Source organism: Amphiura filiformis, chromosome 1, assembly GCF_039555335.1.
Source record: "Amphiura filiformis chromosome 1, Afil_fr2py, whole genome shotgun sequence".
NCBI classification, from domain to species: Eukaryota; Metazoa; Echinodermata; class Ophiuroidea; order Amphilepidida; family Amphiuridae; genus Amphiura; species Amphiura filiformis.
In genome coordinates, this window is record NC_092628.1 from 69,321,102 (window position 1) to 69,609,459 (window position 288,358).

The 288,358-nt window shown below is 37.0% G+C and overlaps 5 protein-coding genes across 8 annotated transcripts in view; 4 read left to right on the top strand and 1 right to left on the bottom strand.

Moving 5' to 3' along the window:
• The window catches only part of LOC140152120 (uncharacterized), a 16,163-nt gene extending 4,595 nt beyond the window's left edge, over window positions 1–11,568 (top strand). Inside the window, exons 2-11 of the mRNA XM_072174418.1 lie at window positions 532–623; window positions 1,519–1,727; window positions 2,675–2,894; window positions 6,799–6,856; window positions 7,878–8,565; window positions 9,069–9,182; window positions 9,629–9,773; window positions 10,060–10,158; window positions 10,606–10,746; window positions 11,246–11,568. Of these exons, the coding sequence (XP_072030519.1) occupies window positions 546–623; window positions 1,519–1,727; window positions 2,675–2,894; window positions 6,799–6,856; window positions 7,878–8,565; window positions 9,069–9,182; window positions 9,629–9,773; window positions 10,060–10,158; window positions 10,606–10,746; window positions 11,246–11,386 (1,893 nt within the window). The 5' untranslated portion in view covers window positions 532–545 and the 3' untranslated portion in view covers window positions 11,387–11,568. The remainder of the gene's footprint in view (window positions 1–531; window positions 624–1,518; window positions 1,728–2,674; window positions 2,895–6,798; window positions 6,857–7,877; window positions 8,566–9,068; window positions 9,183–9,628; window positions 9,774–10,059; window positions 10,159–10,605; window positions 10,747–11,245) is intronic.
• Window positions 11,569–25,630: 14,062 nt separating this feature from the next.
• Window positions 25,631–41,632, top strand: LOC140152130 (uncharacterized). 2 transcript variants are annotated; one of them, XM_072174428.1, is made up of 11 exons: window positions 25,631–25,761; window positions 29,907–30,014; window positions 30,341–30,593; window positions 30,937–31,192; window positions 32,624–32,699; window positions 33,289–34,000; window positions 34,433–34,540; window positions 35,080–35,218; window positions 35,831–35,929; window positions 36,229–36,378; window positions 37,753–41,632. In XM_072174428.1, the coding sequence occupies exons 3-11, from the start codon at window positions 30,544–30,546 to the stop codon at window positions 37,870–37,872; spliced, it is 1,710 nt and encodes a 569-aa protein (XP_072030529.1). In that variant the 5' UTR covers window positions 25,631–25,761; window positions 29,907–30,014; window positions 30,341–30,543; the 3' UTR covers window positions 37,873–41,632. The 2 variants fall into 2 exon arrangements, with proteins under 2 accessions (XP_072030529.1, XP_072030536.1); XM_072174435.1 differs by lacking the exon at window positions 25,631–25,761 and adding an exon at window positions 29,551–29,646.
• A 15,989-nt stretch (window positions 41,633–57,621) lies between these two features.
• On the bottom strand, window positions 57,622–95,437 carry LOC140166819 (extracellular serine/threonine protein kinase FAM20C-like). Its single transcript, XM_072190310.1, has 9 exons — window positions 95,018–95,437; window positions 71,749–71,949; window positions 67,293–67,385; window positions 66,413–66,528; window positions 63,475–63,658; window positions 62,476–62,512; window positions 59,728–59,797; window positions 58,784–58,931; window positions 57,622–57,874 (listed from the first exon to the last, which is right to left on the bottom strand). Exons 1-9 carry the CDS (start codon window positions 95,242–95,244, stop codon window positions 57,655–57,657), a joined length of 1,296 nt encoding a protein of 431 aa, XP_072046411.1. The 5' UTR covers window positions 95,245–95,437; the 3' UTR covers window positions 57,622–57,654.
• An 11,306-nt stretch (window positions 95,438–106,743) lies between these two features.
• On the top strand, window positions 106,744–237,865 carry LOC140152142 (regulator of G-protein signaling 12-like). 3 transcript variants are annotated; one of them, XM_072174442.1, is made up of 18 exons: window positions 106,744–108,754; window positions 148,353–148,466; window positions 195,599–195,620; window positions 196,487–196,647; window positions 197,484–197,570; window positions 198,335–198,481; window positions 204,148–204,324; window positions 218,685–218,796; window positions 219,709–219,756; window positions 222,648–222,724; window positions 223,424–223,651; window positions 225,874–225,957; window positions 229,258–229,331; window positions 229,859–229,982; window positions 232,302–232,392; window positions 234,403–234,518; window positions 235,170–235,341; window positions 236,073–237,865. In XM_072174442.1, exons 1-18 carry the CDS (start codon window positions 106,748–106,750, stop codon window positions 237,449–237,451), a joined length of 5,220 nt encoding a protein of 1,739 aa, XP_072030543.1. In that variant the 5' UTR covers window positions 106,744–106,747; the 3' UTR covers window positions 237,452–237,865. The 3 variants fall into 3 exon arrangements, with proteins under 3 accessions (XP_072030543.1, XP_072030546.1, XP_072030553.1); XM_072174445.1 differs by having other exon boundaries at window positions 223,487–223,651; XM_072174452.1 differs by lacking the exon at window positions 225,874–225,957.
• A 17,565-nt stretch (window positions 237,866–255,430) lies between these two features.
• Window positions 255,431–262,121, top strand: LOC140166826 (UDP-glucuronosyltransferase 2B31-like). Its single transcript, XM_072190318.1, has 4 exons — window positions 255,431–256,746; window positions 258,313–258,535; window positions 259,804–260,020; window positions 261,575–262,121. Exons 1-4 carry the CDS (start codon window positions 255,829–255,831, stop codon window positions 261,861–261,863), a joined length of 1,647 nt encoding a protein of 548 aa, XP_072046419.1. The 5' UTR covers window positions 255,431–255,828; the 3' UTR covers window positions 261,864–262,121.
• Window positions 262,122–288,358: the final 26,237 nt, after the last annotated feature.

Below are 288,358 nucleotides of genomic sequence, written 5' to 3' on the forward strand. Positions count from 1 at the left end.
TTAGATCAATGCTGCAGTTTTTTAGTTAGTGGGAGGAAAATATTGCCTCGGAGAAATTGGCCAAGTTAACTTGTTTCCTCCAATATATTTCTTTACGAAGATACCTACATACATATCGGTAAAAATATGTTTTTAAAGCATTTTGATGCCAGGATTGACGTGATGAACATTTTCATTATGTGTATAAAAATATAAGTTTCGAATGTTTTGAGCATCTCAAGCTTATTTTCACCAAGTTTGAGTTGCCGAAAACATACAAGCGCATTCCGCATTGGATTCTGAAATCTTTGCAAGCTTTTCATCTTTATTTTTTCAATTTTATACCAGTGTCAAGTTAAAATCACAGATATCAAAATATTGTGCACATGGGTACATTATGAGGAACAACAAACATTATTTTCTAAAATAATGTAAATAAGTATAATCCACTTAAATAAGTATAATAATCCACTTCTTAAATACGTTTTCTTTTGAGTTAGTTTTATTTGTATAAACTTAGCCGAATGAACCATGTTATCTCCTATTCTACAGATACTGCTATCACCATGGCATCATCATCGGTGTCGTCACGAGATCAGCCTTGGGCACTCTTTACAGCAGAAAACATGAAAAATAACAAACTTGTAAGTTTTTCATGTTTTTATCTACCTCAAATAATGAAAATATCAAAAGTTCTTGGTTAATATGGAGTTGATGATTCTGAATCTTTATGTGTACTTAAAGTTATCGAAACTTCTCAAATTTGACATTAAAAGGTTACCACAGGCGTCAAATGTCAAAGTGGGTGCATCCTAAGGATTCAGAAAAGTAGTGACGTATCGTTCTCAAGTTATATGCTGAAAGGTCAATAGTCAAATTTTAGGGTCTACAGGCGACAAAAATGTTTTAAAAATCGCCACCAATTCCAACGAAAATGGTCTCAAATTGTTCGTTTAAATGCGTAGTGGGGACGTATGGGCAAATATAGGTCTTAATTTAAAACTCATAAATATATTGTACCATTGCAGTAAAATAAGGATATATATTCAAGCAGACTCGACAATCGTAAAATTGACACAATCGGAGCGTAAAAAACAAACGAGAAAACTTTCTCACAGCTAGTATTCTTAAATAATGAACATATCTTTGAATCCTACTATCTTGTTGACACCTATTTAATTACATCCTGTAATTAATTAAATCCTTCATACTTTCTCCATATACAAAATTTTTCAAAACCGCCCAAACACGAAAAACAAATATTTCAAACTTTCTCGTTAGTATTCATGACCGCGGGAATATGCTAACTAGCCATAACCACCTCATTAATATGCAAACCGGAAGTGACCTCTAACCTTATTAATATTCAAGAGGTCATAAATATTCATAACGTCAAAAATGACAAAATACTACTCCGGTGGTGACCTCTGACCTCATTCGTATTCATAAGCTCATGAATATTCATTACACGAATCGAAAGACCCTAATACTACTCATTGCTCATTGACTGAATTTATGTAATTCTGTCCCAAACAACAGGGTAGAAAGCATCGGATGAATTGCAAAATTATTGGTGATATGATCGAATATGATAAAGGAGATACTACTGGATGGAAGAACTCTATTCGACTAGATAACTTAGACGAAGTGGAAATGAATGAGAAATACACGTTAAACAAACACAAGTATGAAAATATCATCTGCCTTAAAAGTGGAAAAGACATTAAATTTCTCAAAGCAGATTCCAGGTTAGTTAAATATAATGAATGTGGATAACAGTGATCCTGCTTCTCCGCGAAAACACACTTTGGTGGGGCGAATTTTGGGAACAGTTGTTAAATTTGGCCCACGATTTTCTATTTGGGCATTTAGTATATTGATGGGTCAAAATTCCTTGAAAAATTGATATATTAATGGGTCAACTTGAAAAATCTCAGTAGCATCCCTACCCAAACCAAAACTTATTAAGTACCCCGGAGTTCATGTCCACAAAGATAATGGGTTCAAATCTGAATTGTAGTTAAATGTCCCATTCAGTGATCCCAGCGCAAGTATAAAAAAGACCTTTTTCCCAAACAAGACCTAAAACATAATGTTTTATATCGCCAATTTCGAAAAAAATCAAAATTACTTGATATCAGAAGGACAAAAGCATTGTGCAAACGTTAGTTCCACGCCGCTTGTTAAAGCCATATTATAACATTTCTGTAAAAATAGATAAGTATTTATTTTCCATAAAATGTTAGCTTTTACTGTCAGATATGTCCCCTTTTAATTTTGAGCCGAACAAATGAGGTAAAGCATAGAAAATTGGAATTGACTACTAGCACCCATGCATGTTACTCCCGCGGTTGTAATACGGTACGATGCACGGGGTGTGTGTGTATATGTGTATCACGCACGCCGTGTACGTACTGTTCATACGTGTTCGACTAATATTTCCATCGTAATAATAAAACGACGGTTCCATCGTTTTATTCAAAATCTCGGATTTTGACAAAACTACAGCACCTACAGTCTTGATTTTTGCAGAGTATCTTTATTGACTATCGTGTAAAAAACAGAATTTAAAATTTTTTTGAGGGCGTTCTCCTCAGCAAATGTTATAATATGGCTTTAATTATCATGATTATGGTGCTGATCAGAATCTATGTACCAAACTAATGTTGCAATTTACAATAATTACGAATTACAGGAGTCAAATGGAAGAATGGTACAGTCAACTCATGCAAGCTTTGAAGAAGTTTGGATGGGTTACAAATACAGAACTTGAATGCACATTAGAAGGAGGAAAGACGAGGCGGGCAACAAACCCAGAAGGCATAAGACGACCGGCTAATTTTCATAGAGCAAGGGAACCAGTGTCGGCATGTGCTGCTTTGGAAGGAAGTTTTTACTCGGAACCATATGCCGAGGTAAGCAAATTTTTAAAAAAATGAACAACTTTATTTTACAGACGCGAGCGTATAGCGAGCACGGTGACCACCTCGACTTGCTAATTATTTAATATAGGTGTGGGTATAGCTTCTAAAATAAATACAGTATATAAATATTGAATGTTTATGAGTACAATTGGAAGAATATTTTAATGGGGTGAAATATGGACTGTTCCATTCAACGAGGCTTTGCCGAGTTTAATGGAACAGTTCATAATTCACCTCATTAAAATATTCTCTCCATAGAACGAATAACGCGTAAGTGCAATGGAAAATGGACTATTGCACTCGCACCTAGTGCAATAATATTTTTCTAAGAAAAAAAAAAATAATCAATAGTAATTGACCAATCAAATGATAAGAATCTTTGTATGAGTTTTTATATAACTCATACAAAGATTCTTATCATTTGATTGGTCAATTACTATTGAATATTTTTGCTATTCATAGAAAAAGACTATAATTGCACTCCGCGCCAGTCGATTTTATATTGCACTGGCGCGCAGCTACTATGGCAACGACAGACGCGAGGGTCTTCTCTTCTTCTTGCGTATGTCAGGAAGAAACAAGATATATAAGCCAAAACAATAAGTTTCATTAAATTTCAAGCCCAGTACGCATCAACCAGTCCCTGGTGGCTTCGTCGACTTCAATCAGGCCGGATATACCATTCGGTGGTCTATGGAGATGACAGGATGAGAGATGATGTGGTCGGCTGTTTGTTCCTCACTACCGCACTCGCATGCTGGGCTTTCCTTTAAGCCCCATTGGAACAGGTTGGCATTGAAGCGTCCAACTCCACTTCTCAGGCGGTTTAATTTTGTCCAAGCAGACCTGGGTAGGTTGAAGCCTGGGATGGTGTCTGTTGGGTCTGTGACAAAGCGCTGGAGTGGTGAGGAAGTCTGCTGCCATTGGTCTTTCCACGTCTTAGCTGTCCAGTCCTTGGCTGTCTGGTTAGACTGTGTTGTCTTCATCAAGTCTATTGCTTGTTGAGCAAACGGCTTCCTAGATACCAATCTCCTGCTTTCACCCTCACTGTTCCTAGCTCTTGACATGGTGTCATGAAGGAGGTGTCCTGGTTCTTCAGACCGGAGTGCTATAGCTACGGAGGCTGCTTTCCTTCTGATGTCCGGCGGAGGATTCCTGCTAAAACCGGAAGCTGTTCAGTAGGAGTTGGTCGCAGACATCCTGACACAGTGCGCATAGCTTCATTTAGACCCGTGTCTACCTGGTGGGTGTGGTAGCTCCTGCTCCATACTGGTGCACAGTATTCTGCTGGTGCATATACCAAGGCCAGGGTTGATGTTCTGAGGGTCTTGGCGCTTGCTCCCCAGCTGGTGCCGGCTAGGTGACGAATCAATGCGCATCTTGCTGTGACCTTGTCCCTTAGGTTAACCAAGTGCTGCCGGTAGGTGAGGGCTCTGTCCAGTTTCACTCCTAGGTACGTGGGGCAAGCCTCGAAGTTCAGTCGCTTGGACTTGATGGTAACATTGAGTTCTCTGGTGGCTTCCCTGTTGTTGAGATGGAAGGCAGAGGAGACAGTCTTAGCAACACTCAGCTTGAGCCGCCATTGGTGGAGGTAAGTATCTAGGGTGTCCATGTCTAGGCTGAGCGCTCTCTCAATTGTGTCCCAAGATTTGCCATACTTCAGGATTGCCAGGTCATCTGTGTATCCATACTTCTTAGCAATGGTATTGGGCAGGTCATGGATGTAGATGTTGAATAAGAGAGGTGCTAGGACGGAGCCCTGTGGCACACCGTTCCTCAGACTGCGTGGTCTACTAGCTTGGCCGTCGCTGGTCTTAAGAATGAAGTTGCGGTTCGAGATTAGCTGCACGATGAAGGACACCATCCCTCTGTCTGGTATGAGCTTGAGGAGTTTGCATATCAGGCCTCTATGCCACACGGTGTCGTATGCTGCTGTCAGATCTACAAATACAGCACCAGCCTTCTGGTTCCCTTCAAAGCTGTCTTCGATGTCTTGGGTGAGGAGGGTGACCTGGTCCACTGTTGATCTGCCCTGACGAAAACCGGCCTGCTCGTGAGGAAGCTGTGGGTCTACAATCAGGTTGATACGGCTATGGATCAGGCGCTCCAGTAGCTTGTAGGGAATGCAGAGTAGAGAGATTGGACGGTAGCTCTTAGGGTCATCCTTTGGCTTATTAGGTTTGAGCAGTGCGATGACAGTTGCCTTGCGCCAAATCTTTGGTATCTTGCATCGTTTCATACAGGATGACAGGAACTTGCATAGCCAGTTGGTTGCAGCAGAGCCAGCATGATGGAGGAATTCTGGGTGGATACTGTCTGGTCCAGGTGCCTTACCTGCTTTGAGTAGTTTCAAAGCATCTTCTACTTCCTGCATGGTGTAATCGCTGCAGAGATCGGAGGTGGATGGCATCTTCCAAAGATTGGACACTTCCTTCTTAACCGAGGGTATATAGCGGGAACGGTGACCACCTCGACTCGCCAATCATAGGTGTGGGTGTCGCTTCTAAAATAAATACAGTTTGTAATATTTTTGTAATTTATTTTGTTTTCCAGGTGATTTATAAAATTAGTGGAAGATAAAGAATTTTATATGAGTTATATAAAACAAATATTGAATGTTTTTATTCGTTATATGGAAAGAATATTTTCATGAGGTGAAATATGAACTGTTCCATTCAACTCGGCAAAGCCTCGTTGAATGGAACATTCCATATTTCACCTCCTGAAAATTTTCTTGCCATTGTACTCATAAACATTCAATATTTGTATAATTACATAATATAGAAACTATCATCAAAAAGTGTATTCTTATATGTTTAGAGCATGTAGATATATTCTCTAAGCTAGAGACAAGTGCCAAAGGTTGATAGATAATTATCTCCAAGATAGTGACTAAAACACGTGATATAAAAGTCCCGAGAAATCCCGGCCGATCTTTATAGTACAGCTCATTTTACTATATAATAGGCCCTACTCCCAATTTGTAAACATCACGATTGTATTATTGATACGTATCGGAACAAACGGTCAAATTGATGATCATAATTAATGAAAAAGTTTGGCCCATTATATGAACAGAAGTGGTAGCATGAAGAGCAACATTTTTACAGCACAACCATGTATAGGCAAGCATGGGAAATCCCACTGTACTCCCTATTGTTCATTCGTTATGGTTGATCGATTCCCATTGTTAGGAATTCCATTGACATCCAAAAAATGAGTTCTAGTGATATTTATTTATAACTATTAATTTCACCAAAAAGTACCCCCCCCCCCATATCATCATTTAAAAAAAATCTTATTTTTATTGCAATGCAAAAACCAAAACAATGCAAAATTCATAGCATGTACCAAAGAAATGTTCAAATAATTAGTTCAAAAAACTTAAAAACGTCTTATTTCCCATTGAAATTGTTTAGGTAAAAAGTGTCCCTTTTCTCAAAACTAAATTGATTTAAAATGTATGTTATTTGAAAGTAGGTAGATCAAAGTTTTTAATTGTTCGTTTCCTTTTGAAATGACAAATTCGATTTTTGTTAAAGACAATAGTACCAATTCTAGGAATCCTTTTTCGTAAGTAATAATGGACCAGAAATGTCTAAATATGGACAATGCAATGTACTCTCGATCTCACTCAATTCGTGTAGTTGACTGATAAAGTGCCAGAAGTGGGTAAATGCAATTGCTGCCCTCTGAACATTTTGGCAATTTACACACAGTATATTGTACTTATCTACACATGGCAGCTATTGCACTTACCCACTTCTGGCACTGAGCAGTCGTAGTGAGCATATAATCAATATAATCAACTACCAAAAAAGAAGCGATGTATGCACGTAATAATATTACAAAACCAAATATAGAATTTTATTTGATATTTTTCACAATTTTACAGACAACCGAATCATCGACAGATTCAAGTTCTGATGAGTCGCCAAACAGAACACCAACAGGTAATGTGAAAATCATTTAATCGTCACAGTAATGACAAGTATGTGTTATTGTATATGACAGAGAAATAATGTGTGGATGGTGGAAAGTATGGGCGAGTAGTGTAGTATCGCCAATTGGCGCAAATTAGAGTAACGGGAAATTATTGAAACCCTTCAAGAAATGTCGATGGAACTTATTTGATACACACAATTATATGTTGTGAATGTCAAAAGATTAGCATATTTAAGTGTTTTAAGGGATGGGGTATGAACGTTTGGACAGTATTTATTGTGGGACATTAGAGCACATCAGACATGTCGAATTGCATTCTGAATACGAAGAATGTCCTTCTGATATCAAATAATTTTGATTTTATTTTAAATTCGCAATGTAATACACATTTTAAGGCAAATGATTAAAAATTGATATTTTTGATATTTAACAGTACTCGAAGTAAACTTTTATAAAGCTGATGATATGTACTTAAAAAGTGTATGTAGGTGGGATGAAAAGCCGACGATCAATTGAAAATGTTGACCTTTTGTATTGAAGATATGGATTTTTTCACCAAAACACACACAAAAATAAGGTCTATTTGGGAACAAAATCCATAACTTCAATATGAAAGGTCAAATTTTCAATTGATCGTCGGCTTTTCCTCCCAGCTACATACACTTTAAGAATATATCATTAGATTTATAAAATTTACTTCGAGGACTGTTATATATCAAAATGTGAAAAATATCAAATTTTAATAATTTGTCATAAAATTTGTATTATATCGTGAATTTCAAAAATGAAAATTATTTGATATCAGAAAGACATTCTTTGTATTCAGAATGCAATTCGATATGTCTGATGTGCTCTCATGTCCCACAAAAAAATACTGTCGAAACGCTCAAAACGCTCATTCCAGATCCCTTAATAAATTCATTCCAAAGAGTGATAAAATGTTTGTTTTCACCGTATGAATTCGTCTACTCTGAAGAAAAAAGACATTATTTTCATACCGTTTTTTAAATTTATTTTGATCATGTGTAGACATTGAAGAGCTTCACTACGAAGACAGTTTTCCAATACAAACTACACCGGCGAAACTCACTGATGACCACACCTACATGAACGTGAAAGGCACAAAGCCGCCAGTTCCTACACGAAAGGAAAGCATCCCTAAGACTAAACCACCAGTTACACAGGCTAGGCATCCTAGAGTACCAGTTGAATCGGATGAAAACCTGTACATGGTACCAAGAGACAAACCAACACCAACACCATCAGTAGCCGCAGCAGGAGAAGACTACAGGGAAATCAAAAGCAACGACAATTTCAAGTCAAAACAGAGTATGTTGCAAAACATGTTTAACTCTAAAACGGGACCACTCCCTTTAACACAAAATCCAGGCAGCTTTAAATCGACGTCACAAACCAGGTCCATGCAACCTGCTAGTGTGAATGTCAACCACCCACAAACCCATCCTGTAAAAGCCAAGAAACCAATCATTCAAGTCCTTCCAAAGCCTCAACGAGAAGACGACAAATTGAAAGGTACAATGATGCCATCGAAAACGCAATCTTTCAGACAACCACCATCTCCATCCAAACCAACACTACAAAGAACAGGCAGTCAACTTGAACGAGTTGTGGAAGGCGGGAAATCTGGGAAAGAGGTGGTGAGAGGTCGGCCGCAACTTCCTCAACGAGATGGACAACCGCTGGTATCGTCGATTGAGTAAGTAAAATTGACAGGTTTAGGGATGCATATAGTTGATTTAATATTTGTGTCATTTGAAGTAAAGACTGTCCTATATAATCATGATAATACACAATCAAAACGTGCCTCCTTTCATGAACGTAACCTGAAATATTAAATACATTTAAACGATGATCGGAGAAAAGTCAATTATGGGCTCGATAATTAGAAATATGAAGTAACCTTAACTTTTAAGCAACTATTTGAAACTGTTGCGATTTGATAGTTCACAGTGTCTTGCGAATGATAGTGTGCTTTAGCAAAAAATGCATTGATCATTTCATAGCCAGTGTGCAGAAGAATTCAAATATTACAGATATACTATTGTAGGTCCTGTGGTTCTTGAGTTATGTTGTAAAGGGCTGAAACAACAACACTTTTGTAAAACGTACATATCTCATTCACAACAACACATCAAGCAAGTTTTCAAATTAAATGATTTGTAATATGAACTTTTTCAAAATTACCATTATTTATAACAGGATGTTTCGGAGCAAGCAGGAAGACGAGTCAATCGATGTGGTGTTGCAGAAAGACGCAGTATCTAACGGAAAACGCCTTTGTCTGGTCAAAGTTAAAGGAATACCTGGGTTATGGTAAGGTTATAATTTGCTCATGATGAACCGGAATAAAACGTCACAGTTGCTAGCTATGACCAACTACAAACATATTGTTTATATGACTAATTGGAAGTACGCTATGATATCTCAATCATAAAATATCTTACTTTTGGGAACAGCCCGTTAGTCTAAGAGTCGTGGTGTATAGGTTTAGGGTTAGAATTAGGGCTAAGGTTATAGGTTAAAGTAAAGTTTATAGGGTTAGGGTAATTGGGTTTTACAATAATTTTATTGGATTTTCGCACTAATGAACTTTCGGACTATCGCCCTGTAACCAAAACCGATTTTGAACTCGCATGTCATAGTACGTTAAAAAATTACCCGGCAAAAAATATTTTGCATAATACTCACCAATATGGACAACTACTGTAGTTGTTTGCTGGGCAATTATTATTATTTTTATTATTATTATTATTATTTAGGCTTGATCATTGGAATCTGAATGGATGCCCCTTGGAAGAAACCCTCCACCCTGGCGACAAGATACTGAGCATAAGTGGTATTGACCTTGAAGACGTTGAAGTCACTTTTGCTTATGATTTGATGGCAAAGGTTAAAGGCAATGAGGTAATACATATTTAAACATCTAATCTTTTTAAATGTCAAATTTCATCAGGCCCGAGATTCCAGATAAAAGTTGAAGTGTACATTCATAAATGTAATCTGCGTATGTAGGTTTTATATTGATTTTAGAAAACTATTATCATTTGTATGATATTTGTATTTATATAGCTGGGACTATAACTAGGAATGTTGTCCCAGATTATAACGGCGTGATACATAAAAGACGGAAAGAAGATTCCTTGATACGCTTTCTTCACAAGATTGTTATTTATTGCTTATGTTTTAACAGATTAGAATGAGTGTTCAACGAGCCCCTCACGCAAATGTGTTACTACTGAGGAGGTCTGTGAACAAACGTGATCTTGGTATTGAAATTGACGGAATCGTGGTAAGCAAAATTGGAAATAAAAATACAAAATATTATTGCCACCTTAGCAGTGTCAAGGGCAAGTGGCAAAGAAATGGTTTTACCATGGACAACGAGATCACGCGTGCGCGCAAAACTACCGTATACACGTGATTTAGATTTACGCCTCTGAATAACGTAAAAATTACGTCATGCGTATGCACGTGTACACAGCAATAATAATATAACAGCTCAAATACGAACTTCATCATAAAAGAGCTTTATGTAACTCTTCTTGCAAGTATATAGACGAAAAATTTTCATGTGATCTCCAGCCATATAAATAATAGGCTACCATATCCATTTTAACTGGAAGACGCCGTTTTTAGACACGCAATTTTGGATCATCATGATCATGGATTTAAGTAATATTTTTATCATTAAATGTTCATATTGTTAATTTATTTCAAATTAAATATTTTCCTTCAGATCAAGAAAGTTCACTCTGGCGGTCTATTCCACCAAGCCGCTAAGGGTAAAACTACCGGTGTACTGCGGACTGATGTTGTGGAATGGGCCATTACTGAAATAAATATGCAACCTGTCAATTCCAAATATACAACACAACAGGTATACCGTTATTTTGTTTGTATGAACATCGTTGTACAGGTTTGGAAACATGCTTGCATTTGTTAGGACGGTTTCAATTCATACTGGAGTCTTTCATATTGGTTGACAAATGAATACCATCTGAAACCCCCAGATCACTCTGGATTTTCAAATAATGGATGGCTTTTCTTCCCACCTACAAACACTTAGATTTATAAACTTCGAGGACTGTTTTATACCAAAAATATAAATTTTCAATAATTTGCCATAAATTTTCGCAAATTTCAAACAGAATCAGATTGATATCAGAAAGACACTCCCCCAGGCTTGTATTCAGAATGCAATTTGGTGTGTCTGATGCGCTCTCAGGTATCACAAAAAATAATGTGCTATCCGATTCCTTAAGATATTGCTTTCGTTTTTAGTGTATACAGATACTGTTTGTGTACATATATTCAATAACCCTGTGATGTAAGGTATATATTCTTGATATTCTTTTAAATCTTTATTACTATTTCAGATTCTCGAGCTACTAGAAAAAGCTGACCCTGATGTAGCTCTGGTTATCCAGCCATCTGATCTTATTTTGGCTATGAAGGAAGCACTATCACAATGTCCTATGTGTGGTGGAGCAGCTCAGCCTCATTACTGTCTCAAATGATTGCATCACCTTGACCCGGGGACCATGATCGCATCCCCTGGTCGCGTATGCAGATAATAGCGGTAATAATCTGACAGTTATGCACAGATCCTGTTCGATCCAAGCGGATAAGTACCTCAGTATTATATGAGGAAAAGCGCTGGTTGCAAGCCGTCCCGGGCAAGCCGTCCAATAACATTGTAGCATACTGCATACCCCACAACATAGGGACTCTTCTGTAAGCGTATGTATTGACTATTTGCGCACCTTAAGCATGTTTTTACTTAAAAGTAAAAAAACAGCAACATACTATGTGGCAAGCATGGAAATTTGTATGATTTGATATTTCAATAAAAACCGCGGAATGAGAGAAAACAAAATGGTACAAACTTACCCTATGTACTCGTAGAATACAATATAGAGGGAGATCTATATTGTTAATCAACAACAACAGCAACAACAACATCAATCAGTGCTGTACAGTAGATAAGGACTTCTGTCCATGTAAGGTCTGTTTTTAGTATTTTGAGGAATCACCATGGTTGTAAAACAGATAGATTGAACTGAAAAACAAAATGTAGACGTTTATAAGAGCAACTCTTACAAAGAAGGCGAAGATCGGAATCGCATTCATGATGGAAAGTATCAATAAACTAAATGAATTGAAATTGGATAAAAATACAGCTTCAAATGTCACTATGTTTATTGCTGAACATTGAAACTGTCTTAATGTAAATTTCTATATAATTATTGTCAGCTGATGTAAATATATTATGCAATCACTGTTCAAATAATTATTGGTGTATTTATCTTTCCAATCAAATTGAAATTCACAGTACTATTCTCATTCTGCATGTATCATAAAAATGAAACAATGTTATGTTATATTTTGTTCAATTTAATTATCACTTTGAATACAGTTATATAATTACCTCACTCAAAACAAAACACGTTAATATACTCAATGCCAGGGTGTTCAATTAATGAAACAAATTGAATATTAACTAGCCTAATGAAGGCTCTTGACCAAAATGTATTTTTTATATATTTATATTTCTTTTTTATGTGTAAATGAATAAATAAATTTGATCACGTCACCTTCCACTTTGACCTTGAGATAGCATGCAAATGCAATTTGAGTAAATGTATCACGATTTGAAGTAAATTACATGAAAATAACGATGTCAACTCATCATTCAGTTCACTACATTAACTTCACATAATTCATCCGCTCTAATTGAATGACTGGTTAATTGAATGTTTTCTTTTTATGTCTTTCATGTATTCATTGTATTTGTCCTAATATCATACCTATATACAATATGTATTCATTATATAGCATTACCTGACTGTACCGTGAAAATATAAATGTTTTTATTTTTGAGATGTGTACTATATTATTAATGAGGTAAAATAATTGTGTGTTCTGTATCCCGATTACGTATAATGTAGTCATTCATTGGATTCTTTATATTCTAAACTGTGTTAAAGCAAATCGGAATTGTGAACTTTAACACCAATAGTAAATCAGGGTAAAGAAATAAGGGGAAAAGGCTGACAAAGCCCACACTGTATCGGGTAACTATATGATTAATTTCAGAATAAGCCCCAAAATATAGAACCCAATAAAAAATGGGGTAAAAAGTGACCAGCGGGTCAAATTTCAAAGATGCTCAGATCACAGGCCCTATAGAAAGAACTAGGGTCTGTACTTAAATGGTGATAAAAACTACAACCACTGACAACAGTGTATTAATCGAGTCATAAGGATTCAGGAAAAGTATAGTTTGACCTATCTGTAATTGACCGTTTTCGAGTTATAAGCAAAAAGGTCAAAGTCAAGTTCTGTCTTCCATAGGGATAAAATTGTATTCCAGGGAAAATGTTAACCCGTTGTCAAATTGAAATCTTGCTGGGCAAATTTAGGCTATATGTTTGGAATTTGTTCAAATATTAACCAAATGAAAATTAATGTGAACAGAAAGCAAAATGGCACACTGACACACTTACCCTCTATAGATACAATTATTGGTAAATCAACAACAGCAGCAATTGGCATGGCAATCAGTGCTGTAGATAAGGACTTCTGTCCATGTAAGGTATGTTTTTAGTATTTTGAGGAATCACCATGGTTGTAAAACAGCTCGATAGCAGCTGAAAAACAAATGTAGAAGTAAATTATAAAGAAGGCGAACCTCGGAAACCTCGCAATATGATTTGGTTAACTATACTCTAAAATCTGGAAGGTACAGACTTGACATTTAATATGGAATATTTTATCGCAAAATTCCAAGACTGGTCTGGATGGAGTCTGCATAAACCCCAAGGGCTAAATGTTAATTGGGGTGTGTCGGGAGATGGTATAAACTAATTGTTTGATAGAAAATGTGCTTTCCATAAGTTTAGATTATGGTGCTCATAATGTAGCGAATTTGCCTAAAATGGCAGTTTTGTGAGGGACACAATTTCGGACTTTATGCAACATTGTTCTGTTATTATCAAATTTATGGGGGTTTGAGGTGATGTTTCAGAAAGTTTGAATGGCCTCCTGGGGTCAAATGTTATAAACTTACGGTACAAAAACAACTGTGTGGATTCCTGGTTGTCCAATAAACTCACGCTGTTTCTTTGTGTACAGTAAGTTTATAACATTTGGCCCCAGGGGATAATTCAAATTTTCTGAGTGCGTACCACTTTTAAGAGCCATATTTTACTTACAAGTACATTTCAGTTCTGACGAACAGTTATTGGTTTTTAGCCAGGTTCAGTAAATATCGCCTCAAACCTCAATAAATTTGATAATATCAGAACAATGTTGCTCAAATTCAGAAATTTTACCTCTACAAAAATCAAATTCAGGCTCCTTAAATCCGCCATTTTAGGTTAATCCAATACATTATGAGCGCCATAATGTAAACTAATGAAAAGTACATTTTCTATCAAATAATTATTTTACACCATCTCCTGACACACCCCAATTAACATTTAGCCCGTGCGGTTTATGTAGACCCCTACCACACCAGTCTTGGAATTTTGCGAACAAATATTCCATATTAAATGTCAAGTCTGTAAATAGAATAAATGTATTGGAATTGGATAAAAAAAATGTACAGCTTTATAATAGCATAATGTACACGCATTTAAATGCACTATTTAAATGTTACTTGAACATTGAAACTGTCTTAATGTAAATTTATATACAATAATTGCCAGCTGATGTAAATATATTATGCAATCACTGTTCAAATAATTATTGGTGTATTTATCTTTCCAATCAAATTGAAATTCACAGTACTATTCTCATTCTGCATGTATCATAAAAATGAAACAAAGTTATGTTAAAGTTTGTTCAATATAGTTGTGAAATGAATACATTTACATAAGTATTACCTCATTCAAAACAAAACACATTAATATACTTAATGCCAGGGTGTTCAATTAATGAAATAAATTCAGAATTAACTAGCCTAAAGAATGCTCTTGACAAAAATGTATTTTTTTAAAAATATATTTATATAGTTTTTTTTATATGTAAATGAATAAATTATGACGAAGAAATAGCAAATTAATTTGATCACGTCACCTTCCACTCTGACCTTGAGATAACATGCAACTGCAATTTGAGTAAATGTATCAAGATTTGAAGTAAATTACATGAAAATGATGTCAACTCATCATTTATTTCACTACATTAACTTCACATAATTCATCCGCTCTAATTGAACGAATGGTTAATTGAAGAATGTTTTCTTTTTATGTCTTTCATGTATTTGTCCTAATATCATAGGGCATATACAATATAGCATTACCTGACTGTACAGTGAAAATATAAATGTTTATATTTTTGAGATGTGTACAATATAATCAATATTTCATTATGTATTCTATATCTCGATTGCGAATCGAATTAATGTAGTATTCAATTCATTCAATTTATTCTTTATAATTCTAAATTGTGTTTAAAACAAACTGGAATTGTAAACTTTAACACCGATAGTGAAGCAGGGTAAAAAATAAGGGGAAATGTGACAAAAGCCCAGATTGTATCGGGTAGCTATATGATTAATTTCAGAATAGGCCCAAAAATACGGACCAAAAGGGTAAAAAGTTACCCGGGTCACAATATGAAATTTTCAAAGGTGCTCAGATCACAGACCCTAAAGAAAGAACCAGGGTCTGTGCTCACATGGTGATAAAAGCTACAACCACTGACAACAGTACATTAATCGAGTCATAAGAATTCAGGAAAAATATAGTTTGACCTATCTGTAATGAACCGTTTTCTAAAGGGGTCAAATTTGAAAAAATGCTTCAAAAAATTGTAATCCAGTGTTAACCCGTTGCCAAAAATTGGAAATCTTGTTTGGCAAATTTTTGCTGTTTGGAATTTGTTTAACTATTGGCAAAATGAAAATTAATGTGAACAGAGAGTTGACATTGACATGATTGAATATTATTGTTAGCAAAAGACAAAATAAAACAAATGGATGGAATATTTAACTATTTTGTCTTATCTATTTCGAGTGTATTCTCCAAATGTGTCATTTTGTCACTATTAAGCGCCTATAGGTAGAGTCTTTTGTGTCTGGGTGTGACCAACAACCCACTCGACATAACAAAGGGAAGAAATGTCGGGTGGGGGTTGGAATTATGCTGCTTTCCACAACAGTCTGCCGCCTGGACAACCAATTCTTTAGAAATGCTTAGTCGCGCTAAAAGTCGATCGATACATGTAAAAATCAGCACAATTCAGAGATACACCTTTTTGCTATGAAATTAATTTTCTCGGTCAAATATAAAGCAATATTTTTTTTTTTTCTTCAGTAATGTCAGTTAAAAACTTGGTGCTTGGATATACATTTTTTTTAAATCCTGGTGTTAAAATTAAGCATCAAATTGTGTCTTTTAGTGTGATATTTTTGATTTTTATAGGCCTTGAATTCGCCTGCGAGCTTTTTACGGAATTCATGTTTTAGCGTCTCAAACTAACATAGTTTGCTAAAGAAAGATATTTCCCACCTCTGTAAAGCACATCGTGTGGGTCTATATGTTATAGTTTTGTCAGAATTTCCGTTTTTGTTTTACCCTTTTTCCATTCATAATCCGAAAATGTCAAACTAAGTAAAAGTAGGCAATGGTGAGTACTTTTATCTCGAGAGCAACCAGCAAAAATAGTCGATATTTCCTTTGTTGTTATCCAGGTCAATTTTTCATTGAAAGCAAATTGCCCGACCAGCGATTAAATCCCCAATTGGGTGTTCTGGTTAAACATGATCAGTAGGAGCGCTATAGGTCTGGGAATTTCTTTGCTATATTGAAGTTCTGGCAACACTATAGCCATGCCGGTATTCCTATTAAACCCAGGGATATCGATCCACAATGCTAGTACTAGCCTTTAGATTTCACGTGTTGATTTAGAAATTTTTTCAGCCGACGTGAAAGATGGTGAAATCAAAACGGAAATTCTGACAAAACTATGATATATAGCTCACGGTGATGTGCTTTAGAAAGTTGGGGAAAATCCTTCATTAGCGAACTATATTACTTTGAAAAGCTAAAAGGTTGATCCAAGAAAAAGCTCATGCGGGCCGAGCTGAAGCCTATAAAAATCGAATATCTTACACTAAATGACTGAATTTCAGGCCTAAGTTTAACACCAGGATTATTAAAAAAAATCAGTATCAAGCATTATAGTTTTTCCAGCCATTTACTGAAAAAATGAAAATTATTGCCTTTCATTTGGCTGAGAAAAAAATTTTTACACTGAAAAGGTGTAACTCAAAATTTTGCTCATTTCAACACCAATTTCGATCGTTTGTATTGCCTCATTAAATGACTGAGTGAGCCTTGCAGAACAAAAGAATCGGTTGTGCAGGTAGCTGACTGACAACATCACCTGCAGATGAGCCTGCAGCATGTGCTTAAACGGGTTGGCAGATGTTGGACGCAGGGCAATGACTTTCAGACTTTTTTCCTTCTTGGTGAAGAGACATCTTTTTAGAACCGTACTTTTCAAAGACAACGACTTTTTAGTACCATCTCGATAGCAACATTAACGACCCTGGATGGACGCAATCAGATCCGAGGGACTGTCACTATATATGGATATGTGGCCGCACAATATGGTAAGATAGGACCCTAACTGAAATTAGGCATGTCACAGTGGCTGCACAATACTTCTGCCACACTGTGCATGCAAGCATAACAGTAAATTGAAAAGCGCGCGCATGAAAGTTGTTCAATTTTGGCAAACATCCATGCCGAAAAATTAATTTCCTCATATGTGCTATTTATCACAATTGTTTGAATTTTGATATATGGTGTGTGAAACCTTTCTGTGACTACCATCGGGTTTTTTTTTTTTAAATATTGCTTCGTTTAAGAGCTACTACATGTTTTTATGGATTGTTGAAGATCCCTCATAAATCAATAAATATAGGCCTTTTGAAAAATCAAGATCTACCACCATTTAGCTGAAATACTAATCTTTCTAAGCAAGTAAATTATTTCCGTCGACAACGAATGGCACACTTGAGGAAAACGATTTGAAACAAAACATTTTTTAAGTGAGTTTAAAGGGAGTAATATTCCAAACCACAATAGCTCTAAGCCATTGTGTGTGTCCAAGGCCACACCATTTTTGTATACGCGGTATAATAGAGGGCTGTTCCTTTTACCGTTTCTCTTCCCATGTTAATCCAGATAACAAAATGTTAATTTAAAGTCTCATTGCAAATGAATTTTTATTTTTACTTTTCGGATTTGGCTTTGAGCAATGGTGACACATACCGTATTTACAGAAAAAATGAAAATTCTATTCCAGACACCGTCAAAATGTCAAAGTTTGTATTTTTTGTATTATGTTAAAGTAATTAACTACAGATTCTTTACTCAACATCATAACAGGTTCATACTTGACAAATTCATGATGAATGAAAAGACTTTCATTAAATATTGAAAGAAAAAAAAATTACTCATGCCTAATTTACATAATAATATCATGAATACATAATTAGCTGTAATAAGCTAATTTGCATAATTGATTACTTTTTGTGTAATATTTTGTTATCAATTGAAAGAACTTTGTATACATATGTTTGTGAAAAAAACCGCACCCTGATATCATGTACGGTTTTCTTTTGGCATCAATTTTGCATATTAATTAGCTGAACTTAGTCATTTTTTCAACTTTTATTTTGTCTGCAGATTGGCCGGAATTGCTAAAATAGTATATTTGGTTAATTTATTATAATTATTCAATGATAGATTTTTTAATTTTGTTTTCTTTGACGAAGTTAAAAAAGATAGGCAATTAACCTGTGATACTTAAATTAACGTTGCTTTTTCAACCAAGTGTCCAAATAAACCTTCAAAATCTCGAAATGTGCCAATTTTGTCATTACATCAATTTGTGGCAGATTTGCATTCCATTTATGAGCATCTTAAAATTGACACTACGTCACAATGCATTGACCGATTTCAATTCGGTTTTTGATTTTGATGCTTTAATAAAGGTCATTCATGTAGAAACATTAAATAACGTGTTTCTGCTGCCCTTATTTTTGAGGTGATATACCTACTGAAATATCCACGTACCTTGACTGTCAGTAGCTGGTGTATAACAAGATCTTACGCGCACCAAGGCGTTTGACAAGATCCGACTTTTTCCTTTACGGAGACAACCATTCTGATCAAAAAATGAACGATAAAGGCACTACACACCATGCACACAGTTCAGACCTCCTCTTGAAGCCGCTGACCAATCATCAATAGCTGGGGGAAAATATTCTCAAGGTCTATTAATGGCCTGGCCCTGTTGCCCTTAGTCCGACGAGTAGGACCTTTTTTTTCTAAGTTACCAGACTATACACATTTCACACTATGATCACTACCTTACATAGACGAATTGCGAAAGTCCAGTGACCGCGCCGCCCAAAAAAATGTAGGACCTTTTTTTCTCAGTTACCAGACTATACACATTTCACACTATGATCACTATCTCACATGGCGCAAGAAAGACGAATCGCGAAAGTCCAGTGACCGCGCCGCCCAAAAAAAAAAGGTCCTACAATATTCGTTGTTGGTCAGTGTACCGGAATTCCGGTACAAGTTTTTTTTCGGGATGGGCGGTTAGTGGATTTTTGTGGTTAATCTTTCTTGAGAGTAGAGTATAGTTGGTAAACTAAGAAAAAAACCAGGTCCTACTCGTCAGACTAGTTGCCCTTGACCATTTTAAGACCCCGATCTTCTGCATCCAAAATGTGTGGTGCATTAAAGCCATATTATAACATTTCTTTAAAAATAGATTAGTACTTATTTTCCATAAAATGTTATCTTTTACTGTCAGATATGTCCCCTTTTAATTTTGAGCCGAACAAGTGAGGTAAAGCAAACAAAATTGGAATTTACTACTAGCGTCAATGCATGTTACTCCGGCGGTTGTAATACAGTACGATCCTCTGGCGTGGGTGTGTGTGTGTGTGTGTGTGTGTCCCGCACGCCGTGTACGTAGGGGTGTGTTATGAACAACACATACGCGTTCGACTAATATTTCTATCATAATAATACAACGACGGTTCCGGCGGTTTATTCAAAATCACGGATTTTGACAAAACTACAGCACCTAAAGTCTTGATTTTTGCAGAGAATCTATGTTTACTAAAGTACATTACAATCGTGTAAAAACCTGAATTTAAATTTTTTTTAGGGCGTTCTTCTCAGCAAATGTTATAATATGGCTTTAATCAAAGAACCCAATAAGATGTTTGCATGTGTGACTATGCCCTTACTCCTGGTTAACTGATTGTTGAAGCCATGTCCGTACTCCGTGGCATCTTGGACCAGTATAGTGCAGAAGTGGAATGGATATGTTACTGCTCAAAGACTTAGACTGCTTGGTTGTGAGACAAAGGAGTCTGACAGCACTGATGCCAGGCTGACTACCAGTTGGGTGCATCTGAAATGGATTCAACACACCCCAAAAGTCCATTGAAATTGGTGTTATATATCATTCAAAAGCTACATTTTCAAGATGGGGAAAATAACATCAGAAATGGACTCTACACCCCCACCTTCAACCGGTATTATACATCATTCTGGGGTATTAATGTAGTTCAAAAGTTAAATTTTCAAGATGGTGTCTGGTTGCCATTTTAGATACTTGACATTAAGCACCAGTTCTGCTCGAAGATCACTTCAAGTTTTATTTGAGTGGCCCCCGGGGTAAGAATACATTTACAACTCCACGATGTGGGGGTTCAATACACAATACACAATTGCGTAGATGTTGTTGTTGCAAGATACAAATGCGTTTTAATCACACCCTTTGCAAATCGTAAAATACTACACTTAAGTGCTTCTTTGTTTATTCCCAGTTCATTCATCCCTACTATTAATGTTTAATTGTACTTATTTGTTTTTCATGTCTGCGCCTCGGAATAGTTCTACTAGATTGATGGCGCATTTCAAATGCTTATTATTATTATTATTATTAAGCCTATGTCAAATCATGGACACTTTTCTTTGGTACGCCTATTTCCTTTTTAAAGGAATTTTTATTAAGTCTGTTTACACTGTAGGCAGACTATATACAAGTTCTATATTTGTCCGCTTTAATCTTATCACATATAATAGCCCTGTAATCTCGTTACGTTATTTTGATAAATGACTGCTGTCACAATTATCTGTAGTTGTGTGCCCCATCTTCAGCATATAATCTGCAACAAGCCTTTGTGACAGTTAAGATTGCATAAGAACATCCTTAAACATAACATAATGCTAACATTGTTCTGATGATTGTTGGGAGCCAAAGCCGTGCGATCCCCTAAATGCGAATTTGAAAAAAGCTCACTTTTTTTCTGTAAAAAAAAAATGAGCCCTTAAATTCATAAGTGGTCACTTCTCAGCTCTACTTACCCCACCCCCAAATAAATCCTGTGGCTACGATCCTGTGGCTGGGAGTGGCCTTCTTCTATCTGTTCTTTACCTCCAATTCCGTTCATATCCTCGGGCCAGTGCTTCTGAACATCTTTTACTAGCCTGGAATAAGCATTGGCTCAAGATCCTGGGCACATCCGCAGTGGCGTAGCGTGAGTAATCCTACCGGGTGGGAATCGACCATGATTGATGGGGGATACTGGGGTCTGATAGGAGGAGGGGCCAATCAGTTATCTAAATTTTCAAATCAATAGAGGTTATCCATGTTCTATAAGCTGCATGTCCTATCAACGACTGCTATACCTTGTTTAGGACATTCTAAAGAAGTACCTGCATGTGCAACCATGACTGTTTCAAAATAGCCCGCCAAAGTCATGCAGGTAACTCCGAGGTCGTGCATTGAATTAGTTTGAATGACGAATACTACGGGAACCAGTGCCTTTTGTTAGAAGTCACACATGAGTGCAGTGGATAACCTCTATTGGGGACACGTGCCCCCCCGTGCCCCTATGACGCTACGCCACTGACCAACGTGTGTCTCCACAAAGAGCAAGGCGACCGTTTAATGAAAGTATGCCTAACCCTTAAATTCTAGTAAATCTAATCTTCTTAACCATAAAAATGAGCAAGACACATACCTATGGGGACACATAGGCCTGCACGCTAAATTCGTTCATTTTAGGAAAAGGTAATATATAGGACTCAATTATAAACATTATATAGGCCTACATTACAATAAATGGCGTAATCACTGGTAAAATGGAACAAAACAACGTGCTTATTGTTTAACAATAACTATTTATAAATAAAGCAAAATTAACTCAAGTAAAAAATTCCATCACTTTTGTATTTACACAAAAGAGTAGGGCACCGTACAACAAACTCGTGATATGGTGAGCTATACTGTTTAACAAAAAAAATCCTGGATTTTTCTTCGTCCCCCATGCAGAATTTGCCAATTGTTTTAACTTTAAAACCTAGTTTAAATCCTCGACGCTTCCCATTCACCACATGATAAATTCATGACATTTGTTTTTGCATTGAAGAAATAATGAAGCGTTTCAAAAGGAACAGGCCTATAAATTATATGTTATAAATTCTGCTGGGCCAATTTATGCTGGAAATGAAAGACAATTAAATTGTATAACAAAACTAGACAAGTGACGAGTTGGAAACAGGTTTTACCATCCTTGGAGGGGTGGGGATTGTCAGGGATACTTGATCCCAACTACAAATGTGCCGTCAGCGGGTAAAAGTCGGCTAATATTGATCCAAATGGACAAATTGGACTTTTGCCACAGTGCTAGTAACAAAAACAAACAAACAAAAACAAAAAGACACACAAAACAACAACAACAACAACAACAAAACACAACGAGCCATTTGTACAGTTAAAAACCGACCCGTCCACATAGTAACATCACCGATAAAAAATGCCAAATGTTTTTTAAAATTATTTTCTCCTTTTTCTGCACTTGAGTATTTCGCAGATTTCGCAATTATTTTACCGATAGTATCCAGGTTAAGTTTACCGTGTGGTATGCATTCTACTCAGATGGTTCTCAAAATATATAATTTTATATGCGTGCTAGACGATGAAAGTTGAAGAATCGGGAACCAGTTCATGTGGTTTTTTTTTTCACATAGCGCTGCTGCGCACGGAAACTTAACCTCTATACTATCCTTGGAAGCTAGACCGTTTATGGATCGGGGATTCCCCGACCAGTATCCCTATCATCATGAGATTAAAATCAAACAGGCACCAAACAAATATTTACAAGATGCAAAATCTGTGGCAATAGTAGACTAGACCTGACTAGATAGAGATAAAGGAGTATTTAAATGATTGTTTATCGTCATTGTTTTAGCAACAGTGACGGCAATAGAACATAAAACCCCAAAAGAGTCATCTGTCATATACTAAACATTTGAATTTTAGTCCCAAATAGACATCATTTGGACTTTAGCGATTTAGCCCTTATATAAAACTACAGGCGTTATCATCTAACAGCTCATGCAAAGTATTCTTTGTCTTTAAAATTAGGCCAATACTAAATGGCAAAATTGACCATTCATAGCTCATTTATATAGTTGCTAAGCTCTCAAATTCAGTACAAATTGTGCACTTTCCGATGGAAGCAAGAGATTTTCTGCATGATGAAGTACATGGTCCAATCACTCCAAAGTTAATTATTTTTAAAATGTGGGGTGTCTCAAAAATGAATAGGCCTAGTTCCTACTATCTATGACCTAACGTTACAGAGTTTTATCATACAAAAACCTAATTTGGGGTCAAACAATGCCATCTTTTGTTGTAACGGGATAACAATAGAAGAAAGTGGTATTTAAACAAGTTCGAAGATCAGCTTACATTCTGCGTTTGTGGAAGTAGGCCTAATTAAAAACATTTATCAGACTTTTTTTTTTATTCCAGCGAGAGAGGATGCTAAATTGATGTTTTTTCAGGGAAACGGTAAAAAGTTGAACGTGTCATATGTTGTACTATGCTTTTCTTATAGTTTTATATGCCATGAAATGTTTCTTTAAATTATATAGTTAGATATCCAAACAATAATATTGTACAATTAGTTTACTCCTTGCGAAAATCCATTCATATTGTTCATAATATTTATTAGCTGTGAAGCTGTGTCACCCATCTTTCGCGATTCGTAAATGCGATATAGCGATGATGTTAGGCATTAACTTTAAACATGAAAATGTTTGACATACACTAAACAACAAAGGGAAAAGAATTAAAGGCATCTACCCGACTACTACTAAGAGGTTGGAACACGAAACACTTAAATTTTTCTTATGACCATCATCACAGATCCTGGAAATGATGACGTAACATGATTAAATACCATTGTCAAAGAACAGGGATAAAGACCTGCTGGATTGCAATTCTATAGAATATTCATATCATCATGATAATGCTGATCACTCGCACCAGTAAGATTAGTGACGAGCGGCATGGGCGATATATTCAAAATTTGTTTAAACCTATTACTATGGTATAGCATGGAAGAAAGAGATCTCTTTCTTCCATGGGTATAGCTAATCCTGTTACATCATCACTTCTACGGCTATTACCCCCCCCGGACGCGTTATTTCTTTCTGCAACCATAATGGGCCGCAATGCGATAACACATAGTACATACATGTAATTATAGGCCTGTGAGGCTAGATATAACACGAGTTTATTACCATTATTATTTCCTCTTACTTAATAAAATAAAAAGCAATCGATAGAATTAAAATTCTACAACGGTTTACTTGGGGGTTCGAACCCACAATCTATGTATCCATAGTCTAATGCCTACACGACTGTGCTATGATTCGTTGTGCCAGAAAGGTGTTTGTTTATGATACTTATTGATTACGGAATAAAGTGCATACACACAATATACTATTATTAGTACTAATAAATACGTATATAATCCTAACCCTAACCCTAATCCCTAACCCTTACCCTAACCCTAACCCTAAACCCTAACCCTAAACCCTAACCCTAAACCCTAACCCTAACCCTAACCCCTAACCCGTACCCTAACCCTAACCATAAGACCCTAACCCTGACAATAATGAACCTTGCCTCGGACTATGCGGTTAGTGATATATTGCGGCCCATTATGGTTGCAAAGAAATTAAGCCCCCCGGACAAACTTGTGAAAAACCTGCCTGCCTGAACGAGTAAAAAAATAATAGGTGTTATATATTCAGTTTGTAGCAAACGTATTTTCCCTTACATCATAAAAGAGGACAATAATAAACACTTAAATTTGATAGACTTTGGTACTCAACTTTAGGAGCTAGAAAAGGTTTTAAAAACCTACATGTCCAATTTCATGGTTGAGTGTACATAATCCAGTTTTTAAACTGGATGATGTAACACTCAACCATGAAAAAAAAATTGTGATGCATTTCGCACCCGAAAAAGTGAGTGTTCTTAACTTTATAACGACAAAATTTCATTGATATCTGGTCATCAACTTATGGAGACAAATTCAATTTAAATGTACACGTACTTTGATCACTACAGTGCGGGGGGGGGGGGAGTTTTTTGACCGGGAGTATATAAACCTGAATAATCTTGTGCCCTTGCAAACTTTGCATATCAAAAAGTTAGAAATAGCGTGGACCATTCAAATATTCAATAGGGGAGAATTTGCAACAATAGTCAATTGGTATCGTGCAAATAGGTGTGTATTATGCTTGGTTGCCCTCCTATGATAACAATGCAAGTTTTTGATTTGAAAGAAAAGCATGACATCATCGGGAATTCCCAATTTACAAAATCAGAGTGGCTGCACTGGTAAGCAAAGACTGCCGTTTCATAAACGTTATTGGTAGTGTACAAAGTTCGAGCGACAGCTGATCAGCTCGCAACTATAGGCCTTACTCACTGGAATTTAAGGGAAAATATCTGATTGCCACTGTCCTGTCTGAAGTCTTGTCTGGTATGTTTGACATTACATTTTTGTATATAGGGCCTATGATAAAATTATATGACTGTGTTATTCGGCCCATACACGTTCTATTTTATTTTTGGCAATATCAAAGACCTCGAAATACAAATTCTACCATTGTGCACTGTACACACACGATCATTAATCGTGCATAAGGGTCTTTGATATTGCTTAATAAAATTTAACGTGTATGGGCCGCTTTAGTCAGTGGATGGTTAACAGTTTGTACTCTACATTTACAAGACATTGAACGATCTGGCACCACCCTACCTCTCTGATTGTCTGACCATCCGTGTTCCAACTATAGGGAAGGCCTTCGTTCAAATCAAGATCTTACGCGCCTTATCATTCCTAAGACAAAGTTTACAGACTGATAGGCGATGGATCGTTCAGTGTCTTTGGACCCAGAATCTGGAACAATCTTCCTTCATCTATTAGGTGAGGTCATCTCCCACAGTTACTACTTTCAAACGTAGCCTGAAAACCCATCTTTTTAACCATTGCTGATTTTTTTTTGTTTCTTTTGCATATTTTTGTTTTCTTGTAGTAGGGAAAGTTTTCTGTAAAGTGCAATGATCATTTCTTTGAAATTGCGTTATATAAATGCCGTTGTATGTATGTATGTATGTATGTATGTATGTATGTATGTATGTATGTATGTATGTATGTATGTAAAAATATTTCAACTTTCAATATTTAGGACGACATTACTAACATTAACAAGCATGATATTAAAGGAGGAGGCTAGGATCCAAAAGGGCGGTAACTTTATTGCCAGCTAGCTACGAATTGCTCGGTCACGGATGTTTTTGTTGTTGAGGGTATTTTGAACATCTTGCCCCGCGGCCAGGCGGATTTGGACATTTTTGGACCAAAAAGGCACAAAAAAACCTCTATTTTTTCGATCGCTACGCTCGCAAATGCGACTTTTGGGTAAAAAAGGGGATTTTTTTGGGCCTTTGGCATTTGGTGCGTCGCACCCTCCGCGCACCCCTGCACATCACATCACCATCATCCCTATATCTTCGTGTCAAAAATTGCCGTGATAGTACAGCGAATCCTCTCGTTTTTCAACAGCTACGCATGGCGAATTTGTTCGAGATAGGCCGAGCGACTCAGGCTAAGCATATGAGATACCATAGAGTTTCTATATTCTACACATTATTACGATTTGTGCATGCTCTATAGTACCCCATATGATGTTTCTATTACAAGAAAAATCGATTTGTTTTCAGGTAAAACCAGGGTTTTGTTTCCAGTACACTAACTCGAAAAGCAATACACTAATTAGCGGGGCCTTGCAGCTTGCTGTGAATATCTTTTACTGCATTTTATAAGTAAAGATTTTGAAATCCAAAGTAAAAATTGTGATATATTTAATTTTGAGAATTACAATTATACTTTATATGTATAAAGGAACACGTTTAGCCCATTCAGTTAAGTTCCAGGTGCAAGTCCTATAACACAATGCATATGTAAACTTTCTTTATCTGTGTCAATAATAGAATATTGATTTCAACGGAGTATAGAGCTGTATGGAAAAAATATTTATAATACAGGGTGTTGACACTGTGCCCTGGCTACGAGCCTGCCCGCGGCATCTTACGTCAGCATTTGTACTCCGGGTTAAAAGGGCATTTCGTGATCCACAGCATCATCCCCCCCCCCCACTTTTCTCAAAAAAAGTTGAGATTTTTATATCACTGGAAACCTCTGGCTACATAATGTTTATGTACAAAAAATTTCTTGCAGATTAATTCGTTCAGCAAAGATATATACCAGAACGAAATTACAACACATTGTCTATGGATCAGTGTAATACACATAATCATGCATAACTCCCAAACGTAAAATCGGAATCAACTGAAATTTTGGGAATAAGCTATTTTCGTGGATATCTGAAAAATGTCATAAAAAGAGGATGCTAGGATCACGAAATACTCCTTTTTGTGCATCATAAATGCACATTTTTTGAGGTGGGCCAGCTTCAAAGACAAAAGATATAATGCAGTATACAAGAACTATATTTACTTTCATTTCAACAAATGTATTTTTTAATAAGGAAACCCAGTAGTGTAGCCAGCGGGGAAGACCGGGCACCTAAAATGGGACCCCCGGGGGCACTGCGTTTGAACATGATCTAGGAAAGACACCAGGTAAAGTTTTTATTTTTTCCTTAGAAGCGAAATTGCAATGGTATGATTTTCATTGTTACAGTTTGTACATGTATTTAGGGTACATGTATAGGCCTATATTAACAGCAAGTTGATCAAAGGTCTAGTTTAGGAATTCAACTTTCAATGTTAATGTCAACTTTCAGCACAAAGATTTTCTGCCAAAGATTTGGCATGTGCAGGGGGGGCAAAGAATTTTTGGCGGCCCAAGAGGGGCGGGGAAGAGATTTTTGGTGAGCCGAGAGGGGGGACAAGCGAATTTTGGCGAGCCGTTTGGAAATCCCCCCCGCTGGGCTCATATTTATTGCACAGCCCCTAAGCAAATAACATGCGACAGCATGGACCTGTTTTGAAATAGTGACACTGTGAATTTAATATATACACATGAACATGTTCTTAACGACTGCTTCTGTAAAAATGGTAGAAAACCATAAATGGTATATATGTTGCGAGCGTAGCGAGCAGGAAAATGTTTTTCAAAGCCTTTTTTAGAGCGTTTTATTTAAAAAGCGCCCCATGAATGTGTGCCAAAAATCCCGTGCCCCCCCTCTCGGCTCGCCAAAACCCCCCAGTTTTTCCTTCCACCACGGCTCATAATTATTGCACAGCCCCCACATTTTACTCAGGGGAATCTCCATCCCGGTCTTCCTGCTGCATTAAAACCATGAAAACCCTCAAACAAGCGCGCCATCAAATTGAGTTGGGCTAATCTTGGAACCACCCTTGCACTCCTTTTACCGAAAAAAACCATCTACGTCTACATAAGTAAAGGGTATATAGAGCCGCACCGCAAGGTGAGGCTTGATATTTATTTGTGATCTTACAAAAATATATGTCATAAAGAAGTACAGGAAGAAGGCAGGGGAAATGTTAAAATCATTGAAAGTTTGTTCAGTCAAATTGGCCTTATACTTTTCACGTGACTGAATATGATGATGTCATCCCTTTGACGTAAAGAATTTGCAAGAGATCTGATTGGCTGCTAGATCTATATAGGCATAGCCTACTGCATTATTTACAAACAGTAATCAAATCCCCCGCTGGGCTCATATTTATTGCACAGCCCTAAGCAAATAACATGCGACAGCATGGACCTGTTTTGAAATAGTGACACTGTGAATTTAATATATACACATGAACATGAAAACTTTCTTGTCCCCCCCAGTTTTTCCTTCCACCACGGCTCATAATTATTGCACAGCCCCCACATTTTACTCAGGGGAATCTCCATCCCGGTCTTCCTGCTGCATTAAAACCATGAAAACCCTCAAACAAGCGCGCCATCAAATTGAGTTGGGCTAATCTTGGAACCACCCTTGCACTCCTTTTACCGAAAAAAACCCATCTACGTCTACATAAGTAAAGGGTATATAGGGCCGCACCGCAAGGTGAGGCTTGATATTTATTTGCGATCTTACAAAAATATATGTCATAAAGAAGTACAGGAAGAAGGCAGGGGAAATGTTAAAATCATTGAAAGTTTGTTCAGTCAAATTGGCCTTATACTTTTCACGTGACTGAATATGATGATGTCATCCTTTGACGTAAAGAATTTGCAAGAGATCTGATTGGCTGCTAGATCTATATAGGCATAGCCTACTGCATTATTTACAAACAGTAATCAAATAACCACTGAACTAGAACCAGAACCTGACATCCAACTTTCACTCAGTTCAATCTCAAGTTCAATATATTGTAGACGGTAAGCTATACATTGTTTCAATACAGATGCAGCGACTGCCGCCGCAGTCAAGAGATAATAAAAGTTACATTTCTTCGATGCTGGACAAAGATCCAAAAATTCCTCCACAAAATCATAGGAAAAGATCAAGTGTATTTATCAATTCCAATCTTCATAATCCGCGAGATTCTTCGGATATATCGTTGTATTTTCTTCACTGCGTTTGCGAAATCTTGCAAAAAGGTTATAAACCATTTGTGTATTTTTTTTAATATTTGCAGATTAAATATAATACAGCAGGAATGATGGCGGCGTGTATCGACAACACCAAAGTGCTCAAAGAAGGCATTCTACATCGATACGAAAAATCACAGTCTCGTTTTTTAAAGGTAAGATATTTTATTCCCGAAATATTTTACCTACACATTAGGAGTCTCAATTATTACTCTATAGTCGGTAAACACTCTATAATTTCTCCCATACTTGGAGGGGAAGGTAACAGGTTATATACCACCTTTGCATTGATGTTTTACACGAAGAAGACTGGAGTATTAAAGATCTCCATTCAACATCATCGCAGTTTCAAAACTTTCAAGCATAGTATATATAACAGAATTTGTGGGCTTGGATACTAAATGTATATACATTATATAAGCAATGCGTTGGTAACAAAATGGAAACGACATTAAACGATCATTCTATATATCTCTTACAGCAAGAAAACTGGAAGACCAAAGACTACTACGCAGAGCTCCAGGAGCAGTCGTCAGCAATCAAGTCTTTGGTGTGTAACTTATACTCCTGCAAAGACAACAAAAGAGGGTCTGAACTGAAAGAAAAAATCGAACTAACCAGTCCGCACCAAGTTTCAAAATCAGCTTCTATTGGTGTAGCCAAACACAAATATGACAATTACATATGCATCACTCCGCCAGCGGGTCTATCGTCTTCCTCAGTTTTAAAACCAAGTAAGTTTAACTTAATTTGAAGTGCAAACTTCACGACTCTTGCAATTGTTAGTTCCACATGTACTTTATGATACAAATGTACCTGGTTAGTTGAATGAGCTTTGCTAATACTATTTTGTTAATAAAATATTTTAATATGTTTATTCATTCTTAAACATCTTACATAAAAATTCCAAAAATCTTTGGCAAAAATTAAAAATCCAAAACATTTTATTCCATCTTTGGAAAGGATTAGGTTTAAAAGTTGTTTCTTTGCCTGATTAAAATCAAAATTACAAAATCATGCAAAACATTGTTTGCCTCTGCTAATAATAATATGTCACTTTATCTTTATTTTGATCAGATCCGAAAGAAACGACTGGCATGATACAATAGTCTCTGCTTTAAGAAATCTTCAAGTTCCAATTAAATCAGACTCTGATGAAGATTTCACACCACACAGGCCTCGTGTAAACACAGAACCTGAACAAGATCTGGCTGTAGTAAGAAGGAATTCACCACCAAATCCAACCAGAGAGGTTAAGACTGATCCAATTGGGGGTGCTGAAGGCTTCAAAAATGTTCTACATGAATTGAAAGCCAAAACACATACTAAGCCAGTAAGTGTTCCATTCATTTATAATTGATTCAGATTGAAAATTGTTATTTTTTGGGCAGGGTTGGATGATCTACATGCATGAAACACTGACACTATTTGTCATCTTGATACTGTGACAATAACAATAACTTTTATTAAAGTCCCTTTCTTGAAAAAGGATCTAAAGGTGGTACTACACCCCTGATCAATTTTGTGACTAATTTTGCATTTTCTCAAAAATAACTACACACTGGTAACAAAAGTTATGTATATTATAGGGGCAAGGAATCCAATTACTTCACTGAAATTTCAGTGATTCAAGACAAGTGACTCATTATATATGTTAAGAAATGAGGTACATTCTAGCGGTACCTCTTTTCTTAATCATAAATAACGTACCACTTATCTTGAGTCACTGAAATTCAGTGTAGTAACTGGATTCCTTGCCCTATAATGGATAATATACATAACTTTTGTTACCAGTGTATTATTATTTTTTGAGAAAAATGCAAAAATAGTCACAAATTTATCAAGGGGTGTAGTACTACCTTAAATTTAAGTAATCAGTTTTGCATCATAAGTTATTAAAATGGTAAACCAAAAACGTGAATCAAGAAAACAACCTTGGGTACACTTATGACTAGAAATTTGCCAAATGTGGTTAAATAAACACCGCATCTGTCGGAACTAATTATGTGATCGCCGGCACTAAAATGACTAAAACAATAATGAAGTGAAAATAAATGGTCTTATAAAAAATGGATAAACTAAAGACAGGGAAAAGAAAAAAAGTAAAAAACACACACACAAAAAAAAACCAGTACAAAAGGATAATTAAAAACAAAAACCTGAAGCTATCACTGGTATTTCTCATCAAGTTGACCAATAACCAGTGTTAACCATAATACATGCAATATATGCCACATTGACAGTAGTGACACACGGTCCCATCCTGGTATCCTGTAGGAAGCACTTCACATCCGGACAGATAAATGGGGAATCCCCAAAAATAACTGTTTACACTGAATCTCATTTACATACAATGCGATGCTTCAATTAGGAATTTCCAAAATTATAATTTTGACATGATGGCCCTGAGAATTCTCTGAAAAAAGGTACACTTAGAAAAAACAAAATATTGACCAACATCAGAAACCACAAACTTGTAAGTACTTCTTTGTTCTTACATCATCAGTGTGACAAAAAATCCATAAAACAAATTTTAATATGGTCAACATATGGTGCATACAATATATAAAAATTAAAAAAAAAAAATCCTAGTCAATACTCGGTGCAAAAAAACAATCTGCCTGACCCAATCTTCCAGCCCCTCCTGAAAGTCAAATTATGCATCCCTAAAGGACAATTTGGATAAAACTTGGTACCTTAATCTGAAATGAACATTGCATTTCAAGTGTTTCATTATTTTGTATTGTTATTTCATGTCTTGCAGGAAAATGGCCCCGAATCTGACAAACCAATCCATCCATGTTGTCTTCGAAATCATGTGGTTTCCCATCATCATGATGGTAAGATATGAAGTATTATGGCAATAAGGCCTCAAAAAGTTGTTTGATTGGCGTAAACCGACCAACCCTAAAATATGCCCGACCCTGGACAATTTTTCTTATTTTTTTGCAATAAAATACAAATTAAATAAAAAAAAAGTTTAAAAAAAAAAAAAAAAAAAAGTTCCAAAGCCTTTATTATTATGTGTGTAAATTTTTTTTTTAATTGCCGATCGACATACCCTAATTTTGTTTATGTAACGACAATCGAACAATTTTTTGGGCCTGATGCAGAACCGTTACTTTTAATTATTATCTATCTTATAATATCTGGAAACCGATATTTAACATTATATGTGTCATTGTTAATTGTTTAGTCATGAGCTAGAGCATACACACCCTTTAATGACAAGTTTGTACTTTGCACTCATTGCTCAAGCTAAGTAATTAAATAGATATTCAATGACAGAAAGGGAATCAGATTTTATTAATATTAACCATGTTTACCCTAAGATGTGAAGACAAATTTATGTATTTTATCTTTCATAAGTTATTATTATTATTTGTATATCATTATTATTCACACTACCTTTGATGATTATCCCAACAGGACGAAACATGATCTTTCATCCAGAGCACCATTATGAGAACGTCCACCATGTCCAATCAGAAGACGACTGGCATAGGGAAATCAAGGCCAAACAAAGCACTGTTAAACTTCACCACCAGGTCTACACAGATTTCCACAAGCTTACAGTCATACAAACTCCACAACCATCTAATGATGCCCCAAGATGGCCTAAGCAACGACAGCCCTCTTTCTCCAAAGATACTACCTCTCAAAACACACAAGACTTTCCTTCATCAGAACCTGATTCTACTGATCAAGCTGCTGAACCTGCATACATGAATATGCACAGAGGTAATAGGAGAAGTCCTGTTGAAAATGATGACAGATATCCAAACTCTTCTAGTCACAGCTATGTGAATGACAGGAACAGTCCTAACTATATGAATTACAGGGGCACCAACTCTTCAGCAGCATTTAGACATCCTAGTCCACCACCACCTCAACTCCCAGAAAGAAATCAATCAACTAAGCACAGACGGTCATCCATGAAAGACAGACCATTACCACAGATACCACAACAAGGAGCAACAGAGAAAGAAGCAAAAGTGACGAAACAGTTCAAAAGAAGACCATCAAATCAATATACAGAATCTCCAAGAAGACTATCGCAGCATGATGAAGACCACTTACCAAGTCGGTCACCACCACTTCTGCCACCAGAAAAAGGACAGATGTTGAGGCGTTCACAAGAGTAAGGCAACTTCTTTGTTATCCACAGAAATAAAAGGCAATATACATAGCCAAGTAACGTTTTCCATGCATAACCTTGTTTTACCGACTGTTTGTTCTACACTTGTTTGTAATGTATTCTGTGTTACGAATATGATATAAAAATGAAAATTGGCTAATTCTGACATGACATATTTGAACAACCATTGGTTTAATTAAACATTTCTTCTATACAAGTCCAATTGAAACACGTACTATGGGATGTTTAAACTGTCAACTGGTTTAACACTAGTAATGTTTGTACATGGGTTGATTGCGGGGTTGATTGTACTGTGATTGAATTTCAAATATGATGCTATCTATGTCTTATTTTGAGAACACTTTGGAAAAAGTTTAAATGTAACAAATAACACAAGTTATTATTATTAATTAATTTCCTTTTGTTTTTATTCAGGCTTCTTAGAGATGAAATGAGTCAGACAAATGGAGTGGTGAAAAGGTTTAACAAGGAGGATGTGGTTGGAGGAAAGATAGCATTGGTGGAATGCAACGACAATTTAATGTAAGTATTGTCAAACCACAACTGCATCAGTTATTATTATACCTCTGTAAACAAAGAGTTTATAAAAATTGTGAAAATATTGAACTTTGAAATTCTGAAAAATTAAATCTTGTTTCTATCTTAAGTTTCTAACTTTCAATATATCTAATGACATGACTCTGTGACTTTGAAATGACCCCAAATAATAACAAAAGCAAAGCAGGAACTAGTCACAGAAAATGTAGATTATGTCAAGAACACTATTACTCTCTTATTATGCTTGAATTGAGGTGAAAGTTCAAGCAATGAAAACTTGGCTTTAAAAACATGTTGCCTTTTTACAAAGTGAATTAGAGTGGAAAAAATTCAGGACATAAATAAATAGTTTGTTTAACAAGTGTACCCATCACCTGCGCATCATCAATTGACGGGTTTTTAAAAGAGATGTTGTGCTACTTTCGATAAAATCATTTTCTGCAAAAAAAAACACAAAAACATAATTATTTTAAAATTTAAATCAAGATAAAAATGATTGATTTGATTTCATTTTCTTGTTACAGTGTTGCAGGTTGGGATGCATCCATTGCTGCTCTCACCCATTCTCTACACATTGGTGATAACCTTACCATGGTCAACCAACAGATGCTGTCATCAGCAGAATTTGCTCAACAAACAATGAATCTAACAGCTCAAGATGAGGTAATTACCATCATCAATTAAAAATTGGATATCCATTTAGTGTGGTTTTCATGAAATATACTTTACCTTCATTCCACCTGTGACCCAAATTATGCTACAATAATGCAATTTATGTTTATATGTGACATGATCTGGTCCATGGAGGCCAAAGGAGGCATTTTTTGAAAATTGAGTTGCAGGCTATCATACACTGAAAACACCAAAGGTCTAGCATAATTGATTCCAAAATTATGAAGTTTTGTGATGTCTATTTTCTTATGTATTTTATTGGGTTTTTTTACTCCATATTTTTGCCTATTATCTCATTTCAAATTTGCAGCCTTTGGCCTCCATGGACAAGATCGTGTCATATATTAGTATTTGTTCTAAAACTTACAGAAACTTCCAAATGACATTTTGACTAATTCTAAAACTGATTTGCTCAATGACTCCATCATGTGTAAATCAAATTGTTACAATCATAAGAGTTAACTGTATTTGCATTTAGCATACTAGCATTAGCACCTTATGCCATTGATATCCTACTTTCACACAGATCCTAACCTATCACTAACCTGCATCTTTATCATTATAGCTAATTTATTGAATTCCTTCTTTATATTTGGCATTCAGGTTTCTCTGAAGCTTCAAAGAATTCCATACGGCATTCTGGTGACACTGCACAAAGATCAACCTGGACAAACTTTGGGAATAGCCGTGGATGGAAATGAGGTATGTCAATATCAAAATTAATTACATTTATCACCCATTTGCCAAACCCAAACCTCCAAAGGATAAGTAAAACCTAAGAAACATTAATTTGTAATTGCAAAATATTCCTTAAAAATTTTGCATTTTGACTACTTGGGTCACTATTTTGAGTTATACTCAAGATCTTTCCTCCCTACACAATAGTCTCCCCTCCAATATTATGGATATGGGTTTACAAGACTTACTGTCCAATCACCATACTTCTTACCTACACATTGAAACGTTATGCTAACTAAAACCTGCTATTTTGCATTTAACAGATCACCCAAATCTATCCTAATGGCTTAGTAAATCGTCAAGGTAAAATCCGTCCTCAGACACCAGGTATCATCAATTCTGGTTTGCTGTGTAACTATGCCATCACAGAGATCAACATGAGACCTGTAGGGTTCAATGCAACAACACAACAGGTATGTGAATTACTGTTACAGCAAATAACAGACCTGTATGGTCTTCACAATAGCAATGTGTAGTAATAGGGCCCAGTGGCTCAGCCCCAAATTTATTGGTTTAGTAAGCTCTTCCAGCCAAAAAGGTCTAATTTCCAATGCTATGATTCCACATTCTTATTGCAAAGCTTTAGAAGTTCATGACTCAAATGTTGTGGAAAATGAGTTTTTTGTACAATGTACGGTACCCAATTATATTTAAACATATTTAAAGGTCGCTCTATGGGTGTATGTACTTACATTGGAGTTAAAGAACTGTAATTATTGGTAGTGAATCAGATGTAGTCAGAAGGGAGATTCTATAAATATAGTTTTAAATAGCGATGAAGGAACAATATCACATCCTTTCATGACAGTTTACAACTTCCTTTAACCCTTTGACTACTGTAAAAGTGGTCATTTTCACACGTGTAATTTGCTTCATGCTTTGTCAATTTTTGTCAACTTGTTTAAATTGGCAAGTTTTCTCACAAAACCTATACATAAAAGGAATATTCACACAATATTATGTTCAGCTGTGTTTAATGCAAAAAACATGAAAATTAATAGTATTGCATTCACTGGCAAGCATAAAATTATGCCACATTAAAAGAAATTAAGCCCTCTTTACAAATTAAGGAAAACTAAGGCTTTTCTTTGTTACTGTCATTGTCTGTTGAGCATACCAATGCACCTTGAGTTTATGCCAAATTAGTTGAAGCAGAACAGTTTTAGTATTGACTTACCACTGAAATTTGGATACAGGTCTGGTACCAACCTCTAAACTTGATTTAAAAATGTAGACAATTTGCATGGGGTATATGATTTTGTAACTAAAGTGAAAAGATATCCTGTCAAAAATTTGAAATCCGATTTCTTTTCTTCAGAATCACCTTGATGTGTTTTGACAATAATAATATACAATAACAATTATAACGAGCCGATCAGGAACAAGACATCAAAACTGATTAGCCATTTAAGGTTAGCAACTATTTTAAACTGTTGCGATTTGGTAGTTCACAGCATCTTGCGAATGGTAGTGAGCATTGGCATAAATTGCATTGATCATTTCATAGCCAGTGTGTAGAAGCCAGTGTGTCTTTGAGTTATGCTGTAAAGAGGGCTGAAAAAACACTTTAGTAAAACATACATAACTCATTCAGAACAATAAATCAAGCAAGTTTTCAACGTATATGATTTGCAGAATGAACTTTTGCAAAACATCGAAGTGTTATTTTTCAAAAATATATTGATTTTAATAGACAATGAAAATCAATTTTTTTCTTGGCTGCTTCGACCAACAATACCTCGTCTAAACACTCTTTAATTATTTGGTATTGTTTTGTTTTTGTGCAGGTTAATGAGATGCTACGCAATGCAGGGCAAGATATCTCCTTGATACTCCACCCCATTGACTTCATACAGGTACTGAAGGAAGCATCAGCAGTCTCTAACTGGCCATGCAGCAGCTCATAATTAAACTCATAACAATGAAAGTAGGTTATTGAGATGTATGGGAAAGTTTAAGAATGTGTAACTTTTTAACTTTTTACCAAATCGATAGAACAAAATAATGACTGGTTTCAAGGCAGACATATTTGGAATGAAGTACTTTTGATGACTTTCGTTTCTACACAAACCAGGAAGTATACAGACAAATAATCTGGTTGTAGATTAAGATTTCTCAATACACAACCAATAAAAGATACCCCTGGGAAGATGTACATGTAGGTCTTGACAAGCAAAAGCAAAGCAATGCCTAGTTTCTAAACAAGGGATTTTTTTAAAAAAGTTACAATTTCATGTACTTTTAACAACAATATTAACATTGACCTTGTCGTTCCACATACTGTCTGCCTTTTATGTTTAACTTGAACAAAGTTCATCTTTCCAAACCAGTAGAGCATTAATTCTATAACAATGTATTTCAATATCCAGTAGTCATTTCTTCATATGCTATATAGAATTTTTGTAATCACAAAGGTTATTTTGTACTTGTACTTTCAACAATCAATCTATTTATATTATATTTTGACAATTGCATTCTGATGCATATTTATGTGTATACCATTATTAATAATATAATCACTTGACTACTTTTATCCAAACAAAGGATTGCTGATACTGACAAAATGTTTATACCATTTTAAGTACCGGTAGAATTAGATAAGGTCTTATAGTAGAACCTTACTGACTTACTACTAATATTAATGTCTAGTTAGACATTGTTTGATACAGACCAAAGAGTAATATGCTATGCATAAGATTGTTTGCCACAGTTTTACTACGCTGGTATATCCTGTCTCACTGAAGTATGAAACATATCCATAATACCATCAACATGTGCGGTTTGACCATGTTGGCCTACATAGACGTTGGCTGAATAGCTAAGCAAAGTATAAAATTTGTCGAAGCGTCAGCTACAATGTATCACTGCCTTTTTGCAGCAATGTTGGATATTTTTACTTTGCAGTGCAATGCATTTTTATACTTCATATGACAACATTTTTTCATACTTCAGTGGGATAGAGTATATAACTAGTGTTTTATATAGTGTGCTATTTATATAATTATTGTAAAAAAGTTGTAATCGTAGTGTAAAAAGGTTGTAATAATAGTGTAAAAATATATATTTACATACAGTATCATTGTGGGTAACTGTAAGAGCCAAAATGCTTACACATCATGAATAACTTGGAAGTCTAAGGGTTACTCATGCAACTTAAAGGAGTGGAAATGTTGTTCTTTGTGAACAATGCCAAGTAAAATAAAGGTGTTAAACTCACATTTTTGGTGATATTTCCCCACTACACTAGTGGTTTCATCAAACTGGCAACCCATCACATCTGACTGCTTCCTTTTAAAGGCATGAAAGTGTCCCTTTAAAAGGATTGAATTAGTGTCCTATACTGTCAGGCAGTCAATGCTACAGGAAGATAATGGTATTCATTACTTTCTTACATAATAAAGTGATGTGTACACTAGAGTGTCAGTAGTAACATTCTGTTGAATCAAGTTAAACATTGATATCTCCTATTACTCTAGCTGTGGCAAGTGAAACATCCCATTTGATCCATGATCTGTCCATTTGTGCTACGATACGCTGTATTTAAAAACATAAATGGAGAATTGGGATGTGTCTTACAAGTCACAGGCTGGAACAGTTATAGTTGTCAATGAAGCACATGGTGTACTACATTCACTCGGTCGGACATTCGGGAACATTGTCCCCTTCGCACAAGTGCGCGCATAGCAACCAGCTCGAGAAAGGGGAACTGCACATGCGCACACTGGTTTTACAAGGCTATTTCCCCTTTGTGACATCAGCCCGACCAAGAGAATAGGGCTGGAGAGAGGACCAAAAAGTCCAAATCTGCATACATGTATGTGTGCATCCATATTGGGTGTTCAAAAGAAAACATGTATAAGGGAATTCCATGAATGAGAATCTAGATGTATAGTCATTTTGCAGCATTGCTTAAATGACAAATGTAATTCACTTATTTATGTCAACAGCACTTTTATATCATGATATGCTGATGGTATGTATAAAGTTAGTAGAGAGATTGCGATTTCCAAACGTATCATCGAATGTATGTGGAATCTATTCGAAATCCTGTCACAGGAGAGTGATTTTGAATAGATTCTACGTACGTTCAATATGTACGTTGGAAATCGCAATCTCTCTAATGCCACTTTAATATTATGTCTACTATGTATCTTTATGTATATATTTTTGTAATAAGGTCTTGGAACAACTGGGAGACCAGTACTTTGTTTTCAATCAAAAAAGATTGCATAACACTACTATTATGTATTTTTATACCAAATGTACTCCAAAGAAGATTTTACTTCTATATTCCTATGATATTTTAATACTATGTTTACTATGTACCTTTATGTATATATTTTGTTATATGGTCTTGGAACACTTGGGAGACCAGTACTTTGTTTTCAATCAAAAAAGATTGAACAATACCAATATTATGTATTTTATATCAAATGTACTCCAAACAAGAGTTTATACAAAATCCTAGAACTATATAACTTTGTTTTGAAACTATTCAACTTAATATGTTCTGTTGTCATTCTACTATGGTAAACCTCCACATGTCAATGATGGTAAATAATCATGGAATCGTGGGAAAATTGTTTGTTTGTTTTCATTCCAATCAAGTTTTTACATTGTCAATCATGTTGTGGTGGTAAATCCCAACATCGTTGTCTATTATGCCAATTTGCCAGGTTTGTTTACATCTTGGGCTTTCATCCTATTCTAATTAAAAGTTTCGATGATCGTATTGTGATACCAATCTATTATCTTACAGCTCAGATTCAATGGTTCTGCTTTTATTTCTATATCTAATCCAAGGTTGAAATGTTATTGTGGAGTGATGGGAATCCATGATTCTAGTTTCAATTTGTTTCAGCGTCTTTCAGTTTTTCTTCCATTCTGAGAGTTGAGATATTTTGTTTTGGTGGTAAATTCCAAATTAATACTCTCTGTGATCTTATGTTTTAACAGATTTGTCTAAATTGAGAAAGGTCTTGATGTTTTACTTTTATTTTCAATTTATTTGATACAGAGCCAATGTGGTGTATATCATTTGACTGAATTTTGTACTATTCAAACTTTTCAACTTTGTAACATATATATGTTAAGTATTTGTGTATATAGAACGGGGAGAAAGAACCACCCATCATACCCTAGAACATTTTAAAGATGTATCTGCCTGTGCAGAGACTTGAACCCCAGACCCTCCAAAGATGCCTGTGCAGAGACCTGAACTCCAGACCCTCTAAAGATGTATACAGCTGTGTAACATTAAAATTATATATTTTGCATTAGAGGAATTTTATGTAAGCCTATAAAAAGCTGTAACTGATATTTTCACAGTAACAACCAACTATACATATACAATTTAACTGTTCTGTTTTATGATGATATTATTATTGTACATTCACATGCCAAGTAATATTTCAGATACTGGCTAGTGTATACATATTTCAAAAGTACTGAATTATTCAGAAAAATATTCAAAATTGGTATAAGAATGATCACTTTTTAAAACTCTATGCAATGTTAACATTCAATTATGCATTACATTATAATATTCTTTATTTTATGATGCATACCATGTATGCAGTTTTTGTATTTTATTGTTAGAAAATATGTAATAAAAGAGTGTCTTTGGGCATTAATCTGAAACTATTGAAAGGTACAACTATTTGCGTCATTTGTTTGTTTTGTGATTTCTATCGAAACACACTTGGGTCAAATAACACACAAGTTTGTCATGAACTTACCATACAAACAGCTGTAGTAAATGTGGCTGAAAGTATGATATGGTATAAAAAACGGCAGGAATTGAGGGCAGAGTCATACTTCATTCTGGTGATTACTGTAGTGGAAGAAATTTTTCTTTGCTAAAATTGCAATACAGTACAGGCTCACTGCTTCTCACGCGGGAACTGGTAGTTTTGTTCCTAGGATGTGATGTGTTCTTATATAAAAGTGTTTGACCTTGCACAGCAACTATGTGGTAGTCATGTGGGATTCCATTTTGAGCTAGATAGGCCCTACATTGTTAATTCCAGAAAGCCTTGGCAAATTTAATGCAAAATATGTCATTGCAAAAAGAACCCTCTTCGCGAAACAGTAACAAAATTTTAGACAATGACCGCTAAGTACAAGACAAAAAACAACTTTTCTTGGCATATTGACAGAGGATCTTTGGCAAAGAAAGTTGCATATTGCTAAAACAATATTTAATAACTTTTATTACGTTTTTTTAACCCGCAAGCGCAAAACTATAACTACCAGGCACGCAGTTTATCACTGCCGGCATTCGCCTCAGAAAAAAATGATCGTAAACAGATGTTTTAAATCCCTCAACAAGTCCTTTCAAGATTATTTACATATTTCTAACATCGATGAATATTACTATTCCCTCCAAAGATATCTGTGCAGAGACCTGAACTCCAGACCCTCCAAAGATGTATACAGCTGTGTAACATTCAAATTATATATTTTGCATTTTAGAGGAATTTAATGTAAGCCTATAAAAAGCTATAACTGATATTTTCGCAGTAAGAACCAACTATGCATATACAATTTAACTGTTCTGTTTATGATGATATAATTATTGTACATTCACATGACCAATAATTTCTCAGAAACTGACTTGTGTATACATATTTTAAAGAAGTATTGAATTATTCAGAAAACAAAATTCAAATTGGTATTAGTAGTATCACTATTTAAAACTATGCAATGTCAACATTCAATTATGCATTACATTATATATTCTTTATTTTATGATGCATACCATGTATGCAGCTTTTAGCATTTTCTTGTATTTATTGATTATATATTTTCACAAAATATATAATAAAGAGTGTCTTTGGGCATTATGCTGAAACTATTGAAAGGTACAACTATTTGCGTCATTTGTTTGTTTGTTTTGTGATTTCTAGAAACACACTTGAATCAAAAAGGTATATAAATCTATTTATATATCTATTTACATAAAAACATTTGCGTCATTTGTTTTGTGATTTCTAGAAACGCACTTGAATCACAAAGGGATATAAATCTATTTATATATCTATTTGCATTCAACAGGTACATTTGATTGCAGTGCGCATGGAGTAGTGTATGTGCACAAATTCTGGCTCTAAATATGTGTGTGCGTTGATGTGTGCTGTATTGCAATTTTAGCAAAGACATAATTTGCATAGATTTTAACAAAAGAAAGATTTCTTCCACTTCAGTAATCACCAGAATGTAGTACGACTCTGACCTCAATTCCTGCCGTTTCTTATACTATATGTGACACAATCTGGTCCATGGGGGAAAAAGGAGGCATTTTTAAAAATTGAGTTACTGTAATTATTACATTATACATACAATAGGCTATCATTTACTGAAAACACCAAAGGTCTAGCATACTTGGTTCTTAAGTTATGAAGCTTTCTGATGTCTATTTTCTTATGTATTTTATTGTTTTTTACTCCATAGTTTTACCTTTATCTCAGTTTTAAATTTGCCGCCTTTGGCCCCCATGGACCAGATCGTGTTGCATATCATACTTTCAGCCATATTTACTGCAGCCATTTTATGGTAAATTCATCACATACTTGTGTTACAAGTAGCACATTTTAGTGTATAGCACTTGTATTTGAAAAAAAAACCAAGAAAATTGCATCACAAGCTAGATAGAGCCAAAGTTTACAATCACTTGAAAGAAAAATTGTTTAACTGTGACAAAAGAACAATTCTTGCTGCATGTCTTGTGATCGACCACAAAAACTACTGGTAACAATGATTAACAAATTCATCCAAACGTGAAATTTGAACTGTCATGTCTATTTTACTGCACTGCAGTATGCTCAACTTGATTTGCTGACAATATTGGAATGTGTCCTATACAAATACATCAACACAATACATTTCATATTTGAACTAGAATTGAACAGTAACTTTGATCTACAAAAACAAACATTGCTTCATTTTAGGTGGTTATCGTATATTGTATTATCTAAATTCACATCTGTAGAAACAAATTTCGATGCTTTTGAACAAAGAAATATCAAGAATAATCCAAATTTAAGAGAATTGATTTGTATATTTAGGGCCTAATTCCAAAAGGTTATTTTTAATAAAATATTTGGTTTGAAATTGTTTTTTAAATACAGGGTACATCACAAAAACAGTCTCCTCGGCTTTATGTGTATAATGGCAGCTATTTAAATACAATTTTCACAGCTATAAAGCTACTGACTGCGAGATCTAGATAGAAATAAAAATGAAAAATGTAAATGGTCATGGTTAAAAATTTGAGACACAACCTATTGAATGGGATTGACATTTTGAAATTGCCCAGGCCCAAATCCAAATTATATCATATTGACCAAATTGGTACCTCTAAAAAGCATCAAAACATTTTTAATTTTTTTTAAAAACAATAGAAAATAAAGAATTTCCCTGCACATTTATTGATTTATTTTTCACTCCCTTTTAATCAAGCAATATTTGGCCCCAAAACATAATATTTTCACATTGATTTTATTCTTCTAAATTTGTGTGGGTCTGAAATTGCCAAGTAAGACAACATCTCAAAAATATCAGAATAGTGAAATAAATATTGAAGAATGTAAATACTATCAGTGATGATTCAGTAAAATAATATCACTTACTTGGAACAATGACAAACAGAGGCTACGAAGGTCCTGTCATCTGCCTCTGGTTTAGGATTCCCAAATCCTCCTCCATTTACTTGAACATGATGCCTGTCATAGCTTCCTGCAGAGGGGGATAAACATTACTTGTTGTATTAATAGAAAGCAGACAGATCCACAGTGTTTGAGAAAGGAAAGGGAACATTTTGATAAATTTTCAACTTATTTTTTATTCACATTTTCCTTTAGTCAATGTACCAAGCTGATGTTTAAATGTATAATTATTGAGTAAGTGCAACAGTCTAACGGACATTGGGTCAAGATGGAAACCCATAGATAATAAATCTGGTCTATCTTAACTCGTTCACTAGCTCCATTTGGTAGAGCAATGTACTGCTAAACTGAAATTAGTATAGTTTCAGCCCTTGACTGTTTACCTTTCTACCTTTGCCTACTTGATGTATTTCAGTAGAACCTCTTTACATTTGATTGAAACCATATCAAAACAAATGATAGTTTTGTAGATATAGTGTCCCTGAATCAATATAAAATGGAAAATGTTGAATTGTTTTAGCTGCATTTCAAAATTGACATTGTGACACCCAACTCATGATACTAAATTTAATACTGTTTTTTACTATTATGCTTATTTTTGCAAAGTCTAGTAAGACTCTACCTGTTCTTCTTCTTGTTCCTTGTCATCTCTGCTGCAAAGCTTTCTGGTTCACTTCCCTTCTCCCAAATCAGATATGAAGAATTCACATCTAAAATTGATATCATGACATTTCTGTGTTGAACTGTGAAAGCATGAGCACACCCAGCAAACACAAAACGTTTTACAGAAAATTGTCGGGTTGTATATTAAAGGGTAGAAAAACGTTTTTAATAACATTCCCGAAACATTTTCGAAAAACTTGATGCAAAACGGGCTAATAGAGTTTTACAAACATGCTTGCAAATATGATGAGTTTCTAAAACTGGGATCAAGAAAATCCCCAAATGGAAAATCAACTGGCAACACCAAGACATGCACTGGAGATACATCCAGCATCAGTTGCCAGTAGGAATCACTCATCAAGTGTTGACAAAGGCAACAGTGTGTGCTGAAACGCACACAAATGCAATTTCTGGATCAGATGCAACAAACTTTGTTTACTGATATTTGCAAACAATATTTTACAATAATATGTTTACATTTTTAAAATGTTGTAGTTTTTTCATATAAAACGTTATAAAAACGTTTTCATGACCTTAATATAACCCGACATTTAAATGTTATTAAAACATTTGGAATAAAACCAAAATGTGTTAATATCATGTTTATAATGTTCTAAAAACATTTTTGTGTTTGCTGGGTAACAAAATAAACAGAACTGACTTTATAGGCATATATCACAAGGTAAAATCATATAAAATGAATTGTTAAATTGTAATGAGTCAATAACTATTGTCTTGGCAAAAAGTTTTGAAAGTAAATATTGTATGTTAATACTATAGAGCCTGCATAATCATATCTCTATTATTATGATAGCACACTTCAAAATATGGCACATAGATATCCTTAGCATAGGATTTGAATGAAACAAATTGGGTCAGTATGTGGGACATTGAGCTAAGATAAGTCAATAACAGGCCTTTCCGAAAGGTTGCGATGACGGTTGAGTGAACTACACATTGTTCCTGTGCTCACCACATTTTATTGTTCAGTTCATGAAAATCAAGACTCAATTACTACATGACAGTGCAAAAATCAATTTCATGTGTACATTCTTGCACAATATTCTCGACCTCCAACTAAACACACATGCATAATGCATATACAGGATGCCCATGCAGCACCAGGGCCCACGACCAACCACAAGAATAGATGTAGGTGACTAGTGTTATGAAATTATCATAATTATACCAGTCTTTGTGTCATTATTGCCTAGCTGAAGTCGTGTTCACACAGTCGGATATAAGTGAGTTATTACCAGTAATAAGCTTATAACCGGTAATAGTGACTTATTACCGGTATTAAGTGACTTAAGTCCGATCGTGTGAACACGACTTTAGTCATTATTATTCCACGTGTGATGACTTTCATGACTCCCACTTCACATTACAACTGCCTCAGTGATGATTGTCTTTTTTAAAGACTATTCTTGTTTCATATCACTCTGTTTCAGCCTCATTACATAGCCTACAGTGGACACTATGAAACTTGAAGAACCGACAGTGAATGAATTACCATAAGAATGAAATAAGTTATCAAAAAGCATTTAACTGGAAGTCTTAAAAACCCACATTGTTTCTGTTTTAAAACAAAAAATTCCAGAGCCATATATTTGGATGTTGGATATTGTAAGTCAAATTTAAGTTGAGAATAAGATTCAAAATTGTTGGGAGTAAGACATACATCCACCCAGATATAAGCAAACATTTTCAAGAGCAATTCATGTCCTTAGGTCAGAAATGGCCGTTGTCAATTTTAATATACCATTGAAAGAATCAATAATATAATGACAAAAATGTATCTTAACCAATCTTGGTTGATTTTAACTTTATTGGCACTGTATTAATGCTACCAATGGCATTATGAAGGCACTTTTATACATGAATACATGAGTTATATGAAATATAAATTTATGGCACATGATTGAGTTTTGTTCATTATTCATTTTAACTTTAAAAATGCTATAAGTATAGTTGAATCCACATAAAGATTTTTCTTTTGGTTTTATCTCTCACTCGGTGTGTTTTATAGCAAATATACAATATAGCCGAGTTTTGAGCTCATCTTTGAAGATATACTAGTCTTGTTTCCAGTCAGTCTGTGCTCCTTCATCACTAGACATATAATGACAAAGGAGCACTGGGAGCTGGGGCTAAGACTAGGTACAGCACATTCCTGACATGACTGGTGTTTATAGTGAGGAGTTTCCCTGACAAACTGTTCAGCTGGCCCCACTATAAACATGCTTAATATTACATAAATACATATATTAAAAGAAAGTTAATGGAATTAGTCATTGTTGACACAAATTTTTGTTACCATCTTTTAAAGGAAGACATTTTGTTCTCCAACAAATTAAATGTGAAATTGGTATAACTAAACAATGTTGCCTATTTGTTATACAATTACAGAGAGCCCATTTACAACAGCCAAAACTTGTGTTCCATCCAACACTAGTTTAATATGACTGTATACTCACTAAATTTTCTAGTTTGTTATTATTACCTTTTACATTCTTTGAATACAGCAATAGTGGAAAAATAATTTTTACATGAACAGAATTACATGCATTAAATCAATTTACATATTAAATAAATAAATAGAGATACATAACAATGTTAATTCAGGAAAGACCAAGGTGTTAAAAATATATTTGATCAATACTTATATTTCAGAAAACAAAACAAAAATACCTTATTACCCCCTTGCCATCAATGGTTACCATTCCCTCTAGGCAGGGCCAAATTTACCTTATTCAGGGCCCTGGGCCAGGCTAAAGTTAGGGGCCCTGGCTATACAAATCCATGTGTTACACAACCACTGCATCCCTGTAACCTATTTTTCATTCAAAACCAATACTTCACTAAATTTTCCATTCCCCACCCCCCCCATTTTTTAATTTGTTTAAATTTTATTTGTTTTATCATCCCAAATTTGGGGCTTCTCTGGATCCTGAGCCCTGGGCCCATCTAGCCCTGTGGTAAATCCTGTCCTGCCTCTAGGTTCCCACTTATAGGTGACCCCGTCCACATCCGGGTACTTATTTTACATGACGCTACAGTGCCTACACTTACGCTTTTCAACCCACAATAGACCGTGGAGCAGTGCGACTAGTTGAAGACTTGTAGCAGAGCTCATTCAGTCTGTTTACATTTTTGTTTTGACCTCGAATCAAGCTAATTTCTGGGCCGGTTTCGGTAAAATAAAGGTTATATACTCGGCGAAAATTGCATTTTATGTGAAGCTGAACACATGTACATGTAAAGGAGAGTCTTTATTTTTGTTGTCGGCTGGAGGCCACATGTCGAGAAATTATAGAAATGGTAGTATTTTGGCCGATTTGAAAAGGGACAAACCTCAGAAAACTACAAATTTGACTTCTGAATCGGATTTGTTGTCAACGGAGGTCAACGGCTTGTGACATCACCTCCGGGTCACCTATATACTAAAACTCCAATGAATGCAAGAGAGTCATAAGTGTACAATAATTAAAAATCACTTACAATCTTAACTTTGATGCAAAGCAGAAAATAATCAAATACTTTGGTTCTCCTTTAAGGAAGTAAAAAAAACAAGAAAAAGAGTATCATGGTGGCCATCAGAGGCAAAGTTTAAAATCAACTGATTGCCAACATTTTTGTGTACAATCATATGATTTTTTGTTCATTAAGATAGGATCATATTTATACAATCTGATCAAATCAAGCCAAAGTCTTTGAAATGGAGCACAAAATAATTTTTTTTTAAACCTAAATATACATATAAAATCATAACTTTGTAAACAAGTATTCCAAAGACTTAACATCAGTAAGCTTAGATACTGAGTAAGTCAGTAATTTCTAACTTTGGTCTGAGTTGATCAGATTGTATCATAATAATATCATAGTGATATGTGCAGTTTAGTACACCTAAACAGTAATCCCCAACCCTTTTGGCTTCAATTGGGTTAACCAAGAAACAGGTATGGTGAGAGATGCAGAGCAGAAAATTGTCTTATTCCACATTATGGTATCAAGATCGATATCTTCATGGCAAATTCTTCGTGTATACTGATGGTATTTCTTCTTTTCCAAAGTTTTGTCTCATTATTTTACTAAAACCTTTCCATAATTCTAATCCTTGCCTTAATTGCACCAATCTTAACCCTAATCCTAACCCATCACTAAGTCTAAAACATGGGTATTTTACAAGGATATTTCATTATTTTACAAAAACCTTTCCCCATAATTCTAATCCTTGCCTTAATTGCACCAATCTTAACCCTAATCCTAACCCATCACTAAGTCTAAAACATGGGTATTTTACAAGGATATTTCATTATTTTACAAAAACCTTTCCCCCTAATTCTAATCCTTGCCTTAATTGCACCAATCTTAACCCTAATCCTAACCCATCACTAAGCCTAAAACATGGGTATTTTACAAGGATATTTCATTATTTTACAAAAACCTTTCCCCATAATTCTAATCCTTGCCTTAATTGCACCAGTCTTAACCCTAATCCTAACCCATCACTAAGCCTAAAACTTTGGTATTTTACAAAGATATTTTTACAACTATACCAAAACAGTTATAAAAGATTGTAAAAAGCAAATAAATACTAAAGTTCAAAAGAAGAATAGCTATATATTATTTTACTTTGAGTTTGGTAGTGACATCAGTGCTTTTACTGGGTGGTGCCGCATGCATGCTAACAAACTGCCCTCGTATGTGTGTGTACACTCTGCGGAATTAGGTTAATGCATGCGATTCAACTGTAACCAGGAAAATTAGTACTTAAGTCACTACCAAACTTAATAGGTCAACACAGCTTTCTGCATTTAATCAGGTGAAGAAAATACTACTTGGTATGACTGTCCAAAAAACAATATATAAATTATACTATGAGTTGTTAATAACAGAAATCATTTTATATATTATTATATATATACATGAACATTTTTACCAATAGAAGCAGTGTAGCTACACTGCAAAATTCACAGATTACCCGACATGCGTTCAAAAAAAATTAGAATACCGCAAACGTTTGCAGCACTATGGGCTCCCTTGATATAACTGGAATTTTAGGCACAAACTAAAAGTGTCCTCCCATAAAAATCCCACCAGCAACTAAGGGCACATACCCTCAATTCTTGTTGGGATTTTTAGAGGAGGGAGCTCTCTATTTGTACATGAAATTTACCCAAGGCAGAGGAGCCCAGGTGCCCCATTAGGCAAACGTTTACAGTATATGCCATATCATGGGTGATTTATGAATGTTCTAGAATACATACCACAATATATGCAATCTATTACTCTTTCAATCTGTTCTTCAAAACATTTAGATATGCCATAGCCTATATATTAATTTACTTAAAATTAAAGCAATATAATACCATTTCATTTCTTCTTAAATTATTTCAACTTTATAATTTTATATAAAGTATAAATACTGCATTTATGTCAACAAATACACAATATTCTCCTGCATAAAATTAAAACTGAAACATGGTAAAATTTCCTAAAACTTATATTCCGAAAACTGGCCCAACTTAAGCCGGAACTAACTAACTACCTTTCGTCAACCTGCTACGCTAAATGCTTAAGTTTTTTTGTAATTTTGAGAACAAAGAACAATGTGGTTCAAGCATGCATCAGTTACATAATCACCCTAATTATTTCGGACTACTCCCTTTCATTTGTATCATTATCATTTGTTCTTGTGCAAAGATTGACGAATAAATGTTTAAATGCATGCTTGAACCATATTTTGCACTTTATTTTCAAAATTACAAAAAATGACTTATACAAATAATAGGCGATAAATGTGGGTAATAAATCATAGCACTAATGAAATAGATAGCAATTATAGGCACCTGTGGCTGTACATGTTCATATATATACAAAGTTTTTGAATATGTATTCCTTGTTTTTGCAATCATCAAGTGCTCAAATGTCACATATGATGTCATGTATTGATTCCTTATCTGTATCGCAATACTTTATGGAAAACATACGACAGAATTCCATAGAATGTTTGTAACTTTTTTTTAATTGCTTTCAACAGCTCTTGTCAATTACAAAATCTATTTACATATAGGGCCTACTAGTTATATATTGTCAAAATATGTCCACCAGTTGGTTGGAAACTCTGTTCAAATAACATAAAATATGATATATTTGCTCAATATTGGTACAAAAAAACCAAATTCAAATCTGATATTGAGAAGTGGGTTAGGTCCAAATGAGTACAGACTTTTGTGTACATATTGTGGTACAGCTGTGCTGTTCTTTAAACATCATCAACAAACATACATGTAATTCAGGTTTGTTTGTTTTTTCATCTGGATATAAGATATTCTTTTTTTCTAACAGTCTGATATAAGATATTCTTTTTTTCAAACAGTCTGATGTAAGATATTCTTTTTTTCATAACAGTCTGATATAAGATATTCTTTTTTTCAAACAGTCTGATATAAGATATTCTTTTTTCAAACAGTCTGATATAAGATATTCTTTTTCAAACAGTCTGATATAAGATATTCTTTTTTCAAACAGTCTGATATAAGATATTCTTTTTTCAAACAGTCTGATATAAGATATTCTTTTTTTCAAACAGTCTGATATAAGATATTCTTTTTTTTTCAAACAGTCTGATATAAGATGTTCTTTTTTCAAACAGTCTGATATAAGATATTCTTTTTTTTTTTCAAACAGTCTGATATAAGATTTTCTTTTTTTCAAACAGTCTGATATAAGATATTCTTTTTTTCAAACAGTCTGATATAAGATATTCCTTTTTTTCAGTCTGATATAAGATATTCTTTTTTTCAAACAGTTTGATATAAGATATTCTTTTTTCAAACAGTCTGATATAAGATATTCTTTTTTTCATAACAGTCTGATATAAGATATTCTTTTTTCAAACAGTCTGATATAAGATATTCTTTTTTTCAAACAGTCTGATATAAGATATTCTTTTTTTCATACCAATCTGATATAAGATATTCTTTTTTTCAAACAGTCTGATATAAGATATTCTTTTTTTTTCTTTCAAACAGTCTGATATAAGATATTCTTTTTTTCAAACAGTTTGATATAAGATATTCTTTTTTTCGAACAGTCTGATATAAGATATTCTTTTTTTTTCCAAACAGTTTGATATAAGATATTCTTTTTTCAAACAGTCTGATATAAGATATTCTGTGTTTCAAAGTCTGATATAAGATATCCGGGTTGGTTTTTTTTTTAAACAGTCTGATATAAGATATTCTTTTTCAAACAGTCTGATATAAGATATTCTTTTTTTTTTCAAACAGTCTGGTACAAGATATTCTTTTTTCAAAGTCTGATATAAGATATTCTTTTTTTCATAACAGTCTGATATAAGATATTCTTTTTTTTTCAAACAGTTCGATATAAGATTTTCTTTTTTTCAAACAGTCTGAAATAAGATATTCTTTTTTTTTTCAAAGTCTGATATAAGATATTCTTTTTTTTCAAACAGTCTGATATAAGATATTCTTTTTTTCAAACAGTCTGATATAAGATATTCTTTTTTCAAACAGTCTGATATAAGATATTCTTTTTTTCAAACAGTCTGATATAAGATGTTCTTTTTTCAAACAGTCTGATATAAGATATTCTTTTTTTTTCATAACAGTCTGATATAAGATATTCTTTTTTTCAAACAGTCTGATATAAGATATTCTTTTTTTCAAACAGTCTGATATAAGATATTCTTTTTTTCAAACAGTCTGATATAAGATATTCTTTTTTTCAAACAGTCTGATATAAGATATTCCTTTTTTTCAGTCTGATATAAGATATTCTTTTTTTCAAACAGTTTGATATAAGATATTCTTTTTTCAAACAGTCTGATATAAGATATTCTTTTTTTCATAACAGTCTGATATAAGATATTCTTTTTTTTCTGATATAAGATATTTTTTTTCACACACTCTGATATAAGATATTCTTTTTTTTCAACCAGTCTGATATAAGATATTCTTTTTTTCAAACAGTCTGATATAAGATATTCTTTTTTTTCTTTCAAACAGTCTGATATAAGATATTCTTTTTTTCATAACAGTCTGATATAAGATATTCTTTTTTTCAAACAGTCTGATATAAGATATTCTTTTTTTTTCAAACAGTTTGATATAAGATATTCTTTTTCAAACAGTCTGATATAAGATATTCTGTGTTTCAAAGTCTGATATAAGATATTCGGGTTGGTTTTTTTTTTAAACAGTCTGATATAAGATATTCTTTTTTCAAACAGTCTGATATAAGATATTCTTTTTTTTTTCAAACAGTCTGGTACAAGATATTCTTTTTTCAAAGTCTGATATAAGATATTCTTTTTTTCATAACAGTCTGATATAAAATATTCTTTTTTTTTTTCAAACAGTTTGATATAAGATTTTCTTTTTTTCAAACAGTCTGAAATAAGATATTCTTTTTTTTCAAAGTCTGATATAAGATATTCTTTTTTTCAAACAGTCTGAAATAAGATATTTTTTTTCAAACAGTCTGATATAAGATATTCTTTTTTTCAAACAGTCTGATATAAGATATTCTTTTTTTCAAACAATCTGATATAAGATATTCTTTTTTTTTCAAACAGTCTGATATAAGATATTCTTTTTTTCAAACAGTCTGATATAAGATATTCTTTTTTTCAAACAGTCTGATATAGATATTTTTTTTTCAAACAGTCTGATATAAGATATTCTTTTTTTCAAACAGTCTGATGTAAGATATTCTTTTTTTCATAACAGTCTGATATAAGATATTCTTTTTTCATAACAGTCTGATATAAGATATTTTTTTTAAACAGTCTGATATAAGATTTTTTTTTTTTCAGTCTGATATAAGATATTCTTTTTTCCAAACAGTCTGATATAAGATATTCTTTTTTTCAAACAGTCTGATATAAGATATTCTTTTTTTCAAACAGTCTGATATAGATATTCTTTTTTCAAACAGTCTGATATAAGATATTCTTTTTTTCAAACAGTCTGATGTAAGATATTCTTTTTTTCATAACAGTCTGATATAAGATATTCTTTTTTCAAACAGTCTGATATAAGATATTCTTTTTTCAAACAGTCTGATATAAGATATTCTTTTTTCAAACAGTCTGATATAAGATATTCTTTTTTTTTTTTCAAACAGTTTGATATAAGATATTCTTTTTTCAAACAGTCTGATATAAGATTTTCTGTGTTTCAAACAGTCTGATATAAGATATTCGGGTTGGTTTTTTTTTTCAAACAGTCTGATATAAGATATTCTTTTTTCAAACAGTCTGATATAAGATATTCTTCTTTTTTTTTCAAACAGTCTGGTATAAGATATTCTTTTTTCAAAGTCTGATATAAGATATTCTTTTTTTCATAACAGTCTGATATAAGATATTCTTCTTTTTTCAAACAGTTTGATATAAGATATTCTTTTTTCAAACAGTCTGAAATAAGATATTCTTTTTTTTCAAAGTCTGATATAAGATATTCTTTTTTTCAAACAGTCTGATATAAGATATTCTTTTTTTCAAACAGTCTGAGATAAGATATTCTTTTTTCAAACAGTCTGATATAAGATATTCTTGTTTTCAAACAGTCTGATATAAGAAATTCTTTTTTTTTCAAACAGTCTGATATAAGATATTCTTTTTTCAAACAGTCTGATATAAGATATTTTTTTTCAAACAGTCTGATATAGATATTCTTTTTTTCAAACAGTCTGATATAAGATATTCTTTTTTTCAAACAGTCTGATGTAAGATATTCTTTTTTTCATAACAGTCTGATATAAGATATTCTTTTTTTCATAACAGTCTGATATAAGATATTCTTTTTTTCAAACAGTCTGATGTAAGATATTCTTTTTTCAAACAGTCTGATATAAGATATTCTTTTTTCCAAACAGTCTGATATAAGATATTCTTTTTTCAAACAGTCTGATATAAGATATTCTTTTTTTCAAACAGTCTGATATAGATATTCTTTTTTCAAACAGTCTGATATAAGATATTCTTTTTTTTTAACAGTCTGATGTAAGATATTCTTTTTTTCATAACAGTCTGATATAAGATATTCTTTTTTTCATAACAGTCTGATATAAGATATTCTTTTTTCAAACAGTCTGATATAAGATATTCTTTTTTCAAACAGTCTGATATAAGATATTCTTTTTTCCAAACAGTCTGATATAAGATATTCTTTTTTTCAAACAGTCTGATATAAGATATTCTTTTTTCAAACAGTCTGATATAAGATATTCTTTTATTCAAACAGTCTGATATAAGATATTCTTTTTTCCAAACAGTCTGATATAAGATATTCTTTTTTTCAAACAGTCTGATATAAGATATTCTTTTTTCAAACAGTCTGATATAAGATATTCTTTTATTCAAACAGTCTGATATAAGATATTCTTTTTTTTTTTTTTCAAACAGTCTGATATAAGATATTCTTTTTTTTTTTACAGATCAGATTGTGTCAAAATTGCTTTCCTGAACATAGACTTAATTATAATTCCTGACAAGATAAAGTTGAATAAAAATTTTTTCATGCTGTATGTAAAAGTATCAGCTGACTGCATACATTACAGATATCTATAACAAAAAGTTACTTTGATATCAAATTCATTTATGTTGGTGTTTACATTAACCATGTGAAAGGGAACAAACCAGAAGATCAATGAAGTCCTATAAACCTAACTATTTTCTTTTTATTTAACTAAATCCCTCCCTCCCTCTCTGTAATAAAACCAGAAACAAGCCATACTAACAATTTTAACAAGATCATGTAGGAGAAATGAAATAATTTTTAACTCCATCCCTCGGGATCCCTAACAATCCTACTTTCGTTCATAAGACTGCATCAATCTTTTGGTATGACATGACATTGACATGACTAATAAGACATATCATATGTGGCACCATATGTGACACGATCAAGGGAAATGAGTCTGATGTCGCTAATATTGATTTTGAGATATTGGCAAAGAAAGTGTTAAAATTCTTTTGTTTCATATTGTTTTCAGCGATTGATATGATAAATTGATGTAACATCACAAAGAAAAGTCATGTCATCATGGGGTTTTCAGTTTCTGAAAGCTCTAAATGTCGTCTTTGGAAACATATGTGAAACACATTTTCGACCAGGGTCAACATAAACTCATTCCCCTTGGTCATGTCACATATGGTCCATGGAGACCAAAGGCGGCAACTCATAAATTGAGATAAAGGCAATGAAATATGAAAGAAAATAGATACCCCAAAAGTTCAGAACTTTAGAAATATGCTAGACATTTGGTGTTGTCAGTATATGTCTGTATAATGTAATAATTATAGTAACTCAATTTTGCCTCCTTTGGCCTCCATGGACTAAATCGTGTCCACAGAATTAGAGAAGGAGAACCGGGACTCAACTGCCATCTTGATACAGGCATTGAGCAAAAATTGGGGATATTCAGTTTCCCTCGGAATGCGCTCCAGGCATTCATTGTTATGCAAGTGCGATATGGATGATGGTTGCATTTGAGAGACGCACTTGATGCGACCTGCATGCAAGTCTCTGCGCACCGTTGGAAAGGACCTGAATTTTCTCTCCCCATAGCTGATGGAGTGATTGTACGTGGCGGTATAGGGAGTCCCGGCTCTCCTTCTCTAATTCTGTGATCATGTCACATATGTGATTATGAAAAATTCTACTTTTCTTGGACTACCCAATAATATATAAAGGGCACACAGCGATGTACTGTTAAAAAGGCACCAAAATGATAAGTTACAAAACTTGATGCAGTGTGCTTCTATTTCAGCTTCCATTTATATTATTCTGGATACACACGTCTAGGTTCCCTTCTCTCAACCAACAGCTCTGCTACTTTAACCTGCACATTGACGACTCTTCTGTACACAGGACCAACAGCTTTATGTGATTTTCAAACCATGCGACCCAGCCATACACATTACATTTTGCCGGACATGCTAAGCAGTGTGTGGGGGTGAGAGGAAATTAGTTTTGTTCTGTCACAATCGGACAAATAAATAATAGCAACTAACCCTGTTAGCAATTGAATATAATTGCAGGATTCCTGACCTTGTAGGTTCATTTTGGGATAGGCAAATTGAATTATTGCTTCAAGCAAAGGTCTTCACCATTTGACATTGTCATCACCATGTCAACAACTCAAGCATACTGTTGAATATTTATGCAGCCCATAATATGCACAAAAATTAACCCAAGTTCTGATATGGCGAATGTCCATGTATTCTGTCGGTCCAACATTCGAGCTACTTCTAGTCTAGAAGTGACGCTGCACAGACCGACAGAATATAGTACTGAATGTCTTACATAACTTTCATAACAAACATTAAAGGTGATCTACCAATACAAAATCAGTACCATGTTTTTCAATACACTTATCAACTGTTTCTATGACGATTTGTAGCCTCCGATCCATTGACATGAAATGATCTTCTGTCAGTACAGGAGATAAAAGGTCATAAGATAACGAATGTCTTAAAAGGTCACTGAGCAAGTACTCCTTTTGGGTTAGCAGCTTCAATCGTTCATATGTACTGTTTCTGATTCTGTGGGGAAATTGAAAACACAGGAAATTGAAATTATACATATGCTCTACATCTTTGGCTATAAGGATATGCATAATATGATGTGTTCAAGCAAAATGAGTCATTTGACGCTCAAAATTAAAATCTTATTATCAATTTCATTTTTTGTGGCTTTTCAGAGCTTTACTTCACTGAAATCTCCTCATAATTTGACTAACAGTTCCAGAGATATGCTCATTTTAGTCTTGCTCAGAACAATAAATTTTAAAGGAAGTTCACATGGCGTGTCCAGGATCTGTTTTTGCAGGGGCTCAGAAGGGGCTTTCAAAGTTATGCGGGGGCTTAATGGCTAAAATCGCCAAAAAAACCGGCTGATTTTACATGATTTTTAACAAAGTGCAGCGGGCTTCAGCCCCCAAAGGCCAACACCCCTTGGACACGCCTCTTTAGTTGAATACTATTATTAGCTGTATCTCAAAATCAATATTAGCGACAAACAACTCTTTTAGCTTGATCACAACACCTATATTTATTAGAACTATATTAATGTTTTCAACATATTAATATAACTACTAAATTGTTTAATTTTTATCTCAATAATTACTACTGCCCATCTATAGAGGGTGGCATCAGAGAGTAATTGACCCCTCGTGGGTTTCAATATTTTGGTGACCCACCCTACAGCAAAGTTATGTCTGTTGATACCGATGGTACCAATTGTCCAGTATTATTTGGGCATTGAAGTGACTTGTCAAATACACTAGTTCTTGTGGTGCATATCAACATAACTCTGACACCTTGGAGTGGTTTGGGTAGAGCCTACATTGCTTTTTTATGTCTGACCCTTCCAACCTCAAATATGTGTATGTGCACCAAGGCTGTTGGGTTTTATTGGGTTTAAGAGGTTTATTAGGTTTAAGAAAGACTTACTTGCAACACTGATAAACAGGGGCTAAGAAAGTCTTGTCATCTGCCTCTGGTTTAGGATTCCCAAATCCTTTTCCATTATCAATAAATGCAACAAAACTCTCCTTGCCAAATTGCCTGAGCTGGTCAAAATGATGCCTATCATAGTTTCCTACAAATAGTATACACACACATTTACTTGCATTAATGGGAGAAGATCTGTTGAACCAAATGCATTTGATGCCAGGAATATTATTTTCCTTTATTCTTTAGCAGTCCTTTCTTTTCATTTTCTTTTGGGCATATCTGTCAAGGTGATGTACGTTTTAACCTACACATGTTCTACATTATATATGTATGCAGAGAGAAGTGTCTTATGAATGATATGAGTACATCTTCTGGTGGTCCTTCTCTATTTGGTTCACTGGCTCAATTGATAGAGCAGATCTATAAGGTCAGAGGTTCACATCCTGGATAGCCAGTGAAATTGCATTACTGTTTACTATTCAAATTGTGTGATGAAGGGTTTCAATCTGTACTGTGCCCAAGAAGTATCCAGACACTTAAAACAAAAGCCACATCTTCAAGACATTTTAATCTAAATTGCAAAATAAAGTAGTTGAATGACAATTAATTTGATAGAACACAAAAGGCAACATGCAAGATGTTTGGGCTGCATCTCTTTGTGTTTTTACAGACTGTATCAAAATGATTGGTACCCACCAGTTTCATGTTTATTAAAAAAACTGCTCCTTTTATATATATGCATCACTGAATCCTCTTGAAATGACTTCTTGCAGTTTTATGATCTTTTATAACATGGATCTACAAAATATGTGGATTTTGAATCGAAATTTGATGTGACACCTGCATCTAGAATTCTTGGAAATTGATGGGTACCAATCTTTTTGATAAGTCTGTATAACATCCTAATTATCTTGATAGATTACATAATTTTTCCAACTTACTTATGAAGAAATCAAATATGCCTAGTTCTATCAAATCCAGCAAGTATCTTCCTACCAAAAACTTTTCATCCTGTAAAAGAAAAAGAATATACTATATTACATGATGAACAAGTTTCCTATTCAGTGCAAGTTTGATTTTTGAATGCATTGCATGCAACATGCAAAATATCATGCATTGCTGTGGAAAATTAAAGCCTTTGAAATCGAGAAACATTTATCTTTGCAACATACAAAAGCAATTGTTACTAACAATTCAAATGCAGCAAAGACAGCAGCATTTTCCTGATTTCAGCCATAAGACAAAAATTGTTCTCAAGCCACGGTGGAGTTTTCAGACATGCCAACTTTGAAATCCAGTTTCCTGTACTCAGATGATCAAAAAACCATATTTTGCACCCCAAAACCACATTTTTGTAAATTTGTACCTTTTCTCAGAGATGTCAACAAGTCATTTTTTGCAAGTCAAGTCCAAGTCACAAGTCCTTTTGTCCAAGTCCCAAGTAAGTCAAGTCATTTTGAAAAAGTTGTAAGTCAAGTCAAGTCACAAGTCATCAAATCACAAGTCAAGTCACAAGTAAGTCACAATTTGTCACAAGTCACTTGCAAGGGCATTTTTGAAAGCGAGGGAACACACTGACAGTAAAAAATGGCCGCGGGCATCGCGATGAAGGGGAGTGTATGAGGGGCCCTCAGAAGTAAGAAACTTAAAATGAATACCTAATTGAAGCGATTTGGTCGCCCAATTTGGCACATTAGTGATAATTCTTAAATGAAATTGTAGGCCCACTAATATTTATAAATTCTATGGTACATCCATAAATTTCAATTTACAGGAAAGTAACCTCAGACTTGGGTTGGTAACAAGTCATTTTTGTCAAGTCCAAGTCCAAGTCCAAGTCATTTTGTCGAAGTCACAAGTAAGTCAAGTCATTTTGCAAAAGTTGCAAGTCAAGTCACAAGTCACAAAAATAGTGACTTGAGTCAGACTCGAGTCCAAGTCACACGACTCAAGTCTACATCTCTGCCTTTTCTACATTAATTTGTACAAATCATTTGTTGTGCATCTTACGCTGTGAATGTCTTTCCTATTCCTCACAATAAAACTCCACTTCACAGCGTATTCATCCTTAAAACACTGTTATCATCCAGGTTTCTTCCCATCTTTGGATGCCATTATTTACGTTTTTGGTGTCGCACACAAACGAAAAGTCAAACACACACCACAAGTGCTTTGTTGCATTGAACCAGCATAGCGCTCACACCTACGATGCCAAAATACTTTTAAAAACACATGTGCTGATTGGTTGACAAGGCCAAATTGATGCATTGTTTACAAATATCAACAATCAAATGACAGCTACGTTACCATGCAATTCGACAGGTCAAACAATATCAATTCAGATCGGTAGTCTATTACTGCAGCCATTTATCATTTTTCGGGAGTTAACCGTACCACTGTATTTTTCATGATATACTTTACAAAATACGGTACTAGTTGGCATATCTGAGTTTTTGTAATTCACATGCTTGACCTTAATCAATTATATTCTTATATCCTTTTCCAATTTTTCTGTCAGTAGAATTATGGGTTTTTTTTCTCAGATTAAATTAACCGTTTTGTGAAAGTGGTGCTAATTCTTGTTTGCCCAAGCTCCAACTGATACATGCACCCACATTTGTTTATAAAAGCAATAAGTTTAGGTACCTACTATCTATCAATAAGAATTCCCAGAAGAGCCAGACTTTTCATGATTCTTTTACAACTTTTTGAAAAAGATTATGTTCCAAATGTGACGTTCACCAGAATTGACAAGATTTATTAATAAAGGGTTCACAAGTTCCAAGTTTAAAAATTAAAAAGTTGTTGACGAAATGCGAAATTTATTGCGTTATTGACAGCCTATTTTTTTTACACACCTAATCCATATTTACAATGTCACATATCATTGCGTTCTGTCACAATGACTAGGCAAAGATAGTTTTGAAAGCTGCACTATTCTGCAAGCTTTGTGAGAGTTAAATGAACCAAAGTGAAAACTGCATCTTTGCTTACATAATGAGCAATTGTGACCGAATGCAGCAATGTGTGACACTGTAACTTGGACCAGGTGTGGCAATCAAAATAGGCTACCAATAACTTTTATAATTTTTTTATTTCAAAAAACAATTTGATTTATTTTAACAAATCTTACGGGAACATTAACTTGTGAACCCTTTATAGTGGATGCACCACATTCCAATCATAAAACCCATTGAAAAGAAATTAGTGCAATATTCCAGATTCAAAGAGCCTTTATTATATAAAATACCTGTTCTTTTAACCCTAACAAGCCTGAGTACTACAAAACACTACAAAAAACTTCACAACGCGTGCGTGGGTGCATCCCACGGGATGTGGTGATGCAATGAATGGGCATGAATTCACTAGCCCGGGCAGCGTAAGACCCATGGCTAGGTGTCAGCGGCCTACTGCTTGGCATGCGAGGGGTCTCTGGTTCGAATCCCACCCAGAGCCAACAATTTCTTTGTTCATTTTCTCTCTTTATTTCTCCCTTCTTTCCCTTCCAGTTGCCAAAAAGTCCTTCAGGGGTTAGGGTTAATACAAAAAAACCATTACCCTAAATATTAAATTAAATAATGTGATGACCCATTACCTTTCCAGATGATAGAGAATTACCAAAACATGCAAAGCACCACTGCTTATTAGAAATGTTAATTTAGGAAGCTACTAGAACTATAACAACTTACTTTTAAAAGGTTGCGACACACATTTTTGGCTTTCCATCTGTTGTACAAAGGAGGAAAAATGCAGTGCTATAGGAGTAACTAAAGAATCAACTAATTATGAAACGCTGTATTTAATACAGTGAAGTAACAGTTATCATGCAGAGTGATATAATGATATTTCATGCAATGAAAGTTTATAGGTAGAATCAACTAATTATTCATGATATTTCATGCAATAAAAGTTTACACAAAGAATCAACTAATTCTTCATAAGATTTCATGCAATGAAAGTTTACACAAAGAATCAACTAATTATTCATGAGATTTCATGCAATGAAAGTTTACACATAGAATCAACTAATTATTCACGAGATTTCATGCAATGAAAGTTTACACAAAGAATCAACTAATTATTCATGATATTTCATGCAATGAAAGTTTACACATAGAATCAACTAATTATTCATAAGATTTCATGCAATGAAAATTTTACACATAGAATCAACTAATTATTCACGAGATTTCATGCAATGAAAATTTTACACATAGAATCAACTAATTATTCACGATTTCATGCAATGAAAATTTTACACATAGAATCAACTAATTATTCACGAGATTTCATGCAATGAAAATTTTACACATAGAATCAACTAATTATTCATGATATTTCATGCAATGAAAGTTTACACATAGAATCCACTAATTCTTCATAAGATTTCATGCAATGAAAGTTTACAGAGAGAATCAACTAATTATTCATGAGATTTCATGCAATGAAAGTTTACACATAGAATCAACTTATTATTCATGGCATTCCATGCAATAAAAGTTTACAGAATGAATCAACTAATATTATGTATCATCCTTGTCAAGCAGCAACATCACGGAAGTGATGCATTCCAACAAGTCATTATGGTTGACAACCATTTTCCTTAAAATGTCAGGATACTACCATATATCTCAGCTTTAATCTGTATACTTTTGACTCATATTTAAGCTAACACAGCAGCCTCTTACATTTTGCTTTCCTTAATGCCTTGGCTCCACGGATACTCCTTCTCAAACACCGGTATGGAACCATCTTTGTACATCGGAAGATACTGACACAATGACACCTCCATCATCTCACGTTTGCCACATATAGGATGCTCATCATTACAAAACCATGGAGCACATTTACCAATAAAACATAGATTACCATCTACAAGCAAAGAAAAGAGAAAATTATATAACTACATACAAATGTTTAGCTAGAATCTAAAAAGTCTGTCCACAGACCCAATGAACATTCTGACCTGGGATTTAAACACGGTGTCATCACTTTACATCCATTATGTGTACACATGATTGTTCCCAATTTCGTGAAAAAGGGGGTTATTTTTAAACTATGTTCGTGAACATAAAATGTTTGTGAAAAAGTAAGGTTGTTTGCATGAGAATGCTGAAATCCCTAGAAATATACCCATTTCTCACTCAATTTACTACTGGATTTCAATTTTGTGGAACTTTTTTGGCTTCCTAATATTCACCAACTCACTCGGTTTGTTTCCAGGGTTTGTTTACACAGATGGCTTACCCAGTTCGGCCGCTGATTCCATGAGACCTTTTTAGTCGGCTTAATTAATGAGGCACAGTGTCATCGCCCCGATATCTCCATGGTAGAAATCGCCATAGTAGGTTGAATCCACAGCCACGAAAGGTCATTTTATTCCGACCTTATGAGACGCATATAATTAGCCAAGTGACCTGACTAAGGCTACTGACACTAGCCGGGGTAATTGATTTCTCGCTGTGTGAGTAAGCTTGTATACGACATTGTGGTCAATGGTCATACTGCCTACCCTGCGCGCTGTAGTCCATACAGGACCAACGCAATATAAAATTAGCGATTTTGGTCAGATTTTCAGTTCAAGACTGACGGCCGTTTCTCAAAGCGCAAACTAACGACTATCATATCTGTTCAACACGTATTTTCAAGTGTATGAGACCAGATCTGGTTTCTTGAGACGAAATCATTTACGGGAGATATTCATCATTTTCTAACCCGGTATCCGAAGATTTTCGTCTGATATCAAAATCGTGCATAGCAATTCACGTGTATCGATCCTGTGTATTCATTTTAGTGTCTCTGCTGCACCAAATAATTATTAGCCAGGCGATGTCGGTGTGTGAGGCGCCTGGCCTATAGATATTAAAAGGACAACAGAGTTCTCCATGGAAAATAAAATGAATCAGAACAGGTGTTTTTTGTGTGCGATATTGAAATGTTAAAAAAGGGGTGCTTTTGTAAAAGTGTACTTGAAATGCAAATAATAGGGGTATTTTTAAGGCTATTTTTTGTGTAAAATAGGAGTAACAAATGCTGAAAATGTTCTTGAAACCATGCAAAATAGGGGGTATTTTTGACTTTGGGAACAATCATATGTTACATCTTTGAATAGGAAGTGATGACACCTGGGATTTAAGATGCCTGTGAGTGGGCCAGCAAATTACAACCAAAAAGAATCGCATCAAATTTCATTCCATTATTAATTTCATTACTTTTGAATAATTGTGCAATCATGCAAATGAGGACAATTTTTGTTGAAGTTTTGTGGTGTTAATGTAGAACAGCTGCTTTTGCTTTGTTTTGTTTTTGTCGCCTAAATCAGAATCAATATTAATATCAAGCACTCGTTCAGCGTGGACATTTTGAGTAGTAGAAACTAACATAATATTAAATGTTGTAACATAACAAGTCATTTTGTCATAGAGAGTACAAGCGGACTGGGGACATCCCTCTAAAATCCTTATAGAAAAAATAAAGGAATAATTGCCCTGTGTATCTTCCTTTTAAGCCCGAAAAACACTGTTTTGGGCCAAAATATGGTAATAGGGTAATAAGATTATGCCCTTTGCATGCACTGCCACACCAAATACTATTCACTTTCATTTTGGCCTAAAATATTCTAGAATTGAAAAAAATTCAAAAATTACTTGCCCTCTGTAAATTTTCATGATTTCCTCTGCCACTGCATTTTGGACATAGAAAGTATTATGAATAATATTCATTGAATATCATCTTCATCTATGAAACCAAGCAATTTGTTACTCGATACTAGCTATATCATGCACTAATCCTTCACTTCATCTGTTAATCTGAGATGCCTTTGATATTTCATACAGCATCATGTGTAATGCAATATTTACCAAGGAGCAATCATGATGGTCCAATGTTTGAAAAATAATTAGCCAGTAGCCTAATTGCATAAACCCATGACTCAACTTGTATATGAATTGAGAACAATCCTAACATGATAAATAAGTACAAGGAAGGAGAGGAACTGATTTTTTTCAAGCTAAACCAAAGAGAGACCCAGAGATGTAACCAGGGCCAGATTTACCCAGGCCCAGGGCCCCCAAAACATGCAAAATTGACCTGTGCATCTTCCTTTTACCCCAAAAAAAAAAAAACACCACAACAACAACAACTGAACACCATGTTTTGGGCCCAATATTGCAAGTTTCACCTTCATCTTGGGCTAAATTGGTATGGAATTGAATTTTATTTGTGTGCTTCGCATTCAATGTCCTCAGAACAAACTATGAGTGTGCCCCTCTATATTTTAATGCATACGCCACCACTGTCAGTCAAGTGCCACCCAAAAAGTAAATCCAGGCCTTGAATGTAATAGTTGTTTGTCCATTTCTGGGAAATTCCTTTTTTGAGGAATCAAGTGGCAAACATCCTCCATGGGATGTAGGGCCCAATTTTGAGAAAAAAAGACATTGCTGTGGCCAAAATAAACTATTTTCAAGCAATCAAAATTGTGGAATTCTATAATGGGAAAGCAAAAACTTGACAATTGACAACCCAATTTTACATTTTCAAGCTTTCAATTGCCAAATTCCCTCCCTGAAAAGTGTCTCAATTTCATGAACATCTTCAGTGACAAACTGTAGCTATGCGCATTACCTTTATTTGTAAAAAATGTTTTGAGTAGTTCTTCATCCTTTGTTTTCTCCAAGATCTCTCTTGTCATGTTAATAACTCTGCCAGCACATGGAGGAACCCTACGAAGGTTTAATACCCTGTAAAGAAGCACATATCATTTAATAGTGAAATTTAATAAGTTATTCTGTCGGTCCGTGCCACGTCACTTCCGGCTGATGATGTGACTCACGGTCGAGTGAAAACAAGTCCCTGATTCGATTTTTGTTGATGATTTCTGTCATTGGTGTTATGTAAATTTTGATCGCAAATAGTCAGTGGAATCAAACAACCGTTTCTAAGTCTTCAGAGTGGAAGAAACTTACTTGATTTACCATTTATATACTGACAAACTTTAATTAAATTCCATGGTCGAGTGTCGTTTTTTTCCGAAATTGAATACCACTCCAGCAACATCGCTATGTAGCCTCCTTCACAGCCGGTTTCTGTTGTTCATAACAAACCATGAGCCACATGCAGTTTGGGCCCGAGACTAGAGATAGCCCGGATGTTGGACCGACAGAATATGTACATCTCTTGCAAACAAGCCCACCTGTATGTAGAGGCACCTTCTAAAAAAAAAAAACCCTTTCAGATTAAGAATGTCCAAGAAGGTCTGAATTAAAGAAAAAACACTTTTTAATGTTAAACTGTTCAAAATAGTACCAAAGTCCATCCATCATGATTTTTATGGGGGTGAAGTCTACTTTTTACATGCCAGCCATAGTGAGCTATTCACCCCCGAAAAAAAAATCATCCTGTATGTGAGCCTGCTTGCACACATTCATATCTGACACAATGAAGAGAGATGATACTAAAATCTAATGTTGCTAATATTGAATTTGTAGGCTTACAACATACCTACCTGTCTAAATGGAATGAAGCTATTTCAGCATTATGTCTCTCTTGGTCCAACCAAAAAGGTTCTGTTACTTCATAAATAAAGTCTCTGGATTTCCTGCAACAAATAATTATATTGACAAACTTGTATGAATTATATTGGCACTGCTTTTTGGTGCACACTATTTAGTGGTGTAGTAAGTCAATTGATTGATGGATTGGTTTCAAGATTGATTGATTAATTTTCTCACCTAGGGTGTCATGTTGGGTCAAGGGGTGTCATGGTGGGTCAAGGGGTGTCATGGTGGGTCATGTGATGTCAGGGTAGCCCTACTAGTATAGGGCCTTTTGACTGTGGTTAGTGGGTTTTAGCGGTTCTCGGATATAGTGTGTTTAAAAGGCCCTATATAGTAGGGCTATGTCAGGGTGGGCCAATGGGGTATCATGGTAGGTGAATGGGTGTCATGGTGGGATATAAGACATCAGGGTAGATCAAGGGGTGCCATGGTGGGTCATGGGGTGTCATTGTGGGTCAAGTGGTATCATGGTTCATTAAGGAATGTCATGGTGGGTCATGTGGTGTCTTGGTGAGTCTCCGTTTCTCAAAGTATATCAGCCAAAAATACAGCTTCCACAAAAAAACGGAAGAAAACAGCAGCATTGACGAAGCTGAAGCCCCATTCAAATACATGTAGCTAATTTATATACTGACAGTATATAAATTACAGATGCCATGTAAATGCTTTATTTTGTCTTAAATACAGGACTTTCGGGTAAACCACTAGCAGGCTATATTAACATATCTATGACAATGATCTGTACCAAATCTGAATTTTGATGATTCTTACGATCGTCCGGTTGAGCAAATCACTGAATGGGCCTTTAATTGGTAAATGTTACATGTGTCAGATGATTTTGTTTAATTTTGATTACAACTAGACAAAAAATAAAACATATTAAACTACCAAATTATGGCTACTCTGCATTATACATATTTATTCTATTTATTCTATTTTTTTTAAAAACCTCAGAATAATTCAGAAAACCCTTTTAGCAGACTACCTTGCATTGCACCAATGACCATAACATTTCAAAGCTGTTTCCTATAAAGTACTTAATAGTGTCTCCTCTACTTCCAATATAACAGAAAAACAAATAACTTATTTTCCAGTTTCAATATGTAGGAAATTAATAATAGGTAACAACAAGAAGTTCCCTTCAACAGTGGCATGTGCAAAGGGGAGTGGGTATACCCCACACTTTTATCAATCAAGGAAAATAAGAAACTGCAGCCTTTCATTTGAAGCTGGTAAAATCTGGTAAAATAGGCGTAATTTACAAAATAAGACCATAGATAAAACATTAATACTAAAGTACAAAGTTGACTATTTTTACTTTTCAAAATAGCTCAATTTGAAGAGGTTTCAGGAGGCACTTCCCCCTGTACCCCGTACAGGAGCTCTGCCCCTGCACCACACCATGGACCTGACCGTCTAGACCACACCAGTATTAGGCTTTGCCATGCAGGGGCGTAGCTAGTGGGCAATGGACTGAGGCATATGCCTGGTGGCATGTTGGAGTGGGCATTGAATTGACCAATTTATATGGCTATATATCAATCGATTCAGCTCCGCTCCAAACCGTGAAAGTCAAAATTTCCATGTGGGTGCATTTCAAGAAAAATAGACAATATGAGACTATTTAAGGCCAAATTTACCTTCAATAGGACCAAATTAGTAATATTTTTGGTCTATTTTGAAAGGTAAAAATAAAATCCTGCGCACGCTGCACCAGTGCCCTTTAATCTACATTTTTGTATGTAAAAGGACCGACCTTTCAGTTTATACTATATAGGCAAAATAATCTATTCTTGATCATGAGATGATGTACCTTCCACACACTGTTGCTTCAGCGTACTTTTCGTGGAATAACATAATCGCGCGACCTACATGACAGAATCTCAGCATTGCCTAGCCACAACCATTTTGAAGACTGTGATATTGGTCAATTCTCAAAAGCTGTGCTTACTCCGTAATTGTGTGGTCTTTACATAGTATGCTGAACACAAATATCTGTGCATACCCTAGTTGGCTCTCATGATCGAGAATTAAATATTTTCCCTATAGTTGGAAATGACCTTCATTCCCTCAGATCTATTTTCAATTATTCTGTCTCATATTGTACATCCCTGCATAACATAGTTCATTATACTATCAAAATCAAATAAAATAATTTAAAAAAATTATTAATAAAATACAGGAATATCCAGTTATTAAATTGTGACTCTCTTCCATTAACATCATGAGAATCTACCTAGAAAGCCATGTTCTAAATTGGTAGGTAAAATAAAAGCCTGCTAATTTACCAGGTAATTTTAGGTAAAATTATGATGTAATATTTGGCTTTACCATAGAAACCTCTGGTGGGCTTTACCAACCCCCTGCCCTAAATGTTTGATGGTCAACCACTGGGTAAGGTGGAGGATTAAAATTGTCATCACTAAAATGTGCAGAAAGGAGACACCCTTCAAATTTCATCACTTTACTATAATTCACTCATTATTGACACAATTTAGCTCTACATGTGTACAATCCAACCATTGCAACAGGTGGCCCAAATCACTTTTTCTATATACATAAATTCACTCACTTGTAAGCATAAACAATAAAAATCAATACAGAACTGAACAAATTATCCATAATTATCAAAATAATAAAAACTGAATCACATTTAATTCTTTGTTGCTGCATGCACCAGCTGTTTGAAATGATCAATATTTTAAATGATCGCATTACTCGTGATTTTCAAAAACATGTAGCATCACATTTTCTTTTAAGGTGGCCATATTGGCTAATGCAAAAATTTAGATTTTCTTTTAATTTAAGTATGTTAAAGCTCTTGCCTTGTAGATTATAAAACTGAAAATTTTGTTTCAATCGGACATTTGGTTCTCGAGATATGGCCTGTCAAAAGGGCGCGAAACCAACAAATTGGCAACAACTTTCTTTTTATTTTCTATATTTTTGACAAGTCCAGTTGCCAAGTAATTTTCTAATTATATATGCATGAATTATGCAAAGTAAAGCTTTCAGATACAATTAAAAGAGCTATGGTACTGAGGCATGGTACATGGGTAGTACACACAGGTGCTACAAAATTACAGTTGCGTTTGGCAAATTTCAATTTGCATAATTAATTAGGGCCACTAATTAGAAAAGTTGATTAGGGCCCTAATTAATTATGCAAATGGAAATTTGCCAAACACAACTGTAGGTTTGTTGCATTTCATGTGTACTACCCATGTACCAAGTTTCAGTACCATACCTCTTCTAATTGTATCTGAAAATTTAACTTTGCATAATTCATGCATTTATAATTAGGAAATTACCTGGCAACACTGCATGCCAAAAATAAAGAAAATAGCTGTTGCCAATTTGTTGGTTTCCCGCCATTTTGACAGGCCATATCTCGAAAACTGAATGTCCGATTAAAATAACATTTTCAGTTTTGTAATCAGGAGAGCATGGACTTTCACATAGTTAAATTAGAAAAAATCTATATCCAATAGTGCGTCCTTAACATGATCATTTCAAACAACTGTTGTGTATTATTCACATGTTATAATGATGCAATTGAAATAGGGCCAAAACTGAAGTTTGTTCAGCATATTATAGGCAAAAATTACTTAGTATTCAGCTTTTGTTACTGCGCGCAGGGTTATAGCTAGCCCAAGTTGAGTGCCGGCTAATTTTACTATCCAATTCAGGGGTATGAAAGGCCTCAGATCAAAAAAGCTGAGAATTACTAAAAAAAGCTGAAAAACAGCGTCAAAGCAGGGTAAAAACGTCAAATATGGGCTGAAAATAAAAGAAAACGTGTAAATGTTATGTTAGCAATACAAAAAGCTGAAATCAGCTTAAAAGCTGAAATTTCACACCCCTGCCAATTAGAGGACTGGCTCGGGGCACAATCTTTTTAGCGAACACAAGGGATCGGGGAATAGGCTAGGGGGTATACCCCCAAAATTTTTTTTTGGTATTTTACTCTTTTTATGATGAATAAAACATTTGTGGGGAAAAAAAAAAATTTTAATTTAATTTTTTAATTTTTTCTTTTTTAGTGCCGGTGACGGTTACCTCCCGACCGGCGACGACCGGCGTGGCTATAACCCTGACTGCGCGCGTCAAAAATAGAGTCGCAACTCACACTCGCATAAATTCACATAAGCGTGCACCAGTCACACATTATGCAATGCACAATTAGCATAAGCACTGCGCCAAATAGCACTACTTTCGGGCTCTGTTGCTTTTAGTATACTATCCAGAGAGGTTGCACGCTACACGCTTGGTTGATCGGTTGCTCGCGCTACGCGCTCGCTTAGTCCATGAGGGCCACAAACTTTGGCTATGCACCAAACTGCTTATAAGACGAACAAACTTTACCCTCCCCACAAAAACAGAAAAAAGACATAAAATCACTACCTCATAGGTTTAACAATAGCTCTGCTGCCATCAGCTAGGGTGAAGTATAGTTTCACTTGGCTTCCACCACGGAACATGGTAGTGTTAGCAATTTCTGCAGTACCTAGTGAATCTAATAAAGCTCCCATGTAAGGGGCATCTTCTGTGTACATGTAATCTTTGGTTATTTCACGGGTGAATATCTCCCATGGCTTATAGACCCTGTAACAAGAACATAAAGAGTATAAATGTTTAATAGACAGAAACAAATGTGTAACACTAAAAAAACCAAGACGATCCGCAGATCACATGTGTTATGTTATTCATGAAGAACCTACAGTTGTTATAATACATTCATTTGGAGTAACCTATATTTTTGTTCAGGTTTACATTTTCAATTGAGCAGCTCATTGACTCAATTACGCCACATCGATGGTGTGTTGATGGTGTGGAGCTAGAGGTTAATAACTGCGCGTCGGTTATTTGGTTTTGGAACCGAGGACGCCCCTCAGGATATTCCGAGGTCCAAAGCAAAATGTTGGGTTTTTCACAATGCCCGACATATTACCAATGCAAAGTTATTAACCTCATTCATAACCGTTACTTTCATCTCTTCACTTAACAAAATAACACAAAAATTTTGCTCAAAAGTTTGTAAAATAGATGATTTTTACATCTTCCCTTTCCAAAAATCGATCAGGCTAAAACAGGACGACCAATAACAAAAGTGCGTATAACAATCTGTGCAAATATGGTAGCGCGCAATCCAAATATGGCAGTCAGCATGCGCGCAGTTTGTTCAATGCATAATACTTTTCAAACAATTACGCGTTTTTAGGTCAATTGTGAGATATTAATGACCTTGATTTGCGTTCGCGAAAAAATCGCGTTGTTACAAATAACAAAATATGATTGGATCACACGCATCATGCATATCTATCATAACAATGACACAAAATGACCCCTAGATGAAATCGCATCAAAATATCAACATTGAGAGCAGCACCATTTTGCATTTTGAGCAATTTTGGAAGATGACCTCACATGACCTGTGACCCCTATATGACATTTTACCTCATATTCCTGAGTACCTCTGAAGAACCCTCACCTAGGGATCACTCTACTGAAGTTGCATTAAAAATATATTGGATTATGCTGATAAAGGAGTATTTTATTAGCAATATTATGAAATGATCTGAGGATTACATTTGACCGTAACCTAGTACAACATAGCTTATATTTTAATACGGCAGTACGGCACTACCCGTGGACACACTAGTTAAGTTACATGGACGGAGCCCTCAAACCTTAGAACTTGATCTCATTTTTAGCAAGGTGAAGGTTACAGATCAATACTCTGAAGAGTCATTAGTCTGAAAAATCCAACTTATTTAGTTATAAACCCTAATCCTTACCCAAATGCTCACACTAAACTTCACCTTAACCCTAACCTAAACCCTAATCCTTACCCAAATGCTCACATTTAACTTCACCTTAACCCTAACCTAAACCCTAATCCTTACCCAAATGCTCACACTAAACTTCACCTTAACCCTAACCTAAACCCTAATCCTTACCCAAATGCTCACATTTAACTTCACCTTAACCCTAACCTAAACCCTAATCCTTACCCAAATGCTCACACTAAACTTCACCTTAACCCTAACCTAAACCCTAATCCTTACCCAAATGCTCACACTAAACTTCACCTTAACCCTAACCTAAACCCTAATCCTTACCCAAATGCTCACACTAAACTTCACCTTAACCCTAACTTAAACCCTAATCCTTACCCAAATGCTCACATTAACTTCACCGTAACCCTAACCTAAACCCTAATCCTTACCCAAATGCTCACACTTAACTTCACCTCTTTTAAACTCTAACCTAAACCTTGATCCTATACCTAACCCTAAACCTTATCCTTAACATAACATTTGAACTCTAACCCTAACCTAAACATATCCCTGGCCTATCCCTATAACCCCAATGCTATCCTACCCCTAACCCTAATCTTAAACTAAAATGCTCTATTTTTTGTAATTTTAAGATATTTAGTTTGTTTTTTGGTGGCACTTACATCTCCCATAGGTACATGGTTTAAATATGAAATATCATGTGTGTTTGAATATTTCTTATTGCATAACAAGTTTTGCACCCTATTTTATAACCCCTATTATAAATGAAGTTCCAAACTTGCTAGACAGGTTTTTATTGAAGAGCTTGAAGCGGTTGACAACCCAATTCACAAAAAATTCTAAAACATAAAATCTCAATTTGATGGACAAGTCCCTGTAAACCTGTATTTGATTGTCTCATACAGAATAAATTAATACTAGTTTTGTTACCTACTGAGCTGAATGTTGCCAAATGTTTGAACCAGGCCAATGTTATTAAAGGTCCGTAACCCGATCGACAGCATCATCCCCGATTTTTTTCATTGTTGATGAGGTTTTGGTATCACATAATAGATACTATTTTTCTCATTACTATCCTGAAATTTGACGCTCCAAGTCGATGTATTTCGGAGAAATCATGAATCACAGCGGTTTTACAGGTTACCAGTTTGTAAACAATAAAAATTTCTTGGATCATGGGAAGAGAAAAAGCGAACTACGCTAAGTGTAGTCTCGCGGCCAGACTGTATGTGGCTATCACGAGGATCGACGAGGGTCAAACCGACGCAAACTGGCTGTGTAGGAGACTACGCTAAGTGCTGAGGAGACGGTCCGCCGTATATAATTAAAACAATTCCTTGATTATTTCAGTTGGTGAAATAGCTCAATTGGTTAGCGCTACCGTTCTTTTACCCGAGAGGTACCGGTTCAAAACCCGGTATCGGAAGGTTTTTTTCCTCTCCATTTTTAACCCAAACTTTTTATATTCATTTGAAATGTACATATTGCAAGGGAAATATATTTTGTTTCCTTTTTTTCTGAAACGGTACGAAAAAAACAAAAAAACAAAAAAAACCAAATACTTTCCGTTCAATACGGGCCGGGCATTGCAGCATGTCAGCATTCGTCATACGAACGGGAATTGTTGTTGTTGCATGCCTACCCAGAATGCAATTCACGTATACAAGGTATTGGATTGCAAATTTGGCTGTTTATTCACATTTACGCTGAAAATGCTCTCGTTTTTTCACAAAGCAGCATAAAGTGGGAGATATTTGATATTATTATGTAATTTTAAAGACAATCCATATCCAAAACCAATAGGGTTACCCCCTTTAAGGGTGGTCTTAACCCTGGAATTATGGAAACTTTCAGGCCTCATAACTACTAAATTATTGGTCTAAGGTATATAAAAGTATGCATAATTAGAATGGCAAAGACTTGATAAATTCATCTGAGGTCAAATTTCGGCCAAAATGTTAATTTTTGGAAAAAAATCCAAAAAACAAGTTTTTTTATTAAATTAAATTTTTTTATTAATTTTTAAAAACTAGATCAAAATATCTAGGATCCATTTTTTTTTTCTTTTCTTTTAATTTTGACCAACTTCAAATTATATTTGAAATTTGGGCGAAAATCTGGCTTTTTAATGATTTTTTTGAAAATTTAGCATCTTTTTTTACCATTTTTGGTGCAAATTTGACCACTTTGTGCGGTAGATGATTGGTTACCTTTTTCATATATACAAATCAATTTAACAATTTGTATTCACCATGTGTAATCCAATAACCATATCAACAGGATCACACTTTCAAGTCATGAACCACGATCAAAATGATCACATGATCTCCACACTACCGCATGTACCCTGCTATCAGTGCTTGATCCAGTTAACTGAGTTATGTAACCACTTCACTGGTTAAGAGTGTAGACTGTAGAGACAAATACAGCTTATACAGTTTACCTTCTGATTAGAACTAGCCCTGTTCACAAACCCGGATTCCCTCGAATAGTGTGAGTGAAGTGAGCAGGGAGCGGAGCGAGCAATGTTGGGATATCTTAGATCATTGTATCGGAGACACAGCCCAGAACCTGTGCTACTTCTGATTTGAACCTTAACATACTGTAAAGCATCCAAATTTTCATGTATGTGGTTGATTATTCTTATAGGATTAAAAGGAAATGAACAAATTCACAAAAATTTCATATCACATAAACATGAATTCTCTAACAAACGTGAAATTTAATGCCGCAAAAATGTCACGCTTAAAGGTAACCATGTCACGAATACATGTAGACAAGTGCAATCTATTTCTACTGATTCTGTGTCTGTTGCCATAGATAAAGGTAATCTGAAGGCAACCATTTCAAAGCATTTCCATTTCATACTATTAATAGACATATTGTAGGAGTGACCCTAAGGGACAAAATGAGGAAGGCCATGCATTCAAGCATAGAAAGTAAAGAGAACTAGACATTGTGTCTATGATTAAAGTTGAATTTAGAACTAATGGCCTCATTCAACTGCAAAAAGTAGACAAGTTTACTTTACAACTGCAAAAAGTCAATGTGGGTATGTGTAAATGAATCTGCTGTGTTGTACCGACCAGAGAAAGTTGACCTCCAAAATAGACAACAATTTGTGATATCCATCGACCTTTAGACTTTTTCTGGACGTTTCTTTATTTTTTGTGAAAAGCTGACCATCTTTTATACGTAATTTGACTTACATGTAGGTTAGTATTACCAAGTTTCAACATTATAGGATAAATTTGCATGAATAAATCAAGATTGTCAAGTAAAGATTAACAGCAGGTAAAACTTCTGGCTTTCACAATTCATAAAAAAAATTGAAAAATTGAAAAAAAAAAATCTAATCAGGTTGAGAACCTCTGGCCCTGATATCACAAAGGTATCTCCGGGGGTATCTCTAACCATATGTATCTTCAGATATATATGACAAAAGTAGTAACTATACAGATGCATATCAGCTACTTTTAAAATTAGCATAATGTTGCATTGAAAATCTAATCAGGTTGAGAACCTCTGGCCCTGTTACCCCCTACAAAGTTACGTCACTGTACCCTATACAGATCTCCAGATATTGGGGAGGGAAAAACCTAATTATACACATAACATTAATGCAAATCAGAGCTACTTAACTAGATAGTATATTCTGTGTTGAAAATTTAATCAGGTTGAGAACCTCTGGCCCTGCTACATGTACTAAACTTGCATCACATGAAATGAAATACAAATTATTTCAATTTCAAAATTTGGGCTCCCTCAAATCTGGCTGGCATGTGTAGGGGGGGGGGGGGTAGATTTTTTATTTAGGCAAGTCCAAACCGGGGTCCAAAAAGGGTAGTCTTTGTCAAAGAATACGATCGCGGGGGAGGAAACGAGCGGCTATGCCCTAACAGCGAGTCCCGAAGTGGGGAGTACTGTTAGTGTGTGGTACACCGTATCTATCCTTATGGATAATATAGCTAGTTACATGGTCTGTAACACAGACTAATAAGGGGTGGGGGCAGAAAATTTTCAGGCATGCAGAAAAGTGTGAGCAAGCAATTTCTGGCAGACCATTTTGTGACTTCCTCCTCCCCAGTACAAACAATTATTGCACAGTCCTTTATGTTTGTGTGTGAAATTGGCATGTCAGTGAAGTTCATTTCAACTTTGAGCTGACTTATCATACAGGCACCAAATTGATCATAATTTCCACATTTTAAAATGATTCATTTCCCCCACGGCGGCATAATAAAGATGGAAAGTGTAGCCTTACTAGACTTGGCACTATGGTCTTATAATAATGCACCCATGCTATCAAAATTACAAATGTTGTACTTGTGTTATTATCAGGCCTTGTCTTTTGAGGTGAGTGAGAGTGATCACTCGCCATCACTCACCTAAAATGAAGCTGAGGAGAGCTTTTTATCACTCACCTGCATTTGGTGTACCGGTAATAATAATACAAGTGATTAAAATCACTCGCCTACAGCTCACCTGACAAGTTTTGAGGAGAGAGATTTGTCACTCGCCAGCAATTTTCAAAAGACAAGGCCTGTATTATATTATCTATCTTTCCACATAAGACCATTATTTGAGAGAACAAAAAAGTAAGGAAGTCAAATTACTATTTCACAGTGTCGGCATCACGGGGGGGGCAGTCAGAACTCTTTCCCCTCTGTTGCCCCCATTAAAAACCCAAATTCTGACAATTTCCACCTTTTGCTGCAATTTTGCACAAAATTTGTTGATTTTGCTCCCCCTGAAATTCACTTTTCAAATCCCCCCCCCAAAAAAAGATTCAACCTGGTGCCGCCACTGCTATTTTATTAGGTCCCCGCTAGTTGAGTAAATGGGAGCGGTTAGTAAACGGGAGTGGTTAGTAAACGGTGGTGATAATCACGGTGTCTTGGTGTAGATTATTCATCCAGTATAGTAATGATCATGTTAGCTTGATAATCATAGGCACTATGTTAGCTCCTGTCATATCAAAGGAGCTAAAGTTTAAGTGAATATCCAGACCTGTGTTATTACTCACTCAATCCCTTTTTGCTGAACCATGAAATGGTCTCAGCCTATATTAGTCTATGTTACTTACTTACTTACTTACTTACCAACCATTTGGTCTGAAATGGACATATCTTTAAATCCCACAAAGGTATGAACCCCCAAGTGGTGTGAAATGAAAGAGAAAGAAGTAAAGAATATAATACAAAAACACAGGGGGTTCTACTCATAATAGTTTTAAAGTTGTGGTCCATTTTGTCTGAAAAATCATCAGAAGTCGCCCAATTGGGCTTCTATCACGGGTTTGCCAACTTTCTTTCAGATATAACAATTACTGCCTGTGCCGGGAGGCAGCTTGTCTGCTATTTTGATAACAAGCATATTGTTTCCAAGAAAGTGAAGTAAATATTGTGAAAATTCCCAAAGTATTATTAAAACAGTATCTTAACCACAGTATGGACCAAACTAGTCCCAAACAAAAATGTTTGGTAGACTCATAACCGGTGCGATCTTACCTTTCCGATGTTGATTAAGATACTTCTTGCATCGATCCCGAGATGCGGAAAAACCAATAGTCATTTTGTCCCACATAAATGAATAAATAACAAAAACCCCGATCCCCGGTGGACTCACCCAAAAGGTGACGTCACACCATATGATCGCCCTTATCCGACTTGGGATCCCCTACTCGGACCAAACTTGTAGGGGTGGCGGGGTCGGGATAATCAACATCGGAAAGGTAAGATCGCACCGGTTATGAGTCTACCAAACATTTTTGTTTGGGAGACTCATAACCGTTGCGATCTTACCTTTCCGATGTTGATTAAGATACTTCTTGCATCAACATCTGAAAGATCGATCTAGCAAGTAACCGACGGATGGAGGTACAAGATTGGTCAGCATCAGATCAGGGATCGGGAGCGGGTAACGATGGTTTTCGCGAGGTCAGAAATTATTTTCCCCCAACGGTCGGGAAACAAAAAAGACCACGCGATCACAGACATAAACCTCCTTACTTAATAAGTTTGGTGGTTAAGAATAGCGACACTGGTTCTTACCATGCTGAGTATTCTGTATAGTCTGAAAACCTGGTACCCGTACACCACCGTATTATGATCGCCGAACAATGTCCCGGTAAACCTCCCGCCCGTCTCTGATTACTAACGTAAGCGGAAGTATCGTAGAGAGAAGGGCGTAAGGTGGCTTCCGGGACACCGCCTGCTAGATCTCCTCAAGGGACAACCGAGCGGTATACCCAAGATGATGAGATAGCTCGTGTCGAGTGGGTCGTGGGGACGCGAAACCTTCGCGATCCCCGGACCCCACCAACACCTGGACCAGCCATTGCGACAGCGGCTGGACCGAAAAGGCTCTGTAAGGGTGATGAATGCGGTCGTGAGTCCTCGCAAGGCTTGTGTTCGGAAGAAATAGTGCTGCAGCGCCTTATCGGACACCCCAGCCTATCTTTGGCTTCTGCCGACCCTTGCCCATCCCTGGGGATTGGAGAGGGACGAATGTCGGTATGCACCGCGCCCGTTCAGTAGTCACGAGAACAGAGCGCCGAAACAGTGTCGCTCCAGTGTTTGTGAACACGGAAGCTAACCTCGAGCCCGTGTGCAACTCAGCACCGCCGTCCCGAAGCCAACGCCAAACCGGAAAGCCATCTTGAGAGTTACGTATTTTAAGCGCCGCTTTTGGACGGAAGGTCAAAAGGGTGACCCTTAAAGTAATCTAAGACTGTGTTGGGATCCCTTAGGAGGATCACTTTCCTTTTTGGTAGACACTCGTTGAACATACCGTCGAGGCGTAGACTAATAAGGTAACCATCGGCTATGATAGTCGACCCGTCTCGAAACCTCGGTGAATGGAGAGGACAGCTGACTTATAGCTGGCCCCAGTGGCCCGCTGAAGTCTTGCTTGGAACTTTTCTGTCAGAAACTCCGGAACTAGCAGCACAGAGGCTCTAAGCGGGAGAGCTATTTGTCTCATTGCACCAAGCGTAGTATGGAGCCAGACTCTGGCTATACGCACGGAGGGTAGACTTCCGTCTAGCCCGGCGATGAGAAAAACAGCTTCTGATGAAAAGTATCCTCCGCTGCGTGTTCCCTGGTAAGGGCCATGCAGCTAACTGCAGGTGCTCTAGTGATAGACTGGTACCTCCGCTCCGGGCATCCGGAGTAGATCTGGTACTGGGAGTGCCAGCGGCCTTGCCGCTAGCAGAATGACAATGCAGTCTTCCCACCCGATCTTGGCCACCACCCTCATGAGTAGTGAGATCGGAGGGACTGCATAAGCTGTCATCCTCCCCAGTCTATGGACAGAGCGCCCACGGTGAATGCTTGGGGTCCGTGACCCTTGAGCAGTACACCGGCAGTGGATGATTATGCGATGAGATGCGACCAGATCTTTCGAGGGGTGGTACATCCCTTGAAGATCGTCTGAGCGACTCTGCGGAGCAAGGGACCATTCTGCTGGTCCCGACACCTTCCTCGTGACAGATTGTGCGCGAGGATGCTGGTGACGCCAGCGATGTGTATCGCTCTCATCGTAATCTGCCTGAACTTGCACCACCCTATCAGGTGTCGTGCATGCAGGCTCAATCGTGGTGGCCCGGAGTCCCCTTGTCTGTTGGGGTAGGCTACCACGGTTGTGTTATCCGTCAGGACAACGGTATGTGATTCCATCGATCACCTCCTCGTAAGCGAGGAGGTTGATGTGAAACTCTGTCTCTATGGCCCCCATAGGCCCGAGACGGAGTCTCCGTGGATGTGGACCCCCAGCCCCGCTTTTGACGCTATGGTCGTCACTACGTGACATACCGGGGGTGCAGGAAACCTGACACCCTGGGTCAAATTGGGCTGATGGGTCCACCACCAGAGTTCCTCTCGCGCGATCTCCGACAACGGAACCGCGAGGGATATTGGGTGACGACTGGGCCTGCAAGCAGGCTAGAAGGTGTAGTTGGGTAAGCCTAACGTAGAAAGCGGCAGTACAGCACGAGGTCTACCATACTGGCCATTAGGCCTACCACCTTCATCCATGCCACAGCGGGTTTTGCCCGAGACTCGGCCAAGAGTCAGGCACACCGCACCATGTTCGTCACGCACTCTGTTGAGAGCACCGCGAACCCCTCCGTGAGGGTGATCTGGGCCCCTACAAACAGTGGTGACTGCGTCGGGACCACGCTGGACTTTTTTGAGCTGATCAAAAATCCAGGGTCCCGCACCCACGGACTATCAACCCCATGAGACCCGTAGTCTTCAGTGGAGTGCGTCCGTATATGAGCCAAACGTCCAGGTAGCAACTGATGTTGACACCCTGTGTGTGCTTCAGGTACGCTTGCCACCGCTCTGACCAAGAGTGTTAAACACCCTGGGAGAGATGGACAGGCGGATGGCGGTATCAAAACTGGTAATTTTGATCCTGTACCTAGAAGCGCAGATGCCTCCGATCTTGAGAGGCGATTGGCATATGCAGATAGGCGTCCGAGAGATCTAGCGATGCTGTTCCCATGCCCCTGATGGAGCAGGCTAGCACCGAGGCGAGAGTCCCCATTCTGAACCTCTGGGCCTGAAGAACGTGTTCAACAGCCTGCGGTTCCGGATGGGGCTCCTGTCGCCAGTCTTCCTTGGAGCCAATGGCTCCAAGATCACCCGTAGAACGGGGGTAGACCGGGACAATCGCCCGCCCGTGAGAAGCTGTGTGATCCCTGTCAGTAGTGCCCGACGCTGGGGGCCGTCTGACGGCACTACTGTGGACCTCTGAAATGTGCAGATGAATGTGGGGAGACTGGGTTGCCAGTCTGTAACCCCCACTCACCACTGACCATACCCAGGCGCTCAAAGAGATGGTTTCCCACCTCTGGGTGAAAGCCATAAGCGGTCGTCCACTGGGAGATCCCCTGTGGAAAAACCGCTGAGCCCCCAGGAATGCTCTGCCTAGCTTCCCTTGGAAGAGCGCTTGCTCTTCTTCGGGCTTGCCAGCTGTTCCTGTGCTACCCTTGCGCCTCCCAGAAATGGGTGCTGCAGAGGTAGTGGGCTCGGGTACTGTTGGTGGTGCACGGCCTGCTGAAGTCGGAGCTCCTACCCATGGTAAGGGCAGTTTCCGACCTCTTCAGAGTGCTCCCGTTGGTAGCTTCTTTGCACGGTCCTCCACCGTAGCGCAGAAGCATCCAAAGAGAAAAAGGACCCTGCCTTTCCATCGCGTTGAGCGATTGGAGTGGCAGGCCCCCCCCCCGGCACTGAGTGGACACCCTATGGGCTAGGCCCATGGAGCTCTCGTTGAGGCTAGCTGTTAGCACCGCTAATAGGCTCACCTCATGGAAGAGCTCAGATGTTGTCTGAGCGTGATACGCTTGCGACATCTGGGTCCCCTCGGATCCCCTCAGGTAGGTCCCGTGGTCCTCCCGCGTACACGCAGAGGAAGCGTGCAAGCACGCGCGCCATAGCTCTACTGAGCTCGACAGCCCACGATATCTACCCGTGAGGTTTGCGGGAATGAGAGTGTAGGCGTCCCCTGTGAGGAAGCAGCAGCTGAGCATCCTACTGAAAGGATCCCCTGGTCCTCCTCCATGGACTCCCCCTTAGGGGGTGTCCGGAGGAAGATCAGTGCTGTTGCTCCCCTCGCGGGGCAGCGGGGCAAGGAGACTGTAGTGATGTCACTACCGGACTCAGCTTCCGACTCCTTTCCCTCGCCCACAGTATCCGTATCATGCTCCGATGATGACGGTAACTGAGGACGGGCATCTGAAAGCGGGTAAGAAGGCATAACCACTGTGTGGCTCGCCGACTACCTGCCAGCAGAAGAGGGAGTACTCCCGCAAGACCCTGAGGTATCCGCCATGGCACCACTGGGTCCGCTTGCTCTCGTAGCCGTCGCCCTAGCGCTTAGCAGCACGGGCCTACCCTGATCAAGATCTGGGTTAGCCCCATGCCGGCTGGCCTGGTCAACAGCTGATGTTGGTACTGCGTGGCCATCGCTGGCGACACTTGCCACGGTGCTAGGCCGTGGAAGAAACACCCTGCGGCGGGTACCACGGGCATACCCGCCGACAGCTGACCCTGAAAGGATCCGCCACCAGGGTAACCCCATGGTACTGCAGTACCAGCACCGCCTCCCCTTGTTGCCACAGAGACTGTGGCGACTAAAGCGGTGCTGCGGTACCGGTGCGGTATCAGCGTGGGTACCCGTGAGGGTTCCCAACTGTGGACCGCTGTACCCTCGCCACACTGCGTTCCCTGTTTTGGGGGATCAAGCTGTGTGCTGGCGTGGTACCGCGCGGTACTAGCGTAGGTGCCCGTGAGGGCTCCCGGCTGTGTACCACTGTACCCATGCCTCACTGCGTTCCCCGCAAGGGGATCAAGCCGTGTATGGGTACCCGCTATACCGCTGTCCCTTGGCTAGAGGGAGCTTGCCTAGTACCACGGGTAGCTGAGCGTGCATACCCCGATCAATCACCTCGCCACCTGAATAGGCAGCGTCAATCAATGGAGCTATGCCCTGTTGATTTGACAGTGATCGATCAAGAGAGGGTAATTGACCCATTGACGGTAATGGATCACCCACGCTCCGCTGGCTCTCGAGGACATAAGTGGGTTGTTGATCAGCTAGGCTGTTCAAGCTACTTACTGTACCCTCTAGAGCTTCGCCCAAGGTCGCTGTGTGTGGCGGACCACTCACGGCAGCTATGGGCGGGTGCATAGCGGCTACCACTGAAGTCAAGCCGTAGCTCGTCTTTGTAGCTGCCACCGAATGCACCTGGGTCGCTGTCCCGTGAGAGACTGCGAGCCCAACCCCTGAATAATCGCCAGCCAGTCCCTGTGGACAGCCAGCAGCTATTCTAGGGCCCAGGGTATCACTCGGCGGTCCCGCCATGGAACGCTGCCGTGTGACAACCCCAGTTGGTTCTGCTAAGACTACACCCACAGCGTTAGCAGCGGTATCGTCTCTGCTGAACCCATGCATGCTAGGGTTCAACCCAGGCAAGCCGGGTACCCTTGCATGCTGCCCGTCGTTAGCTACTACTGTGGCTGTTTGAGCCTGTAGATATGCCTGCAACAGACGGGTGTCCTCCTGCTAAAAACCCGTGAGGATTTCCGCTAGAGGACTGGTATCCTCCTGCTACAAACCCGCTAGGGTTTTCGCTGGTGGTTACCGCTCTACTGCCTGCTACTTTGCTCCGACGTATAGTCAGTGCTTTCGCTGGCTGCTGAGCCTTTGGACGCGCTTAGCAGTCCCGAAGGAACCGCCTGCTTGTCCGGGGACCGGAGCCCCTTAAGCAGACCTGCCATGACCCATAGGGGCTGTCACAGCAGATCTACCGTGTCGACTGGTATCCTCCTGCTGCAAAACCCGCTAGGGTTTTCGCTGGTGGTTACCGCTCTGCTGCCTGCTACTTTGCTCCGACATATAGTCAGTGCTTTCGCTGGCTGCTGAGCCTTTGGACGCGCTTAGCAGTCCCGAAGGAACCGCCTGCTTGTCCGGGGACCGGAGCCCCTTAAGCAGACCTGCCATGACCCATAGGGGCTGTCACAGCAGAATCCACCGTGTCGACCTTACCAGTGCCCTTGGTAGATTTCTTCTTCGTCTTATGGCGATGACGGAGCCTATCCAAATCGTCAAGCTGGAACTCGGAGAGTCCTAAGCAAAAGAAAGACATCTAGAAGATCGTGAGCACTCCCTGTGGGTGAAACAGAGCGGGTGTGGGTCCCGCTCCGTCACCAGGGAAGGGCAAGCCCGACAGGGCCGAGGTGAAGCGAGGAGAAAAAAGGGAGGGGGGCACTACCCCCCCCCCCCCCAACACGCGACTCAAGCCCAGTAAGCAAACCTGAGCACGGAGGCTGGTCGCTAACGTTAGTGGTAAAGTAAGGACTGGCTAACTTTATTACTAAAATGTCAGACGGGTCCCTACCAATCCCCACCGTATGAATATCTGATTAACTCGCCTTTATTGGACGGTAATGAAGACATAACGATAGAGTAATCACCCTAACATAGCAACAATAACCTACCGTACATGAAATACAATGTGTATGTACAAACATCTATTGTAACTTACAGGCTGCAATGGTTGTTTTACGTGGGAAACAAAATGAATGGCGCCAACGAGCGGCCATTTTGAATTGCTCGTGTGTCCCGTATACAAACGGAGGCACGATATGTAGCTAAGTTTTGGATCGTTTTTGTCACTTTTTCGCCAGAAAATGCCGTCAAAACTATCCTCAGCCGAACAATACCGGTTTGGTTTTACCTAAGGTGTGAAACTACAACCGATATCTCGCCTTTGGTCGAGAAATTGATACACAGTGCTATGAACAATCGATAGGCACGTCTGTGTCAGTCGGAGACCAAGGAGGATAAGGGGCGATCATATGGTGTGACGTCACCTTTGGGTGAGTCCACCGGGGATCGGGTTTTTGTTATTTATTCATTTATGTGGGACAAAATGACTATTGGTTTTTTTCCGCATCTCGGGATCGATGCAAGAAGTATCTTAATCAACATCGGAAACGGTAAGATCGACCGGTGTACTGAGTCTGGACGTGTCTAAGATCGCCCACTATAGCCCATTTTGTGGTTAGTATTTAGATCACAGGAAATTACGGCGTCCCATGATGCATTTATGAAAATACACACTATAAGGGTATGGGATAAATGCTCTATAGTTGCCTCTGATTGTGCAATAATGGTGAACACTTGTGCGGTGGGGGTTTGGTGGTCAAATGTTATTCCTTCCCATGATGCATTTATGAAAATCAATACATACACACTATAAGGCTTCAAGGTAAATGCTATATAGTTTCTACCAACATTTTGAAATATAACCGATTGAGCTAAAACTTGGTACAAATAATCCTTGATCATAAGGGGATCATGAAACAGCATCTGAGGTCATCCAAGGTCAAATGTTAAAGCTGCTCCAATGGGGTTGTAACTCTGGGAAAACAATCCCCCGCACTTGGGGAGTATGAAACTGCGCTTTGAAACGGCAAAGGTCATCTGAAGTCAAAGGTCAGGTCAAATTTAAAGTTGCTCCGATTGGGCTGCAACTTGGAGAAAATGATCCCTGATACTTGGGTAGAATGAAACCGCCAAGGTCATGTGAGGTCAAAGGTCAGGTCAAATTTAATGTTCCTCCGATGGGGCTGTAACTGGGGAAAAACAATCTGCGGCATTTGGGAAGTATGAAACTTCAAAGGACATCTGAGGTCAAAAGTGAGGTCAAATTTAGAGTTGCTCCGATCGGGCATGGTTCAGCTATGGTGCGGTTACCGCTCTTGTTTGAAACAGCTCGTGACAAAATGATTGATTTCAACTTTATCCCAACAAACATAAAACGTTAAGGTTAGAAGAGGTTGCTAGAAAAGGTTTCAATTTCTGGTTATAATGGTATAAAACATGTAAGCAACACTGTTTAAAAGTTGCTGCAAAACATTTTAAGATGGGCCTATTATAGCCAGGATTTTTTTGCGGGGGCCGCAGAATTTCAAATCTGTCACCCAATAACCCCTTTTTCGATCAGCTTACACCCAATGATCCCCCGAAATGGCTTCAAAGCTTTTACTTTGACCAAGTTTCCAATTCTGATGGACACAACCCTGCACGGCGCGCGACACAATGGTGTTTCGTGGCCATTCAAAAAGGTGGCGGCAAAAACTTCCGAGTGTGCCCCTCCCCCCTTTCCTAGTGGATCCGCCACTGTCTCAGAGAAGCAGTCAGTCACGTATGTCACGTACACATACGTAGGCCTACGCGCAGTAAGCCAACATTTAGTGCGTCCATACCATGCGAGGCAATGCGCGTGAAACCATGGTGCCGTGTACGCGCAGGTGCGTGACTCGCCACTTACCGCGCGTGTTGGACACCGCTTGCATTTGACGCGTTTGCTGTCATAACCTGACCTGTAAGGTTATTGACCTCAACGGCCTAGCAACCGATAATTTTATTGTTATTTCCATAGTGACTGAATAGTTTCGCAAAAATGAACGTCAGATGGTTTAATGGCAATATGTACCCAATCAATGTACGAATAAATCAGAGCTGAAAGTCAAATAATCTCGGAGCCTATTCGCGAACAAGATTTAGTGACTTCCTTTTATTTATCTGTCACTTAAAGACCCTTCTACAAGTAAGCATGGTCAGGCCTTAGAAAGTCAATACATTGGGCTTAAGGGCTGGGGTATGAACGTTTGGACAGTATTTATTTTGGGACATTAGAGCACATCAGACATATCGAATTGCATTCTGAATACGAAGAATGTCATTCTGATATCAAATAATTTTGATTTTTTGAAATTGCAATTTAATACACATTTTATGGCAAATCATTAAAAATTGATATTTTGATATTTAACAGTACTTGAAGTAAACTTTATAAATCTGATGATTTATACTTAAAGTGTATGTAGGTGGGATGAAAAGCCGACGATCAATTGAAAATTTTGACCTTTCAGTATTGAAAATATGGATTTTTTTTCCCAAAACACAAAAAAAAAATTAGGTCTTTTTTGGGAAAAAATCCATATCTTCAATATGAAAGGTCAAAATTTTCAATTGACCGTCGGCTTTTCCTCCCTGCTACATACACTTTAAGAATATGTCATTAGATTTATATAATTTACTTCGAGGACTGTTATAATTTGTCATAAAATTTGTATTATATTGTGATTTTCAAAAAATGAAAATTATTTGATATCAAAAAGACATGCTTCGTATTCAGAATGCAATTCGATAGGTCTGAGGTGCTCTCATGGCCCACAAAAAATACTGTCGAAACGCAATAAACGCTAATTTTAGATCCCTTAACCCTCCTGCAAGTGGTTTTTTGGCTGTCAGATAGGAAATGAAGGAGGGAAAAAGGAGAGAAGATGAACAAAGAAGTGGGATGCATGCATACGCAGTGGTTTCGCTTTGTGCATTAATGTGCATATCAGGCATTTGATTATATGTTTCATTGCTGTTGGAATAGAAGACAATAGGGCTATTCAAGGAAAACATTTGACTTCTTCATGTGGCCTTTGGAGTAAATGATATACATGTACCTCCTTGTGTGAAAGAATCCCACAATAGGAATCTATGAAATGCATCAGTCAATCAATGTATCAATTTAAAGCACAGGTTAACTTTTGGCTAAATGTGTATTTGGCATTGATCGGATAATGTGATAGCATTGTCCGCCTACTTGGAGCTGTCACAGTGTATCAAACAGGATCAATGTTGATCCACTGACAAGCAGTGATTTCAATTTGTACCATTGACAATTCATTTCACACTTGGTAATTAGATCTTTCCGTATGATGGGTCATTTAAAGTAATAATGTGTGATTTGCATAATAAATAATTGATTCCTATTTAAATGTTAGTTTTCACTGATAACTACTGATTGCACTGTCCCCCTTTTAATTTTGAGCCATTAAAAACCCCAATCCATAATTGCACCTGCAATGAGAAGATAGAAGAGTCCTTTCGCAATCCAATAAATAGATTTAGAATTGATAATCCAGGGTGTAAAGCATATAAAACAGGTAGCAATCAGAAAAATATATTCTAATAAACTAAAAGCAGTTTGACATCAAATGATTCCTTTAGCCAAGTTATTAATTTCAATCAGCTACATTTATGTATTAACCCTAACCCTACCCATGGTTTTTTTTGCTATCAGAAGGGAAAGAAGAAACAAAAAAGGAGGGAAGATGAGGAGAAAAGTCACTTGGCACCCCCGGGATTCGAACCTGGGACCCCTTGCATGCCACACAGAAGATCCGCAGCATGTAGCCGCACAGGTGACGTTAACCCGGCCCATGATTCCCTGGGTATATGACTTGGACTGATTGCGTCATCAAGTCACATGGAATGCATGCACGCAGAGTGGTTTTAATAGTGAGCTTTAGTGAGACCTAGTTGGGTTAGGGTTAAGGGGGCCTAAGTCCAGGAAAAACATGCATATTAACTCTAACCCTACCCATGGTTTTTTTTGCTATCGGAAGGGAAAGAAGAAACGAAAAAGGAGGGAAGATGAGGAGAAAAGTCACTTGGCACCCCTGGGATTCGAACCTGGGACCCGCATGCCACGCATGCCACGCAGAAGATCCGCAGCATGTAGCCGCACAGGTGATGTTGACCCGGCCAACGATTCCCTGGGTATATATGACTTGGGCTGATTGCATCATCAAGTCACATGGAATGCATGCACGCAGAGTGGTTTTAATAGTGAGCTTTAGTGAGACCTAGTTGGGTTAGGGTTAAGGAACTGTTATTCTACCTGTGTGATTCGGAGCATTTGATTTTTTAAGTTACAACAAATTTGCTATGTCAATTGTCATTTTCCACTTGGTCCAGTTTGTGTGTTTGGAGCTGATTCTACTGAATGCATTAAAGCAAAATGTGTGATTTGCTCACAGTGACACCCTCAATTATTTGAGAATTTCTACTTTTTGCATGATTGTAATACCAAATGGTGTACTTAAATACTCTGTGAACAACTAAGCTTGTAATGCTGTAATTACAGCAAAATTGAGAGTTTTTATAATAAGCCAAATATACTGGTTCTATTCGCCATCCATCGTAATATGAGATTATCAAGTGCTTCTATCAAACTTAGTCGAACAGAATCATTGACATAAACTATGACTGCCTTACTGTACTACATATGCAGTTTTAGGCTATACGTCTTTATTTATATATGTCCATGCGTGAAGCTACGGGATGTTCAGTAGATTGACATTGACCTAAAGCCACGATTTCTCCGTGATACGGAAAAACGGAAAAATTCACGGAATTCGGGGTTTGCTCACAGAAATTTGAAAATGCCACAAAATAGTAAAAACTGTGTAAAATGTCTAATGTTTGTGTTGATTTGCAAAAGAAAACAAAGAAAAGTGATAATTTAGCAGACTTAATCAACCATTAAACAATCCATTCTAGCATTTATTCTAGGCCTACGATGCAAGGATCTGGCCGATACAGCTATCGGAAGTAGGCCTAAACACAAGACAATTGATGATGCTTAATTTTAATGGGGATGTTGAGGGGAGACTACAGTAAAAAGGTACATATAATAAGACAAATTAGACTTTTAAAAACATGCTTGTATTCACTTTTCAGTGCTTTATAATGTAAAACGGAAAATCACGGAATCGTCCAATTTGTAACACAGAATTTGAATTTTGTAACACGGACAAATCGTGGCTTTACATTGACCCAATATATGCGCATTGTAGTCTATCAGCTAGCATCAATGAAAATCATGTTGTTTTTCCATTTCTTACTCGCCAAAGCACTGGCCATGGGGGTTATAAAGCACTTTTTGTCCCATTTCCAAAAACAATTTCCTTGGTAAAAAATAATCACATTTTCCAACAAGGCGGTTCTCGAGCTACAAGTCTCACCTGCCTCCGCCAAAAACAGATGTACAAAAATAGGGATGGTGGTCCCATAAAGGGCATCTGAAGATATGGGTAGTGAACATCACACCCCTGATAACCCTGATATGACCTTTGACCTCCGGTTGACTTTTTTTCGTGGTATCTTACATATGTATATCAAGGATGATAAGCCCAATCGAACACATTTGGATACTTCACCTAATTTGAACTTTGACCGCAGGTAACCTGAGGTTGACTTATTCATGTTCCCCTCATATTAAGGATTCTTTGCACCAAGTTTAAGCACAATCAGGTTCATTTTACCATTTGACCTTTACCTCGGATGACCTCGGGTTGACTTTTTCATGTCCTCCTCCTCATATCCAGGATACTTCAAATGCACAAAGTTTCAGCACAATCCTGCCTATTTTAACATTTGACTATTGACTTTGGATGATCTGAGGTTGACTTTTTTAGGTTCCTCATATCAAGGATTCTTTTCATCAAGTTGAAGCCAGGTGGTGTATGACGTGCAGTCCCTAAATTCAGTAAATTTTCATCGTCAACCATGTAATTGAATGGGATTATTTTGAAATTTTAAAACGCTTGAAATATCACAAACAAATAGGCCTATGTTGATAAATAATATAAATACAAGCTAAAACCGTTGGGGTTCGATAATGAACCCCACAAAACTAACCGAGTATATGGAAAATGCCATACGGCCGGGCGGTTTCACGAGTTGCCGGCTCGATCATGTCATCCGCCGCCTGGTTGAAGCCCAATAGGGCCCATTTTAAGATTTGACCTGGATGACCAGAGGTTTACTTTTGCATGTTCCCCTCAAATCAATCATTCTTTACACCAAGTTTCAGCCCAATCGGGTCCATTTTATCATTTGACCTTTGACCTCAGGTTGACCTTGTCATGTTTCCTTCATAAGGATATCAAGGCACCAAGCCAATCAGAAACATTTTAACATTTGACCTTTGATCTTGGGTGACCTGAGGTTGACTTTTTCATGTTCCCCTCATCAAGCATACTTTCACTCAAGTTTCAGCCCAATTGGGCCCATTTTAACATTTGACCTTTGGTGACCTCAGGTTGACCTTTTCATGTTCCCCTTATATCAAGGATGAATTGCATCAAGTTTAAGCCCAATCAGGCTCATTTTAACATTTGACCTTTGACCTCAGGTAACTGAGTTTGACTTTTTCATGTTCCCCTCATATCATGGATACTTTGCCCCAAGTTTGACATAAAATTGGATTGATTGAGCCCATATTTATGGGTCGAGCTATGAGTTTTAAAATATTGGACGAGGCGTACTTGAGTCCAATATTTTAATTTCATAGCAAGGCCAAAAAATATTGGGCATAAAGCATCCAATTTTATCATTATAATGTGTTGGATCTAATATTTTCACACACTTGGGTTCATCCAAACATAATAATAAGCACAATCCGGCTCATTTTACCATTGGTCTTTGACCTCAGGTGACCTCAGGTTGACTTTTTCATGTTCCCGTCATATCAAGGATACTTTGTACCATGTTTCAGCAAAATCCAGCCATTTTAACATTGACATTTGACCTCTGGTGACCTGAGGTTGACTTTTTCAGGTTGCCCCTAATATCATGGATATTTTTTGAAATTTTTTATCTTTTTACCATTTTCCAAAAAAAAAAAAAGCGCAGTGATTTATAGTGCGCACGCACAGGCACAACGCCTAGACGTTGATCCACAAGCCTCAGCACACTTTACAGCACCGAAAATGTTATGAACTTTTCATTTGATATTTTGTATTATCATTCTCAGCGTCTACACAAGTAAAACACTGCTGAACTTAAAAATGCAGTTAATATTTTAAGTCTACCAGATATGTACAAGTCAAATAAAGTGGTTGAAACTCTGTGGTCAATGAGTGTTTTACATACATTAAAAACAAACTTGTACTTCACATTATTATACTTTTGGTACTTGGGGGGAAAAAATAAAACAAAAACAAACAAAAAACTTTTGCCGACTGACTGAAAGTGATCTACATGTATGGGCAAGCAAGCAAATTTTTTTTGCCTCACACTGATCATGTACCAGTCACTTTAGCAGTTACATAAATGTATACTGTGATTTCACTGATTTGGTTGTAATTTTGTCCCCTTTATTGATCAAGAAAAAAAGTATGAAGTGCTATAAAAGTATTATTCAATTCCCTTTTCATGTCAAGAACATTGACAATTTGATGATTTCAATGTTGACAATGTTAGTAGATTGAAAACACAGATAATTCAATGATTGAAAAACATTTGATATTTTTCCAATACATTGTAATATTGCAACACCGTAAAATGTAGTCCTTCGGCAAGGTTCTTCAGCGGTCTGATGATTTGATAAACACAAAAGTAGGGTTCCGATTGGCTAAATGAATCATGACTACAGGCCTAGAAATCTGTGGGAGTGCAGGCGAATCCATTTGGATTCTCGCTGCACAATGATTGAAACTCTGGCGAACAAAAGATCGGCTCGCAACCGATGGCTGTTTTTGCATAAATTAAAATGCCCTCTCAAATCAGTATTACCGTATTGTACAAATTATTAATGATTTTAAAGTAAATTATTCCATAATTCGCCATAATTTGGGGATTCGGTTGCTTAAAAAATGGAGTATAAATAGTCAAACCGGGAGTCAAACTTGGTACATATTTTTTTCTTTCTGTAAACTGCCAGTGCACTACGCGAATCCATATGGATTCGCCCGGTTGATGTTTTACGAGAATCTTTGCGCAAATCGATTCGTGGATTTGCGTCGGATTTCTGACCCTGGACTAACTTCGGCACCTCATACGCATGCCGCTCAAGCTACAGAGCATCGCATGACCCAGGTGTGACCTAGTTCCTTAGTTTTACACGATAATTAGGAAGAGCAGATGTACACTACTGAAGGACTTTACCGAACACTATACGGCCATTTTTCAGATGGTATAAAAATCTCTGCTGAAATAAGTGGGGGATGAGGGTGGATCGCAAAGTGCCTAAGTTACCTTTTACCTAGTTCACCACGTAAACTTGTATGGCTCAAAATTCGGACCGCTCGCCATTAAGGGGGTACTACACCCCTGCCCAATTTTGTGCCCATTTTTGCATTTTTCTCAAAAATTTTAGATCATTGGTGACAACTTAGATATGTATAATATAGGGGCAAGGACTACAACTACTGCACTGGAAATTTTATTTTAACACAAACAGCACTTGTGGAGTTACAGTCGAAAATGAGGAAAACCAATATTTGATCAATAAATCAATAACTACTTGCCTTGAGTTGCTGAATTTTCAGTGCAGTAGTTGTAGTCCTTGCCCCTATAATATACATATCTTACTTGTCACCAATGCGCTATAATTTTTGAGAAAAATGCAAAAATAGGCACAAAATTGGCCAGGGGTGTAGTACCCCCTTAAGTTTACTGCTTTCTGTGTTTTGAAATTTGTTGACGTTTTTAACGATCCCCGATTCCCGGTCGATTATTTTAGCTGTGTCACGTCACATGCATGACGCTAGTGGGTACCAACCAAACTTCAGAAAAAAAAAAACTCGATCGCCGATAACGATGTGATATGGGACTTACATAGGATTACACAGAGATATTTCTTGCCAAAATTTGACCATTTCTAGGCAAGTTGGCCCTACTTTGTTTTGCGTTATGTGAAAAAGGACAGTCTTAAGTAAGTACAAGTGCAACGCTTTTGATGTTTTGATGTTTCGGGAGACTGGGAGGGATCATAATAAAATAATGATGGAGCCTATTCTTGACTGTGTAATATTCCTTCATCACATTGCCGTACGGTAACAGTCTTATACGATGGACAGATAGTATCAGCTTGTGAATGAGGACATCGTATAAGTTCCTTGTACTACCTTTTACCAAAATGTATGATACCACACAAGTGTCAACAACATTTAGGCATGCTAGTTGAATTCAAATTTGCCATCAAATTGCATCATTTTATATATCAAATTAAAGCCCTTGAGTAAACTAAGATAAAACTGAAAACCTTTTTTTCATAGCACTTTCCGTAGCAAAGTTAAATCTTGTCAAAGATTGACTTTCATCAAAAAGATTCAGCTAGCAAAATTCCCCAAAACGGCATTTCGGGGGTGTTTCTAGATCTTAGTCTCATGGCGATAGCAGCTTTTTTAATGGAACTGCTATCAAAATCCTCTAAAATTCCATGTGCGACTTGATTATCACCATAAAAAATCATATATTTGGGTCAAGTGAAGTATAGAAAACATATTTATGTAGGTTTCCTTCACCGACCTATTCTCGAAAAAAATTCAAATTTCTATGTGAATATGCATTGTGTTGGGGCCCCGGTCTCGGCGAATTCGCTGACTAGTAAATGTGTTAACTAAGGTTTGCCTAGGTTACCTACAACATTTTTACAAAGTCATAGGACTTCATGTCATTGGACATCATTGATTACCGTATTCATTAAATTTAATATCGATTATTCTTACCCTTTCCGTCCCCACACTTGCTCTCCTGGTCGTGGCCTTCTTAATGGTCGCACAATATGTGACATTTGTGCATCACGTTCATCATACTGATCATACACCTCTCCATTTCTTACTTGTTTATGGGCCCTATTCAATGTTGGCAAACTGGTGAACTGATGAAAAGTAAACAACACACACACAGCAAGTGCAGTCAATGCTAAAAGTGACAATCGCTTTCGGAAATTCATTTTTGTTTCTTTAATCTACCGAATGATTCATGATACTTGGACATACATATCTGTTACTGTGTAACATAAACTATAAAACGTTTGACATCATGTTGGCTCCATTCAGCACGAGTCATTTTCCACTCAAATCGCATCGGACTTTCCAGGAAAACTTTGCTTGTTGATGTTGTAGAAGTTCTGGTGCTGTCACTGTTTCTAGTTCTTGTATCACTCAATAAATACAAACAATAACAGATTTGCGATAAATATTATTTTAAATAATATACTTTTATATTGGGTATTTTAATTTATATACCATAAACTGATTTTGAATATTTTTGTCCATTATTTATCTCAATTTTTCTTAAAATATTAGTATAATATTTTTAAATATAAAACACATCAACCAATCAATTAACCTTTGACCCACCTGTAACTAAAAAAGTTTAGAATACAGAGAGGGCGCTAGTTACATTCCCTGACTAGAGCAGGGGGTAGGATTAGCTAGGGTAGGATCAAAGACCGGCCCCTTTGCAATGAGAAAAAGAGAATCACCATTCCTGTATCATCATAAAACAGTAAAAACAGTCAAAAAAAATTTGTATTGTGTACCGGTAATTGATGCATTCTTTTGATTTCACGAAGAAACTCCTGATAAACTTGATGCTATCACTGGTGTGTTACATGTAAAGCCCTCTTCCCTAGTAGGCCTAAAAGTGGCACAAGTGATTTTACCCTTTCGCCTTTAACTAAACATATCTCGAGATTAAAACAAGTAAATTGATCAGAACAAACGGATTTTGAGAGCTAAGACTACGCCCTTGACGTTGATGTAGGCCCTAAGGGAGTGTTCAGAAATACTTTGGTGGGGGGGGGGCTGGTAAAAAGGGAGGGGGGCCAAAAAAGTTTTGGACCTTAAAAGAGGGGGGACTAAAAAGTTTTAGGTGGTAGGAAAGGGGGGGGGCCCAAAAAAGTTTTCCACTTTAAAAACCCAAAATTTCCGCTCGCCTCGCGCGCATTGAGACCCTCTATATCACTTTTAACATGGGCAAGTTTGGGTTTTCAGTGTTTTTGTTTGAAAAAATGATGGCACTTAGTCAGTGTACACATATCTATTAATTAATATAACATTAAAGATGTTCAACATCTGGGATGGTCTAAGAAATACTGGCACTTTTTATCATAGAATTTTATATCTCTTCAAAGTAGGCTACAAACATGATTATGTAGGCCTACCAATCTGATCAAAATACAACTAAATCAAGAAAATATTGCAAATAAATAGTTTACTATTTCTCATCGCAAAATTATTTTGTACACATAGGCCTATGGGTAGATTTACCATAGGGCAGAGTGGGCACAGGCCCAGGTGCCACGGTCTTTGGGGGCCAAAACTGATACCTGTGTACATTTGCATGACCAAATTAATCTCAAATTTGACCATTTTAACTTTTTGCATGAATTAGTTCCAATTTTAACAATAATTATTTGACCATTCAAGCTTCAATATGGCCAAAGTTTTTGTGCGGTTCGCGCGCATTTGTACTATCATAATAGCCACAGAACCAAATTATTTGCTGATGTGCCTATGAACCTCCAAATAAATCCTCTATTTCATAACCCTGTAAAATCAGATAAACACCCTGATTTGGGAGTTGGGACAAATCTAAATTAAGTATAAAATGAAAATTTCATTGTGCTTGTAGGCCTATTTCATGCGCAATTGTCCCACCGGGAATATTTCAAACATTTGCCTCCCTCAATGACATGTGACCCAGATACCATGCCACTTGAAACAACATTATTAAGTATAATGTTTGTTGTGCGATAATGGGTAATTTGAGTTAGACCAGCCCCCCCTACCAAAGTATTAATGAACTAAGCACAGAAGCATTACGGTATGTCACAACGGTATTTTCTAATTGCCAGAGAGGGCGCTTGTCACTTGCACAATTTTTTTAGACAGGCTGCAGCGCAGCGAGCAGGAAAATTTGCATATTAAAGCGTTAATGTACTGTTTTCCTAAGCCTTTTTAGAGCGTTTTATTTAAAAGGCGCCCCATGAATCTGTGCCAAAAATCGCTTGCTTGCCCCCCCCCTTCGGATAATAATAGTAAGTGGGGATTGTGGCATGTAATGTGGACAGCAGGATATCATCATTTGATCCCGGGGTGAAGGGGGGGGGGTGGACCCCAATATTTTGCCAGGGGGTCCGGGGTCCATACAATTTGTACCATTAACTTAGGCCTGTTCTGTCGCCATGATAGGGCATAGGCCTAGGCCTACTTCAAGAAATTTTACCAACCCCGCGCCCATCCCCCAGTGTCAAACAGAAATCGACGCCACTGCATGGTACCCGTAGGTATCATGATAAACCCGTGCACATGCTGAAGCTGAATAGCGCCGCTGCTTAAAACATCTTGGAACAAATTCAGCAGGAAGTATGCAATATTTGCCAATTTTAGAATAAAACCGAAATTGATCAAAATATGAACACTGAATGCGCGAAACAAAAGAAAAATTGCGATTTGTCGGCTAAAATGGCCAAATACTATAAACCAATGTTAACGCAAATTTGGTCAGAAACATTCCTCAATTGACTTTTTAAAAGCGGTCTTGCCCTCATTGAGATCGAGAAATGTGCCCGCTACTGGCTAGTTTTAAGGACCATAAAAGATAGCCATAGCCTACCTTATAAAGGGCTCGTAAAGATAGATGAAAAGAGACCCTAGTTGGCCCGAGAGACCTTAAATGGGCCCATATGAAAAAGCAAAGAAAAGAGACCTTAGCGGGCCCGTAAAAAGAGCAAAGAAAACGAACTAGTGATTCTAGCATTCACTTTTATGTCCATGAAAAAGTTCATTCCCCAAAATTTCGATTGATTTCAATTTTGCGTTTGCAAGTTGTATGATTTAATAATGCATGTATGCCTAGCCCAAAACCTGAAACATGAAACATGTGAAAATATTATAGCGTCCGCACAATTTTTTTTTTCAGTGGTGTTTTCCATATCAAGGAGACCTGCCGATTCAGAATATGGCAGATGCTACCGGTACCATGGCACCATTGGGCATTTTCAAAATAAATGACCCAATAATAACCCCTAGCAGCGTAGCCATTGGGGGGAGGGGGCTGGGACAGAGTGCACCCCCAGTGGCGTAGCCAGCTTTCTTGGTCAGGGTGGGGGGAGGGGGGCAAAATAAAATTTTGGGGGCTCAGACGAAAATAATTACAGTTGCATCTATGATACAATACATAGAGACTGTATGTCTTCGAGCTTCCCAAAAAAGGCCTTATTGGGATGATGTGCGCGCGTAGCGCGAAAAAAATGATATTATACATTATCCGGCTGAAAAGGGCTTTATTGTTACAATGTGCATCATCATCATCATCATCTCCCATTGTGAAGAGCATGTTCCGGTACGGTGACAGGCTGAGATATTCGTCTCAGGTGACAGGGGGCATCCTTGTCGCACTCCTTTCCCAATGGCAGAACTTCGCTATTCCGAAGGTTCGCTATTCCGAAGGTTCGCTATTCCGAAGGTTCACTATTCCGAAAACAGAAAAGGTTCTCTATGGCCGAATATGAAAAAGGGTTCTCTATTCCGAATATGAAAAAATGGGTTCTCTATTCCGAAAACGAAAGAAGGTTCTTTATTACGAAATAAGTCACCGTGTTCTCTACTCCAAATATGAAAAAGGGTTCTCTATTCCGAATATGAAAAGGCTTCTCCATTCCAAAATCTAAAACAGGTTCTTTATATCGAAATGAGGCCTGTAAAGGAAAGAAGAGCTAGAGCTTAGTAAGTATGTAAAACAGCATAAGCAAAGAAAAGATACCTTAATGAACCCATAAAAAAGAGACCTCGGAGGCGGGCTCGGAGGGCCCGTAAAAAGTTAAGAAGAGATACCCTAGGCCTAATGGACAAGAAAAGAGACCTTTGTTGGGCCGTATAGGCCCTAAAGCAAAGAAAATATGCCTTATTACAAGGTATATTTTCTTTACCTTTACGTGCCCTTGAGGTCCCTATTCTTTGCTTTTACTGCCCCCATATTAAGGTATGTTTTCTTCACTTATTACGGGCCCCCTAGAACCCCGGGGTAACGCACCCGGTTACCATACCCCCCCTTTGTCGGCAACACTGGATGTATAGGCCTACATAATGGTAAAATTATGTTGAATTTCAGTTCGACTGATTGGCACACTGCAAAAACAAGTGTTTATATTTAAACACCATATTGTGTTTATCAGAGCAACACTTAATAAACACATAATTCATGTTAATGGTCTAACACTAATGTTAATTTTTCTAACACTAATGTTCATAAATTAACACTTGGTGTTATATTACAAACATTAGTGTTTGTAATATAACACCAAGTGTTAATTTATGAACATTAGTGTTAGACCATTAACATGAATTATGTGTTTATTAAGTGTTGCTCTGATAAACACAATATGGTGTTTAAATATAAACACTTGTTTTTGCAGTGCAATACTTGATGACCATGCATGATGACGGTGAGGTGACTACCTTATATGCAAATTGTATGCAAAGTAGCTAATTTTCTATTGTTCTTCACGTGCAAAACATTACAGACTCTACAGTTACACACCTCAAACTGTTCTTTACTTTTACAAGTAATTAGAAGGTAAAAGCAAGTATGCAAGAAGGTAAAAAAACCAAAAAACACATGGCACATTGTAAAGCGGAATTGGTATTCTGAATAGAGAACCATTTTTCATATTCGGAGTAGAGAACACGGTGACTTGTTTCGGAATAAAGAACCTCTATTCGTTTTCGGAATAGAGGACCCATATTTGAATATTCGGAATAGATAACCTTTTTTCATGTTCGGAATAGAGAACCTTTCTATTTTCGGAATAGAGAACCTGTTTGTGTTTTGGGAATATTCGCAATATAGAACCTTCGTAATATAGAGAACCGTTTTTTCGGAATAGCGAACCTTTAATTACATTCGGAATAGCGAATGGTAAAATTACACGTTCGGAAAAGCGAACCTTCGGAATATCGAACCTCGGAATGGCGGACCTTCGGAATAGCGAGAGGACCCCCTCCCAACTACCACTTCATTGTCATCTTCCAGACTTCTCTCGCTGAGCATCCTCATCACTCCAAATTGGTGAACTTTGGTGTCTTGGCGTTGTCTAAAGCCCACCTGTGTTTTTCCAATAAGTCGAATAGCCTTTGATAGTAGGCCTACTCTGGGTGAGCATTGGCAGAATGATCTTTGATGCTTGCGGACTGAAGCTGATGGTTAAGCGTTATTTGGTTTCTCAGTTTTGCGGTGGAATCTGTGATGCTTTCATGAAGTGATCTGATCAGCTTTCCTGATGTGTAACAAGCTGTGTAAAATTTGTTTGAATATTCACTTCCTTTGTCGGTGTCTTTGTCGGCAAGCTGTTTGTAAAAATCCTTTTTGGGGAGTCCAATTTTCTTACATGTTCAGTGGCGTAATCAGTGTCAGTTGTCCGGGGGGCAAAGATAGAAAAATACATGTGACATTTTGTGTTTACCGGGCCAATTTTAAATTTGACACTATTTTCACGATTTTCAATTACATCGGGTGTGAACTTTTATTTTTGGGGTTTTTTTTTCCTGGAATTGATGAAGATGAATACAATCTAGGGCCTCCAATTTCCACTCTCAGACCCGCTTCTTATACTTTGGATTATTTAAGCCTGTTTCTGCAATATAAGCTACTAAAAAAGTACATACTGCAGTTACTGTCCGTTTTCCTATACACAATATACACAGAGCTCTCACAATTGACGCGTGACCTCTACAAGTAGTGTATGTTAGAAGTATAGGCAATTGCCTAGTTAACGTCACCGTGTGAAAAATAACCGGCCAAAATTTAAAGTATTCTCTGAAATTCTAGAAAATATAGATTTGTAACATGTCCTAAATTTTTAGCTAATTTAGGTGTTTGGAAATATTCGCACTTTGGTGTTTTAGTGTATGTTATAGGTAATAGGACATTGCCTAGTTAACGTCATTGTGTAAAAAATAACTGGCCAATATTTAAAGTATTCTCTGAAATTCTAGAAAAGAAATTTAGGTGTTTGGAAATATTCGCACTTTTGTTTTTTAGGAAGGATATATAAATGACAGATAACACCAAAAGATATGAAGAAATTATTTCCAAAAGTTTAAAAGTCTGCAAACCATTATGCTTCTCATTTTCAAGAACGCTGGTTAACAATAAGCAGACTATTGTCTCATTTCGTAAACCGTAAGCCCATATAGTATTGTTACCTTGCGTTCGCTTTATAATCTTTCACCCAACTGAAACTATAATACCAGCTCATTGCTCATTGCACAGGTAAAACAGAAACATGTGTAGTGTGGATTTAACCAGAGAAGATCTGATTTAATCAGTTGAGCTGTTTTCAATGAGTGTTATCTTGGTTTAATAGCTTTTAATGGGGTTTTAAAAGTCCTGCAACGGTCGTGGTGAATTCTACTGTAGACATGACTGCATCATGATGCATTGCATACATGACTTGCATGACAATAAGCGATTTCATGGTCCCGCGTATCAAACATCAGAAGAACAGCTTTCTGTTCAACATGATCGTGCACACTGAAGAGTGCAGTTTCGGTGCTTTGATAATTTCAGCTCTAAAAGCCCTCATCATATTTCTGTTTTTTCAGGCGAAGCCAAGAAAAACCTTTGATTTTGACTATTCGCAGCTCCAAAAGTCCCATTAGCTCGTTTTTACCGGTACGCCGCACAGCGTCATCATCCCTATATCATGTATATCTTCGTGTCAAAAATTGCCGTGATAGTGCGATGAATGCTCTCGTTTTTCAACAGCTACATCGACACTGTGCGCCGTAGGCTCCCCGACCCACCACCTCAAAATTCCGGGGGAACACTACCCACCAAAAAACTTTTTGATGTGCCCCTCCCCCGGATTTCTATTATGGACATTCGAAAGGTCGCATAGACCCAATGATTCCACAGAGGGGGTTATAACATAATCTGCCCCGGCAAGTGAAAATAAGCAATACGAGGGGGTATCAAAAAGTTTTAGAAATCGCCCAAGTGAAAGAGCTATATCAATGAAATTTTGTCAGTGCAATCACTGGTCCTTGTGTACATTATGGTCCAAAATGGTTTCATAGATATGTTTACTTTTTTACAGGTGGCACTAGATGCCAATAACTTGCTGCCCCAGTTACTGCGCATAAACTGCAAGATTGAGAAAATTGCGGCAAGTAGCATTATAAAGATCCTGCTTTTGAAGGGTTGCAGTGCCTAGAAAATTGATGATGAAATGAAAGTTATCTTCGGTGGTGATTGTGATATGTCACTGTCGCTTTTTGGAAAAGGAATTTTTATTTCATCACAGATTTTCTGGGCACTGTAACCCTTAAAATGGAACTTAATCATGCTGCATGCCTCAATTTTCTCCATTTTGCTGGTTATGCGGTTACATAGGCATCAGGTAGTGACATCTAGCTCCTGTAAAAAAAGTAAACATACTTATGAGACCATTAAATTTTTTGCACCATAGTGTACATAAGGACCAGTGATTGCACTGACAAAATTTCATTGGCATAGCTCTTTCACTTCTGGGCGATTTCTAAAACTTTTTAATACCCCCTCGTACACGTAGAATGGTCTTAGCGTAGAACAGTTATAAAGTCGATAGCTTTTGTTAGAACAAGTTGTTAGAACAAGATCCACTCAGTCGCTAACTTAAAGGCCCATTCAGTGATCGGCTGATCCGGACGATCGTAAAAATCACCAAAATTCAGATTTTGGTACTTTTGTCATTGTCATAAATGTTTTAACATAGCCTACAGTGGTTCAGCCGATATATATAATTTATATGAATCTGTAATTTAGATAGGCCTACTGACAGTATCTAAATTAGCTACATGTATTTGAATGGGGCTTCAACTTCGTCAATACTGTTGTTTTCTTCGTTTTTTTTTTTTATTTTTCATTTCAAAAATACCAAATGACAATTTAAATGACTTATCCTTCACTTTTAAGCAATTTATGAACAATTTAAATTTTTTTACACTTTCGCTGGGATCACTGAATGGGTCTTTAATTACGCGCTTGAAAATATGTAGTTACACCTTTTCACTTCATAATTAATTTTCTCGGTCAAATGAAAAGCAATAATTTTCATTTCTAATTCGGTAAATGTCAGAAGAAAATTATAATGCTTGGTACTGTATATTTTTTTCAAACCCTGATGTTAAACTTAGGTGTGAAATGTAGGCTTCTAGTGTAAGATTTTCGATTTTCACAGGCTTCAACTTGCCCCGCGAGCTTTTTTTTTTGGGGGGGGTCACCGTTTTTGCTTTACAAAGTATAACATAATTCGCTAACGAAAGATATTTCCCAACTTTCTAAAGCACATCATACATGTCATATAAAGCTATATGTCATAGTTTTGTCAGAATTTCGGTTTTGATTGCACCATTTTTCAATTCCAACTACCATGTTGTCAAAATCAACTCGCCACACTAGAAATATCGAAATATCTGCTGGTTATAAGAAATGAAGTACTGGTTGGACATTTTGGCAGTCGCAAGTGAAAAAAAGGGGAAGTCAAAACGGAAATTCTGACAAAACTATTATATATATAGACCCACACGATGTGACTTACAGAAGGGGGAAACATCTTTCTTTATAGCGAACTATATTAGTTTGAAACGCCAAAAAATGAATTCCGAAAAAAGCTCGCGGTCGAAGTTAAGGCCTATAAAAATCAAAAATCGTACACTAAAAGACACAATTTCATGCCTAATTTTAACACCAGGATTTAAAAAAATGTATCCAAGCCGTTTTTAACTGACATTACTGAAGGAAAAAATATTGCTTTATTTTTGACCGAGAAAATTAATTTCAAAGCAAAAAGGTGTATCTCTGAAATGTGCTGATTTCAACATGTATGGATCGACTTTTAGCGCGACTATGCATAGCAATAGAATCTGTTGACTAGCGTTCTGAGTGAATACATTTTCAAACAATCATGAAAAATGAATCAGTGCCATCCCATGATGAAATTGTCATTGCTTAAACAACACTAAATCCACCGTAAGAAAAGGCTCAGAAGAAAATTGCAGATGAAATTTAATTTTAGAAGATGACGCACATGGGCGCGTCTCATCCGTGCTCTTTACCTGGCGGTTGGCATACATCCCTCCAGCTTCACCGTCCATGGCTCTATGTAGCTATGAATCTTTCCTCCTAGTATATTTAATAGGCCACACAAGGTCAAAAAAAAGTTTTAAATTGGTTCTCGCCCTCCCACCTCAATTTTCTGGAATTTGTCAGAATTAAAAAAAAAAATTTAAACTTTGAAATGCTTTAGAAAAAAGCTTTATTTAAATAAGTTTTCAAACAATTGGAAAAAAGCGGGCCTCCTTCATTCCACGAGCACTGGAGCAATGCTCATTTTTCATTGAAGAAAAAGAAGAAGAATTAAACTCCCAAAAAATAAAACAACTAAAAACAAACAAACCAAAAAAGAAAAAAAAAAAAAAAAAAAAAAAAAAAAAAAAAAAAGCTCTTTCCGATCAATTCATGAAAACCATCTGACGAGAACCATAAAATAAATCTTATATTCTAAAATTAAAAAATCGTTCCACTTCCTGTTCCAACGGTTTTGGAAAAGTAAGGAGGGCCAGGGAGGGTGTTTTTTTGGCAGTTTTCATGTAAAATTGACATTGCTAGCAGTTTTTAGCATCTTCGAGGAAAATGACGAGGCTCTTTAAAAAAAAAAAAAAAAAGGACTATGGGGTTAGACCCTTAGAATGTCACTTGAAAGTGATTCATGCTGTCTAATGAACTTTATCAATTAACATATTAGGGTGGGGGGTTGAAGTTGGAACCTCAGATACTCCCAGAAATTACTAAAGTGAGGACCAGTGGCGGCGGAAGCATTCAAATTTTAGGGGGGGTCGGGGACTGGGAGGGATGCCAGCGTATTTTGTTTCTGTTTTACTAGGCTTTTTTGAAAAATTTCAATTTCAGACTCATTTTAGCCCCCAAATGAAGGTGTGTTTTGCTATTTGCCGGGGCTATTTGATGGGCCAGTGCGAGCGAAGCGCGCAAAGTTGTGTAATTCACTCTTAGGGCCCAAATCATAGTATTTTTCGTGCTAAAAGAAAGATGCACAGGGCAATTGTTGCTTTTTTTTTTCTTCTATTATTATTTTTAGGGGCCGGTGGAGCTCGGGGGGACAGTTAAGGGGGAACGTCCCCCCTCCGCTACGCCCTGGACCTTAAATTTAAATTATGTTTACAAACTAATAGCTATTCATTTTTATTTGTTGTCAATAAAACTTTGACTATCACTATTGGTTGGAATACAATATATCGATTGTTGTTTACCAATACGGTGTCCTATCTTCCCTTGCCTGTGTTCATGGTCATGATGGTGTTTGGTTCTCTCCGCATTCCATCTCGTATGCCAATCATCGGTCAATAACAGGTGAACAATCCACTTAATTTTACACCCAATTGGGTGTATTATTAAAATTACAGCCACTTGGTCCGCATTGCTGTATACAACATCATGATTTGTTTGGGCGGAGCTCTCTATTGTTTGGGCGTGTTATCACGTGATCAGCCGTTGTCCGATGCAATAATCAACTCAATTGATATTCCAGGCACAGAATTCTGCGTGTGTGTAAACTGTGACAAAAATTGTTTCTAACGTTCTGTGACTGAATTCCTTAACCGGAACCAAATCTAGGGGTTATCTAAGGCCTTGGAGATTTTCCTGGATATAGACGCCGTGTGCTTAACAACAGTTGATAGTGAGAAATTTGAGTTCAAATTCGACGGTTGTGTTCTACTATCATCTAGCCTTGTGTTTGTGTGGTAATTTTTGGTAGTACGTAAAAATTGTATTGATAAACCAGTATGTACGATCGCGTGCCGGATTGAAAGACGTAACGGAGAAGTATTGACTATTGTAAACAACAGTATCACATTGCATGGTGATTGCAGAGATAGATCTGAGAGAAAGAGAAAGTCAGACATGGTAGAGAGAACTTACAAAATACAATAACATGAATAAGCTTACTTCATTCTACTCCACTACATTCATGACTTTCACTCCAGCTCATTCTAGCATTGGATAATTTGTTGTGGATATTATTATCAATAAACTTACCAATGGAATATGATTAGATCATGAGAAACAGCATATGAATCTATCTTTATAGCAATGGAGAAGATGATAAAATACTCACAAGTTACGAAAGCTACAGGTCTTGTAGCTGAACACTTGTTACTGATGGACTGGTGGTAGTACAATGTAGCAGGATAGAAATCATTTGTACTACTCGGAGGTAACCTTTACCAATTACTGCATTTATCTTCTTTTCTTAGAAAAGTATCAAACCAATAAAGTTCACAATGTATCCAGGCAGGCGAAGCAGAAGTCGTAACTCAACGCCAATGAATTACATCAATTTAAAAGCGGTTGAGGTAGGCCGTGGCACGTTAATGGTTACTGGTTTTACCATGACTGGCCAGTACCCCTGTGCTCTGGGTACCATCATGCCTGATAGTCCAGCAGAAGTAGCTGGTTTAAGTCCAGATGTTTGTGTGATGGCAGTAAATGGGGAGAATGTAACTCGTATGAGCCATGAACAGATTATCAAACTTATTGGTAGCACATCGGGAGTTCTTCGTCTGACTGTTGCAGATGCTGTACCTATGTCAGATTCCTCTGATGAAGATTATGTTCAACAAAGAAAGTACAGAACTCGACATCAGCAGTACAGATCTAAAAGTGCAACTCCTAGCGCTCAAAGCAGAGCAGAGATGGTTGTTGCAGAAATACAGAGAGCAGCCCTTGTAAATCCATATGGACATCATCCCATGTATTCCGCTATGCCTCAACATGCAACTGCTGCTTTAGACAATTCAAAGTTTGCTCCAGGACACCTGAGTCCATTTAACCAGACTGGTCAACCAGATCATATGTACCGACAATCACCTCAGATGTATGCCGAGGAAGCCTTACAGTATGCAAATCTACCAAAGATGCAGAAGCCTCGTAAATCTAGACATGGGGAAATGAGATCACATTCTGCTCAACCTCATCATAATAGCTTTTATGAAAGGTATGATCCTATGGATGATCTTGATGAAGACCGTGCTCTATCACCTATTGAACTCTCAAATATTATGTATCCATCAATGCAGCCTCGTGCTACAACAAGATCACGATCTCCACAGAGACCGCCCCCGATGCCGGTAAGCCAACCAGCAATGATGCGATGTGTTGTTGGTTACCTTGGGTCAATAGATATCCCAGCATCTGCAAACCTACCAACTGCGAGCTTACAAGCTATCAGAGGATGCGTTAGAAGATTACGAATGGAACAACGAGTCCATTCGTTGATGCTGATGGAGATTACATCAATTGGTGTTACCTTGATCAATTCAAATCGCAAAGTGACTGTTCTTTATCCTGCTGATAGAGTTGCATTTAGCGGTGTCTGTCCAGATGACAAGCGCGTCTTTGGAATCGTCACAGCGCAGAACCCGGAGGATGCAATTGACTCTATAGATAGTGATGATGAACCAATCGGAAGTTCATGCCATGTTTTCTTTGTTGATCCGGAACTTAGTCACCATAGTATTCATGCGCAGTATGCTATGCAGTTTGGTGTGCAGTGTGCAACTAATCCAGACACAGGTTTATGTGAAGAATTCCCACCATCTTCGAAGCCAATCCTTCACAATGTATCGCAGTTGTATCGTGATAGACAGAACCATCTTATGCAGTATGCCGATGTGTATGGCCAATCTCCATACGCAGGACTGGGTATGCCAAATCGTAGTAACAGTAATAGTAGCAACAGTGATAGTGGATTTGGTAATGGGAACCATGACTCAAATGGAAACAGTGGTGGGCCTGATCATGTTATTTTGAATGTAGCTGCACATATTAGAAACCAGCGTGCACGTGGAAATATCCCTGGTGCGAGCCCAATAAATCCAAGGCTGTCCAATCAATTTAGCATGTCGCAATCATCAGATCCATACTCAATGTCTTCAAACGCAACATCCCCATCTTCTGCAGAGAAGTCTCCACAGAGTGGAATCTCACCCGGTGGAGATGTAACTGGTAGACTGACTCCTAGAGCTCGTCCAGATCCAGTGGGCTTCCAGAGTCCTTCAGTTGTAAAACAGACGTCGAGACAGCGTCCACAGAGTGTGAACACGATCCAGCAGCATCAACATCAAACCAAAGCTACCCCTCATAGGAGTAACCATAATACTGCTACCTTAGATAGGTACCCCAATCGTCGACCAGATAACATGATGTTTAATACAGCTTATGGAGGACCAGTGATTCAGCCAAAGATAAAATCCAAGCCGCATGTGCCCCCTAGGATGGATGCGGGAGTGAAGGGATTACCACCAAGTGGACGTCTTTCCTTGTACACCGGTTCCACTGATATGATGCATGGGACCAGACATGATGAGGAGGATGGAGGACATGTCAGATGGAGACAGGTAAGACATGCTTTTTTAATTCATTTTGTTTGCCTTTTGTTTTATCTACAGTTTGTGCCCTTAAGGTGGCACTACACCCCTTGATAAATTTGTGACTATTTTTGCATTTTTCTCAAAAAATAATAACACACTGGTCAGTTACTTGTACTACACTGGAATTTCAGTGACTCAAGACAAGTGGTTCGTTATTTATGATAAGAAAAGAGGTACCGCTAGAATGTACCTCATTTCTTTATAATGAACCACTTGTCTTGAATCACTGAAATTTCAGTGAAGTAATTGGATTCCTTGCCCCTATAATATACATAACTTTTGTTACCAGTGTGTAGTTATTTTTTGAGAAAAATTCAAAATTAGTCACAAAATTCATTAGGGGGTGTAGTACTGTAGTACTACCTTTTAAGTAAGTATGATATAATCTCAAGAAGTTCAGTGAGATATAATGGGGCTTATGTGAACATACATGCATGTTCTTTGAAATTCTACATGGACTGTGTTAGAATTGTCAAGAGATGAGTACAGTACTTGTTGTCCTGCCTTTGATGATTCCTACCTGTTATTTTGAAGGGGGCTCTCTGCAGGGGTGTTATTCCAAATAAAGCAAGAGGTGTTAAACCCAAGCATATATAGCCTTAACCTGTAGGCCCTACCCTAACCTAAATAAAACAATAATTAATGCCCCTTCAGAAAATAATGCATGCTTTTCTCAATTTGGAATAATGCCCCATCTGAATAACATGCCTACCCCTTTGACATTGTAGGTTGGAACAAGATCAATAAGATGCAACCTGTCATCAAGCAGATACATTTTCATAGGAGTTCAGTATGGAACACATGGATCTATACCTTGACAAAATATATCATGTGTACTGCAGCAATCTTTTAAATATTTTTAATCTTACTTCACTGCTGAATTTGAATGAGAATTTATTTGTAAACATAATATCCTGACAAAAGTTGCTAATAAATACAAGGCAAACAACAAAACAACACAGTGAACACACTTGTCCTGAACTTTAAAGTTAGACACACTTTTGTGCCAATATAATATAATCTCATTAGGTAACTTTTGGTGATTATTGTTCAGGCATTATTCATTAGAATTCAACACTGACTAGTTCAGCAGGTAGAACAGGTTCCCAAGCTGATTTCCCAGATTAAGTTGCAGCTTTTGATCATAAGTGAATTGGATTTACAGCAGTGTAACAAATTGACTCATTCAAGCATGATCTTCTTCAAATACAGGCCTACTGTGTAAAGGGCCGAACACAAGTCATCAATTTCGGTTTGGTACACATTAGGCCTGGCATTTTCGGGTAATTTTGTACCCGGGTACCCGCCGCAATTTTCGGGCGGGTAACCGGGTACCTGAAATACAAAAAAAAAAAAAAATTTTTATTTTTATTTATTTTTTTAAGTTTTTTTTCGGTTTTGTAGTGTCTCTGGACCTAGACCTAAATGCCAGGATCATTCATGGTTGACCTAAAAAAAAAAAAAAAAAAAAAATTTCAAGATATTTTGTTATTTTTTATATGAAAATTGATAATTTGTATTCATGTCATAGTCTATTAATGATTTCAAAATGTATTGAATTTGAATGCATTTTGAAATCATTAATAGACTATGACATGAATACAAATTATCAATTTTCATATTAAAAATAACAAAATATCTTGAATTTTTTTTTTTTTTAGGTCAACCATGAATGATCCTAGCATTTAGGTCTAGGTCCAGGGACACTACAAAACCGAAAAATAAAAACTTTAAAAAAAAAAAAAAAATTTTTTTTTTTTTTTTAATTCAGGTACCCTGGGGAGGGTATTTCCTACCGGGTAATGTAATCTCGGCGGGTACCCGTTTACCCGACCGAAAATGCCAGCCTTAGTACACATTGTATAAAGTACTTTGTTGTTGTGCAACAGGTCAGTGAGTATGGGATGGCCATGGAAACCATGTGTGAGATATTTTAAACCTTTTTAGTAGAACTTAATTATTTTTGCACACTTCAAGGACCGATACTCTCTGCTTTGAGGATTTTTTGTTTGTTTTTATTTCCAAATCAATCTTGAAAATTAATTTTTGTGTATTTTTACCCTACCACAATAGGTAAGTTCATGGATTCAGGCCAATGAAAGGCTTTCTTTGCATAAATGTTTGGCTATACATGTATCATGTATTCACTATGTAAGTTTCTCAAATGAATTCATTGTTCATGACATTCTCAATAAAGGGAACAAACGAACATTCTGTATTGTGAAGTTCTAAATAAAGAAATACCGTACATAAGAAATAATGGGAAATCTCAACTATGTTCCCGGGAAATTGTGCACTTTATCCAGCCGTGGATGTCCTGTTAAAAGTACTGGGGGTCAAAAAGTCTGATTACGTTTGTAAAAAATAAGTTAAACTATCGGTCAGTTTTCAGCATGTTACACTTACGTTTCAGGGAGGGTGTCAGCATCCCAACGAAAGCACTTGCTTAAATAGCAAGTTTTGGTTTGATACCCAACACAGGGTACAAAATGTAGGTTACATAATCTGTAAAATGAAGTGAAAGGTTTTTTTCACCTTTATATAAAATCATATGTATAATAGTATAAAACAGTAAAAGTTACAGCCCTGGTTAAACTTTCAGAAAGCCCCTTTGAGGGAACCTTCTGACAATACAAGTTCTGAAACTTTTACAGAAGTTTACCTTTCCTGGGATTTCAGAAAAATGTTAAAGGTGAACCTCATTGAAAATAAAGTTATATATCAATGGAAAGCTTATGATGTCAGGATATTAAAAATTATTTTTTCCGATTTTTTTGATGGCTAATAAAGCTGAAAAATTAAAAAAATTATTGAATTTTTGGTCTTTTTAAGCGCCCAAAAAGCACCCAAATCAATCGCGTCTATGACCTTGGGAATGCTCGTGGACGTAAGCTCAGGGTTCATGATCACGTGATCCTACTCGGAAACATGTAAACAAGACTTGCTTCCTGTACTTTGCAAGCTGCCCGGCAAGTCTGATTTTCACAATAAAGCTTGAAATTAGAGGAATCTTCAAATTGCTGGTTCCTTCTATATATATTAGAAATAATAGAATTATTGTCAACACATAAATTGTCCGTACATTTTTGACAAAATCAGTCATAACTGGCTGGGTATAACTGGGTAATTGAGTTTGAATTTGGCTGGGATCAATCCCATGCGCAAATGCTGCTACCGTTCATGTCATGGACTGAATAAACATGATCGAATAACAAATTAAATAGTTGTTTGTGACATTCCCTATATATTCTTGATTCATTTTAAAATGTCTGATTTAAAAAAATATCGTCTTGCAGTAATTAAAAAATTAAGAGCCAGTCTCCCTTATTATGTACCCAAATCAGGGGGGTTGTGATACAAAAAAAAATAGAATTTTCTCTAAAAAATAATTTTGGTACATATTAGCATCAACAACTCACATGTAAAATATGGCGTGCACAGCGCCCTCGTTCAGCTTGAAAAAATTCTTGAAATTTCAGCCTCTCTGAGCCTTACTTGCAAATGGTAAACTTTGGAGGTGCATAACATAAATGCGCCATCATCATCCCAACCTGCATTTTGCATTTTTTAAAGTACCAAATGGTTACATTACAAAAACCAAGAAAAAAAATTGGGATCTTGATGGCGCACAAAATCAGCAAATCCAATGATTTGATGAAAAACGCCCTCGTGCAAACTTCAAAGCATCATAACGGGCTGCGCCATCAAGATCCCAAGTCGAACAAGTTTGAAATTAAAGACCTCCATGGCAAGTTTCATTTTTCAGCAAAAATTTTTTGGGATTTCGTTGGCGCACAGAGTTAACAGAGGTCAAAGGTCAAAATTTCCTATTTTCGCACATTTTTGCACGCCTGTATTATTGCGCGCCAACGTCACCTGACTCTCCGAATAGGATTTCATCAAAGAAGAGGTAATTCTTTGCAAGAACTGAAAAAATTAGCTTGGGATCTCTTGATCTTCATATTTTTCTGATTTTTTGAAAATGGACTTAGCCTCATTTTGGAGGTCAATTTGACCTCTTTTTCCCACTCGCTGCACAATGTGGGCTTTTTACTGCATCACAAAAAGATGCGCCAACAAGATCCCAATTTTATTTTTCATCGTCTAGCTTCTTTGGCGACCAGGAGACAAAAAACAAGCAACAGCTAATTGGGATCATGTGGGCGCACTAATATAAAAGAGGTCAAAGGTCACGCTTTGTGCCAAAGTGATGCATATTTGCCTATGTGCAGCACGAAAGTGGAACTTTGACCCGCAATTAAAATGTGCGCCAACAAGATCCCATCTTACTTTTTGGATGATTGGATAAAGGGGCTTATGTATAACTGATAACAAGTAAAAAAAAAGTGGGATCATGTGGGCGCACTAATTCAATAGAGGTCAAAGTTCATACTTTGTGCCGAATTGGCATTACATTGCCTATGTGCAGCACAAAAGTAGAACTTTCCCCGCGATAACGATGTACGCCAACAAGATCCCATCTTACTTTTTGGATGATTGGATAAAGGGCTTATGTATAACTGATAACAAGTAAAAAAAAGTGGGATCATGTGGGCGCACTAATTCATTAGAGGTCAAAGTTCATACTTCATACAAAATTAAACGATTCTTAACCTAAAGTTTCCAAATACAGCAACCTTTCACTCAAATTTTGCAAATTTTGACAAAAAAAAAAAAAAAAAAATTTTTTTACTCTCACCAACTACCATGATGGAATCAGCATCATCTGAAATGCACTCACACAAGTTTCTATGAGACATGTCTGGTGATCCCCATTGAAAAAAATTGGCACAAAGTATGAACTTTGACCTCTATTGAATTAGTGCGCCCACATGATCCCACTTTTTTTTACTTGTTATTAGTTATACATAAGCCCCTTTATCCAATCATCCAAAAAGTAAGATGGGATCTTGTTGGCGCACATTTATATTGCGGGTCAAAGTTCTGCAATGACTGAATACGTGCATTGGCCCGATGCATGCCACAGTAATACACGGACATTGTGTTTACAATCAAACCCGGAAGTAACTGTGTGTCCCTGGGCTGACGTCATCAACGAAAGCGCCCAATTTGAACGATTTCGTTTTGTAATTTAGGGGGTGCCAATATCCAATCTTTGCATGGAGATTATGTCTAGCCTGGTACGCTATGCAAATAAAAAATATTCTTTTCTGCTTCCTGACATCATAAGCTTTCCATTGATATATAACTTTATTTTCAATGAGGTTCACCTTTAAGCGATTCTAATGTTCAGTTCATCATATACCCTTTTCAAGTATTAGAAGTTTTTAGATGAAATTGACAAAAAGGTCTTTATTTTGCAAGGTAATGTAGCACTTACATTTTGTAAAACATGATAGTAAAAATACTTGGCTCCATAACTTTGCAAACTTCTACATAGTACATAATTTATGTATTTGTTCAGCAAAATGTTGAAATTTGTAATTTATTGGTTTGAAAGTTTGCACATGTTCTAAGTCCTGCATTTCGTACGTAAATTTTAATCTTTTTTATTTGATAGCCTTTCTTATTTGAGTTATAGTGGTACTGTATGGTGATGTCTCAAGATACATAATTTCTTCACCAGGGTTACAGTTTGATTGTCTGAGCTGGTATTAGCATTAGTTAGTATAGCAAGTGTAAATAGACCAAGTCTGTGAATAAGCAGTAACCTTTTCAACCCCTCTGAAGATAAATCTCCAGAAGTGACAAAAAAGCCATTTTCAAAAATTCTTTGCTTGCATGCTTTAGGGAAAACTGATTGTGTTCCCTTTTCCAGGGACCTGGCTCTAAAAGGAAACAAAGGTGTTACATTGCTATTTTGCAGGGTCTGCAGTATTGTGTGTTGAAATTGGTCCTGCAGGGGGGCAGGTGGTCGAGTTGCGAACAAAACCATGCAAAAAATGGGGTTTTTTTTGGTATGAAATTGAAAAGAACAAATTCATGGGCCTGTGTTTGTAGAAAGTCAGAAAAATCTTTTCAGTCACTCTAGCAATCTGAGGGCCTGCAACCAGGTATTTAATAGTCCAAAGTGACCAAAATCTAATATTAGAAAATAATATTTTGGTCACTGTTTTAAAAATTGTACTGATTGGGTGAGTTGTTTGATTTGAGGAAAAGAAGCCAATGTTTATATGGATGTGCAAAGAATTGAACAAAATTGAAGTTTGCAACTCAGTTGAAGATACTGGAATTTAGATTGATCAGTGCTGCAGCGGCATAACAAGCTTGACAGAAAGGGAATGATCCAACTGTTTTGAATAAAGTAACAAACACAAATACTTTGCAAGTGCTCTGCAGGTCTGCCAATTACTTCTTTTTACAATAATTTGGTCCAGCAACGGCCGCATTTAAATAAATACCGAATTCATTGAAAACAAGCTTCAACTATTTTTTCCTGTACATGTATTTTTTAAAACTGAATTGATCGGGTGTACAAAACTACAAATATGTACATGTAATGCATTCTTGGGCCATCTTAATTTTGGGATCCATAATATTGTTAACAAGAACTGTCTTTAAAAAAGACAATGCTATGGATGAAGATGTTTCATATTTTGCATTGACAAGTACTTTATCATTGCTGGTAATTCTAATTGTGTGTGGAATAATTGAGCAGGTGGAAAATATCAGTATTTATTGGTAAATACCAGTAACAACATACTGGGAAATACTGTGAAATACTCAAGAATTTTGCATTGAACAATATTTTTATAGTTTACTCTGAACTTTAACAATCCAGTTGAAAAGATCAGTAATTGCTTGCATGTCTAAATAATAATATTATGCCTTACAATTCCATGTATACAACATGACAAGTCAACTATGCAAATCCAGGATTGTTTTCTAGACAACTTGTTCTGCATTATTAGTTATGGGAAATACGCATGATTTACCAGTTTAATGGATGGCTGATGATCTATATTAGTTTTTTGTTTCTAGAGATACTTTAATTAATTAATTGTTTTATGCTTCTCTGCATCTTTCGTCATTGGTGTTATCAATCGATGTATGTACTGTGTGTGTTTTAAACATCATTTTACAAATAGGCCTATGGCTTTAATAAGTAATTTTAAAATTTAAAAATAGCACTAGCAGTAAAAGGTCAATGATCATTTTTGTCATGATCATACTTGTGGTTTTTAAGTTCATCTTTTGGATATTTTCCTCTAATAAAAATTCCCTTTAAAAGGGAAAGCCAGCCTCAATGTAGAAGAGGTCTTGTAATTAGTTTTGGTCAATGTGAAAGGCATTTTTAGGATCACGCTTACATCTACATGACAGTCCACCAAACCATCAACGATGAGAACATGCACACTGAAACAGCAGAAAACATTAATTCCTAATCTCATGTCAACTCTTTTAATTCATTACATGTACTCCAAATTGTTCTGGTCTGTTTGTTTTGTTGTTGTTGTTGTTGTTGTTGTTGTCGTTGGGTTTTTTGTCTTTTCAGCTTTTTACCCACGATATCTCAATTTCCAATTTTGTAATACCAGAACTTACGAAATCAATATCTTCGCTTTGGAATGTCCGATTTCTCTGCTTTCGATATATACACTGCCGGTTTGAGTTAACTTACATGTACATTTTATTTTAAAATAACTTAATTAATTCGCAATGTATAGTTTAAGCCTACTATATTATAATAGATAGTGGCCAGCACATTTATAAAGGACTGGTTACTCACTACAATCTTCACTCTTAAACTGTGTTTTTCTGAATGTGCTGATCATGTTGATTGCTAGTCGGAAACTCCTGCTGAAGCTATGGACATGGCATCTTACATACTCCATTCTATAACAGTCTGCCTAGTGCCTTGTGTGTTTTCTCTTCAATCATTTTGTTGAATGTAATTTTATGAATCAAATAGTTATGTGTCATTTTATTTATAATAAAGAAGTTATTAAATTAATAAAGTAAGACAATTTATTTATCTATAAGTGCATGTCAAATGGGGTACATTGTTCAATACTATATGCATAAATTATGCCCATATTATAGCTAGGCCCTAAAAACTTTATTTTGCATCGGATTTTTCCGTTGAAAAGACAAAACTGATGTTTATGATAGCAACCATTTCATCAATAACATTTTGAGTCATTTTTATCCATAAAACGACACAGGATATGATAGATAACTACTTTCACATCAATATGGTCCATATGATCACAGATTGTTGAGAATCTGTGATATGATCCGGGATATGATTCTATAGATCTGTTATCAACATGATATCACGCTGTTCAGTGGTCAAGGAGTAAGGACCCCGGTCAAGGACACTGATATGACATCATAGGTGATGTCAGATTTTCTTCTGCTGACCATATGATGCTATTCGCTACTTGCACGGTTCCGCCATTATGCACTATGTGCGGGGAGAGCCTCGAACTGGCAGCATACATGAAAGGAAGAATTATGTAACCTTACACAGAACGTTATGACTAGTTCAATTCCCATTCATGTATGCTGCCAGTTCGAGGCTCTCCCGCACATAGTGCATAATATGAACTGCAAGTAGCTTAATATATATTAACTATTATTGTCACATTTAGGCCTTTAAACTTTTAAAGTCATAATTAATTAGTTCAAACATAACTTTGGTAATACTCACTCGTTTTCGTTCGTTGAAACGGCAAAACATACTTACTTTTCCTAACAAATCGAATTAAAATATTTAAAAAAAATTTAACCACAAAAAGTAAAAAAAAAAAATCATTCCAATACCACTAAAATATAATCTCTTGAGTAAACTGACCCCAAACCTGAAACAGGTACCAGCCCCGAATGGGCTGGCGAAAACAGGTCATATAAAATGAAACCCTGAATTTGGAATACTGTCACTGCAGGTGGTAAAATTGTATAAGTTTGCAAAGTCTGAGTATGAAAATTACAAGTTTTTCATCCTTTCAGCAATTATTTTTAGCCTTCTGAAGAGCCCTGGTTACCTGGAGCTCCTCAAAAAGTACAGATAACACACAGATAAATAGGGACTTCTTGTTTTCACTGCACACAGATAAATTCTTTAATTGATTGAGCCTGCCAATATTTGGACTCAATAAATCCTTACATTTGATTGTGTCAGATTGGGTTTCCTTCGGTAGAGTAAAATCAGGAAATATAATTTACTCGGTAACCATCAGAAATTTTATGTGATGTGATTTGCAAGAAATGATGGATATCCGTATTGTCATCATTTACATACATGTAGTGTGCATAAGACCAATTTGGTTGCCTGTATGTAAATAATGAGTAAATGATGAGCTTCTATTTTTAGCAAAGTTCTCAAATCTGGCAGAATGGATCAAGATCATGTCGCCAAGCAGAGCTGCTGTGCACACAGTATAGGCTGGACCTTAACCTACCGTCTCCTCAGCAGGCAGTTTGGTTACGCTCCATCCACACAAAGAGTCAGCGGCGTAGTGTGAGTCATCATATTGGGGGGGGGACAGCGAGTTGGGGGCACCGGGTCTGATTGGGAGGAGGGGGCACAAGCTATTTTTCAGCAATTTTCCTTTGGGATTTTCTTAATTTTGCAATCAATTGGGGGGGGGGGGACATGACCACCCCCTTATGATGCTACACCACTGCAAAGAGTCTGCCAATGATAATTGATAATGAACAAGTTCTTTTTGATTGGCTAACACTTTTCCCATGACGTCATCCAGCACGACTTTCAATTGGTTAATTAAATCGTCTGCTTGAACAATTTTGACGAATGTAAGCTACAAATGTATTATAACTTTATGCCATGGCTTCATGTACAATCATCCAGATTTGCAAACGACCAGTTTTCAAAATACCACTTGTATTCACATTGTGATAATTGTCATCCTTTACAACAACGCTAAACGCTATACCGGTGGGTTTTCGATGCTGCTCGCATATAGCTGATTATTCAACCGGAAGGTCAACCCAGATTCAAGTTCCGGGATACATCTCTCTGGTTCTGTTTCTGATAGACTTTACATAGTTGCCCTCTTAGCCAATCAGAAACGGGGTTATACATGATCATTGGCAGACTGTTTGTGTGGAGGGAGCGGAACCAAACTGGCTGCTCTGAAGTGAAGACTACATGTACATGTAAACCTGCACATGTAGTCCACTATGTACAAATGTACAATGTGTAGGTCTACATATTATTACTTTGTTTGCAAAAAAACATGTCAGTTGTTACGTTTTTTACTATTTTAGAAACCCCTATAGAAATAAGAACATAGTAAAGTACTACATATACATTGTACATTTCATGTTTGCTATACACATAATTGGGTTGTCTCCCGCTCCCGGTGGTTGTCTTTGATAGATTGGATAGCAAAGTGCAGTTTAGCATCATATTTACAAAGAAAAAGTAAAGTAATGTTTCCTTTCATGGTCTGTAAGGTTTATTAAATTGTAAGATGAAGTGCAGAAAGAAATGAAGCTTGGAGCTTGCTGAAAGGCTGCTAAAATGGGTCAAATAGTAAGAATGCCAAGATTCATGAAGTGTCTTGAATATTTTTAGCACAGACTTCCGTCTTCCAAGTGCAAATTTGATGAATTTCCACCCCTCCTTTGAAAATGATTTTCTTTGAATTACAGTGCACAACTTTCCCAGGTACATACATTATTGATTTAGGGTAGACTCAGATCACACTTTATTTGACAGATGAAACCCTGTGACATAGGGAGGGAGAGGGAGGGAGTTTAAGATCGTCGATTACGTTTTACTTCATCACAATGGAATAATAATGTGATAATTTTCTAATATAAGACAGACAGCCTTGTGAGGTAGCCCTGGTTAGTCGCTTGGGATTTTAAAAAATCTGTTAAAAATCTTTTTTTGCAAACATATTCTACAATTTGTTTACACAAATTTTTAGTCAAAATCGATTTGCATTGGCCAAAAATGACTGTTTTTAATATTTTTGTTGTGTCATTTTATAATGAAATTACTGTAGCTTGTTGAGCTGCATGTACGTACAAATATACATATGTGTATGCCCTTTTGATGGTTGCTACAAAGTGGAAGTGATGGCAACAGCAAACTGGTGGTGGTGGAGGTGTCTCTATGACCATGACATCTAACAGTTACCCCCAGTTTGTTCACAAAATACGGGAAAATATCTAAGATGTAGAAGCCGAGTGTGTGTTAGGAGTTAGGACTACATTTTTGTATGCAGGTAATACACGTGTCACTTGTATGACCCACCCCATGACCCCCGGGGGTGGTGAGTCACTTTACAAAGGTGCGTCGGATTTAACTATACCATGACCCACATGTGCGTCTAAACAATGACGGACATTTGCCGACAATGACTGAGCCCCTCGTCAAAATTGTGACGCACATGTTAAGGATTATGACTGTCGAAAATGACGCAAATTTGACTCACCATTTAGGTATTTTGACTGACACTGACGCACCCTCGGGGTATGTTGTGCGCATATATTGAGTAAATGACCGTACCCTCGTCACTAATTGGTTGGTAAATGACCCAACCATGACGCACATCCCCCGGGGGTCCTAGGGTGGGTCATACAAGTGACATGTGTATAAAACATACAATATTACCTGGTTTTTTTAAATTTTTTAAGTACATGTATGCAGGTAATGCAGATTTTTATCCAAGTGGTGTTTGACCAATGAGATTACAGAATTCTTATAAACTTAGAAAGGATAAGAGACAATATCCATGGTGTCATGAATGCAACTTGTTTTTTAAAAAAAATGGGAGAGGAGGGGGATATCATGCAATTCTGATTGACATTAAGAAACTGTTCTCCCCAAGGCTTAGGGAAGCAGTGTGTGCGTGATCCTAACCTCCCCTTTCACACCCCCTAATTGAATTGAATGTGATAAGGTTAAGGGTCACAAGTGCAGGGTAATGATTGAAATGAGCAGTGGCAGTGATGAGCCATTGAACATTGAGGTCATCAATTGCCAATCAAATGATAACTTTATATCAAAAGTTCAGTATACTTCGAAAGTTGTTTTAAAATTTTTAAAAATCTATCTGCAATTCTGCATGGCTCAAAAGAATGCCTGCTAGTGATTAATACATGTATGTTCACCAGCATGCGGACTATTGGGCCACACAGCTACATGTGTATCATATTTGACATTTCTGCTACATGTATGTACACAAGCGTAACTCTCAGATTTCCAAAAACCATTTGTAGGCTTTGCAAAAGGTGAACCTATTTTTCGTATTATCACTGATTATAATCAGACAGACAGCATTTTTCTACATCTGTTTGTTGTCGCCTGATTTCCTGAAAACTTTGATGCTACAAGTTAAAAATGCAATATATCTGGATATCATTAACAATATTTTCTTTTTACAGTATATATGGTTTATTCCTGGGTACATTGAATCCATGTGGGCATTACAATTATGTAATGTCACTTATTTTTAGAATAAAAAGTTTTATAAGAAAACCCTGTACTGTACTAGTTTGGATATGTTTTACTATATATTAGTATTCGGCAAGGTCCTTCAGCAGTGTTTGGCTGCCTTTCTTGATCGTTGCGTAAAAAGAACGAGGTCACACGCCTGGGTCACGCTGCACGCAATGCTACGCAGCTTGATTGGCGAATGATGTGCTGATGCGATGATGATGTGATTCATTTAGCCAATCAGAACACCTCTTCCGTGTTTATGCTGTTAACAGCACCAAATCGGCAGGCCGCAGAAGAGCCTTGCCAAAAACTATAATGAGCACTGTGCAACATAATACCAACCATTGCAGACTTTCATAGGCATTCTGAGCCTGTTTGAGAACACTCAAATCACAGAAACATTGTGTGGGTAATGAAATGGTCACCAAATTTGCTGATAACTTTGATGGACTAGCAGAAGATGATCACTGAGCAAGGACTGAAAAGCTATTGGTTGCCTCGGCCAAGCATCTGAAATGTATGGCATGAAGATCAGTATTGAACAGGCCAAGCTGGTAACTCATCATCATCATCGGTTCCCCAATCGAGTTCGATGAAGGCACAGTTGTTGAAGTTGATGGGTGTCTCTTTCTCCATCCTTCAAGGTACTTCTCCTTTCGCTTCCACTCCACTGTTTTCCCAGCATCGTGGATCTTCTTCCTCCAACTGACCCGGTCACTAGCTTCCGTCTCTGATGTATCAACATCCATGACAGCTGTCTTCAGATGACGCTTCACAACATCTCTATACCGAAGTTTCTGCCCACCACGTTTTCTCTTTCCTTCTGTGAGTTCAGCATACATCACAGCTTTTGGTAGTATTTCATCACTCAGGCATCCTCACGACATGACCGACCCAGCGCAGTTGGCTTTTCACTAGGATGGCTTCTACGCTCTCCATTTTGGCTCTCTGAAGCACCTCTCCATTACTCAGTCCTGCCATGTTATTCCCATGATACATCTAAGATGGCGAAGTTGAATGGAAGTTAACTTCTTGATATGTCTCCGGTAGAGTGTGTAAGTCTCAGTAGAATACAGGAGACAGGGTAGGACTAACACGCGACCAACAATCCAATGTCATCAGGGGGGCGGGAGAACATCTCAGATGAAGGTTCAAAAACAAACCACAGTTACACTGACAAGGTTGAAGCCAATATGAAAAGGTAACAGCACCTCTCGTGAGTCCAAAATGAAACTGCTGCACTCTATCAGTCTGCTTGTATGTATGTAAGACCAGGGCATTGATACCTGAATCATGAAGTGAGAAAGAGTAAGCCTTGGAGATAAGATTTTACTCTAACATTTCATAATGACCATGCCACCAATGAAGAGGTGTGAACAAGAGTCTTGAGGTCCAGTCGATATAAATGAAGAACTCCTCGCCATCGTAAAGAAACAAAAAACTGAGGTGGTATGGTCATATAACTTGAACTTTGGGATTGGCAAAGACAGTCAGTCCTAAAGGGCATGATGTATAGATTTATGTAGAAGATGTATCGAGGCAGAGAGAGGAGATGGGAAGACAGCACCAAGGAATGGACCAGACTAAAGTTTGCTCACTCTCAATGGGCAGTGGTGAACATGGTGCAGTGGAAAGAAACTTGCATCATTAATTTTAGTATACTGTACAACCAACCAGGTCCTGGGGATGGGATGGGGGAGTATATTCAATGATATTGACAGGTACATGTAGATGCATTGCTGCAACAGCAAGACCAGACAGTTCATGAAGACCCCCCCCCCCCCAGTTCAGCATGCTCCAGCTTCTGAGACACTCAAAACTTTTATAAACTGGCATCACATACCCCTACTTAAAAAAGGAGAGCAAGGTTTATATTAGAATGCATTTTAAAGTATTTTGGTTTTCATTTCCAGTCCACCCTATCTATGGTAAAGTAGACATTTGTACATGTAGTTGTACCCTTTATTCCAGTGTCTTACATACCTGTAGTTGGCAATGTGTTACAGACTGGGAAACTGATCTGCAAGCTACCAACATGTGTAGGAGTATAGCATGGTAAGCTCAGGCTTCGCCCCATACCCCTCCTTTCGATGTGGGCCCTTCACAAGCGTCTTTGACAAAGACTAGATGCAACATGACCTTACAGAGAGGGTCCACGTAGCTGGCTCACAGATAGTGGATGTGGTCGCTTGGTGTCATTAGCTGAACAATTCATGGGTAATTAGTTAAATGTCTCATTAATATTCCCTAAGGCCAATCAATTATCACACTGTGTAAAAAGGAGGATATCGAATTGGTAAAGGGGAAAGGGTGTACATTAAAGGAAAGTCTAGAAGTTGAAATAGGCCCTGTAGCTTTGATTTGACTTTAGGGAACACCCAAGGTAGCACCTTTGTTCACTTACGATTTGAGTGAAGTCAATTATACAATTAAATCGGTTTCCATGAGGTAACAGGTTCAATCACTTGAATAGGCCAGTTGGGTGTACAGGTTTGTGTTTTTTTCTGTCTCCAGTGACATAACTTGGAAGGGGGTAATTCAGTGTCTGAGAGAGCAAAATCAGGTCCTTTACATGTATGAGTGTGTTCCTGTTGGGGTCCATTATCCAGATATACCGGCTAAAAGATTAATTTTGCCTATTGAAACTGACGTTCTCCGCTGTTCTCCTGATAATATCGGCAAGAGTTTTCCTGGGTATTTATCCTTCTCGCAGAAGGATAATGGCAGAGAAATAATCCACACAAAAAAACGTCACTGGAAACTGACATCGTTCCAACATACTGCACATGCTGGGGAGAAAATGGAAATTGACATGGTCACATGATCGCAACATGTGTTTTGTTTATCATTTCATCAGCTTTGTTTTGAAGTACGGCATACAATTTTCGCTGAGAAAAATTGTTTTAAACATTGTAAAAAGAGGCATAAGATTTTGATAAATCAGAAATCCTCCTTTCACTTGGACAACTGAAGGAATAAAAGGGATTGCGGAGGGTTTGATTGCGGTGTAAGGGGACCGGTAATACACCATATATTTTGTACATTGTAGTCAAGTTTCCGAACTGAGTGTCAAAATTTAATATATCTCCGATCTACGATCGTCCTGCCAAGGCCAACCCACAATAATTTGCAATGGCCCGAGATATGACATCTCGCCGGCAAGTCGGATGATTGGGCCATGGCCGCTTGTATTTTCCGGATAACAGTCCCCAATAGAAATGGCCTGTTAGTCGTCATTGATCATTGATTATTTGTTTAATACAATAATTGTTTTCAATATTTTTTTCTTTATATTCTTTCAAATAGAATGAAGAATTAAAAGTAGAATGACAATGTATGAGGGTACTAACCTTCTGTCATGGAGGCGGATGTCAAACTAATTGCTTATCATTAATTTCACATTTTCACAACTCTTCATCCCATCCCATGGAAAGAAAAAAAATGAAATGCCACAAATTATAGGGATAAAAATAGATAATACTAGCATAAACCAACTTCTGGTCCTGGAATGTGTAGTTACTAAAGGCATGAGAGCCAGCTGGCTTGTGTTTTCATAAGACTCGTTAAGATGCGCTAATCCATATTCAATCTATTGATAGTCCAGGCTCATGAAGTCTGATGTGCCTTATCATCACAAACCAGGAAAAGTTCACTTACACACCTATCAGAATTCAGTGTCAAATCTGCATGGTTAACCATTTGTATAGGACCCTACTCATCATGCCATTTATCAATCTATATTTTGTATTGTCCCCTTATTCTCACAAAGCTTGATGCAATTTGTTTTTTTGTTGCTAAATTGCAACACATTTTAAGTTACGATGGAATGCACAAATTGCCATTTTGTCAAGTCTGTACGGTACTTCAAAATTTGTATCACAAAGTTAATGTGGAATGGAAATGCATGGTCCTGGATGAAAATTAGATATTATCATCAACTATAAAGATCTTGTGTGACTTTTTTTACTTAGATATTATTATTAGTGAAGTGGCGATATGGTGCGCAAAGTGTCATACTGGGTGAAGCCAAAGGCTGAACCCAGTTTGACACGGAGTGTACAATGTACAATAATTTCTCTTACCAATACCGACACTGAAACTATTAATGAATTTATCATACCATTACCAGCGTTCGAAATAGGGCCGGTCAGCCGGCCATTGGCCTGTAACTTTTTGGCCTGGCCAGTAACTTTTCTGACTGGCATCGAGTTGCCGGCCCGGCTGGCCGGTAACTTTTTAAGGTCAAACCCGGCTGGCTTGTAACTTTTTGAGGCATATTTCGAACACTGACCATTACCACTATCATTCTAAACATTTAAACATTATTGCAAAAAAAGGAAAAATATTACAAAAAATTTGATGATTGTCTGTTCCGCGTATTATCATGATTATTGCGTGCATTCCTGAATCTCCTTTCATTTATAGTGCTTAAACGCAATACGCTCTCATTGACTAGATATAAAGATATGCAATCTCTGACTGCATACAAAAATATATGCATTTAGTGTTCTTTGATGTTTCTCTTAATCATGATAAAGAATTGTTCTCTTCAAGATTGAAGACTCTGACACCATGCATACTCTGCCCAACTGTGAAGTGTTCAAGGAGTTCATTTGAGTGGTCAGGATACATGTGTTTACAACTAAACAGGGATGCAGAACATCCCCAACATCCTTAAAATTGTAGCCTAATTTTCAAGATATGCAGTTGCAATTGGAAACAGACTTAGTACATGCTAAGGGTTAAGTCAGGATCTGTGGGTTAACTAGACCTATGATGGACTGACGGACTTGCTTTATCTATTAAATTGATAATCATTTCCAGCAGTCCCGGCCAATGACTTACCTCTGATTAGTGTCATCCTGAGCCTTCAATAACAACATGGATAGTAAACTTTATTAATTACCATAAATATATGCATAAAAATATGAATGCATGACAGATGAGGGGCGGCAATGAGTAATCAACTTGTCTAAGATGAAGATCACGTTTTGACAAAGTGTGACACTGTTTAGTGGCCAGCATTGCTTTTTTTGTCCTTTGATTGAAAGCAACCACTCTGTTGTCAATTTTATATGACATTTTGTATGTTGTTTGTCAGCGTATGTTGGATTGATATGGCATGGTTCAAGATGTTGTAATGGTGCTGTGTGAATTCTACTACTGGAGGAATATATGATTGGATTTGGATGCAGGGAGTTTATTTTCTTGAGAAAGTTGTGAAGATTATGAGGACAGGCACAATGGTTATGATGACCCATAAGTTGGTGTCCCTAGCTAAAGTGCAGGTAAGGGATTGAAAATTTGGATGTAATTCTTTATCATACACAAGCTTATTAAATGGTTACTATTAAAGTAGAGTAAGGGTTAGATTATTTGAATCTTAAAGGATTTAATTTAAATTCAGGGTTATCATTTATTTGCCAACAATATTTAGGCAGGGATATGAGACATCCCTGATTTAGGCTTAAGGCCATTAGGGTAAAGGCTTGGTCAGGGATAGGGTTGGGACTAAGGGCACTGAAAATTTATTCCATAATCCAATTTTTTGTGGAACATTATTCTTTTTTCATGCTTTCAGCATAAGGGAGGGGTGGGGTTGTACTTGAATTTGATTCAGACATCCCTGTATGCATGCATCATAATGCAAGTTCTACTACATGTACATTGTATTCAGGCCCTGCCATTTGTCAATATCCCTTTCTGAAAAATCACAAAGTCCAATGGGGGGGGGGGAGGATTCATTAGCCCTAACACAGCCCATGGTGTCTTTTTTTTGCTATCGGAGGGAAAGAACAAATAAAGAAGGAGAGAAGATGAACAAAGAAGTCACTTGGTATCCCCAGAATCGAACCTTAGACCTCTGGAGTGCCAAACACAAGCCACTGCGGTTTCGCTGTCCCGGCCAGCTATTCGGTGTGTATATGACTTTATTTAAAGGGGATTGTGTCATGGCATCATGTGGGATGCATGCAAGTATGCGCAGTGGTTTTCCTTGTAAGATTTTTTGTAGTTCCAAGGGTTAGTTAGTCTTCTATGAGTGAAATAAGATGTGTGGAATAGTGTAGGTTAACAGATCCCTGAATATCACTCTTAATTATTTATAAATACTTCAACCCTTTTATATTTTCATAAAACTATTTATCATTGTTCTGAATATTTTAAATGGAATATATATCAGGAGGTTGGTTTAAAAATAGCCTGTGAGTAACTGTGAAAGGACATTGAAATTGCATGTTGCCAAAAGCAATGACGTTACACTTTCAAAGCTGAACAGTGAACTGAAGGAGGAACATGGACTACATGTATCAGTCAGGTTCGATCTTATTGGGACAAATTTGGAGAGTTGGTTTATGGTAGGCGAGCATAAACACGTTTTGAGCAGCAACAAGTTCTTGTTCTTTGTGATTTTGAAAAGCTAAAAGTTATATAGACGCATCTTCCATGCTGACATACAAATGTAACAGACATTACATACAGTAGGGATATATGAGGGGCAGGAAGAACTTGTATTTTGAGGAGGATACCATGCTCATGAATGAACTTCAAAACGGACCCTACCAAGTCTTTTTCAGGGGCTTCCATAATACACTAACATATTTTTCGTATACTACCCTAAAACAGGAAAATGGTCATTGCTATTTTTGTTATATTTCATGCTCGATGTCCTTTCAAAAATACCCTTTCTGATTTTTGACGCCCAAAATAATGTACTTTTATGATTTTTGACACCCTAAACGATATACGTTTTTTTTTTGCACAAGCGTGATATCCACCTGGAAATACAAGTGCACCCCCCAGATTACACCATTTCAATGCCATAGAATAGACCCTTCATGCAAACTTACTTATCTGTTCAAGTTAGGGAACAAACCAAAAGTTTGATGATGCCCTATAACTTAAGTGAAAGTTCTTTGAAAGGGTGGAGGAGGGAGTCAAAAAGTCAGATTACATTTGGAAAAAAAATAGTCAAACAACTGTCAAAGTTGATCTTTTAGGTTGGAATTTTGAACATTTCACACTTGTGTTTCAGGGAGGGAGGGAAGGGCTCTGATTTGGGGGAACAGACTTTCATTTATAGGACATCATCAAACTTTTGGTTTGTTCCCTTAGTTCCAGTACACGTAGGGAGGACTATCAAGGATATTATATTGACAGAAGGAAGAAAAGCTGTTTGATGAAACTCCTTCAGTAGCCTGGTCAGTAACATAATTTATAAAAATTATTTCAAGCCAGTGCAAAAAAATGGACGTTTACATTGCGACAATTACACCTTATTTGTTAGTGCACTTCACATAACTGTGGTCCTTTTATAGGCCTGTGTACATACACACTTCAGTAATGGCTGAATTGACACCTTTTGAAAAGTTTTCTTTGCTCCATCATGCCTGGCTGTTTGCTCATACCTGAAGGGTACCAGTGATAGTGCATACATTTAAAATGGGACATTTCTGAATAACAGAACTCAAAATATGTATAAAGAAAACGTAAGTTTTAAAATAATTTGAATCTTATCCAAATCTGTTTTGACAGCTGGTAGATTCACTTTATAACCATAACTGAACCAAACATGCAATTTGCGTCATCATGCGAACACACATATGGGCACAGAAAGCTTGGATGAGCTGAGGTAGACCCAGCATGGCAAGCTATCCCTGTGCACATGTATGGCACTTTCCTTCCCCCTTGCCACTATAAAGTGGGGTATTAGGGCTGGGTTAATTGGCTAAAATTGTCCAAGTCACAATGAAATAGTAAAGCTCATCCCATGAGTAAATCATGTCACTTGTAAACCAGGAATCATGCGATTTTTGCTGTGTACCATGTATTGCTTCTTATCAGAGGTTCTTATAATTACTCTGCTTAGTAACATCGATTCGAAAAGTCACTAGGCCTTGGGTTACTTTGAACATGTTGAAGATACATGTAACAAGGAAATATAATATACATTTAATGCCTTGGAATTTTAACATTCAAACTGTCATTTTAACACCACAAATTAATTTTAATATTCTTTCAGTTGTCACTGTAACACCTTTCGACAAAAGATCCGTCGTCCGCCGTTGCCACATTCAGAAATTAAAACATCTGTTCGCGCTCTATATGTGTTGGTGGAAGTACGTGATCAAAAGGTACATTATAAAATGAGGGAAGTGGAAATTGTTCAGGCTGATGTATTGTTTGCCGACAGATGATGCAGGAGTTAACTTGGTTAAAATAAAAAATCAGGGTAATGAAAGCCAGAATGAGTAATACATGGAATGATAAGAGGACAGAATGAAGCAAGGTGCTGACTTCAACTCTGTTTACCATCAGCAAAGATTGGCCGAAGAAAGGAAACAGCTAACTAAAAACACAGGTTATGAATTAGATGAGAAGTGACAGGCCGGCTACTGATATTGCCCTTGATATTGCGTTTTAATTGGCTCACTTATTAAACTTGGTTATTTTGGAACATGGCAAAGTCATTTTTCTTTGAATAAATTTAGCTAATTTTTCTAATTTTGTCACAAATACATGATACTTCCTTTAAATTGGTTTGAATGGCCATAATAAACTGGTGTAAGGTTGCAAAGTTTGATGTTTTTCTTATAATGTGCATTCAATTAAGGCATGGGGTTGAACTCTTGTGTTAAAGCTCTTGTAGCATTTTGTACCCGAGGCCTGGGAGGGGCACCAAGACGAGACCGCCACCACCCAAAGATCCTATATTGGAGATTTGTGACCTTTAAACATGATTGATGGAGATTTTGACACCAAAAGGACCCGGGGGGGGGGGGAGCACTCAAATATGACAGTGTACGCACAGTGTTCGATTTTCATCTATTTTTTGTGTAGAAAAAAAAATTGCTACTCACTTTCAGATTTGAGTAGCAATTCCAAAATTTTGAGTAGCAGTTTGTTTTCACCATATTTTATAGATTTTTTGTATTTTCTTATCTTCTCACAGATTACTCAATCCCAGTACTCAATGCTTAAAAAAATGTTATGCAACTGCAGTGTTGCAGACCGAATGTGGTTCAAAATTCGGCACCTAAACTTCCTAAGCTGATTATCGTGTGCCCTTTCTAAACGCAAATTTTCCTTCAGTAATCAAGAGAAGTCCTACATTTTTGAGTAGAGGAAACTCACTAATTTATTAGCTGAAGCATTAAAATAATGTGAGGAATATATGAAATCCTAAAAATTTTGTATAATTTTGGAAGATTTTCACCAAGGACACACAATATTTCCATCTCACCACTGAACTATACACCATATAAACAGTGCTACTTCTATGACGTCATAAAATTAATATGCACGTTTTTAGTTATCTGGTAATACATGGAAGTTTGTAACACAACACACCATGGAAAAAAATTTGCATACAAGGGAGGATACTGTATTTAGTTTAATGGCGTAAACATCATGATTTAGGGACTTTTGGGTCATATTTTTGTGGATTATTTTCTTGGAAATAGAATTTATGGAAACATTTTTGACTTCGACAAATGGCAACTTGCAAATGATGGTATATCAGCGTGGTTCACGATCGCAAGTAGGCATTTTTCCCCAATTTTTTGGGATCGCATTTTTTGCTACTGGTCTGTGTAGTTGAGTAGCAGTTTGTAAAAAATGACTCGCATTTTGCGATGCGAATCCAGGTAAATCGAACACTGTCTCTAGAAGTACGCATGTGTGACCAAATTTTTTCAAACACCCTCAAAACGAGTTTTACCCTACCAGCAAATTTAGCCCAAATAAGGTAATTTAATATAGAATTTACCCCCTAATGAGTATGTGGCTAGTAAAAGGGCAACAAATGTGCCCTTTTTGACTCGTAATTTACCAAAAATTTGAAAAGGTACCCTTTAGAAGCAAGTTGTTCAGATTCAGAAACCTACCCTTATTCTTGAAAATCAGTGTTTTTTTACCCTATATGCTTCAACTTGCCTTGTTTAAAAAAACCACCCCTTTTTACATGTTTTTGGTCACGCATGCGTACAGACCATTTATGTGAGTCCCCCCTGGGAAAAGGACCCATCTTTGATATAAAAGAATTATACAATTTAACATCTACTGCGTCCCGTATGCACCCAGTAATCTCCCCGTGGGTGCGTTGTTATGGTTGAGTACCAGTACGTAGACACAGGTGTTTGTCATGCTATGTTCATTCATTTGAAATTCTTTCTGCAATCTCCAAAGTCCCCCCATTTTATACAATTCATACATCTGTATCTGAAGGACCATATATTTTGTAGTCTATTATAGGCTACAATGTAAGTACTAAATGCCCCCTTCAAGAGATGTCCTGGCTGCTTTCGTCATTCAGCCTTTTGCCTTTAAATGCAGTGATGATCCAGCAGTTTAGTACACTGCACACATACATATTTTGTTTCATATCAGGATCTAAAATTGAAATAGACATGGGAGCAAAGGTAAAGTAAAGCTGAACAATATTAGTGAATTGATAGTAATTTTGTCTGACATTATCTTGTCATGCTTGGGCTGATGGAACTGTTATCATTGGTTATCCCTATACATGTATTCTCTGGCTTGATCCAAGACAGTCAGTTCTGTGAGTATTTGATCATTGAAAAAGAGTTCAACTTTTTCAACTTTGCACTGTCTTCAAAATGTAGCACAGATTCATGACTTTTATTGAATCCTTGGGACAACTGTGTGTCTCAACATTAGGAAATGAATGATCCATGGAATTACTGCAATGGACAGGGGATATTCTGTGAAGATGATTCTTCAAATTGGAAACCAGTTTTGATAATATGAGCTGTCACTAAAATGAAATTCATACACTAGTAACCTGATCTTCCATTGGGTTGGATTTCAGTCCTAGTATAAAACGATATTGAAGGAAACAGTTGTCCATAATGCTAGCCAACAAGCGCTTGTGTGTATGCACGTGTTCGTTTATATCCTTCCAATTCTTTCAAAGGTTATCAAAATGAGGAGAAAGAGAAATTTTAGGTCATTGGCTATGGAATGGGCAATTAGTAAATTAATCTATTTTTATGAATGACATCACATGTATAATGAAAATTGTCTTTGACCTAAATATGACCCTAAAGTCACTAAATGGTATTAATTATGACAATTTTAATGATAGATGAAATGGTACTTTTTCAGTCCGAGTTATATTACAGTCATTGTAAATACGTATTGAAGTGTTTTCTTGATAGAGAGTTAGTTCCTGTACATAATTTGTTACAGCTCACTATTCAAAAGTGAATGATAAGGCCAAATAAAAAAATTAACATGTTTCATGTCCACTTCCGCTTTCTTTTTTGAGGTTTTTCAATAATATTTTTGAAGAAAAAAAAAAGTCTAGTAAGTTGAGATGCTTTCTATAGCCTTGATATACAAGAAACAATTTTGGAAGGTTTTGTGATCATTAGAGGAGGCCTACATCTCAGAACAACAAAATCAAAAGGCCTCTTCTTTTTCTAAGCATTCCTGTATACGCTAAAACAGTGAAGTATAGGTATTCACACTGATTTTGCGATAAAAAATAGAAAATAAAAAGCCCCTTTTCCTCCTTTTTTTTCGAAAACCCAGACATGAAACATGTTTTTTATTTTAATTGGCCAAATATGCTTAATTTGAGGCTAAATTGAATTGCATGTTTGGATTGATTCCCACAAAAGTCTAATGAACCTGTTTGAAATGAAGTTTGGACAAAATAATGTACCCTTTGTGTTATTCTTTGTCAAAATATTTTGTTTACAAAAAAGTGCAGATCAGGGTTCGAAATTTTGGTTGTCCGGTTGCCCGGGACAACAAAAAAATTCGCCGGACAACCAAAAATACTGATTCGGTTGTCCGCCGGACAACCATAAATCTAGCAAAAAGTCACATTTGTAGGCCTACGGACAACCAAAAACTTAGACGGACAACCAGAAATTGTAATCTGGTTGTCCGGACGTCCGTGGGACAACCATTTATTTTCCCTAAATTTGATCACTGTTGCAGATATTTGTTATCAAGTAACATTAAATCAGTTTTCACAGAAAAAAAAGCTCACAAAATGTGCTATCAAGGGTTATGCAGAATACCTGAGAATTTTATGATCAATTTGACCTGTAAGTGTGAAGTTAGGTGAGGTAGAAACCCTTTTTGTGATTCCATACAACTCCTTTTGTGATTGGTTAATTGAATGGGTGCAAGTTGGATCTGGTTTGAACCCTGGAGTGGCCCTCAAATGGGGTGACTTATGTCCAGACACAGGAACATGGAAGGAAGTGAACACACCCTGATAAATTGAGTTTGTAATGAAAACAATATGATGAAAAGGGTGACAATTGGTTTTTAGTTTTAATTGCCTGAAAATAAGCTCAGATTTTACTGTTGCATGTTGCATGCCATGTGTACAGTATCACAGAGTACCTGGGATTTAAACGATGCCCAGTAATATTCAGGTTATTTTAGTTTATGAGGTGTTCATTTTATAATCAAATGCAGACATAAATTCTGCTCAGATTGGAAATTTCTACCTTCTACGAACCTTACTAAATCAATTTCATTATGGGATCCATGATTTTTATCCCACAAGGAAATGTACCTTGCAAGGGTTATGGCTTGATACCCCACAAGTATGCATGTGTAAGAGCACCCCACCCCCCTCCCTCCCTCCCCCCCCCCTCCCTCCCTCCCTCCCCCCCCCTCCCCTCCCTCCCTCCCTCCCTCCCTCCATCCCTCCACACCCCCTCCCATTCCACCTCACCCCCTACAAACATCAAGTTAGTTGCTTCAAATCTTACATGATAAACCGCAAGTCAAACTTCATTTCAATACCTGTCATCCATCAAACATTAATGGTTCAAAACATTTTTCACAGTTCACAGGAAAGGCATAAAACTGCAAGTGAATATTTTATGGTTCTGAAGTAGAAGAGGAATAACATTAACATGTTTCTTTTCAAACACAGGTCCTATGATAATGTAGTTACAGAATTGGAAAGACTTCATTCATACAAGACGTCTTCAATGATCGCAATTGGGCTCGATTTGTTTAGCCTTGTGATCTACACATAGTCTGCATCTCTTTACCATTTTGTTCTCTTGTTGTCTGTCCCTTGGTACAATGTATTTGACTTGGTTTAGAGTTTAATATGATTAGGGTTTTGTCTTACTGAGTGATTTGGGTGAGGGGTAGGCATTGGCACAACTGTGCATCATGTATGAATCTGTGCTTGATACGGATTGGTGCAGTCCAGATACAGATTTGGTTTTCAAAAGAACAGCAGAGGTAATCAGAGTTATTACACTTTTGACACATCCTGCCTAGACTTTTCTTGACAAATTACACTTGTCAGTGACACCAGGACTAGAACTTTGAATATTTGTAACAAATTCAACTTGGCAGAGTTGTGTATTTTTAAATTTTCATGTCTATTTCTAAAAGAAGAATCATTTTATTCAGATCAATGTTTGAGAATATAATGTATGTATGTAAGTTGATGGGATGACTTCTGACAGGAAGGGTGGATCATCATGATTTTCATGATTCTACTAATTATATGTGTGTCTTTGAGAAATTAGATTTTAAAACATTTAAAGGCCAAGAAAGTTTTTACATTTCTTACGAACATTTCTCTAAATGGTCCTATATTACCGATCTAGAATTGCTTGGCTCTTGCATATACCTGTGGGATTGGAGAGGCACTTTCTTCACTCTTTAAGCATGTTACTCATCGCCTGCATGCATTTGAAATTCACTCCCGTGTTTGAATTCCTTATTGCGATTTGAATTCAAAAGTATGTTTTTGGTAAAACCCCAAATTCATGCACTTTTTTTACTTGGAGCATAACATGTAAATTTGTTTCATGTCCTACACCCGCTGGAGTATGCCTTGGTGAACCGTAATATGCAATTCGCTGGCGTAGTGCACATTAGAATATGACCGTTGCTAGGTCAACTGGCTCATGCTTTCTTTGTTACGAACCACTGATCGAAATAATCACAACACAAAGCCTATGACATATCATAATTCGTAAACAGGTTTATGAGCCCAGGCTTGATCCAGTAACCAATGGTTACTAATGTCATGTGAACTATGGTAGCGGAATATAAGCTTGTGCCTGAAGTCTGACTGCATGTAATTCCATATTTTGACTGAAAATGAAACTTAGGAAAATTTATGTATAAGGAAAAAGTTATCACATTTAAAAAAAATATGTGATGGGGAAGATGATAAACCTATATACATGTGTAGAACTTTCAAAGCAAAGTATAAAAACTGAATCCCGGAAGTTGTGCATTGTAATTTCTATGTATTCACATTTAGAACAGGAAAAACATTTAATAACACTAAATACACGAATCCCAAATATTACGGACATCAAAGAAAGATAGCTACTAAGTTTTTGACGTATATGGAAGTGCACTCTCATGATTTAATATTCAAACTGATGTTTATTGAGTTAATATGAAGATTCCTGTTGTGGAAATGGCCAAATTTATTGACAATTCTAGAATAAGCTGACTTCTCCGGTTGTCAGGAAAGTAAAAGTGTTTTAAAGTGACTAGATGCAGTGAATGTCAGTCAAACATTAATATAGGTTGCTTTACATATCAGATATACTTTATGGGTAGAAAGCTAAGGCCCCGTTTACACAGAGCATGAAGTCAACTTTAGTCGAATTTGAACTCGACTTTATTTGTGTGTAAACACAAAACAGGGTTGTCATGTTTTGAGCTCGACTTCTGAAGTCGACTTCTAATGACGACCTGGAGCAACATTTATTGAATTCAAACTCAACTTCAAACTTGAATTTTACAGTGTAAACGAAAACGCAATTAGAAGTCAAGTTCACTAATGGTTATTTGAAGCATGAACAAGTGATGGGGTAAAAGTCGAATGCACAATTTGTTTTGAACTAAACTACTGTGTTTACAAACACCCCGTCAACAAATAATTTACGCTAATCCTTGGTCGCAATCTGAATTCGATGTCGCAATTGAAGTCTACTTCTCTCTGTTTAAACGGGGTCATAGTTTACAATTCTAGCATCAAATATGGTAGGTTTGATAACAGAAACAAAACTCTGGACAGGTAATATTCAGTCTGGACTTGAAAGTTTGCAGCCCTGTAACTGTCTGGAGGGTTTTCTTTCTTTTAAATGGCCACATCTATTTCAGTCTACAGCCAAGGTGCCCAATACAAGATTCAGGTACCTGTTTAATGTAGAACTATAAAAAAAAACTATTTTTATATACAAGTATGGTCTGCAACATCCTTTCCTGAATCTGTACTCAACAGTGTTGGTTGACTATACCTCTGCCTGGTACCAGTACCTGGACAAGTACTGGTTAGCAGGTATATTTAAAGCAACTTAACCTGATCTTTGATATTTTAAAGTTATGTTATATGTCAGTCAGCCCCCTCCCTTAATGCATATCCGATAGCCCAAAGTCATTCTGTTTTGTTTTTCTTTACGTGATAGAAAATCATAGCATGCAACATGTGCGTCACGCTGGACAGCAAGCTAGGAAAACAAAGCCACAACATTTATCGTTTTTTAAAATAAAACAGTCCACAGGAAACTTGTATGTTTTCCAAAAGGTCTGCAGTTTGTATACCTTGCTTTCAGTGAATATAGCAATCATGAGCACATTGTAAACCCAGCCAAAAAAAGTATAATAACGATAAATAAAACATTCATGAGCATTTGTTGGCAAGTTAAAAGAAGTATATATATATGAAAGCATTGTGGCCCCACAACATTTTGAATTCTTTTATTATCACTTAGGCATACATGCAATTTAGTTGCACTTGAATGTCCAAGTACAGAGCCCACTGTTGGTAACCCACGCTTTAGAAAGGGTGGGTGTGAAGGGTCCACAAAATGCTTAAAAGGGTGGGTTTGAAAATTTTCTGGTTAAAATGTGTGTCCAAATATAAATCGTGGTCACTGATAAAAAAGGGTGGGATTAGAAATCAACAATTGCAATCTCAAAGCTTACTGTAATTTCCAATTGAATGACACTAAATGAAACACAAAAAAAATATTGAAATCCCATTCTGTTTGGTCATCTAAAACTTATGTAATTCTCTTTGGATGCAAATCTGCACCTCCTGGACCACCATAACCACTTATCTATGATCAGTAACCACGCTTAGAAAGGTTGGGGTTCGGAGTTTTGGTATAAAAGGTATAAAATAAAAATGGTGGGTTTGAAATAAAAAGGGTGGGTTTGTATCACCACTGCCAACTATGGGCTGAGCCAGTACTACATGTACATGTAGCACAGGCTCTGTGCTGGGACTCGGTATATTCTGACACTCGCTATCCGAGGGGTATCACGGTTTGCAAACGGGGCTAGTTGTAGGTTGCCCATCATTGTTTTTGGTCAGAGTCTGGGATGATAACTTTGCAAGGATAAAGGCTTTCTTGCAAAGAAGTTAAACATCTACAGGAACAAACAATATCACACCAGTTGAAAACATCCGACATTACTTGTTACATAGTATGAATACCATGAATACAGGGCAAGTTTTCATCATTACCGTTAGGATAAACAGGTAAATTATAAGCCAGGATGGAAACCCATAACCAAAAAGGTATGGTAGTTTTGACATTCTATAAATAAGGTGTATGTACATCTTATTTTGAATGAATCTTTGTTTTTCATTTAAAAAACAAAATGTGAATTGTGTCGAAGGAAATAGCAACAGAGGAAGGAGGAATTTAGTGCAATAAAAATGATTGTATTAACTTTTAATAAGGATGATACTGATGATCTGTTTTGTTTGTTATGATGCGAACAAATTCATTAGTCAGCGATAACAATGTTGGAACATTGAAATAGTAGATATCTTATCTTTGGAATAAGATAACTGATGTGCTTTGTATGATTCTCTGAATTTAGGAAACAAGCTGAAATGAAAAAAAATTCAACCGGTACTCCATAATTTTATGACACTCAACAACTACTAATTATTATATCATAGTAATTATTACGCATGCATGGATGGATAGCGTATAATGATCTATTTGTACTATTTATCGTTAGTTCACCAGGATCTGTTGTGTGAGACCTGCGACACATACATCTATTGATTATTGAATTGAATCAATACCTCAAGAATGCAATTCATTTTTCATAATACTAACCTTCAATAATGGCCAAATTTATATTGGCAAATATGCAGTTTAAATAACGCACAACACAATGGGTATGTTTTATAGCGTCATTTTAACATATACATGTAGGTCATAGAGCATAGAATTAAACATTGATATATTGGGGCAACCCTGAAAATTAATATGGGCTCTTTGGTAAATAGTATGGGTCTTAATACATGTACATGTAGCAGGCAAATTATGTTGCAAAAATTAGGGGCCCTGGTGCACATTTGTCAAAGTATTTGTATAATAGGGTCTGTTGGTGATGATTTTGCCATAAATTGAGACATGGGGTCTTTTAAAACCTTCAAACATAATATGTCTGTACCCTACATGTAGAATAGCAGAGTGACCCCTGGTAATGGATTTCCTTTGACCAGCAGTACGTGGCAATGACCCCCGGGAGGGTACTCAAGTTTGGTTTTGGTAGGGACGTGCCCCTGAGAATTTGAAAGTGGACCCATAAATATACCAATTTTTCAAGAAATTTGGACCCATTGATATACCAAAAGTCCAAATTCGGGCAATGACCATTTGACCATAGACTAGTGTACAGTATGCCTTGTTTTACAATGATTAAGATGTGTTGAAAAGTTCTGAATTACAATATTTTAATTAGTGGAAACATTTATAATTTTGTAATGATTAAAAGGTGTCGAAAAGTTCTGAATGGCAATATTTAAGTTATCTGGTTACTGACTCAGTTCACTGAAATCATCTAGGGAAACAAACCTTGACATTTTAAAAGAAATTTTGTTAAGTATGTGTTTTGATACACAAAAAGATAAGATATTTGACTTACATTGAACCTGTCAAATTAATGCTAAGCGGTCCAGAGTTGATGTGGTGATGACAAAAGAAACATTTTACATGTGAGTCAGTTTGAATGTTAATTTTGAATTAGTTGTTAAAATGTGTAGAGCCAGCCAAACCTCATTCTGTGCTGCGTTTATATAGGCTATATCAAGTTCACTGCCACCACAGCATTCATATGGTATTACCCAACGGTTGTAAAAACCTTTGTCATTTGATACAAACTTGCAAATGCATAGGTGTTAAATTTCTAATAGACACAGCCTCTCGCTGAGAACAATAAACCCTGATAGGCGAAAGAACATAGCTTTAACATTAGCAAGCCTTCGCCGTCATTGTTTGACAACCGGATCGACCTGCATCCTGACCCAGTGCATACCAGACTCCAGGGAGGAGAAAATCAAATCCTGTCTTGTATTTTATGATGTTTTTAAACACACAGCTTTAAGGTTTCTATTGTTTACAAACAATCAGTATCTTGAAATATCAAATCAGATGTTGAGAACCCCGGGTGAGAACCACTGCTCAATGCTAGGCATGTTTGTGCCAATATGGATATGGATGCATTTTCATGCTGATTTTAGCGGTACTAAATTCAAAATAGGTAATTGGAGGAAGTGTGAAATGTTGGGCAAAATTGGACCTTTCAGGATTGGTTAAGGGTTAAATCATGGAAGTAAGAGTCTCTTCGGTGGTGAAATTTGTGGGATTCTTCACGCCAAACTGATTCTGATTTGTGAGCGGTTTCATCCATGTTGACATTGATCGTAGTATAAAGATAGAAATAAGGTTAATATAGCTCTAAAATTTGAATATTCAACTATTTTTTCAGTTCAGTTAATCAGTATGACATTTGTGATAGTTTATTTAACAAGTAGCAATGTTATTTGATATGATTGCGATTACAATTTTACATAGCAAAATCTTGATATACATGTACCAAAATAGTAGTTATAATTTTGCATGCTAAACCCTATCTTATAATTGTAATACATGGCTGAACTACACTGAAAAAGTGATACATCTTGTTCATCAGCACTTGCTAAACATAAAGTGTTGGCGTGCGTGGGTTTGGCTGTGTGTTTGCCCATTTTCAGGAAAGGGCTGTGGCCCATTCCATGTCAACTCAGGGATGTGCACTGCAGCACCTCTTCCTCTTTTTTTCTTTTTCTGTGTGGTGGTAGATATTGATGAGAAAGTAAAATCCTGAAAATTTGAGCTTCATACTCCATTTCGTTTTCCGTGGCATCAATTTGAAATTTAGGGGTCAGCGTAAAAAATGTGCCATAGCGAAAGAACCGATGTTTGGAGGTCCATAAATGTATAAAGGAACCTTTTAAAACTTTGAAAAGTATGTATCCTGGGGTACTTTTTGGTGTAGAATTCAAATCTGCTATCAGAAAACTTGTAACTCCTTTACTTTAAAAGATATAGGGCCCTCAAAATGCAACCGTGCCTTCCCATAGAGTTGTACATTTTTGATTTTGCATGTATAATGATTTAATGTACAACTCTATGGAGAAGGCAAACCTAACTTTGTTGAAGCCATCAGAACTCCAATATCTCTCAGAAATGTTGTCCAAGAACATATTTCAACATAATGGTGGGGCAAATTGTCTGACATTGGTTTTTGTAAAAAAGTGGCCATGGGTAATATCTCAGCTAAATGTCTAATATGCTCAATATTGATAAGAGCCCTCTGGTGGCAAAAAAATGGACAATAAAATTATTTTACTTTTGGAGTTCTGACCTCCCCCAAAGTTGGTCCTGGTTGGACGGGGTTGCATTTGAGGGCCCTATATCTTTTAAAGTAAAGGAGTTACAAGTTTTCTGAAACCACTTTTTGAATTTTGACACCTGAAAAAAGTCAGACAATTTGCCCCCACCATACATACTTTTCAGAAGTTTTAAAGGGTTCCCTTTACAACATTTATGAGAGACCTATTAACATCGTCTCGATGGCTTCAACATTTTTTACGTTTGCCTTCCCCTAAATTTACAAATTGATTTTGCCACGGGAAAATAAATGGAGTATGAAGCTCAAGTTTTCAGGATTTTACTTTCTCATCAATATCTACCACCACACAGAAAAAGAAAAAAATTGAAGAGGTGCTGCGGTGCACATCCCTGGAGTTGACATGGAATGGGCCCTGTGTCTTTGTGTTTTCAAATTTGGCATATTATATTCTAAGCCAAATCTTAAGATTACATACCCTGATTTCCAGGGCCAGTTTACCCCACAACACTATCTGTAGGTGTAGATAAGTCTTTATAATTACAGTTGCGTGAGAAGTTTGGTGGGTCAGTACGGGGGACAAAAAAATTTCACGGGCAGGTGACTCAAAATTGCTCCCGACAATGCATGATTTAGCGCTAAACATCCTAAGCAGCATTGTCGCACAGTAAATTAACTATGCTCACTTCTTGTGTGAAATTGATATATCCCGTGTAAAGCTTGCTCTTAGGCTGATGAGGAAATGGCCAGTAGGGGCACATTTGATGGTCTCTTATATTAGCTTCTCTACCAACGTGCAGGAAATTAGTACAAGATTGTTAAGGGTTTATTTTCTAATGAGCCGACAAAAAGAGAAAAAAGACATCATTCGTCGTGTTCATTGTCTGAATCAGTGCAAGGTGTGTAACCCCTGGGGATTTGGAGCGGAAAGGACTCCAGACCAGATCCCCGGTTTTTATGCCCATAGACAAAGTGCTCTTAAAATATCCCCCCTCCTGATTATATAACCTCATACTGTTGGAAGAAGTTCATTACATGTAACCGCAAGTTTAAACGAAGGAACTGTTGCCTCTGCGATTAAAATCTTAGAACAAATCCATACAGTGGGAGAGTGCCAAGTTCCTTTCCTGCACTTAAGGGTAGAAGGAAATTGCTTACTGGCTATAAAAATTGTGATATCACGCTCTATGCCTGCTTGAGTAAAGTTGAGATTCAAAAGTGAGCCGACGCACGGATGACACATAGCAATCAGAGCTGCCGATATTCTCTTGGTGCACTGCATTCCTCCCTGAAGCTTGAGCTGCCACTGTGATGAGATAACTGCCTGGTTTCTTGATCTACATTACTTCTTGATGGGACTTGGTCTATCTGGCCATGTTTGCTACGGGCTATTGCTACAATGGTTTTAAAAACTGATTCAACGGAGAACAATTTCTCGGCGCTAATGATGGTGCCGATTACTTTCCTCACACTTATCATCAAGGTGGAGACTCATGTCCAGCAGCTGTTTATTAAGAATCTGTTAAACCTTTTAGAAGATGTGAGTTTGGTTTCCTACCATTTTTCAGATGGGTAATTTGTTGACTACTGGGAGTATTACATGGTTTTGTTGTTTTGGGAATAAGATCTTTTTGAAAAATATCAAGGATTTATAATGATGCAGAAAGTTGATGACATCCAGAAAGAACTTGTGTATCCTCCGAGTTTGTGTTCTAGTGGATGTGGCATACAGAAATATGAGGAAAATATTTGTATGAAGTTACCTTACAAAAATACAGTGAATTGGATTGTGTCTTGCTGTAAAATTGGTACATGTGTGTATTGAAGAGAAATGTCAACATTTCAGTTGCAATTTTGTTCAGTCTTTGGTTTATTCTCAAATATTTTTATATATTTTTTGCGATATTTTGACCAGCAAATTAAACATTGTTTTCTAAACAAATCTAAACAATAAAATCTGATTGAGAAACATAAAAATTTCAAAAGATGAAAAGAGATCAGCAAACATTTTGTACAAAATTACATTTTTATGTGATTGCAGATAAAAACATACATGACATAAGATTTTAAGATAAAATTACAAAGAAAACTAGCATTTCAGCTTAAAAATGCTGTTGAATTGCTTAAGGGATCTAAAATGAGCGTTTATTGGGTTTCGACAGTATTTTTTGTGGGACATGAGAGCACCTCAGACCTATCGAATTGCATTCTGAATCTGAAGCATGTCTTTCTGATATCAAATAATTTTCATTTTTGAAAATCACAATGTAATACAAATTTTATGACAAATTATAAAAATTTGATATTTTTCAAATTTTTGATATATAACAGTCCTCGAAGTAAATTATATATCTAATGATATATTCTTAAAGTGTATGTAGCAGGAAGGAAAAGCCGACGGTCAATTGAAAATTTTGACTTTTCATATTGAAGATATGGATTTTTTCCCAAAAGACCTAATTTTTTTTTGGTGTTTTGGGAAAAAAAATCCATATCTTCAATCTGAAAAGGTCAAAATTTTCAATTGATCGTCGACTTTTCATCCCACCTACATACACTTTAAGTATAAATCATCAGATTTATAAAGTTTACTTCAAGTACTGTTAAATATCAAAAATATCAATTTTAATGATTTGCCATAAAATGTGTATTAAATTGCGAATTTCAAAAATCAAAATTATTTGATATCAGAATGACATTCTTCGTATTCAGAGTGCAATTCGATATGTCTGATGTGCTCTGATGTCCCAAAATAAATACTGTCCAAACGTTCATACCCCAGCCCTTAAATGACTTATTAAAGTTACTTGCAGAAAGAAAAAAAGATCATGATTCATGTGAGCATGAATGATGTTCATAAATTAGCATTACCAAAGTTGGTTATTGTAAGCATGATGAATTAATGTAACAAATGTTACCATGTTTATAAGCCTCATGAAGGTTTTTGTGGTTTTACGGAAGGTTGCACGGCTAAGTCGCCAATAGTCATAGGCATGACTATTAGCAATAGTCGCTACTTGGTAATAGTCAACTAATGATGATTATCTATTGTGTGTCCTCAAGGTACATAAAACAAGACAACTTTAATACTTGCAAGCTAATACATAAAGTTTGGCTAATTTTACACAAACTAATCGATTGACATCTATAAATGTTACTGAAATTAAAAATGGAAGCTTGATTACAATGGACAAAGTTAAGGTTCAGACCTTAAACTTTTGGGTACTCACATTCACTGTTTGCATTGAGTAAATATTTTAAGGACCAAAAAAAGAAAAGAAAAAGTAAGTTTTGTGATGTCTGGTTTAAAACCTTGTGCCTTTGTATTTATTGTCTGCGTCATTTGATTCTGAAACATGTTAAACATACCTTGCACATGTTGATTTGGGCATGAAAGTTGCAGTAAAGTTACGATGACTTCCAAATATCGGTAATAGTCAACTAGTCGCAAATATTTGGTGCCGACTATTTGAATACTAAAAAGATGAAGTTGTGCAAATTAAACCTAGTTTTCAGCACCTGAATTCATTATTCATGTTCAATTCAATGATTTGACTATTTTAGGCCATATTACTTGCACTGTATGCAAGGAATCTCATCTTCAAAATCCAATATATAAAAATGATTTCTATTATCTTTTCTTTTTTTACTAGGCAGTTAACCTAGTTGTCTTTTTGTTGTACTAGGTAATAAACCTAGTTTCAGCTAAATGCAGTTTACAAATATACATCATTTAGTTGTACATATTAGTAACAGGGTTCAATTTACTTTGAAACATTTGAATAGCAATTTTTGTGAAAAGATTATTTAGATGATGTTCGTATGATATTAGCATTATTTTTACATGTAAAATATTGCTATACAGTAGCAGGTTGTCCAAAATGGGGAACATTTTGCTCTGCTACACCAGGTAAATCAAATGCTGAAGTAACTTATTTTATACTTTGATTCAATTGTTGAAGATTTAATGATGAAAAATGCAATATATTGTAAATTTATATTGATGAGAAACTTCTTGAATGTGTTGATGATTTTTGCCCTTTTCCTAGAATTGTATTTTATATACTAGTACATATTCTATAAATATGTGAATAAAAAAAGGATCAGAATTTTTGGTTCCCACAACTTAGCCAGGTGAGATTATGCACCAATCCACTTGCTTAAGGTATTTAATGAATTAATCTAAAATATGGAAATAAGTTAACCAACACAGGTTATCAGAAAGTACAGTCACTTGGTTAGTCACTAAACTTGGTAGTGAATGCGATATTTGTAGGGTTTAATTCCAGGAAAAATTGGCTTTGGGATATGAGATAATTATAGGTGGATGGATTACTCCGTAACCCTAGCAGGATCTCATCCAAGAACAGATAAGCAGGTATTAATATGGCTCACCTGTTTTGCAGACTATGCTTTCCTTTAAAGAGTATCAAATGTTTTCTTTTCTGAAACATCTAAATATTTAGTGCAAAGTAAATAAAGTCTGTGTATGCCCAATATATGGGGTATATGTGGGGGTGTGTAGGGGTGGGGTGTGTCGGGGTGTGTGTGTGTGCAAAGACCTGCACACAAGGACGTACACACAAAAATAATGGAGTAACCAACTAACCGAGGACGTTCATTGTTTGCTGCAGTGTATTTCAAACTGCAAACAATGTAAAACTGCATACCAATTCTCTCATTTGCCGGTATAAAGTCGGGTAATGGTTGGATAGTAACAAGTCCAGAGGGTCCATGGTTTGGAGCATAACTTGTGTGTAAGGTACTTGGTTAAATAGGAAAAAGTTGTCGTCCTTGTTTGCAGGGGTGTACAAGTAGGGGTGTGTTTGTGTGTATTATAATTGTGTATGTGTGTGGGGGGGTGCCTGCGTGCATACCTGAAGCAGGAGATGAAGGGTTCAGGGGTGTGTGCGTACAGGGGGGTGCATATGTGTGCGTGCTTGTATGCAAACTTGTTCCGTCACCCAGATGGCTTTTTCTTGATCTGACAGTGGTATGGTTTTTATGAAACAGATTGAATAGTTTACAGATGTGGAACATTGTAGAAGCCCCTGAAAGCACACCCATGCCAGGAGTCATATTATTAAAGTTAGTTGCAATATTTAAACATAAATATATTGAATCAAGAAATAAATAATGACATTAGAAATGACATACATATTTCTAGCAAGAGTAGTGTCTTGGTTATGTAAAGGTATTGGTACCATTCAGTTCTCAGGGATTTTTTCTTTAAAAAGACCCAAAAAAACACACCAAAAACCAAAATCCCAACAACTTTTTTGAAACATTCAGTAAAGATAGAAAGAAATTCTCTTGCATAATTCATCCCACAGACATTATGATTTTAGTTTTATTCATCTATCTCCAGGTGCGTATAACGTTATCAGGTGGTGGTAGGAAGTGAATTTACCCTGTAGTTTACCTCGGATTATTGGGGATATTTTTCATAATAGTTCAGTGTAAAAATAACTTGATTGGAAGTGAAGGAAAGCCGTTGATCAATTATTCAGCATTAATTATGATCAAGCAATGATTTTCACACTTTCTGACATGGTTTATTTTGCTCAGGCAGTATATTGCGGTAACCCATGGCTGCAAAGCCCTGTGTTAATGCCCGATCCTGCTTTGCAGCCACTGAGGGAAATTGGATGGCACGCATCTTTTCCTCTCGCCCGAAAATGTCGTGACCACACGCATAATGAACAAGAACTGCAAATAATATCATGATGATTGAGGAATCTGGAGGAATATGTGCCTAAATTCCTGTTGATAACAAGATATTAATTGGGTGTGAAGGACACACCGTGAAGTTATTTCTTGTTAACGGATACATTGTCCGTTAAGCTTGTCATATTTACTTATTGTGTAATATTTAGGCCTACTACATCTGTACTCGCATACATTTGTACACTACCCGATTCCTATTGCTGCCGCTCCTGGTAGTAAACTGCTGCCCAGCTACTTAGTACATAGAGGCCCTGCATTCTTTTATCGATTGGCTCCAAACAAAGGATTTGAACCGGCGTCCTTCACCGTAATCATGGTGCAGTGCAGTCCATTCAATCAAATGTTGTCATCAATGGCATCAACCTATTTGATCGTAGTGCATTTGTTATGTGCGTGAGTCGAACTCTCGCAGTAGATTGCAATCATGCTTTTGTTGAGAAGTCCGCAATATTTACGGTATGATACGTCATATGCACAACCTCTATACATAGGAATAGACACACCACACCACACTGGTACTGCGCTGGTATTCTAGAGTAGCCATAAAGTAGCTGGGCAACAGTGTACCTCCCCGGGTGTACCTCTTGGTTCGGCACTCAGCAGCAATCTGGTAGTGTATTCACTGTGTCTGTGACTGTGCCGTTCAAATCAGGAACTGTCTAACTTTTGAAGTGGAAGGAAAATTTGTTCATGTTTTTTTATCAACATAATTTTAACATAATTTAGGATATACCTTTTAACAATTGAGGTCTGGTACAATTACTCACAGGGTAAACGGTGATGGTCTAGACCTTAGAAACATTGTGTTTGTGAAATCAGGATTATTGAATAAAAGTTAATGATAAATCAAATTGTGGTTTTCCTTCAATCAGGAAAAAATCTCAATGACCGGGCTTTTGTACTTTTGGAACAGCCACACTGATTATATAGGTCTGCTTCTACATTATTTTGAATTGTATTTTTTGTGTGATTGCCTGTTTAATAGTAACCAAAATTATATTAACCATAAAGAAGTTTGGTTAAAAGATTGTAATTGTAGATGTAGATGGAAGTTTTTTAAATTTTAGAAATAGGCTAATGATATGGGAGGTGTGATGAATACATATGTGTTAGAAGGGGATGGGTAAAGTTTAGCATTTACAAAATGTCAAAGGGAGAGTGTGGCCTATTGGTTAAGAGTACTTGCTTCTGGTGCATCGAGGTCCTGGGTTCAATTCTCGATGGTGGCAATATACCAAGGTATTGACTTGGAAAACAAAAAATTCAGACTTCCCTCTCCCAATAGTTTATCCAGAATTGGGTAAATGAACCATGAGATTACGCAGTCCTTTGGAGGGGATGTTTTTAGTCAATCCTGTGTATAGTGAGTCATACATTGTGCATTTCAGCACAGTTAAATACACGATGTACACTTAAAATACACTCTCGTCAAAGGTTTACTGCAAATTATAGCATTGCAATTTGCGTACCCTTCTGCTTTTAAGCAGTAAAATTGAAATAAAAATAATAAGGAAGATCAAAGCAATTTATAAAGTGAGCAGATCCAATGGCTGGCATTTATTTAGGTTTGCTAAATATGTGCCAACAGCAATATATGAACTTATAAAAGATACGAGCCTTCATATTATTTGACACAGTTTTCATCAAACACACGACAAAAAACGTTAAAGTTGACTTTTCGTGACAATCAAAATGTTACTATTTATAGTCATGTCATATCTGTCATATCAAACTGCTATTGATGATTGATAATGCATGCTGTTTTCTTCCATTTGATTTTGTTCTCAGGATGTTCGAAGAAACAGCGACTGTTCTGAGTACAGCTGGTCCCATGGCCCCAAGGGAGCTGGAGGCAAGAAAAGCTCACGGAAAGTACAACTGAATGAACCAGGGAACAGAGAGGTGAGTCCTGAAGAGGAGCTTCATTGAGAAACCCTAACCAGCAAGCTGATTTTCTAGTTCAGTTTTGAGTAGTTCTGAAGATTGAAGAGAATCTTTGTGTCTTGTGCAGTGTCTTAATCCATAGGGGGCTGGAGAGGGAGTGCAAGGAACATAATGTTCAATAAATGCGATAAGGACCTTCTCCATAAACCTCTGTATACTTTGACAATGCTTAACAACTTGTTAGGGGAAGGTCCTTTCCTAGTTAAGCTTATGTTTCTTGCATTCCCCTTTCCATCTGGTTGCACTGGTCACTGCTCTTATAATACTCTGTCTAAAAGGAAGCAAGAGTCAGTCATACATGGCTACTGATCACTGGACTATAAGATCAACTTAATGGTTTGGGAAATAGAATTTAAAACCAAGCAAAGATGAGGGCATGATACCAGGGCAGGTAGCGCAGGTTTCCCCTATTTTTTTGTGTACTATCAATATACAGACTGCATTGAATTGCTCAAAACCCATCAGTTTTATTAATGTTTATTGAGAAGCCTGCTTCCAGTTGCAACATAAGATCCCCTAGAGAGGACTGGTCAGGATGTATTGTTTTATGAATCTGCAGGTTAGGCAGATTTTACGTTGCATCCTGTTCAGAGTGTTGTCCATGATCGCTGAAAGCTGATGGGTACTAATCATGTTGATAAACCCTGCCAGGGATGAATGGCCCTTCAGGATAGACAAGTGGTTTAGGTATATGTTAGTAGTAGCAGGTGATGCAATACATGGTCCAAACTTTAGTAAGTACTGCCTAAACAAGAGAAGAAATCCGCTATGCTGTCATTTCATGTCAATCATGGAGGGGAAATAGTGGACTTCCGTATTATTTCACCATGTACTTTAGAACTGGTTATTGTGAATGCAATTTTCTCATCTGTGTTAAATGAGATCTTGCGAATATCGCAGCAATAAGTGCACACATTTGGAACACCTGGGTTTTAAAATTTGCAATACCCCTATTCCTTCTTGGCATATTTCTCTTTTCCTAGTCAGTGCTTGAGTGCCAAAAGCATACAATGTAGCTAAAATAAGTCTACTTCTGTTACCAGCAACCATGGCATGTTCATTGGCACATGTGAAGAGTTTCTTCAATAATTTAATAAAACAATTAATGAGGCTAAGCAAGTCAGACTTATGTTATTAGACGGTGGATTTCCCTGACTTTTCATTTTGTTGCATACATGTTCCTATTAACAGGTGTCCTTAATTTCACACTATTTTAATTAACACTACTACTAGGATATTAAGCAAACCAGTGAAGATGCATCATACATGTGTCATTGCGCCTGTTACATTTATGTTATGTTGCGTAGCACGCACACTAGTCAATACAATAAAACAAGTCTTTAGTAATGATGATTGACATGTATTCAACATCAGCAGTTTTTTGTTGCTAGGTTTTGTCTTTTCATTTTTGATTCTAAAGAGTAGGGTTACTTGCACGAAGGAGATTAGATCCATACATCATACATGTATGTCGTGTTAACTTGATAGTCTTGTAGGCCTCTATCTAGATTAAGGATTGAATGATTTGAGATTGTATTGATCTGGCGTGGGAGTGCACCACACCAAACTTTACCCATGCTAGATTTGCAAAGTAAAAGTCTCCTTCGTCTATGTCAGGTTTTAATACTTCTGGCAGTGTGTATATTTAGCGTGTATATGTGTATATCAAAGTCCGTTTGGGCTCAAAACGGCAAAGTTATCATTTCCTGGCTTAGGCTAAATGTCTCTTTGTGGTACACTAAAAGCCTAAAGAGGATATTGTGAAAAGGAAAAAGTAGCAAGAAACCAGAGGCGGACCCGGTAGCTGTATCTATAAAGGGATCGTAACCCAAGGGGCACCATTCACCATCAAGGGGATGCAGTACACTGGGCCTTGTTGAATAATATTTTGTCAGATGCTGCAGATTAACTTATCTTGAATGTCAAAATACTATGGTTAGCATTGGTTGGATGTCAAGATACGATAGTTTAGGGTTAGGATTACTGTTCTGTTAGGGTACAGTATAGGAGACTTGTATTTTTAAAAGTATCTGAATAGATCAGATTGGCAAAGATATTAAAATTATGCAAATCTTCTAGGAATGGGAACGCTAAACGCATGTACCGTTAAACGCATTCATCCGTTAAACGTTTTGCAATTGCAGTAGACATATACATGCAAGTTATTTTCAACCTTTTTATTATTCCATTCTTCAATGCTAAAGCACAGTTGAAAGTAACAAAATCTGAAGATGACCTTTAATAATAATATACACGAAACTTGCTCAAAACATTCATTCTTTAACAATAATACATCACAATAATGCATAGTTTCTGACATGTTTGGGCTGTTGCCTTCGCAAATTTTACCTTATGTACGGCCGGTGCCATTGGTACTAGTATAACCTGCACCGCACCTATCGTGTATTCATGAAATCTTGCCGCCAGACGGGGCTGGATTGATGCATGTTAATAAGATAAACGCATGCATCATTGATGCGTTAAATATTCGAGAAAATAAACGAAATAATCCATCCCTAAAATCATCGTCATTACACACTCACAGTACACACATACTGTTGTTTTTTTTATCTCTATCAAATTTTTTGATGAGTATCCCTTCACTTTCACATTAGCTGATTTTGTTTCTCTCAGTTCAGTCTAGTGAGAACTCTAGCTGCCTGACTGTTCAGAACAGATTTAACAATTCAAGATCATTCTTAAGTCAGGAAGTGATTTGATCAACTCAATCTCTTGAATCCATGAATTAAGCTCTAGTCTAGATAATGAAATTAGGCTAACATTTCACTCAAGTTCAAGCACACTCATTTTGAACACGCACAGGTGTATGCTTCGCAAGGAAATCATCATATTAATGGAGTGATTTCTCTGAATGTGTGTCATCGGAGTAGGAAATAGGCCAACATTTCAATGAGTTCAAGTACATTTATGTTGCTTGCAGGTGTAAGGCAGCTAGGCGTCACAGGTAAATTAACATGGTGATTGCGTAGGAAGCGTGCCGTCTTAATCGGCAGGGTACCACCCAATCCTTGTATTAACATGCTCCTAGCTGTACCGTAAGGTTAGCAGACTACCAGGCAGTGTCACACCCAATTTCCTCAATCAAGACAATATCTTTTTTTATAAATTCCTGATACAATTAATTGCTATTTTAGGGTCTAACCATCCTTAAAAGCAGGTGATATAAACTGAAATAGCATCGGAACATGAATGAAGCTTTTAATTAATGACCAATAAGAGCTAATTTTCTGGTTTTATGCTCAATGGATGTAAGCATGTTAAAGGGTGGAGACTGATATTAAATGTTACAAATTAATGGTACTTTAATAGTAGTTCTAGGTAATCAGTGTATATAATCAGGAGACAAAATGAAGCCTTTCCTTTTGTCTTGTTTAGTCACTAGGGAAGAGTGCTACATATATTGCAAGACAAGTGCACGTGCCCATGTTTGCGTGCACTTGTCTTGCTATAGTCATTCAATAGGGAAGAGCCATACAAGTACAGATTGCACCCATGTGTATTTGTTGCACCCATATGTGTGCGTGCACTCTTCTTGTGAAGTTCTGACAGGTAGAGGTTGCCAACCTTTCTGGTCATTCAAGTAAATCTTCAAAGTCATTATTTTTAATATGAGCTGTCTTTCCATTTTGGTTTAAGTTTTTTACATTGTCAGTATGGCCCTGTGCGTGTTTATCCTTTATAGTGGTCATTGAAATCAGAAGGATTACTTGCAAATTTTGTGTGGTTAGCGAATGAAACTGGGCGGGACTGAAGCCTCGGACCATTATGATGCTGATAATTGCCTTGACTGAAAACTGTGGAAAGGCAACAAAGTTGATGGAAGTTTTGCATCGGTAATATACATGTAACCACTCAAGGTCTGCGCAGTAGTGAACTAAAAGCTCGGGCACCGTCAGGCCATACCTCTTAGGTTCAACACTGAAATTTGACATATTTTAATGTATTTTTATTGCTTTCCTAGATGTGTGCCAATAAGTGTTTGGGCACACCTATTGTTTTGACCCCTTCCCTTCTTTGGCTTGGCAAAAATACAATACTTTCCCTTAAAATAAACTTCACCCCAGGGTGCACTTACCATTTCAACCTAATTAGCACTCCTCCCTTAATTAGTGCCCCCTGTGAACCTTCCTAACTTGCACCTGTTTAAGCACCCCCCCCATCTTTCAAAGCACTTTTAGCATAAATAAGGGTAATAATGGTAGTTGAATCACAGCAAACTGATGGTTGCAATAGCCCCCTTCAGATGACTTCATCTCCGTTTTGAGCATTGGAAATGCTGCTGTGCTTGAACTAACTGTCCTCAGTGTATGCACTTTGACTAAGATATGGATTCTGCAAATCATTTATCCCAGTGAGGATCAGAGTCTGAGTGATGATCAATCATTGAATTTAATCAATTAAAGATTGTTTGTAAGATTTGGTCACTAAAATGCATGTTTACTTGTGATTCAAGATGCATGTGAGCCACCATGGCATATCAAATCTAGTGATTCCTTAATTTCCTTGTGATTGGTGCATCCGACAATTTGCGATCAGGAAATCCAACAAATGTAAAAGTCCTCCTACTCTAATGTCTCAAGTATCCTGCCCTGCAACTAAATACCCATTTAAACTAATGAGCCTTCAATCAAAATATCCTGCCTACATTGTCAACTTTTGTTTTTGCTTGGATTTAGCCCAAAATGCAGATCTTTTCTTCTTTCATTCTGAACAGTTGTGACAAGATTGCACATTTAGCGTCCTGACTGATTTGAAATTGGATATGATCCTGAGTTGCCTGAAATAGGATGTGAGCAATGTTGGATGGCCGTCTTACAAGCCCCAAAGGATTATTTCCACTTGGGTTGCATGACAAGATAACTTGCCTTTCCGTTCTTTTTCTTGATCTCTTGAGTCGTCTTCCCAGACCAAACAGCCAAGTTAATTTGGTCAAAATGATTGTAAAGAAATTTGCAGTGGACTGTCATGTGTTGATTGGAGATCAAATAAATTGATTTAGAGCACATATTGTTGCCTGAATAGCCTATTTAGCAAATCTCAGTACAAAAATAATCTTTATGATCAAGAAGGATTTCAAATCAATTGTATTTTTTGCTGGGGGGGGGGGTCACCTGCATACTAAAGTGGTAACCATGCTTGTCACAGCATCTCAAAATTCGACCCTAAATGGTGTATTGGAGTAAGATATTAAAATTTTTACCCCCTAATGGCGTGAGACGCTAAATATTTTCTTTTCCATTAACTTTTATCCAACTCTTGTGCTCTGCTGTGGTATCATGTAGAAATGTGAACTTGTTACCTTGACATGGTGGGTTTCAGCCATGGAGAGTTATGGATGGTTGACTACTGCTTCACAGATCCCATCCAGCCATCTCTTCCTGGGATGTACTCTGGACATCCTCCTACAATGTATATAAATAAAATAAATGAAACACCTGGTTCAAGTTCCAAACTATTAAGGACTCTTTTTGAAATTCCCTTACACAGGAAGGTGTGCGCCATCCTGCAGCTTTCCTGTGCTAGCCTTCTTTTTTTAAAATCCTGTGTGATTATAACACTGCAATTAGCCACTTCACCGACTTAAATTAGGAGGCGCTTTCCTGACCGAGCTTTCCTAAAGTGGCTAGCTTAGAGGGAATCCTGCCTTCTTTCTGTGTGAAAAGCGTGGTAGGATATTTCAATATGAGCCCTAATGGCAAATAGTATTTTGGCCCCTGAAATATAAGTGTTAGTATCAAACTGAAATGCTACCATCAAGTATGAAGTCCTTTAACATTTGTATGTGTGCTTGCCATACTTACTAATCATAGATATGAGGGGTGTCCAGGTGTCATTTGGACACCCTGTTTTCAATTTGGACATTTTAAAATTCTGATTTTTATAATGGAGTGAATAGGAAGTGGACACCCTGATTTTGTAGAATAAGGTATTTTTGACCATTTTGGACACCCTAAAGACACCCTCTGGCTAATGCTTTGGAATTAGATACTAAAAGGTACACACAAGATGCAATGTGTAAGATTGTTCTTAAAGTTTAAACCTGGGACAATTCAGGCTGACTAAGATTTTTTTCTTTGGGTTTTTTCGAAGACAGCTAAGATTTCAGATGTCCTGTTCCAGCTAGGAAGGGGGAGGGAATCATGCATCATGTTGATATTTTCAATCTCATTAGCTTAATTTGACTCAGTGATTTGACTGTAGCACTCCTAACCTTTGCTCCAGGAGTATCAAGAAGCTATCTAACTTTGGCCTTTGAATTAAAATGAAAGACATTTTGGATTATTTTAGTCAATTAAGGCCTCTTGTGTAACCTAGTATATTCAAAATTGGAATATTGGTCAAATACATGCAGTGCAGCACCCATGCATATTTGGCATTTAGCATCCTGTTACCCTTGCGTGACTTAATTGGGCCACAGAGCTCGAATCAACTCAATGACTGGGTGATATGTGTTTAGGCCTATATCCGTACTGGATTCCTTGAGGAGTTATAAATGAACATTAGTGAGGAGATTGAGGAATGCTACGCAGAAAGATTAAATTTGGCTAGCTGGTCTTGCATGTGTAGTGGTACATTAAAAGGTGATGAACATTCCACTGATTTCCTGGCTTTTCGAATCTAAAGCTTGGGCAACATCAATTCCTGTCATGATATGCAAAAGTTATCTATTTTGTTAGTTTGGGTGAAAATGAAAATGCCCAAAGGAGAGATGAAACTGTGAAAATATGATAAAAACAAATCCACTGCTATGAGATGGGAAATTAAATATAATGAATAAATTTGGTCGTCATTTCCTAGCTGTTATGTGTTTTTAGAGTTAATTGTGTCATCTTTGGATAGTTTAGGGTTCCTTATGATGTTAAGTGAAAAAGTTATGTTATTAATTTGTACTTGTTGTGTCCCATTTTGATTATTTTCAGATTGACAGACATTTAGGTCATCATCTTTGTTCAATTACAACAGAAATGATGTGTTCTTTTAAGGTGGTATTGGATGCATTTTCTAGAAATTAGAAAATGCTTTGAGCATGTTTTAAACAAATTAATTGAGTAGGGTAAAGTACACTGATCAATATGCCTTTTGTTTAGAACAAATCGGACATACGGTTTCCAAATTACATCAATTTATATTTTCTTTGTATCCTATTGTTTTTGTCAATAATCAATATAGTTAATGAGCTAAAAGGACTGGAAAGGCTCATTAATATGTAATTTTGCCAATATTTTGCTAAAATCAATGCATAAATGTTCAGGGTACTTTTATTTTGCATACTTTTGCCCTGAAACTTGGTCAAAGTGTTTCTAATATGTTCTAAGGTATTAGCTAGTGGAGCCTCCCTCTAATTTGCATATTTGCATAATTAAGGAGCTAATTTGCATAAATGCTAATTAATTATGCAAATATGCAAATTAGGGGCGGCTTCACTATATAATACATTAGAACATATTAGAAACACTGACCAAGTTTCAGGGCAAAATTATGCAAAATAAAATACCCTGAACATTTATGCATGGATTTTAGCAAAATATTGGCAAAAAATGATATGTAAATGAGCTTCTCCAGTCATTTTAGCTCATTAACTTGATTGATTATTGATAAAAACAATAAGATACAAAGAAAATATAAATTATATATTTGAAAACCGTATGTCCGATTGACTCAAACAAAAGGCATATATTAATCAATGTACTTTGCTCTACTCAATTAATCTGTTTAAAACATGTTTAGAGCACTTTTATAATGCCTCCATAACCACCTTAATACACAAAGAATCAAAAAAGCTTTGATCATTGTGAAAATTGTTGTATATTTGATTCTATCCGCTTTCTTCATTCTATGTGTGGTGCATGTATCCCTTACTACACATTTAGGAGTATAAATAATCATTTTCTGGAAATTGTCTCATACAGGATACCCAATTTAAGGAACTGAAATATTAGCACCCTTATCTCAATAGGTTTGAGGCCCTTTTGGCCTTTAACCAATCTCAAGTAAGAAGTAAAAACTTTTGCCAGTTGTGATGTTGAGAATAAAGACTTGATGAAAGCACAAAATTAACACATTTTGAACTACTTGGATTCTACCTCCCTGTCAAAAAAATGCAAAGTTAACAGCCTTCCAAAGTTATTTGATGATCAGGAGTTCTATTTTTGTACTTTTTATACAATTATATTATTCAAATACCATTTGTATATATTCAAGCATAGACGATCATCTCCTATATTGCCATAAAGGTCTCAAATTTGGGAAATTTTACCATTTGGCAAAAGAGAGTTGTAAGCACATTGGGTAAGGTGTATTATGGAGGTAATAAAATATTAAAATGTGGATGAAAATTTAGATTTTTTTCAAATTCTCAGTGGCACACCCCTACCCAAACCAAACTTGAGTACCTGCCCCCTCTCTGGGAATGGGCATAACCAGGGGGTAGACTGCCCCCTTGTGAAAAATATTCTCACTAAACTGGGAGGGAAAAAATGAAAATTCTGGTAAATCAGTCCTTTTTGGACTCTCTTATAATCCCTCTAAATGGGACAGCAGGGCTAAATATCCCGGCTTTTATCCCTTCAAAACGGTGAGAGTGGTTACGCGGGCAAGTTGATCAAAATGTAAAGCATAAGCCCTGTTGCATCATCATAAGCTAATTAAAATAAAGATATAAATGTCAAGGTGGCTTAAATCTTCATGTTAAGCTTAACGACAAAATATGGAAAGCATGATCTGGTTTAGGTTGGCTCCAACTTCCAATTATGTAATTGCCAATCCCTTCATATAATCTACACGATATAGTAATTGGATAATATGGATGATTTTCCCTGGTTCTATTTCGGGTGATTAAAAAAGTACATGTAGTGAGTTCAATGGAGCCTTAAAACCTGGATCCCTACATGCTGATGATAGATGAAAAGGAAAAAACGTAAAGACACTTAAGAGGCATTATCTGTTATTTTGGAGAATTTTTTTAAAATGTTTGCCACGGTCAAAAAATGGATTTCCTTTAAACTTTCATATTTGATGCACCTTGACCTGAAACAAACACACATGAAATAAATTTGGGAAAAATATACCCGTTGCCATGGTAACAGCCAAATTTTCATTTTGGGCCTATTTTCACAATTTTTGCATTTTTCAGCAGTCAATTTGTCAAGTTTTGAAGCCAGTGTTACTAATATACACAATATAAATATACTGTTTTCTTTATAAGGTATGAATAGGTCAAACCTTAGATGCCGCATTGAAAGTATAAAAATAATCACCAGATGTCAGGGTGGGTTATACCATTTATTTGAAATAGGGTGTTTTTCAATTTTTCAAAGTATGAAAATATACCAACTTTGTATAGCTCATAAACCATATGGTAGTGCTCCGATTTCAACATCGACCACAGCATGTTGAGATGATACATTGGTCTTATGAAAAAGTAACATTTGAGCTTGGGGAAAACACATCTGTATATACAGTGTTGCCAGACATTTTCCTATTTTTCGAAATTCAACACAAATCTCACGTTAAGTTAAATGATGTGAAAATGAAACATCATCCTTTCAAGGAACATTTATTAGAAAAAGAGTTTTTATTCATATCAAATTTGATCAGTTATAATGGTCAGTGTTGTTCTAAACCACATGGGTGTTGCCATAATTGGGGTTTTATTGTGATTTGTGGATATTTTCAACTTTTTAAAAGTTATAAAAATACCAAAATGCATTTCTATAATAAAGAAAGAAACATCGACCTCGTCATGTTGAGATGATACATTGGCCTTATGAAAAAGTAATTTTGATCGGGGGGGGGGGGTATAACATCAGTTTATACAGTGTTGCCAGATATTTTCCTATTTTTCAAAATTCAACACAAGTCTCGTAAGTAAGTTAAAAGATATGAAAATGAAACTTCACCTTCATATATCTTTTTAGAAAGAAAGTTAATTTCATATTCAATTTGATCATCTGGGATGGTCAGAGTTATTCTAAGCCATGGGTGTTGCCATAGCTGGTGTTTAATATGACAATATTTAGATATTTCCAGCTTTTTACAAGTCTTAAAAATAGTACACACCTTTAAAATTATTGTGGAATGAGCATAATATTAAGGTTAAAAATTAACCTAAGAACACCTAGTATGTGAATTTAAATTTAAAATTTGAGTTCGGAAAATATTTCCTTCTATACAGTATTGCCTGATATTATCACATAATTCAAAATTCAACGTATGTTGAGTTTTTTTCAGCTTTTTCAGCTATTTTTCAGTCTTAAAAATGCCAAAATACAATGGCATGCATTCCTAAAATAAAGATGTGAAAATGAAACATCGACCTCATCATGTTGAGATGATACATCGGTCTTATGAAAAATTTACATTTGAGCTTGGGGAAAAACATCTGTTTATACAGTGTTGCCAGATATTTTCCTATTTTTTCAAAATTCAGCACTAGTTTCACCTTAGGTTGAAAATGAAAGTTTATTAGAAAGAAATTTACTTTCATATTAAATTTTATCAGTTGTATAAATGGTCAGTGTTGTTCCAAACCACATGGGTGTTGCCATAATTAGGGTTAAATAGCGAGATGTGGTTATTTTGAACTTTTTACGAGTTTTAAAAATACCAAAATACCATGGTATGCATTCCTTAAAAAATACGTGGAAGTGAAACATCAACTTCACCATGTTGAAATTATACATATTTGGTCTTATGAAAAATTTACATTTAAGCTTGGGGAAAACATATGTTTATACAGTGTTGCCAGATATTTTCCTATTTTTTGAAATTTTACACAAGTCTCACCTTAAGTTAAATGATGCGAAAATGAAACTTCTCCTTCACAAGGAAAGTTTATTAAAATGAAATTTACTTTCATAGTAAATTTGATCAGTTGTATAAATGGTCAGTGTTGTTCCAAACCTCATGGGTGTTGCCATAATTAGGGTTTAATACATGTAGTGAGATGTCGATATTTTTATAAGTCATAAGGGTTCAAATAGCGCGTTTTCACATATTTTTGTGGACCTGAGAGCACATGATGGCAAATGATTAAAAATTGATATTTTTGAAATTTAACAGATCTCAAAAGTAAATTGTATAAATCTAGTGATATGTACTTAAAGTGTATGTAGCTGGAATGAAAAGCCGTCCATATGAAAATTTGACCTTTCAGTATTGAAGATATATAGATTTTTTACCAAAACACCTTAGGTCTTTTGAGAAAAAATCTATATTCTTCACTATGAAAGGTCAAATTTTCAATTTGATAATTAATTGATTAGTGGTCGGCTTTTCATCCCAACTACATACACTTTAAAATACACATCATTAGATTTATTAAATTAACTGTAATATGTCAAAAAATAAAAAAATAAAAAAAATTATTGTATATCAGAAGGACATTCCTCATATTCAAAATGCAATTTGGTATGTCTGATGTGCTCTCAGCCTCAGGTCTGACAAAAATACTGTGCAAAGGTGGGTGACCAACCCCTTAAAATACAACACAGAAAACATCAAACAAGTATACTTTAAAATATAGGCCTACATAAAAGCCATAATGTTTTTACCAATATACACATACTAGCTAGGCTAAAATAAATTAAAATAACATAAGATTGTTACATTGCAAAAAGATGCATATAAGAGCAAGATAATGTTTAAATTACGCCTACCCCATATTATTAAAGGGGGTTCTCCCTGGTTAAGGGTATACGGGGATGTGCCACGGTTTTGGGGGTACCTTAGCAATTTTGGTATGTCGATTGGTGGGTTTGCAGTGGAGACAATACACCAAATTGGGTGCATTAAGGCAAAAGTGCCCATAAAAGCGCCAAATTAGGACAAATTTGTGTGCTTTTTGGGAAAAAAAAAAAAAAAAATTGGAATACTATAGCTGTAACTTTAATAAGGTGTCATTTTAAAATTGAAAATGTATCCACATTTCACTATTAACTCCATTTATAGTGGCATCATCCATGTGGTTTATTCATGGCAGCGATTTAAACAATATAAATCCTAAAGTGAGACATACGTTGAATTTTGAATATATGTGATAATAACTGGCAATACTGTATAGAAGGACATATTTTCCGAACTCAAATTTAAAATTTAAATTCACATACTAAGTGTTCTTAGGGTAATTTTCATTCCACAACAATTTTAAGGATGTGTACTATTTTTAAGACTTGTAAAAAGCTGGAAATATCTAAATTGTCATATTAAACGCCAGCTATGGCAACACCCATATGGCTTAGAAATAACACTGACCATCCCAGATGATCAAATTGAATATGAAATTAACTTTCTTTCTAAAAAGATATGTTCCGTATGAAGGTGAAGTTTCATTTTCATATCTTTTAACTTAGAGCGAGACTTGTGTTGAATTTTGAAAAAATAGGAAAATATCTGGCAACACTGTATAAACTGATGTTTTACTCCCCCCCCCCGATCAAAATAAACTTTTCATAAGGCCAATGTATCATCTCAACATGATCTGACGAGGTCGATGTTTCTTTCTTTATTATAGAAATGCAATTTGTATTTTTATGACTTGTAAAAAGTTGAAAATATCCACACCCATGTGGTTTATCTGGCAACACTGTACAAACTGATGTCTTACCCCGCCTCCTCAGATCAAAATAACTTTTTCATAAGGCCAATATATCATCTCAACATGACGAGGTCGATGTTTCTTTCTTTATTATAGAAATGCATTTTGGTATTTTTATGACAAGTTTGTAAAAAGATGAAAATATCCACAAATCACAATTAAACCCCAATTATGGCAACACCCATGTGGTTTAGAACAACACTGACCATTATAACTGATCAAATTTGATATGAATAAAAACTCTCTTTCTAATAAATGTTCCTTGAAAGGATGATGTTTCATTTTCACATCATATAACTTAAGGTGAGATTTGTGTTGAATTCGAAAAATAGGAAAATGTCTGGCAACACTGTATATACAGATGTGTTTTCCCCAAGCTCAAATGTAACTTTTCATAAGACCAATGTATCATCTCAACATGCTGTGGTCGATGTTGAAATCGGAACACTACCATATGGTTTATGAGCTATACAAAGTTGGTATATTTTTATACTTTGAAAAAATTGAAAAACACCCCTATTTCAAATAAATGGTATAACCCACCCTGACATTTGGTGATTATTTTTATACTTTCATTGCGGCATCTAAGGTTTGACCTATTCATACCTTATAAAGAAAAAATCATATTTATATTGTGTATATTAGTAACACTGGCTTCAAAACTTGACAATTTGACTGCTGAAAAATGCAAAAATTGTGAAAATAGGCCTAAAATTGAAATTTGCCTGTTACCATGGCAACAGGGATATTTTCCCGAAATTTATCCCATGTGTGTTAGTTTGAGGTCAAGGTCCATCAAATATGAAAGTATAAAGAAAATCTATTTTTGACCGTGGCAATTATATTCTCAAAAATAACAGATAGTTCCTCTTAATGTGTCAAGACATGCTAATGTGAAAGAGAGATTGGTACAGCATTGTACGCAATGTCTTAATAAAATCAAGACACACTGAAATCTAAGATTTATCATAAAGCCTAGGCTGGCTTGAATTTAAGCTTTATCTGATAGTCTGGATTATGTTTAAACGAAGAATTGAAACAATATTGTAGGTAATTCTATCTCCTAATTTTATTAAGAGAGTCTGGTGAGGGGTGGAGGAGGAAGTAAAGATCCACTGCGATCAAAGTTTTATTGCAAGTGAAAGCTGGCTTAAATGTGACCAACATTTCTTTGATTTGCATAAATACAGCTCCTGTAACTGCAAAATTGAATCAAATGTATGTTTGGTTAATGTCCACTTCTCATAAAATTTCAAATAGGTATGGATTTTATTGAGAGAGTCTGCAGCGGAGGGGTGGAGCAGAGCAGATAGGGAAACATTAAAATATGGACATCCTTAAAAGTATGATAACTTCATTTTTGAACTGATGGATAGGGGTAGGGATTGGAACGGAGCCTGTCTAGCTCTCCTCCAGCACAGGCCTAGTATGTGATAGGACATGCTTATTTTTAGGATTTTTCTGTCAACAGGTACTGTGTATGTAGGTAAATGTATTTTAGGGGGTCAAAATACAGTTTATGAAGATGTGAAAATGTATCAAGCAACTATTACACATGTATGTAGTTGTTAGGTGTGGTTGGAGCATCAACAACTGGTGGGCGTGGGCTGAGAGTAATTTTAGTCTTTTTTGGAACACTAAAAGCTACTAAACTTCATCTAACCATGGAGGTAGTAGAGACTACCTCCATGATCTAACTATGCTAGATAAGGTCTTTCCCCTTTCATATATAGAACGCCTGAGATACTGCTCCTTTTAGCATGGAAGTAAGCTCTTAGAAATCTGGAGTGGCTGTTTTCGTGTGGTTCTTGGAGGTTCTTTGTACCCCTGTCTGCATCTTGCACGTGAGATTTGCACATCAGAACCACATGTCAACTAAAATTATCCATTTGATTTGCAAATGGCAATTATCATCCATCATATCACAAGTGACAGTTTGCCCACAATTATTATATCTTTATCCTCTGCCATGTTGAACATGCTGTATAAATTTCCTTCAGGAAAGCATATTTTGGTTGTCTTTTTGAGTGGTGATTGTCATGCCAGGTAGTTAGCTTTGGATGACTGACAAGTCTGCCACTGAGCTACAACAGCATGTTGAAGGGGTAATACAGGATACACAGGTAGAAAATCTGACGTTACTATTTCTCTATCACTGCCTCTTTATCTGCCTTTGTCTCTCTTTGTCTGTCAGGTTCTATCGCTGTCCTGTCTACACTTTCTTTCACCAGAGTTTAATATTGAAGTTGGTGTTTTGCGCCACAAGTATGCTGACAAATTGCCCTTGTTCACTTGTTTATACGCTCTGTGGGTTTCGTATGGTGTATGTGAGTCGCACCTGACGTCTCTCTCTTCTCTTTTTTGATATTTGCCTCCATTGGGATTGAACTGGGGACCTAGCCCTTAACTGCTGGTCCATGCTGCTCTCTTCTGGCAAAAAATTGATAGCACATGTGTGCATTTGCATGTGCGTGCGTATATGCGCCCATCACATTTTACAATTCCCAGGTGTGCAGGTAAGAAACACCCAATATGAGCTGTGATTAATTATTGTTGCGTATGACTGAAGTCACCAAATTTTTATACAGTAAGTACCTTTTTTCTGAAAATATTTATAGAGAAAGGTAATTAGTCAGGGATTGTTAAGGTCAGATATGACGGTCTTTGTTAATTAGTACACGATGTGGTAACCTGTCGTTTTCTTTGGCTATCGTCAGGCTATGTCAACCAGTATCCTGTGCACCACTGAACTAAATCAGTCTTGCATTTCTCTTGGGGCAATATCCTCACTTGAGTTATTTCAAAACCTGCAGTTAATGTATGAAAAGTTTGGTTTGTTTGTTATTTCTGTGATTACATATAAAACATTGGTTGGTAATTATCACATGAGTAAAAACATGTCAGGAATCAAAAACTTTTGAGATTAAGCCTAATTTCCCCTTGTTAGCATTGACTGGTCTGTAGAGAATTCAATCTACCAGTGCAATCTGGCAACTCATTCTCATTTTTTCATCTTTTTCAAAGCCACCCTTCTGAGGTTTAAAGTTGCATTTTTGATTTTCAGATTTTCCTTCGACTTATTGGTAATACCTTATGAACTTTTAAACCAAGACTGGGCATGTTAGTGTTTGTACTCAACTCATTCAAATGTGCCCTAAGTGTTAAAACTGCCGCTTGAATATCTGATATATGTGCCCAAATGTGTTTTAAATAAAACAATAAAAGGCAGAGATGAAAGGGATAGGAAGATACAAAATCAATCAATCAATCAATCAATCAAACAAACAAACAAACTATGAAGTAAAAAAAAACAAAACCAATAATAATTAATATAATTTCTTACTTCTAATTGGAGCTTGCAAGAGGATGAAAAGATGCAAGAGATTGGATTAAACATTTCCTCTCTCTTGACCCATAGGCTAACTGTAAAATTGTTCACTTGGTTGTTGGGAGTGGCCTTCTTTTCCTTAAACTTCCAATTTGTTTCTCACTTGTCTTTCCATACAGGCCAGCATGCTTATATACTGACTTTTAAGGCTGGTTTGAGCATTTTGTTTGAGCCCGGTCCCATCAGGACCAAAGTGTATCTCGCCTCACAGAGTGATCATTTAAACAAACAAAAAGCAGATTGATCCTTACTCTTTTCGTCATGTGACAACATGAGTGGCAAATTGACTCAAACTGTTGGGTACCTTAAATTACAATACTAGTCTACACGAAAAGTACAACAGATAAAATGAGTCAACCAGTAGCAGCTCTATTTGCCTGTGCAATTTGAGAAGGCAGGCTTATTATATTAACCTTGTTGATATCATACTGTCTCAGGCTACAGGGGTCAAAATATTCCTGGTTCAATACCCTGATAGGGGAATGTTGACTTGTTACGATCATTTTCGCAGTCAAATTTTCTGCAAGTAAGCTTACTGCATGATCACGGAGTGTGTGAAATATAGTTGAGTAATTAAAGGTTGAAATATTATGATAAATCAAAGACATTGTCATTGCATTGCATTAATTTTAGTATAGGTGTATGCATAGAATATGTATTCAATAAAAAACCTTGGCGTGAACAAGAATCAGAATAATTGCTGCTAAGACTTTTGTATTCATGAACTTGTCATGCTCAACACGTTTATAGTTGTTTTGAATACAGATCATAAAATTCGGTGTATACCATAGCCAAGTTCCCTTATTGTTGGAACTCATGTTGTGAAAATTTTTTTATAAATGGCAAATTTTGCTTGTGGTCTCTAGGTCATCATGACACATGAATATGTGATATTTTGAACACCAGAGTTTTAACATTTGAGGCATTCCTTAAAGGGACATTCAGGGAATTTCTGTAAAGAATAAATGCTTTTAAGTAAGTCTCCGGCAATCACAACATTATTCCTTAGAAAAATAAGACTCAGTACACCGGTCGATCTTACCGTTTCCGATGTTGATTAAGATACTTCTTGCATCGATCCCGAGATGCGGAAAAAACCAATAGTCATTTTGTCCCACATAAATGAATAAATAACAAAACCCCCGATCCCCGAGTGGACTCACCCATTCGGTGACGCCACACACGATAATCACCCCTTATCCTCCTTGGTTTCTAGATGAGATAGACGTGTGGATTTTTCTTTACCAACGCTAAGTATCATTACGAACCAAAGGACGAGATATACAGTTTGTTTGTTACACCTGAGGTAAAAACCAACCAGTATAGTACGCTAGGGAGATAGTTTTGACGACATTTTTCGGCTAGAAAAGTGACAAAAACGATCCAAAAACTTAGCTTGTATGTGTGTTTCCGGTCGTATACGGGACATACGTTTTCAAAATGGCCGCCCTTAGGACGCCATTTTATTTTTGTTCTCACGTAAAACAACTATAGCAGACTAGTAAGTTACAATAGATGTTTGTACAGTACTGTGTATACATGTATGGTGAGTGATTATCGCTATGTTTATGGTGTGCTCTATCGTTATATCTTTCAGTACGCGTCTGATGACGAGTTACTGCTAAGAGTTCGTGGGTTTCGAAGGACCAGCCTGACAAATCTATACCAAAAGGTTTTCAGTTTTTCATCCCTTTGTACATATATTTTTTTATATCATACCACTACATCAGCGACAGCCACTGTGCGTGTGGGTCTGTTTATTGGGCTTGAGCTTGTGTTCGGGGGTAGTGCTGTACGCTCCCGATTACTACAATGTCCAGGCCTTGTCAATCATGCCCTTCCCTTGTGGCAGAGTGGGACCCGCATCCACTCTGCTACACCCACAGGGATTGCTCTAAATCAAATAAGTGTGCTTCCTTTTGCATAGGCTTATCGGACATCCACTTGAGGATTTAGAAAGTAGCGCTGCGTTTGGGTCTTCGACACAGACAGAAGACAAGACTAAGAAACAGAAGCCTACAGGTAAGATTGATATGGTAGGTACTAGCGCGGCCGGCAAGGGCCACGAGCGCTGGCCGGCAAGGGCCACGCTTAAGGTAACCTCTGGGGCTCCGGTCCCGGCAAGCAGGCGGACCCTCCGGGACTGCTAGCGAGCCGAAGGCCTAGCAGCCAGCGAAAGCACTGACTTAACGTCTAAGCTAGTAGCAGGCAGCAGGGCGGTACTTGCCCTAACAGGCGCAGTACCAGTCTACCAGTGAGATCTCTAGCGAGTTTCTTGCAGGTGGACACCCGTCTATTGCTGGATTAACGAGCGGGTCTAGCACCATGAAGTAGCCGGCGACGGACAGTATGCCAAGGGTACCCGGGCTTGCCTGGGTTGAATCCTAGCATACAGCGTGCAAACGGACCTCCGGGCTCGCCTCGGCCGGTCGGTAGCACGCAGCGTGCCAGTGGCACCCCGGGCTTGCCTGGGTTGATCCACGGCACGCAGCACGCCTTCGTTCCCGCAAGGGTCGAATGGCGTGCATGGGTTTAGCAGAGAGACGATACGGGGCTAACGCCGGGTGTAGTCTTAGCAGAACCAACTGGGGTTGTCACACGGCAGCGTTCCATGGCGGGACCGCTGAGTGATGCCCTGGGCCTTGGAATGGCTGCCGGCTGTCCTCCGGGACTGGCTAGCGGCTATACCGGGGGTGGGCTCGCAGTCTCTCACGGGACAGCGACCCAAGTGCAAACGGTGGCAGCTACCGAGACGAGCTACGGCTCGACTTCAGTGGTAGCCACTATGCACGCGCCCATAGCTGCCGTGAGTGGTCCGCCACACACAGCGACCTTGGGCGAGGCTCAAGAGGTTAGGGTAGGTAGTTTGAACAGCCTGGCTGATCAACAACCCACTTATGTCCTCGAGAGCCAGCAGAGCGTGGGTGATCCATTACAGTCAATGGGTCGATTACCCTCTTATGATAGATCACTATCTATTCAGCGGAGCATGGCTCCATTGATTGATACTGCCTATTCAGGTAGCGAGGTGACTGATCGAGGGTATACACGCTCAGCTACCCGTGATACTAGGCAAGCTCCTTTTAGCCAAGGGACAGCCAGTATAGCGGGTACCCATACACACGGCTTGATCCTCTAGCGGGAACGCTGTGAGGCATGGGTACAGTGGTACGCGGCCGGCAGCCCTACCGGGCACCTACGCTACAACCACGCAGGTACCGCAGTACTCATCCTGGTTACCACAGTCTCTGTGGCAACAGGGGGGGGGGAGGCGGTACTGGTACTGCCGTTCCATGGGGTTTCCCTGGTGGCGGATCCTTTCAGGGTCAGCTACCGACAGGGTATGCCCCGTGGTATCCGCCGCAGGGTGGTTTCTTCCACGGTCTAGAACCGTGGCAAGTGCCGCCTAGCGTTGGGCAAGCAGTACCACCAGCTGTTACTCAGGCTGGGCGGCGAGTGGCTAACCCTGATACAGCTCAGGGTAGGCCGCGCGCTGCTATGGCTAAGGCGACAGCAGCGAGAGCGGCGGATCCCGGGTGCTATAGCTAGCATCTCGGGGTCTGGCGGAGTACTCCCTCTTCTGCTGGTGTTCAGTTGGCTAGCCACACGGTGGCGACACCTCCCTGTCCACCTTCAGATGCCCGTCGTCAGATCTCTTCCTCATCAGTCAGAGTCTGAAGGCGAGTCAGAGTCTGAAGGCGAGGGAAAGGAGTCGGAAGATGAAACCAGTAGCGACTCACAGTCTGATGAGGCTGTGCAGCTAGCTTCAGGTATCCTTCCCCGCTTCCCGTGAGGAACTCGCTAGCAATGGTCTGCCTGCGGACACCGCTGAGGTGATGAGCCGTGTGGCCCAAGGTTTGGGCCTGGCTTTCTCTCAGGAGGAGTCCGTTCAGGAGGACCAGGGCATCTTTTCAGTAGGATGCCCAGCTAAGCGGCGTCCACACAAGGGTCGCCCGCACTTGCATTCCCGGCGGACCTCAAGGGTAGGTTTCAGAGGGCTGTCAGGCTCGCTGGAGCTTCGACGCGCGTGCTTGCACGCTTCCACTGCGTGTTTCGCAGGAGGACTACGAAACCTACCTCAGGGTCCCTGACATGGATCCAGGCGTTGCCAAGCGCCTGCCGCTAGCGGCCAAGGCGCACGGGTCATTCCCCCCCCAGTGGGAGGAGGAGCTAAAGCTCATCGATAAGCGAGCACGATCGCTTATCAGAGTCTCTAGCGTCGCTACCACGCTTGCCGAGCACCTCGGTAGGAAGGTAGCGAGCGACCACGGGCAACGCCGAACTCTTCCGCGAGGTTAATCTGTTAGCGGTGCTAACAGCTAACCTCAACGAGAGTTCTATGGGCCTAGCCCATAGGATGTCATCTCGCCGCCGGGAGAATGCCTGTCTGTCCCTCCAGTCAACTTACGGCTCCGACTTTGCTGAAGCAATGAAGAAGTCAGACAGACGGTGGGACAGGGGCTACTCTTTGGACAGGCCTTTTGCGCTACGGTGGAGGACCGGGCAAAGAAGGCCACCAATGAGAGCACTCTGAAGAAGTCAGAGGCTGCCCTGACCAAGGGAAGGGCAGTAAAGGCGAAGAAGAAGCACAAGAAGAAGAAGTCTTCTAAGCGTTCTTCAGCGCCAGCTCCGGCTTCAGCAGGACGCGCACCACAGACTACACCCGAGCCCGAGGCTACTCCAGCACCTCCCAAAAAATCTGGGAAGCGCAAGAGTAGTGCTGGATCGTATGGCAAGCCCCCCTAAGAAGAGCCGTTCTTCTAAGGGTGGCAAACCAGATCGGTCCTGAGGGCACGGCGGTCGACAGTCCATGCCGGCAGGTTTGGACTTCCACAGGGATTCCCCTGTGGGCGGCCGCATTGTGCATTACGCCCAGAGATGGCATGCCATCTCACCGGCGCCTGGGTATTGTCAGTGGTCAGTGGGGGTTACAGGCTGGAATTTACCAGCCACCCCTCGTGCGCCTGCACGATTCAGAGGTCCACGGTAGTGCCGCCAGACGGCCCCCAGCGTCGGGCACTACTTTCAGAGGTCACTCAGCTTCTCATGAAGCAAGCGATTGTCCCGGTCTACCCCCTTTCACCAAGGGTTTTGGAGCACTTTTTCTGGCTCCAAAGAAGACCGGCGACTGAGGCCCATTCTGAACCTCAAGCCGTTGAACGCAGTTCATCAGGCCCAAGAGGTTCAGAATGGAGACTCTCGCTCGCCGGTGCTAGCCTGCCCCATCAAGGGTATGTGGGCGGCATCGCTAGATCTCTCGGACGACATATCTGCATGTTCGATCGCACCTCAAGATCAGAGGTTTCTACGCTTCAAGGTACAGGGTCAAACTTACCAGTTTCGATGCCTGCCATTCGCTTGTCCACCTCCCCAGAGTGTTTACACTCCTGGTCAGGGCGGTGGCAGCGTACCTGAAGCGCAGGGGAGTCAACATGTGTTGCTACCTGGACGATTGGTTCATTTACTGGGACGCACCCCACTGGAGACACAGTGTCTCGTGGAGTTAGTAGTCCGTGCGGTGCGGGACCTGGGATTTCTGATCAACGTCAAGAAATCCAATTTGGTCCCGACGCCGCCACAACTACTCTTAGGGGCCCAGATCAACCTCAAGGAGGGGATCGCGGCGCCCTCACCCGAGCGGGGGACGAACATGGCGAGGTGTGCCCGACTCTTGGCCGAGTCAGAGGGGGCCCCCGCTGTGGCATGGATGAAGGTTTTGGGCCTTATGGCCAGTATGGTAGACCTCGCACCGCACTGCCGCTTTCACATGAGGCCTATACAACTACACCTTCTAGCCTTTTACAGGCCCAGTCGTCACCCAATATCCCTCGCGGTTCGATGTCGGAGATCGCGCGAGAGGAACTCTGGTGGTGGACCCATCAGCCCAATTTGACTCAAGGTGTCAGGTTTCCTGCACCAGCGGTGCGTCACGTAGTGACGACCGACGCGTCAAAGCTGGGCTGGGGGGGCCACATCCACGGGGACTCAGTCTCGGGCCTATGGTCGGCCACGGAGACGGAGTTCCATATCAACCTTCTCGAACTTTGGGCAGTGGAGAGAACTCTCCAGCATTTCGAGAAGGTGATCGTGGGATCTCATATCGTTGTCCAAGCGGACAACACAACCCGGTGGCCTACCTCAACAGACAAGGGGGCACCAGGTCACCACGGTTGTGCCTGCACGCACTCCGCCTGATAGGGTGGTGCAAGGCCAGGCAGATTACGTTGAGAGCGATGCACATAGCGGGAGTCACCAACATCCTCGCGGACGATCTGTCACGAGGAAAGGTGTCGGGACCTACAGAATGGTCCCTTGCTCCGCAGGTCGCCCAGACGATCTTCGAGGTGATGTACCACCCCTCGATAGATTTGTTCGCATCTCATCGAAATCATCAGCTGCCGGTGTACTGCTCGAGGGTCGCAGACCCACAGGCATTCGCCGTGGACGCTCTGTCCGTAGACTGGGAGGAATGACTGCTTACGCTTTCCCCGATCTCACTGCTCGCAAGGGTGGTGACCAAGATCGGGAGGAGGATTGCAACGTCATTCTGATAGCACCGTTCTGGCGAAACACCTGTGGTTTCGACCGATGGTGGATCTACTAGCGGCACAGCCGCGAGTACTCCCCGAGTTACCAAATCTACTCCGGATGCCCGGAGGAGAGGTACCAAGTCTACCACTAGAGCACCTGCAGTTAGCTGCATGGCCCTTATCAGGGAACGTGCGGCGGAGGGAGGCTTTTCATCAGAAGCTGCTTCTCTCATCGCCAGGGGTAGACGAGAGTCTACCCTCCGTACGTATAGTCAGCGTTTGGCTCCCTACTACGCATGGTGCGATGAGAGAATACATCTCCACTAGAGCCCCTGTGCCTCTAGTGGCAGATTTTCTGACAGAAAAGTTCAGGTCAGGACTTCAGCAGGCAACGATAGCCAACTACAAGTCAGCCATTCTCTCGATTCATCGGGATTTGAAGACGGGTCGACTATCAATTCAGATGGGTCCCTAAGTCTTCTTCTCGACGGTATGTTCAACGGCGCCCGCCGAAAGGAAGGTGGTCCCTCCATGGGACCTCAACACAGTCTTGGAGTATATTAAGGGTCCCCCTTTTGAGCCCCTGTCAAAAGCGACCCTTAAATACGTCACTCTTAAGGCGGCCTTTCTTCTGGCGTTGGCTTCGGGACGGCGCTGCTCGGAGTTGCACGCAGTCTCGAAGTCAGCCTCGTGATTTACTAACAACGGAGCGACGCTGTTTCTTCGCCGGATTTCCTTGCAAAAATGAGCGAAGTACATTCCGACACTCGCCCTCTTCCTACCCAGTATTGGGCAGGGTTAAATCAATAGCCGAAGACAGGTTGTGGTGCCCGGTGAGGGCGCTACAGCACTACCTTGGCGAACACAAACCTTAAGAGGGGCTCATGACCGCTTATTTATCACCCACGCAGAACCGCACGGTCCAGCCGCTAAACAGACTCTGGCACGGTGGCTGGTCCAGGTGTTGGTGGACTCGGGGGCGGCAAAAGACGCTTGCCCCAAGGCCCACTCAACCAGATCTATCTCATCTTCGTGGGCCTACCATAGGGGGGTCCCCATTGAAGAGATTTGTCAGGCTGTGTCCTGGAAGAACCCGTCGTCCTTTTCCACGGTTTACTACAAAAGCGTAAACCAACGACCAGGCGATAAGTTCACCAGGGCTGTTCTGGGGAGATAACATGGTGGTTGGGTATCAGGTGTTTTATGCGGACAATCAGAATTCCAACATGGTAAGAACCAGTGTTTCTATTCTTAACCACTGCACTTTCAGTTCAGGGGTTTTTGTCTGTTCACGTAGTCTTTCTGTTTCCCGGCCGTGAGGGGGGGGGGAAATAGTTTGACCTCGCGATTACCATGCTACCCACTCTCCCGATCCTTATCAGATGCTGGCCAATCTTGTACCTCCATCCGTCGGTTACTTGCTAGATCGATCTTTCAGATGTTGATGCAAGAAGTATCTTAATCAACATCGGAACGTAAGATCGACCGGTGTACTGAGTCTAGTCCCAAACAAAAATGTTTGGTAGACTCATAACCGTGCGATCTTACCTTTCCGATGTTGATTATCCGGACCCCGCCGCCCCTACAAGTTTGGCCGAGTAGGGGCTGCCCAAGTCGGATAAGGGATGATTATCGTGTGTGACGTCACCGAATGGGTGAGTCCACTCGGGGATCAGGGGTTTTTGTTATTTATTCATTTATGTGGGACAAAATGACTATTGGTTTTTTCCGCATCTCGGGATCGATGCAAGAAGTATCTTAATCAACATCGGAAAGGTAAGATCGCACCGGTTATGAGTCTACCAAACATTTTTGTTTGGGACTATTATCAAGCACGAATCACATGGTTTTATTTAAAACAAACTCATACTGACCATAAAAACGAATAAAAACATCCGTCTCTCAACACGCGATATTCAAAATTCCCGGACTCCGAGATTGTCGGGTGCAATGATGTCCCAGTAATACAATGAAGGCTGACGACAATTGAGCACAACTAACTATTACGTCATTGCACTTATACAAGGGAATTTTGAATATCGCGTGTTGAGAGCCGACTGTTTTTATTCGTTTTTATGGTCAATATGGGCTTGTTTTAAATAAACCCATGTGATTCGTGCTTGATAATTATTTTTCTAACATATAAGGCATAATGTTAGAATTGCTGGAGACCCCCTTTAAAGCTAATAAGAATTGATTACTATACATTAACAGTTCAAATTCTATACATTAATTCTCAGAGAGTTTTTGGCAAACGGAAGAGAAAGAATGAAGGAATAAGAGCGAAGTTGAACAAAGAAGTTGTTTTGTTTCCCTGGTATTCGAACCTCGGACCTCCCGGTGCCAAGCACTAGGTCGCCGACTGGTAGCCACAGGTATTTTGCTGGCCTGGCCAACAAAACAAGCAATATTTCAGGATTATTCATTGCAGGGAAAATATTATACTGATAAATATTGTATAAAATACCCCTTCCATCCCCAAAATGGAAAGTGTGTCATCAAAGGTCTGCATCTGCATGCCCGTTTTGGCAGTGTGGATGTTAAAAGAAAAAAATGAAATGTCTTTCACAAACCGGCAGGATATTTGGCATATTCACATTAAAGGTTGTGACAAAAATGCAATTTGTCAGAGAAAGTTTACTGTAATATATGGGTCAAACATACATACTAACAAGTAATAATTAAATACTTCATTTGAGAGGAAATACATATTTTTCGACAGTGTTATAACTCGGTCATGAAGGGGAGGCAGCCCCTTCCTCAACTGTATTGATAAGTATCATTAACTTATCAATACAAATGAAAGATTGCATTTCATAAGTTATCCTTACATTTTCATCAAACATTTCAGATATGTATGACATTGCAGAAGTTGATATTGGCAATTAAATTAATATTAGGGATGCCCACTCTCAATACAGTTTCCACTAGAACGATTTTTCATTTACTGTGTGCGTGCACTCACACACGTATTGTCTATGGAGAAACTGATCGATACAAGAAATCCCAGGCATGTTAAATGGCGTACATACTTGTTTTGATCCAAATGTAGGCCTATATCAGGGTGTTTCAAGAAATTCCTGATTCCACCAGAAAACATTCACCAAACTTTTCCTGTTTGGTCAGTAAATAGAGAGGACCTTCCTGCATGAAGAGATCAACTTTTTTAATGAAAAATTTAATGAGATGAGAACTACAACAGGTTGAAGTGACACCATTCCGTGCATCAGGTGTTCAAATGCAATTATCTCCGAATTTGGAGTGAATCAGACAAGCAAACTTACATACTCATAAAATTTAACTATTTATGAAGACAAAATGTGTAGGATGTTAAGAAATTTAAGAATGTTTAAGCCTACATGCTGCCCATCTCAAATCATGCACTTCCCGTGCACTTCTCACTACCATGTCCATTTCATAGGGAGTTTAAAACCGGGGACCATCATGGCTTCCATGCACACAGTGTATTGCTCAATGGAGTAAAGATAACCTTTGAGTTGGAGCAAATTTCTCAAAATTGGTAGTGATTAATGTTACCAAACTTATGCCATGATGAAATATAATAATATTTGAAGATAAAATGTGCTGACCTTAAAAGATTGAACAATGTTTAAGACTACCGCTTTTCATTTGAAATAATGCACTTATTGTTCATCTCCTCTATGGAGATATTTTCCATGGCTGCCATCTATGATCATGCTTGAGGTTTCAACAAACAAACCATGGGTTTTGAGGTCTTATAGTTTTTGTTGTATGTCAACAAAATCGATTAAATTTTCAGGATGATCTTATTTTCATGTTGTTATAAGCAAATATAATGTTCCAGATAAGATAGTTAATAAATACATTAAGAAAAAGTACCTTAAAGTTGCACTTTCTGTTAGTATTCCTTTTGGACTTTAACTTTTTAACATGTTCTAGCAGCCCTATATAAAACCGTGACACTCGAAAAGGCCATATCTCTGGAATGAAACGTCCGATTAAGATTATTTAAACGCCAAAATGTTTCTTTCATCAATTCCCATCCAATAAGTTAGGTCTGAATCAATTTAAAAGTACTTCAATTTTTAGTGGACATGCCTATTAATATTGTTTGCAGATGATCATGATGATATCGTGTCATAATGGATGGGCTGGCCAATATTTTGAGTAGTGGATCAGTTTTAATGTAATTTTCGCGAGAAAAAATGCCTTTTTTCAGAAAAAAATAAAGTTACTTTTGTTAGGACATCCCCGTTGTTTTAAATGAACGAAACCATTACGAACATCTAAGCCGCCGAATCGCGTTCTTAGTTCTCGCATGTGTATTACGCGAATGCATTATCGCGCGATCATTGAGGAGCAACAAGCGTGCCGCCGTTGCGTTGCATGGCGGCGCGCCCTGACTAATATCACTATCAACTATTGTGAGATATTATACACCAGAAAACAAGACGCACCCATTGAATAAGAATACAGTATATACTTATTTCTAAGACTAAACAGTATTAACCTTGTGTTGTAATGTAGGTTTCAACTTGTAAAGCAACATCTTTATTGCACAGGATTAGTGTGACAATAATTTCTTGTGTTGAAAGTTTTCTCTTAGAAGAGATTAGAGAAAGCTTTAGATTAGGCAACAGGATCAAAAAAATAAGGTTAGTCGGTCAGGTTGGTTGGTATTTTCATATGGGCATTTCTGTAATATAGGGCTTCGTACTAATATTTTGACACTATAAAAAGGAAAAAGAGGTTGATTAATTAATGCTGAATATTGAATATTACAAATGTGCCATTTTAACATTGAAAAAAAAAACTATTTAAAGTTGAATGTCAAAAATTGTGGCACGTATACCATCAACTTTGACAGAGTTTTAGTTTTTTGTTTTGCTTGGTATTTAGTCATGTATAAATGTGATTTTGAAATCATTTTGGATAACATTTAACTCTGCTAATAGCAGAGTTTGTTACTCCTGAGATAATTAAATTCCCCCCACCAAATAATTCAAAATAGTGATTGGGAAAGGATTTCACATGCTGTGTAGGTTTGAAACTCATCCTCTGGGCCCCAGCTATGGGCTTAGGATTTTTTTTACCGAATCAATGATCTGATATCACAGTATATTTCTATCTTCTCCTAGCACTGGCTCTGTGCTGGTCTCTGATACCACCTTTTGCTGCTTGCGATATTTGATAATGTTATTGTACTTTATTGCAAATTGATGACATGTCATAATGATGACATTTATAACCTCAAGAAACAGCCATGTTATTTTGGTTTGACATCCATATAAAAATACATTTCCTGCGATATAATTGGTTTTGATTCAAATCCAAATTTCAGTGAAAGATTGAACCTCTTATCACTTCTTATCGGTTTGTTGTAAAAGGTATCTGATATTTGTTCTAGCAAAAAAGAACATAATATGCCTCAAGTTGGGAAAAGTTGCCAGCTACAAAAATATATATTACAATACAAAAATAATTACATGTATTACCTACCTTAGGGATTTGACTACATTGGCAAGATCCAAAAATATTTAATTTTAAAGAAAGAAAGAAAGTCTTTTAGAAAAATGCATTCAAATTAATAAAATCATGCTGGGAAATGTGGTTCTTGAGAGGGAGAGAGAGCAAGAGAAGGTCTGAAATTAAATGATATAGAAACTTTGAATATGACAAAATTTAGAATTTAATATGTTGTATAAACATGGATAATAATAACATTAGTTGTGTGTGCGTGTGATTGTCAGTGTCAATTTTGTGAATTAGCAGAGTTACATTGGATTGTTCCGGGGGGAGTTGCAGTTCAGATCTGAGATTGAGTTTAAAGATCTGTGTATAGATGTTTGCCTTCAATTTCAATGGATATCCGAAATGAATGGATATCCTGCGATGGTAGAAGTAGGGTGGGTAATGGTTAGTAAGTGCCTATTTCAAGGCATTTGAGGTGGATAACAATGAAGAGAATGAATCAAGAGAAATCATGTGAATAAAATAACCTACAAAAGGACACCCATCATAACCATGATGACTAAGAATTGCCTACTGTTCAAAGTAAAACATTCTAAGCAGGAAAATTTATCATAACTGATGATCTCTTTGAAGATACATGGTAGTCATCAATGTATGTTACAGGTCATTGGGACCAGGCAACCTTAACTATAGACCCTTGAAGGAATAGTTGTCACCATGGACTAACTTTACACAATGACTAACAATAGAGAAAACAAGAGAACCCCCTATTTTACACAGTTCATTCCTTTTGACATTAACTTATATCAGGAAAGGCTATCCTTTGTGGATATAAAAGTCATCAGATTGTACAATCTGTTAAGGTTGTTGGAGAGGTCAGTGGAGATCAGGACAGTCCCTTTTATCCCAAAATGTATCAAGGACAGGAGTAAAGTCTACAGATCACTACAGGGGCGCACATGCTTCCTCATACCCTTTGCAGTCTTAGCTCTGTCCCTACAACTGCACTTGATGCATTGACAAGGAACTGATGGTCAGACACAACCAAGGCCAAGTACATTCATAGAAATGTGGACCCTGGGCAGACAAAGAACTGACCGTCAGCAGACACAAGCCAGGGATGAAAGACGACAGTTGCAGCTGGAATATAACTTGTTTCATCTGGACATATTTAACTTGTCTCATCTGGACATACATGTATATGATGATGTCATATCTAGGAGAAAGAGTCATAAAGCAATTGATTACATTTTCAACAATAGTGCCTTCTCACAGATAAAGAAAATAAATAGTCTGAAGCAAGATTTTTACAAAGTGTGATAATTTCCCCCATGCGATGTGATTTGTGCGTGTAGGGGTGTGTGTGTGAGTAAGAAATAGAGGAGGTGTCAAGAGCACAGACACAAAGAATTTGATAGAGACCAGCTCCCTTGTCATATTTGATACAATGGTCAGGTGTGTATAATACATTACAATAATTTATATGGGTCTGGTACTACTGCACAATTATTTTAAGATGTCAAGGTGTTTGATAATAGTAGTTCAAGGTGTAGTTACTAATCAAGAGCATTTGGACCTGGACTCACAGCTTTGTGTCACATTGGCATATAGCGTGATCATGGGTGCATCAAGCATGCAGTTTTTTAGTGACTTTCATATGTGTCATTGCATGGTTCAGGTGTTGATTATGCAGTTCCTTTAGGCTCTAAAACCCCCAGAATTTAAGGATGTGTCATGTCATACTAGTGGGTTAAGACCATTTTAACATGGTTGCAAGGACTTGGGTCATATTGTGATTGCATTTGATAAATGACCAGAACATGCTGTACTAAGCTGGTGCTTTCTGGAGAGTGTCAGACCAAAACGAGTAACAACATTTGTAACAACATTGTTTGTTGCTAAGACCTGACCATATGAGTATTTTTTCGCCCTTGTGTCATAATTTCCCAATTACGCTTGGTAATATATGAACAATGAGAGTGTTCACAGGTTCAGCACTCTTTTGTCATCTCAGGTCATACGCAAGTGCATGGTAATTACAGGATTGTCAGGAATGATGACCAACCCGATTGAATAATGCCAAATGTGTCATTGAGCAGACACACAGTAGTCATTTCGTAAATTGATATTAACAGAATCGTAGTCAATGAGGAAAAACATGCTCGGTACGAATGGGGAGTAGACTATTGTGTTTGGTATCAAAATGCTACCAGAGTGGTGAAAGTTTTAAGCCTACTGTTATTGTTACTAAACAAACATATCATAAATATTGCATATGATGTCAATGACCAAAAGACCCATTTATATCATCACTCATCAAACGTGAGGTGGATTAACATACCCATCGTCACGTTACGGGCCAAAAAAAGTTTCCAATGCCTGCCTCCACAAATTTCTCAACGCTGTCAGGAAGTTCTTTGCGAAACAGGAGACTGGGTTCAATTTGGATCACTGATGCATGGTTGTGTATGTATATACATGCACATGATAACAGAGTACTAGGTTGATATCAGAACAACCAGACCAGAACAATCTTGACCAGGGACACAGTGGATACACAATCTAGACAGACACAAATTAGGACCTTGCACAGAGTCTGGGCCAGCAGGAGGAACCAGCTTTCATCCAAGTATATATAGGCCTAATTAAAGTGGTATCAGATCAACATCAGTTGGACCAGAACAATCCTGACCTGCTTACTTCTTTGTCTGGCGGCCACAAAATGAAATTGGAGGGAGATGTCAAGACATCCTTCAGCAACAAGTGGCATTTTGTGTTGCACATTTATCCCAAAGGAATCAACCAAAGTCCGGCTGATTCTAATTTCTAGGCAAACCATTGACTGCAACACATACAGATTTATTGAACGATTCACAATCTGATAATGTAGGCCCGTGTGCAGGATTTATTTTGGGGTTGTGGGCCTTCCAAAAAGTGGAGCTTTATCGAATGAAAGATGTGTTTGCACAGATTCGTTTTAAAGTGGACCTACTCCCCCACACACAAATTGTCCCTTTATAGCCTTATCATCAAATAGTGGACCTTTTTGACAAATTTTTCTCCCCAATTTTGGACCTTCTGATTAAAAAAGAACAAAAATGTGCCTTTGTGGACCCCCTGGTACATACCTGTGTATTAACAACACAAAAAGCAGCAAAATATTGACATTGCTAAAAGGTTTTACACCTAGTAATTTTTGTTTCAAATGTTTTAAATTCAAAAGAAGTAAAATACCAGGCAACATGTAGCTTTAAACTTGAGTTTGCAGGTGCTTGTGTTGTTGCAGCCACTCCCTACTCTGGAGACTGTCTGCTGGAGTATTCCATGACATGCCTCACCCAGGACACGCAGGCAGCTTAGTAACTCAGTAGCATCAGGAAACGGAACTATAAAACTTTTTTTTTTGCATTTGGTTGTAATTACAAATAAGTGGTTTAATTTGCCACACCTCGTAAGTGTAATCGAATGAGATTGTGACAGAGTACTACTATTTAGACACATCAAATTTGTTTCACAAAGACTTTTGGAGATACTTTAAAAAAAAAGTTCTTTGATAATCACTAAACATGACCACTGACAAGTTAAGTTTGGCATCATACAAACCATGCCAAAAAGATGTTGGCCATGCATGAGATTTTTGCAAAATCACAAGGACTATTAGTCATTGTTCTAGTATAATTTGGAGAGGATTCATATTCACCCAGAAATCTACAAGACCACAACTGACGATTCATTTTATTTAATCCTGACACATCAATGATCTGAGATAATTATGCAATGCAATTCTGTGTGTGCTTTTATATATTAAACAAGGATGATTAAAAGAAACATTGTTTCCTAGAAGGTGATTAAATCCTTGAAAGTATTGATCCAGTAGGTTTTTATTTATGGTGAATGGTTTTTATTTTAATGGTGATAAAATCCATCTTTAAAAATCTATCAGTGGTTGCGGGAGTTGCACTGTTCTTTACATTTTTTCATTTTATCGATTAGCTTTTATCGGCCCAGGGATTTTCTGTTTATGCTATTTGATATTGAATAACTATTTGATATTGATTGTTTAGATATATCACATTAGTTTTACCAATATCTTTACAGGGTTAATATCTTGATTCAAAAGAAGTTAATTTTTTGGATGTAGGATTGACGTATGCAGAGGTGTGTGACACAATCATACCATTTATTAGAACAGTGGAAAAGTAGGTGTCACACTCCATTGCTGCTATTGAAAAAATAGTAAATGTATCCATTTGGTGGGAAGGGAAGGAAACATATGAGGAAAATCCTCATGGGCAAAATGGTTGATGCATAAGGCCAGCGTATAGTTGGATGTCTTGCGGACATTTTTCTATTGAGACAGATGGCGATGCAGTGGCTAATTTATGCAGAATCTGACATTTTCTGCAGAAGTCGTTACATAAGGCGATCAAAGCCCCAAACACTAAGCTATATAGTCATTTGAGTGGAAAGCTGCAGAGAACCAAATCCATAAAGGATGATTTTCAGTCATGACCAGTAACCCAGTAATGCAAAATAGGCATTGGATGGGGGTGGTCTAAGTTCTTTGAAATAGTCTTATATAAGTTTATCACTTATACAGGGAATATATACCTCTTTTGTTGGTTCCGTAAATTCACTGTTCAGTTGCATATATAGGAGATACCTTAACCTAAGTCATGTGATTGTTTTCAGAGAATGTGAAAAAAGTTGAGCTTGGTCTACAAATTCATATCATATAAGGAGTAAAGCAAAGGTGGAAAAAAATGTGGGTTAGTGGGTGTATACCTTTTTTTGAAGTGATAAGGAAGTCTTGAAACTATTTTAGGGTTTTGACTGTGCCAGATAGGAAACGGAACAATGAATAGGGATTTTATTGCACTTGAGAAAGAAGTCGGTTAAAGAAGACAAATGTGTGGATTGTTTTAAGACTAAATGGATTTGTAGGGTGTGCAAAGTCTTTGCAGCAGTTGAATTTGGATTCTGGACTGCTTTCCTTGCTTGTAAGTTGTCAAGTGCTGGGCTGCTCTGACACTCTTGTACTTGCGTGTGCTGAGTGTGTGTTGTCGCACCGGGGTGTGTTTGTGGCAGTTAGCTCTTATTGAAAAAAATACCCCTGATGCAGAATAAATTTATGAACAGACAGAAAGTAATTTAAAACTGTTCAGCTACGTCTTTGTTGCAGTGGCATGCGCAAGGGGGACACGTGCCCCCCCACTTTTGTTGGTCATTCAGGGAAATTCAGGGGAAAACGCTAAAACCGCACCTTACACACCTAAATCAGACTCCATTCGGGGGAACTGAACAACTTGGCCCCCCACTTTCAATGTGCTGCGCATGCCACTGCTCTGTTGTAAGCAGCTAAAATTGAGGATGAATTGATATATTCTTTGCTTGATTTGCTTGAAACCGATATCTTAATTGATATGTGATTTTGGTTAAAGAATTGGAGACCTTTAAAAATATTGCTTATTTCTTCATATCATTGCTTTCCTTGGTGGGCATTAAAATTGGATATCTTCACGGGTTTTTGATGATATTTTTTTAAATAAGGAACAGTTGTAAATTTCATTATTAACCATTTTAATGGCCAGAACAGTTTTTCTGGTTGACAATGTGTGCCCAGACTTTACCATTTGTTTTGGTTATTGTATTTGATGAGTCCTTAGTGTCTTTTGAATCCTGGTGGCTTAGTCAACAGCTACACAATGCAAAGGAAAGATGACAAGCTATTGCATATTGTTGGAACCCTGAATAATTGATCGCCAGATATTGATCTTGGTAATACTGAATGTACAATGGATACAATGTAACACTACTTGGCTGCTACATATGTGTGGTGTACATCTATTATAAGCTTGGTACAATTTTATTGTCTTTTAATTAACAACTGTTTTGAATGAAGTCAATTGAAACATGATTGAAAATTGTTATAGTTATAGACAGCATAATGGGTAATTACTAATGCTATTTTGGGATTACCTCATTTACTCATTACCACAAAAATGGAAAAGAAAAATACTTTCAAAATTAATTTTAATTCTTCATAGGAAATGTCATGTGATGTGCTTAGCCTCTGTTACAATTGAAATGTGATGTAACTATTTCTTGATTCAACAGTGACATATGTGTGGTGACCAAGGGCAGGCAAATTTATCCTGCAGAAAACTAATTTCAAGTAAATTGGGACTCTGCTCAACCAAATGCTTTCTGACCAAGAAAATATTTTGCTTCCTCAAAAAAGTATTATTTTCTACTTTCCTGTGAGTGGCTTTTCTTCTTTGAATTGAAATTGTCAACATCATCCTTTTTAAATCAGCATTTTGATATTTTAAGCGATATATGAAATATTTTGTAACAACTGCAGTATGTTGAACATTTTGTCAAAATTAGGCATGTGATTCCCTAGAGAAAATATGTTGCTGAAAATTGTCAAATATTATAAAAGAAATGCACCTCAAAACTTGTTTTTAGTGATAAAGGGCTTACTTGGCTCGATCATGTCCCTGTCATACTTACGCCTGATACATCAGAACCCAAACCTCAGAAAAGATTCTGTAGTTAAAATTGCATGTAGACCCTGTTCTGCACAGAATCTTACATGATTTTCAATGGACTGAAATGGCTATCAGCAGGGACATTCTTCTCTGCCACCAGCTACCCCAAGCATAATCTAGATTATTCAGTCATACTGCCCTCTATAACATATTTGGGATCCATTTGGCTGGTTAGCATGGTTAGGTTTACAAGATAACTCTTGGAGATAACTACACAATTCAAATATCCTGTTACATTTATGTAGTGAAAGTCAATATTAAAATTACATTGTTTCTCTATTAACCCCAGCTTAGATCAGCTGTACACTACTAGAAATGATCATCTTATTTTATGTTCAGAGTCATTGTTCAGAAGCTTCAATTTACTATAAATACTATAACATTGAACTTTGTTTCTGGGTATGAGTCAGTTACCCAGAGCACACATGACTGGTTCATATAACGTATATAACGATACTAAACTTTGCCCATGTGGGATTGTATTATACTATCAGGATATACCTTCAAAACAATTACTTGTATTGAATATCAAAGATATTATCTTATGTACATATGTTTTGATGTGGGAAATTTTCATACAAATTCTGTTGGAATGGTATTTTGGAAAGTACAAAGAGAATTTGGCAATTAGAAATATGGGAAAAAAGTGATAAAATGGGTGTGGTGTGATTGGGAAAACAGATCAACATAGTTTTTGGCATGTTACATATAGGCTATGTGGGTGTATTGGATTGGGTGGAGTCAAAATTGGATATACTAGAACTTGTGAAATTTAAAACAACTTTATGGTTTAGCAGATTAATTATAACAATAATGCCTTTCTTGATATTTGTTTTTTATTCTCTAATTTAACTAATCTCTGATGAAATATTCATTTCCAGGTAGTTAGTAAAAAACAAATACAATGGTGATGGTTATAAATTTAGTATACATAGTATTGTCAGAATAATACTTGCAATAATTGATTAATAAGTCATAGAAAATAAACAAAGGACTTTTGTGTATTTTTGTCTATGTCCGGATATGGACCCAGTTGTAGTTCAGAGTTGTAGTTGTTATGGCATTATGTGAAAGTGAGGTGTGAACATTCATGCTTCATAAATTGCCAGCTGGTATTCCTAATTTTAAAGGGTCATGCCCTTGTGCCCGACCATTAAGTGCAATAATAATGACTTATTTTCACACTAAAAATGTTGCATATGAAAAACAAACAAATATATATATATGAATAACCTTCCTCAGCCTTTCATATTTCAAATAACTCAACTTAACTTTTATTCATAATACTGAAGCCTGATAGTGTATAATCACAGATTCTGAAGACAATCAGAGTCTATGGTATTTTGTATCCCATCAGGTTGGACCCTTTCCCCTCAAAAATGTCAAGGAACATTCAAGAATAATGTCAGTCCTGGGCTAAATGGGTGTAATGACAGATCAGGAGGCTCAAGTCAAGACACTTTCCCTTTGCTTCCCCCTCCATGACAGTTTATACATGTCTATGCATGTGGTCCAGATTAATCCCCTGTACTAACTAAGGTGATTAATCTGGACTGCTTGCATAGACATGTATAAACTGCCTTGAAGGGGGAAGCAAAGGGAAAGTGTCTTGACTTGAACCTCCTGATCAGTCATATCACCCATTTAGCCCAGGACCAGGACTGAAGTTTACATGTAATATCTCCAAATATCAACCATAAAAGTTTTGAAATCAAATGGCTGTGTATAGAAATATTGTGAAAATATTCCAGAACAAATTATACCAACTATTGATTTAATCAGCATTTTGGTGTCACCCTCATTATACATTAGAAAATTTTGTTTGACATAAATTTACACACTATCCCTAAACTTCCTATAAACTACAAAATCAAGAATTATAGTTGAAGAATACACCTATTTATCAGCACATGGGCTAATTTTTGAATCTCTATATATGATCATTAACAGGAGACTGTAATTGTTTGAAATTTTCCGACTAGTGAAAAATTAATCAGGCAAAGAAATTAATCACTTTCAATAGAACTGTTGTTTTCATTCCTTCTGAAAGGAAGTCTCAATGTGAGCCATGTAAGGTAATATTATACCACGTTGGCGTGAATATGGTGGTAGAGAAAGCAATGTACTTCAGCATCTGGTTACATCTTGGATAAGAACCATTTGGTCAACAATTGCATCTGGACAGGGGGGACTCATGTACTTCAACCCCGGCTGAGAGGATGCAGGAGGCACTGTACTGGCAGAAAAAGAAAAATTATGTTCTTAAAACACCAAATGGAACTCCTACAATACAAAAACGCACTTATAATGTTACAGAGTCCACTACGCCAGACTTGGTGAGGCATTATAGAAAGGCTTCGGTAGGGCAACAGTACAGAAGCTTAACTGTAAGTCAATTTTTTCAGAATAAGTTCGTATACAAAATTGTTTTTGTGCATGTGTGGGAGGTTTTGGAGTCAGGCTGTGAATTTTACAGGGTGATAGCACTTTGTTCAAGTTTTGTTGGGAGAGATGGAGCGTAACAACAAGGAAAATGTCTCAAAAATGCCTAAGGTATTGCTCTTTGAAACCGAAATGAAAGTTTCCAGGGAATTTCCTGCTCTGAGGATATAGAATTTCCTGTGAGATTGTACACTCATCCTGACATTAGATACCTTTTTAGATATTGTTTTTCATTGCCTCTCTAATCTAATGATGATAAGTATATATATACTGGTAATTATAAAAGTATACATTTTCAGACAGAAATGATGCAGGGAATCCAACTAGCATAACAGATTCCTGCAAAAATTTCTCAAAAAATAAGCAATTTTTGAGAAAATCACAAAACAATGTTAATATAGCTTCCTTCATTGATTTGTGTAAAATGTGTTTGTTAGATCTTCAGCGCAGTGTATGAATGCTTAATTAGTTAATTATGATTAACTGATCTTCGTCGGGGGAAGAAATTTTCTAATGTGAACAGGGTTTATGCATTGAAATGTTTATGTGATTAAAAAAATGGAGCTTGAAATCAGGATGTTAGGATTTGACAAATCCACCATTTTCACCAAAACAGCCTGTGCAAAATTTGATCCTGAAAACATAAACTAGACTTCTGTCCCTTCTGAGGTACTCAGTCAGTTGATATAGCCTAAATTTATTAATCTGGACTTGTTTTGAGTTCACAGAACTTGTTCAAGCATTATTTTTAGAATTTAGCACAAGTCACAGACATTAATTTTTCCCATCCCATGAGCAAATTGCCTGTCCAAAATGACAGGTGAACAACACCATGCTTGAAATTTAAGAACCTTATAATATTGGCAGAGACTCCCTTTTATTATCACATAATAGGTCTACTGCACCTAAAAATCCCACAGACTTCCTTAAAATTAACCAAACAATGTTGATATAAATCATGTCACGTCCAGTTCTATAGAATAATAGAATGGATTGTTAAACTAGGGAAAATTTTGAAAAGCCTATTCAAGCATGAGAAAAGGACTGCTATATGTATAGTTCTAGTAGATAAATTTGTGACCTTTCTGTACATAAAAGAACTAACTGTGTGTGACAAGAGAAATAAAACCAGCACAGGGACAGTCAAATTTCTACTCTGCCAGATAAAATGCAGTGGATAGGAACCAATGCTATTGTGACGCAAGTCAAAGTTAAGCAAATACAAGGAAACAGTACAGTGCTTAATATGCATGTACCATTACTGGCAGAGCCTCTTTAAAGTGTGGCATGTGTAAATATTTTTACAAAGAAGTGTTTGCAAAGAAAAGCCAAAATGGTGGTTTAGAAACTAAAACGAACATGTCTGCACTGTTGACAAACAGTTGTTTTTAGTGAGAATGCTGTAAAATGCTGTTCTATGGACATAGTCAGGACATTTGTAGCATTTATGTTGAACATTGTGCTAACATTGGGTGTGTGTTCTGTCATAACATTTCTGGCACGATACGCAAGAAGCAATTGTATTTTGGAACAAGAAGAAGCAACAACAGAAGTTACCAGTAGAAGGGCCAGAGGAATGTAAATTGGCTCTACCAGCTGGTGAAAAAACACCAGTAGCAGAAAAAATGTCTGCTGCAGAAAAAACTGCAACTGCTAACAAGCTGCCATCGCCAACAAGACCACCACCACGTGTACCCCTGTCGACTACTTTATCTCTGATTAGTACCCCCTTGATGACAAGTACTCCACAGCAGCCATCTAGTAAGAGTACCTTCTATTGCGATATAGAATCAACAGAGGGAAAATTGAAGCCACAGAGACGAAAAACCGTGAGAAGTGCTTCAAGAAATATCTCGGATTATACACCACCGAAGCTGTTGTTACCTGATCTTCTTGATGTGAAAGATAGAGGTCTCAGTGGTAGCCAGATTGTAAGTGTGCTTCCTCCCCGGCTTCCTCTGAAGGGAACATGTTAATATAATGTAGGTTTAATGTTATGGGTATACAACTTGTTTTAGAGAGAGGATTTTTTTATCATGGGCAATATGAGAAAAATCCTGAGTCCTTACACAATAATCAATTAATGATGTTTCCATAGGAAGACCTGTTCTCAGGCTTTGTGATTGAACCCATGTTGGATAGAAAATCGTGTTATTGTAATATTATGCCATTGGTGAGCTTGAGAGTTCTCACTTGCGATATTGGCCATAGAATATTAAAGCAAATTGTCATTGAGAAGCTTTGAGAGGTCCTAGCAAACTTCATCTTACCTGCCTGAATGTGCAAATTCATTCAGATTTCTCGTAATGATTCTCCTAAACTTACTTTGCAAGAATCAAAATTGAATTGTCTAAATTCATGCCTATTCTATACGCAGTTAGTTGTGATGAATTCAACAAAAATGTACCCCCTGTGAATCTTTCATTTTCTTGTCATAAGGGTAATATTTTGAGTCGTATTACCAAAAACAAAGAAACACAGAAAGACAAATTTTTATAATGAAGATTACTTGGCATGGGGGGGGGGAGGAGTATGGGTAAAGTGAATTTTTGTCAAAATATTTTGTGCTAAATTGCTGCTAAAAGTTTTTGTAATGTTGGAGTGGTGTTGCCATTGAGAGGAGGGAAATATGGTACAGAAATGGCATAATCAAATAGATATATTCAATGCAGGCTCATTCAAACAGGTAAATTTATACGCTTATTTCCTCAACCCTGTACGTGAGTAAGAACCCGTAAACATATCTGATTTTTTTAACACTAGTTCCTCTTTTTGGTGAATAGTCTATTGAACACACAGTTTTCATATACATTTCCCAATGTGGTTTGAGTGATAATCTACATCCTGTTGAATATATGGTTTCATCAGTATATAGATAATGGATATTCAAGACTGGCAACACAATTTAATACAGATTGTGATCAAGTTTTGTGATTTCTATTTGAATTGAGTAGATAAGTAATTTGATAAACTTGATCAATTCATATTTGTTTTCAAATCATGTTGGAAGTATTTGAAAACCCACACTTTTCAATAATAATGGGCTATATGAATATGGACATGGCAGAATACTGAAGACTATATTAATGTAATAAAAATGTTAGCTATCTTTCCAACCTGACTCTTTGCCTATCAACCAAAATTAAAAGTTTCACTGACTCTTTTAATACTCAAATTCAGTCTAAATTAAAAATCTCAACCCTGCCCACCCCCAGATATCTTGGTATGCCAATGGTTTGTTATTTTACAAGTCTCCTACCTACACTCATCCGTCCACCCCCATTTACCCCCACCCATCCCCATATACATATATACACAATATACAGATACCATACTACTCAATCAGACTGTGATCATACTTATGTAAAGAAAGCGGTATCATCAACTTTAGGAAAGAAGTAATCTAAAATTTAAACAAATACAATTTTTATTGGTGAGTAGTAGTGAGCCTGTTTTGCATAAACGATGCAAGTATAATTAAAAGGAATGATCTAATTAAGAACAATAGCAATAAAACAAAGCATGCCTAGTTCTAGTAATTAGCACCTCATTTGCTAGTGTAATTGTTTGAAAATGTGTGAATAGTTTCCAGAAGCAATGCTGACTGAATTTAGTCTGGTCTAAACTTCATACAAAAGGCAATTTACATATCTATGGTCTTTTTCATCACTTTAGGCCAATACTTTTTACTGTGATGATGTGAGTTTTCCTAAAATATATATATATATAATTATTAAACAGGTAATAATTCATATATTGATAAGATAAAATGGATAAGTCACGACCCGGAACTACTTGTACATATGTTCCACTTTCACTGATGATCACAGGCAGGAAGGAACTGCAAGGACCACTTCAACAACCTATTGTACCATTCAGCATGTTTGAGCCCATCACCAAAGTGACAAGGTAACTGGTTTCATTAGGACCACAAAAAAGGAAGTCGGCCGGCAGCAGCACACACCTCTTCATATTCTACCAAGTTATCTTCTATGTCCGTTTCTATTTGTATATCATATCCGTGAGAATGAGACTTGAGATGTCTGTTTCTATGAAACACATGTAGGATTCTGTTAGGTTTGGTTTCCAGGTGACGGGACGGATATGGCTGCTATGTTGGAGGTCGACGAGAATCAGCAGAAATTGAAATTCACTCGGGCCCAAAGTGCCCGTGTAACGGTAACAGAGGCAGTAGCCATGTTTGAGGAGGTGGAAAAGAAGAAGCAATTTCTGCGGTCTAAAAGTTCGCGTTTGCTCGCAGCACGAGTAAGTTGGTTGAAATTGATAGAAGTATGTGGTGTTGAAAAATTATGACATTCTTTTTGTTTTAGTTTTATTTAAGTAAAACACTGAACTTTAATACAGCACTTACAGACAAAAAAAAAAGTTGTTTTCATTGCAGTGCTTATATACCAATAAGAAAAATATTGACAAGAAATATGGAAATTGTTTGTTCTTTCATTACAGAGCCCATTCATTATTAGGCCATTAGATATTGAAAAACACCTTGAAATTCTATAATCAATTATTTTGTTCAATTGTTTACCTAATTAAAGGGATAATTATATTATTTGGCTTAACAATGCGGCCACCTTGAAATTTTTTTAGCAACAAAGTATCAATAATTCCTTTGTTTATTTTCCAAAATAATTTCGTATTTAAAATTGATAGAAATATCAATCATTCTAGTGTTCCGATTAGGTCAATAAGCTTCAATAATATCATTGATTCTAGTGTTTATTTGATGATTTTGCTAATTAATAGGTCACTTGTTAGCGAATAGTTAAACATCAACATAATTACTTGATAAATCGCGTTTTCCTGAAATATTCAATTGCATTTTGTGGTCATTGACAGAAAGATTAATAATTGCAATGTTTTTATAATTGCACAGATAATCATTGTAAATAATACTAATTAATAGTGATTAGCAACAGGTGTTTCCATTGAAACCAAAAGGACATACTGTTTCTGGTTAAAGTTTGTTGATTAGTCGTAATTCAATTCAATTAATTACTTGCATAGATCATTGGCTAATTGAGATCAATGAGGTCATTTGTGAAGGTGAATCTTACAATTGATGATGCCAGATATGACTTGGGATAACCTTTGAGGTTCATATGATGCGATGTGATTGGATGAATACTGTTGAAAAGTTTTCAGTTGGTGCTTTTTGCTACAGTTGGTGTTTTTGATTGGCTCTGACATCAATGGATATTCTGCTTCAGTTGTTTATTTGTTTAAATTGTTTGCTGAAAGTAACATGGTGTACTTTTTCCCATAATGCATTATTCCAGGAAGCATAGCAAGTCTAACCTGCATAGTTCATCATGTGATAAAATTGCTTTATAGTGACTGGTGTGATAGTATTTATGGGAAAAGAGCAAAAGGGGATTTATGCAACACACGAATATTGCATGACAACTAAAATTCATGATGTGGCTCTCAAGATGAAGACAGGCACTCACACTCTCAAGCTGGACTCTCAAAACAGGCTCTTGAGACAGGCTTGCCAGCTTTACAAATATGGTCTATATGTCAGCTTCTACTGGATAAGTTCTGTGCAGATTTGAATGATTTTAAAATGTGTGTAACTTTACTATAATATTTATATAGTGAACTAGAGGTCTGGCAATAAAATGGTTGAGAAATACTGGCTTTGTTTTTTTGAAATGAGAATACCTTTCAATCTGTTTTTGAGTACTTCTCAGCGAAATAACTCCTTAACCATGTTAACTGTTTAACTGGAGTTTGATAAAAACAACAATGTAGACTACAAAGAATTTAAAAGTTGGATATAGTGTTATTAAAATGTTTTGGTCAATTTGGCTCAAATAGAAAGACACAAGCCAAGAGCTTTTCCCAAATTTTCAAGCAGTATACTTACTTTGTTGGAATACAGATAAATCATTTATGCTTTATAGTGTTAGAATGTAGGCATTGATTTGTGGTATTTGTTTTCAATGTTGATCTGACATTCAGACAAGAAACAGTAAAAGAAAAATGAAAGCTGAAAGGGACCCATGCAATATTGTAATGAATTATGTTTTCCCTACATTGTATTCCTCAGGAGAATCAGACCCAAATGTGGGAACATTGGTTGGAATACTGGAGGTGCCAAAAACAAATTGAGCATAGTCAAAAGAGTCCCCAGATATTTTTTGAGCATTCTGGTTACATTTATTTTGAAATTGTTCTCTTAATGCATTGTGGCATTTATGTTCTAAATTATTTATGTTTGAAGTTTGTGAACATGGCAACTTTGTCACATGAAAATGAAATATGTAATTCCGGAAAAGTTGAATAAATTGAACTTGAATTTGTTGACCTTTGAAGGGTTTTTGTCGTTGGTTTTGGGAGTGGTATGTTTACTGGAAAAAATGAAACACATTTTGGATTCATGAATGATACCATTAGTAGATTATTTTTGAAATCAAAGGGATAAAAAGGTTCAACAATTTGATTTACCTATTGATTGATTGATTAATTGATTGATTAATTAGAAAAGCTTAGCAGCCTGACATTTGTTCTTTATTACAACTGTTTTTTGTTGTGCAGTCAGTTATATTTTAAAAGTTATTTTAACACACAAATAAATTTTATTCAAATAGTTTTGGTTTATCACAATAAGTTGCGTTTCCCATAGCATTTTAAGTCAGACTGATAACATAGTATCACTCAAGTTCAATATCATCGTATGTGCTTTCTAAGTTTAACCCAAGTACATTTTCAGTTTTAAAGTAGGAGAAGCAAACCTAAATAGTTCATGATTGTTAAATCGTTATTAGGATCAAAACATTTTCTATAATGATAGACTAGAAAACAAATTGACATTATTACGCATCATTATGGTAATTTAGTTATGTTGAATAGTTTCATGTAAGAGGCAACATGACAGGAAATAAGAACCGGAAAGTGTGTCCTGGTAACACCACTTTGTCAACAGATAGATAGGAACAACACAGGAATCGCAGTCCCTGAGCTAGTTGTGATATACCTCCCTCGTAATTCTCTCTAAGCACACATTTTTGTATGATTAATTCTTCAGTGTTTTGCTAATGTAGAACTGTTTCACTTATTTGTAAATCTGTGATAAGCTTTCATAAATGAACTATGCACAAATGGTATATTTTACGGTAACTTGATGGGAATGAGAAAAGCGCAAAAATTTCTGCTTTTACAGTAATCAAAATAAATTGCTACAAGTCTGTGTGGGTGGCGAGTTAAAAGTACTTTTGCTGGACCATCTTGCATTTTGGCTGGTACCTTTGACAAGTCTATGTTACAGAATATAGGGACTTGGTCATATCACAACAACAATCCATTTCAAATTAGTATAATAAAGTATGTGACAATGCAAAGTAAATAGAATTTCTAAGATTTTGTTTGTAAATGAATGGGATATATTCAATTTTACATTTCCTGATCAATACCAGATTTAAAAGTCCAAGTATTTTAAGTAACCAATCCCTTATTATTTATATAATAATATATGCCAAGTTTACCAAACTTAACACTCAGTTGAACAAAATGCATACCTTAGCTGGAATTTCCCTTGTTGATGTCATTAGATTTGATTTGCATACAAAATTTTATTTTGTAGTTGTCTCGTTAACTTGGTATTTATATGCTTGAATGCGCTTGTAAAAACCGTGAATTTTATTCTTGTCGTTAGAGTTAATCATCAGGATGTGAAACTAGCTTAACAATAAATGCAGATTTTTTTGGGTATTTTAGCATTGATATGTTTGGATATGTAAATATTTTTACTTGTTTTAGATGCTATAATGATATGAATTTTTGCACAGCTGATGACATGTTACATTCCACATTATTTAATTTTAAGAACTTGATATCAACAGCCGTGATATATAAGCACCATAGCGCATTTATTCAATATGGATATCTTCCATCAGAACATTAAGTTTATTCAGCACATTGCCAAATTCAAATCTATGCAATCAATTTGATTAAAATTGTCTAAAATGCTCCCCTTTAAAAAAAGTTCTCAATAAATTAACGTTGTGTATTCATGGTTTGAAACGATAGGATGATTGGTGAATAGATACCTCCTCATGTTTATTGACAAAATCAAATTTCCTAGTTTTGCTTCTCCAACACCAAGTGAATTTTACACACCTACGCTATAATAATGTGTCTTTCTCATTAGAGGACAATGACATTCTCTGATCAGCTGATCAACTTTCCTGGAAATTAAGTTTCGGTTGCAATTAATGGATTTAATTTACATACCAGCTGAACATGCATTGTGCCAATTGTACAATATGACACACTTATTAAATTTACAAAGTTTAATAACAATAATGGCATAAAACATCAATTTAGCACGAAAAGAAATACACATGGTCAAGTCAACAATAAATAATTAAAACATGAATATTGGCAGATAATATGAGTAGATTGCACAAAGTACATGATAAAAGGGTTTCAGAACATCAGTCAAATATACATTAGAAACATAACTCGTTAAAAAGATTTGGTTTCTTAAATTGTATTTCTTTTTATCCAGTGAGTAAACATCAATGACTTTGACAAGCAAAACTTTTGAAAATGTGCTTGTGTAAACAAATCTGATGAATCTAGTCACTAATCAAATTGTTATAAAGAAGTTGAAAGCAGCATAAATCCTGCGCGTAGATGAGAGCTGATTCAGATCTGAATGCTCCATATGGATAACCGCTACTGACAAACAAACCTGAGGAAGGATCTCAATCCACTTCTGATGTTACACAACAACTTTAAATTAGGACTAGAGTTAGGGTTCGGATCAGTTGATTGGAGTAGATATGAGATTAGGAGATAGAAGTCTAGTTAAGTTCGGATGTGGTGTTCCTGATCCTGAAGTTGTTGCTAGTAAAACTGATTGAGTCATGAAGACAATGATTTAAGTGAACGTGGCGTGGTTTGATATAGATTTAGAAGCTCCATATGGAAAGTCCTGCCTGAGTCATGGCGATGAGGTCCATTTGAAAGGGGAAATGTTGGATTGATAAAATATATCACATGGGGTATTTTAACTATGATCTCAACACTAACATATGGTGTCAATATCTGTCACTATTTTCACCTATTTGTTCTTTGTTATAATTGTATCGGATTGTTGAAGACTGCTAATAATACTCATATGCCTATGTAGTAATAGGAGACATTGTGTAGGCTACTACATGATTATGGTTGTTGCTGGTTTTGACTGGACACATTAATGAAAGTAGACATTATTTTAGACAATGTTCACTCTCAAAAGATACTACAAAACTCGGTCAGACTATTTTGCATTTGTAAGTTGGAAATGGTGAAGTCAGTGGTGAACTCGATATTATTTATTTTTTGTTGTATGTCATCGCCTTTATGCAATTTTTCTTTTAATATGCTAGTCATGGAGATCCAGTATGCTGTCTTCATACATTTGTCACAATCACACAGCCTGCTTAATCATTGGGCACGTCCGGCACAATTTGCTGATATGGCAATGTTGACTTCACTTCAGCATAAAAGAAAATGGTGCTTCTCAGAAGGAGGGATCACACTGAGTCATCCAACTATTCAATGGCAGTTTTATGACATTTACATGTAGAAGAGCTGTGATCCCGAAATGTGAACTGTGATGCAGTCGGGATTATAGTTTTCTCAAAGTAATGCTATCTTTTGCGATCCCGAAATGTGAACTGTGATGCAGTCGGGATTATAGTTTTCTCAAAGTAATGCTATCTCTTAGGTTGGAACCTCTGTCGTTGTACTCCAATGTAGTTATTCAGCATATACTTCATGCTTTGCTGTATCCTGGAATCTGATTTGTAATTCACCTTTTCAATAAATCCCATAAGCCTTTGTGTGGACCTCTGATATCATCATTTCATGTCACACTAATTGATGTGCATGTCGTTTAGCGAAAAATGTTACTGCGCATTTGAAAGCTGTGACGTGCGCAGTAATGATATGTGCATTGGCATGTCGATATCAGAGGTCCAGGTGCAAAGGCTTATGGGATTTTCCAAAAAGGTGAAATGTTTGAACTTTGAATGCATGTATTAGTTCTTTATTTTAACCTAACATTTTTCCTTTCCTCTTTTTCTTTTCCTTTACAGTCATTAGCAGCGTCAGATGGAGGTAAGTACATACATTTTTGTTTATCAATAAATAACCTATTTTATTACATATTAGATTTTATTGTCAATGTTAATTATTTCTGATGAGGAAGTAACCATTTAAACATGGACGGAGCAGGACTTCCCAGGATTACATTAATTGTACACATTTTGCACATTTTAATGCAAATTTAGGAAGTTTGTAACATTTCCCTCCTAGTGATGATTAAAGTCTGTTTCTCCCAGCTTAAATTAGAAAAACTCCTGATTTGGTTGACATATTGTATGTTTTTTATGGCGTGTAGACTGCTTGTATTATTGACTCGCACATTATGTTAGGGTTTTTTAAGTACCGGTATGACCAAAAAGTACACCCCTGGATAAACATTTCAGACATTTATAACTGAGAACATTGTGCAATCATGAAGTCAATACCAGTTATATAATAGGTACAGAAAAGGAACAAACATGATTTTGGAGGTTAAAACTCACACTGGTTTGTCCAAATATCAAAAATACAATTTGAAGAGTCTTTTAACTTAGATCCAAATGCTATGCTAGGATCATTCCTGGTTGATTAAACAAATTTCAATAAAACACAAAGGTTATAGTTTGTATTCACACCGATATTGTGATGGTCAATAAAGATTATTTCTACCATTTCACTACACAAGCTGAATGAAATAATTACAAATTATAACCTTGCCCTTAGTGGATATTTGGTAATCCCCTCTAATTTATTTTAAAAATCAACCAAAGACGATCCCAGCATTTGGGTCTTTGTCAAGGGACTTGCTGAATCTGCAAAATAAAGCTCATTCTTAATGATTATATGGTCAATATATCCAGTATTTTAAAATATGTTCCTGTCTTTGTTTTTGAACACAGATTTAGATACACAAGATGATGGGCTCATCGGCACAACAAGAGGCAATGCCTTAGATATCACAGGGAAAATCCCACAACAAAATAACATTGGCAGAGTGTCCAGTTGGGCAGTAGGCTTTGAACGCCTACTACAAGATCAACTAGGATTAGAATGCTTTACAGTAAGTTTGCTGTGTGTTACTGATGTTGAACTAAACATGTGAAAAGGAAAGGAGTTTATAATGTAAATATGAAGCTCTAAAGAAGACGTCCTTTTTGAAATTACGACAGGGGTCCTTTGAATTTTACATGTGTTGGTAGTTGACATGAACTGATTATTTAAAACTGGTCAGCAACACTTGGGTCCGTATTCACAAAAGAGTTAGACTGGGTCTAAAGTTAGACCTGGTCTAAGTGGAATTTAGTACCATGAGAAAGGACATTTTCCTTTACATTTGCTTAAGTTATTTTGTATTATTTTTGAACGTTGCATTAAAATCTTTACAATTTGCTAGCTACTCTAGGAAGGAAATAAGAGTAAAGGACCATTCCTGGTGGAACTTAATTCCAGTTAGACCAGGTCTAACTTTAGACCCTCTCTAACTCTTTTGTGCATACGGACCTTGCAGTTTAACACCGCTGATGACAAGAGTTTATGCCGCTGATGACAGGTGGTGAATGAATGGTTTCTGAAATATTTGGATAAAAAATGCGAGTGTTGTAGACCAGTTTAAAATTCTCAAACGTTTAACTGTTGCTTGTGTAGGGGGTGTTTTTTACACTTGTGCATATATACGTTGGTTCACCTCAAGTCTGGTAGTGACGTAGGTGCGTGTGTAGCTGGTCGCAGTATCGAATTGCGTGCCTTACTGGTAATTGTGCAGCACTTACAAGGGCAGTTTGTCGGCACACTTGCAGCGCAATCGCAAAAAAGCATTATTGTCTACCGAACTTGAGTTCAACCAAAAATAGTGAGTTTTAACTATGGTATTATTTTGGATTGTCTTGTTTTTTGCAGCAATTTCTGAAAAAAGAATTTAGCGAAGAAAATATAATGTTCTGGATTGCATGTGAGCAAATGGGCAAGATGAAGGACAAAGCAACTGTGAGTATTGAAGCAATTATATCACTTAGATTGGATGAATTTAATTATTTCTTATAGTAGTGAAAATAGTAAATGATAAATAATAACCAGTTGAAGATTTATGAAGCTGATCATATAAAATAGCATTTGAATTGCTTTGTTTAAAGAGAGGATGTGTAAAAAATGTTGTTGTCACTTTTTTTTTCAATTTATTCATTAACAGCAAATGTTGAAGATTTAGATTTTGAACTCAAAATACAAGTTGAGCCATATCTGTCTAGGGTAGGACAAATCAGACGGGGTATCAACCAATAAAGTCCCAACTTACATTTGCGTAAATTCACATAAGCAAGCGCCAGTTAGCGGTCACACATTCAATACGCAACTATACCATTTTCCACCCTGATGTGGCAGTGACGTCAACGTGCCGAGGCAGCGGTTTCGTGCGTGCATCTATGCGGCGTCATTGAGCGCACACGTGTGCACGCCAGTGCTTTGAGCGAACAGTAGCAATTTGAAGCTGCGCCCAATGATAGCCGCACTGATGTCACTGCCACATGAGGGTGAAAAATTTTATAGCATCTAGGTGCTGTGCCCAACTGCGTAAATTGCCTTAGGATCTCTTTACAAAGAATGGTAAGTCCTTAATGACCAAAGTAGCCACAAGTATGGGGGAATCAAGAGTACATTAAATGTATCGAAGATGGAACAACTACCTCACCTTTTTTTAGTGTCAAGCTTACAAGTACCACATTTATATATGTTCTTATTTTTACTTGTTTCAGCTGGAGAAGCATGCCCAAGACATTTTTGAAAAGTTTTTAGCACCAAATGCCTCAATGCCAGTGAATTTAGAAGGTCAATGCCGAGAGATGGTAGAAGAAGCCATCAAGAACCCAACACCTGAAATGTTTAAAACACAACAACAACAGGTTGGTAGTGAATCTACAAGGGTCATTTTACTTTTCAGATATGAATTTTAAGAGCTTAGGGACAAAATCAAAACTCGACCGGCGGTTCTGTTCGGTTCCGTCGGGTTGTTATTGTATTAAACAATGGTAACCGGATGGAACTGGGTGGAACCGGTGATCAGCTGCCGGTCGAGTTTTGATTTCACCCTTAGCAATGTCATGTTTCTTCATTCATGACAAGAAAGTACAGTTGGGGTTATGTTTGTAAAGTGTTTATGTTGGAAGTGAAGCTTTATTGATCAGTGGATCATAAACATAAGCAATTAACCAAGAATAGCAGATTTACACTTTCAAACAGTTGCATTCCAATTATTTCCAAACCATGATCTTTCCTGTGTGGTAATGGGAAATATGCCAAATATCCAATATGCCTCTTCAACCGATAAGAAGGTGATAAAGTAGTCTAGAAAAATAGGGTCATCAAGATACATCTGCTGAATGATTTCATGAATTATATGTTATAGAACAACTTGATATGATTAGCATAATATAGGTATTGCAATGTTATGTTTACTTGGTTTTATTTATAGGTTGGTAATTGGGAATAATTAACCACTTATGTGTAACCATTGCTAGCAGTGCTAATCCAAACTAATATACTAAATTAACACAATTTCCAACCAGATATCATGTTTTGGAATGATTGTTGAATACTCTTAGCACTTGGCCTACACACTAACCCTAAGGATAACCAAAAACCATAACCACTGCTGGCCCCACATCAGTTGTCAATCAATCTTTGGCTTAGGCCTCTTGATTTAGGCAAGACAAATCCATGTGTTGCAGTACACAGATTTGTGTAACATAATCATTTAAAGTTAATAGAAATATGCGCAGGTGTAATGAGTATTCTACAATTCATGTCAACATTTCTACATGATTGAAACTGGTTTCTAACATACTAACATGCTGTAGACTTTGCTATAAGTGTTGCTCTTATGTTTCACAAAATAGTGGTGTGATAAAACAAAATGAGTAGAAGTAAATTTTGAAAAGTGAATTTGTAAAACTTCAGCACAAACAATGGACCACACACCTTCCTCAGTCAGAGAGACATTTCTGAGACCAGAAGTCCAACAGTAGATGTGTTTATAAGCTAAATATAATTAAATGTGCGTAAAAGAAATGGTAATGATTAATCTACTCATTTTGTTTAATCTCACCTATGAAATCCTTTACATTGTAATTGTCAAGTTATATGCCATAGTCTACACCACCACTGGGTTGAGTCTGCTCACTCCACATAACCATCTGCCAATGATAACACCACAAGCCCCTTTTTGATTGGCTGAAATCTTTCTCATAACATCATGTAGCATGGCTTGAAACAAGGCTTTCAGTATGTTAATCGGCTACTTTATATTCATGAGTCGTGACGGGAGTCATGTCGAGTGATGATATACCATAGAGCTCTATTCACGCTATTTGTAGTATCTAGCTCAAAGTTTCTGGATGCATCTTTTTCGTGTCACATCTCATAGCCAATCAGAAATGATGTTTAATGTTAAATTGGCAGACATTTTTTGTGTGTGGAGTAAGCATAATCAAACCAGCTGGGGAGAAGACAATACTGACCCCCCCCCACCCTTTCTGACAATTATTTTTGACCATGGAATCTTCCCCTCAAAAAAATTTTCTTACTGATCATTTTGCTGGACAAATAACAGCTATGTTGGTTCCCCCTCTTTTAACCTCAGGGATACCCCTTCTCCACATTTATATTTTCCATTATCATTATTAAAATGTATTGTCTTCATTAATTTTATTTGCTACACATGCTTTCTCAATCAGTCGTCATATCATATCCATCCTAATCAAAAACCCTCTAAACTACCATTGGTTGAAGACGTAAGTTTGTTTACACTAATTAAGTGTTAGTTGCATTCATTTTTCCTTCAGCTGATTATAATATTTGTGTATTTGTTGAAGATGGTTTTAATATTTATTTTGTTTTTGTTATAAAAAAAATCACAAATTTGACCGAATCTAGTCCTGGAACATAAGTTAATACATTAATTCTCCATTTATCATAAATAAATAATGAGTTTGCAAATAGCAACTGATTTCAAATGTTTCCTGAATATCTAGGAACTATACAAACATGGTATGCTAATACATGTAGATTATATTAATGGTTTTGATATTTGACTGAGACCAACTAATGATAACAATCATATTTGCAATATAAATGTCATTATTTGTGTTGTAGTTTCATTATAGGACCAAGTGGTTCAAGTTATAAAGTTTCAATTTGAAAGCTTTATATAAATTCTGTTTGTCACATGCTGACATATGTGGATCACTACCCAACTAACCTAGTACATAAATATATTTACAGCAAACTCAAAACTTACAGTTTTCAAACTAAAAGTGTATCATTTAGTTCTACAGTTAGTATAAATTTTGAATTTTAAAACAATTTTACAACAGAGTTTCAGTACTAGAGTATTTCTCTTCAAATTTGTGATTTGTGATTTTGCTTTAATTCACCAGGAAGTAAATGGTCAATTTAGTCTTGATTCTATAGTGTTGCACCCACACATACACTTTAGATATAGCATACACTGTTGATGCATGGTTTGTACATACACACAAAAGGAACAAGAATTGAACTTCAATATTATTATATGTGTGATATATTATATACTTGTGAGCATGTAAGTGGAGCAGAATGAATATGTTTTCTAATGGGTTGGTCTGTAATGGTTGGCCTAATATATATATAGGAAACATACTGGTACAGTATTTGATTTATTTCAAATGTACCAACATCAGAGTAGTTTTACAATGCATGCAAGTATTATTTGATCCACTATTTATTTTGCTTATCTCTTAGACACTGGAGATTACAATTAAGAGATTTGTTTGATTTGGAATGCACTATTAAAGATTAAAGAGTATTCAAATTGTCAAGATCAATTGATTTTAATTGGGTTTTTTTAAAGTGTGTTAGAATATTTATTAAACTAGTCAAAATAAACTTAGAAACCAACGAGAGAAAGAATAAGACAATATTTCCAGTGAAATAAAGTTATCATTGTTTGTAACCAGAGTAGGACCCAGCAGTAATGGTTCTTTGCATGGATAATATTTTTGATATGATATCATTTTGACATACTAATGTTTCACATGTTCTATTATTCACACTTCATGTAGTTGTGATGTGTCATAGTGAAAGTATGTTAAATATGGTGTGTGCATGTTGAATATTAGTCACAAGTTACCATCTACCATCTGTATTAGCAAAAAAATTATTTCCTACTTTGCGCACTAACCTACTTCTTTCTTACACCTGTTACTACCTCTACCTCAAGCTTTGTAACCCTAAAATCTTATTAATCCTAACCTACAAAGTCTTATCTGTGAATCCTAATCATAACCAAATCCATAACCTCAAGTCTAACCTGAATCATAATTCAAACCATAACCATACTTTCACCTTTCATAACTCTCAAATCTTAAAACCAACTCCTAACTTTAATCCAATCTCAAACCTACTTAAAATAAGTCCTATAACTGCAAGCAAAGACTTGAGTGGTAGAAGTATGCCTAATACTAGTGAAATCAACTTCTGTATGCAACTATGCATCTTTTTAAGTAGTTTGACAAACATTACATAAAATTCTAGATGCAATACCAGAACACATATCACAAAACTGTACAGCAATTGCTAAGCAGCTTCATAATCAGGTATTTTTCACTTTGTACAGTTGCACTTTCACCAAGTTATTTTAATTTCCTTGCTTACAATATCAAAAACTTTGGTCAGTAATTAATGGAAATGGTAGATTTGCAAAAAAAGGTCATATCTTTTCAGTTAGTACAACTTTGCTAATTTGCACTGGCTGTGGTAGATTACTAAAACCACAAAAACAACTTGGGACAGGAACTGTTAAGCCATATCAAGAAGTTTATGAAATCTTCAGTTTACATACATATGGGTCAGTTTTTCTTTCAAGATGCAATCTGTCTTCAGTGAATTGGTTCCGGCTTATGAGGATTATAAGAACTTCAGGAGAAGAGAAACTAGGATGAAGCGTTAAGTCCTTAATGAAATAATAGATTAGAAATATCCTTTCAGACGATTGATTTGTACAAATAGTAATATTGATATTTTGTTTTACCTGAACTTGAGGAAGAATCACTTTAAGATTTTGACACAGTTGGAGCAAGAAGTGTGAAGTCGGAAATTAAATGGGGATCACAAACAATTCTTGTGTTGATAAATGCACTTTTACACAAAGCAGGTGTAGTTAACAAACCAACAGAATTATGGCAGTTTTATTTCAACTGTATGGTATAAGGGGTGACTGAACTATCTGTTTCAATATCTGTTTTTTACTTATCTTTGACAAGAACAGTGTACTGAAACTTGCATGTGAAAATGTGTTAAACTTAAGTAACTTTCAATCCCGGCTTTCAGTGGCATATCCGAGTTTAAACCCCAAGCATATAAAGTATGAAAACAGAAGTAAAGTTGTTTTGCATATGCACATAGCATGAATGTGAGTACATATAGTAATACAAAACCAGCAGCAGATGATTAGATACACCTTATTCTGCATGACACTTGAAACATGGTTATGTAGTATGTCGTCACCCTACTGCGATAATTGACTAATTTTTGAGGATAAGCATAAAATATGGTTCAAGCATGCATTTAAACATATTTATTCTCTAATCTTTGCACAAGAGCAAATGATAATGAGACAAGTTAAAGGAATAATCAAAAATGAGTAGGGTGATTATGTAACTGATGCATGCTTGAACCATATCTTGTACTTGTTCTCAAAATTACAAAAAAATGCGTAAGGCAGCTATCATAGCAGGGTGGCGACATAAATAAATGGACACAGATAATTTTTACAGAACTATATGTCAACACCAGAAATTACATGCATGTTTCTAGGTCTGTCCTTTATTTGGTCACAAAAGGTGGTGTCCTCTGCCTGGGTCCTCTGCACTCTTGTTTAAAGTAATCCCCAGGCAATTAGGGAGACTTGTGTTGACAGAAAGTATCATCATCTAAAGAAATGTACTAATTCAACATCTACTAAAGAAATGCACTAATTGAAAAATGTACAATCTTAGCAAGTATATGAGAAGTTTGACCTTGTTTTCATCAAGTAAATATATCAAGCATTTCATTTCATTTATTTGCATTTCAAAAAGAGTTAAGGACATTTGACATAGGATTACATTTTAAGATGGTTAAAAATGATTACAATGACATGTCTTGTCCTTGCAACATCCAGTTTGTAAATAAAAGTAAATTAATTTTTGCAGCAGGCAATTACCAAAGTGTTGGGAAAAGGTGAATTCCACGATTCAGCTTCAACTCAAATTTATTTTCTACTAAATTTGCCTGAGGACGATGTGCTGTGCATAAAAAATTTGCTATAAAAATCATTTCCCGTCTTGGTTCTATATCTACATACCTAACCCATAACCTAACACTTAACTTCTATCCTTTTCTAACAAAATATAATTCTAATCATATAGTCAAGACCATGTCCTGATTATAGATATGATATTGTCCTTTTTAAAAGAAAAACATATAAACAGTTGGGGGAAAATACTCAAAGTACTAATTCAAGTTATGTTTGATCAAAATTATTTTGCTACAGATTTTTAAGCTGATGAAATTTGACAGCTACTCAAGGTTCCTCAAAAGTAAGATGTACCAAGATTGTGTGATAGCAGAGATGGCCGGAGAACCATTACCGTTCCTAAAACCTGCGCAGACACCGGCAAATGACCCAGCAAAATTAGCTGCAACAGAAGAGAGGGCTAACAAGAAAAAGGTGAGAGTGAAGTCTGTCACTGGGAATGACTGCTTCTTGCAGTAGGACAAACATGCACAGTATTTATCACATGGGTTCAAATTTGACATTGGTTGCTCAAATTAGATTGGATTCTCATAACACTTCCTTTTGTGCATGGCGCATAAATGCGACAACAGAAAAATCTCACTCTTTGATCATGGAGCATATAAATGGGTACAATCCCATGGCAGCCATCTTGGATATGCAAGTGAGGGAAAAATACACTACAATTCATAAAAATTTCAAATGATTATTCCCCATTCCTCATAAACAGTTTTTAAATTCACCTTTACTGCACATCCAAAATGGCCGCTCATTCCATGGTGGCCATCATGGATGCGGAGGAAAGGGAATAGTCCCATTTGTGGGTTGTGTGCAGGAAGTGTTAAGCCAACTTTACAAGAAGCAACATGCATGGCAACTGTGAAAATAGCTCAAGAAGACCTCAAGTATGAGTCCTTAAAATATGAGAATATGTTAGAATTGATTTTCTGTTCATGTAGAAATTTGAACCTTTGTGGGAATCATCAAGGAATTGGATGGGCATGTGGTACAAAGTCAACTTATTGTCCCATTACATGCTTAGTTGTAGAATTATTTACTCCAGGAGAGCAGCCAAATATGTCAATTTAATTCCTAGATGGATTGGCAAACCATAAAGTGTATGCACCAAATATACATGTGTTTCAAATGTAGCACATGGGTACATAACACTCTTTGGAGGTGAAATCCTATTTGTAGTGCAGGTATTTTTACGCAGGTGCGCTGTAGGACAATGGCTCCATTGTTGAATATCATGGACCATGTGTCAACAAAAGGTACTGTCTGTTAATGGTGTGCTGTATTCTGCAGATGACATATTTCAATAATGATGTCTGTAAAATTGCACAATTGATCAAGCTTCAGGACATGTAAATATGCGATCCTTTATCTCAACTTTCCTGCTTTAATAAAGCAATACATTCTGCACCCACCCCAAGTATGCAATGTTACACATACTTATGTGGCTTAGTGACTATATTTGACTGTTTTAGCAGTTAGCTAGTCGGTGCAAAATTTAAGTGGCTTTTGACCATATTGGAGGTCTTGGGTCAATTCCCATTTTCTTGGACAAGCATACTACTTTGAACACATTCCTGCCACACATACAAATACTATAACAAATCCATTCCATGTTTAATAAAGTACTAAAATGAAGCAAAGAAGTAGCAAAAAAGAAGCAAAAAGCCCCTTAGACTCATTAAACTTTGTACATCTATACTGCTTCTCACATTGAGATAGATAGTGTCATCATTGCACATTTTAGGCCGCGTAGCCTTGAGATGCATGTGCCTTTATCAGAATTACAGCATAATACGCTTACATCAAAAAGCGGCACAAACATAATGCTCTTGCATACAGAAACACATTTTGATTCACTACCAATACCAAGGCGAGAAGCAGTATAGCATGTATACAAATTTAATCAAAGCAACAACCAGCAAAACATTCTTGATTGAAGATGACTGTGCTCAGATCTTGCTGTGTGTTGGTTTATGTGTGATATCCCTGTTGCTGTTCCTGCATCGTGTGTGTTGTTATCTAATGCTCTCTATCTGTCTCAGGCTTCAAAATTCACATTGTCAAGGGCACTCATTTCAAGCCCAGTGAGCAAAGGGCTTAAAGGCCACTGCACTGAAGTTTGTTTGGAAATTGAGGGGCACCAAAGCCAAAAATGTAAGGGCAATGGAGGCCATAGTGGCATTTGTGAATTTTGATGGCTGATCTGTTTCTTTGTGGGTTTGATGATACTCTGTTCACTCTTCTAATATCACTGTGACTATTTACATTACACATAGTAGTAGTTAGTAATTAATCTGTAATGTATTGGTGCACCCTGTTTGGTGAATCAAGTGATAGATGTGTGATTTTATTTGTTTGGCAACCAAAAATTGAATAATATCATCATCAGGTATTTGCACTGCTTTAACACATTAGTTGCTCTGAAGATGGCACTCGCTAGAGTTCCGAAAGCTCAGCCCTCTGAAAAGGACTTCTCTAGGTAAAGATCAAACCTTACTCAAGAAACTAAAGTGTGTGTCATTTCTTTCCCAGACCAATATGTGCATTTGTTTGTGGTAATTGGTAGGGTAGCCAGTCTGTGTCCGCTACACTTGAACAGTTAATTATGCAATTTAGACAAATCCACCCAAAATTCATTTCAAGCCTATTCTTGCCTAAAATTATATGGTTTTCAGTGAATCAAAAGTCAAATTTATTATCAAAAGGCATCAAATATGACCGATATAAAATGACCATTATTGAGTCACGGTACAATAGTTTAGTAATGCCTGATGTGGCTACCTAGTTTGGAAATCATGAGGCTTGTACCACTATTCATATTGCGTCACAAATCTCTGATTGTACACAAGTCGTTATCATATTTTTACGCTTTCTGGTGCGTCTGTACGTCACTCATTAAATGCATGTGTCAGGTAGAGGGATACTGGTTATTATATAACTATAGGATAGTTGACTCAGGTTTAGTAGGGTGCTTTATGTTTAATAACCTGCATTAGGCCTATATGGTGTGTAGATAATTTTGATGTGTAGATTATTAACAAACTCTGTAGTGTGTGTGTGTGTAAATCTTTTACTAAACAATCACATGTTTGTACATTTCCTTCACTGTTGCATAAATAAAACTATATTTTGTATCTGTTGTATGTATCCCTGTGTATTGTAATAACATAGTTTGTATGTTGTATTGTTGGCATGAAGTTCATGTTGTGTGCTTGTATGTATTATAATATTTGAAAATTCCAACATATATCAGAAGAAAATGATTGTAATGAAGGTAAGAGTGAGACACACAGTGGGTAAGGGGTTCATTTAAGGGGACAGGAACATAACTTATTATAATTCCAGCACTTGCGTATGTGCATGTAGGGATCAAATATGAAGGTTTGATACCTAGAATACTTTTAGACATCGGAATGATAACAAACAGAGCAGTGGTAGGATTCAGTCAATTTTAAGGGTCTTTGAGTTTTCATCTGTGCAAATTTGTGGTACTAGTTTGCATAATTATCCAATAGCATGAATATTATTGAAAAAAATAATTCAAACATAACTAGAAATTAACACCTGTCTTGTCTTGGGGTGAAGTTGATTCATAAGGACCCTTTAACATCAGTCTGACTGAAAAGTCAATGTTGCAACTTGTTGTAGGCTGTGTGTTTCCTTCAACTTGAGACAAGATGACATATAGACAGAAAATACTGCTGTTTTCTTGCTTTTGCTATTCCATAAGTAATTTATAAGTAAGAGAACACAAGGAATTTAATTAAAAGTCACAAAAACTATCAGCAAAAATAAATATTCTGCATGCTTGAGAACAGGAAACAATCAGTCTGGTTTGCTTTTTCCACCTTTTTGGCATCCAATTTTGTACTACAAGTTGATAAATAACTGCATGTAATTGTGCCTGAATCCAATAAATAACGCAAGCTTTTTCTTGTTTCTTTTGATTCTGTCCCCTGCAGAGTTGGTTGTTGTTTGGCAGTCCCTTTCGCAATAAATAGCGCACAAATTTTGATTGATTACTGTTGGAACGTGCGGGTCGACATGACACTACTGTATTCTATTGCTTCAATCTGTAGTAGCCTCACACTTGTAGTTTTCTAGCCTTCTGCCCGCTCACGCTACCTCCATCAATCATCATCCTCATAGTTGCGATGGGATGTTTTTCCTGATGCAGTGTGGAGGAGTCTCTAGATGGACTGACTGTTGGACTGCTGTTGTATACGTCCATATAATGAGTCTCAATTTATTGTGTGTAAAAACACTGCATGATGTGTGTGTATTTCTAAATGGCATGACGGTAGACCATTCCTATGTTGGAGTAATTGAACTGAACAATTAAAATATGAGAGTGGACAAATGTGAGCCTTGTACATTTTTGGTGTTCACAATGACATTGACATTAAAGGCTTGCGGACCATTTGAGTGGGTAAATGTTGCTAGGCAGTAAACACTTTGTAATGTGTATATTTTGCTTGAACCAAAACAGAGAAAGCAACATTTGACTCGGACATCACATAGGAAAAAGCAAACCGGATTGAAACGGCCCATTCTAGATTTAACAATACAAACAGTTGGCTTAGAAAAGATATTGGCCTAGAAATAATAGATAAATTTACAAATATAAATCATCTGGTAAGAAATAGCAGTAACATCCATCAAACTAGGCTGTTGTTCTCATACAGTTATTGTATTACCCAGATTATGAAGGGTAATTACTAGCGTGTCAAGTCCATGCATCACTATCTTTTATCATCTGGACTATTCAATATTTGATATGGTAAATATATTCAACAGCTCACACAATCAAGTATTTGAGTGAGTGAATGAATGAGTAAATTAGTGATTGAGTGAGCAAGAGTAAATGAGTGAGTGAGCGAGCGAGCAAGTGAGCGAGCGAGCAAGTGAGCGAGCGAGCAAGTGAGCGAGCGAGTGAGTGAAAGAGTAGGTGAATGAATGTGTGAGTGAACATTTCAGCAGGTTAGATGGTGTATGGAAAATAAAAGTTCAGGACTTGCAGAAGTGACAGAAATTAATCAAACCTACTCATTTAGAACTCAGATTTGTAACAAAATACACGTAGAGTAGCCCAGCATAGAAAGCAGCAGTAATATGTAAAAAACAATAAAAACTCAGTATTTTTGGTGTTGATATTTCTGTAGAACTAAAGTAGCATTGTATCATAATTGTCTAGGAAATTAATTCCCCAAAACATTAATATCAAACTGTTGAGGTGATTTTCATACGGTGTACAGGAAGTACAAGTTCACACTTTGAGTAAACAGCACGCTTGTTTCTGTGTGCGAGACTTCAATTTCCAGTTGATCTTATCTCCCTGTGATATATGATGGGAAATTCCTGAAAGCGGATGATAATTGATATCTTGGATCAATGACTTCAAAATCAAACTAAAAAATGGTGAAGTTCACTTGGAAATAACCTGTATCATATTTGTTGATTTTGTAAAGATTTAGTATGATTTTGATTCAAAGGAATTCAAGATATGAATTATGATCAGTTAACAAGGATGTTCTCATTTATGAGGGAGATGATGTACTGAGAAGGGAAAGACATGAAGCAAGAAATATTTTACAAGAATATTTTCAAAATAAGTTTAGAATGAGTAACTTCCTGTTTGCAAATATGCCAATATTTGGCTATTTTATGCAGAAATATTGATTGAATGCAAATCAACTGAGCAGTTTGATATCACTTGTTTTGTTTCTTTTTGTGTACATGAAGTGTTGTCTATGTGTCTAATATGTATATAGATATGTGTAAATTGTACATAAAATAAACTTTCTTAGTAAATGTCACCCATTGCACTCATTTGCTTTATGTGGTGTGCTTTCTCTCTCTCTCTGCATGCTTACTTAACATCTACATGTAGTATACACTGAACCCTAGCAATCTGCACCAAGTAGCCCATCCCTATTCTGCACCCTATCCTCTATGAAACTCTTAGTTATACTTTGTTCGACTTATAAATGGCAAACAATTGTTTTTTGTTATTTGCCAATAAAGTCCAAACTTGCGCTCACGTAAATTCACATAAGCGCGCCAGTCACATATTTCTCAAAGTTCAATTAATGTAGGTGCTGCGCCCAAGTTTGTGCATGTCATTCGAAATGATTATCAATCCAGGTTAAATACAAGTCTTTGCCATTTATAAGTCAAACAAAGTATACTGTTGAATCTTCCTCCTGTTTGCTCATAGATAGGAAAGAGTAATATACAATTCCCATGTTCCAGGAAATATATCTTCAAGATAACATCATAATGTAATGTTGTTTACAGTGGATTTATTTCCACTTAATCGGCTCCCTTGTCACCCTTCTGTCACTCTTAATATCTTATTTTGATAAGTCTTAGATCTATATATTTCATGGTGAATACCAAAATGATAGGACCTAAAACTGGAATTTACTATGTTTTAAAGTGTTTGCTGGAAGGCCTGTAATGTCTGGAAAGGAGCTAGGTATGGGAGTCATGTCTGCCCCTATACTGAAAGCCTAGCCCTTATATTTACATTTACCATAACTTGGATTATAGTACCTGCACTAACCCTAAACGGTTAATCTGAACCTAAACCCTAAGCTTACCCTATGCTAAAAGCCTAGTCCTTGCATACATTTACCGTGACCACAACACAACTCAAATTGCAATTCATATACTAACCCAAAACAGTAACTCTAAACCTTAAAACCTTGACTCTAAGTTTACCCCTATGCTAAAAGCCTAGCCCATACATACATTTACCATGACCATAACTCAAATTGCAATCCATATACTAACCCTAAACAGTTACTCTGAACTTAAACCATAAACCCTAAGTTTACCCCTATGCTAAAAACTTAGCCCTTAAACATTTACCTTGATCATAAGTAAAATTGCAGTCCATACACTAACCCTAAACAGTAACCCTAAGTCTTTGCAAATAGCTGCAGACTAATATGGAACAAAATGACAGTTGCTATCACCTGGAGGCATGGTTATATATTTGATTTGAGCACTTGCCGCTTCATAAAATTGAAATTGACAGAATCCATGCTACTCCTAATCTAATGCATTTATGCTTTCAAGATGTTCGGACTTCTGTAGAGTCTTACTTCTTCAACACTATTCTGAATCAAGATAAAAATGACCCCTATAAATGGATACATGCGCATTTCCTGCAATAATAACCTGAAGAAATGGAATGGAGTGTTGATGTGTCATCTGCAGGCCTGGGATTGCAGTCTGCATGATACCACATCATCCAAACGTCAATCATCTCCCTAGAGTCCATTTCCTTCTCTACCTTAAAGCGCATTAAGGGATCTATAATCCACAATGCACTCTATAAATGCAGGTTTATTATCATTATTATTACCTCATGATTATTCCAGTAGCTTTAGGTGTCTTTGTTCATGATGACGGTACTCAAGCTCATGTTTATATAATCGCAACAACAACAGACAGGAGTTGCTGGGTTCAATATCTGGTTAAGGAAGTGCCATGATGGTGTGATAGAAAGTACATACATACCATGGACTAAAGAGATACAGGATCTCCAAACAGTCAAAAGTCTCAGCATCACCCGATGATGAGGGCCAATCGTTCCATGAAATGTGACAGGCAAAACTGCTACGTACATACTGCATATTTTTACTGTCTTTCATGTAAACGCGAAGACACACATTGCTCTATTGCCTAAACACGAAGGCAATGAATGCTGGCGTGATTGTTAGACCTGGCATATGAATATGCAAGAATTCACAGCATACAATTCATACTGCACAGGGACTTTTGACTGTTGGAAAATAGTCTGTATTAGTCTATGATAGAAACCTACACCCATTCCTGCCTACACACATACATACAATAATGACAAAGATATTAACATTTGAGCACTTTTATAGGAATTTAGAAACATATCCAAGGCCAGGAATGTGATCAGAAACCAAGTTGGTAAGTTTGAGTTCTCTGTAAAGCAGCAAGGTGCATAGATTCAACATGTTAGGTACATACCTGAAAAAAAAATTTTTAGATATTTTTTGCATGCTTGAATGCTTCCAAAATATGGCTTCGGTAATTGATGGAAATAGCAAAATTCCTAAAGAATATGTAGAGTTCATATGACCTCTGAAATCTCCATATATATGCCGTACCAAATCAAAACTATACATCATGTCACAATTTGGCGTCAATATGTGAAGTAACACCAGCAAGGACAAAAACATGTTTGCAAATGTCACAAAAATAAATCCCCCATCAAACGCCACAGTTTTTCTTTTATGTAACCTCATTATCTCAGTTGAAAATTACCAAAAAACTTTCCTGACAGTTGTTGCTAATAATATTTCATAATTTTTGGCAAAGAGTAACAAAGTTAAAATGATCTGAAATGCCTTAATGGCACCGCAAAGAAAATTCAAAAGAAATTTAGCCATGCTTGAATACTTCAGGTCAAGGTTTGATGTGTGACATATTAACAACCAAAGAAAAATAATTGGGCTATTCCAGTTGAAATCCACACACCCCCTGTGGAAGACATGACCTTTATCTTCCACACAGGGAGTGTAAATTGCAAGTGAGGTTACCTGAATGGGTGACTACATTTGAATGTGTCTTCCATAGGGGTGTATAGATTTGAACTGGAATAGCCTTTTGTTAAAATAGTCACATGATTTGGTGTCAACTATTGTTAGAAAACAGCATTTGAAAATTTGCCTAAAATGTGACCTTTTTTTGACTTAAAATGGAGTTTTCCAATTTCTTATTTTGACTTGGGGAAAGCACAAGATTGGGGATATAAATGCCCCTTGGTGCCACAACTGACCCTTAGATATCCATACCTCACTGCACAGAATAGGGAAATACTTGATTTTTCCCATGCATGATTTCTTTGCCAGTGCATAACAACCTTGCATTGTATTTCTGTAGCACAATTCATTTTGAATTCAGAATAGTTGTACCATCTCAACACAAATAATTATCAAATATGAAAAGTTTGCTTTAGGAATTCCCGGTTATTTATGCAAGATTCTTTATCAATTGTAATGATCTTTATGTCATTGATATTTGTTATGTCAAGGCTAATCTGTGCATTAACAGCAATTTTAAGGCGAGTCGGAGCCTTCAGGTCATATTTTTGCCAGTTTTGGTTATTTTGCATATAAATAATACAGTTTATTTCTGCAGAGTAATATCTTGATCTTACTGGAGAACAAGTCAACAAAGCCACTGGTCACATTTATATTTCCATATGTATTGCAATTAATGAGTTATGGCAAATGATAGGGCAAAATGAAAGTTTATGCTATTGACCCTTCATAGTGAAAATCATGCACATGGGGAGGGGGGGGGGGGTTAAAACTCATTACAATGAGCCTTGGGATCTCACATATTGAACCTATACCTTTCCCTATAAATATGTGCTATATTTTTCTTACAAGCATAAATACCGCTTGCTCAGGCACCGCTCTGGCTCGCTGTAAGTTTGCAAAATTCAGTAATCTAAAAATGCATATATCTGGTAACAAAGGTTTTTGGTAGATTGCAAAACCAGTAAGTGTTGCAACATAGTGATGAAACTGAAAGTTCTACAAATATGTCAAAAGTGTCATGGCTGAGCAGGAAATCAAATGGAAATCCTGTAAAGGATAACAAAAACACTGATTGGTAAAACATTTTTTATGTGCCATAATTTTGTGAAATCCTGAAGTATAGATGCAAATGGACATAAATTCTCTGAAACATGCTTTAAATAAACTGTCCTAAGGTTATTCCTTGTAAGCAGCGCTCATTTCATTTTTGGGAGCAATTTTACTGTACTTTGTTTTATCCAGAAAAATCGCATTTTCAAGCAAAAAAAGATGACAATTTTTAAAGTTTTTTTCTCATATATTTTGTTTACAAGCAATATGAAATCACTATATTCTAGTAAAACCAGTCCCTCATTTTCCTGAAACTTTCACAACTAAAATAACAAAATAAAGAAAAATACACATTTTATCAGGGGCGGATCCAGGAATTGTCAATACGGGGGGCGCCAAGTCACCACCGTTGCCGCGGCGGCTCGCCACTCACACAAATGCAGGCGCCGCTCTGCAAAAATACACAGTCAGGCGCCGCTCTGTAAAAATTAGAGGGGGCGCGCGCTTGGTGCTCCCCCTCTAAATCCGCCCCTGTTTATATTTAGGTTTTCAGTACACCTGCAGGAAACAAACTTGTTATTTTGACCTAATCATTGAGATTGATGGGAGAACTCAAAATCATTGAGATTGATGGGAGAACTCAAAATCCACCATGTTTGCTATTCTCATGGAGTTGAAATATAGTGTGCCTTTAGATTGTTTCACTGAGCACCCGACAACCTTAAATTTTATCAGTGCATACTTGTTTCTGATCCAAGTTTTCTGGTCTAGTTTGTTTGAGCTCAATCTGGAGGAAGACTTTGAAATGGGGAAGCACTTCTATGCATAATCTATGCAAATTCTATAGCACACCCACTTTTGCACACATTCACATCCATTCCCACACCCACTCCCACCCTACCATCACCCTACACACCTATACTTGTAAGGGATGTTAAACCAGGAGATTAATTAAAACACTTAGAAATCATACTATCTAAAATCAATATATGTGACGTGTCATATCAAAAGGAGACACTTTTGGGCAGGAATGTAAATGGAGAAATATCCAAAAATCTGCGGTGGGAGATTTTTTCACAATTGAGTTTGTTGCGAATTTGTGATGTTATTAATGTTAAAAATATTGTCTGGTAGTTTCAGACCGAATATAACTGGCATCTTGTAGTTTTTGAGACATTTTCAAATTAATTCCTATTCTCAACATTGTCAATAATATTTTTAAAGGCCGATATCTCAATTTCCAATTTTATAATACCATAACTTCCGAACTCAATATCTTCGCTTAGGTATGTCCGATTTCATTGGGGGAAACGGCGCTGTGGGGCAAAATATCTCTTTATTTAAGATATGTAAAAACTTCAAAATTGATAACCTGCCCAAAAGTGTCTCCTTTTGACATGACACGTCACATATGTCCTATACCCCCAAAGGAAGGAGGTCAGGTCTAAATTGAACTTTTAATGCTTGCAACCTGATTCGCCAGTGAAGTGGTTACGTAACTCCCTGGTAACTGGATCACACACCTTTTGGAATTGATAGTACATGCCATAGACTTTGTGTTGCGATCATTTTGATCGTGGTGCAGAACTCAAAAGTGTGATCCAGTTGACATAGTGATAATCGGATTACATGTAACACTTCGCTGGCGAATTGTGCCTACAGGAAACAGTGAAGGTTCTATGTTCTGCATGTCCACATTTGAGATTAAAATATCATATGTTGTCATTTGGAGTTGCTTACAAATGCAAGCAACGGTACGGTAAGGCAAGACAATTCATAGAATGAGCCACAGAATTCAGATCCTGTAATAATTAGCTAATTCAAGGTTCACAACCTTCCTGGTGCCTTATCCAGATAAGAATCCTAATTCTTGGTAGCACTGTCTTGATATAGGTTTAATCTATTATCATTTCCTATACATGCAACCATTAACCTTTGTGTCCTCAATGACCTTTGACATTATAGAAATGTATTACTTCCTGCATAGCAGTTGACTTCCTTATTACTTTATCTTCCAATATTGATAAATTAGTGGTCTCCATGGTTACACATGTGGTTAATGTCATATATGACATGCAACCAATGGTCGGCGAAAAGTGGACAGCGGTGGAAACAAAGAAGTCTATGAAGTCAATATTAATACGAATAAAACTACAAAGGAAATGTGAATATAGAGTTAATTGCAATAAAATTATACCAGAAATGGGACGTTAATAGAAAAGAAATGAGAATTGGCATTTTAAAAGTTTTGTTAGATTTGATGGAGGGAAATAAAATCACGTATCCTGCAGGTAAAAATAGAAACAAAGCAAAGAATGGTTAAATTTATTTAAGGGGCTGTGTGATAATTAGACCTTGGGAGAGGGTAAAATTGGGGGAGCAGGTTTTTTGGACACGCCAAAAGGGGTGGAAAGCAATTTTTGACATGTCAAACTGAGACAATAATATCGTCTCAGATGTCAAAAGTGGGGTCAAAAGGGGAGGGGAGAAGCAATTTTGGCACACATTTATAGGACACCTTTTCAATGAGCTTCTCTAAAAATTATGGGAGGCCTTCTCACATTTAAGGTTTGGCAATTGGGTTTGCAAAAATTTGGCATTTGCAAAGTGGGGGGGGGGATGGCAAAGAGTTTTTGGCAAGCCAATGGGGGCCAAGAATATATGGCAGGTAGAAGGGTTCAAGGATGTTTTGTCAGACCAGGGGGAGGCAAGCACTCTTTTGCATGCTGTTTGGAAAAATTTACCCTGGGGCTCATTGCATAGCCCCTAAGTTTTTTATACTTAAATAAGCATGCATTAAGGCCCATGGCAAGAATTGGTTGTAGATCAAAGTTCCAAATTTGCGGTGAGAAGTAGTGTGCAAGAAAAAATTATATTCCCCCCCAAAAAAAAAAAAAGTGGGCAAAACTAACTCCCACACTGGGCTCCCACATCATGCATAATGATTTCTCATAGATGATAAATCAAAATGCTATAGCCTATTAGCCTTTTCGAGATATGGCATACACAATAGGAGGGCAGTCTTCAATATGGGTAAAACCTGGCAAATTCAAAAGACTTGACCCATTTTGTGCAGCGCCATCCTATTGTGTGCACCATATCTCAAAAAGGCTAATTACATTTAACTATTTGATTATTCAGCACCATTATAACCTCAACCTAAGAACCACTAAACCACAATACCCAGAGCTGCACATTACCTTAATATTAAGCACCAAACTTCTTTATATGTTACTCTCTGTAACTTTTCAAATATTTCAAACAATATCCAACCAGAAACCATACATAACCTGAATTACTCATAAATTATTGCCAGTAACAGGAGGAAGCAGGAGGTAGTGAACCATTTGTTTTAAATTGATAGATTACTTCAGTAGAAATAATCAGTGGCAGTGCTTGACACGCAAGCTTTTTGAATAGAACATGCACTGCAGATCAGAGAACTTAAAAGGGGAGTAAAGAACACAATTTGGCTGCTTACAGTCTGATGCATAATGCGACTAAATTAGGAAATCTGTCTTAGTTAAATTTGTCGCACATCGTGACTAAAATAGTGTGGAGTGCCCCAGTGGATAAGCCCAAGGGGGATACTTGAGTTTGGTCTGAGTAGGGATGTGCCGCCTAGATAAAATGGGACCCATTCTAGATCCAAGGCCCAGATTTTAGCCTAAATTTTAAGATTTTTCTTAAATGATTGTATGTTTTGGGAAATTTTGGCTCAACATTCACAAAATTGAGCCAATTTCCCGACAAATTTGAGAAATTTTTTGCATTAATAAGGGGCCATCCTGATTCCAGTATGCAGAAAATGTGACCTATTTCATCGGCACATCCCTGTATAGCCGTTTGTTACTGTGAAAGATATGAAATTAAAATTTGGGATAAATTTGCATGACCCTGACTTGTACTTGATTTCAGAGACAAAGCTTAATACTTGGCATCTCATAGCATGTCAGTTAAAAAGATTTACTTAAGCAGCATCTTGGATTTACAGTACACTCTTAAGTTTATGTGACATACAATGAAATGAAAGTTTATACTGGGTGGATTGTGAAAAAAAGCAACAGATTCAGACTATTGGAAATTTGCATTTAATAAAAATTACTGATCAGTGATGTCCATCTTGAGATGTTAGCAGAGGTCAAAATGAAGCTGGTTGTCTGTCCATATTTCCTCCCCTGTGTGCATGTATATGCCACTGATACATGGAGTGACCATGCACCTGTTAAGAGATATCCTACAAGTGTTAAGGTTGTTCAACTGTGTCTTGCTATCTGTAAGATACAGATGTTAACTACTGATATTGGCAAGTAGATCTGCAAGATAATGACCGAGTTAACATTGACTTCTACTCCCTCGTTCCCAACCTAGTCGACGAATAGGACCTGTTTTTTCTCAGTTACCAACTACTCTCAGGCCAGATTTTGCTGCCCTAGGCAAAGCCTCTCCCTGCCGCCCCGTTTCTTTTCTTTTGCTCAGGTCCCCTTTTCCTTTTCCGCCCTGTTTTCTGTTTCTCTCTTAAATAAGAAAAAAAGGTCCTTCTCATCTATTGGACAGAATCATGTGAGAAATATATACTTATGAACCTTAAACAAGGAAAGAGGCTTTATAGATGCATGGAACATGGAAACACTCAAATAACAACCAACTAGCACATGAGATCAAATTAATGATGCATAACCACAAATGCTTAACCGCAATTCAGCTATCAAGGTTGTCATATAAGATCTTTTAAGGTCTTTTTTCTGCGCCCTCCGAAACTGCCGTCATAACCTCGGGTAAGATGTTTTAATGCTGTATGGTTTACAATGATCAGGTCTACAATGATCAGGGAGGATCTCACAAGAAGCAGAACCAAGTCCAGTAGTCTGTGTTGTGGTCCTTCCTGGTGTCTTGAGGAATCCACACATGGATATGTGTGGAGGGTTGTGTTGTCTGTTGGTATAGTTGGACTTTGTACATGAAGCAGCAACAATGTCCAGTTGACTGATGTGATATTGGCACTTGACCTCAAAGCATCACCTTGATGTACTTTGGTACCTATGGTCATACAGATATTGATTCCGGGATTAGTCCAAACTATGGGCATTTTATTTATTTTAAATATTTTTTCTTACGTATGTTTATTTTTTATTGTAGCGGTCCATAAAGAAGAATAGAAGCCCAAGACCAAGTGAAAGTGGCAGTAATAACAGCTACCCATCTGATACACTCGAGAGGAAACGTAGGCCGGTGCTTCCATGGAATAAAGGTAATTCAACTAATAGAAAGTTATATAAAGACCTTGCAAACCTTTTTTCCTGATACATCCTTGATGCTTACTTAAAAGTAGAATAAAGAATTATACCATCCGAGAGTACTAAAATATGAGAAGAGACACTTCCATCGCAAAACTAAAGACAGTCTCATACCTGGACAGTATAGTCCTGGATCTTCCATATATGCAGTAATGAACCATGCATGATGTAAATAAAGCAAACAATATTAACAACCCTGTCTTTGTACGATCAAATTACATATCCTATTCAAGTTCATTATTATTTAAGAACAATATGTGTTGTACTTACACCAATATCACTGATTATAATTATTCAAAATTAGGAAATGCTGCAATTAGTCTCTTTAACAGAGTATAGTCTCTTCAACAGAGTATGGTCTCTTCTCATTGCATGGCACATATAGTAGACCTTTTTGTGACTCAGCGCCCTCCAAATCCCCATTTCCAAATTAGTATAGGTAGTCTAAACAGAATGTCATGGGCCTGTTACCATTGACCATGATCACCTTAAACTTGTCATTATGTTAACTGTTTCACCTTTAGTGAGTGTAACCCTAAATCTATTTTTGCCCGACAAAGTCCAAATTGAAGTTTTCACCCCCTGGGTTTTCACTTAAAATTTGTTCGTCCGATTTACAATGTCAAAAAATATCTTGCGAGATGAGATGAAAGGCCTGAAGTTTAAACTTAAGGAAACACCTTTAGGTAAGGGAATTACTTGACCACCATAGGGTAACACTGACATTCATGACAGATTTATTTATTATAGGAAATCCTTAATGGGACATGCTTTAGTGTGTTTTATGATATAGCCACTGGTGACAATGATGGTTACTTCATTGTATTTCACCACTAACACTATCATGTTGTTTTTCTTGTTGCTAGTCTTACCAGGAAAAATAAAGAAAAGCAGTGCTGATCTGTCTCAAGATGGTGAGTAAACACAGACAACAGTTTCAAAATGTTCAAGTAGAGGTCAATGGACTTGGCAAGTAATTCAGTGTACTAAAATATATTTGTGTGATGAAATATGTTATTCTATAATGAACTGCCATGTCTAATGTACTATTCCAGTTGAAATCCATACACTCCCCTATGGAAGACATGACTATAGTCTGTATATCTACCTCGAGTCACCGGCACTAGCTTTGAAGTTCAGCATGTGCTGCGCTGGCTTAGCGTAGTTTCTTGCGTGTACATATTCGGGCACGTAAAAGTATGTACACGCACCAAGTAACGCTAAACTAACACAGAACACGCTATACTTCAAAGCTAGTGCCGGTGACTCGATGTAGATATTCAGACTATATAATATAACACACAGGGAGTGTGAATTTGGTTACCTGAATGAGTGACTCCATTTGAAGTTTACACCCCCTGTGTGAAAGATTTAAGGTCATGTCTTCCATGGAGTTCAAATTGAATATCCCAATCTATGCAGTAATTCAATTTGAATCATTTGATTAATTTACTTAAATGTGATAAGAATAATGAGTCAATTGTAGCTAAAGATTGTTTTAGAGATATCGCAAGAAAATTGTTCAAATTCTTTACATTTAATAATTGTTTCCAGCAACAGGGAAATGAATATCTTTTAATAGCACTGCTCATATATTGCATCTCATTAATGGGTAGTCATATCAAATGAAAGAAACAATCAATTTCATTTTGCGTAACAAGTGACTCATTGTGTTAGATCATATCACATTTTTATATTTCACAAAATTTAATTTCAAACAAAATTTGGGCTCGGCTTCCCTTTATAATTTCCAAACATTTCAAGCCTACGCATAGCGCTTTCAATTTGGGTCTAAAGGTTGCATGATGTGTGTAACACTATTCCCCTCTGTGCAACCAAGGAAAATCTGCTTCCACCAATAATAATGAGAAGGGGTGAGTAGTAAAGTGTTCCTCAGTGTGCCAATAATGTTTCCCTGATAGCAGCATCAATGTCATTGCTAGTCAATACTTTGCCCCATATTAGAGGCACCTGTCCCGCTGTATTTGTCATTGATGTTAGCGTCATAATCAAATGATAGGCCTACTTAATTAGGGTGTCACTTTGTGGTATCTCTGAACTGTTTATCCAACCTTGAATTGGAAATGAACTGGATGAAACTGTTCTGTTGATTGTATGGTTATGCCATTACTAGTTAGTGCCTTATACAATATCAGAGCACATGTTCATGAGCATTTGTCTGTAATGTTATCAGTGTACCTGATGGTAGGTATGTTTAATTGGGGGATGTCACTTTGTCGTATGTCAAACATATTTCCACCAACTTTGAATTGGTGAGGATGTGAAGATATCTATTTAGTCATGTTCACATTTTGAGTTACACCCACCGTAAACTTACGCTAACATTGATTAAAAATTCCACAAATCTTTTCGCTACTCCTTCCCCGTGTGTGTTCACACCTAGCCTAATCCTAGCACTATGCCGACCAGTTCCACCAAGCATTCACTTCTGGTCGGCGTAAACATCAGCTACCACTTACGGTGTTTCTGTGACCTTTTTCAACCACGTAATATGTAATGTCTTAGTTATGGCCAACAAAAGGTCAAACTTACACTGGGTGCCAGGAGTAGCAGCATTCACATTGCAACTTACGCCTGGCAGAGGTTACACCCAGCTCGGACGTACGCCTGGTGGAACTTACACTGACCTTCATTGCCACTACTCCTGACAGCGCCTCCTAGCAACTTGCGCTGACCAATTTCCGCCGGGCGTACGTCCGACAATGTGAACACAACTTGTGAACTGTGCCTACAAAGTATGCCATCACATACACCTGTGTGATAGTATTACAACTGATGGTAAGCCTAGTTAATAAGGTGTCAATTTGTGGCATATCAGGTGCACTGTAAGGTAGTACATGGCAGTGGTTATACCCACATAAAATGGCGTAAAAGTATTCAAACATATGTCATGTTGTAACGTTATATGTTAAAGTTGAGTGAATTAGTCACGTTGATACGATCTACATAGTTTTAATGAGGGAAGTAATAACGATTTTAACAGGCATGTGCAATTCATGAAGAAAAGAAAGAATCAAGCCAGATGTTACATATATGTGATTATATCACTCATACATAAATTCTAGACAGTTCATTGGTTGATTACCATTTGCCATTTTTACTATCACCCTCTCCGTGTGATAGTCTTTACCATCATGTGCTCTGGCGTAGTGCGCCTGCGCCAAGCCGTCCGCTGACTCTTGGACTCGCCGATTTAGTTACCGGAGTGGACCCCAAAATGTGAAATATATCACGGCAAAATATGGTGTTATGTTGATGAAAAAATGTATTTCCTACCTTAAATAGTATTTTAGTAATAGAATTTATGCATGAGTGATATAAAACAAATATTAACTGTCTTAAATTAGGTGTAATGGTGAAATATAATCACTCGGTGAAAGATGTATTGTTCCATTCCACTCGCCGTTCCGGCTCGTGGAATGGAACAATCCATCTTTCACCGAGTGATTATATTTCGACCATCACACTCATAGACAGTTAATATTTGTATACTATCCACCACGTCAGCAGAGCTTGTTTTGAAATATGGTTTACTATACTTTTCAAAACACAATAGAAAGCAAAGGATTTCTCAACTTGCAAATAAGTAACAGGGATGTGTAATATATCATTGTAAAGCTTATTTTGAGGAGAATATGCCTGTCCAATATCTCAGAAAGTGGAAATGCCAACATTACAGCCCAAATATACTATAGTTGCTTCATATTGGGGTGTTAGATGAAGTTGACAAATATAAAACAAATGATTATGTAATTTAATTTCAATGTTGTGTTCCATCACTTAGATGATAGCATCAGCAGAACAAGTAACACAAGTGATGCAGCTGAAAACAGTGGAATGGAACTGGGAACACATGGCAAGGTATGTTTAGTGCAACATATCATAATAATAATACTATGCTAATGAACAACAGGGCAAGTCTATCAACAACAAAAGGAATCAAATTTGTAACTTGGTATCAGTCTTAGATCAATGCGCCACCCAGTTTTGATATTGAGAACTTGGAAAAATGCAACTTGATTTGCTAGTCACTCACCATTAAGCTATAAAGAAAGATAGAATGGAAAGGAGCTGAAAATAGATACCAGACTTATTGTGTTGGGGGGGGGGGGGTGGAGGGCAGCAATCATAGCACAGCAATATTTCACAGGGGAGAGTAGCTCAACTACTCAAAAAGAGTTATATAGTCCTATACTGTATCTTTTAGGAAAATAATGCCTTTTAGTGTTTGAAAACAGATATATGCTTGGATTGATTCTTATCATATTTTGTGTTTAATGCATGAACAGAAATAAGTTGATGACAAAATAATACAAGTATTTCTTTTATCCCAACCCTCTTCATTTGCTTATCATTTTGCTACGAAATAAAATCCCATCTCCAAATATTGCCATCTAACCCTGAAAATTGCCATCTTGAAAACAAACCACCATCTCCTCAAAATTTGCCATCATAAAATAATTGTCAACTCTTAAAAAATGCCATCTCCCTGCAATAAATCTTGAAAAATAAAAAATTCCATTACAAATCACCATTTTACTGCATGAAATGACATCTCAGACTAACTCATTCAATTCCCTAACTAGTAGTGAATCGCCACCACCTGATTTTCCATTATTTCAGTACCAAGCTTACAGTACAGCAGTCAGGTTCTTATTCCCAAATAATGACACGGTGACACTACCTGCTAGATCTGGATGCAGTGTTAGAGATGCTATCCTGCCACTATGTGAGGCAAGACAATTACCAGTCCAGGCACTGGAAATATTCCAGGCCGAATCTAAAGAGGTAAGAATATAATACACTGTGGGTTGTAGAAAAAGATACTATGAGTGAGGAAAGGATTGGTCCAGGGAAGTGTCAAGGGTTGGTTGTTGTGTAAATCTGATTGGACGTATATTGAGACCACAGAATTAGAGAAGGAGAACCGGGACTCCCTATACTGCCACGTACAATCGCGCTGTCAGCTATGGTGAGAAAATTGGGGGTATTCGGGTCCTTGCCAATGGTGCGCGGAGACGAACGAAAACAATTCTGTGTCATCATTAGCGTCTTGGTATCGCGTGCAGGTCGCATCTCTGTGCATCTCTCAAATGCGCCCATCATCCATGTCAAGCGCATTCCGAGGGAAAACCGAATACCCCCAATTTTTGCTCCATGCCTGTATCAAGATGTAGGTCGAGTCCCGGTTCTCTGTCTCTAATTCTGTGACCAAATTAGAGGCAGTATTAAATAGTGCATGCTTTTTAACATTTAATTAACATTGCCTTGTAGCATGCCAATTAACACAACATACAAGTTTGGTGAAAAGATCCTAAGAAGGAGCCACTGGTGATGTAGAATGTGGATTATTCCCTGAAGTACAAAGTAACTCGCACAACATCAGTGCTAAACTAACTTGACAGATTGCAAATTTTAATAATCTAGGTCATGAGTGCATATTTACTACACTCTAAGAGTATATTAGTATGTTATAAGGAACTTTGGACTAAGGTATAGGATTAATTCATCACTGTGTAATATGGATGCTTACTAGTACCAACTCCTTTGGTTACTTGCACCTGTCATAAATAAATAGATGTTGATAGAATAATACTGTACATAATGTTTTTATATCAATGTGGAAATGGGGTCCTGATTGACTGATAAAACATGATCAATTCCTGGATCAGTTTCCAATTTGACAAAAACATGCACAGCATCAGGATATGCTAAATCTATCATGAATCTCTAAAATTCTTCATAAATTCCACACAAAGATTAGGTTTAGGCATAGGTGTTTTGTTAGCTTGTGGAATGTAAGGACGCTTGCATGCTTCATCTTCTGCATATGGCAAGACTTTGCTATACTAATCCATGATAGTGATAGATAAGTGAACTATATTCATCAGTGTCAATGGGTGCATGATGATATCATCAATGAAATAGCTGCTGCTTGTTAATGATTCATGTCAACAATTCTTGAAGACATGAATTGGCAAACAGTTCCTGTTATCTTTTTCAAAAAAAATGTAATGACATTTTTTTTATAGCAGCTATTTTGTTATGGGTATACATCAAACAACAAAGATGGTTGAGGCCATTCATTGTTTGCATGCTCACTGTATGTTACAATCCCCAATCAGAGACAGTTTACTACAATTCAGCATATAAAGTGAGTGCAGGGAAATTATGCCATTTCATCCAATTTGATTTCAAATATGTCTAGACAGTGCAGTTTATGCTCCAAATTTACTTTTGGAAGGAAAATATTCAAAATGAGGTTGCAAAATTACAACCTCATTACAGATTATCCTTCTGATGCACTTCTTGTTGCACCAGAGGATGTTTAAAGACATTCCCACAACCCAATGGGGTTTCTGACCTTGTATGTCTGGCTTTTGTACACATGTGGTACAGTTGATCATGCCTTGCGTTGAGATTGTGTGCAAATATCTGGTGTTTTCATCCTAATATTTAACATTCAAAACATCGAGACTTAGGAATAAAATTAATGCAGTGGGACAATATGAATGTTTCCTGGAAGAAAATCAAATATCAGTCCTAAGTCTCAACTATTAGCTCGTTGGCTGCAGTTTTAAAATTACCATTTTGTGTGTGTGGCAATGGGGACTTTGCCTTTAAAATTAGGTTATATTGATCAAATTTCCCAATCATAGTGCATTGTAGGAATGCCTTTAAGCCTCCTCTGTTGTTGCACTGTCAAATGGCATTACCTCTCTATGGGGTGCAAAGTTTCGGCTGAAGTTATATTGAAAAATTAATTTTAGGCCTGATGTGTCCCACAAAATGAGCAAGTTTAGAAATGAGCTATGTATAAGCTAACTAGATCTTGAAACTGGAAAATACAAGTGAAAACTTGGAAGTTCCATTCCTAAGAATGTGTTCATTAATGTCTTCTGCCCAATTAACTCTTAACATGTAGTAATAGCCAGATGTCTTCCTTAACACAATTATAACCGATACCTCAATATATGTATGTAATTTATTTGCATCTTATATAAACAAAGCCCAAGCAATCAAAGCGTCCTATATGGAAAAGGAAGATATCATCATCAGCCAATTCTTCAGCATCGGATGACAACATTAAGAATGTTAGTTGGTATCGTTGGTAGTAGAATTAGTCGCTGTTGTATGTCACCCTAACCCTAGACTATCAATTATCCATCATGTACTTCAACCATTATAAGAATTAAACAGAATACTGGCAATAAAATGTGCAAGTCACTTTCTATATTCTGATACATAGACCTTTTTTGTTAAGGATTACATTGATGATATGATAAAACATTTTATCAGACACCAGGGAAGACCTACTTACATTAAAACATGTGTACTCAGCTTGTATGTGTCTTTCCTGTCACAACGTCTGTCTGATGCATGACAAAATGTTATCAACTCAGATGTAATATATAGCCATGTCAGCGCACATTTTATTCCCAGTGGTAATTTAATTTCAAAACTAAATAGATACCTAACTTTGATATACTCTTTCATACTAGATGTTTGTGATTCATACTGTAGCTATTTATGGCATAAGGTTTACAATACTTGTGTGTTTGCACCAGCTCTGTCTTCATTTACCAGTTATTTGCTTAGATGTCAAGAGCAGTTAGCCGGCTATCCCAATCCTCTATGTAATAGTATTGTCAGCTAAACATGTGTCATGATTTGGAATGTAATGGTTGGCAAAAGAAATGTTCTTTGTGATAATTTAGAAACACAAATAGTGTGATGTTTGTTATAATGTATTACATCTGACCAGATTTAAATTTCTGCTTTCCTGGTGTTTTGGTCCTTTACTTTAGTCAAATGTTAAACTTACATCATCACATTTTACCTAGGTGTTCTTTACTTTCAAATATGAAGAGTTCAAGTAATATCATTTTGTTGAAATAGCATCAACAAATTGCAAACTATTGCAGATGCTGAATCAAAACATCAGCACTTTGGCCTGCAGTATACAGACATGAGAACTTTCCTTTTTTAAAAGGAATTCCTTTTTTTTCGCCCAAATTTCCGCATTTTCATCTTTTTTTTTCAGAATTTTCCTTTTTTTCATTGAAATGTATTCTCATGCCTGAGTGTATGGTGTTATTTCAGTGATCTTTGAAATACACATGAGCATTACAAATTAGGAATTGCATGCTAGTCACCAATGAGTAAATCTGTCTGATCCACTCCCTACAAATCCTCTGCTGTCTATTTTACTGTGTACATCAAGGTAGTACTTTCCTTGTCCCCCACGACTTTGTACATACATTTTTGTAGCAGCAACTTCATCAGTGCTCTGTCTGCAAAACTGGCATCCCTGTATTATTTGTCAGAATTTGATTGCATGAGCAGGTTTCTTCATCTCTTAAATACAATGTTGCATGATGCTATCCAATAGCAAGTGGTTGTTGAGTATTATATCAGTGCAAGTTCAGTAAGTGTGAAGGATCCCATTATCGTTCCAAATAAAAGGGTCATTATTTCGGATTGTAATTTTTCCAATAGTTCATAATTTCTAAAATAATATTTGAAATATTGTAATATTTAAAACAGTTCAAGGCAAGTGGGATGGCAGGAACCTTATTTTCCAATGTTAGCCATTCAACTAAATAACTGCAATGTATTATTTTTAACATTAATACATTGATCTTATAGGAAATGAGTCAAGGAAGCCAATAATTTTATTATAGGTCTTGCAGTTCTTGAGTTGAAGGCCAATAATATATCAAAACTAGTTTTGGGTGTTTCCCCTTCGGAAATTTCATGCACATGGGGCTGAAATGACAGCCCTTATATCAAGCCTTGGGATCTCATCTTTATTTGTCTCATTATGTGAATGCAAACACTGCTAGGCCATGCTCCCCTTTAACCGGCCTTAATTTATAGAAAAAGCTTGTCAGTATAAGAAGCAGTGGCGTCATAGGGGCACCAGGGGCCATGTTTCCCCAATCAACTGCAAAATTTAGAAAATCCCATAGGAAAATTGCCAAAAAATGGCTTGTGCCCCCCAATCAGACCCGGTGACCCCAATCGTGGTCGTTCCCCCCCCCCAATATGATGACCCCCACGCTACACCACTGATTAAGAAGTTGCCATTTTTTTCGCAAGCTGCTTAGAAAAATTTGTTTTCCCATTCATAGCAGGAACATGGTCCATTTTGTATTTTACAGCCAACTGTGTCAGTGTAGTGGCAAGAGTTGCTCCATATTGAAGTCAGCCACAGCATGTACATATCTCGGTCTCAGCATAAGTGTATAATGTACACTCTACATAATGAACTCTCCTGTTCTATCAGTATGTCTAATAGTTGTCACATATTTCACATATTACATAGTTTGACACCATGATCATATGGGACATCAGGTACATCTTAACTGATTCAACCAAACATTCATTATCTCACATGTGCTGTTATAAAAACACATTTGTTGGGTGTTGAAAGATAAGCTCTGTATAATAAAATGCATCATTGACCATATTTTGATTATTTCATGTTGTTACTAAATTTGTATCATGCATTTGTAGGTGTTGGTGAAGGTATTCTCACATCTCATTTCATTATGAATGTTGATATGTGGAAAATGTACTCATTAACTAGATACAGAGTGTGGGATAGGCTTTTACGATGGGAATTCATAACAATTAGTGGCTCTGAAAAGAGCTGTTCACTGAAGACTGCCCCTTGCCTGCTTGTTCTCTGTTGACAAGGGGCAGTCTTCAGTGAACGGCTCTTTTCAGAGCCGGCAGTAGGCATGGGGCGGCCTACATGTCTCATTCTTGGGTACTTTGTCCTGAAGAAGTCAGAGCTACTCCTGACGAAAGCTTGACAGTTCTAAACTTGTCCGGTGGCGAACCCGCTTAAAAATCCACTATAAATACAGATTCTTTAATTCAGTGAGCATTTTGATGAATGTAAGGAAAGACTTATCCAGTTACTTCAAATGAAAAATGGTGAAATATTGGTACTGAGATATTTGATTCAAGTATGCTCAAGAATACCAATGCTGGCGATGATACATATTGGTATGTGCATTTGTATCTGCTGCAGAATCAAAGTCATTTCACAATTTTAAAGCAAATTGGCTGTCCAAAACCCAATTTTTATCTTTATGTTGTTTTTACTTTTTGGTTGTGAGCCTTGCTGCATGATATCTTTCTTTTTAGCATAATTATTTTTGTGACATGTATCGCAAATAGCTTTGTATACCTATGATACTTCCAATTGAGAAAATATGTTTGCTATAGATCTTGATATTTTGAAAATTATTTGACAACCAATGCAACAAGTAGCTAGATGTTTGCAAATTAAAATGCATGACAATGGCCAGTTTCACGCTGAATGAAAGTATATATTCATATTATTAGTGTTCTTATTATGTAATACTTGTCCTTGTTTGCAGTTGGTGGATCTTGAGCAGGAGCTGTCCACTTTGGCAGGTGCTGAGGTTGTCATTGAAAGGAGAATCATATTCAAGTAAGCAATACACTTTATAGTCTTAAGCTTTTGAGAAGAAATTATAGGAAGTGATGTTGATAGATGAAACTATAGTGAATTCATTTAATTATAATGAAGATAATGATATTTTGACATGATTGCATAAAAACAAAGCACATAAAAGTATTTGTGTGTTTGAATTTTCCATAAAATAGGTTTGTCTCTTTGTAAGGGGTATGGTAAATTTATCAGTCTAAACTGGTATTGAACATTATGGCCTGATGAACTCTTCAGTCAATTGTCCCATTGGTTGTTGTCCACCTTCCACCAAACAGAGGCTCAAATGTAAACATTCATTTCAAAATAGATTGATAAGAATCCAAAACTCATTTACATCCTTGCAAATCTGCACATCACATGAATCGCATGTTGCTGGCAGTTAATGTATTTAACACATTTTTCAACTTATTTAGAAGGTAACATTTCTACATGTATAATAAGTTCAAGAATGCACACAGAGGATCCTTTCTCAATTTCTCATTTCAATTTTTTTTGCTTCTGTACAGAATTGAGTTGCCTAATCACAGAGTCATTGGTGTCAAATCAAAACCAACCAAGAAGATCATAGAAGTACTGAGGCCAGTGACTTATAAGTATAAGCTGATGCTGGATTCACTTGTTGTACACCTGGTAGGTACTAGATGATAGAAGTGTTAAGGCCAGTGACTTACAAGTATAAGCTGATGCTGGATTCACTTGTTGTACACCTGGTAGGTACTAGATGATAGAAGTGTTAAGGCCAGTGACTTACAAGTATAAGCTGATGCTGGATTCACTTGTTGTACACCTGGTAGGTACTAGATGATAGAAGTGTTAAAGCCAGTGACTTACAAGTGTAAGCTGATGCTGGATTCACTTGTTGTACACCTGGTAGGTACTAGATGATAGAAGTGTTAAGGCCAGTGACTTACAAGTATAAGCTGATGCTGGATTCACTTGTTGTACACCTGGTAGGTACTAGATGATACAGGGTGTCCCAAAAAAAAGAGGCCCCACATTGCGCCCTCTTTTTCTCCTATTTTTGAAAAGTTGATCAAATATATTTTGGTATGTAAAGAATCTTTAAATCGTTAGCTTTAATAAACCAAAACAATTCTTTCAATCGGCTCACAATTTTTGAAGATATGCCTTCTTTAAGAAATGTACCCGTTTTCACTCTGTCCACGGATGAGGTTTGGCTACATCAAAGATTTAACGAAACACACGGTTAATGACATGGATAGATAATAGCATTAGGCTTGGGAAAGCATTCACTATAAGCGAGGATCACCAGCTAGCTTCAAACATCGTCAGTAACCCGTATTAATGCTGCATTCATGAAGTATCCGGCGCACAAGGATGATGCATAGCATAATTAATGCAATGAGAACTAGGGCTGAAACCTGTATTCGTCATGGAGGCAACCATGTAGAGGGCAGAGCAGCACAGTAAACTCACTTCAAAAGAACGAAAGACAAACTAAACAGCCCTTTTCAGGACTACCTTTTATTCCAAAAAGAGAAATGACTTATGTTGTCAATAAAATGAAAGCAAGAAACAAGAAAAACATAAGTAATTGCAAGTATAGCAAAAGAAGTCCCATCCCACATCAATTTCGCCCAAATTAATGATATATACTTAACAAAATCCATAACCCATAAGCCCACCGATAAAGCCCATTCCCTAAAATAAAGCTGTTATTTTATAAAGTTATCATCGAGGAATGTTTTATATTCATGCATGGTATATGCACTTTTCAATCTTTGAAGTAGCCAAACCTCCTCCGTGGACAGAGTGAAAAACGGATACATTTCTTTAAAAGGACATATCTTCAAAAGTTATGAGCTGATTGAAATAATTGTTTTGGTTTATTAAAGCTAACAATTTAAGGTTTCTTTACATACCAAAATATATTTGATCAACTTTTCAGAAATAGGAGAAAAAGAGGGTGCAATGTGGGGCCTCTTTTTTTTGGGACACCCTGTAGAAGTGTTAAAGCCAGTGACTTACAAGTGTAAGCTGATGCTGGATTCACTTGTTGTACACCTGGTAGGTACTAGATGATAGAAGTGTTAAGGCCAGTGACTTACAAGTGTAAGCTGATGCTGCATTCACTTGTTGTACACCTGGGGTCCATTTCACTAAACTTTTTAACTCTTCGTAACTCAAGTAACCGTTTTTAAAGTTACGAATACCCAATACTAGACGTAACTTTACGAAGTGTCCCTTTAGTAAATTTAGTACCATTCATAGTTTAGTTTAGTGAAAAGTTACATACGATTTCGAGACTTACAAAGCTTTGTAAAGTTTAGTGAAATGGACCCCCAGTAAGTACAAGATCATACAAGTGTTAAGGCCAGTGACTTATAAGTATAAGGTGATGCTGGATTCACTTGTTGTACACCTGGTAAGTACAAGATCATAGAAGTACTGAGGCCTATGACTTACATGTATGAACTGTTGCTGGATTCACTTGTTGTTCAACTGGTAAATACAAGATCATACAGGTGTGAAGTTCTGTTACTTACAAGTATAAGCTAATGCTGGATTCACTTATTGTTCACTTGGTAAGTACAAGAACCATACACAAAAATGTTATATTATTGATTGATATTCATTTCATATAAGTGTCCATTTCTAATTCTGACCCTACAGAATATCCAGGGAAATTTTAATTTATGGATCTTAAGGTAGAGTAAATAATAAGAACAAATTAATTTAGTGTGGAACATATCTCTTCAGGTGTAGGAAGAAGTATGTGGTTGAAAATGATTTTGTTTCTTAGTTATAATGACCTTCAACGTTTCTCCTGTGCCTCTATGTCATGTCACTCTTCACAGTAATGGGAACATTTTTGCAGATACTCAGCTCAACATTTAAATACATGTACATGTGTACAAATTATCATATAGAAAGGCTGGAGAAGTAGTGTGTTGTAAAACAAGTATTATTGTTTGTTGCTCATTTCAGAGTGAGTCTCCTGTACCATTGGATCTGGACATCACTGTAGCCTCATTGGATGGACAAAGAATCCTGATTGAAACTATGGAACAGTATAGCGGTAAGTGGAATGATGCAATGCAATATATGGTACAGTATTATTATTTATATTATTTATATCAGCCTTCTGAGTGGTATAAAAATATGTTTCTTCATAAAAATATGTTTCTTCAAGTACCCGGATGACTACAATATAAAAGAAATATTGTATGTAGTAGATAAAGGTGAAGAAACAGACCATTACCATAGATAATCGGTGTCTTGTTGAGGTATGGTGAGCATGTTGAGTCGCCGAAGGCGAGACTCAAGGGGTCGAGCCTTCCGAAGCGACTAACATGCCTAACCATACCTCAACAAGACAATCGATTATCTATGGTAATGGTCTGTTTTGAACCGCTTATCTTACATATACTGATGAGCCAAAATAAACGAATTTGTTGTTATGGTTTATTCATTTTCCAAAAGACAAACTGGAAAAGCTGATATGATTATCTTGTGTAAGTTTAGGGTTTTCCAAAAATAAAAACACACCGAGACAGTGTAATATTCTTCCCGTGTGTCCTGCGTTTGAGTCTACTGAGTCTTATCTAGTGTCAATTGAAAGTGATTTAATCAAATCAATACAGCATTGATTTTAACCGGAGATTCTATTCAATTCACTTGTGTTCATGTCCCACTCGATTATACATATTCGTAATATTAATAATGAATATGTAAATAGTTCAAAGGTAAAAGTGGGTGTGTTTTACCTAGATATGGCGGTAACTCATTTAACACCATAGAATTTATATTTATCTTTAATATACTTATAGAACAAATGTCCTGAACCAAATCAACGCATATTCCTGGGTACCTTCCTCGACCTTTTTTGGTTGGGGTTAGGCCGCAGATTGTTGTAGTTTTTCTACATCTAGTCTTGTGGCCTGTAATGTACTGCATTTTAGGTGCAAAATATCCTTGGTTGAACTTAATTTGTAAGACCTCATGGCTCTTGTTTTGTTACCTACTTTGTCGGAATCTGCGTTAGTTGGGAGAGGGGGACAAAGGTAGATTGACATCCTCGTCCCTAATTATACAGGCTTTAAGACATAATACAAACTAATTTGCATTATTCAATATAGGTGTTCTTGGTGTCATTCAATACACACAAGTAATGTTTACCATCTTCATTTAAATCTAATATGCATAAACTTGCATAATAATTTATGCTGATCGTGTAAAATATATTAAACTTTGATGCATTTTAAGTTTGTTGAAATGTCCAAAAGTCAAATAATGTGGCCAGTGTTTCTAAATATGAACATGTACTTCTCTTGTTCAAAATTTATTGACCTGACCAAGATTATCTTGACCTGACCAAGATTATCTTGACCTGTCCACATTATCTTGACCTGTCCACATTATCTTGACCTGTCCACATTATCTTGACCTGTCCACATTATCTTGACCTGTCCACATTACTTGATATAATCGACAGTTGACCAGACTTTGAACAAAAGAAATACAATAGATAATGGAACAAAAGAAGAGGGCTAGACGTATATGCACAGATAATGTGCATGTGCATACATGAGCTTAATCAGTTTAAAATTTATTCTTATATAGCTTTATACTTTAGTCAAATCAATCAAATTGAATTCATTTTTCCAAATCAGTCTGACAAAAATGTGTGATACAAGAATAAATGATTTGCACTTGAAGCAAAAATATATTCTTGTATCACACTCAAAATATAGCTTAAAGATAATAAGCTTTGTATTATAAGCTATAATGTTTGATAGAGGGCAGCCTGCATACACCACACATAATCCAGTAGGGTGAAGTGTCCAGATAGAAATGTTATGCAAAGAGAGCAGTATTTCCAGAGGCTGATTGTGGACATTTGGTTCGATAAGTGGGTGTCATTGTTAAAGAGATGCTCTTTTTAACAAAACCATCAATGGTAATTTGGTACAAAAGTGATAGCTTTAATTTTCATAATCATACTCCCTAGATTTGTTGCAATTATTTTTTACCCGCCATACTGAGTTTTTATACTTTTCCTTTTTTGCATTACCTTGATTTCACACAGCTGGGACATACAAACCACAGAATGGTAAAAACAGACTGTTCAAATCAGCATCCATGGATAGTATCATTAGTGGTGCCAAACAAGAAAATGATACAGCAAAGAATGACATCAAAGAGGTAACTATAGATATATATTATTTGCTATAAATGCCAGGGTTGTAAGGGTGTACCTATCCGGTCTAGAGAGAGCAGCCAAGGTGTTGGATTTGCTAGGGCTAATTAGAGTAGTATTTCATGATCTTTACTGAACATGATCTATACTGTTTCATACTTGGATGCACAAAAGAGTTAGACCGGGTCTAAAGTTAGACCTGGTCTAAGTGGAATTTAGTTCCGTCAGGAATGGTCTTTTACTCTTATAGCCTTCCTAGCAAATTCTAAAGATTTGAATGCAATATTTAAAAAATAATACAAAATAACTTTAGCAATTGTAAAGGAAAATGTCCTTTTTCCTGGGACTAAATTCCACTTAGACCAGGTCTAACTTTAGACCTGGTCTAACCCTTTTGTTCATAGTTTTTGCCATATGTCATAAGATAACAAATATTAATTCCCTATGAGATGTGCTGGTTACTGATTCAGTGGTACATACGCATAGGGCATTGCCAGCAGGGCCCAGGTTCATTATAGGTGATAAATGAAGCATATCCCCATTAACAAGTCAGGTTAAAAATGAAAAGTCAGGCTTTCCATATGTGCTCTATATCATATTCATAGCCCATTATGTAGGTACTTAAAACTAATGCAGAATACATTTCACATCCACAGGCTAATAACAATAACACAAACAGAGACAGGACTAAAAGTGCATCATCTCAAGATTCCCAGAATCCACGCAAACATCCTTCATTAGTCAAATCACCTAGCGTGGACCTGAACCCACCTCTAGCTGGTATCAAGAAACGTGGCAATTTGAAGGTGACGGGTACAGAGACAGAAGGTGAGTGGTTCTCAACATTCCATGAAATGAGGAAATTTTATTTCCAGGTTATCAACAGACGAAATCAGTAATAATATTTACAATGATTTGAAAACAGTTGATGTGGTGTATTTCTAATCACTTATTCCCCCTTATAAAGGGAATGTAACAGGATTTTTTTCTTTTTTCAAATTTGGGCTAGCAGTAAATAATTAAAACCGTGTTAAGATTTTAACGGAAAATATAATAAAAACAATCATTTCACTGGCTGTCATTTATGTATGTGTTGACTTGTGCTAAAAACCTTTCTCATAAACATTTAGTTGTTTGCGATTTTGATGTAAGGCTAAAACTATTCTTTGGTTCATCTCAAGTGATGTAGGTGCATATTTTTCTGGTCGCAGTATATCATGAAATTAATTGCAAAGAGCATCCACACACACATACAAGTACAAAGGTGGTTTGTCAGCATGCTTACAGCACAACCCCGACAAAGCATTGACGTCACTACCAAACATGAGGTGAATCAAAGTTTAGTAGTTTTGTACTGCAGAAGAATAAATTAGCATCATTCATTGCAATATACACATTTCCTATAAAATGGGTAGCTATAATTGAAAATGAAATTGATTTACTTTTGCTTATATTATTAAGATTGTATTCAGCTGTGTAGGCAGGTAAAGTAATTGTCAATCTGATACTGTAGGACAAAGAAAACATTTGATAATTTGGTGTCTTTTTACTCCAATTAGATCTGATTGCTCAGCTGTCCAGGGCTAATAGACGCATGGATGATCAGCGTGGGCTTACCATCAAAGATTTGGAGCTACCGGAGTTCCTCAAGGTACCTGAGAATAAAAAGCCGGAAAATAATAATGGTGGCACCAGAGCCAACACATCCTTAGGAGCACCATATGTATATGAAATGCCTGAATTTCTAAAAAGTTATGAGAATAAAAGAACATCTCAAGCAGCAAAAGATTCTACTAAAGAAAGGCGTCCAAAATCTACACCTCCTTCCAAGGAATTCAGTTCGCATTACTCTCAAGGAACCATCCCAACTCATGAAGAGGCTGAAGCGTTATTTGGCTCGGTTGACGGTAGTATACAGCATATGCATTTTAACGATTCAATGATGAATTTGACTGGTCGTGAATCAAGTGGCTATGACGGCAGACCTAATACTAGAATGTCTGGTATCAGCTTTCAGTCATCTACTTCAGATGGTTCATTGAATCGTGCCGAACAATTCAGCCCTACACCGTATCACACCACCTTAGAAAAAGTAACGGAGCTTAGTGGTGATAATTTGGAATGGGATATAAGTGATATCAATGGTAGCATGGATAAAGGTAATAGGACACTTACTGCACCAAATGCAGATGAAACTTTCCTTCCTCCTCCTCCAACTCCAGATCAAATAGAACATACGTTAGAGGAAGCTAACTACTCTCCACCGCCTCCAATGAATCATCATAGAAGTGATGATGATAAGAGGAATCGAACCAGCAACTCCGATCGACAGAATGGAAGCACAATTCCTGGACAGAATCAGAATCAAAATCACAATCACAATGTCCCTGTGTCACATCTGGAGGATCCAATGTTGAGGTATAACACGGACAGATCCTCTGGCCCTCCATCTCCTTCTACTCATGATCTAGTCGTATCGCCTGGATCTGGAGATCAGGATCCATCGTTTGCAGATGGTAGTCAGTTAAGTTCCTCAACTAGTAGTACGGTCACTGAAAACAGTGCACACTTCGGAAATTCATCCTACAGTGGGCACTCAACGTACAGTAGTAATTCATCGCAGAGTCGATCGTCGTCCACATACAACAGACCACCAGCGTATCCAGGTACAAGTGATCAACAATTTAGGCAAGTGCCCCCGTACAGTAGGTCTATGTCAGTCCCACAGGGTGTAAGTAAGCCAAACCCAGGTTTAAGTAAGCCAAACACCGCAAGACCAAGGTATCCCCCACCTCCAATTAAACCAAAACCACCAAGATCTAGCAGACATGGGGCAAGTGGGGGTACCTCTGGGGAAGTCCATCAAAGGGGGAAAGACAGGAATGAGATGACAATAATTGGGAAGGATGGTCGTAAGATGAGGGCTTCGTTCGTCTAAACAATTTGTTCTTCAACTGTTATATATTCAGATTCAGTCAGTATAAATTGATCAAGCTTAAATTTAGTTGTTAGTAAGTAGTTGTTAGTGTGCATATTCACATGGTATATGGGTAACTAATTTTGTATTACGCTTACCAAAACCCTGCTTGCATTTCCCATCCATTTCATTTGCATCCATCATCACTACAGTGCCTTAAGGTCCGTTCATACGCTGCAATTGCTTTAAGGTGCCGTGCGTTGCCACACTGCATCGTAGTGCAAAATACTGCATTGCGGTACCACAAATGCGACGAGTTGCAGTGAGTTGTGGCAAAAAGTAATCGATATATTTGCAATGCACCGCACTGCAAAGCAATTGCGGCATAGTATGAACAGACCTTCTCACCTTGAATCCAGTGACATTGGTTAACATTTCAATAGGGTATATTGCTGATCCATTGATTATCCTTTTCTGGTGCATTGTGGGATAGAAAAGGGGGCAAATCGATCGCTAATTTGCTCCCTTTTCTATCCCACAATGCACCAGAAAAGGATAATTAATGGATCAGCAATATACCCTATGTTCAAATGTTGCAATAAGAACAGTTAACGTAAATGCATATCATCCTTGTTACCAAATGTAACAAGATTGTATAGCTTTATAGTTGCAGCAACACTTAATGTCTCTGATGAGAGGACTCAGAGCAGAGGTTAACTCACTTGTGTTCACTGTTAGCTTTATTTATACAATAAGCATGACAAGAACAAGCTTTGCAGCAGTGTGATTTGACTTGGTAAATAGGTTGGAGGAATGACATAATGACATGAATCTGTCAAATACCAGACTTTGAGCCACCAATACAACATTTTGGCACCCACATTTTCACAATTGTATTTCTGTTTTTATTACTGATGATTATGAATAAGATTTTAGTGATTGCTTGCCTTACTTTAAACAAAAAATATATTGTTAGCGAAGTTGAACTTATTTCCTTGTTTGAAGTCACAGATGCTGCATTGATTCATTTTTGCAATTACACACCCACAGTTTGCTATTGCGTGTAATCAAAAGGTTACTATAATGATTACTTTGGATTTGCACAATCCCAATCCCTTGCTATATGGCAACACATTACAACTGACTGCTAAATTAGATCTACTATGAATAAGAAAACTGAAGTAAAGCAATTTGCTGCCAACTCTGAAAATATTCAATTGCAATATTATTTTCATTATGAGAAAGAAAGTAACAGAAGTATTTTGCTGGTGAACTGTGACACAAAATGTTTTAGTAAACCATAACATGCAGCCATGGGTTGTCTCAATTTATAACATCAATTCAAGTGGATCTGATTTAATCTGGTATACCTTGTATGAAAAACAAACCATTGTATTGTATTACCTACTTATACTTTGTTTGACTTACAGTTGGTGAAAAATGACTCAAAACATCGTGTATTGATATAGAATTGCATGCTTGCAATCAGGCACAGCACCTGTTGCGAATTGTGTAATGCATAACTGGTATGCTTGTGTAAATTTATGCCAATTATAAATCAAACAAAGTATATCTACCTACCTACCTACCTACCTACCCAATAGCATCATGCATTCCTTTACAACCCTCCCAAACTGTACTACTAGATTGTTATCGCAATGTTGAATCAACAAATTTGCTCAATAACCTTGTTGGTTGGTAACAACTTGTTAACATTTTTGTCTGTATTCAGTTTAAGTTACATGCACAATCCAACCCTTTGTATGTGATTGCATTTACCCTTTGTATGACAATATACTTGTTCTGTATCAGCCTTCTAAGATCTTGTAAATTGTACTCAACATCTACCAACCTGTTGTATCTCCAGTATTGTTAATACCATCCCTAAGACCTGTAATTAATGATCAATGTGTTTTATTGAGACAAGTATTCTAAAATTTATAAAGCATAGATAGCATTTTGGGTGAGAATGAACTAGTTTTGAATCAAACTTTTGAACCAAATGTTTTTAAAAAGAACACTCAAAATGGTACAGCAACTTTTTTATTACAGATATATTGTTATTACCAAAAACATTTTAAGAATTTCTAGAAATATTGAAAAACATGACTACCTCAGTGATTTCCATAGCAACCAGTCGCTGTCTTCCAAGTTTAGTTTTTCATTCTATACAAGGGTTGAGATGGTATGCTTTGGAAAGTCACCACATGCCAATGTTGCTTTCAATCATATTTATCATATGTAAGGTTGAATCCAATTGTTTATTCCAACCTTGTCAAGTTCATAGAAAGCAAAAGTGATTTTTTTGTACCAATGATTTGAACAAAATAATTGACAGTAAGGATTATCTATCATTCTGTATTCATGTAAAACCATTGTATTATCCCTAATACCTTTCATGTATATCCTATGGTACCAGGGTTTCCTTTTTTACCCAATATCTCTGGTGAACTAACTAATGTATATTTATTGTGGCATTATCAAGCAAGGTTTTCAAATCAAACATGATACATCACACATATAGTCGTACAGATCAAGTGATGAACATGTCTCTTTACAGTATTACCACAAAAACATGAGACTGATATATTTTTAAAATTTCAAAGTATTCAAAACTCAAAACCTTGGTTAACAATGCATGTGTTTTACACACAAAACTACAACAATTGATAATTGGTATGCCTTCCTTGCACGACGCACTGAAAACCCAAATCTAACATCTACCTATTGCATTTATATACCTTTTTATTATTAACACACAACCTTGTATTGTAAACTCACATCATATATCACTTCCTTTTACACCATTTTAGCACAGGATACTTGTTTTTAACATGGTGGTGGTGCCAGACTTGGGCAATTCAATTGTTGATAACATCATGATATTAATTTTGGACAATTCAATTGAAAACATTCGGGCATCCGATTCGGGCAACTTATTCATATTTGTAAATGGTTTCCAATTTTATGTTACACTTGTTTCAGTTCTAACATGATCATTTTTCAAATTTATTGAGGGAATAATAAATACATATTCAGCATGGAATTGTTTAACATTTTTACTTGACTTTGATAAAAAAAATTATGTGCAATCCATATTCATACTAATATCAATTTTCTTTGTAATAAATCAGATTGGGATCAACAAATTTTTGGGAGATACGATCAAAACTGATGTGTTAATACCAGGTATTTTTGCGTTAAATACCAATATATCCTTCCAATTATTTCAAGAATTGCTCAAGTCTTGTCTTCATGCATATAGGTGGGCATCCCATAACTCCTTATTTACTAACAGCAATTTGTCTTGTATTGAGCTGAAATTAATGTCAATGCATATGTATCAGAGTTGGAAATACAGAAAATGGGTACCTTGGGTTAAACTACCCTAAAACCTCTTTTCAGCTTGTTCATATTAATGATCCAACTCTAAAATATTTATTTACATCCAATTCAACTCAAGACAAGACATAAGTTTTAAGTTTGATGAGTGCTAATACTGATTATTAAATAGCCTGAATATGTTACAGCTGAATGGAATGAAACCCTTGACGTACGAATAAACATCCCAACTATTTTATTTCTTCCAGTTCCTTCACCTTGCTCGTTTTATTGAAACAAAGATGGAATGCCAGCATGATATTTGCATATTTATTATGTGAGGATTTTTATAAGAATGTTGTTTGACTCCTAGTTTGAATATTCACAGTAAAAAGAGTGTAAGCATTGGGTTATTCCAGTTAAAATCTATACACCTCTTATGGAAGACATGAACTTAATCTTCCACACAGGGAGTGTGAATTTCAAATGGGGTTGGTTACCTGAATGGGTGACTCTATTTGAAATCCACACTCACTATGTAGGAGATCAAGGTCATCTTCCATAGGGGTGTATAGGTTTCACTGGATATTTTAACAGACTACACAAAGTCAAAATCATGATTTTGTGTTTTTTCTACATTTTTATAAGAAACATGTTACACAAATGAATGGTTTGGAATAATGCACCACCAGTGCCCAATAGAATCAAGTTATCAGTGTTTTACATACTATGGTTGGGTTTTACCAATGTGTTATATTTTTCAAAGTGAGGCTATTGTACATATTTGACCTGCTCCCACAAAATGAGCAAAAAGTCGCAAGTTGGGAGTTTAGAGACTTTCCAATGGTTGAGTTACTGTTCTTTAATTGAAGACACCTGTATAGTCAGTGATATGTCCTTTTATGAATGTGGACATAATATTAATTTCTTCTGTCTTCAAGCAAAAACATGAACTCAACAGTTGGAATGTCTTAACTTTCATTTTGTTGGAGCAGGTCACATATTAGCTTGCACAACATGTTAAAATTGACTGCTAGCATGATCATCTATCATATCATAACCATTCATCGTACAGTGCCATTGCTTTATAAGCATAATAATAATCAATTCAATTGCTTTATAAGCACAGTATGTCAAACAAGGATTCATTGCTTCAGTAACAAGTTTTGAATTTTTAATCTTTCATAAGTGCGTGTGAAGAAAATATAATGCTATATAGCTTTTGGGCAGATCACCAATCATGAATGTGATTGCATAATAATTGATTTTGTTCATAAATTGATAGTAAGATTTATGCTCCATTTCTTCACTACATGATATTGCAAACAACAGATATTTATACATAGGATATGCAAAACCAGGCAGACAAACGTATGCACATTTCATACACACATAGATCATGTACTATACGCACATGGAAATACGCATGTGCACATGCATGCACTAACCATGGAAGTAATACACATGGAAGCTGGTCAAATACTACATCAAAGTGAGTATCATACTTGCCGCGATACTGAACAAAAGCAGTACATTTGAAATTGGAACAATTGAGTCATCGCATGGTCAACGTGTACCATGTCTAAAATCAAAGTTCCCGCTTAAAAATCAATAGCAGTACGAGGTCGTGTACTAAGTCCTGACAATGGGCTGTGTTAGATTACCGCAGTGTATGACTAGTTTTATGAACACAAACAGATTTTATAAAATCCTTACGTAATGGTCAGAATGCTATCTGTTTAATTTATACAATTTTATTAAAAGTATGTAATTATGTGAAAACCTACCGATTAAATGTATATATATGCTAGACTTTCAGATAGCAGTTTTAAAACAGAAAATGAAATGAAATACAATTTATTTTACGCAAAATGTAAAGATAATACCCGATTCTGGAACATTCTGGTCAACAGCAATTTCGGGCAGCCCGGGCACACAAATAGCTGCGGGATTCATTTTATAATGTAAAGCATGTGCCAAGTGCGCATATCAATTATTACCGCTAATTAGCGGTTTAGACGTAAATGCATGATTTCCAATACTTTATGAAAATCTGTAAGTATAGGGTAGAAATCAATATTTTGAATGGATTTCTGTAATTATGGATTACAAATCTAACATCCCTGTCACTTTTTTTCCGAATAAAAACAACATACTTGAAACATAATCAAGAAAAACACGATTTTTGCTCAAAATAATAAACCTGTAAATAAACGAACTGGCAATACAGGCGGCAAGTCTGATCCACATCAAAGACACACTGACTACATTGTTATCACAATAGCTTGATACGTACCCTCTATAGAATGTTACGTAAATAATTCAATAGGTGTTGGATCGACCAGCTTCCATGTCTCTTACTTCCATGCACTAACTGACAAACAGTAAAACATGTTACATGCATGTATGAGGCTGTCTATGATTATTATAGTTATTGTATACATCAAAATATTAAGTCTTGTACATTATTTCATTGTTATGGAGAAACTAGTTAAATCTCACTGGTAAGATTAAGAACGAGAAATTCCCTTTATAAAGTGCAAACATTAATGTTTTTGGATATTGATTAGTACTTTACTTCACTGTATGTATAAAGATCAGATATTAGAATAGAGAGTCCAGAGGTCAACAGGTTTGCATGTCACTCAAGGAGAGGAACAGATTATGTGCCTGGCATATTTAAAGTGCAAGCTTTTGCTTGTGTTCTGTGACATGTAGCTGCAATAAGATGCATTAAGTGATTAAGGAGGCATTCACAACCCTTGTAATGCTCATGCTTTAAAACTTTGTGATTTTAGGCCCTTGTCGATAATGACTAAATGGTAAACTTTTTTTGATTTACCATAGCATTATGTACTGTGAGGACTCTCTATTCTAATCTCTTTGAGAATAATGGAATGTGTACATAATAAGTATCAATTTCATATCTGCAAGGGCAGATGTAGTATTTTTTTTCCAATCTTACTATAAATAGGGGAATGTTGTATGTATCTATCTATCTATGTATCTATGTATCATGTATGAAGGCTCCGTCAGTTTCGATCTAAATGTCGCCAAATTCATACGGGAGATTGAGGAACTTACCGAGACGGTTATGCGAAACGGGCAAGAATTGGCTGCAAAAACAGTGAAAATATGGGTAAAAACAGGGTTTTTGTTATGAAAATCGGTTACCAGCCTACGCGTCACTGCAGCTGGTCGACATCGCGTCGGCGCCGTGTGCGTTATGCGCATTACGCCAATGCGCGCGTAAACGGCGCAGAGCCACGCGACCTGCGAGCCAGACACCAGTGGACACGATAATACGGAAAGAAGGAAAAATAAAGGACAAAAAGCTACATGGACGGGTCACGGGATACCGGATGAACACGTCCGCAGACACGCTATGAGAGGACGTAATAAATACGGGAAAAAGATGTGTGTTGTATAAACAACATGAAGCGGCACTATAAAGAAGAATTAAATTAAAATGAGGACAAAAGGGTACGAGTAATTAGGCCAACGGGTTAAAGTAACTAAATGAAACGGGAACGAAAGAAACTAATCAGGAAATGTAAGAAAAAAAGAAGCTAAAATAATGAGAACAGAATTAAGTAAAAAACACGGAAACGGGAAATCACAAGCAGCAATAAAAAAAGATGCTAAAAGGGAAATGTAAGAAAGAACAGATTTAAAAAATAATGGGAACGGGTTAAATAAATAAATAACATTGAAACGGAAAATCACAAGCTAAGCAGAAGAAACTAAAAAAGAAAATGTATAGAAGAGACAGATTTAGATAAATAAAAATGTACCTTCTCAATGATTCTATCTGTTCAGTAATTCTTCCTAATAAATTGCGAGTCAGCGGTTCTTGAGATGGTTTAAATACACTACAAGACTTCTTTTTCGGCTGCCTGCACAGGTACACTTTCGCCAAGGTACCAGACTGGTACACGCAGAGTACCTACACAGTACCGATATTGCTACTGCATAGGATGCACCAGCAGTGGTAACTGCACTGGTACTGAGTTAATATCTGATATGTTTTGGTCTCTTAATCATAATTTTAAATACTTGACATGAGGCAGGTAACCACGGCCCTGCAAGGTGCTAACACTTCAAAGTGTTCATAGTTCTGGTCGCTAGGGTTCAAATCCCCGCACAGGCATGGAATCCTACGTAATATGTATCATGTTCGCTTCCATCTAGCGATCAATAACCTGAATAACCATTGTGTAATTCAATTCAATGCACAAGCTCATACACATGTGGTTCTTTGATGTCAATCGCATACAATATAACCCGTGATCAATAATGAACGTTGGTCAAAAGACGAGCTTACTGAAGTGAAAAATTATGTACATGCAGATTCATCATTTATGCATATTGCCTTGAAAATCATACAAAGCAACTGCTTGATCAACCCAAATGATTTTATTAGCGTTATTTCTAAACCAAATTTCAAAACCACAAAGTGTTTTACCTGACTTTTGACCCAGAAATGTATGAATTTGATGAGAAATCGTGATGAAAAATAATATTTTACAAGTCAGATTCAGAAAGAGAAAATCTCATTACACACGTTAATTACATCACAATCCAAACAGATGGTTAAGTTCATGGAGAATGTTATAAACTGTTGTATCTTTTGCCATATTGTTTTTCTATAGGGAATAATGTTTTATCGTTAAAATCGGACATGAAAACCTATCAAAAACGCAACAAAAACGTGCATCGCTATTTGTATGCATGAAACAAATTATAAGAATGGTACAGAAGTGACCTAACACTTATGAAGGCTGTATCTTGAGAAAGCGCATGGTCTGATGCTAGAATCTTGGCAAGGACACTCTGGAAAAAAAAAAAAAAATATATGTGATTGATTTTGTGTGACTTTTGAGCGTTAAATGTTTCAAAATTTAAAAATGAACAAAATGCGAGTAACTATGATGTCATCAACATGACAATAATATTCATGATAAATAATTATTGCTCCCTAAAAAAGAAATGGTTAACAAATGGTTTGAATACATCGCATCGACCTTATAGTAACTGTATCTAGAAATTTGTACAAGTTACTTGTCAATTTTCGCCAGAAACGAGCTTTTTCTACGGTTACTGCCCAGCTAATTAGCGCGATATGGGATATTCTTTACCTCGAGTTTACTGCCCTCTGTTGACGACAAGGCTTCGAACTCTTATCAAGGCGATCTAAGAAGTGCAGGGCCGTGTAACGCACATAGTGAATTTGTAACCCAAAGATATTTTGTAAATATGTATTTAGGCTCAAAGCAAGTTATTAATTGTTTGTTAATAGATGTACATTGGTCATTTGTAAGTATTCAGCATTTGTGGTTTGAAAGATGATATTTATTGTTATTTTCTTATATTAATTCTTAATATATAAATTGATTTATACAAATTGTTTTTAAGTTGTAATTAGTTTTCAAAAAGTGTATTCATGTATGCAGAGACAGTAAATGTTTGTGTATAGTTGCTTTTATATGCTGTACAAATTTGCATCAAAATGTATGGTAGTTAATTAGTAATATATATTTTTTGTTTGCTGTGATCAAAACATTGTTTGTGACACCTTGTTGGGTTAACTTAATTTGCAATATTATACAGATGAATTTAGCATTGCTGTGCCTCGCTTATATCAAATTTGTAAATAGAAAATTTGAGTTGATGATAAAAATAGACATTTTATTGAGATCAATTTTTATTTTCTTACAAGAAAAGTGTGAAAAGCTATTGATAACATTGCTAGTTAGAATTTCTCGATATACTTGTATTGTATCCACAATTTTAAAAGAATTGATCTCAATAAAAGTTTACTCATTTATTGTCAGCAATATTATTCAGCTGATATTTTATGTTTAATTCTGACAATGCTCAGGTAATGAAATATTGAAATGCCTTTTTACGCATATTGGGTGAATATACATGTATGTGTGTTAAGTGCTACTTTTTAAATCAATCAATAAATAAATAGCCATCCACTAATTTGTGCCTATATGAAATTTGCCAAAACTTTGTTCATGTAGTTGGCAGAAGTAGAAGAAAAAAGTATTATTTTAAGAAGCTGTCCATTTTCATTTGAGGCATTTGAATTCCAGTGTAGGGGGTTCTCTAGGAAAGTTGCTTGCATATATAATTGAAGACCAAATTAAAACGACTAATTTGCGTCTGACGTCCTGTCAACCAGACCAAAAATGCCGAACTGCGCAGGCCAGCATCCAATCACACCGTGCCGTTGCACTGACATCAGACGCAAACTAGTCTTTTCAATTCGGTCTTCAATTATAACTTTTCTATCGTTACATGCTATGGGTCTACATCAGACTGTAAATGATATGTTTTAGTTGCAGCTAGTTGTGAGTAGGCTGAAAAAGGGGGCTGTCACAGCATACCACCTGACAATTGTGATTCCACCCAAGTGGTGTATCCAGGATTGTATCCAGACTTATGCACCATAAGGGTGTTGAAGCCTGGATATGATTCTGGGGACTGGCCTATACATTTTTAACACCATTTGATGCTATTTGGAGCCAAACAAGTTTTTTGGGCCACATACACCAGGGAGTGCTCACTCCCTCTGCATCCTTTGGATATGCCCACCACACCCTTCATCCTCAGTAATATGATTTCCAGCTGGTGACACATTTAAATATGGTAGGTTCAGTTGCCTTAAGTGTTCTCTTAGGCTTGTGCAAAGCTATAGGCCCTAATCATAGTGATAATTACAACTACATGTACAAAATGAAATGAAACAAAGTTTATGTTATGGTGATTGGTGAAATTGCCTTATTTGTATGATAATATGCCATGTCATTTTGATATTGTTTTATGTATACTATCGTTTTGTCAAAATGTTAAGCCTATTGCATACAAATATACATCTAAGTTAAAGACAGTATTGTGAAAGCCTCTTCCACAATAATTCTATTTTGATTTTAGACAATCTTGATTCACTTCCATTCCAAGGAACAGTGCAGTAAAATATTATATTGAATTATGAATTACATGATAGTGATAATTATAACAATATAAACTATTAATATAGGCCTTGCATTTTAATAAACAATATGATTTTAAGTGCAGTGAAAATGTAATAATTTTGAATAACTGTATATGGTAATCAACTAACAACAAAGGAAATGCTGTAATTTTACCCAATCTGCTGAAGGTCTAAACATTTGTGAAGGTTGTATTCCAAATAAATTTTAAATACTTTCTTCATGCAAAGGCTGATTAAATAACACAGGCAATGTATAATAGTTTTATCTAATGGTTGAGACTTCCTGGTTATAAACTAACAACTAATGTTTATGATATAACTTACAGAGATGACTTCAGCATTTCATTCAAGGATGATTTGCTGCCTGCATGACTGTAGTGGCACTTTAAATTTCAAATACTTCAAAGGCTGATAAAATAACACAGACAATGTATTATAGTTTTATCTAATGGGTTTGGACATCCCGGTAATAAACTAACAACTAATGTATGCTGAAGAGATGACTTCAAGCATTTCAAGGATGATTTTTGTATTAATTTCATTTAGTATGAAAAGAGAAATATATCAGTGAACACCATACATACTTTACTTCAATGTCTATTTACTTTTTCAAAGCAGTTACTCATTCTGCCTTTCAGTGCTGAGTGAATCTAGTTTTAGTGGCTCTTCACCTAACAAATGTTCTTGGCGAGTCCTGGCATTGGAGACAAAAGTGTGAATCTTTGACTATAATCCTTGGCTGCTAATTAATGAGAAGGCTAATAATGTAAATGCTTGCTTGAGGAGGGTAGGTTCAAGATTGCCAGTGATTGTTGCATTAGGTGCAGTGACATATGTAATTTACCAGCCCTCCCTTGGCTGTACCAGTAGGTCATAGGACACCATCCAGATGAAATATTGAAGTCATCTCAAAATATTTGAGACAAAGCTATTGAGCACACCTTGTGTGATCACTAGCAGAAACACAATCGATACTAATGATTTGCAGCATTTTCTGACATGTTGGTATTTATAGTGTCCAGTCTTGGGATTATAGAACCTCACTGATGATGATATTACCTTCATGTTTGTTAATTCAATGTGATGTCGGGTTTATGCTGGAAAAACTTAACTATTCTTTTTTGCTTTTATGATAATATGATTTTGACAATTTTAACAATTATTTTTTAAGATCGGTATTAACTGTGAAATAAAACCCTTAAAAGTTCTTATATAACTTAAAATTTGGTATCATCTAACAAAGCCACCATATTGAGTTCAAAGTATAAAGTTAGACATTTGCTATCAAAGTTATCAATTCTTCCTCTGACTTAATACTGAAAGAGTATCCAGAACTATCCATCTAATATATCATTTGGTCTTGGTAGGTTCTCATTTTTGTTATTTTTTAAGGATTTTGATCAAATAAATATATTTCCATATCAATATCAGAATGCCAAACTATCATATAAACAATAAATATATTGTGTGGATAGATATATGTATAGAAATGAAATATTGTACAGAAAACTGGTTAATATGAGGGTATGGAACTTATTTGTATTCAACAGGCTTCAACATGAAATAAATATGCATTTGACAGAAATTTTGAATTATGGTGTTTTATTTATTTTGATTACGTCTTTAAAGGTCCTTGGTCCCATCAACAGCATCTTCTCCCATTTTTCGTCGCTGAAACCAAGATTTTGGTATCAGAAGAAAGCTCATATTTTTCTCATTACTCATTACTACAGTAAAATTTAACGCCCAATGGATGTGAACAAAATCGTGGGGAATTGTGCCACACTGGAAGTGTATGTACTATCCTATCGGGCATAGGCGGCGGAGGGCACAGGGAGACATGTCACCCCCTCCCTAAATTTTTGCAGTGGGTGGGGCAAAATTTGGAAACATACCGTTAAAACCTCGTCTACAAGCATATAGAGAATTTGATGAAAGCTAAATTAATACGATACATGGGTGGACAGGGTGGACGAAGTCCATGGGCCCCGAGGATTCAGGGGCCCAGAGCACAAAAGCAAAAATTAAAAAAGGGCTGATAATAGAGAACAGGGCCAGATTTACCATTGGGCCAGATGGGCCCCGAGTCCAAGACCCCAAAACTTGGGGGCCTCAAAATTGCCCTATGAATCTTTCTTTTAACCCCAATACCAGAGTATTTTTTGGCCAAAATTGTAAAATTTTCCGCGTTTCTCGCGCATTCAAATAGCAAAATTCATGTTGATCTGGGGCTAAAAAGTCTGAAATTGGATTTTTTCGCGAGCTTTGCGCGCAAATGTTCTAGTAATATAGGAATAAAATATGTTAGTCCCCCTCTATATTATACGTAAACCAAAACTTGGTCACTGACTTGAGTGCACATGCCTTCCTCGGCACGTGAGTTTCGGGGGCTTCCTAATTTTGGCCTGACGGTGTCATCGCCCGATATCTTCATGGCAAAAATCGCCATGATGGTAGGTCGAATCCACTTTTATTATTTATTTATTATTCATTAGGCATTTCAACAAAAATATACAGCAAAATTAGACCAGCAAGCAAGGGCTGCCAGGGCCCAACAAAAGTGGCAAATAAAGCACTGACATCTAAAAGATGAGTGGACCCCACCCTTGCAAGCTGGTCATGAAAATAAACAAAGTATTGCACTATAAATACACATAAAAATTACAAAGATTATTAACACATTAAAAGTACAAACATTTTTTTAAAACAGCACTATGTTAAAACTAGAAGCATGAAGCCCCAAGATACAAGAGGCACAATATATTGCACTTAGCCAAGCAGGAAAAAAACACACCACGACATAATGAGATAATGCCCCCCCACCCTATCACCACAACAAAACATAGATGGCACCAAGGATTAAATTTCTTGAATGGACTGAAAGTAGTCTCTCAAGTGGGATTTGAAGCAGTTAAAGCTATTGCACAAATAAATATCAGTGATGTGACGGGGAGGTCAGACCATTTTTGGGGGAAGCGTTGGATGGAATGATAAAGAAAAGCATCAGTTTTGGCTTTGAGATGGTGAAAAATAAGGTGATCGGGATGCCTACTATTTGGACGGATTTTATTTAAAGCAGGCATAGCATTGCAGCAGTCAACATTGAGGAGGCATTTGGAAACAAGTGAAATGGACATGTATTCACGTCTTTGGGACAAATAACTGAGGTCAAGACGCGCCAAACGAACATTGTACTCCTCCTCGCGACGCTTCTGATGGAGAATAGCCCTGGTGGCTGTCCTTTGAACGCGTTCAAGAGCATTTTGAGACGCTTTGTGTGGGGCATCCAGACAGGGAGCAATAATCGAGGATGGGCAAGACCATGGTCCGATATAATTGGAGGAGAACCTCTGGGGGAGATTCCCCGGCCACATGGCGAATAAAACCAAGAAGTTTGTTGCTTCTTGCTACTTGTTCTTCAATAGCCACACATTTTGTTCCGACCTGTTTAATAGTTTTGAGACGCATAATGGGCCGAGGGACATCCGACTAAGGCTATTGAGAATAGCCCGGTGACTGACCTCTGTAGATCTCAATGAGTCTGGTACTGTATCATCTGCATTAGACTGCCTCCACCAGTGGTCCACATTGCGCTTGATATGTTTCGTTACCCTGATTGTTTATGAATGAGGGCAGCTGTCACTTTTTTCTGTTCTGCACATATAAAATCTGAATTTTTGTCAGTTTTTGATTTCAAAACGCACGGTTGTTTGTCAATACGCTCGCTAACAACTATCATGTTCTTTCAACACATATATTCAAGTGCAGGCCTTAAAATTGGCTTCTTTAGAAAACAGAAATTACGGGAGATATTCATCATTTTCTACCCCGGTATCCAAAGACTTATCGTCTGAATATCAAATCGTGCATAGCACATACACGTGTATCGATCCCGGGTATTGATTTAGTTTCCCTGCTGTCTGGCTGTACAATGTAGTTATTTACCAGGCGATGTCGATGTGCCCCATAAGGTAAATCCCGCCCTGGTTAAAAGGGCCCGTACTGTTCCTTGTCCATGGGCCCTGATGATCTTACTACGCCCCTGCTTACCATAACTATAACCCTAACCTAACTACCCAGCAAACACAAAACGTTTTCGACATCATTCACAAAAGGTTATAAAAGGTTGTCAGAAAACGTTTCATGTCGGGTTATATGAAGGGTACATTAATGGTAAAAAACGTTTTCATAATATTAAATAACATTTGTTGGTAATTTGCTGCACAGCAAACACAAATGTTTTACAGAAAACATTTAAATGTCGGATTATATTAAGGGTATAAAACGTTTTAATAACATTCCAAAAACATTTTTGAAAACTTGGTACAAATCATTCTAAACAGAATGTTATTTTGGGGTTGAAAAAATAATATACAAAAAATGTTTGTGAAAATATTTACAATAACGGTTTTAAAATGTTTTCACGACCTTTATATAACCCGACATTTAAATGTTATTAAAACGTTTTGTAAAAAACATTTTAAGAACATTTCTGTGTTTGCTGGGTGCAAATATTTTAACATAATGTTATTTAAGTGTTGACAAAATATTTGGCCAAAAATGTTTGCAAAAATAGTTTACAATGACATTTCGAAAACATTTTAAAAATATTGTTGTAGTGTGTTTTCATACAAAACGTTTAAAACGATTTCATGACCTTTAAATAACCCGACATTTTAATGTTATTAAAACGTTTTTACCTAAACCAAAACCCAAAATATAACTTATTTAAAACGTTTTTGTGTTTGCTGGGTATAATCCCACCCTATTCCTAACACTAACCCCAATGCTAACCGTAACCATGGGTACCATTTATCCCTAATCCTTATATAAAATGCCCTAAACCCTAACCTTAACCCTTCAACAAGATGTCTCAATAAAACATTTTTTTAAAGCAACACAACTTTGACCCTTTTTTATACTCAATCATGATGGTCAAAATCATAATGGTCATGCGTACAATTAAGAGCTCGAGCTAGGCCAGTAAACCGAGACATAATTTCAAAATCAAACTTGTCTACGAAATGAACATGTTGTTCCCTATATAGTGGTGTAGCTAGGGGTTGTGGCGCCCAGGGCATACATAATCTCCCCCATTGCACAAATACCACTAATTAATTTTGGTTATAAAAATGAAGTTGAATTTCGGTCTTACATTGACCTTTCAAATGACTATTTGTGCTGAAATGCGAAAATTGTGACTTTCGTCGCTTGGAGGAGCGCGCGGCGCAGAACCGATGCCGAATGATTTGAGAATGAACAGATTATAATAGTTATGAACCAGGTTATGAACATTGGTACCAAACATGATGCAGTCATGTATACAGTAGAATTCACCACGACCTTTGCGGGACTTAAACCCCATTAAAAGCTATTAACCCTAACCCTACCCGTGGTTTTTTGGCTATCGGAAGAGAAAGAAGGAACGAAAAAGGAGAGAAGATGAAGAAGAAAGTCACTTGGCACCCCCGGAATTCGAACCTCGGACCCCTCGCATGCCACGCAGAAGATCCCCAGCATGTAGCTACATAGGTGACGTTGGCCCGGCCAACGATTCCCTGGGTATATATGACTTGGTCTGATTGCATCATCAAGTCCCGTGGAATGCATGCACGCAGAGTGGTTTTAATAGTGAGCTTAGTGAGTCCTAGTTGGGTTAGGGTTAAGGAGGCATATAACACTAATTGAAAACAGCTCAACTGATTAAATCAGATCTTCTCTGGTTGTGCACATGTGTCTGTTTTATATGTGCGGTATCGCAATGCGCTGGTATTATAGCTTCAGTTGGGTAACCGATTATAAAGGAAACGCAAGGAAACAATGGTATGTGGACCTTTATTCACGAAATGAGACAATGGTCTGCTTGCGCTTTTTGTTAACCAGCATTCTTGAAAATGAGCAACATAATGATTGTTGACTTAACACGGTTTGGAAATAATTTCTTCATATTTTTTGGTGTTATCTGTCGTTTACATATCCTTCCTAAAACATCAAAGTACGAATATTTCCAAACATCTAAATTAGCTAAAAATTTAGGACATGTTACAAAACTATATTTTCTAGAATTTTAGAAGAATACTTTTAATATTGGCCGGTTATTTTTCACACAGCGACGTTAACTAGGCAATGTACTATTACCTATAACATACACTAAAACACCAAAGTACGAATATTTCCAAACATCTAAATTAGCTAAAAATTTAGGACATGTTACAAAACTATATTTTCCAGAATTTTAGAAGAATACTTATAATATTGGCCGGTTATTTTTCACACAGCGACGTTAACTAGGCAAATCCCCATACTTCTAACGTACGCTATTTGTAGAGGTCACGCGTCAATGGTAAGAGCACTGTGTATTGTGTATAGGAAAACGGACAGTAACTGCAGTATGAATATCCCATTATAAGTGTTCTTAATCTGAAAACGTAATCAAGGCAGAAAAACTCATCTCTATAATTATACAATTATTCTTTCCCGCGAGCACCGTCCTTTTTTTTGTCTTTTGGTTATTTTAGAGTAAATCATTTTGGTTGAGATGTACTATTGGGACTATTACTGTGTCTTTTGATCGATACGAATATGAACGCCAAAAACCACTGCAATATTAGTTTTGGAAAAATACTTGTACTAAGGCATGCGGAATTTTTGTTTCGTTGCTTGATTTCCCATGAACGTTTTGACAGTATTTTTTGTGGGACATGAGAGCACATCAGACATAGCGAATTGAAAAAAAATTGGTGTTTTTGGAAGAAACAAAATCCATATCTTCAGTACGAAAGGTCACAATTTTCAATTGGTCGTCGGCTTTTCATCCCATCTACCTACACTTTAGGTACGTATCATTAGACTTATAAAGTTTACTTCGAGTGCTGTAAATATCAAAAATATCATTTTTTTAATCATTTGCCATAAAATGTGTATTACATCGCGAATATCAAAATGACATTCCTTGTATTCAGAATGCAATTCGATGCGTCTGATGTGCTTTCATATCCCACAAAAAATACTGTCCAAACGTTCATACCCACCCCTTAAAATTGTCATATTTAAAAACACAAGATGGTTATTTCACTATTTTTGCTGCAAGAAGTTTCAAAGACAATAGTGACAAGTTTTACTGGTGACCATTAATAAGTCCAAAAATAGTATACCTCAAAGCTTGTGGAAGATTTTAAAATCACATGCGGGAATGCGGCTTCCCCCATCCCCTCACCTCCCGACTCAAACGTAGTCGAAATAAGCTTGAGATGTTCGGACCTATAGGGAAAAGCTAACTTTCATTGTATATATTCTTTGTGTTTACTATTTTGATGTCTTTTGCTGTTCTATGTAACGATTTTTATGGAAATAAATATGAATGATATGAATATGCCTATGAACACCAAAAACGGCTACAAATTTTTGTTTTTGTAAAATAGGCAATATCAGGCATGCGGGATTTTGGTTTCGTAGCTTGATTTTGCTGGCGGAAGAAGGTCGCATATTGATGGACCCCAATAATATAAATCTTAAAATCTTCTGGAGCCTGAAAGACATCGTCTCTCTGAGCTATGATCATGCACGTTCTTGGATCACTTTAATCTTTCCTCAACCGGACCACTTGCTTCATCGTTCCTGGATTGTTCTTATTCTTGAAAATGAATCCTAAATGTCTCTAAAGACCTTTCATCATATTCAAGAAGATATAATCATGAATACCAATAAACGGAGGTATGACACGTAGCTTTAAAAATCATGCAAATAATACTCTTTGTATGATTGCTTTGAAGATGGTTATTGGAGCGAAGAAACTAGCATTCATAGCGCAAGACTTGTCTAGCATCTCACTGAGATTATGCGTAACTTCAATATGATTTGCATGACTTGGTAGGGTTTTATTTTTATGAAAAGAATATGAATGATTGTGTAGTATTTTGTTCGTAGCATGGAGAAGCAAGCATACTTATAAATTGTTGTGTTTGAAATCACGATTTCTCCAGATGAGTACAGGTTAGTTGAAGATTCAATAACCTCATCTTCGTGTATTCCATCCTATTGGAGTAGCTTGGAGTGGTGCCTCATTATAATCATCATGATGTTAACATCATCTGCAAGTGTTCATCTCCTGCTAGCCTCCGTAGTTTTGCTGCTCGCCATAGCCGCAGTGATACGTGGACATGAGACTCCCTCTTCTGGTAATATTCTGGTCATTCCTTACGATGGTGCAGAGAGTCATTTCCTAGTAGCTAGGAGCATATCAAAGGAACTCGCTAAACGTGGACATAAAGTAACATTTCTACTTCATGAGAAACACCAGGACAACTTCATGAAACACGAAGATGCATATTTGTTTTATTACGAATACTACAAACAACAAGTAACTTACGACCGACATGATGAGTTCTACATGAACATGACAAAAGCAGGAGAGCATCCATTTACTAATGACCGCAGTACTTACCGAATGTGGTTAGCCAACCTGACATACACTCCTTATTACAACAACATTGCTAATCAGTGTAATCAAATGATGTTAGATAACGAACTGATGACGCGTTTGAAAGCTCAAAACTTTGAAATTGTATTAGTTGACAGCATAACTGTATGTCGGATGCCGCAGTATCTGAAGAGACCTGTTGCAGCTTTTTCAGCATTACCGCTTATCTCACCCTATTCTCTTTATGATCCAGGTTTATTAACAGGTGATCCTTCATATTACCCTGCATTTATCGATGCTTTGGATCGTTCTTACTCATTATTCTACAGAGTAAGATGCACTATCTCTGTCATATACGATTATTGGCGACAATGGTATGATGAAGAAAGTTATTTGAACATTCAATTTCGCTTTTTTAGTGCATATGCGCAAACCAAGGCAATTCATAAGTTTTCTGACGCCGACATCAATCTGATTAACTCTCATTACGTCCTGGATTATCAGAGGTCTTTGGCAAACAATACTTTTGCAGTTGGTGGACTGACAACGCGGCCGAAACAAGCTCTCAGTCAGGTATGGAAATGAAGATTTCACAACTATTAATCGTATTCACACTATTTTAACATACTGCTCCAAAAAATAATCCTTACACTTGGAAAAATAATCACAATTTCAAAACTGAACCATATTGGGGTAAATTTGTTTCTTTAATAGATGCACTATTTAATCCGGCACATTATGCCACCTCATTGAATCCAATGTGACTTCAAGAAGCAAAGTTACAAGCATTTGATTAGACGAAGGTCTCGTTTTAAAAGTGACCAACTGGCCTATTCAAAACTCCACGGACTAGACATCTGATTTAAGAGTGGTAAATGACTAATTTGTGCGTGCCTCTAATTTAAAACAAAAGAAAACTGAAATAAAAGAGCTGACGAATAAAATGGAAGTTATGAAAAGTACAGAGAAGTAAAAACCCGGGGTAAAAACTGAATAAATACTGCTTTAAATAAAGCTTCATTGAAGAAACTATGTTGTCTCTTTGTTGCGCTTGTTGCAATCTTTTTGCGCCTTGTATAGACCAGTTTGTCCCTTTTAAAACGGGACCTTCGTCTATTCAATTGCTTGTAACTTTACTTCTTGAGGTCACATTGGATTCAATGTGGTGTCATAATGTGCAGGATTAGATAGTGCATCCATTACAAAAATAAATTTACCCCAACATGTTTCAGTTTTGAAATTGTGATTATTTTTCCAAGTGTAAGGATACTTTTTGGCGCAGTATAGAAAGAAAGGTGATTCATGTATGCATTTTGACATTTAAAGAGTGCATGCATGCAGTCCTTTCACATAGGCTAACTTTAATATAAAAACTTATAATTTTGATACAGTAAGTTGCCCTGGAAAGCGTTGAGCAATAAAAGAAATATAAGATCAAAGGTTAGGCCTATAGGCCTACAAGGGTCAAATCTTAAAATCATTCTGGAGTTCTTAGCGAAAAGGTCAAAGGTTGAAATTTAGGCCCCATAGGAGTCAAAATTTATCCGATTTGGATAAGAATTGTCTCACAATGTTTGTCTTGTTATAATAATTCAGAAAAGAATAGTTTACACTTTGTGCGACATTTAGATAGGCCTACATGGCCGGGTAACGCGGGAAAATACGTCAACATCAATTGGATTTAAAACGGGCAGTAAATGCTTTTGGTGTGTTACCATGGTAACGAAACATTGAGGTAGTGCAAACTATTTCTTTTTTAATTTTAATAACAAGACAAACATTTTAAGACCATTTTCATCAATGTTGGGTAATTTTTCTATGTTCAACTCCAGAGCCCATATTCCAACATTTGATCTTTTCGCCAATAGCTCTACACTGATTGGTCGTAGGTAGGTCAAACTATATACTTTCTCACCCGTTATATTCTTATTCAACATGTACCTCGGATGTCAATATTAAACTTAAAGCAAACATGTTAGTCATACCCAACTTTGCACTTATAAGAATTGATGATGCAAAAATCATATTGAAAACTTTAAAAAAATGGGTGTTTGAGTGAGAAATGGAATTGCGCATGTATAGCGAGAAAATCATAAAAAATGGGCAAAATGACATCCTTTATCTCTTTTGATCCTGCAGGAATGGGAAGATTTCTTAAAGGATGGTGATGCTGTAGGCGTGATTCTGTTTACATACATACAAAGTATCGACGACGACACAGCAGCCATCTTTGTTCAAGCTTTTAAAACTATAACGCAAAAATTCAAAGTTAAAGTGATCTGGCAATTGAAAGGTACATCACCGCCAGATATTCCGGAGAATGTGAAAGTAGTGGAATGGATTCCGCAAAATGATCTTCTAGGTGAGTTAGGGTGCTTTTGCTGTCCCATCCTAATATCTTCGTAGGCCTATCCTATGATCCTCTTTCTTCTTCTATAGCTTACTTTACAAGTTGGCTTAATTCTTTTTGGGCGTGGTAAATCTACTATTTTAGTCTCAAATGACTGAAAGCTAAAAACTCTGGCTAAATAAAACCAGCGACAGTGGCGTAACCAGTGCTCGCACATAAATACTACAACTTTTGGTCAAAAATTGGAAAAATTTTCAATCTCCCCCCCCCCCCCCCCGGAAGGTCAGGTCTGGTTACGCCCCTGACCAGGGAAGATGAAAAACGTTGTCTTTGTTCCCACATTCGTGAAGTATAAGGAAAATAAAGAACTATATTTAAAACCAAAAGCACGATTGCATTGTTAGCTATTGTTTCATTTCAAAAAATAAACTAGTAGTTTGAACAGTCAACGTATGCACCGGTCTTCCATCAACATGTTGAACTACCAAAATAAATTGTATCGGGACTCTGACAAACGCTTGCCACAATTATATGCAGTTAAATGAGGTTTATAATTTGGGCGTAAAACAGGCAAAGAGAACAGGAAGTGCAAATCACGCACTCCCTAGTTTTAAAACGGGGGAAACGCCACTGCCTACAATCACGCATTCGCACGCTTTTAATTCAAATCTGGAACATTACAATGGCAGAATAAATCTCGCAAAGTGTATTGTTCTGTTTGAGATTAGAGTAAAGTGTATACCACATCTGCAACAAAATATACAAAGTCAAAATGGGTATACGTAACGACGTATATATGCGTAACAAAAACGCAATTGTTATGTTATTCGTTCAAAACCGTTTGACACTAAGAACAAGGGACAACTTTTCAGCCCCCCCCCCCGACGCCTAATGTAACAAAAAAAAATGAACGGAAAGGAAAAATTGCTAAAATTGTTATGTTTAAAGTTGCCCTTACCTCAAAACTCGCCCTATTATTGTCTCGCCCACACCAAATTTGTCTTGTCTTCCTACACTTATCAAACGGTTTTGAACGCATAACAAAACAATTTGTTATGTTTTACATTTCTGTTACGTCACCTTATATGCGTCATTAAAGACGACTATATGCACTTCTTCTCCCCCCCCCCTCCCTTCTCCACCTGTTCATTTGAATCTTCTTCATCATGGTTTCCCTTCAAATTCTAATGCATCTTTAAAATATACTCTTTAATTTTCCTGGACTCTTTTACAAAACCGTTAATAGTAGGCCTACGTGTTATTTCAATCTTTAAATACAGGTCATCCAAAAATGATGCTGTTTGTATCGCAGGGTGGTACAAACAGTATATATGAAGCCATCTATCACGGAGTACCAATGGTATTGGTACCCGTCTATGGGGATCAGCATTTCAATGCTATGAAAGTTGCAAACAGAGGGATAGGTTTAGTGGTTACCAAAGTCAAGCCCCACCTAATTGCAGAGGCCATAATGAGGGTGTTTTATCAACTTCCCAGGTAAGGCATTATACATGGACTACCATTTGATTTAATCAGAGTCTAACGGGGGTTACAGCCTCTCCACCTTATGAAAATCTATATTGGGGACCGTTCACAAACACAGTTTGTAAGGGGGGGGGCCTGATGCAAACAATAATTATAATTTTTCCCCCCTTTTACATTACAGACCTCAAAAATTTCACGGCCCCCTTTTTGACATAGAAAATCATAAACTCAATTTTCCCAGGACAATTTGTGGTCAGTTTTTCAGGCCCCTCCCCCTTAGGAGGGTCAAAAATTTTCAGGCCCCCCTTTTTGCATCAGTCCCCCCTAACAAGTGTTTGTGAACGGTCCCATAAAACCATTTGGTTTAATTTGGTATGCCTACCAATAGATATTGGTATTCAGTGATACCGATACACACTTAAACCAGTGTGGTCAAATTGACCCCGTAAGTAGTTAACTATGCACCTTACCCTAAATATTGTGGTCAAAATTGACCTTTTTGTGGTTATTAAAAATTTGACTACAATTTAGGGGTAAGGTGCATAGTTGAGTAATTACGGGGTCAAGTTGACCACGCTGCATGCTTTAAGAGTGATATAGGCCCTAAGTACCAACATTTTCCGCATGTCATCAATAAGACATCAACCTAGCAACACATTAAAGCCTTAACGTACGATCTTTTTAAATTTTTAGATTTTTCTTTTTTTCTTCCAAAATAATAATATGCAATCATTATGAAAAGTTCCCAATACATTTGGACGCGAAAATCATTGGATATTTGCAAAGAAACAACATCATAAACATCATAAACTTCATATCCAGTATCACTCGAAATATCTCACACTTTTTGGGTTATGACGGCGAGTGCGGCCTGAGTTAGTCTCCTACGCAGCCAGTTTGGTTATGCTCCCTTTACATGTGTGGAGGGAGTATTAATAACCAAACTGGCTTCGTAGGAGATTAAGATTTGCGATCGTTCCGACATATTATCATAATCTGAAAAGTTATGATAATATGTCGGACCAACAGAAAATCATCCTGTTTTACTACAAATAGGGCGAATTTGACACTTTGCTCATAGATGGAACGTAAGTTGGAACATGTGCAAGTATTACAAATATGCCAAAAAAAATCTGTTTTGAAAAAAGTAAAGGTATTTTCTGAAAAAAGATCGTACATTAAGGCTTAAAGGCCCTAACATTCGTATAAGTTATAGGCCCTAGACATGCGGTTTTCGTCGTACATTTTGTGAAATATGAAAAGAAAGACCACAAGCGGGCAACGAAGGGCAATATAATAGAGCAGTTTGAAATAAGAGCACCAGCCTGGGAAGAGTGTTTGCTAGAATGGTTTGAAGCAAGTTTTCAAACTTTGTTTTTGAATATTATTGAAACGTAAACGTTTCATGCCCTTTATATAACCCGATATTTAAAAACGTTTTCTGTAAAACTTTTTGTGTTTGCTGGGAATATAAGCTAATAAAAAATTATAGCTTAATACTCAAATGGTTGATTTGAAAATTCGTCATGATCGATTTGTAACTGATATCTACAATTAAAATTTCAGATACAAGAAAGCAGCGGACCAATTGTCAGCTATCTTCAGAGAATCACCGCGTCCAACAGACGTCGCTGCTGATTGGATAGAGTATGCCATTCGTAATGGCGGAACTAAACATTTGGAACCAATCAGTGATTGGGAACTCCTTCAGTACCTCCCTCGCGATGTCTTCGTGACATTGGCGGTGTTCAATATTACCTTATTCATCATATCCGTATTGGGTGGATGGGTGTTCTTCAAGGGTTACCTAAGACAATGGATAAGTCGAAACGACAAGTCGAGGAAGAGTGTGTGATGATGATGCATGCATGTTCAATTGGTGATGGGACTTTGATTTCTTGTTTTATATAAGGCCAAAAAAAATAATAAAGGTTTGTCTCAAAGCTCACGAGTGGTTTGAAAACAAATGCGAAATGCGATTTAAAAAAAAAATTATTCCCGACTTGTACTTATTTTATGGTATTTTGAGGGGAAACAATCTGATTTTCGCCGAATTTTCCGGATTAAAAAAAACACCCAACAAAATATGTATTTCTTTCTTTTTTCGCGCGCGACCTTTGTGACAACCCCCCTTTTTTTGGGGGGCTAAGCTACTGTATCGGTTAACCATAGCATTAGAAATGTAGGATTAACGTCGCCAAAAAAATCGGAGACGGCATTACCAATATCATAATATAATAAGAGCTATATTATTTAGGCGGGCAAATGCAGTTCGTAGAATAATTATAGACTGCCATGATAGATGTTATGATTTGGCATAAAAGGTTACACGTCTTTCATTTCTACTGGCGAGTAAGTCTCTACCTCCTATGCCTGCAAGCATCCACGGGAATCCATGAGGGACTTTCGTTGCCATCTAATGACAAGTAAAGTTTTTAAGGCCTATGATATGTGCATAAATCTATACATACATAACAATGTACCATGTTTGACCTGGTAAATAGATAGATAGGAAAATAAATAAATACTTTTCATTTATTATTCAATTATTTAAAATCTTGAAATAATTGATGAATTATCATGTATAAAATATCAATTTTGTCTTTTCAACAGGGAAAATCGGATGACAAATAAAGTTTTTAGGGCATATGATATGGGATTACAGTGGGCATTAGGGGTGGTGCAATAATTATGTGTACCCCTGGGGGTGAATTCTCAAAATGGTCTGCCAAAAACGCTTGCCCCCCCCTTTGGCCATGCCAAAAATCGTTGCCCCCCTTTCGTGCCGAAAAACCTTTGCCCCCCTTTGACGTGCCAAAAAATCTTTGCCCCCCCTTACACATGCAAGATTTTGGGGAACCGAATTTAAAACCTTAAAGGAGGATTTCGTGATCCTAGCATCCTCTTTTTATGACATTTTTCAGTAGATATCCACGAAAAAGCTTATTTCCAAAATTTCAGTTGATTCCGATTTTGCGTTTGCGAGTTATGCATGATTATGTGTATTACACTGCTCCATAGACAATGTGTTGTAATTTCGTTCTGGTGCACCAGAACGAAATTCAAATTTAACGATATTTTTGCTAAACGAATTAATCTGCAAGAAATATTTGGTACATAAACATTATGTAGCCAGAGGTATCCAGTGGTGTAAAAATCTCAACTTTTTTGGGAAAAGTGGGGATGATGCTGTGGATCACGAAATGCCCCTTTAACTTGTCTTATCATATAATGCGAGCACAGCGAGAAGGAAATTTTGCATATTTGAATGTGTTCCTAACGTTTTCCTACGCCTTTTTAGGGCGTAATATAGAAACGGTACCCAAAATATCTGTGCCAAAAATTGCTTGCCCCCCCTTTCGACCTGCCAAAATCGCTTGACCCCCCTTTTGACCTGCCAAAATATGCTTGCCCCCCCCCCTTCCGGCCTGCCTAGTACCTGGTAAATATGAAATATGACCTTCAAATATGGCATTGTCTTTGTTAAAGGCATTTATACTGTCTATGCTTTAATTAGGGGCTGTATAATAATTATATGTTAAGAGAGGGGTCGATAAGAATGGGAAAGCAATTTTTGACAGGGCAAAGTGGTGGTGATAAGCAATTTCTAGCAGATTAAAGAGATGTTTGGCAGGTCCAAAGGACATTGGGACATTCATTGGGCCTAAAATATAAACATCATGGAAACGTAAGGTAAAATTTCCTGCTCGCTACGCTCGCATTATATGTCTAGACCATATAAGGTTTGCGAATTGGGTTCCAAAAAATTGGCATGTGCGGAGGGGGGGGTGAAGATTTGTTAGCAGGCCATTTTGAAATTTACCCCACACTGGGACAGATAATTATTGCACAGCCGCTTAGTAAAAATCACTGGTCCCAACAAAAGTAGCATCATTGTTACCAGTGAAAACTGATGAAATGTCGTTTTGGTTTACCATCATACAGAGATGTCAGTGGAGGCACGCAGAGTTTAACCCAAATGAGTCGCTGGGAGGCAATTTCTTTACATATGCCTATCAATAAAATTGTGAAGTTTGGACGGTATACAGCTATATTGGTCAGTATACCACAGTTTAGGCTGTATTGTAATTCAGTGTAGGCCTAAGCATCAAGAAATTGCAATGGTAATACTAGTAATAATTTGGATACCTATAAATGACTAAAGAGTTGGTTCGCCTCCTGGATTTGGATAACATTTGAAAATATTGACCATATTAGTCATTACATGCGAAATCAACAATGTGTACAACTCTATGGAGTAGGCAAACCTAACTGATGTTTTAAAGCCATCGAGACCCAAAGCCAATATCTCTCAGAAATGTTGTCCAAGGACATATTTTCAACATACCTGAAGTTGATGGTGGGGCATAATGTCTGATATTGGTTTTCAGGGGGGTCAAAATGTACAAAAAATGTACAATTGGGGTTTTGCATGGGTAATATCTCAGCTAATAGTATTCTAATAGGCTCAATATGGGATAAGAGTAATGTCCCACCAAAGGACTTTGACTGACCAAAAAATGGACAGTAAAATTATTTTTACTTTTGGAGTTCTGACCCCCCGAAGTTGGTCCTGGATGGATGAAGTTGCATTTTGAGGGCCCTATATCTTTTCAAGTAAAGGACTTACAAGTTTGCTGATGGCAGATTTGAATTCTACACAAATAAGTACCCCAGGATACATATTTTTAAAAGTTGCATGGGTTCCCTTTATACATTTATGGCCCTCCAAACATCGTCTTTCGCGTAGCGACACATTTTTTACGCTGACCCCCCTAAATTTCAACTTGCTACCACGGGAAAACGAAATGGAGTATGAAGCTCAAATTTTCAGCATTTTACTTTCTCACCATATCTAGCACCACACAGAAAAAGAAAAAAATTGAAGAGGTGCTGCGGTGCACATCCCTGGAGTTAACATGGATTGGCTTCTATCACAATTGCTGTGCTGGGTTAATGCCATTATCTCTCCACCTGGTTAGTTTGCTATCTTCTGAGGATAGTTTGATGCCACAGGCTTGTTATCTACTGAAAAAATGTTATTATCTAAGTCTGTACTTCCTCTACTGAAGCTTACATGCAAACCTTGCTATCTACTGAAGAAAGCAGTAGGCCTATATCCTTTTAAGACCACATATTTACTGAAGATTGTTTTGATAAGATAGTTCATGAAGTTTTTATATACAGGCTGGATCAAAATGATTGGTACCCATCAATTTTGATGTTTATTGAAAAGCCTGCCTCTTTCAAGTGCAACATTGGATACTCTTGAAATGTCCAGAATGTATAGTTTATGACAATTAATTTACAAATTTGGATCTTATGTTGAATTCTGATGTGTCAGACTCATCCATTATCAATGAAAACTGATGGGTACCAATCATTTTGATACAGCATGTAACTACCGAATATTGTTTACATGACCATAACCATGATAACTTTTAAAATCTCTATACTGAAGACAATTTCATATGCCTACACCTTGAAATCTACAAACAATAGCTTTATACACACACCTCCCAATTGCACTTTTATGTCAGATCTCTAGTTTGCAGTCTACTTTGGATAGTTTCACACCTACATTGTTTATTTAGAGAATAAAGGTATTATTTTAGCTGTTGTGCATTTAGTCTCATATAACACAGGCGATATCATTATTTTAAGTAAAACAACGAGGCAAAGCAGAATTATTTTATGCCAAAATCTTAAAATCCCATAGGGAAATTGAACAAAATGGCTTGTGTCCCCCTATCATGGTCGGTTCCCCTCCCCCAATAGACGAGCCAAGTGATGGTCAAAATTCATTCGGCCTCTGCACCAAACTGGTGTTGCGACTGCTCAATTGGGTAAAATTAAAGCCGCTTAAAAATCGATGTTTTAGTGTATTGTGTTGTAAACGTTCATCGTTCTTTTGTCTATGTGTAACACAGGTGGTGAGCCGCATCATTTCACATTTTAGGTGGGATAGACCCAGACGGGACCCAGCTATGGCTGCCATTGAGGTGTAGGAATGCATGAAATTAGATTCATCTATAGGATGAATCATGCTACGCCACAGACTGAATCACAATCAAATGAATGCTACACAAAGAAACACTTAACACAGATATTCAATTGACAATGAAATATTTTTTATTTTTGCAGAAAACTGATCAGGATAACATACATCAGAATTTCTCACAGTAAATACATCATTTAAGCAACAAAGATAACTTAGAAACCAAAAATAAATATATTATTATTTTAATAAATATGCACAAAATATGGAACAAACAACACTCATATATTAATATTGTCTTTCAAAGATCGTCTTCAGAATTTGCTTGAGCAATTTGTGTGAACCCGGTCCCATCCGGACCCAAGCATATGTTTGCCTGGACCGAATGGTTACACAAACTATAATACATTGAATTGTATAATAGCAACATAGTCCATACATCACATTAAGATTAATATAAGCCACTTCCCTAAACAACACATAATAGAATGTAATTGTCACTACTATTATAATTGCCCAAGTCATTTTTTAACATTTTAGAACAAAGTACACAATATGGTTCAAGCATGCATTTAAACGTAATTCACCAATCTTTGCACTGGAACAAATGAGACAAATGAAAGGGAATGCCGTAAACGTTCGCCTAATAATGGTGCACCTGGGCTCCTTTGCCTTGGAGTAAATTTCATGTAAAAATAGAGAGCCCCCCTCCTCTAAAAAGCCCAACAACAATTAAGGGTACATGCCCTTATTTGCTGGTGGGATTTCTATGGGAGGGCACTTTTAGTTTGTGTCTAAAATTCCAGTAATGTCAAGGGAGCCCATAGCGCTATTAGGCGAACGTTTAATAGAATCAGATGTAATTAGGGTGATTATGTAACTGATGCATGCTGGAACTAAATTTTGTTTGTTTGTTCTCAAATTACAATTTTTTTTTATTGTAGTAGGGTGACGATATGTGACACAACATTAATGCATTCGGAATGTACTATTGACTACAATGTTCTGCAGCAATATTTTGCAGCTTAAAATATTCTCGATTTGGGATGAGCACACATTGCTGCATGAACTTGAACATGTTTATGCACAAAACCTGTATAATATTATATTGCTTACACAAAATAGAGCTTCAGCACATAGTAAGTTTAGGCATCAAACCTGGATACGCCATGCATACACTGCTGCCTTGTGTTACACTGATCAATAATGTTACACTGATCAATAATGTTACATTGACTCAATAATGTTACTTTGATCAATTGTTTTTGAGACCTGTTCGCACAAATTGAGAGGAAAGTTGCAAACCTTTATTTTATGAGATATATGGCCAGATTCCTTAATCTCAGGATCATAACATTAAAAGTGATACATAACTTGCCCACGTTGTTCTCCCACTTGGTTTTCGAAAGTCATTATTACAATGAAGTATTTTGTTTTCTACTGTTTTCTGGCTTGTTCAATGAATCACATCTTCTTTTCTTTCATAGCAACTTTCCCCTCAGTTTGAGAGAACAGGTCTTATTTGTGTACGTAGGCTTGTTCAGATATCGGGTTTCAATAACATTTATTTGAAGTGTCTCGTCTCCAGTTGAGAGTAACACCATGTTAAATTTTGCAGTGGCAGATTCAAGTCATTATTACAATGAAGTATTTTGTTTTCTACTGTTTTCTGGCTTGTTCAATGAATCACATCTTCTTTTCTTTCATAGCAACTTTCCCCTCAGTTTGAGAGAACAGGTCTTATTTGTGTACGTAGGCTTGTTCAGATATCGGGTTTCAATAACATTTATTTGAAGTGTCTCGTCTCCAGTTGAGAGTAACACCATGTTAAATCTTGCAGTGGCAGATTCAAGTCGCACACGTTAACCTAATCCCATGGCATATGCACACGCGTAGAAGGGCGACTTGTCCATTTCATGAAGCCGCAACCATGCAAGTGCTGCGATTTAAATCTGCTGCGAAATCCACCATGGCATGTCTCTCAACTTGAGACATGACACACTCATGACACTATAGTGCCACTGCCTGATAAGTCAATACAAACGTTCCTCTTCTATGAAATAACAGTTTTACTACAAGCAAATGCACAAGGCATATATCACATTTTGTATATGTGACTCCTCGCCACAACTGAGCCCGGATGTCGCCAGTGCCACTATTGAGATATGCTCCATCGAACTTAACAATAAACAATAGGGAAGAAAGGATTTATTGACTGTTTTATTGATTTTTCACTACTTAAATGTCAAGTACTATAGACATGATATACATCATTTTAAAGCTAATTTCAAGCAGAATATTTTGGTTGAATATCTCAAAAATGATGATTGGCGACATCCGGGCTCAGTTGTGGCGAGGAGTCACATATGAACTCTTCATTTACATACATGTGTATAATGATGAATGCTGGCTTATTGGGCTATTCCAGTTGAAATCCATACCTCCCTATGGAAGACATGACCTTAATCTCCCACACAGGGGTATTGATTTCAAGTGGAGTCTTCCATTACGGTAACCCAATTTGAAATTCACACTACGCTGGTGTGGAAGATTTAGGTCATGTTTTCCATAGAGGGTGTATGGATTTCAATTGGAATATACAATTTCACTCTACTCTTGTGTATTTTTTGAAGTGATAGATTTTAAGCTATCAAAATTTTTTCCTTTTTTTTACTTTCTTCTATTTTTCTTTTTCTATTTTTTTTTCATAAGTTACTTTCACATGGTTCTTGAAAATACAAGGCTACAGTAAAGGATTATTGTGAAAAAGTTGTCATGCCTGGGACGTTGCATTTTTAACAAAGCGGGCAGGGCATTTATATGAATTTGTCAATTGCCAGAAATGCATTTCCTTGCTTTCAGAGATACCCCTGAAGTCAATGATGATGGATTTCCTGAAACTGTTGATGACTTTGCACCCCCGCCCTAACCTCAGTTCAAAGCCCTCTTTAGAGATAGTGAAATTAGTTTAAATAACAAAGATGAAATAAATGATTTTGCCAACCAGTTTATAGTACAGCGTGATTGGTGGTGGTGAACTACCTACAACACAAACCTGAAGCAACTCAAACAAATCCCTAAACAGGAAAGGGAGTTAACAGACAGATGAGAGCTGAAAAGGTGTTTAATGACTATGATTGGAACTCCATCTACAATAATGCTCACCTCACCAAAGTGCTTGTTGGAGAGCTGAACAAAATATATTCAGTATCTCTAAGAGGAACAAAGAAAGACAAAATGTGGCGTGTTACAGCACATCTTTGTCATCAACTCGACGGCAATCTAGCAAACAATGAAAAATGCAAGCTCTGGAAGAAGAGGATGAAGTTCTAGGAGAAATACTCAGCGATGGGTCAGATACAGATGAGTTAGCATTATGGTTTTCTAGGACTGGTATCGTAATTACGACTTCCAAGACAAAACATTGACAGGGGCACATTTATCTCACTGTACTAATGTCATTCACTTCACCAGCAGAGGGGAGGGATTGACCAAACAGTATTTTGCCAAATGTGTAAAGATTGCTGCGAGCACATAGGGGCAGCAGCCCACATCAAAAGCTGCTCTATCATGTGAGATAGGGAAGGTGACCAAGGTATTTGATGATACCCCTGGATCATTATATCCAAAGTCATTCCAGAGGCACATCATTCTAAACTTCCGAGACGACGACCAGGCATGATCACATCATCCGTCTCTTGGGGGAGCGGTCAGCAGATGCTCTTGGAAATGGATTCATTGAGAAGTCAACCAACAATCTTCTGAAAGCGGTGTGCGATGACGTCCAGTCAGTTCCGCTCCTTGCTGGCTCACATGCATTGGGCATAATTCACAAGTAAATCACTGAACCCTACTGGTGCTTAATAGAGCACAAAGATGTCTATGTGCTGGAGATAGGCCCACAAGTTCAAGCACTGTACAAGAAGCTTGACAACTGGCAGAAGGATGCAAGCCCTCTTTTGCAGGACAATTTGGATCCAGTCTGTGTTACCTAGTGGTAAACAGATGAAGCCAATAAAAGACGAGGTATTAAAACAGCTGAAGCCAATAAAAGACGAGGTATTAAAACAGCTGAAGCCAATAAAAGACGAGGTATTAAAACAGCTGAAGCCAATAAAAGATGAGGTGTTCACTGCCCTGTCTGCTGAAATTATGGTCCTACTGAAAAGACGATTCACTGATCAGCTGGAAGGAAAATACAGTGGGGAAATTGATCAGACAATATGGGAAATCACCAAAAACACTGTAAAAAGCAACAAACGAGGTCAAAATGACTACATTTGTACTGGGCCCATGTGAAAGAAACAAAGCCAACTCAAACAGCCACTCACAGCATGGGGTACAGCAATGTTTACACTCAATTACACCAACCAATTTTTGGACTGGCTACGTAAACACGACCTTGCCAAGTATTCGAATATCCTTCTTCGTGAACAATTAGGCCACCAATTTATCCAAAAGAAAAAATGTGATACAAATATAGAAGATATATGATGGTAAGTTATATAAATCATTGTCAGGGACCAAGTGGCCCATTGTCATCCCAGAATATCATTTCATTTTAGTGCTTTCATAAGGGTGGCTGAAAAAATCCAATTAGATTGGAAAAAAATCTTTGATGTCAAATGTATTCAGACGGTAAACATGACTAACCCAAAAGCAATGAAGAAGATATTTCAAAGTTTTCAAGGAGAGTTGTGGCTGCGGAATACGGAGGCAGATGCGAGGTTGAAGGCATTTGCCCACTATACCTTTGATAGATATAGTGGGCAGGCTATGGCCTGTGATTTACAGGGTAAGAACATTTAAGGGGGTACTACACCCCTGCCCATTTTTGTGCCCATTTTTGCATTTTTCTCAAAAATTATAGATCATTTGGTGACAAGTAAGATATGTATATTATAGGGGCAAGGATTACAACTACTGCACTGGAAATTTTATTTCAGCACAGACAACAGTTGTGGAGTTACAGTCGAAAATGAGGGGAAACCAATATTTGATCAATAAATCAATAACTACTTGCCTTGAGTTGCTGAATTTTCAGTGCAGTAGTTGTAGTCCTTGCCCCTATAATAAACATATCTTACTTGTCACCAATGAGCTATAATTTTTGAGAAAAATGCAAAAATTGGCACAAAATTGGCCAGGGGTGTAGTACCCCCTTAACAGAACACCAACCTCTGTGTGCAAATTAAGTGGTGTACTGTCCTCTCACATATTTAAGCTAGACTTGCTAAGGATAAGTTAAAGCCAATGTTTCAGGAGTTACAACAAGGCGGATATGGAGAGTGGGTGGAACACAAAAAACAATGTGGATTTATCAAGAATTTTCACTGACTGATGACCAATTGGCTACACTGCATATAAGCCAAGATGATAATAGGAAAGCATGTGAAGTGGAGCTACCAGTGATAAAGCTACCAGTAAAGATAAAGGAGTTACTAATGTCTCGTGGAGGAGCAACAATCATGAGCGGGCTTGCAGGTACGGGAAGGGGCAGAAAGCATGAGGGGATGAAAGTGAGGATGAAACACCTGAAGTGGTAGTATTGGATCTGATAGAGGGTGATGACCCACAATAATGATACAATGGGATCATCAACACCAACAAGGACAAATTTTAATTACAGCGTTGGTATGGAGAGTGGAAGTCGAGGTGTGGTTAACCACGTTAATAACAAGATGAACAGAATAAAACATCGATATTTTCAAGTGCACCCTGTGTTTTGATTTCCACCAGTGGGTGAGGAAGCAAAGATCATTGAAGTTTAATGAAATGTTATAGAAAATTATAGTTTTGATGCTAGGTGTGTATTTATGGTCGACTGTGTGACGACCGATGTATAGCAGCCATGTGGGCTTTGCTTTGTTTTGTGTATTTTCATAACAAGACCAAGTATAGGGTCTTTGTGTTTGAAATGATATATGGATATTTGTTGATGTAACAATGACTTTGCATATTTTGTATGACAGTGGTCATACCAGGGTGAAAATAAATGTGAGGAAATAAGTTAATTTTGTTGGATGATTTCGAGCCCGACAACAAGGAATTTAAGTGGAGACACCAAGTTCATGTTGATTTCACATCAGATTGGTGCACATTGAGGAATATTAGGAGCTACTGAAACAACATTGTGTTTGACAGTTAACATTGTGTGATTTATCGTGGATTTAATAAGATTCTTCTGTAATAGCTGTGATGGAAATGAGATTTGTGAGACTATTTCAAGAAGATAAGGGAGCGATCGTTATTTATGGCAGGGGGGAATGGGTAAATTTAGGGGGGGAACACGAAATTTTTTTGTGATCTTGAGGGGGGAACCTGAAATTTTAGCTGAACCAGGAGGGGGATTGTTAAATTTTAAATGGAGAAAATTGGGAAAACAAGGGGAACGCGAAAATTTTGAGCGGACGCGAGGGGGGAACGTGAAATTTTTTGTCGATATTTTTGCCAAAACACCCATTCCCCCCCCCTGCCGTAAATAACGATCGGTCCCTAACGGTTATGTGTATTTCGTCGATTCTGGATTTTGGAGACTTAATGAGGATTTATTAGTGAGCAGAACTGAATTATAAAGCCAAGGAACTTCATAGATCTACTCATCACATATACAGTCCAAAACTCAACCCCTTCAAGTGGCAAGGCACTTGTGTTGTTACCAAGAAATACAGTGACATTCTATTTCAGGTAGCTTCACGAAAAGCAGGCAAGCAACAAGTTTTGCACCACGACAGGCTCAAGCCTTACTTGAGTGACAAAAGTATCTGAGTGGGTCACCCATCTTAGGAACCAACTTAATCAGAACATGAAGGAAGTAGCCGATGACACTTCAACAAATTCAGCATGGTTGGGCTACTGACCCTGAAGATTCAATTAATTTTCACACCAGGGAAACCAAATGTTACATAATCCTACCTGTATTGTAATATAAGTTGACTACTACAAATTCCAGAAGTGATATCCCATGTGACTTAATTGTGAATTATGGTCTGGGAATTTTGTTAACAATAATCTGCTCCAGCTGACCAATTTAGTGATAGCCACCTGAGCTGATAATATGTGAATCTTAATTATTCTGGTGGTCACCTACACCCATCAGTGGAAACCTTACATTCTTGACATGTGTGGCCTTTCCCCCAATTAGTCAGTCCACCCAGAACTTTGCAGAAGTAAACATCAGGCTGACAACTTTCTCCCAAATTTCTTTTCACATCACATAATTATATGGACATGGATCCTTCACGCATGGATGTTATGGACTGCGCGGATCCGGGCACACCCACCTTGGGTGAGCCCGAGGATGTCCGGATCCGTCGTTTGTTTGACGAGGCAGCAGCATCACTGCCGGACTTACCTCCAGCCTTATTTTATGAGGACATAACCCCACCATCATCGCCGGCTGCTCCGGCTGACCAGAATAATCTAGTTCCTTACTATATAAACCCTTTGTCTTCAACATCGCCACAACCGTCACATAATTGTCACTGTGAAGCAATCCATAAAGAACTGGACATTAATAAAACCATGGTCATGACCATACAACAAAAACTGAGCACGGAGCCTACCAACATGACCAACTGGCAAATAACTATCAATCCTGCAGAGCAACAGCCATCAACATCATCACACTGAACAAACACATCGAGCAGCGCAATGAAAACATTCTTGAGAATCCAGACAGTGCCACCTATGAGGAGTTGAGACGTCTCATCAGCACAAGGTGACAAATTACAGGATCCCATCTTTTCAGACGCCTCTGAATATAAATTGTTTTTAGACCAAAGAACTTTTGGACGAAAAAAAGAGGACACCTGTGAAGTGAACTGGAGTATAAATGAACTGCTACTATTGTGGGAGGAACTATTACACAAAGAAAGATTGTAAATACAAAGGCTACACATGTGAAACTTGTGGACAGAGCTGGACAGAAAAGACATTTGAAAAGTGTATGCCAAAGCAGGAAGAGTCTGGCATTGGCAAACGTATATAAAATTAAGGAATCAGCTGACAGACCAAATATCAAGTACTGTGTGGTCAAGAACCCAAATAAACCTGGACCCGACACCTTTGATTGGTTGATAGACAGCGTTAAATGTTAAAAGAAAGAAACGCCATACACAATCATGTATTGCCGATCTCATGACCAATGTACTAATTTTTTATGCATCGTTGGGTAGACAATGTTAGCATTTTTCTATGTGCCATGGCAGCACCGATCCAGATATACAAAGACATATTGTTGAAGACTTCGAGAAGCCGGAGGGAACAATTTGGATACTAATCGCCACAATCGCTTTTGGTGTGGGAGTAAACGTGAAAGGAATGAACTCTGTCATACATGTAGGTCCTTCTTCGGCAATTGATGATTATATGCAGGAAAGTGGAAGATGCGGAAGGGATGGAACACAGACAGTGTGTGGCAGTATTGTTATCATTTCCAGACATGTTTCGAGGTACTAAAACGGAAGAGTTCATGAAGGAATGTGTTGCAACTTTGCAGACGTCAAAAACTCTTGGACTCATTTGGGGCAGCAAAATCTACAGATGAAAGAAACAAACATCATCAATGCTGTGACATATGTTCCAGAACTTACACATGTACGGTACCAACATGCCCTGCAGTTTGTCAAGAGAAGATAGATTTGGTGAAACATTTGGGTGAAGTGGTGCTGCTTATCACGCTCCTCCTGAAAGTGAATGTGTTGTAAGTGTGGGTTTCTGGTTTAAAATCGCCAGAAACAGAAACTGGAAATACGAGGCATGGGCCATTTTAGGGTCTTTTACAAATAGACCTGAAATTATCAAGGGTCATTCAGCACTCTTCTCCGTATCTTATACAAAGTATTAAACTTATACATTATCTTGATTATTGGGTTCATTCCCTCCCTGATACAGGAGCCGCATCACAGAAGACCACTGGTGACTGCTCCAGGAAACAATGGCTTCGTCAGTGCTGATCAGTTGCACGCTGATCACCCTGCCCAAGAAGAGTCCCAAAAGATTTCACGCAAGTTAAGACAGCGACCTGTTGGCAACATACACATTTGGGAGTTTTGTCCGGCAACAAGTTCATGATCTTTTAGGTAGGAAAGGGTTTACTCACTGCTTTCTGGCTATGCTAGTTAATGCAGTGATGTTGTCTATAGGCTTAAACCAGGACAGTGACTTCACGTCAGTTTTCCGTCTGGAGAGTAACATCATGCAGCTGGACTCATTCAATTCACTCAGGACTATGGGCACAACCAGACCTACATCAATCATACAGCTGATTATGCAGGCAAAGGAAGAGGCCAGTAAGATGAAAATTCAGACATTACAAGGTATTTTCCAACCAAATATGGAAATGAATAGTAGGTATCTGAAAGTCTAAAAGTAGGAAAGGTCATACCAATCTATAAGAAGCAAGACGTTGATATATTCTCAAATTATCGTCCGGTTTCTCTGCTGCCATGCTTCTCCAAAATGTTTGAAAGACTTGTTTTTGATAGATTCATTGACTACATTAATTATCATAAAATTCTTAATGAAAAACAATTTGGTTTCAGACCAAATCACTCAACTTCTATGGCTATAATCCAATTGGTTGACAAAATCAGTACTGCAGTGGAAACATACAAATCCACAATTGGTATTTTTCTAGATTTATCAAAGGCCTTTGATACTATTGACCATAATATACTCCTATATAAATCAGAGCATTATGGATTTCATGGTATTGTACTAGAATGGTTTAAAAGCTACTTAAATAATAGAAAACAATATGTATCTCACAATGCCTGTGAATCAGGACTCAAAGATATTATTTGCGGTGTCCCACAGGGATCTATATTAGGTCCACTGTTATTTATACTTTATGTAAATGATATAACTAATACCACAAAAGTTCTAGATTTTATTTTATTTGCTGATGACACCACTATTCTTTACTTGCATGAAAACGTTGAGAGTCAAATAGATTTTATAAATACAGAATTGAAAGAAGTTAGCAATTGGTTCCAAGCAAACAAATTATCAGTAAATGCTAGCAAAACTAATTACATGATTTTAGGAACGCCCCATATGACAACAGTATTACAGTCTGATTTGGTCACAAACATGGCTAACTTACAAGAAAAATGTGACTGTTTTGTGAAGTTTTGTTGTTTTAGGCCTACCCTATTTATGTTAATAGAAATTGTTTGGATCATCAATATATTATTTGAATTTTATCGATTCGTAACTTCAACAATCGGGCCCTTCAATTTCGTTAATACGCCTACTACTTATACAGCGGTCATCACGACCGGGTATTGCCCAATCATGCAAGCCTTTATGTATAAATGATTTTAATATGGAGACAAAGACCAACAAAAGTAGGTTCGCCCAAAGATATATTAATATTAGTCTTAATGTTGGTCATTACTTTTGTAGATTTTGTAAAATATAGGGCATGGTAGTGGAATGACTGTTTTTATTACATAAATTCATATTCATCAAAAATGTGAATGTTGTTGACTAGTTTTATCCTTACTTTTGATTTTTGTTTGTATTTTCTTCATTTCCTTTTATATCAGGGGACACTCTGACAACAAGCCACAAGCCTTTTGGGAGCAGTATTCTGTGCTTGCTGAGCTACACACATTTATCCCAAGTCACGTTCCAGGAATAGCACTGACAGCCACCGCAACTAAGAAAGTTAAGGGGATTGTGCTGAAGAGCCTGGCATTGGCAAACGTATATAAAATTAAGGAATCGCCTGACAGACCAAATATCAAGTACTGTGTGGTCAAGAACCCAAATAAACCTGGACCCGACACCTTTGATTGGTTGATAGACAGTGTTAAATGTAAAAAGAAAGAAACGCCATACACAATCATGTATTGCAGATCTCATGACCAATGTACTAATTTTTTATGCATCGTTGGGTAGACAATGTTAGCATTTTTCTATGTGCCATGGCAGCACCGATCCAGATATACAAAGACATATTGTTGAAGACTTCGAGAAGCCGGAGGGAACAATTTGGATACTAATCGCCACAATTGCTTTTGGTATGGGAGTAAACGTGAAAGGAATGAACTCTGTCATACATGTAGGTCCTTCTTCGGCAATTGATGATTGTGGCAGTATTGTTACCATTTCCAGACGTGTTTCGAGGAACTAAAACCGAAGAGTCCATGAAAGAATATGTTGCTAACAAAGAAGTGTGCAGACGTCAAAAACTCTTGGACTCATTTGGTGCAGCAAAATCTACAGACAAAAGAAACAAACATCATCAATGCTGTGACATATGTTCCAGAACTTGTACATGTACGGTACCAACATGCCCTGCAGTTTGTCATGAGAAGATAAGATTTGGTGAAACATTTTGGGTGAAGAGGTGCTGCTTATCACGCTCCTCCTGAACGTGTTGTAAGTGGAGATCAACAAGAAGAGCTACGTAAGTCTCTTCTGGAATATCGGGACAGTTTACTTGATTCAAACCAGAACAGGGTTGTTTTTGGGTGAAGAGGTGGATACGTCACACACAATCGTGTATTGCCGATCGCATGATAAATGCACTAATCTTTACGCGATCTTTTATGCATCGTTGGGCAGACAATGTCAGCATTTTGCTATGTACCATGGTAGCATCGATCCCGATGTACAGAGATGTATTGTCGAAGACTTCGAGAATCCAGAGGGAACAATCCGTATATACTATTCGCCACAATAGCTTTTGGCATGGGGGTAAACGTGAGTGGAGTGAACTCTATAATACACGTAGGGCCTTCTTCGGCAATTGATGACTATATGCTGGAAAGTGGCAGATGTATAAGGGACGGAACACAGTCTGTGGCAGTATTGTTATCCTTCCCAGGCATATTTCAAGGTACTAAAACCGAAGAGTCCATGAAGGAATATGTTGCTAATGTAACGGGCACCAGAATGGTTGGTCTTAATAATAAGTGTAGGATTTGAAATGTTAGGATTTAAGGTTTATCATTATTTACCATATTTATTATTTTGTTTATTTTGATTGTGTCATTCTTAATTAATGTATGTAGGTTTTTGGTTTCATATCAAATTATATTTCTATCTGTTGTGTAATTAATCGATCATAATCATCATCAAGTAAACTTATTTTCCATCGTAATCATTATTGTTTTTAAATCATTTTAATAGATCATGGTTTATCTTTCATTTGAAAAGGTCATTTACCTCATTGATGTAGGCACCCTTTGATTCTCAAGTTTATGAGTATTTTAAATGTTTATGTCTTCATTGTTTATTGTCTTCCATTCATAGAAGTTTTAAGAGCACTTTAGCAAGTGATTCCTTTTATATGAGTGTGTATTGTTATCCTAAAAACTTAAGTGGGGTGTAAATTATTGCCACTTATCTTTTGGCTTGAGATGGTATAGGTGACGTGCTTATGAATTATTCATGAGAAAGTTTTATCTCTTAAACATGTTATGTATTGTTAAGATGTGTCATAAAGTAAATGCTTAGTTAGGGTTATTATTTATGCTGTTGCAGAGATGGTACTTAAGTTGGTTTTCAAGTGTTTTTACCATATGAACTTGTCTCTGATCATTTTGCCTCACTTCCATCCGAGCATTCAACTGATTAACATCAAATATTCCATCTTAGCTGCCAACTTGTCAATATCAATTCAATCGTCATCATATTATTATTGCATCGATCTTCATTGTTTCTACGAATCATCAGATATTATTATATTAAAGCCGGAGCATAACAACAGCGTATATCTACAAGTCTTCCATCGTGTCTATTTATTTTGTGTAACGGGATTGGACATTTATTATCGCCCGAGTAAGCCCCTGGATCCAAAGTTGAACAAAAAGAAAATCACCCTAAAAATCTTCACCGTTACACTAACAAACAAGTGTGCAGACGTCAAAAACTCTTGGACTCATTTGGTGCAGCAAAATCTGCAGACAAAAGCAACAAACATCATCAATGCTGTGACATATGTTCCAGAACTTGCACATGTATGATACCAACATGCCCTGCAGTTTGTCAAGAGAAGATAGATTTGGTTAAACATTTGAATGAAGAGGTGCTGCTTATCACGCTCCTCCTGAACGTGTTGTAAGTGGAGATCAACAAGAAGAGCTACGTAAGTCTCTTCTGGAATATCGGGACAGTTTACTTGATTCAAACCAGAACAGGGTTGTTTTTTTGTTGCCTTAGTACATTGTACATGTTTAACTTCTTTGAAAAATTCTTGAACACAATGAAATTGTAGTAATTTGTATTGGTGCAAATTACCCCATATCTCAGCAAAGCTACTCCTAGGAGAACAAGAGGGAGAGAAAGAGAGCAGAATTCCCATGAAAAAGTGGCAGTCAGCAATTTTTAAGAAGTGAAAATTTGAAGGAAAAAAAAAGGTTTTGTTCACTATCAATTGAGAATTAAATGCATCCATGACAGTATTGATAAATATTTTCTATTTTGTACAAGACAGCGACTCGGTCCCAGTCTTGTTCTTGCTGACAGAGGTGACAGAACCAGAAAAGAGGTCTGATGGACGGACTATATGCCATGCGCTATATAACATTGAGGATACACACGTAATTGTATATTTCTTAACAATGCAAAAGTCAAAGACGTCTTCTGTGTCATGTCTTGGCATGACTAGTTATCCTTTTTTTCTATACGATAATATCCAGCAATTTTGGAATCAAACAGGATTTCCACAAGTGGCGGCTGCAATCCCAAACTACTACTTTAATAGGAAGGGGCATCATTGGGTAGTGCTGCAAGCCCTAGTTGATGCCAATGGCTACTTTATGAACATAAATGTGGGGCGTCTGGGCTGCATGCATGATGCTCAAGTATTTACACTTTCTTCAAGTCAATTGTTCAACCCCAACAATACACAAAATATAGCTGGCACTGAAGTCCTCCATTAATTTTGGGTGATCCAGCATATCCCATATTACCAAACTTGATGTAGTGCTACCCAACAGAGAAGACGTTTAGATAGGTACCAGATAAAATTAAACAAGCAACTGTGTTCTGTCAGATATGTAGTAGAACATGTATTTGAATGCTTGAAGGGAAGGTGGTGCATACTGAACAAAAGAAATGATCATCAGTTGTCTTGTACATGCATGTTGTACCCTTCACAACATCTATGAACGGAATTGTGACCCATTCAGAAGAGCCTGGTTGCTTAATGTACCCAGCAACAGGCAACCAGTTGTCCACAACCTGAATGCCAGAAACAATGCAGCATTGACCACTTATTCTAGGACTGAACTAGAAACGTGCAAGAAGTTGAAAAGCAAAAGACACAACATCTGAAATGAATGAATTGATACTTATATTATTTCTCCCTTGGGAACCCAAAGGAAATAAGCAACCCTTCTTGCCGAATGGAAAATTTTGATACAGTATATTGTTTGATATTCAATGTTTTGATAATCTTTTAATAAGGCCAAAATGAAATATTGTTGTGTACCCTCAAGTGGGAAAATGGGAAATTTGGGTAGGACGGTCGGATTATTATTATTTTTATTTTTTTTAATTTTTTTTTTTAAACCTTCAGTTTTTAAAAATCCCCTCAAATATTAAATAATGCTTGTTCAATTAGGGGACATTTGTCAATTTTGACTTCTGGATACCTGTTAGACAACAATTAAAGACTAGTCTTACAATAAAATATTAATTTTAAGTGAAAAACATTGAGTTTTTGAACAAATCTGTAAAAATCATCATAAAAAAAAAAAAAAATTGCAATCCTGATTTTTCAGGATTTAGTGTCGGACGGTTGAGGGCAACACAACAATTTTTTTTTTTGCCTAATACTGTATAATACTGTAATAAGAATCCACCAAACAGCATTCAATTTTATATTAAGACAGTCATGGAAGAGTTAGTCCCTTAAATCGGTTAGACTTTATGTAACATCTAGTGATAGTATGGGAACTTATCAATAATCTGACATGATTACTTTACCAATTGTGATCTGAAGGGTTGGGTTGATGAGCTTCTTACACCTTAATCTGTAGCTTGATATACTTTAACCAATACCGAGACCTCATGAACTTTGAGTTCCATGTACAATGGATTGATAATCTCAGCTGCAAAGTTAAAGGAAACATAAAATTGTTCATAGCTTGCATAAGACTTATTTACCCAGGGTTATTTTTTGATCACTTAGCAAAACACTTTGAAATCTTGTGCTTCTTCTCTCACAAACAGGGTTTGTTACAGATGGAGAGTGGAATTCGCTCAGGACTATGGGCACAACCAGACCTACATCCATCATACAGCTGATCATGCAGGCAAAGGAAGAGGCCAGTAAGATGAAAATTCAGCCATTACAAGATATTTTCCAACCAAATATGGAAATGAATAGTAAGTATATCATCAGGTCAGTGCAAAAATGTTGAAACTAGCTGAACATGTTGAGGGAAAAGCCATATGGATGACAAACATTGGCAATGAAAGAGAAGAAGTGCTAAACTCTGTGTTGACCACAGGTGAGGGGGCAGGCCTTCAATCAATGTGCCAAGGGAGATATGAGAGTGCCAATGAACCACCTCCTGATCTCATATGTTGATAGGGACTGCTGCAGCACTTCAGACTTTCCCTCTGTTTTGACATAGTTTCAACCCTGGAAGTGCCATGTGCGGCTTGACATCTGGCATCTTATGAGCAGACTTAATCCAGGAATAACAACAGAACACCACCCTCTGTATGCAAAGTGGTGTACTGTCCTCTTGCAAATTTGACTGGCGTGACAGTGAGGATATAATTAGGCTCAGAAAGGCCAAGAAAGCAGAACTAAACAAGACCATGAACATTGGAAAAAGATCTTTGGTATAAAATTTATTCACTAAACATGACAAACCCAAAAGTTTTTCAAGGAGAGCCGTGGCTGCATCAAAGATGCAAAAGTACAACTCTAGAGTTAGTGGATGATGCAAAGTCGCAGGTTTTACAAACCTAGAATATGCACTAAGGGTGCACACCAGTAAATAGCGCCCATTGAATTTGTGTACAAACAGGGTCCGGGAAAACATCATTTTCTTGACTCCAGAGCGACTCAGTTCTTCAAAACTTACCCTTTCTGCAAGTCGAAGGTCAGATGAAGACATCTATTGTAGAAATTATATACGAAGTCCAGCATTTTTTTCCAGAAAAATGCTGACTAGATCACCCTATAGGCCATACAGCGTACGCCACCTCACGAATAGCTTGGTGTTTCTGAAATGTAACACATTTTGAAAGATGAGCCAAATTGTCATAAAAAGTCAGATCCTGCTCATTTTTCACAGACAATCTATTTCCCAGGCCTAAATGAGGATTAAATATGAATCAGGGCCTAATAGTTGGGTTTTAAGCCTTTTCTAATGGATTTAATTAAGTCGTATTGTACGTTCCTCGTTTGAAACACTTATTGTTTCCTCCCAGGGTGTAGGAGACTTGTATTTACTGGTGTGCACTCCTAAAAGACAAAAGTAGCAAATGAGTTAGAAAACATGATAAAAGATGTCATATCTGTTACAATGATGACATAACTTGCTTGTTGCATTATGGACAGTATTTTGTTTAATATTCTTACAGATGGATTGAAGCGATGCAGGATGAGACCACAGGATTAATGGCAAAGGCCCTAAGAGGAATGGATCCTCAGAGTGTCCCAGATTGTGAACGGATGTTTAGAAAAGGAGTAATTGATTTTTTTGGAGAAGGGATACAATGTAGATGCAAAGACCATTGAAGGGAATCTGAGGTTTGAGCAGAGAAACAATAATAGGCCTAACCACAAATATTTCCAGCATAGAACAAAGCCTTCAGTGCCAAACCAGACACATGCCACCGGAGCACCCACGAGACAGTACATCAGATGATGTTGAATGCTTCATCGCCATACTCCATCACATGCTAGGTCTTACAGGTATGATCATAATGTCATTTGCAAAGTGCATGTAGAAATACATAATGAAAACCCAGAGGGTTTCAAGTTGAGTATGAATAGGGAGATGGCTGCACAAATTTAAAGTTGTTCCATCACTGTACCTAATAATACTGATTTTGCAAACAGATTACACAAAGCATTTATACCCCTACAAGCCCAAATTTTCTGTCAAATTGAAAATATAATTGCAGTTATTACTAAATGTACAACATTTGGAGCAAATATAGGCTATTTTGAAGAAATTAATGATGGATGACTGTCGAAACACCTTTCAGGTGCAGTTTGAACTTATCCCTTGGCCATTATATCAGCACTTTTTTGCCAATATACACAAAAAATATATTAAAAAGGTCAAAGAAATGATATCACCATATTCTTATTCCAACTAGGTTCTAATTTTAGTGTTAAACTCGTACATGACAGGTCCGTGATACAGGTAACCAATGTTAAACTAATTTCTGTGGTTTCTGTCTCTGGTAGCAATAATTCAACTTAGACTAATCATTTGACACCAGCTAATGCACAGCCGGATATGTTTAACAATCACCTTAATCACAATTTCAGAATTTGAACAGGAAAATCTTCACAGAATTCCAGAAGATGCTGGACCAGAATCTGCCTTTTTATTACTATAAGGGATTGAGTGAACAAGTCATATCACTCTTGGTACCTTACCATCTTATTACCATCACTCTTGGTACCATCATCTAATCTTTGGAAGTCCTTCTTGTGCCATTTTCACAAATTTTTTTACGATAATCACAATTCCTTAACAATTCATTGGTTCTGTGGTGTGTGTGGATACCTTATGATTGATACAGAGGTAAGAACTTACAGTATAAATAGATGGGAGTCAAATTAGTTACTTTATACAGATACCCTTCATTAATCAACTACAGGATATGTTTTCACAGAATGGTCTTATGAACAATTAGGCCATCAATTTATCAACAACAAAAAAAGTGATACAAATATAGAAGATATATTATGATGGTAAGTTATATAAATCATTGTCGAGCTGCCCCAGCATGTGATAAACAGCCAAATGCCAACTTTCGCAGCATCAGTGAGGGGATGAACTACTTGAATTCTGGCTGGATTAAGATTGTTGTGCAACAAACCTGCCATGACGGCATAGTGTATCTTCCAGGACTTGTTTCTCACAGACCATCGCCAGCTATCATCAGGTTATAATCACCATTGAGGACCAAGGGAAAATTAAGACTGTAGAATGTGACTGCATTGCTGGAGAAGGAAAATGTTGCAGTCATGATGCAGGACCTGCATTTAAGGTCAACAAATAAAATAAATTTTTTTTTTGATTTAATGCATACAAAAAGGATTCATCAGCATTACATGTATGGACCAGGCCTGCTAGTGGAATAAAAGTACTCATAGGAACATCATTCCAGATATATTAGAAATTTATGCAACGCCACATCAAAATCCATGAGAAGCACAACATTAATGTTCTAGACCAATTAACACATGCAGGAACATGTGAATAAGTCCCATTTGAGGGGACTTTGCAGTATACCATGCATAATTTTGTACCAGACACTGACTGCAAAACCAGTAGAAGAAACTGATTATGTACCTCCATCACCAGAAGCCAATATTACTAAAAATGTACTAAAAAAATTTACATGCCCTGTAACTCAGTAATAATAAATATACTGAGTTACCGTTGCTGGAACTAGTTGGTGATCAACCAGTACATGTACATGCCTTAATTGTAACATTCAATTAAAAACTGCTGAACTTAATAGATACAGCCTGATAACATCTCACTTTGTTTAAATCATCAATGTCCAAATCATCAAACACTGGGTCCGAAGTATGAATACAGAAGCATTCACCAATGTTACCCAACTAAAAATCTATGGATGAAAATAATATTTATTATTGCACAGGTAAAGTTAAAAGATCATAATGAGATTTGGTGGGGCATGGAACCAAAAGGGTGTAGGTAATGCCATACCTCTTGTTGAATTCTTGGTATACTTTTTATCTTTTATTACTCAAGGCGCAAATATCTGCTAACTAATCTGGCAAGGGTGACCTGCTTCCTGTTGCTGAGAGTCAGAACCCACAGATGAAGAATCTGGACAAGAATCAACAACCATGGATGAACAAGGTATGGAGGAGGAGGTTGATCAAACTGTATCTACCATTGTAGATCTACCTAGCTTTGACACTTCCCCATCTCTTCCACCAGGCATGGCAGCCCCATCTGTACCACCAGGCAGACCTATTTTCAAACATGACCATACAAAGTTTGAAAATTGTGTGGTGAAATTTTGATAGAGATTTGGAAAGGGCAGGTGGAGTTTGCTTCTGATCACTTCATACGAGTATGTTCATAATGTCACAATTTATTAACCCAAATCGCAGAAACCAAGACAAAGCTGGCCAACAAAATCGAGGAATTTGAAATATGGGTAGGGATGCAACAGTTACTTGCCAAGGAAGTTAACGCTACCAATGGAGTAACCAGCGCTGCACGTGTACTAAATCGTGATGAGGTATGTTACCATGAATATTTAAATTATTGCACATGTAGTGATTTGAGCAATTTGTATATTCATGATATTAGTATTACAAGAACTCATGTGATATATAATGATAAAACACAATTATTGGCAACTGGATATTATGCAATAGACATATGTGCATCCTGCACAAAATGTGCATTGTCGTATCACCCCTAAAAATTATGAATGTACAAAATGCCTACTGTGATAGTATTGGGGTCAAATCAATGATACTCAAACCAAGACATGAGTCCAGCTGATATTGACAGAGCTATGCCTGTTGTATTTAGTAATCTTTTATTATTCAAAGTGGCAAATATCTGCTAAACCAATCTGGCAAGGGTGACCTGCTTTCTGTTGCTGAGAGTCAGAACCCACAGATGAAGAATTTGGACAAGAATCGACAACCATGGATGAACAGGGTATGGAGAGGAGGTTGATCAAACTGTATCTACCATTGTAGATCTACCTAGCTTTGACACTTCCCCATCTCTTCCACCAGGCATGGCAGCCCCATCTGTACCATCAGGCAGACCTATTTTCAAATGTGACCATACAAAGTTGGAAAATTGTGTGGTGAAATTTTGACGGAGATTTGGAAAGGGCAGGTGGAGTTTGCTTCTGACCACTTCATATATTCATAATGCATTCGTCAATTGCAGTCCCGGCTCCTGGGTACCCGGGGCACTACGGGGACCTAGCCGGGACATGGCGGGGAACTCGTCAGCAATTTCCGCCCCGCTAGCCGGGGAAGATTTCGCAGTACTCGTCGTGGAGTCGGAGGAGCCGGGGGTGGGGGCCCGGGGAACTTGTCGGGTACTTCGGCAGAGACTCGTAATCGGCAAAAAATTTCGTTGCTGTGGTATAAATGATTTTTTTTTAACGTCGCGACCGACGACCATACACCATTCTATGTAGGCAATGTGCTGCTGAAAATAGTGCCGTGATTCGTGAAGATGGAAACTTGCGAAAAAAGTTCGCTTTATTCTTTTATTTACTCAATGAACTTGTCCTTTTAATATATAAATATGCGTGATATATCAGTTTGAAATATACTCACTTGAATAATCCAAAGTAGTGGAATTTATATTCAAAATTGGCGATTTGTTTCAATCTGTCATTTGGATTTCATAGTACTGAACATCAAACCTTGATGACGTAGTAAAAGTGTAAGCCCTTTCTTATCAAAGTAGGCAACCCCTGATACTGTCAATCCATCTCGGCTTCAGGGAAATGCTACCGAAGAGCGGCCGATCACTCAATCGGCGAAAAAAGTAGGTCCGATTCACTGCTTCGGACAGTACCGAAACGCAGGTATTAAAAGCGACTGCTATCTGTGCAGTACCGCGTGCGGTACTGCACACTTCCGCTCACAGTCCCGCATGCGGAACTGCACCTTCCGTCACGCACTCCCGCATGCGGAACTGCACATCCCGACCTGCATTCCCGCATGCGGTAATGCAGGTCGGGATGTGCAGTACCGCATGCAGTACTGCAATATTTTTGGTGCATTTCCGCTAGGGGATGTGCAATATTTTGGTGTTTTTCCGCATGGGGATGTGCAATATTTTGGTGTATTTCCGCCAGGGGATGTGCAACATTTTTGGTGTTTTTCCGCATGGGGATGTGCAATATTTTTGGTGTATTTCCGCCAGGGGATGTGCAATATTTTTGGTGTATTTCCGCCGCCAGGTGTTTTACCGCATGGGGATGTGCAATATTTTTGGTGTTTTTCCGCATGGGGATGTGCAATATTTTTGGTGTATTTCCGCCAAGGGATGTGCAATATTTTTGGTGTTTTTCCGCATGGGGATGTGCAATATTGTTGGTGTATTTCCGCATGGGAATGTGCAATATTTTTGGTGTATTTCCGCATGGGGATGTGCAATATTTTTGGTGCATTTCCGCTAGGGCATGTGCAATATTTTTGGTGTATTTCCGCCAGGGGATGTGCAATATTTTTGGTGTTTTCCGCATATGTGCAATATTTTTGGTGTTTTTTTCCGCATGGGGATGTGCAATGTTTTTGGTGTATTTCCTCGTGGGGAACTGCAACATTTTTGGTGCATTTCCGCTAGGGGATGTGCAATATTTTTGGTGTATTTCCGCGTGGGGAACTGCAATATTGTTGGTGCATTTCCGGCAGGGGATGTGCAATATTTAAATTATATTAAATTACTATCCTCCGTAAATTGATTGATAATCGATCCACTTGAGAAATTCTCCGTTGGAACTTTAATAGAAAGTGGTCACAATGTCAAGTTGAATATATAATAGTCATCATTAAAGAGAAAAGTTCATTTATAACGACAACTGCCGTGTTTCGATGTGATGGGTCACATATTCGATCATTGATTGACCAGCTAAAAGTGAGATACCTGACGAAAGCCTACTTTTCACTCTTTTTGGTACCCGGGTATATCATGATATAGGACCCCTAACGAAACCACTTTCCCGTATTGAAGAATGAGTGCAAACAATCTATACAACTGTGCGAAATTGACCAAGTTTAACGTGTGCTCATAAATCTGCATGGAATAAAAGTTAAATAAATATTACAATTTGAAATGAAATAAAAATTTATAATAATAATGAAAAATCATCACAATGTTATATAAATAATGATATTAAGGGATCTAGAATGAGCGTTTATGGAGTTTCGACAGTATTTTTTGTGGGACATGAGAGCACCTCGGACGTATCGAATTGCATTCTGAATACGAAGCATGTCTTTCTGATATCAAATAATTTCCATTTTTGAAATTCACGATATAATACAAATTTTATGACAAATTATTAAAATTTGATATGTTTCAAATTTTTGATATATAACAGTCCTCGAAATAAATTTTATAAATCTATGATATACATGTATTCTTAAAGTGTATGTAGCTGGGAGGAAA

Bases quoted from the DNA above. Each gene is read 5' to 3' on its own strand.
- LOC140152130 (XM_072174428.1), top strand. From the start codon at position 30,544: ATGCATCACTCCGCCAGCGGGTCTATCGTCTTCCTCAGTTTTAAAACC. The intron at 34,541-35,079 runs GTAAGTATTGTC...TTCTTGTTACAG, and splicing joins GAATGCAACGACAATTTAAT to TGTTGCAGGTTGGGATGCAT. The intron at 35,930-36,228 runs GTATGTCAATAT...TGCATTTAACAG, and splicing joins TAGCCGTGGATGGAAATGAG to ATCACCCAAATCTATCCTAA.
- LOC140166819 (XM_072190310.1), bottom strand. From the start codon at position 95,244: ATGAATTTCCGAAAGCGATTGTCACTTTTAGCATTGACTGCACTTGCT. The intron at 71,950-95,017 runs GTAAGAATAATC...TTCTTGTTACAG, and splicing joins CAAGTGTGGGGACGGAAAGG to GGTCTATAAGCCATGGGAGA. The intron at 59,798-62,475 runs GTAAGTTGTTAT...TTTCTTTTACAG, and splicing joins TGTGTCGCAACCTTTTAAAA to GATGAAAAGTTTTTGGTAGG.
- LOC140152142 (XM_072174442.1), top strand. From the start codon at position 106,748: ATGACTGGCCAGTACCCCTGTGCTCTGGGTACCATCATGCCTGATAGT. The intron at 196,648-197,483 runs GTAAGTTTGCTG...TGTTTTTTGCAG, and splicing joins TAGGATTAGAATGCTTTACA to CAATTTCTGAAAAAAGAATT. The intron at 225,958-229,257 runs GTTAGTTGGTAT...CCTTGTTTGCAG, and splicing joins CGGATGACAACATTAAGAAT to TTGGTGGATCTTGAGCAGGA.
- LOC140166826 (XM_072190318.1), top strand. From the start codon at position 255,829: ATGATGTTAACATCATCTGCAAGTGTTCATCTCCTGCTAGCCTCCGTA. The intron at 256,747-258,312 runs GTATGGAAATGA...TTGATCCTGCAG, and splicing joins CGAAACAAGCTCTCAGTCAG to GAATGGGAAGATTTCTTAAA. The intron at 260,021-261,574 runs GTAAGGCATTAT...TTAAAATTTCAG, and splicing joins GTGTTTTATCAACTTCCCAG to ATACAAGAAAGCAGCGGACC.